The 288,358-nt window shown below is 40.8% G+C and overlaps 5 protein-coding genes and 1 long non-coding RNA gene across 21 annotated transcripts; 1 reads left to right on the top strand and 5 right to left on the bottom strand.

Annotated features, from left to right (window-relative positions):
* Positions 1 to 1,036: 1,036 nt before the first annotated feature.
* WIPF1 (WAS/WASL interacting protein family member 1) lies at positions 1,037 to 56,946 on the bottom strand. Of its 5 annotated transcripts, none has more exons than XM_042784153.1 (9): positions 56,742 to 56,946; positions 36,718 to 36,831; positions 17,532 to 17,620; positions 14,804 to 14,933; positions 12,369 to 12,548; positions 10,346 to 11,110; positions 7,580 to 7,792; positions 5,845 to 5,958; positions 1,037 to 4,551 (listed from the first exon to the last, which is right to left on the bottom strand). In XM_042784153.1, the coding sequence occupies exons 3-9, from the start codon at positions 17,580 to 17,582 to the stop codon at positions 4,496 to 4,498; spliced, it is 1,509 nt and encodes a 502-aa protein (XP_042640087.1). In that variant the 5' UTR covers positions 17,583 to 17,620; positions 36,718 to 36,831; positions 56,742 to 56,946; the 3' UTR covers positions 1,037 to 4,495. The 5 variants fall into 5 exon arrangements, with proteins under 5 accessions (XP_042640087.1, XP_042640088.1, XP_042640089.1 ...); XM_042784154.1 differs by lacking the exon at positions 56,742 to 56,946 and adding an exon at positions 40,173 to 40,261; XM_042784155.1 differs by lacking the exon at positions 36,718 to 36,831.
* Positions 56,947 to 63,216: 6,270 nt separating this feature from the next.
* On the bottom strand, positions 63,217 to 72,511 carry CHRNA1 (cholinergic receptor nicotinic alpha 1 subunit). Its single transcript, XM_009969414.2, has 9 exons — positions 72,432 to 72,511; positions 70,386 to 70,531; positions 70,210 to 70,254; positions 69,686 to 69,795; positions 69,254 to 69,449; positions 68,378 to 68,615; positions 67,082 to 67,305; positions 65,543 to 65,782; positions 63,217 to 63,627 (listed from the first exon to the last, which is right to left on the bottom strand). Exons 1-9 carry the CDS (start codon positions 72,469 to 72,471, stop codon positions 63,496 to 63,498), a joined length of 1,371 nt encoding a protein of 456 aa, XP_009967716.2. The 5' UTR covers positions 72,472 to 72,511; the 3' UTR covers positions 63,217 to 63,495.
* Positions 72,512 to 76,777: 4,266 nt separating this feature from the next.
* LOC116960874 lies at positions 76,778 to 85,882 on the top strand. The gene is made up of 2 exons (XR_004406640.2): positions 76,778 to 77,736; positions 83,530 to 85,882. It is a non-coding gene; the product is annotated as an uncharacterized LOC116960874 (long non-coding RNA).
* Positions 85,300 to 190,996, bottom strand: CHN1 (chimerin 1). Of its 3 annotated transcripts, none has more exons than XM_032989679.2 (13): positions 190,822 to 190,996; positions 168,704 to 168,742; positions 164,363 to 164,418; positions 156,718 to 156,749; positions 155,738 to 155,851; positions 139,369 to 139,657; positions 117,826 to 117,903; positions 104,032 to 104,116; positions 92,224 to 92,397; positions 91,432 to 91,509; positions 90,130 to 90,267; positions 89,020 to 89,125; positions 85,300 to 86,230 (listed from the first exon to the last, which is right to left on the bottom strand). In XM_032989679.2, exons 1-13 carry the CDS (start codon positions 190,928 to 190,930, stop codon positions 86,059 to 86,061), a joined length of 1,470 nt encoding a protein of 489 aa, XP_032845570.2. In that variant the 5' UTR covers positions 190,931 to 190,996; the 3' UTR covers positions 85,300 to 86,058. The 3 variants fall into 3 exon arrangements, with proteins under 3 accessions (XP_032845570.2, XP_032845571.1, XP_032845572.1); XM_032989680.2 differs by lacking the exon at positions 190,822 to 190,996 and adding an exon at positions 179,333 to 179,356; XM_032989681.2 differs by lacking the exons at positions 139,369 to 139,657; positions 155,738 to 155,851; positions 156,718 to 156,749; ... (1 more) ...; positions 168,704 to 168,742; positions 190,822 to 190,996 and adding an exon at positions 118,801 to 118,872.
* Positions 190,997 to 207,572: 16,576 nt separating this feature from the next.
* On the bottom strand, positions 207,573 to 257,519 carry ATF2 (activating transcription factor 2). Of its 8 annotated transcripts, XM_042783825.1 has the most exons (16): positions 257,424 to 257,519; positions 254,461 to 254,494; positions 253,080 to 253,164; positions 252,350 to 252,407; positions 248,519 to 248,587; positions 247,825 to 247,894; positions 245,327 to 245,423; positions 243,479 to 243,597; positions 241,273 to 241,401; positions 235,437 to 235,615; positions 234,998 to 235,112; positions 234,733 to 234,819; positions 225,196 to 225,345; positions 222,908 to 223,114; positions 216,987 to 217,092; positions 207,573 to 210,266 (listed from the first exon to the last, which is right to left on the bottom strand). In XM_042783825.1, the coding sequence occupies exons 6-16, from the start codon at positions 247,870 to 247,872 to the stop codon at positions 210,040 to 210,042; spliced, it is 1,464 nt and encodes a 487-aa protein (XP_042639759.1). In that variant the 5' UTR covers positions 247,873 to 247,894; positions 248,519 to 248,587; positions 252,350 to 252,407; positions 253,080 to 253,164; positions 254,461 to 254,494; positions 257,424 to 257,519; the 3' UTR covers positions 207,573 to 210,039. The 8 variants fall into 8 exon arrangements, with proteins under 8 accessions (XP_042639759.1, XP_042639758.1, XP_032845565.1 ...); XM_042783824.1 differs by lacking the exon at positions 252,350 to 252,407; XM_032989674.2 differs by lacking the exons at positions 252,350 to 252,407; positions 257,424 to 257,519 and adding an exon at positions 257,151 to 257,353.
* Positions 257,520 to 261,550: 4,031 nt separating this feature from the next.
* Positions 261,551 to 265,085, bottom strand: ATP5MC3 (ATP synthase membrane subunit c locus 3). 3 transcript variants are annotated; one of them, XM_042784163.1, is made up of 5 exons: positions 264,923 to 265,085; positions 264,768 to 264,845; positions 263,759 to 263,836; positions 263,194 to 263,387; positions 261,551 to 261,795 (listed from the first exon to the last, which is right to left on the bottom strand). In XM_042784163.1, exons 2-5 carry the CDS (start codon positions 264,804 to 264,806, stop codon positions 261,681 to 261,683), a joined length of 426 nt encoding a protein of 141 aa, XP_042640097.1. In that variant the 5' UTR covers positions 264,807 to 264,845; positions 264,923 to 265,085; the 3' UTR covers positions 261,551 to 261,680. The 3 variants fall into 3 exon arrangements, with proteins under 3 accessions (XP_042640097.1, XP_042640098.1, XP_032845631.1); XM_042784164.1 differs by having other exon boundaries at positions 264,941 to 264,976; XM_032989740.2 differs by lacking the exon at positions 264,923 to 265,085 and having other exon boundaries at positions 264,768 to 264,916.
* Positions 265,086 to 288,358: the final 23,273 nt, after the last annotated feature.

The following is a 288,358-nucleotide window of genomic DNA, read 5'->3' on the forward strand; positions in this document are numbered from 1 at the left end:
AGTCTGCCTACCCACCTGCTGCATACTCACTCACTGAGAACATATATATACGTGCCCTGCTTCTGCTGAGTAACTCCTAACACTCCCATTTTGCCAGTGCTCCAGGTTTACATTTTAATTGAACAGTCCAGACACTTTCACCTTACAGGCTACAAGACCCACTTTTTCTCCCAATGTACATGAAAAACCATTGCATGAACTAGCTACACTTAATGTGTTACCAGTTATCTTAGGTAAGAGATTCTCCTTATTTTCTTGAGAATACTGTCTGAAAGATTAAAGTTCATGAAATATATGTTATACAGAGTCAATGTACCGCTAACAGGTTGTTTGCACCTGACTGTGAGACAACGGTGTTCACGCTGTTACGAGGTGGTATTATATACATGCACTTTTTATATCGTAATTTGTACTCTAGTATTGATAGCAATGTTCAGCCAATTGTCCTTTATTTTCTTGAGCAATCTTCTCCCTTCCAGCATCCTGTGGATGAGGGGCCCTCTCCAAGTGTCTTGATATTTGACATTCTGCTTGAAATAATCCCATTTTGGTCATTCAACTCCATTCTTTGCTTCCAAGGCAAAAAGTACCCTTTCTATTTCCATAATTCTTCACAGAAAATTGTTGTGTTAGAATATATGTGAAGCATGATAGCACTTTAGTTCCCTCATCCTCCGCTCCAACAGAGATCTACTTCTACAAGTGATATGTAAACAGTTGTTGCTGTAAGGAGAAACTACTGTCCAGTTTTTTAAGTGACAATTTAAGGAACTCTAACAGTTCAGTCTTGCTGGAAAAAAAAAAAAAAATCATTCTTATGATTCTTTTAGTGTTGGGAAATGCTGGCTTCTAAACAAGAACTTGGTGACCTTATTTAACAAGTAGTTCATTTACAGAAATACCTGCTTCCTGAATCAGAAGCTGAGTTTCCTTTAACAACTCTGAACATTAATTACTGTGACTTCTTCTGCCAGTGGCTGCTGTAGAAAGTCGTAACAGACAGAATGTGCTTTTCTTCCAGAAATATTGAGCAGAGTTTGTTGTCATATGGTACAAAAGTTCTTCCCATTTTATTTACTGACTTGAATTAAACAAAAATGAACATCCGTGGCTGTTGTCACACAATGCGAGCCTTAGTGATGACATAAAACGATAGTTTGAGGTGTAAAGGTTTATAATACAACGCACTAAAACAAAACCAGTAAATCCTATATGCAAGCAGCGAATCAAATTTAGTCCTCTAATAACCTATGCAACCACGCTGAAGTCAGCTGAGCTGTATGGACAGCGGGGCGAGACACTGGTTTGGGGAAAGGGTTAAATTTCCAGAGCAATACCAATGACTGATTGTAGGGCTGACCAGTGCCCACTTACACCTCACCTAAAGACTGATGCAACAGTCTCTCCATACACCGAGCTCAATCTGAAGTTGGCGGACTGAGCACGACAACAGCGGGACTTGGCTCAAACGCTGTATGATGCTACTGTCGGCTCTAGTTACATTAGGACTTGGAAGAGCAATGCCTATTAATTTTTCTAGTGAGACACAGGAAAGCTGACTAAAAAAGTCATAAGGCACCATTGATTCAAACTGTTTTGTATTCTTTTTTAACACTTCATAGTGAAATAAATACTTTAATACTGATCATATTGTAAATAGCTACGAATATATGAAGCAATATATTGAATGATAAAATGCCACATTGTTCTGGAATATATCTAAGAACTTTTATAGCAAAAGATATAAATAGTAAAGTTGTTGTTAGGTGAACAAAAATACCTCTTTCTGCTTTGTTAAGCTATTTTACATACATGCCAAACATCCATTCTGAAGAGGTTTCTCTACTACAAAGAAGTGCTAAAACCCAAGCAGCCCAGGTTTCTTGGCTTGTTTACTGAGGGCCTTTTACACAGCATGTTTTAAAGTGAGACTGAAGCAAGTTTGCCAAGTCTTTGGTAGTGGTCCAGAATTTCTGGTCAGAAAACCTCGCTCAAAAGATCAAATGTAGGATATTTTGAATGATGCGGAGAGTTGACAGAACAATGTGCAGCATCTTTGTTGACTTACTCAAAGTAAAACAATCATGCTGGAAGCAGGTAAGTTACAAGAAAGGTATAGTTTCTGGAATTTTTTTTTTTTTTGACTGCATAGCTATTTGAATATTAGGAAGGATCTGGCAGGTCAAGGTACTGAAAATACTGTATTCTTAAATTCAAAATGTGGTTCCTTAGAAAGTTGTAAGTGCTTCAGTTTAAAAACTTGAATACAATAATTTATCCTTTAAGTTACTATCCTAAAAATCTTATTGGGACTTCTATTCACATAATAATATCCCAAAGAGACAGGCACTTTGTTTAAGTGATATCCATAAAATAGATATACAAATTCAGTATTGCGCTAGGCTTGATCCCGAGGTACCCCTGTCACATGGAGGTCCCACTAATACCTGTTTAAGAAACTCTTACAGCCACGATCCTGAAATTAGATGTAGATACATCCCTGCGCCTGCGCATTTAATTGCAGGTTCAAGACCATAAATAGTAACTTAAAATAGGTCATTAGATATAAAAAGGAAAAAACAGTTATCACAGCTAACAAGATTTTGTAAACAAACACTGAAAAGGCCAAATTAAATCTGATCTGGCCAAATCCATCTCTGTCTCATGCCCCTTCACTGTCAGGCAGAAAGGGGGGTCTCTGCCCCTCCATGCCCACTGACGGAGCAAGAAGCCTTACGCACAAACACTTCAGTGGGGTCCAGACTCTCTTCGGCTAAATCCCTTAGGTTGTCAAGGACTGACCTCATGCCAGCCACAGAGCATACTTGGGGTCATGTCTCCCATGCCAGAGAAATGTCTTCTTAACCTACAGGACTAGATTTTAATTTTTTCTTTTTTTTTTTTTTCTTTTTTTTAAGCAACACCCTGTGGAACATGGCTGTTGATACAGACTTGCTAGGGATCCCAAGGAGTACGCTCAAAAAACAGAGGCGAAATTTTTCAGAGCTAACCTTCAGAAGTCCAATTAATAAAGAGCTATCATTCAGCAGTATTTCAAATCCAGAATTACAATCTTCCTCTCATTTCCAAAGGCATTTTATATGTGTTTAGATCCATTTGTACAATGTACTCATACAATGAATTATTTTCTCATATATGAAATTCAAAAGCCGTTAAGCGTATTAACCAATTGTCACAATGCTAGAACACTTTACTCTCTCTTCTATTAAAGCAAGCCTTGCAGCTCTCTGCAGAGACTTCTTTCAGCAAAGTTTGAAAGGACAGGCTTCATGGTAAACTCAGAAGGCCAGAACTTCCCCCTTTTCTTGAACCAGTGCAGACAGCAAATTTTGGAGCCAATGCTCCCACCTGAACGCACAAACCCGGACCTCCTTCACTACATCAAAGGGCTTTCACTTAACACACATTTTTGACCTCAGCTGCTCTACTGTAACACAGATCAAATACAACCTCTCTGAGACTTGTGACCTAAGCCCCAGGAAGCTTTTTAAGTCAAACCCCATTATTTAATTGTACCAAAGAAACAACTGGAAAGCAGTTTGTGGAGTACTGATGTTAGCAATGCTTTATAGAAGGAGCCTGCAACTACAATAATTGCTGCATTTGCACCAAGACTACTTTCTGAGGACTCTTTGTATGTAGTCTCAGGTAAAGGGCATTAAAGTAATTCAGGACATGGATGACTGTGGGTTGGTCCACATCAGAATAGGAAAGAATTAGGTGACTAAAAGCATAAGACTTAAAACACGAGGAAAGAGGGATTAAAAAAAAAGATATTTTTATGCTGCTGAATTCTTCACTTGTGCTTTTCTTCGGAAGATTCTCCACAGATAAAAGCAAGACCAGACACACTCCATCCTCGGGGCAGGATGTGTAATCTATTATTTAAAACAAGGTTTGCTTGGCTAAGCTGAAGTGAAAAGGTTTTGGATGAACTCTTGGGTCACCATGTCGTAGGTCTATGGCTCGCAGAAGCAGATGGGCCAGGTTAGGCATGCAAAGAAGGATCCAGGGAACTCTTGGCTACACAGTTTTCCCCAGAAACTTTTTTTTTTAAAATAGATTGTACTTTATCATTCAAATAATACAGCCACTGTACCCAAAGTGAATGAAACAGCTTTGTGAATGACACAGCTTTTTTCCAGCTCTCGTTAAATTCAAAGCCAGACCTCCCGTGGAGCTCTCGAGGGGACAGGGCTGGACACGGTAAGCATGATGCACGTATGTTGTGTACGGTCCACAAATGCCTTTCATGACAGCCCGCAGTATAAGCAAATAAAGTTTATAGCTTTGAGCAACTATAGTTCATAAGCTGCATCTATTACTTCTGTAATAGAGACTGAAGTTTGTTCCAGCTGACAAGCCAAAAGTGGAAAAAAAGCAAAACAGACAACTTTCCAATGATGTGGACAGGAGAGCTGACCTGAAGGAAGTCTGAAAACAGACATCGCCCAAAGATGGGCCAGAACCCATTTCACCTTGGTATAGGTGGAAGTGGGGGGGCACCTCTTTCTTTTCGGCCAGAGCCACCTAAAAGAGAAAGAAAGATTTTTGTGTTACTCTTGGTTTCTTTTAAAGTGGGAGTTCACATCCAAGCCATTAATTCAGTAACTGGTAAAGATCTACTAATTTTCTTGCCTAGCCATTTTACTAAAAAATCTTTGTAGAGTTTCCGGTTAGTTTATTAAACAACATCAGAACTTCAAACAGTGTAAAAGAAAGTTTTTAACTAACGCTACCCCCAAATGTCTAGGAAGTATATGTATTTTAGTCCTTTGTCCTGTTCTCAAAACAGATTGACAGCTCATGTTAGCTTTACTGTTTTATGCAAACACGTAACTTCCAATGCTACTTGAAACACATGCAAATTTCAATCAAAGTGGCAAAGTGACTAAATACAGTCACATTTCAGAGCTCTTCGTGTTTTTCTCTATATAAAGATTTTCACTGCAAATTCATGAAAGGAAACACAAGAACTGCACATATTACTTTGCCTTTCTTCATGGGGGAAGAAGGCTAACAGGGCAAAGTGAAGGGTCAGAGACTAACAGGAATTTCTGCTCCAAACCAAAACCTCAGCATTTGGAAACAGGAGAGAGGGAGAAAGATCTGAGTGTACAGATGACTACAGGATAACTGTGAGCCTCCGATGTCACTGGTTGTGAAAGAAGTAAATTGATCCTTGGGTGTATCAGGCAAAATACCACTAATGAAGATAGCAAACATTTATGCTGCTGTTGAGACCTGAACTGGAACAGCATGTAACACTGATTGGAAAAGACAAAATCAAACTGAAATGTATACAGAAGCAACCCTGATGATCAGAGAGCATAGCTTGGAAGCAAAGTCTAGTACATCCTGATTTAATCAGCCCAGCAGAACAAAAGCTGAGTGGAGGATATGACTGTTGTCTTAAAAAATATTAGGGGTTTAACACACCAAGAAGGGAGGATAGCTAAATTCAAGGATGATGTTGGCACAAGAATAAATGAGTTATGCATGAATTTAGATGGGAAATGAGGAGGAAGTCCTAGGGGATTTTGTGGTTCTGGCTGCCTGTGGCAGAAGGGCTGAGTATAATGCAGAGGTGGTCTCTTATAATACACGTTCCAGCTTAAAAACCAAACAACTCTCCCCTCAAATATAAGTTTAAGAGGGCTTGTGCCTGCAAACCTGCATTTAGCTTTTTCTGTGTGGTAGGGAAAGGCGACCAGGCTGTTTGTCTGAGAAGTTTTGAAACCCCAGCATCCAGTCTCTTTCCCATCCACATTGTTTTTAGGATGATATGCTGAAATTCCAACAGCAGAGGTGGAACAAACTTACCTCTACTTTCATTTCTTGCTAGTTTACTGGGATAACTTCTGTTCATGGGTACATATGGCTCAGGAGGTGGCAAATCAGATATAGGATGAAATGAAAATCTGCTTTCCCATTCATCTGAAAAAAATCCCATGCAATTCATTCATGAGTTTTGTGACACAGCTTCAGGAGAGTAAATTGACATTAACATCATGTTTAATTCATGTTTTATATTGCAAAATGCTTACATAGCTGGGTATTGAACCAGAATCCTATTGAGTAATCAGGGAAGAAGATGCTTTCGATTAGTTTGAGAATGAAAATTCTTATTAACTTTAACTGATCACTTAGCCAATTTAACACAAAATCATAGATCAGGAAAATGGCCATAATTCCACTGAAATACGTGCTGCGTTCCCTTTCATGTATAATAGATCTGTTTTTTTAACACACACATGCATGCATATATACATGTTACTGGAAACGCATAGCGTCTCCTACTTCAGAACAGCAATTTGTTCCTGGGTATAGAATTTGCTGATATTCATACTTCACAGATATACAGAGCTCAAAAGCATCATTAAAAGCATACTGACCTATAAGCAGTGTTTTTTCTTTCTTAATTTTTATACAGGAAAATTTGGAGCCATTATGATAAAATTTATGACAGAGAAACCTGTATGTAACTAGTGGCAAAACTGGAAAAATCCATCAGCTGAAAACGGTATCTCTTGAGACTACACGCGCCCTACTGATGTACTTATTGAGTCTACAGGATTCTAAAGAATAAAGCAAGCTCTCAGTGTCTTCACTGAAATAATAGGAAATGTTTACAGAGCTCTGTTCTGCACTTGAATTTGGAGGCCCAAGGAAGAAAGTGTGGGCTATCAAACTTTGCCATTTCTTCACTCAGTTGCTTCAGGACTTTGCAACCATAACTTTCTTGTAATATTGCTATATTTTATTGCATAATGTAATGAACAGCTGAGTAAGCTTTGTCCAGCAGTCGTACATGTGGTTATTTGCTGGGATCCAGTTTTATTATGTTTACTCCCAATGGTTGCAATTAGAAACCAGTGTGTAAAGGAGCTGCAGGTTCTGAACCCTGCAAATGACTTGTGTAGAAAAAAATGTGTCTGTGATCCACCTACCTTATCTGATTGTATGAAGATGCTTCAAAAGCATGAGTTACTGGTTTATTTTCTGCTTGCTTTTTCTAACCTTACCAATGTCAGAAATACCAATTCTGGCCTCCCATAATTAGCTGAAAGATTTATCTGTCTTTTGCAAACAGAAAACAATTAAAAAGAAAAGCACAATGCATCTTTAAAACACAGCAGTCTTGGACCTCACCTCGTCAGTACACACCAGCAAAAAGAGATATACTTGGTATTTTCAGCGGAGTTCTGACAATCTCTTCCCTCAACTGTTTTTCAGCTTTTGAGTCATCATTCTGACTTCCAAAGAGTCTTAGTGTAGCTATGGTTTGAATTCGTATTACCCAGGTCTTATTTCTGAATTGTAGCAAAGCAAAGCTCAGTAAGTATGTTTCTTTTTTTTCAGTCTATTTTTCGAAGGGTTATTCTAGAGACTGTACCAGTGACTTCACAGTTCTGCTCTACGTACGGCATATTTACTCTATTCTTACTTGGCAGGGTTAATCATGACCCAACTGACAGCTCTGTTGGTCAGAAACCAAACGTCTGCACTAGAAACACAGCCTGTATCCCAAAGGTAAACAACCGGGAGGACGGCTTACCATCACCTGGGTCCTGGAAGCCGTTTCTGACAGCTGATGAAGGCGGTGGAGGTGGCGGCGGTGCTGCCGAGCCTGGCCGGTCAGGGGGAAGCGGTGGTCGTGGTCCAGCTCTCTGGGTGTCCAGCCCTGCTCGGGAGGGCAGCTGGGGAGTAGCAGGCAAAGCCCTTGAAGTGCTTCCATTCCTGCTTATGGGAGGAGGTGGTGGGAGGGGGCCTGGAGTAAGACAAGAGGCAAGCACACAAACGCTGTTTGCACCAGGGGTTATTCTGCTGGTGGTAAGCGGCTGCCTGCGTCCCACAGCCTCCCACTAACAGACCAGAGAGGGTGGGCTGGCTTGGGGCCCTCGGCCCTGAGGGGGAATGGCTCTCAGCACCCGCTTCCCCACTCTCCAGGGCTCTCTAGGGAGTTGGTGCTGATTTGAAGAGTTGAGACCAGGGGAGCAGGGCATATATAAGCATCAACACACCTCAGTGCCCATACTGCCATTTCCCTCAGCTATAGAAGCCTCTGTAGAGGTGCTGGTCCTTGAAGCCACTTTTAAACCACTCCAAATTACATGGGCCACAACAAGCAATGGTTACAGCTAGAATGCGTGGTACTGTGGAGGTCCAAACCATACCCCATTTCCCTCCCATGTACCACTGCAAGGCAAGAGGACCTGTAGCAGAAAAGCTCTGCCACCCTCGGAGGCTCTTTGTCCATAGGGATGGTCCCCTCTGGGTGTCACAGGCGGAGTCTGCGGTGGCACACAGCAGAATTCAGCCCAGGAGAGGCAGCATCAAGCAGCATGGCATCTGCTCGCTCATTCATAAACATATGTGCTGCACGCCAGGTTTATCTGGTAGTTGGAGAATATCCACCTCCTGCTAAACTGGCAACAGACCTCACACGTAGACTGGCATTCTCAGTGTCTGTGCACCTGAGTAACCAGCGTGGTGACACGACAGGTCAAATAGGAAGAAGGTACAGCCCACGTAACAGAGGGCCAGGGTTGTCCTGAGGGCAGGGGAAGGGCGCTTGCCTGGGAGAAGCCAGTAAATAAAGGCCAGAAAGCTGCTGCTGCTAGGGAGAGGTATCCATGGTTAGGACACGAGGAGAAGAAGCAGAGGGTGTGGAGGGCTATGTGTGTTCAAAGGTCTCGCTACCTCTGCCTGGCACAGTTGTGCAACTGACAATTATGTTTATTTTTATGAAATGCTTCCCTGTCATGATGAAATGTAGCTACAGGCATGCATTTTGAAAAAGAGAGCAGCAGATATTTTGTCTCTAGCAAGAAGCATTGAAATATGCTTCAAGAAATGTGCTGTACTTTGTGGGGTTTTTTCTTTTTTTTTTCCCTTCATTTTTTAAACAAATTACTTAAGTTTGCCTTCAGGGAATGGTTTCTAAGAAGCATTTAGCAACTTTCAGGATACTTCTGCACGCTCTCTCTCTCTAAACCTACCTAACCCCCATCATCTATACTGAACTGCTGCAGAACAGGAGGAGTATTTATGTTTCTAATTTATTGCTACAACTTCCTTCTACTTATTAAGCCTGCAGGAAGGTAGTGCAGATTTGCTAAAACCATCTGCCTCAGAAAAGAGCCAACCAGGAAAGCCCTGGTGGAAGCAGAGGCCATCACAGAGGAAGCTCTTGGAAGTGTCTGAATAATTGCTGACGCTCCCTGCAACTTTGATCCATGCTCCCGGTCAAACGTGACAAGATTTCTCTGATTCATTTACTGCAGGCTGCGCTGGCATTGTGCCATCCTTTGGGCTGGCAACCAGCTCCACAACGCCTGGTTTCGGGGCCAGTATCTTCTGTAGCTGCACGGCTGCTGCAGGTGCTGTGCTACAGAAGATCCAGGCTGGTTCAAGGAGCTGGAAAGCAACACGGACGGCTGTCGCCTCTGAGAGCTCCCATGACAATAATCTATCTCTGTTGACCTGGACTGGGCGGGTTTGAGATGATTCCAGATTTTAATTCCAAAGGACGAAATGGAAGGCAACTCTACGGGGCTTCCTAGAGTTGCCTTCTGTGCAACGCTTCTCCCTTTCTGATGTCACAGGGCCTGGCTGTTTGCGCCTAAACTCTCTCGTCTCCAAAGGGAGAACAAACCACCAGGTATTAAGAGAATTAAGTTACAATATGCTATTCGTAAAAGTTACGAACAACAGTTGTCACAGGGGACAAAGTATATTATGAAATAATTCAAAGGAGACAATTCTATTTTTGGTCTCATATGAAATCTGCATATGGTAAGTAACAACAGTTAGTCACGCTGTAACAACTGCCATTACATTTAACAACTGTTGGCTAGGTCTTTCATTAAAATAATTTGTATTTGGCAGTGAGTGTTCGTGTCTCTCCACACGCAGATGGTCGGGTTCTGCAAAGCTCCATTGATGAGACCGCCACCATTATTAACCCACGCTGGCTGACTCGGGAAGGCAAATGCTGTCGCCTATCAGGAGCCAGACAAACTAGTCACCGCGATGGGGAACCCCCCCCCCCCCCCCGTTTACAACCCTTTTTCCTTACAGCAACTATAACCAAAGCTGCCCAGATCTGCGAAAGCGTGCACGACCGGGCCGGCGACGCACGGCGATGCCCACAACCCCGCCGGTCCCCGCCGCAGAGCCCCTCACGCCGCGGGTACCGGGGCCGCCCCTGCGGGGTTAGGCTCCGTGGGGCACGGCCGTCGCCACCGCCAAACCTCCCCCTGCCCGTCACTTCATCCCACCCGCCCAGCCCCCGCGGGTCCCCACCGCCGCGGCTCCCTACCTGACCGGCTGGGGGGGTCTCTGACGGGCGGCGGGGGCCTCTCGCTGGGCGGGGGGGGCAGGGGTCCGGCGCGGCCCCCCCCGCCGCCGGGCGCCGAGGAGGACCCCAGCGAGATGTTCCTCTGGGGCAGCCGCGGCATCTCGTCGCTGCCGCCGGGGACGGGCGGGACGGGGGGCGGCCCCGGCCTGCTGGGGGGCGGCGGGGGCGCCGGAGCGCCGAGGGGGGGCCGGGGGGCGGAGGGCACGGGCGGCTTGCTGTTCTGCGGCGGCGGCGGGGGCAGAGCCGCCTCCCGGGCGGCCGGCGGCCTGTGCCCGGCGGGGGGCGGCGGGGGCGGCGGCTTGTCCTCCGCCGGCCGGCCCGGGGTGGGCGGCAGCGGCGGGCGGCCGGAGAAGGGGGGCGCCGCGCCGGGGCCGGGCTGCCGGAGGGACCCGGCCGGCCCCGCGCTCCGGCTGCCCGGGAACGGCGGGGGCGAGGGTCCCAGGCTGGGCTGCCGGCTCACGCCCGGCACCGGCGGCGACCCTCTGTTGTGCAGGCTGGAGGCGACGGGCCGGGGGGTGCTGGGCACCGGGGGCGGCGCGGCCTCGGGCTTGGAACCGACGTCGGGCCTCGGCGGCGGCATGCGGCTCCTCTGCGCCTCGGGAGCGGAGGTCCGCGGCCCCGCCGGCGGCCCCGGGAAGCGCGGCGGGCCGCTCGGCGGGGAGAAGGGCTTGGCGGCTGCGGAGCGGGCTCCGGGCGGCAGGGCGGGCGGGCGGCCTCCCCCGGCATCTGCGGACACAAGACGGGGCGTCAGCATCCATCGGACAGCGGCCTCGCCCAGCGGTTTCCTAACGGGCTGCCAACAGCGGGGGGCTCAGCCCCGGGCCGGAGCACGCTGCCCTTCGGGGCCTGGCGCCCGGGAGCAGCGAGCCCAGCGCCGATGGCGCCGGGGAACCCCGCCAGAGCAGCGGGTGATGTCCCGGTAATGCTTAGGAGGGACGGCTTGCCGGAGCCCGAAGGGGCCACGAGGTAACACAACTGATGCGGCCGTCACGCTGCAAGCGGTAACACGGGGACGGAAGAAAGGGTGAAGAGCAAGTACCTGATACCGACAACCTGAAGGCAAAGAAATCTTAGCTTTTAAATGGTATTTAACCACAACAGTCTGGCAAAAGGCTCTTTTCAGCCTTCTTTAGTTGCTGTTACCTAAGGATGTACTTGTGCACGTCAAGAAAAAGGCAGTCTGCCTTGCAGTTGAAGAAGTACTGTTCTGCGAGGCCGGGAACTTTTGTATTAATACAGGTTCCCAGAACAGACTGTGACATAATAGAAAATAACAGCTCCAAGAGACTGTGTTGTATGCATATGCTGAAAAATTACATTAGTCTATAAAATGTGTAAGGTTCATAACACCTACAACCTGCACTGCCCAGTTCTCCTTCAACGAGTGTGAAATCCTACATCCCTAACCTTACAAAACTCACTGGCCGCAGATCTCCTCTGTTTCTAGGGGCATGAGGCATCGGGTGGCTGTTTTGCCAGCCAGAAGAATAGAGAAGAATGGTCTGGCATGCCCCAGAGCAGCCTCCAACGGCAGTGTGCGTACCAGCCTGTGGCAAATCATGCTGTTGTGGAGCTGACGCAAATGTACTTTCAGTTTGACAAGCCGATCCTTTTTCCTGGTGCACAAGGGAGAATTAACGTGCAATACTCTTATGCTCCCCTCTGGTCCTGCACACCCGCAGCTAAGGCAGGTCCTAGTCTGCCTGACTGTACTTTGCAGGTAGCAATTCAACATTGCTGAACTAAATTCAACATTTAGTTTTTGTCAATAACTAGGAGGATGGGTGGAAAGAGGAGTCTCACTTCTCCCTCATAAAACCTAGTATTAAGAATAAAGCAAAATTCAAGCTGAAAATTACGTTTCCTAAGAGCCTAAGATATTTGAAGACTTTTTCAATCCCAGCAGGTAATTTATTGCAGTGCTATGAGGGTTTTAAGCAATGTAATTTACTTTTTCACACTGGAACTGCAAAGTCTTTCTTACCGGCATCTCGACTCGCAGCAGATCTGAGCTTTGGCATTCCTGCTTGAAAAAGGCCTCCAAGGCCAGGTGGTCCTCCACCACCACCGAAGCTGCCACCACCGCCACCACCAAAACCCCCGCTGCTGCCACCGCCACCTGCTCCAAAGCCACCGCCGCCACCTCCACCAGGTCCTTTGGGTTCTGTTGGAAAAAAAAATCCCCCATGTTAGGCAGAGAAGCAAGACTGATCCTGCAAAGTCATCTCTTTCATTAGAGCAATGCCTGTAGCTGGAGAAATACAGATGAGCTTTCCAAACACACCAGTCCTTGTTCAGGTTGGATCATCACAGCTACCACCACCGCCACTGCTGCACCACGGAAGAGGTGGTGCAATGAACACAGGCAAAGCGTTTTATTAAGCCATTACTTTCCTTGGGTCTGCTCTAGACTGGAAAGCAGAGAAACTCACAATGGAGAATTTGGAACTGAGCATGGATGGACCTCTGAGAACATCACGTTGCCTTTGTTAGCATCTTTGCAGCTGCTTCCCATTTCTTCATACCTTTGCTCTTTCATCCTTCCCTGCCACCTCTCCATAAACAAACCAAGAGACAGGGCAATCTCACGGGAAATGAGGAAGGAAGGAGGAAGACAGAGCTGTCCTTCCTCTTGGAGGTGTCCTCTGGTGATCACTTCTGGGAACGCACAGAACTCAGTCATTATTGGTGATGCTACAAGAGATCTACTTTTTTAAATAAAGCCTAGTGGGGAAAGAACTTTCTTTTCTGATTACTGTCATGTAGGTCCAGAAATGCAATGACAGGATCATTAGCTGCTATTTTTTCCAACAGGCAGGAGTTATTTTAACAGGCCCCCCTTCCTCTCCCATTTCTCTCTAATGTCACTATTTCTGCCGTGACAACACTGAGATGCTAGAAGTAAAATGAAAGTGTTTCCACAACTACAAATACAGGGAAGAGTCCTATTCAGAGCATCACTGCAAAATGAGCAGGCCGACAGGTTGGGATATCTGTGGAGACTAGCTCTCAGATGACAGGCTACACGGCTGAGGATCAATTGTTTAATTTCTTGGTATCTCAATTTCCACAACTTTGTGTGGGTAAAAATTTCACTGACTTTAAAGTAATTAAAACCTGTGGGTGAAAAGCACTTCTAATAATCCCACCCAGAAAAAAGAAGGGAGAATGTGTTTATGGGGGAATACTTCATGTCATCCTTCTCTTTTCTTAAGCATGTTAGCTCAGTTCAGCTCTGACTCACACAGGGCGTGAACCTCTGGAGAAATGCTGCTACTATGGTTGTCTTTCATCGTGATTTGTTAATTCATGTAAACAAGATAATAGGCCACATCATTTTAATCTTACTGTTTACCCCTCCTTTAATTCACTTAATGCTTTTCTCCAGCTCATTACAATAGCTAGAATGAGTAACTTTGCTTTCAGAGATGATACTCAAGTGTTTAAAAACTAGGCACCTGGCTGACTGCAGGACTGTATCTATTTTTTTTATTATTCTTATTTGGTCACCCTCCTTTGGGCACTTCCTCCTTTCCTCATCAACTTCCTATCACAGTCCAGCCTTTAATTGTATGGCCAGACCTGGACTGAGTTGTATCACATTTGCTAATCAGTCTGTAGATGTGTCTTCCTTCCCTAGGCATTAAATGCTGTTCCTCTGACACAGCAGGCCCCTGTTTCTGTTCTGTCTTCCCAATACTTTTGCTACACGGGCTTTTCCAGCCCCCTCACAGCACCTGCTGAGACGCAGAGTGAGACGCGGCAGCAGCACAGCTGGATGGAGACCTTGTCTCCATTCAGGTAAGTGGAGCTGCTGCCGTGTGCCAGGGCACCGCCGGGCAGGCCGAGCAACAGGACTCAGCCGGATAGATAACAGCCCTCAGTCACCCCAGGAGTGGCAGAACTGCACGCAGCAGTGACACACAGGTGGGGCTGTGGCTCCTGGCTCTGGTTTTGCTTTAAGTGGTACGGGGGCCATTAACAAGTCAATGGTGTCATGCCAGGGGTGCCTTAATTTTTATACTGTTTATGCAGAAGTAGAGTCTGAAATTCCAATTTATTCTCTGTGCCCTCCTCAGTCCTGACGGGGGGTTTGTTTGCCTGATCTGCTGTAGCATCTCAGCAGAGCTCCTAGTAGGATTTGCATAGTTTTCTGATTTAAGCAAATGAGAAAATGAACGGCTTTACGAGAGTAAGCAAACAAATTAACACTCGCATTTCATAAGCAGTCCTTGATTTCTCAGATGACTTAATCCATGATGAACATAATTTACTTTTACGCATGCCAACTTCTGGCACTTCATTTTACCTACTTCTCTCACGGCAATTCATGTGATGATATATGAAATAATTTTCTGCATTGAGGTATGTAGAACCATTCACGCATACAGAAATTCCAACATGCAGAATCATACTTACTGTCTAGAATCGGAGCACTTCTATCATTAGTAACAGTCTTCTTTAGCTTCTTTCCTTTGGTAATATCAGATAATAGAGCATTTCGCCCTGCTTGTTCTGACCGGCTTAGGGATGGCTTTTCAGTATTTGCCTGCAAAATAAAATTAAAAATGAGGCGGCAAAATAACCCTCAACTTCTAGCTGCAGAGTTCTGCTCAAATATGGTAGTTACTTGAGACCTCAGTTTCTGTTTTAACAGCACTAGAGTGGGTAGCATGCCATGTCTGGTTTTGTGAATGATGTTATAGGTAGCCAGCCTTGTTACTGACTGGAGGCCCCAAACACTGCTGCTATTCTAACCCACACTATTCACTGGAAATAGAACACTTTTATGTGAATTCACATTTTTCTAACTCAAGATTTAGAGTCTCTTATTTTTTAAAACCAGAGCACATCTGTGGCAAACTGCCATTTTGGAGACTGAACAAGAACAGACTACTCACATTATTTGGTTACACAAAAAGGTGGACATTCTTGAAAGTTGTCGTGAAAACTCCCAATATACAAATTCTGGATAAACCAGAAGAAAGATGGAGCTTTATGTACTGTTTTAGTTTTGATAAGAATACTTTAAACTGGCAATCACCATTTCAACAATACAGACCCAATAAAACCTTTAGATGCATGAGGTTTGCCTCAATGGTCCTCTCTTTTCAGTTTATGTTTTGGTGACACAGTTTTTCAAGGAAGAACAAAAAAAACCTCCAAAACATACACATATATACAAACACACACATGTGTATATGGTTATTTCTTCTGGGAAATGGTGGTTCCTGAAAAGCTTTCTAACTTATCAGATCAGTGTAATGGCAATTTCCTGAAAGGTCCTGAGAGTTGCCCTGGAGGGACCAAGGACAGAGTCTATATCTTGCTTTTGGTAGAAAACGAGGGAAAGATTCTTCGGAAGCACAGCCCAACCTATCTGTGTAACCAGTTTGGGTTTTGCTATGACAGTATCTGAGTACTTTACAATGGCATTTCAAGAAGCCTTTTCTTTCTCGTCAGTGAGGTGACTGACTGTCTGAAGGCAAACATGGCACAAGCTCCATTCCAGCTTAGGCTGACTTAAGTCAGGTCCCATTCTACCCACCATGCTATGCCAGCAGTGGATCCTGTGCTCTGATACCACAGGCTGACTGAGGGAACTATGCTGGCTAAGAATTATCCTTATCAAATTTAAACAGGATTGATTTTTTCCAGCTCAGGTCACGTAAGTACTAGGGTAGAACAACGGAGAAGGTGGGAGTGCATGGCTGGAGAAAGGCAAGGGGACAGCAAGATTTCAATTCCCCTGACAGACAGGCTGTTGAGGAGGCATGCCTCTCCACCCAGGATCCCTACACCAGATCAGACCACCAGTGTGGAAGGAAGAGGAGGATGGAGAGCCAGTGTGGCTGATGACATCCATATGGGCACTGGAAGGGAGTAGAAGTGATGGTCCCTCTTTTAGGATCAATCATTGACTGTAAACAAAATGTCAGATTGCCTTCCCCAAATGTCATGCATACCCTTGTCCACACCTCAATACCTCTGGACATCCCGTTCAATATACATACATAGAATGGTTTGAGTTGGAAGGGACCTTAAACATCATCTAGTTCCAACCCCACTGCCGTGGGCAGGGACCCCTTCCACCAGACCAGGCTGCTCAAAGCCCCGTCCAACCTGGCCCTGAGCCCTTCCAGGGAGGGGGCAGCCACAGCTTCTCTGGGCACCCTGTGCCACTGCCTCACCACCCTCACAGATAAAGAATTTCTTCCTTATATCGAATCTAAATCTACCCTCTTTCAGTTTAAAACCATCACCCCTTGTCCTATTACTACATTTCCTGATAGAGTCCCTTCCCATCTTTCCTGTAGGCCCCCTTTAAGTACCAGAGGGCTCCCAGGAGCCTTCTCCAGGCTGAACAACCCCAACTCTCTCAGCCTGTCCTCATAAGAGAGGTGCTCCAGCCCCTCAATCATCCTTGTGGTCTCCGCTGTACCTTCTCCAGCAGGTCCGTGTCCTTCTTATACTGGGGGCCCCAGAGCTGGACACAGCACTGCAGGTGGGGTCTCGCAAGAGCAGAGTAGAGAGGAAGAATCCCCTCCCTCGACCTGCTGGCCACACTTCTCTTGAAACAGCCCATGATAGGGTTGGCTTTCTGGGCTGTGAGTGCACATTGCTGGTTCACAGTCAGTCTTCCATCCACTAATACCCCCAAGTCCTTCTCCACAGGGCTGCTCTCAATCCACTCATTGCCCAGCCTGTATTTGTCCTTGGGATTGCCTTGACCCATGTGCAGGACCTTGCACTTGGCCTTGTTGCACTTCATGTGGTTTGCACAGGCCCACCTCTCCAGCCTGCCCAGGTCCCTCTGGATGCCATCCCTTCCCTCCAGCGTGTCGACCGCACCGCACAGCTTGGTGTCATCAGCGAACCTGCTGAGAGTGCACTCGATCCCATTGTCCACGTCGCCAGCAAAGATGTTAAATAACACTGGTCCCAACACCAGCCCCTGAGGAACACCACACATCACCGCTTTCCACCTGGACATTGAGCCATTGACCGCAACTCTTTGAGTGAGACCATCCAGCCAATTCCTTATCCACTGAGTGGTCCATCTGTCAAATCCATGTCTCTCCAATATGACAAGCATCAACAGAGTACACTGTACTTTTATGGTACTTTTGCCTCCTGTAAAACTTACCAAGGCCAGTGTTGGGGGCGGAGGGGGAGCTGGAGGGGGAGGCACGGGCATGGTGGAAGGCTGAGCTCCGTCTGGTCTTGCTAAGAAACCTGCACAGCAAAACACAGAAACACACAAGGCCCAGAGATTAATAAATCTTAATAAATAAATTTATACTCAGCTGAAAAATATCCTTGCAGCTAACACGTTTATCTGCTACATTTTCTAAATCTAAGTAGTCTGTAAAAAGCACTTCATGTTTCATTGTATGAAAACCAGCATCCTTAAATGGGGGCTCCCTATATAATCCCCATTGCCATACAAACTCACAGACATCCACTTTTGCACACATATACAACCCATGCATTGCTGTGGCAATTCAGAAAAATGCAATAATAAAACTGAACTCTGTTTAATCCAACAATCTTGTTTCTGTGGTAGTACTTCAGGATAATCCCATAGCTATACCATCAACCCTTACTTCAAGAAGGCATCATCTCTTCAAGATCATACTCAGAAAGAGATGCTGACCTTTTAAAGCCCTTACGTTTCTGGAAGATCCACTCCTCCCCCCCCCGCCCACTATTATGGGTAGGGTAGGACAGCAGAGCTCTAGGAAAGACTTATGCTTCTTCCTTTCCCCCTGCTTGCTTTGAAGACTGCAAGCTCCATCATCACCTCTGAATCCACCTTCGTCCTCTTCAGGAGCAGCACACACAGTCATGCTCTGTGCATTTTCAGGAAGGAGGACGAGCAAGCAGGCAGCCTGGCCTCTCGGCTGCTGTGGAGGGAAAAGCCTGGCTGCCGAAGCTCAGCCATCCCTGAGCTTCCCTGCCAGAGGCCAGGCTCCTGCTTTTCCCAACCCCAAACAGAACTTCCAACCGAGGGCAATCCCAGGAGGGTCACACCTGAGACGTAGAACTTCATTGCAACAAAAATATTAAATGAAAAAAAAGGAAAGGACAAGCATTGAGGAATTGTTTTCAAGTCACAAGGGCTTTTTGTGGCATTTTGGCACACCGCTCACTGGAACTGTGACTATTGGAGGCTCTGGGGCTTTTCGAACGGTGCTATGGCATTTCAGCATGGGCTTCGCTCTTGCCCATTCACCTGAGCCACCTTTAGTAACAGTGATTTGCCACTATTTATATAATATTTGCACAAGACAGGTAAACACAGTGGGAACAGGAATAAAGGTTATTCTCCAGACAACCCCAGGCAAACGGCCTAGGTCCTCAGGGCAGTTATTTACAAGAATACACAGCTCTTACTTTCTGAAGTCACTTAATTGTTTTTGATAAAACTAAGGAGAACTGTAATAGCACACTGTAATGGCGCAGTATCTGCCAAACCAACTTCATGATAGGTACAGTACCCTTTACAGTTTAAATAAGCATTAGGAAAATGTTCTGAATGGAACAAAATGGCATTTGCAGTGAGGGTTTGAGGTGAGTCATCACCTACAAAGTCTGTAACACCTCTGAGATGATACATGTGAGAAAAAAAGAATGGTTAGATGTACAGATTTATCTCATCAGATGCTTATGCTTCAAAAGAATTAAAATACAGTTATAAGCTTGCATACACGCACAAAAAAATTGCAGAGCTACCTTCCTCAGAAGAAAGCTTTTCTGAAATAAGACTTCAATGGATCTTGTCTAAAATCTTTAGGGAGGAAAGGGCTTGGAAAGCAGTCAGACACGGCACCCCTAGTTCTGGATGACTATCTAGAAAAAAACAAAGTTCAAAGCTGTGTGAGGCACTACCACCATCTCCAGTGTTTGCAGGTTTTCTTTTCCCATACTGCAGAAACTGCTTCTCTTTCTGGTGACTGCAAAAGAGCAAGCAGAGCAGAGGGGAAGCTGGCAGACGGACAGAGTGACTGACAAAGAGGAAACTGTGCGAAGCCAAGCCTATGCGGTGCTGTGCAAACACACGCATTCGCAAAGTCTTGCAAACGGACCGGCACGCTCTCATCAGTGCTCTGGTGTGTTACTGTGCATCTCACAGCATCTCCTGAGAAGCACCAGCTTCACACTCAGAAGATCTGCTTGAATCCAGTTGTATTCCTGTCTTCGGTATTTCTAGCTCTCAGTTGCATAAAATTCGGCAGAAAGCCCTATCCTTTCCAATCTGCTTATCCTAAATGCAATATTTGAGATCTGAAGCCTATTAAAAGCACCAAGACTAATGCTGCTTTGTTCTTCAGCTTCCTGTTTAAAAAAATAGTCAACAGGAAAATTATTTCTTACAGCAGACCACAACCATCCTGTTTCTTAACACAGTCTTTTCACAGCTGCAGTTGTCTCTAGCATAACTGTGCCATTAGGCTGTTTCACCAAGCTTTTAACTCCTTCAACTCATTAAAAAGAGAAAATCTGCTCTCTGCACTGCTTTGGTAAGAGGCCAAAGCAGTCTGGATAATGCACTGTAAGTTTCCTCAGCACTCCATGTGCCATGGGAAAGTTTCTGGAGCAGGCAGAATAAAGTTTGGTTTGATATCAGACTTTTAAATGAATTCCTTAAGGCAGCTCAGACCTGCATGCAGCAAGTGAGCCAGCTGGTCTATGAAGTGCTTTCTCTAAAAAGCAGTGTTTTTGCAAATGCCATAACTTGTCTACCTCCCTGTCAGTTAAGCGATTGCTTTCTGCATGCTTGTGTTGGTCTGTGCTACTTTTTTTCCTTTTAACTGGGTTGTCTTAGATCAGCTTCTTAAGGAATTGGTGGGGAGAGAGGGTAAGCAAGGTAACTAATGCTCAAAGTCTGACTTCTTGAAGGGGAAGCCACTACTTATGGACACATCCAGCCTCTCCAAAACCCTCCCTGCACACCTTATTTGCAAAGAGGTAAGAGAGAGAAAGGCACTGGGTGCCCCCTCTTTCCCTGTCCCATCTTCCAGAGGGATGACATCCTCTGATGTACCTGTCATCACCAGCTGCACAGTAGCTAGTACCTCTTCTGAAGGGCTTTCTCAACCGGTCAGGAATGGAAATGCAGCGACACACTGGTGAGCTCAGCATTTAGCTACTGCTGAACAAGCCCTGTAGCCCCCAGGGCAGTTTCCGGGGCGGTCTGGAAAATAGAATTTTGGAATCACAGGACAAGCTTCTGTAACAGGCCAAGCTCAGGCAGAGCTGGCTTGAAGTTTAACACAAGCATCCTGCAGAGTTGTTTACTCATGATGTTGCAGAGCTCACACTTCCTTTAGAAGCTGTCAGAAAAGAGATCTCATGGCACGACTTAGAAACCTGCATGCCCACACACAAAAGCATAATGCATACACGTACAGAGACAGTAAAACACCCCAGTTTGTAAAGTTTTAGCCTAAATCATACGTTCCGTCACTGTTGCACCCTTACTTTTGTCACTCTGACTCTGCTCCTGCTGCTGAGAATTTCAGAAACTCAAGCTGAAACTTTGCAGCAAGAAATGGCACCTCTATCTTTGAAACTCTAACTCACCCTTGCTGTTTGGTTGTTAGACTTTGTACAATCTATTTCTTTGTCTGACTTTGTAAGCAAAAAAAAAAGGCGCGCTCTGGTTTTTAAAATTTGATCACTATAAGGCTGTAGGAGGATTAATAATGTACTTAAGAGATGCAGAGACCTGGGGGCTTGCTGACAGAGCACAGCTCAGTGCTAGGGCTGACCCTTGGGATAAGCAGCACCTCTCCAGCTGCAGAAGCAAAACCACTGAGTCAGCACAACACTGAACTTGAATTCTGCAGCTGCTTTGTTCATCACTAATTCACAGGATTGCTGTTTTGCAGAGATGTCTTAAGATGTTAAGCATAACTCTTCAATTAGAGGAAAACTTTGATTACTGTCCTACACTTCAGCAATGGACTCGGTGCATTATTTGCTCTTGGGCAGTGGGAAAGACCTGGATTTAAGAAATGGACATTATGTTCAATTGCTAACAGCTGACACTACAAAAATACCTGAAACAGCAATCGATCCACCCAGTAATAACTTTCACCTACCAAATCTGTTAACAACTATAACACTTGGTGGTGCAGGGTGTTGAAAAGACCAAGGCTGAAGGCATACTGGCACTCTGAAACCCAGGACACACATCCTTGCAATTTTCTAGGCAGCAGTGTAAATTGTCACAGACTTTAAGAAGCTATATGGAAACGTTACACCTAGAGGAGCGCTGGTGGTGCAGCAAAAAGGATTACGGTAACGAACCCGCCCACGTACACCACAGCGTTGGTCCCTGAGCCCCCAGCACAAAGGTCTGTGTTGTCAGCCAGGGAGGAAGATTTCCAGGGCTGGCGGTAGCTGCTCTCCCGCTGCGAGGCAGGCGCCAGCAGCGCCGTGCACTCCGCCGCATCCTCCGGAGCGAGGTCCGGCCCCGGCCGGGGCCGCCATCGCTGTGAGCCCGCGAGCCCACCACAGGCCTCGCGCTCGGCCTGCCCCGCCGCCCCGGCTACCGCCCCCGCGCCAGGGCCGCAGGCCGCCGGCCACCTTCGCCAGAGCCGCGGGCACACGGCTGCTGCCGTTTGGGAAAGCCACCCCCCAGCTGTTAGCAAACGGGCTGCCCACCTAATCCCGGGTAAATCATACGATCAGAGCTGCGTCAGGAAGCTCTGATTTTTGCAAGGTGACAGGCACACCTAGCAGTCTCTCTCAGAAACGGTATTAAAGTATTAGGATGTGCAACTCATCATGAGAAAAACTAATTTCATTTAAAAATTGAGGAGAAAGTATACGTTGCATTTTGCAAAGACCCCTTGCTTTGCTCAGTAATCCATGAAGAGCAATAAGCAAAAGTGGCATGAAACTGAATTCCATGAAACACAAATTCTGGGCATTTCAGATTTAATTTGGTACTTCAGAAATCAATTCAGGAGCATTACAAATGCTAAAAAGAAATGTGACATTTAACGCGGGATGGACAGTGTGAACAATTGGACTGCAAGTGCACTGTTTGCATCTAGTCAGACATTTTGAGCTGCTTCAAGGCACCCCCTCTTAAACATATTGAGTCAGAGGCAGACAGACAGCTCACTGTGGTTAATCATTTCCTGCATGATTAATTTCCAAGCAAAAAAAAAGAGGAAGGAACAAACAACTGTAGAAATAAAATAGAATTGATAGAACTTAAGGGTGGCAATACCCAAAGTCACCAATTAAAATGCTTATTGGTCCTCTATGAAAAAGGATCTAAATTCCAAACCAGTATTGATTTGGTTCTTTCAAAATGCATTACTTCCTGCTAATGAAAGAAGGGAAAATTTTTAAAAATCTGAATTTGAGGAAATTGGGCTAGGTTACTAAATACTTTAGTAAGGTAGCTCTCAAAACAAGGACAACTAACTGTAAACACATTACAAAGTAGTTGGAAAATAATTTAAAATCAGTTTCATATAGACCACAGTATTTTTTCATGAGCTGTTTTTTAACAGAGTACAGATCTATTAAGCTGTTTTGATAAAAAAATGTTACTGTGATGTCATGAAATTTGTTTGAGTCTCCCTGCTCCCACTTTCCTTGGTGGACCTGAGTAATTAGTAAGTCTGTATGTCTCATGTTCCACCACTGTATCCTCCAAAGGCCAGCAGGTATGTCTGCGTTAAAAGCGCTGGTGTGGGAGTGCGGCAAGGTATGAATGAGAGCTTTAGAGGATACTTAAGACACTCCTCCCATGCAAAACCATGCAGGTAAATCCCATCTGAAAAAATCAGGTATTTTTCTTCTTCTGTTCTTATTAAAGTTTCTAAACATAGAAACTTATAAATAAATATACAGATAGATGGTTTGAAGCTGCTGAAGAAATCAGCAAGGGCACCAAACCAAACACAGTACAGCATGAAGCTACCTAAATATACTGAAGAGGAATTCTTGTACAGGGTGGAGAAATAATATTTAGGAGACTCTCTGGTCTCAGTCACTCACACATAGAGGAGTGAAAAGTCTGAGAGGCGCTAAAGTAACGTGATACAAGTTTTAACCGAGACACAGAGGGGCTGCTGTATAACCACCCTATACTCAGCAGGAGAGCCTGGATTTTCCTCCTCCTAATTGGGGTAAACCGTTCAAAGCTGAGGAGCTCCAGAGGAAGAAAATGACGCCTAAAATGTTACTCTCAGTATTTTTGTGTCCTTTAACATCAGTGACTCATCTTTTAAGGATGGTTTCTGCCTGAAACAACACTCCTTTTGGTGCAGGGATCACAAGGCTTTGTGGCCTGAGAAAGGACATTACTACGGTGTGAGAATGCAAATTGTCCAATGCTGTCTGGAGGAAGCTGTGGTAGCAAAAGGAGGCACTAACATTTCACCCTTAAAACCACTTGCAGAGAACTGGACAGCCAAAAGAGAGACCAACAGAGGAGAAGTTACTTTGGATGCATGAGACCCAGGGAAATTCTGGGGAGCTGCCGCTGCCACAGAGAGGAAGCCAACTTTATTTGGGACTTTTTGCATTTCAAAGAAACTCTCCACAGTACCTGAAATGAGTGGTATAAGCATGACTTTCCACCCAGGCTAAAAAATGCCACCCCTAGGCAAAATGCCATGACAGAGAAAGTGGCTGGTGGCAGCGATGCTAGAGAGCTCTTGCCTGGAACCCGAGTCAGAGTTTCTTTTCTCTTTCCACAAACAGCCCTCAGAGGGATGACGGACGATAGGTTTCATTCACAGCACATGCGTAAAGCAGGTGATGTCTATGTGGCCCCAAAATAGGACTTGGCCCACTCTGAACGACACACAGAAGCTGGCAATAACAGGAAGATCTGCCATGGGGAACCGCAGCTTTACAAACTTGGTAGTGACTGACTTGAGGGATGCAATGCCATCATGCTGCAGTTAGGGGCCAAAAACAAGAGAAGTGGAGAGCAAGAGCCTGGAGGTCCCTGGCAGGAGTGCATGGGGCAGCTGTTAGGGAAGAAGCACATGTCAAGCCAGTATCACAGTGAGCATTTTCTCAGCCCTACTTAGGCTGCAGAGAGAGGATACATTTTTCATTTTATTTTAGACATACTCTTTTCAATAAATTGCAGAGTTCTAATCTTTTACTTCTTACAAAAGCATAACCGAGCTACATGAAATGTGCAGGTGCTGGAGAACTAGTAAGTACGAGTAAGATAAATAACCACAATAGCAAACAAAGCACAACACTAGTTAGAAAAAAAATGAGAGGATGCCATGAGGTGCTTTTACATCTATGTGCATGTTATCCCAGGCACCTGTGCTCTTGCTCTGCCAACCCTACAGCACCTCCATCTTCCTTCACGCCTTGTCATGTTCATCTCCCTCCCTACCAAGCACCCTGCCAAACACAGTGACCCTGCAGGCAGCACTGGCTGCAGCTCACACTGGGCAATTCCCCAGAGTCTTAAAATCCCCTAAACACTTTTGATCTATTTCTTACCATCACAGGAAAACAGTAACAAAGGCGATTATTGTGGGGTGTCAGTGACAAGTGAACTATCAGACCACTGAGCCAGCACATGACCGCAGGGTGCCAAGAACAGTAACAGCCAGATGCACTCATGGTCCCGGGCAAGTTGCATCCAGCAAACCTCATCTGTCAAAGGCAACCAGGAGTCATATGGCAAAAATCCAGGGCTGCTGCATCTATGGAAAATTACAGCTAAGAAACAGGCCACTGTGGTGTCAGAATGTTGTTTTAATCCAAGTATTTTAAAAAACTTTTTTCTTTCTAGTGACATATTTTTCAAGATATGCAGAGGATTATAGGCAATGTCTAGCTTTGGAGGACTGTCCCCAGTCACCAATAAAGTCATTATTTGGAAGAAGGAGAAAAGCTTTTGGTCGATTTAAGCATTTGGATGTTGACTTTAGAAAAGCTGATAATGTAAGAGCAAATACAGAATAGCAGAAAGTATCTCTGACTCACTGGAAACAGAAACTGCTTCCATCCAATTCGTGTTCCTGTAATTCCTTTCAGCCACTGCTTTCAGAGGAGATGTACAGAAATGTACCCGTCTACTCAGACTCTGAGAGACGGCTTACGCCCCCTGCCACAGCAACCCTGCCCCACGGAGTGGGACCCCAGCCCTGCAAATGATGCCTGGAACAAAGCCCCTGCACCAGGCACCACGGGAGGGAGCCCCGCTGGTGTTTTAAAGCAAGCAAGCATGTGTCATTCCTCAGCAGGAGGTCAGGGCCAAACGCAGAAGAGAAAACTACAGTTACTGGGCTGTATCCCAGCCCTTGGGACAGGGGGACCCAACCCGAGACGCTGCAACTTCCTACAGCTCCCTCCCCAAAAATGAAAAGCCCTTCCTCCAACCCCTCCACAAAGAAAAAGCCTACAGCAAACAGCTTCACCCTCTCTCTCAGGCACAAGTGATGGTTAAGGACTGAGCTGTTTGTGTCTCAGCTCTTACTTTATCTGTCCAGAGCACAGCTGCCTCCAATATTCAACCACCTACCATCCAAGGCAGCCTTCAGTCAACCCACGTGTATGAAACAGCGCACCAGGCTGTGTTACCCTAGGCACGCTGCCCAGCGCAGCCAACGAGAGATTCACCCAGGCTAGAGGCAGCCTCTGCCTGCAGCCCTAAAGAAAGGGACCCTTGTTACCGTGCTCTGGAAAGGCTGTAGGGACAACCCCCCCCCAGTGGGACAACAAACCCATGGCAACAAGGACCTGATGTGTCTCTCCATCTTATATATCCTCGCCTGTTCCTCCTTGTGAATATTTTGTGTTCACAAAATACTGTTGCTAATACACAGCCTAAAAGCTTCTCTCTGATGAGGCTTTTTCCAGTGTCTCTCTCACTGCTGCAGAGGTGATCACTCAGTGTCATGTGGCTGTTCAGCAGCATCCACTTTCCCCCCAGATCTTTAGCTCTCTTAAGCTCTAGGAGCTGGTGGTGGGGTGAACAGGCTACTTCATAAATTAAGGATTTCTGAGTATTGCTTCCAGCTTACTTAGTTCTAAATCATCATCAAAAAAAAAAAAAAATAGCATTGCATTAAGTTGGAAAAAGTCCTGAAGAGCAGGACTCTATCCACCAGCTTATCTTCACCGACTGGACAGGGCCACTTGCGACCCACCAGTGGCAGGCAGCCCTCACAGAGGCAGGCGGGGATGCTTCCCACACCCCACACCTGGTGACCCAGAGGTGGAAAGGCACAGGCTGGCCCTCGGGGCCCCTAGCTTGTCACCGTGGGAAAATAACTTTTGTTCACATTAGCATCCCTGCTTTTTGCCTTTCCACCTATTGCTCCATGAGTTGTTTTTTTTTTTTTTTGAGGATGCTATGGGTCTGACCACTTGTTTCCTTTCTGTAGCACAAAAGCAATTCTGCCATTTGAATCAAACTGACAGAAGTCTGGAAGATTTTTTTTTTCCTCTCTCTCCACTGTTTTATGGCATAACAGAAGAAAAAAATATCAGGAATTAGTCTGAATGTTTTTTTTGGACACTGGAGATGTTGTAACTTCAGCCAGCATGGAAAGAAGTCATAGGAACCAAATGTGGTGAGCAAGCCCCTGGATTTTGCTGGACTTTTGCTCACCGTGGTTGCCTACCAGTGTGCTGTGGGTCCCCTTCACAGCAGTGGTTATAAGGAGAGGGGCTTCTCTGCTCTGTGAATCCTGAAGCTGGGATGAAAACAGCCTGTTTGGAACCATGGGTTACATCGTGGGAGCTCTAGGACACCCCACACCGCATCGTCTCCATGCCCAGGGCACTAAATTAATAACGTTGTGACCTGTGTAACACCGTTGCTGAAGCTGTCTGCTCACCTTTTCTTCTGACCAACGCGACAATGTGAAGCTGCAGTCTAAACCATTTTACTGTAATGAAGGTATACAGAAAAGGATCAAGGATCTCCCACACTGTCAGATTTACTTCTCAGTAGGCATAGGTTTAGAATTCAGCTGGCTTCAGCGTTCAAATAGGCTTTTTTAACATAAAGTGTTTTCTTCACCACAATTAACTAAGTCTTACTAAACTTGTGGTGAACTGTGACTGGGCTACTAAAGCCAGCATCTATAAAATAATATTAAAATAGCGACTACCTCTGAAGGGGAAATCTGAGGCATATAAGGGCCAGACATGTGGAATGAATTCAAAACACCGTCTTCCAATCCCTCTCTCTTGTAAATATTGCAGTATTCCTATAAGAATGTTGAAAAACTACAGTGCACAGATTAGTTCAGATTTCACATCAAAAGCGCAAACAAAAAGTTAAGTGGCCTGGGCAATCAGCAGGGAAAGAGCAACTACACAAGCAAGAGTGCATTAGAGTTTTTACAGCCCATGTGTTGACATGAATTAGAGAGTAACCTGAATACCTGTCATTAGAGGAGCAATCAAAGACTGATCTGCCCAGAGTGTGGGAAAAACAAAACAAAACCCAGCCCCAGATCTGCACAATGAAAGGCAGCCTACTCCACCAAAGACAGTTCAGAAAAATGAGTGTCACCTCAGAGCCAGGTTACTGTCAATAAAAGCCTCGGTTCAGTGTGGTAAGCCCCATAAAGCAGTTTTGTGAGAAACAGGCAACCAGGTCTGGTAGAGATTTTAATTAAAAAGAAGAAAATCTTATTTTCCATTCTGGAAGTTAATTTTGCATGATTTGAGGCTGCAAAGTGCCGAGACTCCAAACTTTTACTAAATTGGGTGGAGATGGAGAGTCTGATTTTACTCTCATTAGAGTTAATGGCTCAGGCCAGTGTTCAGAGGGGGCTGGATGAGACCCATTGTACCTTATGACTTTGCTGAAGGAGTTTTAATTACTTGGGATGATCAGACTTAAAGATTAAGAAGAGTGCATCCTGCAAAGTTCCTTGATGTTCTCTGATGTGCAGGGATTTGCACTGTAGCTCAAGGTTAGTCATTAAACCTGATCATTTGTGAGGCACTAAATCACATTTGCACATAAGTAATGAATTTGAGGACGGTCACAGTCAGCACTCAAGGTTGGCATTGGCTCCCACAGCACAGTCTTTTGGATGCAGAAGGCTGGTGGAGCAAGGACCACAACCACAGTCTGCACAGATGCCATCACCTGTGTTCAGCACTGCTGGCATCTTGCTTCATGAACCTGGGGAGAGCAACTGGCAAAATATACTGTCATCTGTCTCAAAGGACCATGACCTATTGAAAAACTCCCCGTAACTTTCCCTCTGTGCCCTGCTCACAGACCAGAAACTGAATAGAAACTCACATCAGACCTTTCAAACTGACTAGATACTAAATGAGGACTTGTTCTGCGTATGACTTGTATATCCCCTGTGTTCATAAACCTTCTCTGACCTCCAATGCAAAAAACTGTAAAATAGCATTTGATCTGCCATTTAAATACTTACTTCAATAACATGTCCAAGGAAAGTTAACTTCTTTGTAGACTCCGGTGGACTGTTAAAAAACAATTACTTTTTTTATAATTCACATGCCCAAAGGAATTAATGCAAGTTTGCAAATAAAGCAATGGAAAATTTTCAGCTTACTGAAGTATAAATGAATATATGCAAAATACACCATTACTCTGGGTACTTCAGATTTTTTAGTATTTACTATGATGCCTATTTTATCATAGATCCTGCTCTGAGTATAGCTACAAAACTCTCCCTTACATAGTTTATGCAGTAACTAGCTTACAGCAATTAAAAATGAAAATCACTTTCAAAGCCTGAAGCCCCTGAACTGTGTGAAGCTGGGCATGTGCGCTGGGTATGTGCGCATGCAGGGAGTTGGATGACAGTGTCCATTTGCACAAGCAATCAAAGCAACTCGCAGCATCCGTTCTTGCTTGCTTGGAAGAGGGCCTCTGCCCTCTGAGGTTTGGCCTGCTGTGTAGATCATACTGTGTCTCAGAAAGCTTTCAAGATGGGCTGCTATGGTTTCAGTAATTATTTTTAAAGGTTCTCGGCAATATAAAAACAAATCTGTGGAAGAGATTTTAGAATCAGGATGGAAATAATAAAAGGGAGGGAAAGGAGAAGGCAAAAAGTAATCCGAAACAGAGGGTCTTGCTTCAGCAAACAACCCCTTCCCTCCCAACCTCCAGGACTTCAATCACCCCTTCTTCATGTTGGAGCCAACCTTAGCTCACCCCAGACTACTCAGATACCGTGGCCAGAAGGTGATAATCTTTTCAAAAGACTCTACAAAACTTCAGAAACTATGTCCAAAGCATTACAAAAGAAACCCCAAGCCCGAGGTGAATTAAGGATAAGTGAATCCTTTTAACCTTAAATATCCTACTGTACATATTTTGGTTTGACAGGGATTCATTTAAAAACAATGAAGAAAAGCAACAGCATTACTGGAAACACATATTTCACATGTGAATTTACATGATCACCTAATATCCTGGCAGTACTGGCAAATGATGTCTTGTTCTAATCCACATAAAATACAAGTCCAAACTGTTATGTTCCTGCACCACCAGATTATTTGCCGGGGTGGAAACCAGCAAGAACCTTTTCCTGCAACTTCAGAGAAATAGACAGATGAAGAAATACATTATTGCTATTAAAAATTGCCCAATAAGACAACTCAAAAACTATATTTAGATGGCCTGTAAAAAACTAACAGATCAGATAACCACTAAGTAAATTAGATTGAAGGTTGCCATTATCTCTATGTAGTTTGGTTCTCTGTATCATACACAAAAATCTACTAAATCAGACCATCTTTTTCCTCTGTTTTAAAGAACATAGTTTTTATAATATACCCATATTAACCATGTTAATTCACTACCCTTATTACTACAGCAAGAAAAGATTAATTTTAAAATTATATTTTTTTTAACGCAAGTAACAAAAAAAAAAAATTATCAGCTGTCCTTAACTGACAGGAACTGCTATAGTTTCACTCCAGATGTACAAAGTCTTATACCAGAGGAAGGTGTGATCCCAAAGTAGTAATGTGAATCTGTATGATAAATGATGAGGGCTGCCAGCCGAAGCTTTAGGACTAAAGCAGACTACCAGTAGGGAAGATGAAGAATTGTCTTTTCCTCCTGTGATACTGAACAACTGAATCCATCACATGCCTTATTCTGAGCTGGTGAGCACTTCCCTGCCTTCAAGACCAGTTAACTGGACGAAACAAACTGCTACCAAATGGAAATAAATACAGAAACTCTGCAGAGGATCTCCTGCTCTAGACTCACTTCTTGGGAAGAGCAGCTCCAGAGCAAATCAGTGGTTTGGTGACTGCCCTGCAGGTCACCTCCAAGCCAGGGGCCAACCGGAGAGACGGGTGGAGGTACAGAGGCAGGAGGGAGCTTGGAGACACCCTCACTCTTTGGCTAGCATGGAGATGAGCTCTAGATCACCCCTGTGAATTGAAACCATGTGAGGGAGGTGGCACTGGTGGACTGGTGTTTAGAGATCCCCAGGCAAGGAGCCTGATGTCCTGGTGGCTGCCATCTGAGGGCTGCAGCGGTAGAAGGACAGACCTGAAGTTCTCTTTCCTCTGGATTTAGTTCAGCTCTTTGTGAAGCAGTAAAATTCTAATCCACGGTGTATTGAATACCTCTCCATGTGTAATAGGAGAGACCTTAGCCTTCAGCATCTGAGTTTGTATGTGTGCAAGTCACCCGTGGTGCTCATGCACTGTTTCTATCACTGACAATTTCCATTTAGTCCAACCTGGAAAAAATCCTGAGTAATAAAAGGATGAATTTTTCTGTTAAGTATTTCCAATGCTGCCTTTTGGCAAAAAAAAATGTCAAAAGTCACTTGGAAAAGAAAGGTCCAGCTAAGACATGTTTCATAAAAAAGCTGCCAAAATGCAGAGTAAAATCTAGGCAATACTAATATCCTTCACATTTATACCATTATAAACTAAGCAGAGTTGAGAGTATTGACCAACGCAATTACATTTTTATTTAATTTGCTAATGTAGAGCTACAACAAACATGCAACTCAAAATAGCTTTGTAAAGCCATTTTTACATACATCTTGGAATTTTGTATACTTTTGCAGCAGGACTTGATATTTATGAAATATAGATATTTATGAAATAGACATGAGATAACATTGAAACAGAGTTCAGATTTTACATCTGGCACTTTAACTGAAAACTCAGCCTTGAAATTGGATTATGAAATTTGCACATACGCATCTGAATTCCCAGTACACATTGCAGCAGAGGATGCCAATTTAAGCACTCACAGTAAGGCCATACAGTTAAACTGTTCATACCTAATCTAAGGTTTTCATTCTCCAGTTGAAAGCCCTATAAGTAAAGATAGCTTCTGAAGATTTATTTTATGAAATATGCTTCTCTACTTGTTTTGGCAATTATCTAATAGATGGCAAGGTACAAGTTCTGTTTTGCATCAGTCTGTGGTTCTTTTAAACTCAAAGCAATTCTAATGTCATATGAAAGACTAACACAGTCTAAGAATTTAGATTCCCTGTTCTACCTGAAGAGGCACTGAAATTTGTGTATGTTGGTCTACTACAGGACTTAATAATGTGTTTTTTTGGGAAAAAAAATTGTGAGAAGTGGGAAACTAATTTTATGTCCTGTCAAAGTTTGAGACACGAAGAGATTTCTGTCTTTATCTGGAATTAAAAAAACTCAAATGGTTTTGTTCTTAGAAGCACAAATTTCAGCAGAGCTTACATTTGCTTTAGGTATCTGAAATTTCTTTTAAAAGCTAATTTCTGAAATTTAAATTTTATGCTGAAGTCACCTTTGATCTCAGGGAAAAAAAGAAAAAAAGGCTTTGATAAACTGATGGTTTTAATTAGAAAAGCTTTTCAATAAAAATGCCCTGAAAAACTGTAACTGAGATCATTACCTTTGATATCCAAACAGAAATTTTCCAATTTAGGCATCTAAATCCTATTGCTAGAAGCTTATGTTTTCATAGCTTTGCTCGTGTATTGACATGGTGCTGCTGACCCAGCACTGGGCTCCTGACTGCCTTCATCATCCCCTGGTCCAGGGAGGGACATGGGGTGAGTTGGTGCCACTACAGCTAAGACTGGGAGGACACAGAAGCAAGGGGGCCCGAAGTCCTGTAAAGGGGACTAGTTTAAAGCATGGCACAAATCAAACCAAAAGCAACCAAGGACAACAAAGTGAAAACGCCCTTCTGCTTTCCTCCACGTCTCCGATTACAGAAGTCTTTGCTCCAATTTATTTCTCTTTGGAAACAACTTTTTACAGCTGCACATGGCAAGTACTTAGTGAGCAAAGAAGAGAAGCTGGAAAGAATGATTATTAATGGATTCTGCCAAAAATAGAGGCAGGGCAAAGTCTTCTGCAGCTTAGCACAAGAACTAGTTGATCTTCCCTACACAAAGAGGAGGCATGTCCCGCACTGCCTTCCGGAAAAGGAAGACCAGCGCAGCTGCACTGCCCACTGCAGCAACCCAGGCTGGACCCCGAGGGAACAGGCAGCATGCCCCACTTTCTACTTGTGAAGCTGCTTGAGTCCACACACATTACAAGAGAGGATTTGCCCAAGGCATTGTTAGAACCAAGCAATTCCATTCAGCATCTGCATTTTGTTTTAAATATCTGTGTCTGCAACTGTTTTCCATGACCTTTGATAATCAAGTGTTTCTGTGCAACAAGTGTAGTCAAAGGCAATGTGCCATGTGGGTCCTTGCTCTGGAGGGCACAGGTTTACCAGGGTGCTCAGGGGACTGTAGTGACATCACACGCGAGGTCATATCTAGCTGATGGCATAGGTCAGACCTGGGCAGACATGCTAGGCAGGTGAATATGCTAAAGGGACAAATCCACATCTTGCCTGAACTTGGTGGGAGCTGTATGCCATTGCTTGAGGAGAGACAAGGTACCTCGGCCAGCTGCTCCGGGGCCGGCAGCGGCTCCTGGTTCCTGCCAGGTTTTTGGAAGTGGTGCCCAGCCAGCATCGCACCTTTGTGTTAGGTGGCAGCTCAGAGACAGCCTGCTCCACAGGCTGTGCAGGAGCTCACTGGGAGCCCAGGGAGCAGCTGGTTTCAGAGGTTATTTGCCTCCGTGCGAGACAGCAGGTCTAGGTGAGCTCCTGCTGGTATTCCAAATGCAGCTCTCTGCATAAAAAGAAATAGTTTGGTGCTGTTTAATCAAAAAAAAAAAAAAAAAAAAAAGAGTATATATACCACTGCCATGAAAAAACATACCCACAAAACCAAAAGCAGCCACATACCATCATTCCACACTTGCGTTTCCTCTTTACAACATTCATCAGCAAGTCCTCTTACTCCACAGGACTGCTCAAATTTGTCCTTACTAATGTCAATCTAGGAAAAGCTCAGAGAAGAAAACAAATTGGTCACTGCAAGCTGGAGTGCTCAGTGCAGGTGCTCTGAAACAGCAGGTATTGGAGGGTGGCAGCCAATTTCCCCTTTAATTTCTTTGTGATAAGAGTGGTTGTCACAGTTGCTAAACCCTAGCTAAAGTTAGCATCACATCTGCTGAATCCTGTAAATATGGCTGAAACCCTGATCAAAGTGGCTGAACCGTTTAGTTAGCCTGCATGTGCAAAATCAAACTGGGTTTATTTTAAGTTTGAAGGCTAAGTTTAGCATATGGCAAACTGCAATAGGACTCCTAACACCTCTGCTTTCAAAACTAGAATTGATAACTAAACAGAGAGTTAAGAACCACTTCAAATCTGAGGCCACAAGCTTCCAGATAAAAATAAAACTTTTTCTGAACTCTGAAAGCTGTTGTGTCTGGATCAAACCCACAGCTGAAAGGAAGGTTTTTGTGGGTTTTGTGTTGGCTTTATTGGGTCATAAGACATTATTATTCTCACGAAGTCTACCTTCTCTCTTGAATTGCAGTCCTGATGACTAGCAGTCCTCAAAGAACTCTGCAAGGATCACTGTTTTCTTCTGCATCTGTCAAGGCCCTGGTCAGCAGGCTGGCTCACAGAGGGCTGGTTACAGGCGGTGCTGATCCCAGCACCACTGCACAGAGAAAAAGCTCCGCTTCTGCGCAGAAGAGGTATGGCAGCACTATGGCTGCTGTGTGAACAAAGAGCGTGAACTCTGCAACCAAACACTTCTTTGGGTGAGCCCTGATCCATCAAAACTTGCTATTAGGGAATGCTCCTCAATGCAGACCAAACTGGTTTTGTGCAGCCAGGGTGAATTTCAAGTTTGCTGTTAGTACCATGATAAAAATGAGCAGTTTTCTGTCTTCCACAACTGTTCACCTGTGAAAGCAGCACAGCCTGCCTTTTCAGGTCTCCCCCTTATGCAGGAAGCAGACCTGGTCATTACCTTGCCAGCTGCTGCTGATAACAAGTCAATACTTTCCCACAGTGCAGAGTATAATGCACTTATTTCATCTGTTGACTCCCAAATTAGAAGAGCAAAATCTCCTCGGGAAACTCAGGAACAGCATGTCAACTTCCCTCCCTGAAAAGTGGAATATGAGATATACTGTACCATACATATGGAAGTGCTTATTGCCTTTAAAACCACTGTTCAGCTTTCATCAATAACCAGTGAAATTTAAAATCACTGTCAACAGGAGACTGAAATACAGAACGATAGACTGCAGGGCTAGAAGAAGGCATCTACCATTCCCCGGAGTCACTATCGATTATACCATTCCTAGCAGGTATTTCTCTCCTCTCTCCCTAAAAATCTCCAGTGATAGAAATTCTGCAATATCCCTCAGTCATCTATTTTGTTAGCTTTACAGCAAATGAAGATTTTCTCAGTACCTAACCTAAACCTCCTCTGCTGTGATTTCATTTGCTATCTCTCGTCCTATTTACAACTGATGTGCAGAATAATTTATTCCTTTATTCTTCATGGCTACTTGAAAACTGTTTACATGCCTCCGATTTTCTCTTCTTTAGGCTAAGCAATCATATTTCCTCCAGCCTTTCCTCACAGGCTGTATTTGGTCCATCTCTTATCATTACTGCTGTTCCTAGGATGTTCCATAATCCCGTATCATATTTGAAATGGGTGAGGGTGACACAGTTCACCATCTTTACCACAGTATTGCACTGTATGTTCTTTTGCAGCATCCAATTTACCAATTTGAAATAAAATATTAATACCAATTTAAAAATACTCATACTTTCCCTATCTGCATGTCTCCCTCCTTCAAACAGGCCATCCTTCCTAACCTGCAGTGCCCAAACAGGTGTGTTTGGCTACCGATCACACAGTAGTACCATTTTTTTGGTCCTCTAATGTGGAATAACTCTCCAAATATTAGGCTTTGCACCAATCCTCATCCTGGCAGCAGTTCATAATGTTCAGTATGAGTTGTGGAGCCACAAATGAAGCAAGATATCTGACTGTTCCTAGGGCTCTTTCCTGTCACATCTCTCAAGCCCAGCACCCAGATTTCTCCAGACTGTTGTTTCCAAAGCAAGCACACTGCTGAAACTATACCACAGCATTAACCTACACAGAACAGCGATAGACCCTGTCAAGAAGTCACCCAGAATGGTTCTGTGCTCATGTCTACAGAGAACCAAAATGCCAAGTGCTTCTGAGACCCTCCCAGCATCAGTTTCTACCTGGCCCACTAATCACAAAGAAGCCACTGTCAGGGCTTACAACACAATGCATTTGAGATACGAAATATTTGATCTGCTAGACTGTACCAGCTCTAGGTCAGCATGTTGCAGCCTATCTACAGCACATGCTTTCTGCTTGAACCTCTGCTGCAATGAGAAAAAAAATAATAATCAAAAAGTAAACTCACTGTTATATTTTTCTTTCCGATTCATTATGTGTCTCGGCAGACTTTTTTATACTATTTCTGTTCATTAGCACCAAACTCTGAACGTTGCGGCCTTCACTGTGCAGTTTTCAAGTGTAATGTTATTTGCACTAAGTCAGGACAACTATGAATTCACAGTGCCTGGCCAAATCGTATCTTAGGCCTCCTGACCTAGTTGTGGAGTCTTAAATCCCTCCACTGTTAGCCTCGTGCTACTGGAATGAAAAAAAAGCCAGCCTGCTGCATGTGTTAAAAGCTTGGGGATTTAGCAGAAAAATTTGATGTAACCAAAGGCACCTAAATCTAATGTTAGGAAAGGTTGCGCCACATCAGAGCATGTCAGCAAACTGGCATTGCCATTAATCCTGCCCTGGAGAAGAATGACTCCTATATTGTCACACTGCAAATCAAGACGCGAGATGGCTCTGTGCCTTCTGACTGTTACAGGCCAGGGATGACACATGCCAGAGACATGTTTCCCCGTGCTGCTGCTCACACCGTGACTCCTCCACACTCCCATCCCTCTCCCAGTGCAAATCCCACGGGCTCTGTACCTCACCACCAGGAGAAGAAATGCTTGCACACAATACAAGGCCTGGCAAATTCAGTCCAGAATATACTTGCTGACGTTAATTAGATCGCAATAACATTTCCCAGGTTGCACATTCCTGCAAGGAAGAAAGAAAAAAAAGAACTATTAATTGTGAAACCAAAATGTGGGGGACCACAGAGCCTGGGTAACCTATCTATTTGTATTTCCTTGTGTAAGGAGAAATTCTTCATGAGAAACTGTAAAGAGGAGCCTGCCTCCACCTACAGAGGAATCAGAACAGGAAAACATGCTGACTACGCTCTCTGTGTCAGTCCCTGAGACCAACAGGCCCAATTTGTTCTCAAACAAATTTAAGATAATTCTCCTGATGTCAGCATAGCATAGTAAAAGCCAGTATAAATGGTGGAATGAAAGCAGAAAAACCTAAAAACATGGATGGATGGATGTGGAGGTAAGGCTGAACAGAGCTATCCACTGATACAGTTGCTAATAAGGTTTCTATTGTTTAGGCTAGTGAAATATACATGCAAAAGCTGAAATAAATCAACTAAACAAATGTCAAATCGACCTCCTTTAACCTCTAGATGATTTTAACAGCTAATTACAGAAATTATTTGCAGAACTTGCATTCAAGTTGGGAGAGGGTGGAAGGAAGGAGAAGGGAATGGCCAGCAAGATGTGACAGGGATGTGCTACAAATAGAGTCTCAGCAAAAGATACCCTTGTCCATTTGATGTATTTATTATCAAAACAAAATGTCTTTAATAATCCAGTCAATTTAAAATAAAAGAACAGCAACCATTCTGCATTTTATGGATTTACTTCTATTTAGAGATCAAAGTCTTGAGACACCAATCCCTCACTTGTACGAACCTTTGCATACACTATACGGTGAAATAAAACCCACAAGGGGATCCTGCTATATAAACTCTCTGAAGCTGGTCTATGCAGTTCAGGTTTGCATTAGTTGGTGTTGAATATCTTGACTCCTATTTTTTCCCTTGTGGAGAGCAGGACAACCCTGTGCCATGGATCCAAGTGCACAGTGGACACCAAGTCAGAGCCATACAGCTGAGTAGCTTTTGGGGATCAAAACTGGCCAGTGATTAAAGTGGCATTCTGAGTGGTTTCTGTTTGCTTGCAGAATTAAGGACACTTGTAAAGTTGCTTTCATTTAACTTTTAAGCTCTCTCAAACTTACAAACTTTTATACTAATATTGCCCAAGGGAAAGAAACAAATAATTAAAAAAAATCATACAGAAAAATGAATTTTTCTTCCGTAGATGCTACGAATATGTGAAAACACATACACAGTCTCCCTTCCTTCTGAAGTTCAGTAAAATAAGAGGGTTTTTTTTCCTGAGCACAGAATTTGTCCCCATCTGGTTCCATTTTTTACTATTTTCTTTTTTTGGTTTCCTTCTCTCTCATTCCAATCCATATTTATTTCCTTTTGTTTAGTCTGTACTCTTTATTCCCTTTCCTCTTTTTGCAGATTTCCTTTTTAATTTGTTAGGGAAAGAAACATTCTTTCCCTGGTTTTCATATTGCAAGCTGGTGGAACAGGCCCATTCAGAAATTCCTCTCCTGTACCCTCTCCGGCTCTTTCCCTCCTCTTTCAGTTCTGGTTGCCTGGGCTCCCTCCTGGTAGCAGAGTAGAAGTGTTAGGCTTTATTTATTTAGGGAAGTGTATCAGTTTATTTTTTAATTCAGTTTCAAATACCTGGTGCAAACCACTGCATGGAAGCTCAAATATATTATTTATGAGCCATTATATTTAGCTTAAAACAACTCCTAATCTATTTGAGATGAGCTGCTATAAAGCAGGATTAGGCTGAAATGAAAATGTCTGCAGCAGGATTTCACTAAATTGCTTTTAAATCACGTTCTTAGTTAAACAGAGTTGAGTTTCACAGCGCTCTGGTGAAGGCTATAAACCCCAATAAAGGAAAAAGGCTGATTTGGGGCAGAACTCTGGCTCTCTTTGCAAAATTTGATGGTTTTACAGAAGCAGAGAAGCCCAGTTAAGGCCAGAGCCTTCTGCGTGTAAAACTGCAAAGCTCAAAACATGACAGCAAGCTCTGCAAGGCTGCAGAGAGCAACAGAACTGTTAACTACCCAGAAACTGGGCCCTGCTACTCCCAAATTGCCAAGACCCTCAGCACCTCGCAGCAGAGCCAGACTCAGCATCCACCCCCCCGGGCAGGAGGCGGTGAGGATGTCCCTGACCATGCAGCCTGGTCCTTCCTGAGCCACTGCGTTCATTTTATGCAGATATTTTTACACTGAGATCAGGATGAATGCACCAGGTGATGTGAGGAAAGTAAGAGAGCTGTGCAACTTAGTCTGTTTTTCTACAGGATCAGGGAAATATTTTTTTAAAATATTTGGGAAGAAGTGCGGACAGTTTTAGGAATCCTTGCCTGACACTCAAATCTCTGATTTTAATGTCTGGCATGCCCTTGGGACAGCATCTGTCACTCCTGGCAGCTGCACTTCTGCTGGGGGGCTGCCACTGCCCAGGCCCCTCCACCTGGCAAGCTGTGACCTCGGGAGGCTCTGCACAGAGCCAGCACCTTGGCCTTTAGCCGCTGCCACCCGCGCGGCCCCCGCCTCCTCCCAGCACCACGTGCACCCCGCGCTGGGATTTAGTTTTGGTTCAGATCCCATGCGGCACTACTACTATATTCTACATTCTATCATCAGTAAGTTTATTTTCTTTGTAACTTTCACTCCAACTTTACATTCAAAATTTTTCATTAATCACGAGTGCCTAGTAATATTCAAAAGTAACGAATGTACTTTTGAGCAGGAATACAAAACGTACATCCCATTAAACAGCCTCCCTCTGAAAGCTGTCACGTTCACCAGCACCAAACTGGTGCGATCGTATTCCTGACACAGTGTGTTCCCAAGCCAAAACCCTCCAGCACAGAAACGCTGGTGTGGAATTCCTCAACAGAAATCACCAGGAATGAGAGAAAACCTTAACAAGAGACTACACCAGTAAAATCAAACAACAGCTCTATACTCGGTACAGCCAAAACAAACAAAGTCAAGTTCTCACTACAGTCAATAGCTTTAACCTGTGCTTGGAAAAGCACTTTCTGGTATTTATTAATACTGAGCACTTCTATTAAAAATCCAGACCTTTTACTCATTATATGAAAGTCTTAACAAGATGGAGAAGATTTCATTCACCCTTCTAACGTGACTGAGGTTCACACTGCTGTTGTACAGCAAGGCAGGCTCCAACCTTCTCACAAACCTAGCCAACCCACAGTTGAGCTTCCTATTTTTGCCCCATACAGTTCTGCTCTGAAAGCCCACGTTGCTCACTACCTGCTTACACAAGTGCCATACGGACCACTTCTTACCCACCCCCCCCAAAAATCTCTGAAAATACGTATGCAGAACTCCTGTAGGACAGTTAGAGACATTTTAAGAGAACTAACCTGTGCTATTTGAATCCGTTGGAGGTCACCCGATTCTGAACTTCCCCAGCAGCTTCAATCTCATTTCCTGTAGAGTGGCATGTGACACCACACTTCCTCACCGCACCTTGCTAGACTCTCTTTGCTTACTTTTTAAAACCAGATAAAGAAACTAACTGCCCCTTACAACATATTTAAGAGCCTTCTACTTTCATGCTGAACCACTGACATTTCTGCATGGTCAGAGAGCCCTCCTTTATTGCCTTCTGAGTCACTCATGAGTCAATGGACCTTTTTGTACATTTCTTTGTATTAATACCAAACGCTGAATGTGATTTTGTCACAGTATGTTCAGTGCCCCCTCCCCCCCAATCTTCTTTTAAAGAAGAAATAAATGCAATGGTGGAGAATGTAATTACACTGCAGGCGTGGGAAATTTCAGTTCAAGGATATTTGTTTATCAAAGTTTCAGAGTGGTAATGATGTGTTCGAATAGATGCAGTTATCAGCAGTTTTCAGAAATATTTTTCATTTGAATATGAGAAACAGCTTTCACAGGAGTTTGAGTCCTAGGAAAAATAGTTTATGACTTCAGAAGAGTAGATGTTCTTTTCTCAGGTGTAGCACTGCGTATCCATATATTGTCATCTAGGGATGGGACAAACAGGCCTGAACATATATCACAAAAGGAAGTACCAGCAGATTAGAAGAGTATGTTTACAGGGTTAGTCAGTAGGTGGTGCTTTAGCAGAATGTTTTTTTTTTTTTAAAGACACATCAATTTTGGAAAGGCAATCCAATCCTAAGTGATATGAACACCAGAAATGCTGACACAGCCTGGAGATAAAGTTTGAAGACTACCGTGTCCAAGGAGAGGCTTACCAGGGTCAGCAAGGAGATACTGCTCTGCTGGAAGATGCTCCTTGTGGAGCATGTTAAACACCCTTCAATTAGGCTATGGGAGGGGGTAGAGATCAATTAAATGTCCCTTTATTTAGTGAGAGCTGAAATAACAACAGCCAATGCCTGGGGCACTGATCAGCCTATCAAGGACTGAGAGAAGGCAGACAAGTTACACAGCCAGAGGGGTTCCCTTGGACACTGGCTGCAAACATCTATGCTGTGGCACGGGTTGGATTTAGCTGCACCTAATTGTGGGTGTGATGAACCTGAAGGCAGGAAGACAGTGAACAGACAGTGATGCTGCACATTTGGGATGCAAAGTTTTCAGCAGCAACACTCATTTATGGCTGTCCTCCCACCGTGCCCCATGGCTGTCTCAGGTGTGTTGGCACAGTAGTTTCACAGCCTGCACCATGGGCCGTATTGAGGAACTGATCTAGTGTTCTAAAGTTGATTAGGTTTTTTTTTCTTTTTCTCACTCTCAGGCAGCAGAGGACAACTGCTGGCACGAAGCTGGCTCTGCTGCTACCCAGGCTGTAACACAAAACCACAGTTTACAGCAAGAGGCCCAGAACAAACCAATGGGAGCTTCTTCTTTACCCATTGGTTGATGCATTCTAGGCAATTTCTAAGTAAATGAAGAGGTTTCCACTAAAAATGTTGTCTTTTAAATTAAACTGTGCCAGATTAAGACCTCAGTGTTGTGAGCAGCCTCCCGGTGTCCACCAACCAGGGATTACCTCCCCATCTGCTGCCTCGGGCTTCCTACCACCGCTCACTAGTTTACTGCTATCAAGGGAGTCAACTTAATTCCAGTAACTTTTATCGGTGGGTTAAAGTAATCTGATTAATCCCGCTGGAAACTGGGTGGCAATGGTTTCAAGGATCCCTCCTACCCCCAGAGATGAGGGAGTAGTGACCTCTGGCAAAGAAGCAGCAACCAACAACAGGATTTCACAGAGCAGCAGGTAAGTATTGAAAAAAATCACACCTATCCAATAAGAGATGCAAGTGTTTTACACGTAAACATACAGAGGATACCCACACAAAAGGAGATACATGCATGACTGAAGAAAAGGCTACTCCAAAAAAAGGATGCTTTTGCATCACTTTTTGGGCGCATACACGCCTACTTGCACACGCTCGCCTGAGCTCCTGCGGTTGTAGCAGGGGTGCATGTGCAAACACATGTCCGCAGATGCACCTGCTCTGCCCCCATTTAAAGTTTTGGGCCAAATGGCCAAGGTATTATTTACACTGGAAGACACTTGAGAGCGCTGTGAGACACATGCAGCTTAAGCATTTTCCCCTCAGTAAGCGTGCAGAGATGCGATACGCTGGACCCCGAGCTTCAGAGGCGCTGAGGGGAAGTTGAAGAGTTCAGGAAGTGGCCATGTTTGCTCTCAGCACACTGCCTCTTTGTCCTCCCCCCAGCTGCTCACCCAGGGGCTTCCAGACAGCCCAAATCCCTCACAAGAGATGGGTTATTTCTCCCATTTTAAGAAGGGGCTACATTTATAAAGTCACTTTTAATGTGTCAACTGCCATATGAGGATCTAGCCACCTATAGTGGACTCTGCCAGAGCTGTGCTTGGAGCTGCTGGTAGGGCAAATGTACTTTTATATCCCCCCCAGATCCTCAGGGTTGTTCAAGACGGGAGGAATTTGTTCGCCTGGCAGGTAACTCGCAGCAGTCTCCCAGCTGCTTTTAAGCTATGCCCAAGGAAAACAGCCTCCCAGGGTGTTGCTCCAGCCAAGTTCAGAGTGCAGCGGCACTGCGGCGTGCCCTGCCGCGGGGCCACGGAGAAGGCACTGCAGGGACAGCAAGGGCAGCTGTGTGACACCGGGGGGGCTCACCGTGCCCGCAGCGCGCTCACACAGCAGGGTGTGCTGAGCCACCACAGACACCAGAGGATCTGTCAAGCTCTGACCACAGACCATTAAGATGTGAAGGGAAACATCTGAAGCCTGATAAATTCTGTCCTCTGAAAACAAACCGCTTATTTCTCCATCCTTGTCACAGATGAGGAATCTGTTGACTGATACCTTCCAGAGGACTGAAGCCTCGACAGGATTTTCGGCAGTAACCATATGTGATAAGCCAAATGCTTGTAACTCATGCTGTAGCTCACCTTGTATATACACAAGATAAAACCATCGCTATATTCTGAGCAGGGATCATACTTGAAGCCTTTCCTTATGTACACCTGGGTACCTAATGGAGACACGTGCTAGTAACCCTGCAGATGACACAAGTTATTTTTAAGACCATAAATTGACTTCCCCTCACTTGTCATGAGATCAAACAGCATTTGATTTGTGGATAAAGGACTACCGCAGCAGCAATAACAAGTTACACAGTGGCCTGACAGATAAGCTACACAGGGATGTTAAAAAAAGTTATTTATACAGCTAATTTGCTGTCCTTTGCTATGGGGATAAAAAGGCAATCATAAGTTATGAGGTTTTTGGTTTATATTAGAAACATGCACTACACTACATCCACACATTTGAGTATACTGGACACAGCAATCCAGGCTAATGGAGCATGCTGAGTCCCAGCATTCAAAATCCACACATACTACTTGCCTTATAAAAATGGGCCCTATTTATTCTTTATATGGAAGCTCACCCCCTTCGCTGATACGGCTAAGACTATACACACACAGAGACGGAATAGTGGATACGGTGGGGCCTGTTTTCTATCTGGTACCTGTCACCAACAAATATGAGCAATTAACATCTCAACGATTGGGCAAAACAATCTGTACTGCTCCTGACCTAGAGCAGATACAACACACGTGAGTGCAAGAGTAAAACCATCATGTGGAGCTGCTAATATGCAACCACAAAAACACCCCCAACAAATCTGTTTGCCAAATCACTAGAGCCAAGCACTAATACAGAGGTGTTCAAACTTCAAAGCAGGAACACAGTCGGCAAGAATTTGTTGAAAGAATTACAACCAGGCATGGAAACTGGGACTTCTCAGTAGCATATAATCCCTGCTGTTTCCATTTCCTCTTGCTCATTATCGGCACAGACGGGGGCTGAAGATTAGTAAACAGTGGGTGTTTGGGGTGAATTAGAGCATGTGTGATGTAGAGGTAGGTATCCTGGTGGCATCCGTGTGACTTTGTAGAAAGATGTAAATATTTAATGTTGCCCACTACATTTCTTCAGAACAATTAAATATTAACATATTCCTTGGGGTTGGGAGAATCATACCAGATAAAACAGAGAATATATCTTGTCCCTCATCCAGGACATGAACAAAATCTGATGGTCGAAAATTTTCCGGCAAATTCCCCCTCCATAGTCAAGTGTGGGTGTGTAAGATTAAGAGTTATCACACTGTTCCAGTCCTGTCTGAAACCAGGAAAAACCCCAAACCAACAAACTCTGGGACAAAACCCTTTGCACAGCTACGTGTGCACGAGAAATTACATTTTCAACTATCACCCTTGGTTTTAGCCATAGGTTACCCTTTCAGAGGACAGCCATGTAAATAAAAGCCATTCCTAAAAAAAATGTAATATGTCTAGAAAGTATCCTATCCAAAGCTCATGCCCTTTTACTTTTTTTTTAAAAAAAGGGAAGATAAGCCCCCATCAGTGGGAACTTTACTCCATTTCTTGCATTCTTCCCATGGGTGGTATATTCCACATCAGAAGTATGTGGATGCCAAATATAGCCACAGATCCAAGTCTGTGCATACTTGCTGGGCGATTATAAAACAGAAGCAGCTTCTCTGCTGTATAATGGATGAGATCTTTTATTCCTTGCTTACATACAAGTGCCAGCCATTCCATACTGATTTCAACTATGCCCGAATAAGGTGAGCAAGATCAGATCATATGTTTTTCTTTCATTAATATTTATTGAAAACAATATTCTCCCAAGAATAAACAGGAGGAAGAGAGGCTTAGTATATTAATATGTATACCCACTGCATGCAACATTCTCATTTAATTATCTATGTAATTACTATGAATTAGGAGATCAGTAGTTAAAGTAACAAGGAATTGCAGTGTCCATGAAAAGCAGCCAGATAACAGCCTTGGAGACTGAAGTTCTCTTTCTTAGTGAAAAATTCAGCCCTGTTGAGAGATCCTATATCCCGCTTGCATGTACAGAGTTACTACATGGGACATATCCAAGCAAGACTGCTCACACCACCATGCCCAGTATTCACCCTGGTGTGAAAGGATCACTCATTAAACATCAGGGAACCATTTCAATCCTTGTTCACAATCTATTTTGTGATGGCTTTCAGCATGGAAGTCATTCAATGCCATTTTGAACAGGAACTTTTCTTTTGCGGAGCTGGGATCACTGACTCATTGCACTTAGACTACACTAAACCTGACAGAAAGCAGTGTTTAGTCACAGCTCACCTGGCTTAGGTAAACTGCTGATCTAGAAATAAAATGTCCTATATTGCCAATCATCAAATCCTGGTTTCATGAACTGCAGAAACAGAGTCAGTTATCAGGAGACTGCACTCACAAGACATAAGGCAACACCTCTACCTCAAAAGGGCATGGGGACATCCTTTTGTCCCCACAGCTAGATAAATAAAAGGAGCTGGGATTTCAATGCATTGGCTATGCAAATTCCCATAACACACTTGGGAACCGGCAATCAGTATAAGCCCCCAAATGTGCAGGTTGAGATCTAGAGTGGAGGCAGTAGTATGATGTTCTGCTTCAAAACAGCTTGGCACAAAGTTTCCCTCATTAGCAGAAGTTCCACACAAGAGCATAACTGGACTTCTAATCACCTGTCTGTATCCCACTCCGCATGAGTTTTGTTTATTCTTTACTCTCCCAACAGCAAAAGGCCAGGTACTCAGTAGAGAACAGAATAATTAAGTTTATAGATAAGTATATGTCTTATGGCTCTGAGGATGTTACCTAGGTACAACAGAAAATCCCAGCTCTGTGTGTTTTGAAGCATGGCTGTGAAAAGTTGCTGCTAACAGAGCAGAAATGCCTTACAGCCCAACTATTCAGCAAAGATGGCTGGCTCCCCTGCGAGGCTGCGCTGTGGCAGTGACCTAAGAGAACAGCACAGAGGAAAGCAGCGGGGCCTCCTAAAACCTTCGTGCTCAGCCTGAAAAATTACAGCCGCCCCAGAGTAAGTAGGGGGGACACTACAGAGCAGGCCCCTTCAGGGAGGCGAGAGGATTAGTCCCAGGCATTTTGGTAGAGCCCAATGGTTCCAGTTGGTCTGTGGGCCACATCCCAGCAGAGCCAGCACATCCCAGCACGGCCCCTCACAGAGGATGAATTGCAAGCCAATGCTCCCAGTCTCTCATCAGCAATGCCTCGAAGCATCCCCACACGCTGCAGGAGTCTAAAGGTGCTTCTTCACCCGCTTCCCTGTCGCTACACGCTGCCAGCGGGGGCTCGGCTACACCAGCTGTGATACAGGCTGTTTATACCTACTTAAGGTTTCATGATGTTAGTAGTTTGGATTTAAGTAAACTTTGTGACATATTTAACTTTGGGCTTTTTGCTGCTAAATGGGACAAGGACTGTTCTTTCAACTTCTAATGCCAAAGCCAGCACCTTGCATCGCTCTTGGGAATTCTGGTTTTAAAGACCTTTGATTATCCATGAGGTTACTTCCATAACTATATCTTTAAGAACCATTAAAAAAAATCTTGTATTTTATACTTGCCCTTAGACCAGACAGAATTCCTTAGTGACAGGGTCCGAGATCCTGCACTGATGCACATTACAGAACACGACAGCAATACCAGGGGTCACGTGCTCCGTTGAGAAACGAAGAAACCAGGGCCCGAACACGCCAGAGTTAAATACAGAGAAGTGAGACTACAATTTGGGACAATTTCACTGAACAGAACTGAGGTTTATTGCATCAAACATGCCTGCAGAGAGTCTGGGTTTTTTCCTCCCCAGTAGTAGAGTCACATCACAGCAACCCTCCAAAACTTTAGAAGGAACATGTAAAGGGCACTGGAGCTTTAGAGCAGAAGAGACTGATCCTACCTTCAGAACACTGATTTCCAAAAACAACCATTGTCCAGAGAACAGAGGGAGCACCTCCAGAAGCCTAATGCAAACAGCCTAGGAGAAAGCCCTGGGAAACATTGTCCTGACCTTGCCTGAAGCAATCCTGCTCCACTGGTGTCTTCTCAGTGCTGATCCCCCACTGCAATCTTACATCAAGGGCAGGACTGCACCTACCAGCCCTTCTAGCCCAAAGTGATTTAGTGTCTGTGTGTGTCTGTGTGTGCACATCTGTGTGTATTTTTCCACTTCCTAGGGGATAAAGTCATGCCTAGCTAAGAAATGGCAGTGGGAGACTTCCTTACCTCTATATAAAGGGAAAAACATGAAAACACACTACATATGTTTGTGGGGGTTTTTCTGTTTATTTGTTTTGTTGTGGGTGTTTTTTGGTTTTTGTGTCTTTCATTTTTTTTGAGGTTTTTTGTTTTGGTTTTTTTTTTTTTTTTTTTTTTTAAACACACTTTTCCCTTCTTGCAGGGTTTTTCCATTCTATTTTCATTTGGTTCTGTCTATACCTCACAGCTGATGGCCTGGAGCAAAGGCCTTGGAAGCTATAAATGATGTGGCATGATATACCATGTGGTATCATTAGTATGGTTTCTTTAATGCCTCAGTCACGCTGATTAGTAAGTAAACAGTGAACAAACATATTTGTGAGAAGAATAAAAGCTTTCATTCTAAGCAAAAAAAAGCAGTCATATACCACTCTTACTGTAAACTACTATAAACTCCATTATTCCTCCTAAGAGGAAACTTTCTTGGGGAACTTTTAAAGTAACACAAACCAGAAGACAACAATGACAGTTCTTTCCCTTGGAAGCACAGAATCCCTCAGTGTTCTCATTTAAGTACTGCACATGATGACATCCAACTGGGTTTTACCCTGCAATTCACTCGCATTATCAGGGATGTTCTGCTAAACAACTGGCACATTTTAAATGAATAAAGAGGGAACTTGTCCAGTCATCTCAAGCTGTTTGTCAGTTATGGAACACTTCATTTTCTAGTTCCCTATAGCAGCTCAAGTTAATTTGTCTTCCTCTCGACTCCAGTCAGCATGCACACTTTTTTTAAGGACACACAAATGAAAAAAAGAAAAAGCTATAATAAAACTTGGAGACACTGATCCTGCAGAGAGCTGCTAGGAAGAGGATAACCAATAAATGAGGAAATAAATATTGCTCTGGTTCTACTTAAGAGGACAAGTATAAGTATGCAGCAACTCTTCAGACTAATATGCTTCACTTTGAAAAGCACCATCTTATTTGAAATTAGAACTAAACAAGACAAAAACATGAGTTGTTCATTTACACCCAAGGGATGCTAATCAATTCAATTAAGAATAACGGATTTCAAGTAAGCTGTGACATGAAACAAGTTTTCTGTCCCTCCCTAAGCTACCTATTCAGATCAAACGCAGAACTTACATTTGAAAATACAGTAGGAAGGCCCAAGGGAGAATTATTTCCTTGTGGTTTGTTGCTACCTAATATTAAAACAAAGTTTTAGGACTGTTTACTGCCATTTGAGAGTTTCAGGTTCCAAGATGCCACCAGAACTACTGACTGGAAAAGCTGCACGTTTAAGGAATCGCTTTCTCTCAGTTCCAAAGTAGTATTAGACTGGGGTGGTTTGAAAATTCAACCTGCAGGGAGGAACAATGATGTACTTACTGGTAGGCATTGCCTCTGTGGCCTCAGACAAATAGCATTCTTTCTAAAACTGAAATAGTCATACTTGCATACCTTCCTTGACACCACACTGCTGTCATTTGATTCTCCATTTCATCCCATTGGAATAGAAAATATATTCTACCGGGACGTAGTCAAATGCATTCCCTATCTCAGAGGTCTTAAAGTCAAAGACAAGATGTATGACCATATAAAAAACAAGAAGGAAGATCTGACCACGTAGAGATCCGTATAGAGATTAATACATTGAGTCATGCAAACTCACGTGCATGAGCATGTGGTTTGTTTACTTACAACATACGCAACACACACCATCCTTTATGGTTTACATTTAATTCTTCCTTTAAAAATGATTTTCAGTAGCTTCAAATGTGACAGTAAGCATGAAAATTCTCTATTTTGCATTTCCGTGCTAGAAAAAACAAATTTTGGAACAATGTTAGGCAAAGTGGGTCAGTCAATGTTAGGTAAATCAGGACACGAGCAGATCAGCGACTGATGTGATGGCCATGAGAGGACAGATGAGTTGGGGAAATTGGAGAGGTCTGTGGAGCTTAGTACTGTGTGGCTGATGCTGTCTATATTTGCCAAACTGCAATCCAAATTGATCCGAGAGTGTCAAATAGTATCCTTTAATTACTAGCTGAGGAACATTTCCTCAGGTAGGAGGCAAGGGCGAGAATAAGCAATCCTTCCCTTCCCCCTGCCCCCCCCAATATTTTTCATCATCCATATCTATTAAAACCTACCTAGCTGATGTTAGCTACAAAACCAGTTACCATCCTGTTTAGGCTACTCATAAAAGGAAGGTTCCCAGTTCATACCACCCTCTTACAGCTCTGGAGTGCTACCTCAGCAGGTGAAGCTTGCAAGCTGCCTCTGAGCACCTACATCTTTCCTTGGGGACCAGGATAATTTGAGTGTGGCTATAAGGTCCTACCATTTTCAGAGCCTGCTGGTGAGGTGGGCTAATGAGGCACCGTCTGCTGTTCCCAGCAGAAACAGCAGACACGCCACTGATCTAGGGCAGCAGCTCTCAAACTTAACTGTTCACATCACTGCTTTAAAAGAGAAAATAAAAAACAGAGAAAAGAGTGGGGGAAAAAAGAAAAAATGGAAGCCCAAACTCCTCTTTCACTTCTTGAAAAAGGGGCTAGGGCACAGCTCTGAGCCACTGGATGTATAGACTGGTCTGGAGGGACACAGTATCTGCCTGAACTCATTTTACCTTAGTTCCCAATAAGTATTTTAAGGATCGTATTTTGTACATTCAGTAACACTGCACTCACCCTTTCACGGTCTCTCTTCCCTGTGGATATCTTTAAACCAGCAAGAGATAAGACAAAAAAAACAATCTGAAAACAAATCCAGAGTCTGGATCAGAAAATTCATTACACAGTCTATGATTTAATACTCAGAACTACAGGAGATTGTTTTATATACCCTCAAGGTTCAGTGGGAAGAAACGCATGCTGCTAACCGAATCCTGCAGCGTACTGTGCCAGCGTTAGGAACCTGGGGGCAGTCTGGACCTGCCAGCCTGGGGCTGTCCGTGCCAGCATGCCCTCATGTGCACTGCAGGTATCTCCCTTACCACAAAATCCCAAGTTCCCAGCTCTACATGTGTCCCACTGTAAAGACACCTTTTCTAATGTTTAAGACGGTTGTATTTAGCCATATCACTGAGCATGGCTAATTTGGGATACATTCTCAACCGGTCACACTTGTCTTGCTTCCACTGCAGCCAGGCATAGCACCCATACCTATCTTCCAAGCAAAGCTGCCCAGACAATTCAGCTTTATGAAGCTGGCAGGCTCAGCTGTTACAGGGCATTACTCTGATACACAGCTCTCTTCACAGAACAGCTATGCACACGTATAACTGGACAACAGGTTGTGGTGACAATAAAATAACACATTATCCTCATCTGATTTTTATGACTTAAAGGATTTCCCAGCTTTCCATGCCTGCTGATGCCTATGTCAAGTGAGTTACAAAACCAGTCTGTTACAGTGGTAAGTGATGGACAGATCTGCTGAATGATGCAAGGCTCCACTGACTTTTAGTTATGCTTATGTAACTCCATAGTTTCACAGCTGCTAATAATTAGCAGATGACCTGCATAAGTGCTAGACAAAAAGAAAAGATGGGAAAGGAGAATCCTGCTTCATCACTTCAAAAACAAGCTACCAAAACAAGAATAATGATTTTTTTTTTTCCAATCTGCCATGATATTCTTTTTCTCCTCGCAACAGAATTCAAACAAACACAGCATAATGAATTCAGCATAACTTATAACTGAAGATCTGAATGGTGCCTTGTTCACAGCATTTGGATTTCAAACACAGATGCAGTTAACTCACAGCTTAACTCCTTCCATGGTAGTCTTTAAAATGCTGATCTGTGTTCTTCTCAGCTTCCAGATTTTAAAATATTTTCTTCAAGTGATTTTTATTTTTTTTAAACAAAGAGAGATTCAAACTTGGATTCAGCATACAGCTTCCTCTGCTCTTTTCCTCACTTAAAAATAAGAGATTAATTGTTATGCAGCAAACTGGGAATAACATCACTTTCTAAAAATTTCCTTTGCAGCTCTTGTCTTTATTTTACCAAATTCATTTCCAGATCTGATGTTCTCAGTGTTTCCTGAAAAAGTCAATGCAATAAACTGTTCTTCAGTACTAAAACCGCCTATGAATATGACAGATAAAATAAAAAAAATGAAAATGATCTTTTGGAGGGTAAAAGTAGTCTCTGTTGCTGAGTGATCTGAAAGTAGTTGAGTAGGGAACGGAGATGGTTTCATGTTTAAAGACAACATCTTTTAGCTACTAAGGCACCAGTCTGCCCGTCAGGAGATTCATGATCCTCTCCCAGCACTGTTACTGACCTGCTGCTATGAGACCTCAGGCAAAGTCACTTCTGCACATTATGCTTCTCTATGCACTCCAATTTTTGAAGTCTTTATTCAGACTTCTCAAGGCCACTTTTGGATGTTTTGAGACCACTTTTATTCCCAGATGTTCTGGGGACAGACAAAAGCAGACATGCTTATCCAGTAATGAAGAAACATAGCATACAGCCAGCTGGAAGGAACCACTGGATCTCATCTAGTTCAGAGCCGGGCTAACCTGGCTTAAAACAGATTGCTTGGGCTTTGTCCAGGCCAGTTTTTAGACCATCTCTAAGGACAGAAACTTCACAATCTCTCCGGACAATCACTTTCAGTGGTTAGCCACCCTCAACACCAAGGACCTTACTGGCAGTTTTCACAGGAAGCAGTACAACGAGCTGAGGAATGCAATTTCTTCTTTGGGTTTACTTCCGGTCCTGTTAAGTCAGGGTCCAGGAAAATTCAGAGAAGCCTGCTCCATGCTGCCTGCTCTTCATGGCAAGAGGACTTTAGAACTCAAGTACAGCTCCCATCAAAAACATTAAAAAGAGAGGGAGGAAGAGGGAATCACCCCACTTCCTGAAGTTATCACAAGAGAAACATGCACAAGCTATTTTAGGCTTGCTGAAGCTGCTAAGAGCATTTATTTTGACTTCTGCATTACTTCCCATTAAAGAATATGCTGTAGTTCCTTCAGCAGGAGATACGTACTTGAGTTTAGCTCAAACAAGAAGGAGTATCGTGAAAACGTGCACTGGAAGAGAGGAGAGCCCTTCACACAGACTTAGTCCCAGGAAGTAAATAGCAGGAGCAACATGCATACACACACAGAAGAGATCAAAGATGGGGGTGCCACATAAGCAGCTTAAATCTTAGGAGCTTTTGCTTCTGCAACATTAGTAGTTTAAGGAGTTATAAAATTACATATTTTAACTCCAAAGTGTACTTATGTGTAATCGGAACCAAATGTAGAAGATAACAAGGTTACATCGGAATTAAGTGTTACAAAACAGACTCTCAAACTACTCCTTGTGCTTCCCGTTTATCTCCTTCCAGGAATAAGGAAAAACTTTCTACTCTGAACTCCTTTGATCTCTCAGATTTAGATGAAACTGCTGCCTCGCCACTTGCGTCTCCAGCCTTGGAGACGCTCTCCACTGATCTCTGTGAACAGAGTTGGATGAGGCCCAAGGACAGCTGCTCTTTCAGACTTGCGTGCCTGCAAGGCTAAAGAGCAGCTGCAGCATCTTTGGGAGCCCTAATGTTCAGGGTTATTGCCACTGAAAAAAATAATCTTTTCACAATTCAGATTTCACTTGCACCTCTGCAGCAGTGGCATAGTGCTTGCCAAGAATCACAGAGTACCAGCCTAGTAAAGAGATCATCGATTTCCTTCCCCTTCCTCCTCTTTAGATATCTAGACACAATGCGTACATGTAGCTGGTGCTACATGAGAGCATTACACGTGCTATTGTACTGGTCACCACAAGTGTCCAAAATGTTTTAAACGAAACCTTCTACTAAAGCACAACTCTGAACATCTTTATTAAATTTAGTTTTTAATAATCCCCTTTCTGGGCTATTTGCCAGCTAACAGTTCAACAGTTATTATTCAATAACAGTCATATTTTCACACACATCTTCGAAGTCAGGAGCTGAACAACAAGCAGGTGTTAACTGCACACCCAATGGCACACAGAACAGACAGCTGCCTTGAAGATTTGTGGCCACCCCCAGTATCTCATCTTCGTACTACTCCGATCTGTTCTACCAACCCAAAACTTAACTATCTCCCCAAATAAAAAATGATTTCCCTACCCCTACTCAAACACAGCTAACATCATGTATTTTGAACCAAGATACTTGACAGTCCCTTTTCATAAGGGAACAAACAGAGCAGGTGTTAGAGTGCATGACATGAAGAAGAAAGTGTCCACATTAGAGCCAAGAATAAGAGAAGTCAGTAGAAAGAACACAAAAGCATTTAATTAGATATGAATTTTGATAGCACTTTGTTGTTGTGAACAAGTCACAATTAAGATACATTTACCTTGGTAAAAACAAAGTTTAAAGAAATCCTCCCCTCTCCATTGCATCCCTATTTCTTATGGTTTCTATACATAAGTCCATTATGCATATGGAGATTCAACGTAGTTAAAAGCACAGAACATTTCTAATGGCTGCTGCATAAAGACATCTTACTAAATTGTATATATACATCAAGAACAATGTATGTGCCTTCAAAAGAAACCTATGAATTCCTGTCCTTGTGCCATATGTGTCAGACAACACCAACATACACTCTTTTCTCCCTCCAAAAAAGCTTGGTATTTATATAAGCAAGGCAGAAAACTAATAGCTGTTAGAATTTTACACAGTGTAAGTAATGGAGAGCAATACTGCAGCGTGTTCCCTTTATAAAGGGATTAGCATTGCTCATGCTCCTCAGTGGCGCCTCCACTGAAGAGGGTCTGGAGCTCAGAGATAAAGGTCATACCTGTGGTCACAGGTGAGAAATTACTCCTTCTATAGCCAATACCTTTTTCTAGATGCACACTTTCAATTCTGACTCTACTGCATGAGTAAAGGTACTGAAGTCCTGATGCAATTTTGTGATAACTCTGGGTTTCTCTTAGACCATTCTCTTTTTCTAACAGTCTTGTACCAATGCAGCCCCTCAAAGACAGAACCTTGCTACCTGATGCTGTTCAGAGTAAACTGTTGCTGTAGAAAGTTAAAAGTGTAATTCCAGTAGAAATACTAAGCCATCAGAAGTTAGGACACTGCTAGAGAGCTTCAACTGTTTTAATTCCCATTTGCTGGGGTGAGTGATCTCAAAGCTGGAGGCAGGAGAGGCAGCACAGGGCTGATAGGGGACTTTTGTACAGAGGGAGTAGCTGCTGCTGCTCCTCCTCCCCTCTCTCCTTTTCCAGAGATTTTTCAACCCACATTTCTGAACCTTTCATCAATTCGGTTTACAGCACAACTCCACAGATAATTGGGAGAGGCTGAACAGGCTGCAGCACAGGGGGAGGAACAGGTAAGCAGCAATAAGAGTTAAGAGAGGGGTGGGAGGGACAGGAGTGGAGGCAGAAATCCCTAAACTGCCAGGGGCAATGTGAACAGCAGCTTCCAGGGCACAGTCTTGGCTCCAAAGAACCAACACTCCAGTCAAGGCCAGGCACAGAACTGGCATGCCTTTTGCTTCACATTCCTCAAACTTGCCTTAACCAACTATGGAAATAATCATCTCATGTATAACATGGAGAATTACATATTTGACAGGCAGATGCTAAGGGCAACGTCCTGTTCAGCTTGAGGTCAGAGGATGCTGAAGAGCCTAGAAGAGTGAGGCAGAAAGACACACATAATACTTGTGGAATGAAAAGCAGTGCTTTCTGGAAGAACAATAACAGGGACTCAAGAGATACAAACTCCTATTTTTAGGGTATTTTCCCTTGCCCTAGCTAAATAAATCTTTAAACAACATTTATGCACATATGAAAAGCTTTTCCTCTCCATTTGTAACTCTCCTCTGTCCCCCCCAATTCTCTCTCATACTCTCTTCCTGAATCTCTCTTTTTGTGTCTGCTCTTCCCTCACGTGTTCCCGCTGCACGGAGGGCAGAAGTGCTTTGGAACAGCTGTATTTCCTCCTCACGTGCTCCTTCCCCTTGCCCACTCCAGCAGAGGGGAAAGCACAGGCCAGCGCAGCCTGCCTCCTGCTCCACAGCACTTGGGAAGGTGCCCTGCCACAGCAGGTCCCTCACGGCAGCGCTGCCATCCCTCCTGCCTTTACTGAAGGCAAGGCTCCCACATGGGGCACGCAGTGGGTAACGTGCGGAGGCCAAACAGACTCTGAGAGGATCTCTTCCTTCTCACACGGCCTTGTGGGCCTCTGTGCCGCGGCCCCAAATTGGGCTTGGAGGAGCCAATGGACAGAAGAAACAGAGGGGAAAGTAGAAAGAGAGAGAAAAGGTGTGAAGGAGCAGGAAAACACACTCCCCATCCTCTGGGGATCAAGACATTTGAGAACAGCTACTTATTACAGCCCTTTCTTTGAGGAAGCACTTCAAGAATGAAAGAGCAATTAAAAAGTACCTCACAGTGGTTTCCTGAACAAGCACACCTTAGCACCAGAGCCAAATGTTTTATCACTTTAGTTTTAAATAACAGGCCTGAGCAGAGCACACGGTAGCAGCTGAAGAGCACCTACTCCCAGAGAAGGGATACGGTCCTGCACTGCAGAAGGTGTCTATTAAGTTGAAGCACAGCCATTAGAGTAGGAGAGGCAAAGAGGAAGACAAACTAAAACTTTAAGACTGTTTACTCAAGGTTCCCAAACTTGACTCCTTCAAAAAGCCCCCAAGTGCCAGCTCAGAGGGCAGGGACTGGCTTTGGTTGCCTCCACCATAAAACCTAACTACAAGGTTCACCTCAACATCTGCTGCAGATAAAAGCACTTGAGGGAGGAAAGCTGCAACTCAAACACCTGTCTGAGGGAGCGACCATAACGGCAGGCTGCTTGGGTGCCACAGGCGTGGGCAGCCGTGCGAGCCATGGCCCCAGTGTGGCTCTCCCCACGCCAGCCGGGATTTCCCAACCTTGGCTGTACCACACCAGGGATGGACACGGATGCCACCAGCCACCTCCTTAGAGGTCTGGGCAGAGGCACGGTCTGAGCTGCCAAGAGGGCCCAGGGGCTGTGTCCGGAGGCCCACGCCATCCTCCATCCCGGGCACGCACCCAACCCCGGGGAAAGCGGGAAAGCGAGAGGGAAGCAGGGAGGGATCCCAGCCCCGCCAGCACGGCTTCGGAAGGCAGGAGGAGCGCGTCCCAGCCCGAGACAGAGCAGTCTGGAAGAAAAGAAGAGAAAGAGAAAACAGGCACGAAGCGAGACTTGGCTCCCCGGGCCTGGGGCAACCGCGGACGCTGCCCTGCCGCCCGCCCCGACCCTTATACCCCGCGGGGGCCCGGCGGTGCCGAGCCGCCCCAGCCCGCCCCGCACAGACCCCCCACCCCCGGCAGCGGAGCCCCGTCCGTCCCCCCCGCGCCCCCTTACCGCGCTCCGGGCGGGCTAGGCGGCGGGAGGGGCGGGCAGCTCCCGCCGGCGCTCCAGCCGCTGCGGCGGCCGGGACATGTTGGGCCGGGCGGCTATTTATAGCGGCAGGAAGCGGCGCGGCCCGGCTCTGGGGCGCCGCTCCCCGCCGCCGCGCCGCCGCACATGTCCCGGCCCCGCTGCCCGCAGGCCCGGCCGCGGCGGTGGCGGGGCAGGGGCTGGGGGGGGTGGTGGTGTCAGTGTCTCGGTGTCCGCCCCGCCTCCCGGGGTCGTCCGTCCGTCTCCCCCCCCCCGGCTGGCAGGCCCGGCCCGGCCGCCGGAGCGAGGCGTTCCCGTGGTGTGGTCCTTCCCGGGCGGCCTGGGGGTGCTGGTGAGGGCCGTGCCCCCCGCCCCTACCTGCGGGCCTTCTGTCTCGGGGGTTCAGTGTAAGGGAAAACCGGACAGAGCCAGCGAGATAACTCCATGACGGGGAAAGGTTTCCGGGTCCCCAGGTGCTAACGACCCGAACGGTGAACGTCGGTAGCTTTTCCAGGGGTCCGTCCTGTTCAAACCCTGCTGGGTGCCCTGGCAGTGCCCATTACCTGCATCGCCAGCTCAGCTCCCTGCCACCTCTCAGCCTCCGCTGCACCCGCTGGCAGGGAGGGCCGGGGGAAGGGGTGCGCTCTGCCGTCCTCACCCCTGCCCAGCACTGCCTGGCCTTCGGGGAAAGCCGCAAGCCCCGAAGGCTGTTAGGCCGGGGCTCCTCTCACCCCAGCTCCCGGTGCTCACCTCGTCCCCAGAGTTCTCAACACGCTTCATTTTCTCTACCCGCCTCTCATGGCCTTGATAGGAGCCAGCAGGGGAGGGGTAGTGGAGCTTGGGGAACGGCAAGGCAGCAGGCAGATGCACATGGCGGAGTAGAAATGTTAATTAAACAGTGGGAAGAGGTACATGCTTTTTCCCTTTTAAGGTTTACAGTATGCCAAGGTGTGGGAAGGTCAATTACCCCTCTCTACATGATGCCCCAAAAGGCATTTGTGCATCTTACCTCAATTAACTCATGCAGAGATTGCTTTGCCAGAAAAGTAAGAGATTCTGCTTCCTTTACCCTCTCAGCTTGACTAAGGTTTATAGAAACAAAACTTACGTTAATGTTTTTGGGTCCAGCACTGAGGTCTCAAATGGAAAAATGCCCAAAGTATATGTAATAGAGTTGCTTGGGCGGATAGGAGCAAGGTTTGAAGGGCAAGAACTGTCCCCTGAGTGCCTATTTGAGCCAACACATTGATCCCACATGCTTTTGTTTCTGTAGGATTTCACATTTTGGAGGTATTTGGGTGTTCTGTTTACTCCATGCATGAACGTGGTCCAGCCTAGCAGCTAACACTATTGTCTAAAATACATGAATGTTAGGGACAGGTGTCCTGAAGAGCTTAAATATGTTACTGATTGCTTGTAGCAACGTGTCCCAGAAAGGTCAAAGACTGAGTAGCCCATGTGCAGAGCTAACCTGCTACAACTTTCATATTTTGACCAGGAGATGACCAGTTGCCCAAAGACACAGCATTATGGTGAGACACGCTGTCCTAAGAGCAATGGCATTACTGATTTGCCTTCAGTGTAAGGTTTCAAGCCTTGCCAGGCTTTTATGTAGGTCATTTCTCTGTTTCTGTGTCATTGCATGCTTGGAGCATTACAAGATGGACACAAAAACAGGTACAGTTTTTTCTCTCTACCCTTTTCTGACCTGTGTACACAACCTAGATTAGCTTGCAAGCAAAAATTATGGAGCTCACAAATGGAAAAACTTCAGATTCTCTGTGCTTACAATCTTTAAAGACCTAAAGCTGCCTAAAGAGGGTCACAAATCCACATGAGGTTCCTAAGCACAGCATAACTGCATTTGGGTCACTGGTTAGCTGAAAAGTCACATAGAGGCGAACAGCTTCCTCTTGTCTATGTACTGGGGAAATACTGTGTGATGTGTTTACTCCAAGCTCCATATGTGATAAACAGCAAACACTGATACAGATCTGCTCGGCTGTGTGAAGTTGGGAAGACGTGCTGCGATGATGGGAAATGGTGACAGCCCTTGCTAGGAAGGAGCCCTCCCTTTATGGGGGATCCACCAAGTGGCCCATCATCACTGTGCTGCAGTAGCCTACAAACTCCTTTGGCCTCTTGAATGCTGGTCAGTCTGACCTGTCGCATGGTAACGAGTGAAATTGTCGTGTTCCTGCTGTAGATAACCCACCTGCAGCCAGGGGAACTCTCGCAATGAGCATGGAAATGGTTGCTTGCAGGTTGGCTGTTTTCCATAATTCTGCCAGTCTTTTATACTTTTATCAGGGACTGAAGTATGATTGTTTTAGTGAATCTTTTGCAAAGCAGTGCGTGATTGCCTGATCTGTAGTTGGGGTTTGATTTCCAGAAAGGGAGAAAGTACCTCAGAGCTCAGTGTCTGTGCAACATTCATCTGAGAGAAGCTTGGGACACTGCATACCAATTTCACAATTTTTCAGTAAGAGAAAGAGGGAGGGAGGGAATTTGCACCCAGGAACATGCCTAGGGGCTTGGAGACTCTACTAGATTTTTTCTAGCACAAGTAAACATATGAAAATGTGGGGTCTTGTGACTGGGTCCAAGCACAGCAACCTTCTAAAAGTATCCAAAGTCAAAAGCATTTCTGATGTCCTAAACTATCAGTGACTTTAAAGACAACATCTCGCATGCCACCATACCAGAAAACAAACTTTTCAGGGCGGTAGTGTGCTTCTTTTCTCCAATAGCATAACAGTGTTTATGCACTTTGCGGGTCCTGTGTTACACATACTCTTTTGCCCTGCTGTCCCTACCCACTGTGGTTTGCTTCAGCTGTGGAAACAGGAACTGCTGAGTCAGCACACTGATGAAACTCACACTGCTTTCACACAGCTCGGGGGAGACAGCAACAGCAAGGAGATTGGCAGCAACTTATATCCTGTAGAAAAAATGAGTATGTAAATTGTCTTACAATTGCCTGAAACAATAATCTGATTTCTTAAAAACTCTCAAACTGAAGGAGGCTTCAGGACCCAAGCGCTAGTTGCAGGTGAATGATCACACCTCGCACACACAATGTTGTGATCAAGTGTTTAGCATTCAGTGAATGTCATTTTTCTGCTTACACTGTTGACATGCTCAACTATGTTTTACAAAGCCAAGATCCAACTGGCTGAATAGCCAGAATAAGGCCACCAAGTTTAGCTCATGTGCCTGGTGACATGGAGATGTGTGCAGACTGTTCTGATTGCAGATTCATGCAAGGGTAATATTGCTCCCTTGGAGCTGGTACAAGGTAACGGACTTTAAAAATTCAAATAACACCCTCAGAAGGGTCAGGTCTTCTGAACAGCATATCTGCCAAAGGGGAAAGAGATTTGGGGGTGACTGCATCTCTGAGAGCAAAATATCCATGACACAGTAGAAAGTAGCTGAAGGTCAGCTTAAAGGGATGGGAAAGGGAAAGTTAATTGCCAAATTGTTTAAAAATTGGAAAGAGAATCAGACTGAAGAAGATGGAGACATTCCAGAGAGCTATTCTATTAAGGACATAAATAGGGTGTTATTAATGAGCTCAAAGTTAAGAAAAGCAGCTTTAATAGCAAGAGTACAGCAGTTAAAAGGGACAAGTTAACTGCTCAGGGTACTATCACTATAAAAGCAACACCTTCTCACCCAGAGACCCTTGGTCTGCTTTCATTTAAATTCAGTCTGCTTACTTCAGCACCATGGTGTTTGCATTTCATTATCTTTTACACTTACTAGAGAAATTTAACGAGTGTGTGAGGCCTGCTTCTTGCTTTGCTTATCATGAGAATTGTTAGTTGAATCTGAGAGCTGAAACTCCTGTTCATGGCAACGAGGCAGCAGAGTTGCATGTGCAGGTTGCACGAGCATTATCCAGTGCCTTCTCCCTGGGGCTGCCCACGTAGGAGAGAGGAGACTTTAGTGTAAGACTGCAGGCAGAAACTACAGTGCTGTAAATGAGAAGACATTAGACAATATGTACTTACACACTGACAGCAAATTATCTTTGACGGGGACTAAGACAGCACACTTACAACCTCCAAAGCTACTATTTTAGCAGATGTGCTGACATGTTGAAAGGACAGCTGCAGATGAGAAGAAATAGTTTGTATGTAGGTAAGGGTACTCTGTTTCAGTAGGTGGATACTGGAAACAGGGGATGTTAGTGGTATGCAAGAAAAATGCATTACAAAGGTGAGCTAGGAACAGAGAATAAAGAAGACTGGGACAATCTGAGTATTCAAAACAAAGCAAAAAAAAAAAAAGATGCAGATGAACTGTCTCCCGAAGTGTGCTTATTGATGTTTGGTGGACCATCTGTTTGGAGAGTCAGAGTACAATGCCCGGATTCTGCACCATAAGAAGTAAAGTTGTTAGCATTTATTTTTGCCTGGTGTAGTTCATCAAGACTCAGAGCTATAGGAAGGCAGAAGATTTGCCATACCAATAAGATACAAACTATCACAAATAAAAATTTTCAAGTAAATAATTCAGAAACTTTTTGTGAGGAAGTGGAAAGAAAACATTGCAATGTGGTAGCTCTGTACAAAGAGAGCTGGAGAAGTGAGCAGGCAGACACGTGTGTGCACACATGTACCCTGGCACACAAATAGGTGGAATTTGGAGGCCAAGACCCAGATCTGCTTGGAGGAAGCTGGGTAAGCTGAACAAAGATACTGTGGATGCCCATCATGAATCCTGTTACTTGATGTTTATTTTTAATGCTAAGATTCAAGCACATGCTGCTCTAAGAGGATTGTTCTGTCGAGTGCTGATCACAGTCTCCCAAATTAAGTCCCAGGCACCGTTATGCTGCATCTTAGCTCATGGTGAGCTGCGTGACTCCCTCCAAGGGCTGAGAGCTGAGAACTTAGTCTGAAGATAAACAGAGCTGCAGCGAGCACTCCATCTGTCAGCAGAGGTTTCACCGAGTGTACATCTTCAGCAATCATTTACAGGGTTAATGATCATCCAGGGAGGCAAAGATACCATCATCTAAACTGCAAAATCTGAGCAGAGTGTTAAAAAGTGATCCATTGCCCCAGACAAACTGTTTGCTTTGCTTAGGACTGCAGCTCACCGAAACATTGTCTAGCAAATACTAAGCAATGATGTAAGTATTGCACAAGTGCCTAATTTTCCCTATAGAGCATTTCAAATGCCTGTCCTCTGCAGACATGACACATTCCTGTAGAGCATTAACATAATACAAATTATTTTAATAAACTCATGGCAAATTATTTACAGCTGTTAGCGAAGTAGTCCTATTGGCTCGGACAAACAGCTGGGAAGGATGAGTAACTTGTATCAGTTGCCCCACCTCTCCTTATTTATTTTTGAGGAAAAACAGGCAGCACTGCTAGTATTTCCACACTGTATTATTGAAACACACATAAGCCTATATGTGCTTGTGTTTAGTGTTTACTAAAACCCAAAGGTCTTTGGCCAAAAGCAGCACTACTTTATTTTAGCCACTAGAGTGAGCTGCTGCTCAACATTTGAATAAGGCTTGGGTAATTATTTGTACTGCTCAGAAGAGGAGGTGTCCTGTCGTTTTGTCATGCATAAGGAAAAAACTGAGATCCACACTTTCCCTAGGAATGATCTCTGTGATGCTGTGTCCGACTTTAACAGCCATGATCTATTGCAGCAGGGCAGGAGACAGCTTTCAAGGAACAGAGAGAATTGTGTTTAAGATGTCATACCAAGCACACCCAAATTTGAAGCTGCCCCCACATTAGTCATCACTCAGAACAGAGAGTGGAAACCACCCTTCCCGGAGCAGAGTAGGCTGAGTACAAATAATATCCTATGGATACCATCCTTTCCCCTCTGGCCTAAACTTTTCCCTTTGGATGCAATTGCAGAACATCTCTGTTGACAGCTGAAAATCCTGAGCATTAATACATAATGAACATGGGGCTTCTTATAATGAGTATTAAGGTATAAAAATAAGAGGGTAGCAACTGAAAAATAGTCACTGAGGTGCCTGGTGGTCACAGAGCAGAGCTCAGTGATAAAACAGGGAAAAAAAGTCCTCCTCTATGAGTCTTTTACCATGGAACTTGATAACAAAAAATACCTCTGGGATGCAACTGGCTGAGGCTGGATCCTTCCCACAGTAAGGAACAGTCCCTCCTCTTTGCTGCATGAAGAGTTTCTACAGGTAAAGTCACATACAACAGTCAATCATTTCAGGTTTGTGCATGAAAATCAAGTACTTAAGCATAGAGTTTGAGATATTTCTGCTGGTTCCATCTAGTGTTACAAGAGGAGTCATTTGGGACTCTGCCAATACAAAACCACAGAGCAGATATTGAAACCAGCTTGAACGCTAAAGTTGGATCTAGATTTACAGCTCAGCTAAAGCTTATTACACTGCTATTGATTTCATTGGAATTGTATCTGTGGGTAACAGAGTCAGACAGTCTTATTAATACATTAACATTTTTAATAAATGATAAAATGGATCAAAACCTGGCTGACAGCCATTCAGTGTCCCAGTAACACAAGTGTTTCTTTTTGGCAATGAAATGCTACTGAGCAGCAGCTCAGAAGTGCTAAGTATGGAGCCTTACGCTTTATTATCCCTGCTCTTTCCCAGCAGGGACCGATTCCTGTCTGTGAAACTTTCGGAGGCTGGCCAGGTTTTGACGGTTAAGATGCTTTCAGATGCTGACCAGGGTAGCAAATAGTTTCCAGTTGATGTTCATTCTTGCTGATTTAATTCAATAAGGCGACCAGCAAATACAGCTAATGTTCCTATAATACACACTAGCATAAATATGCCGAGGAGAAGATGATCAACCACCATCGCAACAAACTTCCATTCTTCGGCAGCCTGGGAAAGGAACAAAGGAGATGGTAAAATCTCTGCAGAGCCATGTTTGTTATGGGCATTCTTGTAATTTACTGTCTTAAACAAGGGAAAGGCTCTTCCTTAAGTTCCACTTTTATGCACAAAATACCCATTTTCTGCTCAAACATAGAAAGCCTAAGCTACCTAGAAATGCAAGTTGCAAGACTAAACTGTATAGAAACCCTGGCACTTTGGTAAATGATTTAATTAAAACGAAATGTTGAAAAGCTTAATTTTTAGTCAAGTGTTTGCTTTAGAAAGAGAGCTTAAGACATTGAAAGCAAAACACTTATTTTGACCCAACTGGTTTTTGTTTTTCTATTGCTTTTTTATTCTCTTGGGATATGTAAGAAATTGTCATTAAGTTAGCCCTAGTCCCGCCTTTCCATGGCTAGTGTAGACTCTAAGGTCTGGGAAAGCCTTCTCCATAGCTCCCTTAGTCTTTTTTTCCAGCTGTGGGACACCATGAACCACTTGCTCTGTGACCACGCTCTCTCTGGATGCAGAGTGTGAGGTGCTAAGTGCAGCAGGGCTCAGGACTCCCACCCTGTACCCCTGCCTTATCGAGTGACATGTACTGGCCTAAGACACCCTCTACTTTTGCCTTAGTTGTCCCACAAATAGAAGGGGACTTTTGTAAATTATCTAGAGGACGCTGATAAGCAATACTGTTTTGAGGAGGTTCATAAGTGCATAAATGAATGCAGTGAGGTGGTGGCCTTCTGAAGCCACAACCTTCAGTTTATTTGGGGAACCTGACTTCTGAAACCCCCTGGAAGTGCTATCAGTGGTGACCAGATGACGTGAGCAGCTGGACTCCACTTCCAAAGGGAGCACTTGCCAGTAACCTGAAAACCCTCCTTGTAAGCTTAGGAGGAAGCGAAGCCCGGAGGTGCTGAAGCCACGCCAGCCCTGCTGAAGGTAACAGTTTATCTGCACAGAGGCACAGGAGTTATGGGGAACTTGAGACTACAGCCAGAGCCATTCCACATGCTCCAGGAATTTGGTCACAGGAACAAATACTGTGGTGTAAATCCTGCCCATGGGAAGGAGGCGCCTCCTTTTCAAGAGTATGGCCAAATTATTGTCCCGGAGAGCACCCTCCCCATCTTCAGGATTGTCTGCATCTCAGCAGGGAAGGTCTATGATCATTAAGAAAGGTGAAGTACCAGGACTGAATTACCCATGCAAAAGCTGTGGGAGCTGTGATAACTGAAATAAAAGAGGGGGTTAATTGTGTTGAATGCACTAGAAGGAGGCAGAGCTAGGTTTTCCTGGGGAACACTGCCATATGTGACTCTACACACATTTATCCTTCCTTTGGCTCGCAATGTGGAAAAAGTCAGTAATCAAAGTAGCTCATGACGTGCTTCACTTGCAGAGACTATTTGTAGCATTCAGGAGTAAAACAAAACCTTATCAAAATAGGAATTATCATTTCTAAGTTACATTTAACCCTCTCAGATAAAATTGCTAGCCTTCTCTGAATTCGGCTTGCATCCTGGCTTTTCCAAAGTGACAGGAGCTTGCTTACTGCAGGAGCAAGATGCCTGAGTGGGAGACAGGAAGAATGTGTTTTGGAACTTGCTTACAGTTCTTGAAACTTCTTTGCTACTCACAGACACTCTATCTCTACAGTTTCACATACCACGTTTAGAAAACCTTAGCGCTGACACTTTCTTTTTTTTATTTTATTTTTTTGCGGGGCCAAGATTCAATTGCCATGTACAACAATTATCTGTTGCTCCTTGGTGACTGCATCGAGAGCAAAAGACTGTCCTCTGTTACAGCCAAACCACAGCTTGGAGTGTTTTTGTGAGGCGGGGATATTTTGCCAAAAAAATAAGATGTAGCAATTTGAAAGCAATAAATGAATCATGCACAAAAAATGGCTTACATTACTGGCTTCTTGGTCTGATTTCATCGTTTCTGCAATGTATTTGATTCCCTCTATAGCATTTTTCACATCTGGATTTTTGGTAAGTGGGGAGTAGAAGTTGACAGGCACGGAACCTGGCTTCCCAGAAATTTCAGAAATATCAATATCTTCTGCAAAAATATTTTTGTCTTGTTTATCCCTGGACGGTCGTTTCATTGTAGAGAAAAACATCATGTTTGGGATTGTGTCAATAAAGATCTGAAACAGAGGGAGAAGAGGACAGTTGCTGGTCGGCGTGGCTGTGTTGCAGATGCAGCTGTGCACTGAACAAAGGCGAGCCTCTCCGGTCCCAAATCTCTTCCCATGCTGGATCAGCTACAGATTCCCTCTCGGAGTATGTCACGGCCCGCGCCTCAGTCACACTGGGGCTTTTGTCAGCCTTATGTCCCGGGGCAGATGGAGTCACCCACAGGCCTGTCACACATTTTCTGGAAACCATTTCCCCCCCACCATATAGCCAATATCTACACACGAAGGAGGGTGTGTCGTCCTGGAGCAGACCCTCAGCTAGTGCGAGCTGACAGAGCTCAAGCAATCTCATCTAATTTGGAACATACTTCTTATGACTCTGGCTTGGAGAATGAACTACAAAGGATCTCTTTTGGCTACTTATGTTTGACTTTGTTATTACAAATGTTTGTTATACGTGCATATAAGGTTTACAATAATTTCCTTTGGAGCTGACAGAGGCTTGCTGCCAGAGCAATTTTAAGCACATGCAGTGTTTGCCTGTTGAAAGGCAGGGATTGTTTGTGCTGCAGAGTGAATCTGATGTCAGATGTAGCCTTAAAAGTATAAGTAGAAATACACAGAACAATCTCCTATTCATGTCATGGTTTAATATTAAACCAGGCAGCCTTAAAAATGGCAAGAATATCTGAATGGATCGATCCTCTTTGGTACTGACTCCCTGGTAAAGAACTTGTAATGACAGACACCCAATTTTTTCTACATGTTGTGGTTGCTATTTAGGCTACTGTGCAAGGATCTCCTTGCTTCCCAAGGACTGCAGAGCAACGGTATTTGCTGGAAAAGTACAGAGAAGATCATAGTTTTTGCTAAACAATATTTTGCAAAATGGTGTGCTGAACACAGGAATCTCCAATGCCCTTTGTGCTCTGCACTCACACGGGCTGGTGAACTTGGCCACTGGCAGGCAGTGGTGCTTTGCAGTCAGATGGAGAATTAGACCAGGAAATGTAATTTGAGTCCAGCTGGACATTTTCTTTTCCCTGTATCTTCAGCTGCCCGTGTTTTGCCTCTTCCGTTCCCTGCAAGACTCTACCCCAGTGGACAATTTTGTTACTTAAAGAGGCACTTTAGCAATCTGGCTGACTTTATGCACAGCTAAGTAGTAAACACTGACTCCTGTGCCTAAAGAGAGTTAACATGATGCATTTACTTCCCCAATTCTCGCTGACTTTTATTAGAAAACCTCCCAATAAAATATGGAGTGCTCAGTGGAAAGGAGGAAACGTGCAAAGCCATAGAGCTCACCTTCCTGACCCAGTGCGGCATGGTGTGAGTGCTTGGGGAGCGGTGGTGGGTGTTGATGACGATGACCGTGATGATGATTGAAGCGATGACAAACACCATTGTAAACAACATGTATTTGCCTATCAGAGGCACTGCACTGGAGGTGGAGGGAATCAGCTCCACGATGACCAGAAGGAACACAGTCAAAGACAGCAGAACAGAGATGCTGAGAGTCATTTTCTCACCTGCCATGCAAAAAAAAAAAAAAAAAAAACCCAAACCAAAAAACCTCCACAACAAAAAAACAAACAATTGCTGCTCCTATCTGGAGTGCTATCATCTCTCCCAACATCCAAAGCAGTAACTAGGCTGGCCAAACCTGGGAGCTTGACACAGCATCAGCTCCAGCATTAAGGTGGGAATCACAAGGTATGACTGGCCTGAGGTGTGGGTGATGGATATGGAAAGCTTATTTGCCAGGAGCATTTAATGGGCTGTGCATTTTGAGTGATGAATTGTATGCACCTGATTAATGCTTGCTCCTCAGCCTCCTGGGGGTTTGCTTGCCTTACTCTCTGGTAGGCTCATGGTGGGCTGGGTGGGCAGACAAAAATCACATCTGACACCAGAGGTCAGTTGCTGTCTGAGATCTTCCAGTATGTAGGATGTTAAAACTGAACCACAAAACATGATTCACACATCTTTTTTTTTCTATCCAGTTCAACTTTCTTTAAAGTTTTCCACTGAAAATAACCCACATCAGGCATTTCATAGAAGGACCTTAATGAAATTAAGCAGTATGAAAAGCTGAGACAAGGTAAAATGATTGAACAGAAGGAAATGCTTGCAGGGAGCAAGCGCTGCTCGGCAGGGACGAAAGAGGCCAGATTAGGCCAGGATTACTCTTTTTGTCACAAGAGGTAATGTGTGTGAAGAGATAACGAGCTGTCTCTTCTGACATGGCGCAGAAGGGCCTCAGCCAGCCCTGTGTGCTCACTGTGTGACGTACTAACGCACTACCTACCTACCTGTGGCAAAACACAAAAATCAACAGGCTAAATCTTTCTTTTGCAGAAGTTAACCAGATAGTTAATCATTGATTTCTGTGGGAAACCAACCCAATCTTATTTATATCAATATTTTCACCTTCTGGCCCTTACCCTTTATTTGCAGAATGTTTAGAGCCATTATTTTGAGATGTCTAATTTTAGTAAGCGCTGCCCTTCAAGTTGGCTGGTGATTTCAAATACTGAGAAATTCTCAGAAACTTGTTACAAGAGTAATTACTATGGCAGCAGTATGAATAAATTTACGTACCTGAATCTGTGGGTAGGTAGAAAACTAACCCGGTTAAAAAGGAGAAGAGCAGGCAGGGAATGATGACGTTCACAATGAAGTAGAGCGGCAGGCGCTGCATGAGGAAGTGGTAGGTGATATCCAGGTAGGGGGTGTCGGGGCAGCAAGCGTAGTAAACCCAGTGCTTCCAGCCACGGTAGTCCTTCATCACCCACTCCCCACTCTCCATGAAGTTACTCAGATCTGGACGATCACTCTCCTGACAGCAAAAAAAATGACAAATTCTTAATATTAAAGGTTCTGAACAAAATCAAAACTTGGCAGTCGCTCATGAACAGGATTCCAAATAACTCAGGCACTTCATGCATTTTTGTGAGCAAAACACTCTTGTCTATGTTATTTTGCTTTAGAATGTCATCCTTTATGCAGCATTCAACTAAATATTTTACAGAAACAGTCAGGGGTAGTTGACAAAAGAGGAAGACTGATTAAATATTTACATCTAGGAGACATACCCGAGGGGACAGGGAAAGAGTCCTTGGAAATGGAAAGTCATGAACAGAGAAACTGCACACACCCCTACCTCCCCTACCCTGCCAAAAAAATAAGGAAACAAACAAAAGCAGAACAGGCAACACCATAAGAAGTGGTGTGAAGCTGTTGGAGGATAGACAGGCAGGAGACTGTTAGGGCACAGGAATTATGCATCTGCAAAATTTTAGAAGCCCGACCAGGAAATTTTGTGCTAGATCTACAAATAGGGTTTTTATATTTTACAGGCAGTGCCTGCTTGTTTTTCAGTCAAAACAAGGTTATATTCCCATTCTAAAGCTGAGATTTCCCTAGAAACATATCCAGGTCTTTACTGCTTTTCCCAGTTACAAACTCCTTGCTTACCGGGTTAATAACAACCATTGTACCGTCATATGTCCAGGTTCCCAACTTCATACTGCAGTTCTGCTGGTCAAATGGGAAGTGCGTGACTATAATTTCACAGTAACTTTTAAAAATAGCTGGTGGTGTCCAGGTGATGAGGCCTGTGTGCTCCAGAAGGACTTTGGTGTACTTAACGATGGCGAAATCACCATCTGCGCTGCAAAAGGAACAAGGACATTAATGCAATATGGGCAGCATAGTTAACGTAGTCACAAAAGGATTTTTCTGGCTGCGGATCCACCGGTCCCCCCCAGGGCCATCGTGCCTGCTCCTGGAGGAGCCTGCTCTGAGGCATGCTACCCACTGGCCCAGAGGCCGTGGGAAAGCAGCCCCACCACAGCGGTGCCACGGGGCAGGGCTACCCCTCCCTCCCAGGCAGTGGCCACCCCTTACTTGTTGTAAAGAACAAGGTCTGGCCGCCAGATATCATCTGAGGGGATGCGGATTTTTTTCACGCCGCCGTAGTCATCTGGATTCCACTTGAGGTTGACGTCTGTCCATTGCTAAAAAGGGAGGATTTCAGCCACTGAGAGCCTCTTCCAGCACTTCTGGGGGTAGTTTTGGTACTCCCTAGAAACATGCACCTCCCTTGCTTTGGGACATACAGGTAAGCATAAACATATGCTAGCGAGACCCCCAGCTAATTTCTTATATTAACTTAAATTTTGGTTTAAGAAGCTCATTAAAAACAAAACAAAACAGAAAATAAAAGACAATTATACCAGAAGTCTACAGTTCGAAATAGAATGCAGAATGCTTTTCTTACATTTTGCTCTTGAGACCCCAGAAAGAAGAAATGCTCTGCTAGCTGACCCACCTGTCCAAGTTACCCCTGAAAGTATAACATAGTTAATTCCTTGCTGTGTTTAGTGAATTAATTTGAATTGGATGAAATGTTTAGCAATATTTAGAGTTACCTGTTTCAGACGTACATTAGTTGTCACAATCTGATTTACTTCATCCTTAAAAGAAGAAAGAAGGAAAGAAAAGAGGGCAGTAGCAGCAAACATCAGGGTTAAAGGAGAAAAATGACACCATTTGGCACGATCACGTAAGCCAGTGGTTCAACACGTGCCATATGTTCATACCATACCACGCTAATAAGCTGAATGAGCTGCAGCCCAACAGTGACGACAACGGCATCCCGATGGTCCTCCACTGGGCGCACCACCTTGTTGTAGTCCCTGAACAAGTCCTCGACGAGGCGAGTCTCATGTTCGTAGCACAGGGCCAGCCCCGCTGCGGAACAGCAGGGGTGGCATCAGTGAGAGGGGACAGGGGACACGCTACAGGCCGTCGGGCTGAGGTGGGTGGGCACGATGGAGATACCATCAACAGCAGGCTGCAGGCGGTGGGTGAGCACCAAGTCCTCTGTGTGACTCCTCGTTTCAGGCGTGCTTTGTGTGCACTGCAAATACTGTCAGCAGGGGTAACTACCTATGTGATCTGGAGGTCAGCTTAGGGGTAAGGCAATAACAGCCTCCAACAAATAGCCATGACTGGGGACATCACACTGAGCAGTAGGAATCTCCTCCAGGCTCGCCCAACCCGCAATTGTGCTGACATGCAATTCTTTGGACAGTTAAGCACAGAGAATACCCATAATCAGGGATTTCTGATGTTGTCTCCTCCACCTTCAGTTCCACGGACTTGCCTGTAACATTAACATTAAATGACAGGGCCAAGCACAACAGTCACCGAGGTGAAAGCACCATCCAGACTCCTTGCATCTGAAGTCTCAGCAGAGCAGGAGTTCCTCTCCACGACGGGAGTTGCTTAGGTTGTGTTTGTGGTGAGAGAGAAGGAAACCATTCACAATGTGGTCTCACATTTCCCTCTCCTCAGGGAAGGTCTCAACCTGTCCCTGGAGAGCTCTGCCCACGGACTGCTCAGCATGGCTCAGCACCGCTAGATGAGAGAGCCCTTGTAAGAAGAGGGCACCACAAGTGAAAATGGCAGGTGGCAGCTTTGTTTCGGTGCAGCTTCAGCAGTACATGTGCGTGGCACTGTACGCTTAGGGGTGAGGGCTGAGATTCCCACCTCACAGAAAAACAGATGAACCCCATTTCCATATTGCCTGTTGCAGAGCAAGCAGCTGCGTCATGTACCCAGACTGCAGCTGCCTCACAAGGGAGCAAACAGGAAAGGGGCTTGTGGATGTTTTTGTGTGTACCCCCTTTTAAAGGTAGAGAGAGGGAACAGAACAGCTGAGCCTTGCCACAAGCATTTTTGGCAGATCCCACCCTCTCTCCATTTGAATCCTGGGCCACTGAAGTCAACAAGAATTTTGTTGCTGACTCCAACCTAAGCCAGGATTTCTCCTGTTTCCTAACTGGCTTTTCATCAGCTCCTTTTATGTAGTTGAGGTGAGATGCCAAGGATTCTGTCTCAGCCTTGTCCTGCCATGAGCTGGTATTAAAATACTTGGATGCCATTGAGAAAAGCTGTCTGCTGCAGACACGCACTGCTTGCTTCCCCTTCCAGGAGGCTGGGCTGGAGTGGGCAGGAGTCGTCTTTCAATTTTTAAGTTATGATCGCAGCACCATATCTAAATCAAACTCTCTGCTATGCTTTATTAATCCAATTAAAATCCATCACACTACTACCTTCTGGTGTGGCTTGGTAGGAATTTAGTACACTGCTTGAATTTGGTGAAAAGTTTTTAGGATCACAAAATACTTCTTCTTTTATGGGACAGTTTAATAAGAATTATCCTGGTACAACACATGCAGCTGCAAATTGATCCTGCTTCCTTGTCAGTAGTCCCACAACTTACTGAAATTTCTTGTAATGAATTTTTACATTTCAAACCATGTTTACTAGATTCTTTCACACATTTTGAAAGACATGTAGCACTAGAGTAAACGGGAGCATGGCAAAAAGACAACAGAGAGAAAAATTAACACAGAAACTTTACACTTCACAATACCTGGTGTCTGAAATTACAAATACCTGAACTGTTACCAACGCACTCCAAAGCTCTCATTTAAACAGTTTGGTATATTCATAAAACCTTATCAGTAGGACAGGCTGCTCCAAGAGCACAGATTCGCTCATACCAATGTATACGCAAAGCCCTGGTCCTGCACGCTCAGGAAGGAGCCGACCCCTGTTCAAGGCATGGCTGGAACTTATTTACCTGCAGAGATGAGGAGGAGTACGCGATGGACCTTCACCATCCCGGCTTCCTCTTGCTGCAGTCATACAGACGGAGGCAAGCACAAAGCGCCTTTCAGGTCTCTTCGGAGGAGGGCTGTGCTGCCTCCTGCCAGGGTGCTGGCGAAATAGAACCACAGAGGTATTGATTTACAGCACCTGCTTTTGGGAACAACAGCTGAGGGCCACTGTGCCACGGGGTTGGAAATGGGAGCACAGTGTGGTTCGCCAGTCAAGCATCTTCTGCAGTTCACAGAAGGTCATTTTTTTCTAAGTGGCAATGTGATCTGTGACTTAATAAACACATAAACATATAAATAAAGATAAGGGATTATTTGTAGAGTAACTGAACATTTCAGTGAACTCTTGGAAACTTCTCGAGCAGGAGACCCAAAGCTGTGTGTCATCCTTTTTGACCAGAGCAACTTGCCAGATTTGGGATTTTGTTTCTCTGAGGGAAGACAGATCACAGTAATTTATTTCTGATGCACCTTCACCAGCATACAGACTGTGCGCTGGGATGAGGCTGCTTCCTTTGCTTTACAGGATGAGAAATCTTTGAAGAAATAAACAAGTATGTTCAAGAGATCCATCTGCTTGATTCCACTGGGATTTTCAGAAGGTACTCAACACTCCCTTGAAAGCTGTTAACTAATCTAAATAACCTGAAGTAAGAGGGAAAACCCTCCCATAGATACCTATAGGCTTACTGAACGGTAAAAGGCAGACGATAGGAATATATATTTGGTTTCTATAGCAGGGCAGGTCCAGTGAATTCCTGCAGGGCATGCTAGTGCTTGCTTGTTATTGTCATAAATCACCTAGAAAAGGGGTGAAAAATTAGGTATTTGGTAACAGTACTCAGTTATTCAGACTAGCGAAGAAAATGGCCAACTGTGAACAATTCTATATATACATATACGTGATGAGTTCCTCTGAGCTCACCAATATCACTCAGGAACAAAATCTTGAGACAGATAGTTCTGTGAAGTGCTCAGCAGCATGAAAATAGCAAGTCCATAAGTTTCTAGGAAAAGAGATGAAGCAAACAGGAACAATGCCATTATAACTTAGTGGTGTGCCGAGTACTCTTTGCAGTTCTGGTCCTCTGGTTTCAAAAGGAGGCTTGGAAAAGGCCCAGGAGAAAGTGACAATGACGGCCACAGTACAGACTGGCTTCTGTACCTGGAACAGATAGCTAGTATGAATCTTCAATCTGGAAGAGAAGCCAGAGAGAGAAAGGGCTTTGGTAGGGTCTGTAAAATCACAAGTGGTCTGGACAAGGCAGATTTGGACTCACTCACTGTTCCCATGCAAAAAAGGTAGAGGGCATCAAGGGAAACTCGAGTTGGCAGGTTTAAACAAGACACCTCTTCACACAGTATGGCCGTGGTGGAACTCAGTGCCACAGGAGTTTCTGATTGACAGAAGTTTGTGTGCATTCAGAAAAAATCAGTTTGATAAATTAATTTCATGCTGTTAAATAAAAAAAAAAAAAAAACAAAAAAAAAAAAACCAACCCAAGAAGTCTGTCACAGAAGTCCCAGAGTCACAGGAAGCTGGGGCAGTATCCTGGGGAAATACCACTAAATGCTTGCCCTGTTCTTGCACTTTTCCCTAGGCACTTGCTGTTTGGAGACATCAGACTAGGTGACTTGCCACAACCATTCTTACACACTGCTCCAAATTTCATTTTCCAGAAATCATTCTCCACAAAACCCTTCCTTAACTTTGCCTCTGGGTGACACTAGACGTACTTTCTATTTCTTACGGATATCCTTTGTGCTGAGCACCAGATGGTTTGGTGTTTCCTGCTGGAAGCTTTTATTATTATTATTATTATTTTAATTATCTATTTAAAAATCACTCCTCCTCCACTAACTCAGCATTCAGCCTCTGCATTTACATTTGCTCTCCTTTAAAAACTCTCCATCTACATAACTCCGGCCTCGTCCCTGGCCAGCAGCTCCCATTGTTGCAGCTCTCTTATTTCAAACAAATAGCTGGCTGCTTCCAACTTTCATCCTGGGCTGGGCAGCTGCTGTGCCCAGTGTGGATACAATTGCACCGAGGCGTTGTGGGAATGCTGACGATGCCCCTTTGAGTCCTCTTGGGGTCTCTCAAAGCATTCCTGCCCACGCAAGGCAGGGCTGGCAGGTTCGCTCCGAAACAGATGGAGGAGAGTGTTACCACTCTGGCAAATTCTAGCTCTTGGGTAACACAAGTTTCTGCCCCCTGCCCCAAAATGGTCTAGCTGCTTGGAATCGTCAGGATGCAGAATCTGTAGGAGCCCCAGAAAGTCTGCAGCCTTAGCAGCGTGTTATTTCTCTTGCAGCTGAGCTGAACCGAGAGCAGCTTGGGGAGCCAGTTACCCCTCACTGGCTGGAAGTGAGAGCTCATGCTGGAAGAGGCAGGAGCAGGTATTTGGAGAAGGACCTTGGGGAGTGACAGCCCAGCTGCGAAGAATGTTCGCTAGCAGAGACACAAGACTATTTCCCTCCCGCAAAAAATCAAGGCAACCCGAGCTCCTGCAGTTAAATATGGACAGAGAAGTGAATGCTGCTTGTTGTTAACAAGGGAATGTGACCCGTCATGACCGAGGTGAAAAAGCAAGGGGAGGGGATGAGCTATACCAAATGCCTGAATTTGATCCATTGCTATGAAGGTTGTTTGCCTTTTTTTTTATTTTATTTTTTAACCATCAGAGCATCAAGAGATTTTTTGACAAATGGTTTATTCCCACACAGAAAAACCATTTTCACATCTATCTCAACTCCAAGCTTTCTGGCTTGGTCTGTGAGCCCCGCCCCCCTCCTCAGACAAACCCACTATTCACTGTGCTAATGGCAAGACCAGTCTCATTCACACCAATTGGAAAGAAGCAGAACTCACCACTTGCTGAATTTAGGGCATTGCTCCCTCCATACAGGTACCAGGAACATGTGCTGTCAGGGTTTCGGCCCACTCCAGCCTGAAGCAAGTCAGCCATGAACAAGTACTACTGCAGGTATGTCTCTTCGGCAGGGTGATTACTAATTTTAAGTTATTAATTACATTTAAGTTACTAATGCTTTTGACAGAATGAGGAATACAAGATTTTCACTGAAATGTTTGTCACAGAATTGCATGCATAAATGCAATGCCTGACTAGAAAGAGCAGATGCAGGACGCTCCAACAGCTGCAGGGCCTATATGGGGAAGCAGAAGTAAAATTAATAAAAAAAATAGAGAAAAGGTAGATATTACATCAGGGGAGTTAAGGGCACAAAAGCTGAAAAATAATAGCAGCGTTCATTTTGGCTTTTTTAGCTTCCAAGTGCAGTTTGTATATGCATTTTTTAATGCATTTTGGCATCAGAAAAAAATGGCATTGTTGGTGACAGTAGATTATGGCAGCACTGGGTAAGAGAAGGCAGATGGTTAGACAAATAAGTTGTGAATTTGCCATGTGTTTGTTACCAGATTGCCCCTAGTTATAGACAGTATGGCACACATTTCCCGCTGGAAGCCATCTCACAGGACTCTGGCAGCCCAACACTATTGCCACCAGATGGCAACAGATGGCTACAAAAGATGCAGTGGGCTTTTGCAAGAGAACGATCGCAAACAATTCCTAGCAAGAGCAAAACAGAGGGAGTAAATATTTTCAAGAAGAAATGCATTCAAGGAATTAACGATAGTCTGGAGATGTTAATGGACTGTACTTCCCCTGTTTATTCCAGTGCCCATAAGAACATGCTAAGCGTTAATACACACATCAGTACATATTCTCAGATAGGATTCAGTTCCACAAATACAGAAATTCAAAGTTGTGGTTTTCCATACTGAGACACACCTCAGCCATCCTGCAAATATGTGTTATCCCCATGGATGTTTGTAGCAAATTTGTTTTAAGCATATCTTTGTTTTCCACTATACAGTCTACCCCATTTCATACAGCGGCTTTCATGAGTGGGACCACAAACAGCATTTAGCCCGAAGTATATATCTGGATGCTCACATTTACATGTTTAAATACACATATTTGTTTTTAAATGCAGATGATTCTCCACTGGAGTAACTGCAGTGCAGGCTGCTCAAGTTTAAGCTTTACACCAAAGCAAGTTGCTTGTTCAGCTCCTATGAGGTCTGACACATTTTGGCCAGTATTCTGTAGTTCAGAGTTTTCCTGAAGACTTTATGAGGGAACCTCCTCTACACAGCCAGTGGAAAGAACTGGCACTGTGGGAGGTATGTTTTAATGCTTAAAAGCTGATGCCCTGGTTAGCTGCTTCCCTTATCCAGTTCACCGGGGCAGGGGCTGGGGGGGGGGGAAGGATAAAAATCACATTTTAGCTCTTAACCGACACAGGCTCTTCTCTAATTGCTGGCTCATAAAGATATAATTGACTACAACCCTTTTGCAATGTCATCACTCCCAAATACAAAAGCAATTAAGTCCTGGAACATGGAGCACCCCATGGCACATTCACCGCATAGCCCTGGCTATGGGATGAGAACACAGACATCCATCTGGACGTCATCTGCTTCCTGTGGAGTGCCCGCATCGCGGCAAGAGGCAGGCAGGCTAAACCACCCTGCACCACACCTGCAGTAAGCGCAACTCGGATAAACTCCTGTGATCCTGAGAACACCTCTGTAACCCTGCAAGAGCCCCGGGATACCTAGCTTTGAGGTGCAGATTCTCTCATTGCTAGTATTAGCTGGATAAACATACAGGAACAAGTTTATTTTATTTTTGATTCTGGAAGTAGTCCAAGTGGCAGAGCACACTCTGCCTTCACACACAGTGCGTCCCCTCCCTAAGCCCTTGCTGATCCCAGAAAACACTTAACAGAGAACTCTGCAAAGCATCCTGCTCACTTAGAGCTGCAGTGGTTGTCTTTAAAAAGCCAACATGCAGGAAACACCATCCTCTACCTGGGCTGTTCATTAGCTCCTAGGGATGGATTTCTGCTCCTGCACATGACATACTTGGATTTGTTGATGTGTGCTTTACCCAGCACTGACCTCATGCTAAATTACACACTTTTATTGTTTATGTTGGGATCTTTTCCAGTACATGCACACCATTTTGTTGGTAATTAGTGGAAAATACTGACTTCTGTGGTCCCTAATGTGTAGCTCTCACCTGTCACACGACCTTTATTTTGCCTTCTTGGCAGGCTGCGAGATCTTTGCCACGGTCCTCTTGTGTTGGACAGCAGGGAACTTACAAGCTTGTGTTTATAACTGATAGAACATAAAACCAAAAACATACCATCAACTCGAGAAACACTATCAAAGTGGTAAGTAAAGTATTTTTAAAAGCCACTTTTGGAATATGTTTTGCACCATGTGGTGGCTCTGGGTTCCTGCCGGAGGGGTGGGGGCTTGCAGTGGTCAGGCACGTTTGGGTGGGACCGAATGCTGGGCTGAAGTCGGGAGGTGGTTCCTGCTCCTCTGACAGCCCACACTAACTTTGGAATTTGACTTCATGTGCAATCCCGAGTGCAGATTTCCCTACTCACCAATATTGACAGGAGTCCCAAACACCACACTCAACACAGTTGGGAGAAATACCTTGGTAAACACACACCGCAGCAAGGGGAGCAGCGTGAGCATCACACAGGCAGTGCCGGAGCAGAAGCGGGATGCGTCACAGCCGCATAAGGGGAACTGGTGTTGAAACCAAGTGTAGAGTTCCAGCTTAACGATTCTTAACAAAGTCTAGTTTTCAGGTTAGCCTAATTGTGAAATTCATCCTCCTAGCTGATGAAGGCCACATTGACACTGACTCGTCACATGGCCCTTGAGTTTGCATTTTGTTTTCAAGCAAACAGTCTGTGTTCACGTATAAAAGCTCACAGTGTGCTGAAGTGCAGCACAGCAAGCGGCTTTGTGGTGCTAGCAACCTTTTGTGTCCACATGATATGTATCATTCTGTACAGCATCTGGCCAATCCATACTGCCTTCACTAAGAAACAAGAGAATACTCCACGTGACCGTTTTTCTTAGTCAATTTTCCCATTTACTTTAGGTAATAAATTCTGAAAACTTTATAATATCTTTCCTTCCTTCTCTTTCTGTGTCCCCTGCACTTGCAGGTCACTGGTGATGTACTGGGATGGGTATTGGGAGGGATGGTACACTGACTGCTGGCTCTCCAGGAAGGTTGTGACAGCAGCAAGAGCCTCATCGCTCTGACTGCTTCTGGTGTATTCACATGACAGTGTAATGAGGAAAAAAGAAAAAAAATAAAATTCAACATGTCACGTTGTGGTATACAGACCATCAGTGCCATCCAGCAGAGATCAGCTGAGAGAAGATAACACTTGCACTCTGAGGTGGCGCTTAGTATCTCTAAGTAGACATAAGCAGACTAAAGGGACCCAAAGAAATGAAGAGGGAAGTTTGGGCCATTTGAATCATTTTATGACACAGATGATAGAATTTCCATGTACCTCGCAAACATCCACCAGCAGACAGATTAGCTGCCTTCCATCCCGTCACAAAATTAACATACCTGCAGGAAGCGGGCAGGTGTGGGGTGGGATGCCCCACTGACACCGTGCTGGCCCCTTTCAGACCGCTAAGGGAGACAGCAGAGAGGGGTGCCCATGCACCCCCACTGCTGCTGGCCCCTGCCCACTAGCAGCGACCGTCGCTTGGGAGGCTCTCAGCCTGCACCGTTAGCTGAAGCAAAGCATTCAGGTTGTTACCTTCACCTTCCAAAGCATATTTGCTTCTTCATTTCTGATACTGGAAGGAGTCTTTGCCTGGAACCTGAGGAAGCTTTAGGAGGGGGGTTTAGCTAGATCAAAGCTCACTGTTGAAATTACTCGTAACAGAAGGAGGCTTGCATGTAGGTGCACTTCTGTTCTTAATTAACACTATTAGCAAACTGACATGATGGCTTAGGAGTGAGGCTAAACCTGATATAAGAGCTGCAGATGGAAAAGGGAACATTAGTGGGGGTTTTCCTCCCACCAGCGCAAGAGAAGGAGAATGTCAGATCCCTCATAATGCTGGGAGAGATTTCCAGCCCAAGGATGGACACAGACCACAGAAGAAGCCGTCCCACGCTTTCCATGACATTACCTCCAACGCCTTCTTTAGCCTTCTCTACTACTGATATCCTCACCAGCTACTTCTTTGCTGTTACTTCAGACCAACCCTTCTTGATTTACATCACACAGAGAGAACTTCAAAGTAATCCATGGGCAGACCACAACTTTTCCTCCAATGAGGGGCCATGAAGGAGTTATAGAGACTCAGCATTGCACCATATTTGGAATGATTAAGAAGGGTGAGCATCTGGGTTGCTGTACATGGGCTATTTTTTTTTTTTTTTTTGAACAAGATTGAAAACCAATGTATCCATTGTATTGTAACACATTTGGAAATGATGTCTTTTCTCTGAAAGGCAAGATCATGTATGGGTTGGGGAACTACTTCCAGAAGCTCAGAGTTTTCTGTGCGGAAGTGATTTGCAAGTGTCATTGCAACTCACCTAGGGAACAACTTGCAACAGATGATATGACTCCTCCACCTGTATTTGATTATTGGCCTCTGCCCACTTTTAGTAAAGGTGCTCAGATGGGCTCTGAACCTGTTTTTTGTGAGGTGTCTTGTGCTGCCCCATGTTGGTGGTGTCTAATCCACCTTTGGCAATCTCAGTGGTTTCCACTGTGGTTTTCACTCAGTGAATTTCAGTGGTTTACTGGAAGATGTCATGTGTGAGTTATTGTGTGGTACAAACAACATATGTCCAGCATCATGATGCTGGAGAACATGAAAGGGAATAAAGAATAAAATTAAATTAAAAGAATCTCTCCCCTTCCCCTTTTTGAGATCAGAGTAGGTGCTGTAAATGAGGAGTGAGCAACAGCATCGTGCTGTGCCAAGTTCTTCTGGGTTTAGTGATCCTGCAAGTAGGCTTTAGGATATACCACCTTATGAATATTAATCTACAAAATGGGTAATTTTAATAGCTTAGACAATCCTATTTGCATTACTGACATGGTAATAAGGCGTGAAGATAAAGAAGGAAAGAGAAAAAGCTTAGCAGTCAAACTCTAGGTGTGATAGCAAGAAACAAAAATTACAGGCAACACAGTGCTTGAAAATGGATCCTGGTTGGCTGCCAAATGTATTTTTCAAAACAATGCCTAACTGCCTCAGGAAATACATTAATCAAAGGCTCCCAGAGGCCTAAGAACCATTTGCTCCAATTCACCAAGGCAGAGTAGTGCTAAACACCTGGGTAATACAAGGAGCTACATATGTCCTCAAAACAAAATACTTGTATGAGAAATAGGAAAGGATTCCTAACTAAAGGCTCTTAAACAAATTCCTTGAACAGCTTATTGACATCACTCTTGGGAGAGTTCAAATAAGAAAAAAATGGTACTCCGACCATGAAACCAGCAACAGAGAAGTTAACGAATAGTGCTGTCCAAATTGAGATACAGAAGGTCGCATCAAGAATATCTCTGTGGTGTGGCCCGGATCACCTAGAGAGCCAATCAGGCCAGCATGAAGAAATAATCATCCTGTGCAAGGGCTCTGGAGGACAGTACAACCTGAAATGCCCAAGGCCAGAGGCAGAGGAAGAGCGTGCTGAAGAACTGAAGAAGAGTTGGGTCACTTAATGCATATGTAAGGCTTCCTCCTCCTGGTGCATCAGCCCGGGGCCGGGGCTTCCATTGGAGGCAGAGCTCCCAGAGCTAACCAGCCCAGGGCAGGTTTGCCGGAGGTGATAACAAACCCCGCACCCAGCATCCCACGCCATGCTCTCAGGCACGCGTCCCCTGCCATTTAATTACGCTCCTGCTAGCACGTGAGCGAAGCAGAACACAGTCTTGCCTTACATGGTTTGCTCAGCAAACGCTTTCATCCACAACACATCTCCTAACCCTCCTTCTCTTGCATTACATAAGCTTTCTAGGGCCGATGTGCAGTTGCTAAGCAGTAATTTTGCATGACTAAAAAAGAAATCTATGATTGCTAGGTTCACTAAATGTTTTTTCCCTTATTGCAATATAATTATAGCTATAATAAAAACATTGCGGAACATTCATCGGCATGCAAAAATTAGGTCAGGAACAGAGCGAGTATATCATATAGGCCTTTTAGAAGCCTTTACTTCTTCCTTTGCCACTGGAGGAGGAAGGGCAGGAAAAGTTTGGTTATTGCATAAAATCATAAATAACAGTTTTTTTCATCCCATCAGCTAATCTATCATAAACAGAAGTTTGCGCTCTTGTTTCAGAAGGCAGCTTGCTTCCCTCATTTCAGAGGGCTCCCAAAGCCTTGTCACAGGCTCCCTGCGTACGGCCTCAGCACGCAGCGGTTTTCCCTCTGGAACGGGGATGGTGAGGCATCCCTTGGGGGGGAGCGGGGGCAGACACGTCCCCATCCAGGGCAGGAGCCCTGCACCCAGGGCAGGGACGGCTCTCCCCAGGGGCGCCCTGCATGCCCCGAGGAGCGGGCCCGAGGCCCCGCGCACGGCTGCGGCTTGGCCGGGGGGGGCTTGGGCCGGGCGGCTCGGTGCCCCCTGCCCTGGACGCTGGGACATCCTGGGCACCCAGCTGCAGGGGCCTGGCCTGGCGGAGAAGAGGCCAAGTGCTAAACCTCTGGGCTAATTCACGGCTGGGACCTTTTCCTGAAATTGCCACAAGATTTCTTCCCTTTATCCCTTTCCACTCTAAAGCTCCTAATTATGCCCCCAAGCACTGTCCTAAATAGCTTTCCCACCCCAATAGTTCTGATATTTAATTTTTGCTAGACATACATTTTCAACAGTTATTCAGTGCCTCCATAATTTTTAATAATTTTGCCTTCCTTTAACCTTGTTGAAGACTTGCTTTCCCTCATGCTTTATGCAAGTTCCTTGACTGCTACCAATTTATACTTCTTGCCAGTGCCCCTCATTTCTTCCTCAGAAGTCCAAGGAAGAAATCTTTCTCAGTTTAATCCCTGCTTTCCCATCTTTTTGACTGCGGTCAACTGCCTCTCGATTCGATGTTGTCAGTGAGGTGGCCCCAGTGTCTCTGCTCAGCCCCACGTTGTGCTGTCCACATGTACCCCATGGCAGTGGAGACAATAAGGCCACCTCCCAAACTAGAGATAACATACATTCGTCATGGAAATTAATCCCTTCAGAGAACAAATCAATTTAGTAATAACCTTTACTTCTTACAGATCCAAGTTATTTATTGTATTGTCATTTAACTAATACAAATACTAAAAATAATAGTTTTCTGCATTTAGTTAAAAATTTGAATGAATGAAATTTAAATCACGTGATTGCTTATATGCCTATGCAAAGTATCTTCTTGGTTAGCAAAAAGAAGTATCAAGTTCATTGCAAAGACAACATTTCTTTCTGCACTAACTGCTTTAATGGTTACCACTCAGGAAACATAAGTTTCATTAGGATAGTAACAAAAGCAAGATTAAAATGGAGGCTTTGCCTACATACTTAAAGAATCACAATTAAGTAAATAGATTAAAAAAAAGTCACTGGATGCAGATCCCAGGGATTCAAAGTCAAGCAAGTACTTCATCAGCTGTTGGGGTGCTTCATCCCACGTTCTTGTCCCTAGCTCATCACACAACCTTTGCATTTGAATCTGAGACACGTGCTCTGGGGGAGGAGGGGGGGCAGTTTTGTCCCACGTAGAGCGAGCAGTGTGTTTAGCAGACACTGTCTGCCTTAATTACTTGAATATTGAGATCGTTTGCTGTTAAACATATTCTGAAGCTTTATCATCACTTGACATGCAGTTTCCTTCATATTTCATCAGAATGTGAGACTCAGGGAAAATAAAGTGTGCTTATTACAGCACGGACTCAGCTACCTGACCTCTAAACTCCTGTGCCTACTAGCTGCCATAACTGCTCATTAGGGAGCTCTCAGGGGAGGGGGTAGACAGGCATTAAGGAAAAGTTATGCTTCTTGAGGTGGGTTGGGGGATGGGGGGCTGGTATTTTCCTTTTTTTTTTTTTTTTTTTTTTTTTTCTCCAGTTGGTCAGCAAACTCACTGCTCTTCTCTCAGCTGTGGGTCCCCATTTCATTTTTTTTGCCTTTACTACAGGAACTTCCATGATTATAAACACTTGTTAAACTCTGCTGGAAAAAAGGCATCTCCAGCAGGAGATCAGCGCTTGGTAGCAGCTAACAGACCTTGTTTGCCCTGCATGCATTGGAGAGATTGACTATCACCAAAGCAAATCTAGGCTTGCTGTTTTGAGTGTTTTTTCTCTGACTCGGCTCCAACTTTGCACCTCTCAGTGACCATCGCTACTTCTAAATGCAGTTGAAAAAAAAATCTTTAAAGAGAGGGGAGCAGACATTAGTGTCAGCAGCACTCACCATCTGCTACTGCACCAAGACAGAGGAGCTGGATGTTGCACAGAAGAAAATGTAATTATCCTAATTACTCCTATTTACTACATGCTTCCTGCTATATGCTTTAGAAGTGGGATTTCAACTATCTAATTCAGGTTTGCTTGCAGAGCAATGGGGAACAGGTGCCTTTTGCTCAGGTAAGTCGAGGGCTCCCCTGGCTCCCTGCGGCTGCCAAAGGACACAGGGTGCCACCACCACAGCCAGAGCCACAGAGGCAGAGCCGTGCCCTTCTCCAGCCGTGCCTGGATCAGCTACTTCTGGGAGCTTTGAGAAAAGGATGTTTTTGCCCCGGCTGAGAGCCGATTGCAGTGACAGGGCATTGCAAAGAGCCAGCCAGAGCCCCTGCGAGGTACCCTGGGAGAGAAGGCAGGAGGGACGGTGTGAGGGTTGGGGTACGCAGGGCCACGAGGCAACACAGGAGTGAGGAAATGCATCGCATGCTGTTGAGGCAGCGGGGGGAAGTGCAGTACGTTTAGGAGTTGGCTTGGAACAAGGTAGCAGTGAACATATGTGGATGCTGGAGTCTGCAAGGCAGATGTGGCTGGGAAGCATATGGGCCATTCATTGCTCTTGGGCTGGGGCGGGGCAAGGTTGTGGTTGGAGGCATACAGTTTTCCAGCTGTGTCAGTTCATTGTGATAAATAAAGTGATAATGTTTACTAATTAATACAGGAGTTATAGCAGCAAGTCACTTTTAATCCTACAGATTTAAAATAAAAAAGAGACGATGCTTGAGATTCTCTCAAAACCTGCCCCAGCTCTGCCCCTCCAGCAGCCCCCCCCAGCCCAGAGCAGCACTCCCCACATGCTTACCTGCGCGCGTCCCCAGCTTCACCCCTCCCTTCCTGGGAGCCTTCATTCCCCACTTCCAGGGGAGCTGTGGGAGAGCTGCCATCCCCTCTTCTCACCAAGCACATAAGGAAAGGGGTGGGATATAGGGAGGCACCTTACTGCTGATAGGAAGGGAGCACAGCTGGTTGAGATTGCTAGGGGATTATTCTTCCTCCTCCTCCTCACCATGGTGTTTGCAGGGCAGGTCAAAGCACTTGCACCAGACCCAAACACTTTAAGTGCAAAGCAATGTGGCAATGTATTTGCATTTGAAATTCAGTGGTGTGTGTATCTCCTCTGGGCAGCTACAACTGCGTAATGGTAAACTGCAATGAATTAGTAGATGGCTTGACAATACTTTTTTGGTTTAAGAGTTCTGAAGCATTTTTGAGAGGCATCTTGGACAATGCAGAAAGAAATTTTCAAACTAAAGAGGAATTTGTGGGAACCTTAGCAAAGTGTCAGGCTCCAACGTATTTAGATGAGAATGGTCTTGTCAAAACCCATAAAACCCTAACTCAATTTTTTTTAAGTCACAGGTTGTTCAGGGTTAAAGTGCCAATGCAAAAAATGAAACAAATTATTTTTTAAACATGTTTTTTAAGTAAAAATAAATAGCTTAATGTTAGAGTTCTAAAAGCAAAATTTAATAAATTAATATATGCATGCCTGATAAAAATACAAAATTACAATTGAAATAGCAATAATAATAATAAAGGAACACTGTTCAGCATTGCAGATTTCACTGCAACCACCAAAAACATCATGGAGAATTACTTAAAGTAACATTTAAAGTACACATTTTGTTTCTGTTAAAAACAAATTACTATATGATGAAAAAATTGAAAGAAATCCAAGAAGAAATTGGCCCCAAAAGTGGCAGAGAACGATATGAAATGTCAATAAACTGCCAGAGGCTCCATTTCACATAAGTCGGCCTTCTTTTTAGTATCAGAAACCAATTACATAGAACATAAAAGCAAATTCACAACAGGTTTACACGGAGAAACATGCTGAATTACAATCACAAACTATCCAGAACAAAGATGCTGCACCAGTTCAGTTGTTTTCTTCATGGAATGAGTCTCACCAGAACAGGGAGAACAGGGAGCAAATCATGCAATAGCTTTAGGCTTTTTGTTTTTTATTTTAACATGATAAACACCCAGAATTACTAGTACTGGAAAGTATGTGTTAACCTTTTTCAACATCAGCTGAATGGCACTACAGAAATGACAAAGAGTTCCTTCATTTTTATCCTGAATACATCGAAAGCTCTAGCAAATATGGAATTCAGCGACAAGAGCCATTAAATTACTTTAAAATATTCCTTCATCCATAGAACACTGTTGCTTCCTTTTTTATTACAAAACCCCCAAAATATTCAAAATAAAATGTCTTCATTTTTTATAAGCATCTCCACCACAAGTCTCTGATAACGGATATCGTTCAACGCAGCCATCGCATCCAGTTCTGGCGCTCTCATAAGAGTTGGTCCAAAAACTATGCCCAGATTCTCTGCACTCATCAGATTCTCTTTTTCATGGAGCGTTACTCTGTAAAAAAAAGGACAGTGTTTTTCACATTCCCTCTGTGCCAAACCGTGCCTGCATATGCTTGAAAGTCAGGGAAACTAGACAGAAATGTTTGCCTTTCCCCAAAGCCTAGGAGAGGCTGCTGTTTCAGCAGGACACGTGGAGGATGTGGGGTGAAACACTCAGAGGTTAGCGAGTGCAAATGCTGTGTGGGCTTTTGGGGAGTCTCTGTCCTCCTACCGTGCACACAGACCAGGTTGACTTGCAGGAGGGCTCGGTACCCTGTGGCAAGGGAGGGGGCTGAGTTCAGACAAATCAGAACAATTTTGCTTTCGCTCTTTGCAGTGGCACCATTCAGAGGCCATTCCTACGGGGAGCAGAGCGCGCCTGTTATTACGTTAGTGGTTTTATGGTCACTAGAGATGTGCTACTGTGCCCACCCAGGTGGGATTCTGCCCAGGCTCCCCTGGTGGCACAGCTCGACGTGGCCACACTGCTCCTCTCTCTGGCACACGGCGGCAATGTGGGGGTGAAGCACATCACACGTGAACTCCCTGTCTTCAGGCACTACAAGCTAACCGTGCTAAGGTGGATGCCTGGTTCCTCTTCAAGACAAATTATGTCCTGTGGCATGTACTAAAAAAAGTGAATCATCTTTTTGTGGCGGTTTTGGAACCGCCACGGTCTCACTGTAACCTCGTTTGAGCGGCAGCTTGAGCAGGTCATTAAACCTGTGCTCTGCCAGGCCCGCCTCCACCCTTCCTGCTTCTGGGGCCCTCAGACGCTGCCGACCGGCCGAGCCCCCCGCGCAGCGAAGCCTCCCGCCGCCTGGTTCCTGTCTGCAGAGAAGGACGAGGCGGTGGGGAGGCCGCATTCTGCTGCTCCACAGGAATCCGACCCGTTCGAAGCTGTGGGCTGCGGCTCTGCGGCAGGGCAGGTTTGCAGGCCACCTCCGGAAAGGCAGTCTGCCCAAGAATTATACCTACAGGAGAGGCATCCTCTGCCGGGGCTACGCACAGAAACGTATCTGCTCAGCAAGTGCCAGAATGGTCTCTGCTGCCCAGCCGCGGTGGACTCCGGGATCAAGGGAAGGTATTTCTTCACGTGGGCGCAGAGGCAGCTGGTGCTCCCCTGCGCAGCTCTGCCTCAGCACGGGGAACGTAGGGTCCCACACGGGGGCCGGGAGGAGGCCAGCCTGCCCCGCGTACCCCGACACGGCCTGCGCCCATGGCGGCTGCCCGCTGCAACGGGCGCAGCAGGCACGAACATGCCCTGCAGCCTAAGCTTCTGCCGTGGTTTATCCTGGTGAATTGCCTCGCCCAAGGCTCCTTAGAAACAGCTAAGAATCCATGGACCGCAACTGAAAGAGCCTGGCTAAATTATTTCTCTTTCCACTGCTGTGGCATCTTCCATTGCGTGAACAAATTCTTTGGTATACAAAAACAAACAAACAAAACCATTCAAGATTTTTCTTCATTTTTTTCTCTTCCGCCTTAATTTTTATCTTTAAACTACATCAGACTGATGTTTCCAAGCTGCTGTGTCTTCAGAGTGTAATTATTCTAGATAAAGGAGCTGTGTCTGATTACCTGAATTCAGCAGCAAAACAACCGCCTGTTAAGCACCATGGCTCTTTTTAGCAAATGTATTACAAGGAAGTTTAAAAACGAGTGAATTTCATCACCTACCTTATTCATCGATACCAGAAATATGCTGTGCAAAAGCAACTTGCAAACTAGAGCAGCAACAGCTACTCTTGAACAAGGTAAGGAAAAATTAGCTTCACAATTCACAAGCAGTAAGGTGGGTTTTTTTGTTCCCACATCTCTCATCCCTGTGTCTCTTCTAAAACATCCATTAGAAATGTCATTGAAATAAATGGACAAATCAGGCAGAAACCTTGTAGCTGAAGTTTGCCTGAGGCACTCAGCAGAGTCAACTTACTCCTACTTGTCGAAGAACCACAAAAGGAAAAAAGCAGAAGAGAGCTTGAAAGAAGGTATTTTTCTAAGGAAAAGGAATGAGTGTTCTATACTGACGACGAGTTCATGCTACTTGAGAAACTGAAATGGATACACTAACATGTCACATTGATTTTTTCCCCTGCTTTCCTGAAAGAAATAGAACCTGTGCTGTTGTACTGGATATTCATCTGTCAGTCTCTCTCTAACAATTTTTCAGCCTACTGACCAACTTCAATCATGTCTCAGGCAGCAGGAGAAACCTCAGACAGAATTTATGCTCCCACAGTTTTGAGAAGGCGGCAGGTGGAACAAGGGGCTCCACGCTGATGAGGAAAGGCTGGCAGACTGCACCAGATGTGTAGCTGGAGGGCCAATTAACACTGTGACTAATCAGCATCAGCTGAAGCCAAGTGTGTGCCACCTTTTTTAGAGTGTCAGGGATGACCAGGGTAGATGAGACGTAGCACAGAAAGACACCAGTCTGTAGCCATTAAGCTGTATTAGTTCCTTGCCCAGGGAATGACTTATTACTCTCAAAGGTGTGAATGCTTTTTTTTTACCATAAATATTCACTGTAACCTTAAATATAGAGGAAATTTGTTGGGCAGATTACTTTTGTGCTTCAGAACTGTGTGGGGTTTTACTTATTTCCTTTAAATGCTTTGCAAGCGCTTTACGTGCAATAAACCCCAGTGTTTGGGTGTTCGCTGTTGTGCAGACTATCATTCCCTGCCATGATCTGTCTACAGGATTTAGTGGGCCTTGCCCAGGCTTTTCAGGAGGTCCTAACATGGACTTTGCTAAAAATGAGTTTGGCTTAGAGTTCCTTCCAGCTAGTCCACCTACCTCTTCAGATGCGCCATGAGATACCGTAACGTTTCACAGTGTGCAGGCGGCAGCAGCTTCAGCGCCTCATGGAGAATTTCCAGCTGTTCATCCGGATCGGTGGTTTCTGAAACACAGATGCTCAGCTGTCACCACACGTACAGCCAGAATTCACACATAGAAAGACAACAACGGTGGCCTGCAGAGAAGATAGGGTCTCACAGCTCTGCTGGATTACTGATTTCCAGAACCTATCTAGACCTCAGAGTGGAGGATTTGCCTATCCAAAGAGGTGCTCAGAGCACTGTCAGGATGTGGCTGGTTTTGGACAAAGAAAACTCCCTGAAGCAAACTGCACTCCACTGGAAAATTCCCTGCAGCCCACTAAAAAAATTCTCCCTAGCAATTCTTGCTGACTGGACTAGTTTTGCAGAAATAATCTACAGGTGCAACCCTGGGACAGCAGAAGGTACTGGGAATTTTGCCATCAGCATCTTTGGCTGTGTCCATATTACTCAGGAAGACCCTTCTGGAGAGGAGCAGTAAGGCCAGCATCTGGCCCTTGTTTTCTACCCACGGCTACCTCACACCCTTCCAGGTGTGGCTGGTGTGACTGCTACTTGCAGAGATGCTTCTTGAGGCAGCCAGGATGCTTGGGAGAGATGTTACAGCTCGCTGTCTGCAAGGCCAGCCTTGAAGGTGGCTTGAGGATGAGTGCTTATCAGCTTATGAAAACACTCAAAATGGACACCTCTAGAAACAAATGACTTCTTATTTCTAAACATTTTCATAAATCACCTTATTTCTGGCAACATAAAACCAATAGACTTTAAATGTCCCTGTCAAGTACCAGGGATTCATGTAAGACATACAAGCAACGTAATCCATAATGTGTGATGAAAATGAAGCATTCCTGGTGACAAATGCAAAATAAAATGTAGCCATGACCACGTAGCACCATGCAGTCATGTCATAATGTGCAGTGCATATTTACTTCTGAAATCCTTACCAAATAGTGCATGCAGGGTAAGAGCTGATGGGATAGCTATTAAATTAATAGGCAAGTACTGCATAAAAAAGGAGAAGAAAAGGTTGAGAAGGAAAACCATGAGGAAAGTGTGTTATACTTACTTGCAGACTCTATAAACTTTGGGTAGGCATCATACGTGATGAGTGGAATTGGCAAATCCCTGAAGTACAGTTTAAGTGCACCAGTGATAATATTGATATCTTCATACATATTCACAGAAATATCAGCCTTTTCCCCATCTGTGTGGAGAAGGCACTGACATTAAAGCCTTGGAAATGTAAACAGATGTAAAACAGCATTCAAAAGAAAAATAATAACTTGCTTAAGCAAACATTATTAAAAAGGACACAATTACAGATTTCGGCTTTTATAAGCAAAACAGAGAGTTACTGGGCTGTGAAGTTCATCGTTTAAGGGTGAAAACCTCAAGCACTTTATAGAGAAACCTATCCTTTCTTCATTTCAAATTATTACAAAAAATGCAGGGTTTTTTTTGGAAAAAACCTGCCTGTCCGATCTAGCAGTATCTATCTTGTATTAATGTGTGGAGGTTTACCTATTTCTGAACACACTGCGTTGCCAAACAACACATTTGTCAACACTGAATGAGAAATCAGGGAAGTCTGGGAAAAAAAGTAAAAGAAAGAAAACTAACTTAATCCACAGCCTCCTCATTTTATAGGAAAAACATGTGTTCACCATTTAGCTACAGCATACTACCTACTCCTGACCGCAGTGGACACAGATCCAGAACTTGGCTTCTCCAGTGCATCCCCACCCTACTAACACTGCAGAGGAGGCAGATGTTGTCTGAATAGGTCCAGTCCTCCAGAGAAACAGGAGAGAGTTTCCAACATGGATTTTTGCCTTGATTTCTACTGGGACAGGGGGACTGCAGCTGGAAAGCCTTTAATTTCCCCACTGTGCTTTCTCAGAGAGAAGAGTTTGTTCTCACTGACCTTCTTTTAGACTGTGTTAATTCAAACTTTGTTTGCACTACTGTGTTAATCTTATTATTTTGGAGCTTTCATCCAGAAATATGGATTTAAATTGCACAGCCCTCTTAAGGCACGGTACCACTTGCCCTCTGTCCTTCCCCCACCCCACCGAGTGTAGTTTTACTTTCAGACTAGGGTAGTAGTTCAGAAAGCCTTGTCCTTTCCTATGCACATCATCACTGCGGAACAGATGCTGATGGAAGTAGAAAAGTAGATTTTGGTAATAAAGGTCAAAGTGAAGCTGATATGCTTTCCTGATGGGGAGACTCCCCTTCTGCTAGCACAGCTGCCAGACTCCTTCAGACCACTGATACAGTGAAGCACAAGACAGACAGAGGCTGGGCAGAAAAACTGTGTATATTTAATACATCAGCACAAAGTTCTAGCATGCAGGAAAGACTGTACCTCTGTCAAATGCCATTTTGACATCTTCGATAAGATCACTAAATCCTGAGACTCTGTACAGTCCTTCGGAATTAAGACCTGCAATAATCATTTTAACAAGATTAAAATTAGTCTTAATCTTACAGTTTCTTTCCACTCAGTTCTTCCTTTGCCAGGTAGAACTGCCTTTAAGGCAGAAAAAGCAGAGATGTTTTAAAAGCCTTATCAGTCTTTTCTTTCACAATGAAATCTTATTCTGGCCTTTTAACTCTGACTCTTGCACTAGTAGCCTTGTTATATCAGCACTAAATTATGTTTATGCAAATGATTTCAGAGCTGAAGAAATATATTAAACCAATTACAACTGATTTAAAAATAACTGAGATTAGCATACTTGATGTTCAGTCATTATTTCAGGATGAAAACAAATACTCTAATTCTAGAAAAGGATACTCAGTGTGGGCTAGGGCAACTACCAAGAGAGAACACACCAATACTAACTGCCTTTGTTTTAGCACATTCACTTAATCTTTTAAATAAAAATATTCCTGGAAAGATAGGTGCCAATATAGAACTATAGAGCAGTAATTGTCCATTAAGGAATTTCTAGCAGAATCTATAAAAATTATAAATGGGTATGAACCATGAAATAATGCAAAGTATAGTATTAGCTGTGCAGGGTAATTGGCAGTCATAAAATGTCTTGTTCAAATCTGTTTTGAGCAATCATACATTCAGCAGAAACCCAGATGACCCAGATCAATCTAAACGGATTATCAGTAAAGCAACAAAAGTCCATTAACTATGTCTTACCTCTAGATTCAATTTCCCTAATGCACATATCTACTACCATTGGTCTCTTAGTGAAGTGTGCTTTTACTAGCGTTGTAAGGTCACAGCTGTACACTTTTTTGACATGCTTCAGGTCTGGCTTGCAGTCATTTGGGACCATCTTGGAACATTGCTTGTGCACATTTAAACCACAATCTGAGGAAAAAACCCGAAAAGATGATTAGGCTGGTGTTTGGTGAAAACGCATCCCGAGGTCAGCACTGCGGAGTGCGCACGGCTCCTGCAGGATCTGACCTGATCTCGCAACCACTACTTCTGCTGTGACCCCTTAGCCATCAAATGCGTGAGGTAGGGACGGACCTGAAGCAAGACAGATTTTCTACCCAAGACATTTCTTCTATCCCTAGAAGATCTAACACAAAGTGACAAATTTTTGATATATTTTTTGGAATCAGGATCTAAGGGTCAATTATGTTCCCCACCACTGTTAGATATGTCACTATCACGATCTAAACTTTCTCCCCAAGTTGCTGCAGATTTCCTAACACCTACAGCTCTAACGTAGGCCCGGACTGTGGCACTTCAGGCACCTCCTGGGGGAGATGAAGGTAGGGACTGGGTCTGGGAGGGCTACAGCCCCTCTGCAGCACGCGTCAGCAGGGCAGGCCCAGGGTCTGAACCGCTGCAGGGACCCCTACGTGGCTGCCAGGTCTGGCAGCCCTTGCTGAGCACTGCTAGTGACAGGGTCCACTCCCCAGCTTGGAGGGGACCCGAAGAACAGGCAGAGGGGTCACCAAGCTGGTTGGTGGTTTCTTGCTACTGAGCAGTTTACAAAGGACTTCGCTGAGGCACAGCTGCCGCAATCCTGATGCCATGTCACAGGGCATTTCTGAAACAAAGTGTTGGCAGGCACTGAAACAATTCTATTTACTTTGAAAATGACTTAGGAAAAATTTGTTGCGGTTTTTTAAAAACATAAACAAACAACTTCACAGCTTTATTGTAAACATACTGAGAATGAGCTTTAGTTTAAGTGAAACTTAATTGAAAACAAGTTATGGAAAAGGGTTTGTTCTGCCTAAAAACCATTCAAAACATTCTGTTCAGGGTTTGGGAAGGAAAAATCTCAGAAAACACCACCAATTATACAGTGACAATGAGAACAGCTATGCAGTCCCCTTTAAGCTAAGCTCACACTGCCATCAACACTACCAGGCAGCAGGCCTGTGTATGGAGCAGCCTCTTGCACTGCCCCCAGTGACTCCATTTGCACTGCCATGTCTCCTGCTTTGCAGTGCACTCACAGGTGCCTGCGAGGGAATAGCAAGCAGCAAGAAAGGCGGCACTTTGCAGCCAGGGCATTTGCCGGGCTCTGACCTGCTCCCAGTAAACACCGAGACTCCAGCTCTGCATTTCTGGACCTTGCTGCATTGCCATTCAGAGTCCCCTGGATTTCTGCAGAATTAAGGGATGTAGGAGCTTGAAGGATCAATGCCTTGATGAAAATCTGCACTTTCCTCTCCCACTGCAGTACTGAGTACCTGTCTGTATAGATTCCTTTCGTGTTTCATTCCTGCTGCTTTTGCCAATACTTGTATTTCCATTAATGCTCCATAAATTATTTGACTTTGTTCTTTCCAAAACAGTAAGCCCAAGAATTCATCACTAAGTTTGATTTCCACCAAGTCAGCTGCAGCCTGCAGCTAAAAGCACTGTTTACTTAACAGGCCCGTAAAGCAACAACCTTTGTCACTTAGGATTCTCTGTAAAACATCCAATCTCCGGTTGCAATTAAAGTTCGGCACGTCACCTTCAATCAGTCAAAACTTGCACAGACCCTGACCCAGATGAAATGGCTGATTAAAATTCTCTTTAGCTATCTCGGTGCAGGAGTGACTCCCTTCCTCGCGCGGAGCGGTTGACACACAAGACAGGGAGCTGTGAATGCTGGATCTCCCACCCGGTCGTCACCTTGTGTTGCGAACCCCACCCTGGGCAAAGCCATGCAACCCACTACCCTGCCAGCAAGCAGTACCCCCGGGGTACCAGGGGGGCCTGCCCTGGGTGGCTTGCTTTGAGCCACAGCCCTCTCCTGGGCTCGCCCCAGAAGCTGCACCTGGCAGCCGGTTGTCCCAGAGCCCCGGGCGGCGGCAGGCCCAGCCGCTGCCCCTCCAGGCATGGAGAAGTTCGGTTTGGTCCCTCGGGTTCCTTCAGCATTAGCTCAGTTGCCTCCTTTGTGACAGAGAGGAAACAGTAGCAGCCAAAGCACTGACTTTCATCCCAGCCCTTATTTAAGCCCCACATTTAATCAAGTGCTCTAAGACCCCAAACTGGAGGGTGCACCGCTGCACCACCTCTTCATGCGCAGCGTCTGCTCTACCTGTGGTTCTGGGGGGGGGCGCCAATAAACACTGAGCACGCCAGCCACTGCAGGCAAGGGGAGCAACACCTAGGCTTTAAATATCTATGCCCAGTGCTACCTTTTGTCTGAACATTATAAAACCAGGTCCCTCTGTGCTTTATATAGGGAACTCAAATTAATTGGAAACATGTGACCTGAACCCTTTAGTGTCTCAGTGCTTCAGCTGTAACAAGGGAAGGAGAAGCTGTTCTTGCCTTCTTTGGGTCTTGTACAAATTCATTAAATGCCTGGGGAAATGCAGAGGAAAAATCACTCACCTTTGGCGTAAGGTTTGACTACTGTGCCATTAGTAAGACCAGCACTTTTAACAACAAGAAGACAAAACACTGACTAGGTGCTATTAAGCAAGTACCACCCGTTCTGCTTTCAGAATAAAGATGAAGTTGTGGAGTAAAAATAATAAGTAGTCAAATAATTAGAGGCAACGTCTTAATGCACACACAGAAGGGAAGCAAATTAAGACCACACAGGAAATCTTAATTCTTGATTTCCTTTATTTTGAAACCTTAACTTTGCAATAATATTTACAAATGCAATTATAACTATTATACATAGAATTCCTAAAATTGCTGCAAGAAGCAATGAAATGAAATTAAATGTCTGTCAAAAATGATGTCTACAAGACTGGAATGGCAGCGTCTTACTCATGAGGACTCATGAGCAATTTTGTAAGTGCAAATTAGCTGCTTCACACAGACAGCAATATAGCTCAGAGTTATGTTTCTGGGAATCCAAGGATAATTAAGACTAAAATATACCAAAAAAGGGAAAACATGCTTCCAAGTTTCTTATACTTAAAACAATTATTGCATTCACTGAGATAATCCTAATTATATTTATACAGAAGAAAGTTTAATTTCCTTAAAACGTCTAACTTAGAGATGTTTTCAATGTGAAAACCTTGCTTCTGAATAGACATGTGTTATTGCTAATCCCATAGATTCAAATGGGCTTTGGATCTGACCTCATTAGTATCAGAATAATAATTACAAATGCAAAAGTCAACTTTTCTCCTCTCTTGTTATTTCTTCCTTTGCATTTGATTAGATTTTATGTACCAGCCCAATGCTTAAGGGCTTATGAACACTCCTGAGAAACACTTAAAACCTAGAAATATTTCAGATACTTAATGCTTAGAAAATGCATACTGGCTGTACAATATCCTTCTAACAATCAAGGCTCTCTGCCTCTTACATAAGCATAGGAGACCACCTTACTTTAGCAATTCCACATCAATAAATACTTCTAGGAAATTTCAGTGAATTTGCAATAGGAAAATTGTATTTTTTCCAATAAAGAAGCTGAAACTCACAGATGCTGTGGTTTCTACCAGGTGGGCCCAGTCCCCAGCTAACAATACTTCATGAAAGGCAGAACAGCCATGCCTCAGTCACTAGTCTCTGATTCAGTTGATAACTTGGGATGAAGGATGATGTCTCGCTAACTCCAACAAGGTAAAAGGCACAACAGCAGGAGGTCAGTCCTCCTCTCCACAGAGCATTTATGTGCCAGCACTATACTCAGCTTACTTGTTAGTACTAAAAGACAGGAATTATGCTGCAAATTGCATATTATTAAGTAAAAATGTTCTCTGTTCTCATTACAGATGCTTCATGAAAGCTTCAAAAGCCATTATTTTAGAATCCACTAGGAAGGAACAAGAAAGCTGAGTCCTGAATCTCTCTGCATGCTGCCACACAGCGAAGTCTTAGGACTGCTTGCCTTGTTTGCACATGAGCTTCACAATTTGTCTGGGTTTGTTAAGACCAAGAGGATTAATTTGATTTCAAATTTAGGGTCTATTTACTTTTGCTTATATCAAAATAAATCCAGAATAGCTAAGTTGGTGTTAGCAGCTTTACTCTGGATCTAAAGTAACCAGGAGCCTTATCCATTTCTTGCTGAAGTTCATCAGAGCTTACCTGCTGGCTGGCTATACAAATTGGTGACGAGCTACAGAAAAATCCCCCTAAAGTATTGCATCTGCTGATAAATCCTAGGGTAATACAGGACAGATTTAAAAGATGCAGTCACGAACCCTTGCAGGTCAATAGGAAAACTTCTGCTGACTTCAGTTAACCAGAATTTCACCTTATACAGAGATGATTTCTTGGGATTAGAATTGTAAATCACGCTTACTATTCCTTTTTTACAGTGCAGAACTGCAGCCACCATTCAAATATACCAAATGTGACCAAAAAAAAAATGCAGTCATAAATTCAAGATTTTATAGAAAGTTTGAAAATTTAGGAGGGGAGGAAAAAAAAAAAAAAGAAAAAAAAAAGGAAAAATTTCAGATGTCACGTTTAAAAGTCTGTGATAAGCTGCCCTGACTTTAATAGCATATTGATCTAGGAGTTCAGGTGGGCTGTGACATTACTTCTATGAGAGGTATTAAATTTAAAACCAGCCTGACAATACTTTCCTACTGTGCCTAGCAAAAGGTTTGGTAATGTTTTAGAAGCAGCTAATACTGATGTTAGTGTATTGGGCTGAAAGAACAAATAACATGTTCACATTAATGCATGAGCAGAGCCAAAAGATGCATGTACGTTAATACTGCCCCACGAGCACACATTATAAATATTTGCAGAGATGAAAATATACTTAGCTGTCGCTTTTTGTTATACTGCTGATTTTACTTTAGTCAGTTCTAGATTTTCTTTGGTTTATGATTTACTGGCTAACATGGCTGCTGATCATGCTCCATTGGAATGAGACTGTATGCTACATACATCACTCTAATTATATTTCTGAATTATCCCCAAGAAAATTTATGCATTTTGCCACCCTGAAGAGCAGCTTTAAGAGCTAAAAGGTAGATTTACATTATCTGCAAAAAGTTGTGAAAGCCTCTTCAGAGGTTTCTGGTAAGCGTGGGAGAGTGGACGTGCGGAGCCGGGGCGCTGGCCGCGTGTGCTGCCTGGGGCAGGTCCAGGCGGTGCCCGGCAGCCAGGATAACGCCCTCACCTCTGCCAAGCTGACAGGCCAAGGTGACAGGCTCTACACAAGCACTCAGTATTGGCATCGTTACTTTTGCAAGGGTGAAAAGGTTAGAAAGGAATTTGCTCTCATCAATCAGTCATGAGCTAGTAGCTTTCCTTTAATAATTTAATGCTCTCTTCTATAGCAGAGGAAGCAACATTTTCTGTTCCCTGGCCTGCAGCGTGTGCGAACAAGCACGTGAACGTAGCAATGCCCCTGGCCCCGCGTGCTGCACTTTGTGCTTCCAAGCACAAGGCAGGGGTATGCAAGGAAGGTCTGCCCTCTTCCTCCTCCTCGGCAGAGCTGTTCCAGCTCGGGTGGCAACACAGGAGTTGCTACACTGCCTTACGTATGTGCCATTTGTTAATGCACATCTGGAAGCAGCCTTGGTCCCACCAGAGTCTTAAGCCACTTACTTTATTAAGCAGTGCCATGGCAAAAATTGCTTCCAAACATATGTATATGCTCCCTCAAACCTGCTACCATCTATACTACTATATCACACACTATAGGGTACATTATTCTTTCGGAAGGAATTTCTAGAGGGCACCTAGTTACCTGGCAACAAAATCACCTAGTACTACAGAAAAATCTGGGCTTATGAAACCAAAAGAAAAAAAGCCCATCAGACAAGCCAATCCTCCCTTATCCCAAATCAAAAGAATACATATGTCTGTGCCTCCAAAAGCTGGACACGTTTGGTGGCGATGGTTTGATTTTCTGGAAGTCTTGAAAGATCAGAGTCAGTTTGTTCAAAAACTTCCCTGGCTTCCTGCCACGACACCTGCCTACCTCCTCCACAGATCCCTGATGGGCCGCTGGCTTGCTCCAGGCTTCCAGGTCTGTGTGGGCTTGGAGATACAGCCGCTTTTAGGACTTACAGTTTCAAGAATATATAGCTCCAGAATAGCTTCCCCATGGGAACGGCTCTGAAGCCAGGCTCTGCTGCCTGATTAGCATTTCAAAATTTTGGAGCTCATTCATCACAGGAACACCACAAGATCCTGAGCCTGTGGAACAGTCTGCCAGGCAGCGCGCATCTCCTCCAACAGCATCACCGCCTGCCCGAGGTGGGCAGGGACTGTTCTCCAAACAGTCCCCTTCCCACAGCACCCTGACCTCTGTGGCTTTGCTCTGCTCTTGTTCCCCTTTTTGGGCTGGCTGACCGTGCCCTACACAGTCAGGGAAAACAGCAGAATCTGAGTGTAAATCTCAGAAGAAGCCAGGATGTGTTTTTAAGGGAGAAGTGTGGGCAAAATGGGACCTTATCATGAGCGAGGCATGTGAAATACCTTGAGAGTGGGCAACATGATAAGCACACCTTGCCTTCCCCTTTGCTCAGTTACTGTCACAAGAGCATCAGCCATTCTTCCAGGCACTAAAAGCATGAGCATTGTGCCCACACAACTAATGCCTGAGGATGGGCAGGCTCCAACGTGGTTTCCATCCTTTACACACCAGTGGAGGAACACAGGGCTGTCCAGCACAAAGGATTTAATCGCAAGGCAAAACAAAACATTAAAGGAAATGGGGCAGTTGTACATTTTTCAACTACTGGAGAAGGAAATGGATGAAATGGGGAATTTAAACACTTCAGCAGTAATTCACAGAACAATCCTGCCTTGAGACTGTATGTCAACTTTTCTGAAAATTAACTCCTGGGGCTTACTGCAGTCAGGGCTGGCAGCAATATTGCTTGGGCTCAGCCAGTGGCAGCTGGTTACCCCCACACCGATAGTTTAACTGCAAGTTTATTTCTATCAGCTCCTCAGAGTAAAGTGAACTACTCCAAGGAAAGCAAAAGATAGGCAACTGCTACAGGGGTGGCAGGCTAAGATAGTTCAGAGCAAATCTAAATCTATCAAGGCAGCAGAAATGATGCTTCACATACAGACTCAGAGGGTGGTGCTGCCTGGTGCTAAAAGAATCAGCCCGAAACACTATCAAAATCATCCAGTGAAATACAGTCAAAAAAATCATCTTCCCTTTAATACATGCTAATTAATGCTCTTAAACCAGCCTGTTCCAAAAAACCCCCATCTTCTGATTAAATCACTTAATCATTAAGAACTACAAACAAAAGGGTAGAGAGGAAGGAGAGGATTATACACAAACAGTTCTGATGGGCTGGGGAAGGACACGGGACACATGCAGCAGGTTGACAAGTCCACTAGTCTACCTGTCTGCAAGTCTACTCAGGTAGTACACTAACAGCATCATTAATGCCATGCTCTAGTCTCCGAGAACACACTCTATTCTCTGTTAATGCTACCGGGTGTTAACGTGTTTGTATCATTCATAAAATGAACTCCCTGGTGCGTATCTGCAAATTTTCTTTGGATATTGTTATAGTTTCTCTCCTGAACACATTCTGGGCAATGGGATGAGCTCTGTGAGCACGGGGGAGCCTTACATAGGAGGAATGTAATTAAGAATACATTTTTTTAAGTTCATGCATTGGATTTTGAGCTGGGGTAAACTCTTATGTCTTCATTAGCTTCTGCTGAGCTTCAATGTTTACGCAAGCTGGTGGCATTACAATTTCAAACACTTCTTCAGTCGTTTCTACTTACAGCAAAAGCCTGCAGGAAAGCATGCTGGAGATGGAGCATGGCATTGGAAAAGGCAGATTCCTTGCATACAGGTGAGTCTTCATCTCACAAAAATTTTAAGGGACTGTGGCTAGGATGCAAAAATTGGAAGCATGACCCTCGGAGGCAGTAGGGCAGATGCCTCTTATGAAGACTCACTCTAAGGAAGCAAATCTGTCTTTAAAAAAGTTGATGAAATAAAAAACAAATGTGAGAGAATAACACTGAAGGAAAAAGAAATTATTCCTGTTCTGCTGGAGTCAGATTAAGTCCACTAATTTGTTTCCTGCGGGATCCAAATCCTGGACATCGCCCTAAGTCTTAATTTTGGAAGAAAATAAAGTCTTCCCATGTTTGGTGGCTTCCATTAATGCCGAAACCTTTGCAGTCAAGATGACAGCCAACATCTTACTTCAACCAATAACCACCCTTCAGGTGGCAAACACGGTGCCTACATCTACTTCTCTTTATGGAAAGAAAATTCATACTTGTTTGTCTGCCATAACACCCAAACAAGGATAAGCTAGGGAGAATCCATTATCCAGGGGTTAATCATACAGGACTGTACCTGACGAGATACTGAATGCACTCAAGGCTGTATTTTAGCAGAGGGGGACACATTTAGTTATGCTGGACTGCAGCAAAGCATGAGTCAAGGCAGTCCAAGTTGCTAAGGCATCCTTGCTGGTTGCTATGGCATGTGTACTGTTATGAGTGTTTAGTTCTGGTTTATTATTTTTCAAAGAATTGGCTTAGTTTGTGTGACATAAACTAATCTATCAGCCATTAGAAATAAGCTCCACTTTTTCCTCCAAGTCCTCCTCCTTTCTGAAATGGTTGACATTAATCTTTGTTGTCCAGTCTTGGACTGTCCCACACTTATCTCCTTGCATGTTTTTGTGCTTCTGCAGAGATGAGGATTTGAAATGGTTGAGAGTAGCCCATGAAGTAATCCATTTCTATTTGTTAAACTTATGATTTTCTGTACAGCAGAGTTCTCTTGAGATGTGCAACTGTTTGCTATAAAAAGCAAATGCTTTAAAAAGTTTAAAATCACATACGATCAGTGCAGTTTTGCTCACAGGTATTTTCAATAGAATTATTATACAGACCACCAAACAGATTTTGTGGATTTCCCTGGAGTGGCATTGAGCTCCATTTGAATGCAAGTGGGCTGCCTCCTGCTAAAAGCTGTAATTTTTCTCAAGTACAAATCCACTCTGAAAGGCAATGGCCTTATGTGGCTCCTTGTTTACTGTACCTCATTGTTTCCATATTAAAATATCTCAGTTCAGAAGCAAAATTAGTACTTTTTGTTTTTTAAAGACTCATATAAATTCATGGCACTCCAGCTAAAGCTCTTCTGCACTAGTGTATTAACGCTGTTTACACAGGTCCTCACTATATAACTGTGCACCTCCAACTTTCCTCCGAAAAGCCCAGATCTGCTCAGCTTCTGGCTCTGATGGCTTGTACAGCCTGAGCTGATGGGAGCAGGTGGACATTGCTGAGGGTGAGGCACAGACAAGGCAGTCTGTGACACTGCTGAGCCTGTCCTGCCATCTCCACCTCCACAGGGCTCTGCCTGGAGTCCCTCTCCTCTACCAGACACTGAATTCTATGAAATTTATGAGAATAAATCAGTCATCTGGGAAGCCCCTGGTTCTCTGTCAGCTATTGCTGAGGTTGGCCAGCAGCTAAACGCCAGCCTTGTGGTGAGGGGAGGACGAGTGAGGTGGCCCTTCTGCAACCCACGCCGCCCTCGGGAAAGCCCCACTCTCCCGCTCCTCAACTTCAAGCAAGCCACCCAGGACACGTAGCAGCAACCAGACCTGCCGGGCTGAAGAAGCGCTGCTCGGCAGCCTCGCCACCCCACGGCTCCTCGCCGGCTCCTCCTCGCACCCCAGCTGACGACGCTGCACATCACCAACTCGCCTGGTTGTGTGCAATGACCTTGAGCACGGCCCGAGAAACCTCAGCCTCCCCCTGCCCCAACACTTTGCTGACGCTTGAGCAAGCAAGTACAGTCATGCAACATGGGATTTTAAAATGTAAATAAGATCACAGAAATTACTGGAAGCTACCAACTGCAATATGAAACCTTCTGCAAGATAGAAAGCCCTAATTATAGTTTCTGAACCTATGAAGTCATCTAATACACATATGTTTCTCTACACTGCAAAGAGGAAAAAGGAAACATGCAGTACTTATTACCATCCGCATAAGGAGGAAAGAAAAGCAGTCTCTGGAAGCTTTTGGAAATTCATAATTGATAAATCTGCATAAACCCAGAAAATCAGCTCTACTTTAGTTAACAAAAAAAAAAAAAAAAAAAGCAAGCAGTATAAAATCATAAGCACTTTGAGTTTAATTATAGAAGCAATATTATTTGTTCATTCCACAGCACCATGCAGCACTGCAAACCTTCATACTGTTTATTTTTATTGATCTTCTGGATCGAAGTTATTTAACATAAATCTGAAAAATACTTTATATTTCTCCTAAATACCAAAACTGAGGAATCTACTTCAGGCAAGGAAGGAAGATGGCACACTTACTGGCTCATGTGCCATCAAAACCTTACTACTTTAATCAGAAAACAATTCAAGAACAAAATCAGGCTTCCTCTTCTAGCACTGCACAATCTGTGCAAAATCAACAGCAGTAAAAAGTACTAACAATCTTAATTCATAGGTGAAGGACATGGCTGCAACCCTAAATACTTAGCAGGGGGAAAATACTGAGAAAGAAAATGCCATTTTTACATAATAATTTCTTAAAACAGATCTGCACTCTCTAATACACCATGGACAATGCAGAGTCTATCGATAACAACAGAATATGGCATTCAAATAATAGAGGTAGGATTTAAAAATATTTCAATCCTATTTGGCTGTAAATTATTTTAAGTTTTACATTGTTTTGCAGTTCTGTGATAAAAAGACCTCTTATTTGCTTGAGACAAGGCTTCAGAAAGCTTTAGACAGAGCAGATTTTCTTAAATTAGCTTGAAAATTCAGTTTCCAGGGCAACATACGCAGGTCTTCATACATCAACATTTCTTTGCACCATTTTTATAAATGTGGTTGCTTGCTAGAATGTCATAAAATACTTTTTAAATATAGTAAACTATTTTGATCACTTTGATCCTTTTTTTTTGCCTTTGAAAAAAGCTGACTGTCCTTTCTTTTCAGAAGAATCATATCAATAAAACTGTCAAATTGTTTTACTTCAGAGAGGCTTTATCCCAGAAATGCCTGCAGTGACACCCATGCGTGTAATACATTTCTACCAGCACCTGAATGTTTATGTAACATTTCAGTATGCATCCCTTATTCATCATCGCTGTTCTTAACTTTTTTTTCAGTTTGCAAGTAGGAGACATGACTTAGCTGCGAGTCTGCTGGCTTATACATAAAATTAACCTGAATGCCTGTTTCACAGCAGCAACCTGAAATTTGCTGATGCCCACCTTGCACATTGAGATCCTAAGTGACTTTCTCCTACCTACCAATATATATAAAAGAAATAAAGCTAACAAAGCATCTGCCTGTTTTCTCCTCCATTCTAAAAGAGAAGAAAAAAAAAATCCCTTCATGATGATCATAATTTCCCCTCCGTGAGTGCTCGAGGTGCTCTGTGTCACTGCAGTGATGTTACTGAAACAGGTACCTGTAACCGTCAGCCACACAGTGGATGTGGCCCCTTCTTTGATTTTAACAGGGGCCAGAAAGGACCCCCTGCCACACGGTGTTACAGTGGAGCAGGCAGCACATTAAATAGTTATGACATTAAGACCATCTTAGGAAAAGAAGACTGAATAACTGTTACCTGCACATTTTACTCCCTGAGCAATGAGGCCCCACATAAAGTTGGCGCAGTATTCACACCAGTGCGGGCCCCTGAACGTGTGCACCTGGAAGACAGTAGCAGAAAGGAAAATTACAGAAAATGACCCAACTGTTTCACAGAAATCAATATCAATGTGTCTAAACAAGGCAGAATTCTTCTTCTTCAAAGGCACCACGCAGTCGCTGGAAGCTTCCCTTTATCACCGCAGGAACAGAAGAAAGAAATGTAAGAAAGGTTTAACTGCCGAGACTCTTGCAGACCTTCGGGAAATGGAAGCTCTCCATCTCAAGCCATCCGGAGCCGCAGAACCGGGTCTGGGGGTGTCTGCTCCCAGGGTGTGTGGGGCAGAGGAGCAATGGCAGGTCGCAGCCCTTCTCCCGCCTCTCGGCACCCCTCTGTCTGGGCAGGATTTTACCCACGAGGTGAGGCTTTTGCAGTGACCGTGCAAGAATTCACCTCTCAATTTAAAATGGTTTCTGCTTTGCCCTCCCCTCCATAAGGTACTGTGTGAAATGTGTAGGGGGCTGCAAGATTTTGCCTTGGGCAGAGGGAGTCCTGCCAGGTGAAAATACCAGTGCTACACAGAAATACTGCAAATGCATTTAGGGACTTTCCAGTTCAGAATAACTCTAAAAGGAAATTAATTCTCTTCAGACTAATGCTACATATTGAAACTCCAAATGAATCTAGTAAATGGGAAAAAGAGTCCACCAAACCAGGAAAAAATTCAAAGCTAAAGAAGAAAAAACCCGATGCTGCTTTCAATCCCAGCTCACATGCTTGTTACAAATCCTGCAGCTACCATTAGCTGCTTCTGATTTTATTCTGATAAAGTTCCTGCTGTAGGAAACCACAGGATGCTTTACAGAGAAAATCATCACTTCCTTAGCCAGCGTACAAGGCTTTGAGCTTCTATTTAGAATAGACAGGCTGACAAAAAAAATCAGTAACCGATGATCATAAAGAAATGAAATTTGCAGTGAAATGTAGTAAAAATGCTCTAGGCTTAAGCATTCGGTTCTCCAGAGTTACTGAGCGGGTATGAGAGCAGGCAGCAACCTCACGCACGTGCACGGCCCGGCTGGATCAGTGTGGAGCAGGAGAGAGAAGGGGCTGGTGGAAAGGCGCGTGCCTGGCATCCGCACAGAGCTCTGGTTATAAATAGCAAAAGGCAAAGCAGCCTGACCGAGGTGGCGAGCATCCCCTGCGCCACCAATTTAAGTGGCAGCTGGATCCTAGGTGACACTTACCTCGAACAAGTGACAACCCAGAGCAGCACCCAGCAATTCAGACCACGTTTCAGCTTTGCCCACAGGAAGGTCTGCAGCCTCCTGGGCATTTGCTGCCCACGATGCAGCAGCAAGGTAGATTGCTCGGTTAGTCTGGAAAGTTACTCTGGAATTCACCAAGGGATTCACGTGCGGGTCTGTGCTAAGATAGGCCTCTAATCGCCTCTAGCCCTGCGCTGCTGAGCATCTCAGGAGGAAGTGCAATGGTGCGAAGTGTCACGTTCTCCCCCAGTTCTGGCACAGGCTGCCTCCCCCAGCCGGGCTAGCTGCCGTCCGCACCCACTCCCACGCGCCTTTTGAAGGTGTGACGTGCTCCACAAGCCCCCTTCTGCCTGCAGCTCCAGCTGACTGCTACAACGCAAACGATGACAAGACTGTCGGCAGCTGTAATCTCCATTTTCCTTTTTCCTTTCAGCACAAAGAGATTTTTCACACCTTCTTCTCCGTTACCCACCTGCACTACCCACATCCTCTTGGCTTTCTTCCTCAGCCCCGTGTCTTTATTTCAGGTCTTTGGCAGTGTTCCCTTCCCAGAATAAGCACATTCTAATATCCTCAAGCAAAACACTGGGCTTTAATACCTGCAGGACTAACAGAACTTTTTCAGGGAAAAACAAACAAAACCACCTTCCTTTCCGTCACATCTTTTTCTTTTTGCTCAAAGGAACATTCCCCCCCCAAACACTCATTTAAAATATTTCTCAAAATTCCCATTGAGGCAAATTGAAACAAAAGTGACAGTTCAAAAGTTTGAGAAAAAAATAATCTTTTTTTCAGAATCCTTTTCAGTCTTATAAGAGAATATTTTTAAATTTTTATTTTCAGTATTTCTGATTGTAAAGTAGGGGGAATTTTGTCTTGTTCCTTGAAATGCTGACATTTTAACTTATTTCTTTAAGCAGAACAAGAACAAATTCTGACACATTAATATTTCTTGCTAAATAAAAAGAATGATATTATCCTGTGCCCCTCTGCTTGCTGATTTCAATTAATCAAATTCACTGAATGTGCCATTTGCTGAAGCATTTCTAATGCTTTCCCTGGGTGATGGGGTCCTATCCTGGCCTCTCCAGGGCCATTTCCAGCATTGACACTCACCAAACCTCAGGTGCCCAATCTCTTAACTGGTTGTTGGCTTAACAGTGAACATCCCTCCTTCTTGGCATCTTGCTCCCCACCATGGTTTACACATTTCTACCTCCTCCTGACTCTCCCTAGGAACTCTTCTGCAGGGTCTACCACATACCAAAGCTGCCACTCCAACCTTATGCCTCCCTTCATTTTTAGTTTTATTATTATGATTTTCTCTATTTCTAGATTAGTTTCTCTTATGTCTCTAATAACTATTATCCACCTACATACAAAAGAACCCCAACCTTTCTAATATAGCCACTTCTCCTAACCTTATCCTGGCTCTCAGCTCACCCCTCAGAGAAGTTCATATGACTCATCATCAACTTAAAAATGACAAGGACAAAACAGACTTTCCTCTTCCCTACCAACACTGCATGTATTGGTCACCCTTCACAAGACCAGGATTGATTCTGCCTTTCAGGATCACTGTCTCAGCATCATTAGCACTGTTCTCTCGTCCCATACATGCAGGCTTCATCCAAATACTGAAATGCCTTTCCATATCATCAGTTAAGAAATTAACTTCTCTGTTAGAAGACTTATCCAGAGCCTGCTCAGCTTTACACTGCCCCATCCAAATTACTCTTTCTTATCTATTACTCTGGTTGCAAACTCAAAACAAATTAAAAGGTGTGGGTAGGTTTTTCTGTGTTCCATAATGCTCCATCTTGCTTCATCCTTTATCTGACATGCAATAGGGAGGTTCTCTGGTAATATTAATTAGCAGGCCCAAAAGCCATAATGTCCTTCTGGCTCTGGTGTACACAACCCCGAGGATCAGCTCTGAAGGCTCTTCTGCAGTTTAAGTGGTGCTGTCTTTTCCCAGAGCTCAGCGGTGCCGAAGTGTTCACCCTCCCACTACCACGAAGCAGAAGTGAACGTCTAACCCTGCACTGGTCTGAATACACACCATCTCTGGAAATGAAATCAGACACAGTAAGTGATGCCAGCAAATAGTGAAAAATTGGCCTTCTGAGGTCAGAACAGCCTCTAATCCTGTTTCATCCTGCAGAGTGGGGCCTGGCAGCATGCTAAAAAGAAACACGTTTGCATCCCTTTGCTAGTTCAAGAGCCAGCACCTGCAAACAATACTGCATTTATTACATGACACTGTTTAATATAGCATTCTGATTTTTATATTTAATTCCACATTCTAAAAATCTGCCAAGCGACTTGCTTGTTTTCAAAACTAAAACAGGCTTTCCAGAAAAATTTCTGAAAACACACCCAGCAGAGTCCCAGGGATCCTGACTTAAATTACAAGGGGTTTCTTTCCTCTTATAAAAAGAGCATCTGCCATATGCAGATTTTACTGTCTTATAAAATGTGAGAGAGCAGGATTGCCAACTGTGGCTTTATATCTCCCAACCCTTCCATTCTCACTCCCACCCCAAAAATCTTTTTCTCTCTTTCCATAAGGCTTCAACTGCAAGCGATTTTTTAAGAATGTGGATAAAGGAGTGAGCAGGAGAGCAAGATAAACTGGTTTTAATCTTAATTTGTAAAATTCCAGGGGAAATATTAAATTTAAAAAAAAAATCTAGATAATTTTAAAGGAAAATACCTGTTTCAAAAACTAGGTAAAACTCTACTACTAAACTGTCCTGCAAGTCTGAGGTAAGAGGCGAGCCACACATTGGGCTTACACCGAAGCATTTCTGTTCTGAAATCTCCTGCAACATCAGCAAGGTATAATAAACATTTAACTACTGTCATCTTACACAGGGGGACAGGTTTTTGCTTAGGCTTGAAAGACATTTTCTTATACACAGGGAAAAACAGCTTAACTCCTGTGATTAATAAGTGTTATATAATTTAATTCTTTTTTGTTTTGCATTTCATTAAAATATTTCTTAGAAAAAGAGACAAACTTTTAGGAGAACCAAATAAAGAATGATCCGGTGGCTCTAAGAGATTATACCACAAGCTGAGAACTCCTCAAGCAGATCTCTCACCCTTATTTCTCAGGCTCTGCAAAGGTCACTGCTGAAGTTAGTTACCCATGTATCTCGTTACTCCACTTACTTTTTACGCTTTTGGTTTTTACTAGGCAGTTGTTCAGCTCGTCTTGATTGCTGTCTGAAAACCAAGAATGAGCCAGCAGATAATTAGTATTCATAACTGGGAAACTTGCATTATATCACTTGTCAAGGCAGGGAGGAAGAGAATGAGGAAATATCAGCAAAGTGTGCAAATGTGCTATGAGAGAACACGATGGATCGGCAGAGCTTTAGCAAAGCCACTGCTGGAAAGAAAGCAGGGCTGGATCTGACAAACCATGGCTACACAAAATCAACACCGAACACAGAAAACAAGTGTCTTTGTGACAGTATACAAAAAAGCCTTCCTTTGTTGAGAGGCTGCTGCCATGGTCTCCCTGAATGCCTGCTCCAGCAGGACCCTGCTCCGTATGGAGCAACTCTTCCATGGCCCTCCATGCTGAAATGCTGGTGAGAATAACAGGTTTTAGAAAATCCAGGCATTACTGTCTGTGTTGGGATGAAATACATCAACTTGAAAAAGGATGGAAAAAACCACTGCTGATCCACCCTCTTGGGCTACCAGAGTTCTACACTCTTGTGCCTTGTTGGTGCTCAAAGAGACCAAGCTAACCAGGGACCGAATAAATGGCACACACCAAGCATTTGTACTGCGTGGTGCTCCAAAGGTACAGTTCTGCTGGCTACACTGGCTTTCAAACAAATTCCCAAGTATGATGGGGCCCTGCTGATGAAGACTGTCAGCTCAGTGGTCCTAGCTGAATTCTGCCTTTTGGGACTCTACCAAGCTTTTACTTGGATATGGGAGACATCGTAAGTCTCAATTAAAACAATGAACTCAGCCTGTATTATTAATGTCTGTCATCCCTGTCACAGCTGATTTTATCAGGGACTGAGCATACCCATGCTGGCACCCAACAGGCATGCCCTTTTCATCCATCCCTGGTCCAGGCAGAGATTGCCGGGATGTGAAGGGTACAGAAGAGATATCAGCGAGAAAGTCAATTGACTCAACTACCAGTTTGGGCAATGCTTCAATTTAATTCTTGCATATATTGCAATGATTAGCCAGTACCTCTAAAAGAAGGGTCTCAAGCACTCCCCATATTCCAGCACGATATCCCTCCTGTGAGGCAAATATTGCTGCCGATGAGTAATCTGAGAAGTGAAGATACTGCCATGACAACCCACACGGCTGAGCCGTATCTGCAAGATAATTGCTTTCATGCAAAGGTGTCACAGGAACGAAAGTAACTGAGACCATTGGAACATACCTTCTCCAAAACTAGAGCTGACTTTGCCTGGACCAGCTGGGGTGCTAAGCCTGGGGAGCCAGCCTGGGACTGTCCTGATGACTTTGTCCAGCAGCTCTTGAGAGGAGAGATACTGGCTGAATGCTGCATCGTTCCGAGCGTGGCGTATAAATAGCATTGTTGTCGCCAGTGGGTACACTGACACGAATGCTGAGTGGGCAAACCTTCCCCCAGGTCCTCACCCACTTGGAGCCAGAAGCGATGTCGTGTCTTGTTTACTTTCTGGTTTGTGCTGATCATGTCAGCAGAGATGGGAACAGCTGGAAATTGTGGTTAGGTTGTGCTCTACGAGAACCAAAGCAAAAAACTGGAGAGTAGCAGGTTGTTGGCTTTTTTTGCTTGTAAGTTCAATGAAAATGGCCACCTTTCTTTCAGAATGGAATAGCAGGTTTTTAATTGATATCTAGAAATTGGAACATTATCCATTTTATTCCAGGCCCAGGTTACTTGACACCTGTGACCACACAAAAAAATCTGAAACTAGAGGTGAAAATTGACTAAAATCCTTAGAATTAGTATTGTGTGTATATATATATACACACACACATACTATATATAATGATGTAAATAATATATGTAATAATGTAAATAGACTACAAAACCCTAAGAGATTCCTAAAGAAAAGGTTTTGCAAGGATGCTAAGGCTAATTTGGAGGAAAAGCTGTTGATGATGAGGGAGTACAACATGCTCTACATGCTCCTTGAGGCAAACTCCCAGTCCTCCCCAGCAGAGCATTTCTAAGCTTCACCACAGATACGAGCTCATCCATTTTTGGGGCTGTCCACATGGAAGACTCACAGGATCCACATCAGGGGACTCATAAAACTACTGGTGTGGTAGGAAGGAATTACAGCTTCAATAAATCAAGGATTTAGAAAAAAAATGTTTGGTTTAGTTTTTTGTTTTGTTTTTTTAAAAAAAAAAACCAAAGACAAAGCTTGAACTCAGAGACTAGCACTAAGAATTCAGAAAGGGTTGAATAATATTGTGCTATTTGGAATCTGCTTTGGAAAAGCCCTGGCTTTTCCAAAAAAAGTAAAAAAGTAAAAGCAACATTAAATACATACCTTGGGAGACTAAAATCCATCAATGCCTAGAAGCTTCTCTGGCTTGAACTGTCTTACAACACACTATGAGTTTCAGAAGAAACAACATAGAGTTGATGAGATCTCAGCAGTTTTGTGGAAGTTTGTCTCCAGCTTTGTTCTCTAGTTATTTTTCCTGCCTTTGAACATTTTTTTTCCTCAACTACTACAACTCTAAAAGAAACATCAAATTTCCTGATGTTTTCTTATCTGTGAGAACGTGCAGAGACCCTCCCTGGGGACTGTGCTAAAGGCACCCAGCTCTCTTTCTGAATACTCATTTGAGTGCTGTGACTCACTTAAAGATGTTTTGAAAATATGTCCAGTGCCAGGTCCGTACCTAATAAAAAATCAGCATCCTCTTTTCAGCAGAGCTAGTCCAATTTACCCCAAATCGGCATCTGCCCCAGTTTTCAGAAGATCAGAAATAGAAACGAGTTCATGTCAGATGTCACAGGAAAATGGCTCTGCTTAATATAGTAAGAATTTGTTATAGTTTCTGGTCTTTTTGCAGCATTTCTTCTGCACTTTCCATCTCTCCATTTCCCAGTGTTTAGGCATGGCTTTGCTGAGCACCCCTTGTTAGAATAGTAAGATATGGTGTGGAAGCTATTTGATACGACTTTTCACACTAGCAAAGCACCTAGCACAGATGCAATTACACCAGTAAAATCTGGGCCAGGGCCAGGTTAGCATATTTGTTTCAAAGAAGCAGTACAACTTTCACCTGCAGAGTAACTCTTGTTAAAATCAGCAGTCTCTCCATTAAAATGATGCTTGAGTCTCTCTATACTGGCAAAGCCTTTCCAGTAGAGACTGGTCCTCACCTGAGCCTTCACTTTTTGTGCACATTTAAGGTTATATTCTACCCCCAGTTATTTCTGGAAAAACATGTTGTCTCTTCTCTAGAGCTCCCCGTTCGGCCTTTCAAATGGGTCACCCTCAGAGAGAAAGCCAGGATGCTGCTTCAGTTGAGGAGGGAGATGAGGAATCTCAACAAACAAGACTCATCAGCATCTCTGCCAACTTGGCTTAAGCAACCATGGAAAACCATCTTTCCTCTCTGGAAGAAGTGTTGGCGTGAAAGGGAATTATGTTCTGAATGTTCATTGATTCATCAAGCAGCCTTGCAACTGTTACTTATTACAATTAATTGACTGTGCTGTCTCAGGCATTAGTAAGATAGTAACTAAGAAACAGCATGACAGTACCAAGTACTGCACAGAAAGACAGCAAAAAACAGTCTTCTGGAGACATATCTATTTTGTGAGCAGCAAGAGAGAAATGAGACAATATCCTAGGGAAAATGATGCATGGCAACACAGATTTCAGTCCAGCTCTGACAGGCACAGATACCTTCTTGCTTCAGTGAAGCACCACAGCACTAATCTAGGCAGAAGAGTGGTTTTGTGCCTTGAACTGTCGGCAGTTACAAAACACCTGCAGAGCGCTCCGCTGGCTCAAGTCATCAGGAGCCAGAGGTGTCTGAAGGAATACCTATAACCAGCCAAGGGAGCTAAAAATTCCCCAGGGCCCATGAGTCACACAAGCTGGAGGGGTGTAAAGACCTTTAAGGTGTTTTGTTCAGGCTTATTTCAGATTTGCCAAGTGAAGGGGAGGTTATTGCACTGACTAACAAGGTTCACTACCCAGGAGATGTCCTGCTGTTAATCTCAAATTTTCGCCTTTCCTCCTCCTTTTAAGCCATCATCCCTAAACTCAGAGCTAATGCTCCTCTTCCATGGCTGCCCTTCTTGCCATTAACATTTTTCAAGCATAGTTTTACTGCTTTCTCCAAAGAGGCAGGATCAGTGCCCAAGTCCAAAGCATCGCATGAGGTGGGGAAGAGGTGCAGAAGACGTTCCATGTCCGGTAGGGATGGACTCAGGGCAGAAGGTACCTCATGAGGCATATCTTTTTTTTTTTTTTTTTTTTTTTAACAGCAAAAAACTATGGGATGTAGGGGTGTGATGATTTTGGCTGGGATAGAGTTCATTTTCTTCATAGTAGCTAGTATAGGGCTATGTTTTGGATCTGTGCTGAAAATGGTGTTGATAATTCAGGGTTTTCCTTACTGCTGAGCAGTGCTTACAGAGACAAGGCCTTTTCTGCTTCACACATCACCCCACCAGCAAGTGGGCTGGGGGTACACAAGGAGTTGGGACATAGCTGGGACAGCCCACCCCGACTGACCAGAGGGATATCCCAGATCATATGGTGGCAGGCTCAGCATACACAGCTGGGGAAAGAAGGAGGAAGGGGGAGACATTTGGAGTTTTGGCATTTGTCTTCCCAAGTACCCATTATGTGTGATGAAGCTTGGCTGTCCTGGGGATGGCTGAGCACCTGCCTGCCCATGGGAGGTGGTGAATTAATTCCTTGTTTTGCTTTGCTTGCGTGGATGGCTTTTGCTTTACCTCTTAAACTGGCTTTACCTCAACCCATGAGTTTTCTCACTTTTACTCTTCTGATTCTCTCCCGCATCCCACGAGGGGTGAGTGAGCGAGCGGCTGTGTGGTGCTTAGTTGCTGGCTGAGGTTAAACTATGACAAGGTAGGAGATGGAGAGATGAAGAGATGCACAGACAGAAAGTCTGGAGGGCTGAGAAAGGGGCATCCTGTGTGTTTAGTACCCTAACAAAAACTGCCTCACCAGAGAGAGAAGAGATTGGGTAACCTTAAACCCAACTTGGATTCCCCTGCTGTGTAAGTCCTTTGGCCTAAAGCACACTTCACACACCCCAACCCAGAGGTCCCCCTAGTCCTCTTCTCAATAACCAACCTGGAACGTTTCGGTCCCCATGGCACCTTGCCACAGGGCCCTTCTCCCCTCAAATGTGAGGTTTCTGCTGTTGCCTGAAGCTCCTCCTTCACCTGCTTGCCCAGGAGGTGCCGAGCTGCTTCCTCCCCTTAAAACTATTGAATGGATCAGACATCAGCTAGGTAAGAAATTGTATTTTAATTTACAAGCTATCACAGTTGCTGTAATTTGAGGAGAAGATAAGCAAATATGGGATTTATAAGGGACAGAAAAAAGCATTCTTATTGCTGTAGAATAAATTTATGGGAACGATTAGGTATAAATCTGCTCTGTCTGCTTCTATGAAATGCTGCAGAACTTTCCCCTATGACAAAGCTTCTTTTCGTAAGAAAATAACACCACTGGCTTCAGCTATGCTTGTCAGAACCACAGATCTCTCAGAGCTTCCAAAAAGAAGAGGCTATTGTTCATCTACATTGGGTGGAAGAACAAACTTGATATCCATCACATACACAGATACATGTGTACCAGAGAGCATGGGGAGATTTCTTCCCCATAATGGATAAGAAACTGAAAGAGAGGAAAAGCCTTTCCACGAAAGCAGGTGGGGCTGAAATTTTGAGGATAGTGAAGTGACTGCCCTGATTTGGTCTGATGATTCCTTTTACGTGATATCTCATTCAGTGTGCTGGATTTCAGAAAAGCAGAGTATATGGAGAGAAAGCAAAAGAAATCAAATATGCAAACAGACCCCATCAACTAACACTCAAAGTCCTAGCTCTCCTTCAAATCCCATTATTCAATTAGAGCTAAATAAAATGCTGTGTCAAACAATTCAGACCTCGTTTAGCTGGTATTTTGCAATGATAGAAAATGAATCTTTTATGTTAGATTTGTAGAGGAGAACACAGAAATATTAGCTGAAAACTTTTTATAAATTAGAAGAAGCCCAAATATGCTTTAAAAAAATATTTTTAATACCTAACTCTCATTCTGAGGAATAGGCATTAAACACTCAGTCAGATCTGACATTTATAAATCATCGTCCCTTTCTTTACTTATGGAGATTAATTTAAGAGAATTCAGCCACTTCATATTTGCATTTGAGATGTGCTCATAAGAGACCAGACCTCCCCAGCCAGGAGAATATTACGGAGCTGGAGGAGATCATTACCGGCCAGCTCTGCCTGCAGAGCTCCCCGTGACCCTGGCTAGCCAGCCTCCTCTCTTCAGGCAGGAGACAACACACATTCCAGCAGATTTAAATAAGATTAAAACCTTTCAGAAACCCAGCCATGTCAGCACTCCTAGCAGGGCTGTCTTTACATTCTTCTTTCAAACAACCCTCAGAGCAAAACGCAGATTAACAGATTTATTCAAGAGACCTCTTGACGATTTAAGAGTTAAAAGCAGCTTTCACGTTCGCTCCTTCCCTAGGCATCTGCACTCCTGTGAAGACCATCACTACACTGCTTCTCTGCCACGATGCTCCTCTACCTGAGCTTTGCTGGAGGCAACAGAGTCTGAGGGTCCAAACTCCACCTGTGTCCCCACTTACTCATCCCACAATGACAGGAGGTGCAGAGGCAGAGGGAGAATCGAGGTCTCCAAACCTGTGGCCAAGCCTCTTGGGTGTTTGCTAACCCCAGCCCGCCTCCGGAGCGGCTGCTGCTGTCGTCCTCCCTTCTCCAAGACAACAGTGCTAGCTGTTGTGCATTAATGATTCCCCACTTCTTCTCCCTCTGCTGGGATGTTACAGCATTTCCAGTATAAAAGGATTCCTGAGACCCCTTCATTTCTATGACTAGCGATGTGACTGATCAAAGAAGCAGCCAGGAAAGGGTTAGGGGTCCCTATCTGTTGCCTCGTGTCTGTGTAACGAAGAGAAGATTAGCTGCGGAGGTACAAAGCAGTGTGTGTCTGCCTTTTTGCTGGCTGAGCCTCTGGGGACAGCAGTCACTGCTGGTTAGCTGAACTATGTAAATGTATTTCATTTCTGGGTTGCTTTTTCTTGTTTTGTTTCAAAAGTCTAGGTTCAAGACTCTAGGCCTGACATTTCCTTCCTTTCCACATGGGTGGCACACTTGCTGCTTGGCAGGCAACCTAGAAGACTTCTGCAGACATTTTAAAAAATGTCTATATGTGTGAGAAGAAAAATCTTACAGATGCAAGGAATGATAAAGGAGAGAAATGCATGAGCTAACGATGGCCATTCATTTCAGAGCTATAACGCAATAATTATGAAGGGCTAATGGTTATTTGTTTTAAAAATGGGACAGTGGCCACATTTAGAGCTCGTGAACACCAGCAGCATTCCTTTAGCAGGTAGGTTGGCTGCTGCGCACGCTTTAAGGAGTAAGGGGTTTCGTTCCCTTCTACTTTTTTACACCAAAAATTATCTGTGTAAGGTGACTCCATTTCACTGACTTAAGAGTTACTTCTCAAGGCATATTTTTCTGTCAACCATGTGTATAAAGGAACTACAGTACAAATATTATAAAGAAAACAATCTGTGTGGAAAGTTTGTGCCGTAGCTATGACCTTGGATCAGACACACAGTTTGTTTTTGAAAAAAGGCTGGAAAACTCACAGCTCCCAAACTTTCCAGAAACAGTTTCTAGAAGAAAAACAAATAAACAAACCCAAACATGAAAATCAGGTTATGGGATTATTTTCAAAACAGATGTATTTCAGGATGCTAAAGGAAAGCAACTAAGGAATACGGATGTGTGCAAAATTAAACACATACTATCTGACATACAGTGTAGTATGTGGAAAATCACTACCTGCTGGCATCTGCAAGAATTATCTTCAAACTCTAAGGAACAAATTAAAGTTGCAAGACATTTCAGATCTCTAGGACACCTCAGAAGCCTGTGAAAAAAATGCTCTTTGTTTAACTGACAGCCAGCAGGGTATTTTTTATGCCAAGCATTCATATTAACCACATTTTTATGTAACACTTTGTACATGGTTTTCAAATTCGTGCTTTACTGAAGAACTCAAGTCGAACAAAACATTCTAATCATGTAAAGTTTCCAATTTTAGTGATTATCTGAACTCAAAAGCTAGAAGGTGGTTTAAATAAAATTAGATGGACGATAGGTAAATATACCTATGTGCATGCATGTGTACATTCACACATGCACATACGTGTGACGGAAATCAAACCTGAAAATAAGAGACAAATAACAGATGCTTATATCGTCAGATGCCTGTATTGTATTAATGCTTTCCCCTTCTCCTAAAACAAATAAAATCAAAAGCTACACAGAAGAGAAAAAACACACATTAAAGTTAAAATCTGGTCTTCGGGCGCTCTATATGAAGTTTGTACTGTCATCTGCAGGAATTCAGTATAACATCAATTCACTTAGCCTTACAAATAAAGGCTGCCTATTATGCAATGTGTTTGACCCCCAAAAGGTTAAATTAATAAATACTTACTGGATATTTCCTACAGATACAGACACAAAACATGCATATGTTGTATTGACACATCTCTCTTACCAAAGAACATCGTTTATTTAAAATAATTAAACCAATAATTAGAAGCTACATAGAAGACTAAGTAAATTTTATTAAAACCCAAGGTAATTGCTAATGCCAGCAGCTCCAATAGCCCCAATGTATAAGCCACGCTGCTTTCAACAGACTCAATTCATTAACACAGGAGAAAAGCCAAAAACTAAGGGAAATTCAGACCATCTGCTCAATCCAGATGCAGTGGAACACGCTTCTTACCTCCAAAGCTATTTACCAGTGACAAACTGAGATAAGATCAGTGTAACCCTCCAACCACAGATCTAAATGATTTTTTGGCATATTGTTGTGAGTAAAACTGAACTACATTCATTTGAATTGAAAGAAAACTTTGCCAGTTTTTCTCACCTTGAGCACCTCTCTTGGTATAAAACAATTCCAATTCAAATGGAAAACCTGGATATGGCAAATATTATTGAAACAAACACATGCACACAAGCAGCCAGCAACAAAATCCTCGTTCTTCTGCTGATATGCTCTAAAGATGTCTAATTGACTTAGCTGGCAATGCGATTTAACTGAAGCACTTAAGTTCCCTGGAAGTCATAGTCTACGTATATCTTATTTCCTTGCAATACTGTACCCATTTTTAAAGAAAAACTATAGCCCCTGTGCCTTAAAAAGAAGTAAGTAGCGTAATTTCGTACCTTGAAGTTATGAATCTTCTCATATTTTGGAATATGTTCGTTTTCTTTCAGAGTTGCTCTTCTGACGAGTGATGTCAACTGCGAATAAGCAAAGAGTTTAAGAGGTTGCCAGATTGTCACAGACGACTTCTGAGAACCCAGTTTCATCCCCAAGGCTGCTATCAATAAATCTTGTTGACGGCTCTCCCGCTTCGAGTTGTGCAGCGCAGACCTATTCGCTTTGTGCCCTGACCAGGACTCTTTGGATGGCATGTTGGAGCTGACGGGGGGGAGGAGGAGCGGCCCCCCGGCCCGCTCTGCGCCCCTGCCTGTGGATCAGACCCGATCCGAAAACCCGAAAGGGACCATTTTCGGGAACCTAACCCTGCCGGCGGGGCGGCGCGGCCGTGGCAGGGCGCTCGCTCACGGCGCGGCTAACTCGGCGGGCCGGGCTGGGGGGCTCGGGGCTGCCGGTGGGCGGCCGGCGGGCCGGGGGGGGCGGCTGCCCGCGGCGGGGGGGGGCGCAGCCGGCGGCGGGGGGGGCGCAGCCCGCGGCCGCTCCCTCCATCGGCGGCGGGGGCGCGGGGACGCGCTCGGGGACGCGCGCCTCCCTCCCCGCTGCCCGTGGCGGGGGGCGGCGCGGCCCCGCCCCCGGGGCGGGGGGAAGGCCCCGCGATCCCCCCCCCCCCCCCCCGCCGGGCGCCACAGCCCCCGCCACGGCCGGAGAACCCGCGGGGAGGCTGGCGGCCACGCACCGCTGCAAAATGGCATCTCTTCCCCCTCGGGGGGCGTCAGGGAACCGCAACCCCACGGGACGTGACGGAAAGCGGCTCGCCCCGACCCCCCCCCCCCCCCCCCCCCCCGCCTCCACTACACAGGTTGGGCACCAGGAGGTGAAGCTGGGAGCAGGTAATGCAACTGCTGATGCTCATCACTCTTCCCTTAAAATGAGATTTTTCGATGCTTTTCGTATAAAAAGAGGCTCGTCAAACTCACATCATGTAACAGCCTCGTCCGGTACGGGTGTGAACACAAACGCCACCCAAAGTTCATCGCACCACTGCTTCCGCCAAGGACCTAAACCCCGGATCGCTGTGGTGCCTCTCTCTGGGAATTCAGAGACGTTAACAGGGGTGAATGACACACAGCCTCCCATCGGACTGACACCTGGAGCGTGGACAGATGCGACTCAGGATGAGACGCACAGAGGGCAATCTGGTCCCTTGCTCGCCCTCACACAAACCAAAGGAAACAGTATTTCACACAACCACTAACCCCTGAAACAACCTGCCACGGGAGCCACTGCACAGGCGGCTCACGGGGCCGGCGCAGACCCTGCCGTGCCCACCCGGAGCCACTCGCCGGGGCAGCCCCGCTCCGGGGGACACCATGGTGGCCCCTCTGCTCCTGCCCTTTTTCTTCTAGCACTCTCCAAGCATTTGTGAACAGTCTTTGTCGGGGACGGCCAAAGCGGACCTGTGATCTGACTTACTGCAGCAGTGATTTACACCGCGGGGCTGACCGCCATCCCGACATTTAGGGTGCAAGAGGGCCCTCCTTGAGCAGCGCCGGCCTGTGCAGCTAAGCCAGAGCGCAGCCTGCCCTCCCCTCGCCACAGGCTGCAGCACCGCAACCACTCTCCCTTCTGCAGCGAAGGTATTTTTATCTCTCATGACTCAGTAACAACCAAAGACAAGCACAGTTTGTCGCAGGCTTCTGGGTGGAATTGGTGTGCGTTTTGCAGCCGGATCACAGTGGTACCATTTAGCTCAGTCCTGCCAATACAGCTGCGAGTAACGCTCACCGTGAGCCCTGCCTCTGTGCCCTTGCATGGCCACCAGTACCTTCTCCACAGGTTTTAAAAATCTGCTGGGTTTCAGCACAGGGTCAGGCTGCTGAGATTAAGGATCAACATAAGCGCTTCTCCAACCACTAATCTGCGATGCAAGTTAATAGCTAATAATCGAAACACTGGCTCTAGACTACAGAGGATGAAGCTGTCGGACATTAGTGGCTCACACAGGGGCCTCAGGAGTATCTGGCTCCGTTCCCAGTTTCAGTACAAGCAGGAGGCTGGCTGATCCATCCTATTGAGGAATACTTTTTCAATGGCTACCTCAATCTGCCTGCCTTGCTTTTAACCGCTCATTCCTGTGGCAGGTGAATACATGCCCCCTCACATTTTTCTGCACAACCTTCTAAGTGTAACACTCCATGTCAAGAGGAGATCAAGAAAAATGAGGTGAGGGGTAAGAGATGGCAAATACTGACCATCTCATCTATGGGAAGCGTGAGAATAGTAGGGACAGAGGGGAAGAAGAAGCAGACAAGCTTTTGAGCTCATTCTCACTTTTCTTTCTAGCTAAAGCCACTTCATCACAGTTTCATTCCCAAGAACTACATCAAATAAAAGTCTTCATGGAACAAGGTGGACCTAAGCCTGCTCCACAGGAGTCATCCTCTCCAAACAGCTTTGAGCAATAACAGGCTGAGGAAGCAAATTGTGGAGTTCTGAAAATGTATTTTTGTTACATGCTTCCTTGGAACCCAAACTGCCTCTTATTTTTTAAAGGTAAAAAACAAATCACCAAAACTTCACTTTAGGAAATAAACTCTTTGAAAATTGAGTTTGTTTGAAATAAATAACCCAGCAATTTTCAAGAGTACATTTACTATCAGAATCAACTCTTACTATTTTGTATAATTCCACTTAAGAAGCAAAATAAAGAATTCTGAATTTTCCTCTCTGATGTTGGTAAGCATGCATATTTGTTTTTTGACATACTTATTCCTTAATTGTAATCTTCCTTTTTCCTAATTCTGAAGAACTGATTTATTTTCAATGGCACTTTCGAGTCCCGTTAGTTGAAACTGATCTCTGGATCCTGTAAAATTAAATCTTTAGAATGCCAATAAAAAGGTAAGCGAAACTACCCAACAGGGAAAGGTCCTATCTCATGGCTGTGATTATAAAAACACATTATAATCTGGAAAGTAGTTATAAGATTATGAATTTTAATTCTAACATTACTGTGTGTTACAGTAATCTAACTCAGACCGCTTCTTGGTTTTGCATAAATGAGCTTCCCATGGCTCAGTGCAAAACATTTTCTGCTGTTTACAAATACAGGAACACTGGGCTCACCTACACTTACAGCCCTTCACATGTGCTGTATGCACTACAGTTGGGCACACCAGAAACCTAGACTAAAAGAAAGTTCAAGCCATAAAACTAGCAACTGGAAAATGAAGAAAAATATATATTTGTTATCTATTTCTTACATATATTTCCCCAAATAGATTACATAATTCTATAATGCTTTTGCTCATTCTTCTACCATTTCCTAACTTTGGGAGCTTGGCACTGCAAGTTAGTGCTCTTCTTAACACAGCCCACTTCCTTTCTTTTGAAAGCCAAAGCAAAGAATGGAATTTCTGTTGTAGACAGACTTCCCGACTACAGTTTGGGTCATTGGGCAGATCCAGATCTTTGGCTTACCAGTACATGAGATAATAAAGTAAGAGAGAGCAAGCCACTGTCCTCAGGTAGCCCTAGTCATTGCAGAGATGAGTCACCATCCCTGAGAGCAAACAAATGAAGTCACAGACCTGGGGGTTCAACTCAAATCCTGCTGTTTCTGTTCCTAGCCTGGAAGCCTGCAGGTCCTGCTCCTCTTCTTACACCCTTGGCTGGCTCTTAATTCAATACCTGCTCTCCACCACTGGCTCCTGCACTCTCACCCACCAGCAAAGTCTCCTCTCCATAGCCCTTTCATTTTCTAACAGTTATCTTTAGAACTTGCTCTCTCAGAAGAATGCCTTAACAGGGTCAATTATTAGATCCTGTCTGCTACATACTGGATGAAAAAGAGTTAGAAATTTGGGGAGGAAAGTCTTCTCCCTTCCACTTTTCTACATAAAGTCTAGATTTTATTTTTTATTAATTGTTTGTGACAGACATTTGCATGTGTAGGGAGCAATATGCTGTGCAGACTCTAGGAGAAAGGAAACTGCAGGGTTGTCTTTTTTAAATTTAAGGACATGATTTCACAGGATTGAGGTGAACTACAAATGGAGTAACTGGAAGTAGCAGTCGAGCAACCTCTCAGCAGAGCACGAAACCAGACCAGCCTCTCAGTCCTGTACATTTTAGTGACTTAAGAACTAGAAAACCAAACCCAGCAACACGACAACCTTTAACCAAGACATCTGTTTAGAGGTTCTACATTGTACATATGGACTAAAGAAAAAAAAGATTGTAACCTGCTATTTCAAATGTTTTTATTTGTTCTAAAACCTCAACTGTAAGAGTGGTTCTGTCTAGGTCCTACTGGGACTCTGCTTTCCTTACTTCCCCCAGGAGCAGTCCTTCAGGGTACAGGAGAAACAGCTGTTTTCTTGAGCACTGTTTGCTCTCAGCATTAGCTAGATAATGTATGCGTATTTTCTGGCACTAATCTCACAATCAGTAAGTCTTATTATGAAGACTCCACAGAATTGATTTTAAAGTCATCCACGGCTTGCAGTAAATTCCAATTAGTCACTCTCTAAAAGACACATTATGTAAGTTTAATCCAGTCACACGATTCAGTCAACATCAGCCAAATTATCTTTCTAAAAAGGCAAATCAATGCATTCCCATTTGTTGGGTACTAAACTAAAATTACTCCAGAAAAAAAAACCCAGTAAAATTCAAGTCAGGTTAAGGTCATAAGTCCTAAAATGCCCAGATTAGATTTGATCAGGCCTCCGGAAGCCCATGTGCATTTCCAGTACAATGGAGTGTTTAGTTTCATGACCACCTGGCTCCTCTCTCAAACACAGTATCGTGTTTTCTTCAGTTTCAGGAATGCATGTGCAGTACACTGCAGGCTTTTCATTCTCATATGCTATTTTCATGCTGTTATGACTAAATATGTCTTTATTGTTTCAGATCATATATAATATGATCTCTTCCCTCTAAGGAATGTATTTTATTAATAATATTAACCAGAAGCTATGTTGCATGCATTTTTTTGAAAATCAAAGGTGATGCCCTATTGTGCATACCTCAAGAAACAAGATATTTGGTTTGCTATACAGTTAGCCACTGTATGTTTTATGGTGTTTGGTTTCCCTGTAAAGCTAACGTAGCCAAACATATATGCTCAGAAAAACCTTTCTTGCTTGAACACTTTATGAGCTCAGTACACGATTTTCAAAAGCTAATCAGTCAGATTGTGAAACTGAGCCCAATTTCTCAGCGCTGTTCTTGGTGGAGGCTTGTTCTATGCTAAATATAATTTTCCCAGTCGTATCTTTTGCAGAATTGTTCCAAGGGGGGAAGGGGAGCCCAAAATTTTACTTTTTATTTAAAAGTGGTGATAAGCTGTTTTCATTTAATTTTCTTCACTTGTAGACATGCTAATGCCAGGCATAGCCCCTGCCCACAGATACGTGGTGTGAGCTGAGGGTAGGGATGCTATTAAAAGTTCAACCAGAAAGTTGACATCTCAGAAGCTGGATGGGAAGGACCATCAGGCAATCTCAGCCACCAGGGCAAGACTTCTCCTGCTGCCGTTCCAACACAGCCGCATTTACCTGGCACATGGACAACATCAGGCTCCCACAAAGCTCAAAGTGTACTGAGGTGCCCAGGCAACACACAACCGTGCTTTGAGTCCACGGCTACCCACAGGGGAGTCGGGGTTTAAGACATGGTTGAATGATGAAAACTTGCTCCTGAGAGAAGTTCTATTTTTTATAACAAAAATTTTCCAAATGGACTGACTTCTAATTAAATCAGACCTTCCCCCTGCCCCTTGGGAAACACTTATTGCAAAGGCTAAAAAAATGGCTATTTATATTTTTTAATAGAAATATTTTTGAACTATGTCATTTCCACAGCAGGTAATAAACATTTTTATATCTAGAATTTAAAAAAAATGTTTAAAAATTTTAATTAAAACCTTAATTAAACAAATTCAGCCAAAATGTTGTCTTGGTTTAAAGTATGACTGTGAAATGAAAAAAAAATAAATAATCTAAACCAAAGTTTAAATTATGGAAAAAATGTTGCCCAGTATTGATGCTAGAAATTACTGTATAAAAAGTGAGTTCATTTGGTACTGTATTGTGCAAAACAATTACAGTATATTAACATTATTTGGGAAGATTTTATGTTTGCACTGATGTGCTTACCAGAAATACCCTGAAGTACCCTTGTTTTTGTAACAAGGGAGCATACTCATAAAAAAGCAGAGACATCTTAGAGGAAGCCAACAGAAAAGTTGTTTTTCTGTAGCTTTAGTCCTATAACCTACTGGTCACTGCAGCTGATTCAGATCTAGGTCAGCCGGCTTAGTTTGTCCCAGTGGCATGATGGGTCGCAGATTTGCTCCTGGCAGTTACCAGTATGGGCCTTTGCAAATGACAGTTTGAAACTGCACACTGGCAAAAAAAACCCCATCCTCTGTGACTATTCCTCTCTTTCAGTAACTGACAAGACAAAAACATTTAACATTTGCTGTTCTGGATAGTGGCACAAAAGCAAGGCACTTTTCAGTGGCAAACACAACACATTTCTTTCCTTTGGGCCAGGGGATATGTTGGTGTATAACCATAAATCTAGCCATATCAAAAATAAAAGTACCTCCAGTAACAAGTTCTGCTTTTGGTCTGCTTCTGGAGGATGTTGCTAACATCAAGCAACTTTGCTTTTAGCAAGGTCAGCAACTGGCCTGCTGTGTCCACTGAAGGAGGGTGTGATAATTCTAGGGATTTCCTCCACACTCCATAGGTACAAATACTACCTCAGGGGTGTATGTGGGCACATGAGAATGCCCACAGGCAGGGATGTGGATGTTGCAATCAGTGGGATGGAGTGCACCCTCAGCAAGTTTGCTGACACCAAAGCTGTGTGGTGCGGTCGACATGGTGAAGGGAAGGGATGCCATCCAGAGCAGCCCGGACAGGCTGGAGAGGTGGGACTGCATGAACCTCATGAAGTGCAACAATTGCGAGGTCCTGCACATGGGTCGAGGCAATGCCAAGCACAAATACAGGCTGGGTGAGGAGTGGATTGAGAGCAGCCCTGCAGAAAAGAACTTGGGTGTGTTAGTGGATGGAAAACTGACTGTGAGCCAGCAACGTGTGCTCACAGCCCAGAAAATCAACCACGTCCTTGGCTACATCAAGAGAAGTGTGGCCAGCAGGTCGAGGGAGGAGATTCTCCCCCTGTACTCTGCCCTCACGAGACCCCGCCTGCAGTGCTGTGTCAGCTCTGGGGTCCACAACATAAGAAGGACACAGACCTGCTTGAGCAGGTCCAGAGGAGGCCACGAAGATGATGAGGGGGCTGGAGCACCTCCCCTATGAGGACAGGCTGAGAGAGTTGGGGTTATTCAGCCTGGAGAAGAGAAGGCTCCAGGGAGACATTATAGTGGCCTTCCAGTACTTAATGGGGGCTGCAGGAAAGCTGGGGAGCAACCCTTTTTCAGGGAGTGTTGGGATAGGATGAGGAGTAATGGTTTTAAACTGAAAGAGGGTAGATTTAGATTAGGTATAAGGAAGAAATTTTTTACTGTGAGGGTGGTGAGACACTGGAACATATAGCCCAGAGAAGCTGTGGCTGCCCCTGGAAGGGTTCAAGGCCAGGTTGGATGGGGCTTTGAGCAGCCTGGTCTGGTGGAAGGTGTCCCTGCCCATAGCAGGGGAATTGCAACTAGATGATCTTCAAGGTCCTTTCCGACCCAAACCATTCTATGATCAATAATGCTGCTAAGCTGGGTTTTACAAGCAATAGGTATGACTTCATTTATGCTGTATAAATATAATATGCTTCCTCACAAGGTCATGTTCTGGGTGAGACAGCACAGTCCTTCCCCCCTCACGGGGCTCCTGCCTTGTCCTGGTTTGGTCCTGTGCCGGCCAAAGCCACTGGGCTCTTCCTCACAGCCACAGAGGATGCCCCCACAGCCCTGGCTGCCTCTGTTAAAAGTCACCTGCTCCAGACCTTCCCTTAAAGTCAGAGACTATCATCCTGCTTTCAAGGGGCAAGATATCGCTATACAACAAAAGCAGAGCTGCTACCAAGCTGTGTGACACTGAGGAAGGATATACCAATCAAACACCATGATAAAAGATACCCAGAAAGCTAAAAAACAAGCTCTTTTCACTCCTAACTCTGTGTTGAGGAAAGCAGTTTCCCATGACCACGAGTTCAAGCTGTGTATCAGCCTCAGCAATTCTCTTCTTGATTTGCAGTAGCTCACTACCACAACCAACTTCTTTCCTTGGGAAAACGAGATGCCTTAAAAGGGGGCCAACCCCAGCCAAACTTGGTAAGTACATAAGGGGACCAGAAGCTGGTGGAGCACAGAAGATACCACCTCCCTGCCTCAGGGGGCTGGCAGCATCACTGTTCTCCAGGCAGAGCATGCAAGACAGTTCACGAGGAAGGAGAAAAGCATCATGAAACACCAGAATTTGTCTCCACTAAAGACTTCTGATGAAGCCTGTCCTTTACAGCTTTGCTTTCAGTCCTTTCCATCCACCTTTCCAAGCTTTGGTTTAGGTCCATGCTATCTTCCTCTCCTCCTGCCAGGAGCCTGAGCCATGGAGGTGATAAGCTAAACAGTGGGTTGAAGCAGCTGCCTGTGCCAGGTGCCCTGGGAAAGGCAGAAGCAGAGAGACTGAAAGGACTACCCGCATAGTTAAGTAAGTCAACCATTACATGGGTAGGCATTGATAAATCAGGGCTAGAGAGGTCTGTCTTGCAGCTGAGACCTATCAGGCGAGGAGATAATGGAGCGAGGAGCTCTGCCTAAGGGAGCGACCCTCACGCTGGCCAGCAAGACGCAGAGGTTGCTCCTCAGCAGCTTCTCCATCTCACTCCCACTTAGTCAGCATTTTCTGTTTCAGCTAACAGCATCGTGTTTTCTTCCCTTCCCTTTGTGGAGTGTCTCCTCGCTGGCCCACAGGGAGCTCTGCTGTTGTGGCCGAGGCACGACTGACGTTCACTGCAGCGTGAGGTCACTCCAGCAAGAGCCTCTTGACTTGTAACATGCCGTGGCAGACTATTCCAAAAAGACCTTAAAAGTAATTTATAAATGCCACAAGACAAGGTGCTCTGAAGGAGTGATAACAGCCAAAATGTAATGCAAATTGGCAGCTGCATGAATGCTACTCTTTTGGCAAATGCTCCTTGTTACTAATTTACTACATTTAAGTATCATAGGAGCAAACAGGCTGTTAGACTAATCTTTTGAAACCACAAGGGGCTGGTGATTTCCTCAAATAATGGGGGGGGGGGGGAGCGGGAGGGCAGGAGGGAAGAGAAGGCACATCAAAAAAGCCAAACTTTATGAAATAAATAATTTACAACACTTCTTTTATGATATCCATTTAAGAATCATGTTGATAAAAACAGTTTTTACAATAAGTCTCTGTATCTTTTTCTAACTGAAAATGTATGCACTTAGGGATAATGACAATCATGTAATCCAGAAGGTCCTTCTAATATTTTGTGTGGTTTTTTCTTTTAATTTAATCCTCATGGAATAGGAGCTATGGCTACTGGTATAACATGGGCAAGCAGTATAGAAATTTCTTTTTATGTCTCATTAATATTTTCTTACCTGATGTATAATACTCGTTTCATATTAGTCTTGTCTGGCAGCTAATGCATCTAATATTAGCCTTTTTTTGTTCTACACAGTAATTCAATTTAGAGTAATTCAATGTATGTTATAATTGAAAACTGCAGCTCATTAATTTCTAAACACTTTTTGTATTTCAGACTACACCTGCTCCTTTGGCACATCCTCTATTTTGAATCCATCCACTTCTTCCTGAATAAGCTATGTTGCTATGATACATGTGCTGTCACAGTTTCTTTCTTCAACATACTTTCAGTCCATAATCATATTTATTTAGCATAGCTAAGACTAAGAGTGCAGTCTCCTAATCCTTCTTTAATCATCCCTTGATTCAACCTCATGAATCAAGGTGAACATTTTTAACCTGAAGGAATATTAGAGTTGTGACATGGATGTGCCACATTCTTCCAAAAATTGTAACAGTGAAAACTTGTTTATGGACCACCTCACTGCAGAAAATCTACAAAATGGGGTAACCTCCAGCGTCCATGAGCACGCCCTGCAGACCCTGATTACCAGTTTTCTAGGTGCACGCGTGTCCATGGGCACCAGTGCTGTGGGTCAGGGCCCACATTCACTTTATGCAATGCAATTAGGCAGACTCAGAAAATTAAGTAGCCTGATCATCCTTCAAATGAGTCTCTCTTGTGGGCTGCCACTATCCTTATATAAATCTCTATTTAAACCAGGACTGATTTGAAACCTGTAATTAATGAAACCAGAGTGGAATTGGCAGTGGAGTTATACTCTGCTTCCAAAGTCAAATTTTCAGTTATTATCAAATTATCAGTTTATTGCCACCCATAAAATCTTCCAATCCCTGATCACATTCTCAGAAAAGGTGCGTTTTACATTCTGTTGACCAGTGTTCCAATTTTCTCATTTCTTCTTTTCCACATAAGGTTCATTTTTCCTATTTATTCCCTCTTAGTTTCCTAATTAACATTTTAAAATGCCTCTGTCATGAAAATTTTCATATAAGGGCAGAAAGCATCCCATTTCCCTAGAGGAAGCTGTAACTGTTAAAAATTCTTACTTGAGACAGGCAGTTAAGAAACTATCATCTGGAATGGTCAAACCCAGCATCTTTGAAACAAATTTAAACAATGGCTTGATTTGAAAACTGAACCATTTTGAATAATTCAAAATGGGGCTGGCAATGCAACTCCACATCATAAATTTGGGCTATGCAGATTATCTACCTTTTTGGGGAGAAGCAGGCATTGGCATGTGGACAGGTTATACAACTTCTGTTACATGGTAAGGACTTTTTTGTTGTTGTTGTTGGTTGTTTTGGTTTTTATGTGGTTTTATTGTTGTTGTTATTGTTTTTGTTTTTTTTTTCCCCAGTAAGTCTGGTTTCTTGCAACATAATGTTTAGTTGATGTCTGTTTTCAGTTGAAATACACTAATCCTAGGTCCCAATGAGTAACTCAAAGATCTGACATGTGGGATTTCAGAGGCATATGGTCTTTGAGCAGAAGCTCTTATTTTGAGTACAGGGCTCATCGAAGCTAAAAGACTAAGTCTGAGGTATAGTTCCATTTCTTAAATTCATTGGCAATGAACAAAATTATTGGCAATGAATCAAATGTTTATTCAGCACAACTGCTTTTTTCTTACTTAGTCACATTTTTTATCTCATTTTACAGGGCAATTTTTAATTTGTACTGCCACCATGAACTAGCACTTTAGGTGACCCTGCTCATGAGATTCCTAACACTGAGGTTGTTTGAATTTTCAACAATAAAAATAGCCCAAGAGAATTAACCTGTAAGTCCCACAAAAAAAAATTATCCAGTAAGCTCTCAGCATTATCAACTTGCTGAGCAGTGAGTCTGCCTTGTGAACCCCAGTGTGTGACAAAGGTGACTGGCAGCTTCCAGGCACCAGGCTGCAGTGCTGCGACAAATGCTAGCAAGGGTTGGGAGGGCTGGAGTGAATGAGAAGCTGTCACTTAAGAAACTGAGCACTTCAAATTCTGTGAAAGATAACAACACATGATACTTGTTGCAATTTTTGTGCATTTGTACTAAACACATCGTTACTCTAATCATCAGCCAATTCACAGAAATGCCTGAATGCAAATATAATTCACTATCATATTAAATTGGGAAATGCTTCAAGACTTTTCCAGCAATGTAAACTCATCAGCAATCTTCAACCAATAAACTATTTGATACATGATATAAAGCATACAGCTTTTAAAATATTTCACCATTACAAGCAGAATGGAAATTGGGAATACAGCCTTTCCTATTTTCACAGTATTTCTCCACTCTTCTCTCAGGAAGGGGAAAAGCTGCTTGCCTCCAAGTGCTACTAATCTAATTCACAAATTGGAAATCTTAAAAAAAATCCTAAATCACATACACATATGACTAAGGTTTAATAGAGGACATTATACTTTGTGATACTAGCTCTAATGTTCCTTAGGCAAACTGTTTCAAACTGCTTTAGCTCTAACCAAATGCAATAATAATCCCCACTAAAAAGCAATATAGTCCAAGTGCATTATAATATGAATGTCACTATTAGAAACACATCATCCTGTAGTTACCTTGGAAATTCTATGGACGTGAGGAATATCAATACTAAAATGATGAGGATTAGAGAAAAAACTGTTCATCAGCTGAGAATCAGGTTTTTCAGTGTGATGATTCTTACCTTGCTTAAACATCAGGACTGTAGGAGCAGTGAATACCAGAAGCAACACTGTTTCTAACTGCTGATGCCATCCAGAACAAAGGTTAAATATGGAAAAGTTTTAGAACATTAGAGTTAATGATCAGAGGACGACTTTGCAAAACTGTCAAGAGTTGCTGTCTTCACTGATGACAAGTAACAGGTTTGAAGTAATAAGAGCAAGCAGTTTATTGAGCTTAGTAACAAAACTGCTCTCCTTACTTTGTTCAAATTCAGAAAAGAAAAACATTCAGCTACAGACTAAAACTAAGCATGAGAGGTTTTATCTGAAGATATATTTATTCTTGTGAAAGATTAAAAGGAAAGAAACAAGGCCTACAACAAATCAGCTTCTGTGGCATTAACCACAGGTTAAATGGTGGTTCTTTTTTTTTTTCCTTTTACAGTCTAATACTTCATTTAAGCACCTCTAACTGCTTCTTTTTTCTGCTACCACTTCTAAAACAAGCATTTCACTCTTCATGGGTCTTAAGGGTTTGGTAACCACTTATGAATGGGCAATTATAAGTGGAGCAGATGTGCCTGCCTATCAGGGGATTCTCTAACCAAATGGGGGGCAACACACCAGGCTGCCACAGCTCCATGTCCTTTCCATTTGTGTACAGAAGCCAAACAACATTTATTTGTACTTGTGAGCATGTAAACGGTGACCAATGTAAAATGCTTTCTGTCCTCCCCTTGAAATAAAAAAACCCACCCACCCCACCCCCTGCCCCACAAACAGTAAGGGGAAAAAGGAGCTTATCTGAATAATGATAGAGGTAAGTGGAGAAAATCCCTGGTAGTCAAACTCTTCGCACAGATTTATGCAGGCTACAGACTTGCAGAGGGCTTAAAACACACGACACGTTGGATGTCAGTTCACAGCCAAAGGTGTCACCAACCCCACTTCCCACAGCCCCAGCTTTTCCTTGGGACTCTCATGTTCAACCAGTGACCAGGCCTGACCCTGCCTAGTTTATGAGATTAGAGACAATTGTAGCCCAAGGTGATTATCACCAGCTATACAGTGTCACATTATAAAGTCTAAGTGAGGTAAGAAACTTGTAAATAACAAAATTATCCTTTTATAGGGCTCTTAATTCAACAGTCCAGTCTGTTTCCTGTAGAAGTGATTAGTAATAGAAAATAATTAAGAGATGCCAGATGGGAGGAAGAGTTAAAAAAAAAGACCCAAAACTCACACAGCTAAGGAAAGAGAACAACAAATGCTAGCTGCCAGCTAGCAACCCACAACCTCACTGTCCGGGAAGCTCTTTTCATAAGCAATAAATGACAACCTGCTTTAGACGACAAGCCTGCTTTAGAGACTGCTCTGAAGGAGACTCACCTTCTCCTTTCTGTGGCCACTGCGTGGATTATTCAGTTATGAGATGGCATAAAAAGTCAAAGGAAACCACAGGGGATTTTTAATAAAAAAAGAAAAAAATATATAATTTCCTTATGTATGTCTATGAGGCTTCCCCATCATACCTCTAGGCAAGCTTTTTGGAAACCTCAAGTATAAGGCCCATAGGAAAGCTAAGCTGCAGATTCCTACAGTGCATTAGGACTGAAGCCATGACAACTCTCCATCGCTCATCAAGAGTTGAGCTGGACTTCTGTCTTTCTGTGTCCCATCTACTAAGGTCCACAAGGATGGGAAAAATATCTCTGACCCTAAAGAGTGCCCAAAGCAAGATATGCTCTTCAAGAGATAAGGGAGATTCTTTCCTCCCTCCCTGTGACCTTTCTTGTGCTATCCTATCCCAGTTAAAAAGGAAGGAAACTTCTGCTAGTACACACAAGGGGAGATAAGGCTATACAGTACTTTTTGAAGGGCATTAAAAATGTAACCAGGTCCAAACAACCAAGCATTAGAAACCCTGAAAAGAACTGCTGGTGAGGGCTTCACACTGACTTACCTTGCAACACTGAGAAACACAGGAAAAGAATAGCGGCTTATTCATTGCTAATGGTTTAATTTTATCAGTAACAACACAACCAGTATTCTTCAGATTTAATTGCACAGCAACTATATTGCTTTACAGCCTTTTTAACAGTTATGCACACTATTCATTTTACAAAGGCCTGATCAGGCACAGGGCATACACTGAGGGTAATTATTCCCCACACTTTTGCTGAGGGTCTAGTCTCTCAGACTCACAGACTAGACCCCCCGATTTCATATGGCAGCTGCCTGTCTCAGTATAAATAAGACACTGGACTTCATGAAGACTTTATCTTTGTGTACACAACTCACACACCAGATCATAAAAGAGCCACGCTTATGTGAAATAGCAGAAAGTAATGTGAAAAGTAATCTCAGCAAGCAGTCAAGCGACTTGTACCTATGATAAAAGGTTGAAGTGGGATGCTGATCCTCAACTATGCTTACCTACAAAACAGAGAAAACCTCTCTACAAGAGTAGCATCATGACAGAAGGTGCGTTGCGCATTTGAAATGCAACCTTACCTAAGCCACTCCTCACTGTCTGAAGTTTGTGGAGCCTTATTTTTTTTGAATCTTGTAATACCAGACCAGCGACACACAATCAGGCTACTAACACAAGCACATGGTTTTCACTTCACATTAATCCCACACGTTATTGTGTAAGCATTACATTAATGTCCTTCAGAGGCACAGGCACGCAGGCGAGGTCTTGCGAGGCTAAATGGAATCAGCTGGGATGCCATTTGCAACCCGCAGGAACTAATAGAGCACAGCTGAGAACTGACCAGAGCTGGCAAGGAGAGAAGAAAGAGTTTGTCCTGGGAAGAACAGGAGAGCTATGGGACCATGTTTAGCACTGGAGCTGAGCTACAGGTCCAGTTAGAGACCCTTAAGAAACAAGCCTAGCTTGTTAATTTATCCTTTATAAGCATGATAGGCTGACAAGAGAAAAACTAGATATTCTGTGACCTGGAGATTAAATTAGCAAAGTTTATGCTTCAATGTGAAGCTCTGAATCTTAAAACAAGATCAGTTTATATAATCTTTTTAGTATATCAGTTTTACTGCCACACTGAACATAAATAAGGGCTTAAGTTACTCTTGGTGATTATGAGTAGAAAAAGCACCCTGCAGTTTGGAGAAAAGAATTTTCTTTGTGCTGATATCTGCACACTGGACAGCACATGTGATTAGCTCCTCTTTCTGGGGTCTTAATAAACATATAGTTAAATTAAAAACATATATGCTTATAAAAAGGCATCACAACCATTTGCAGTCTTAGTTTGAAATGTATGTGCCATATACAATGACATATATGGCACTAGATCCCTACCGCCATAAATGATGATGCACAGAAAGGGAAGATGAGGAAGAGTGAGTCTGGGGCAACCTCTGCAGAGAACAATGTTGCCGATACGCTGGAGCAGCTACTGAAAAAGTAGGCTTGTCTTTCATCCTGCTGAGAACTTTCTTGGTATTGACAAAATCGTCTGTGCTTTGAAGCCTCTGCTGAAAGATGGGCTAAACTCAGAAGAAATAAATAGAAGTTTTTGCCTTCCACAGAGTTATGTTTTATTTATAAACTACATGAAACTTACAGAGTGATTGTCATGGACACCCGCGCAGGGACTGGAAAGGAACATTTGTGAGAAAAGAGTTGACAATCTCCTCAAGTTAACCCATGGGATTTTGCAGTGCTCAGTCTCATGTGTCTTTAAAAGTAGTTTAAGGTAAACATTTATTAGTTGTACTTTAAAAAACATTATTGCTTCACAGCTACCCTTCTTATGGCTTGTCTAGAGTTTTATACATTACACACCCATCTTTTCTCATAAAATTAATTCAAGTAAACAGAAATATTTCAAACAACTTCCAGAATCAAGATTGCTTCACTCTCAAAGCACACTTTCCTCCCTGATTATTAAGACCACATCTTCTTTTTAGTTTCCATTGGCCCCAGCATTTTCATTAGTGGGCACCAGTGTTGTTCAAAGCTGTCTTCCTTCAACACACACTTTGTGCTTCTACAACAGACTACTGTAACTTCCTTGGCTACATTTTCTAATGTCCTTTCCCTGAAGATAAAATAAGCTTTGGTGAATGAAGGTTTAAAGCAGATCTTACTAACGGATTTGACTGAGAGCAAAAGTAGAAATGAGACTGGTCCCTCTGCAAACATCCATAAGTATGACCCTTGATTTTGTATGTGGAGGCTGTTATGAATCTGTTAGAAACATACACAGAGATTGCAATTAACTTTGTAATCTGGATTACCTCTGGAGGTAGGTTTAAAAGCATGTTTCCTACTAAAATGACACAGATTTACATTTCCAGATCTCCATGTGCATGTTTGCAGACAATCAGCCTTTGTCACTATACAGGAAAAAATAGTATAATCAGTAAGGTCATTAAAAATAGAAAAAAAAAGTGCTTTTGTTGTGTGACTGCTGCCACAAACCTTCTCTCAATTCTTTCTGTCTGTAGGTATTGAACTGAATGCAGTACAGTCTAGAAATGGGTCTTTAATTGATTTGTAGCCACTGAAGTTTCTTGACGAAATAACACTTATCATTAAAGTAAACATGAATAAATGTGCTTCAGATGCCATCCTAATGTTAACCTCAGCATTTCATTCTGAAAGACAGGATAACTCATAACAGATTATTTAATTTTCTCATAACAAATATTAACTCTTGAATAAATCACATAACTTTTTACATTAATATCTCAAAAGCATGTCAAAATGGAAGAAAGAATTTTTTTGCAGGGCTTTCAAGAAAGATTTTGATATATGTGTCTGGGTATTTATTAATTTCTGAGAGCTACCATTTTTATAAGGTATTTAATGGAATCAAGTCATCTGCTTCAAGGCCATAATTACCTTTGAGTGTGGAGAATGTTCAGAGATCCATCAGTATTCAAAGCATGTGAAGAACAGTAGATCTCGTGATACTGGGTATTATTTCCACTTCCACACTAGGCCATACAGACTGAAACCACAGGGGAAGCCCTCTTTCAAATGAGTCCTAGCCCTCTCTTAACACACAGACCACGATGGCTGCACAATTGAGTTCTGAACAACCTACAGACTGTTTTGGGAAACAGCATTACCTTTTTAGCACAGCAGCTAAAATATCAATTCAGGGCATTCAAGCATGACAAGCACTCTCCCGTTTTCATTCTCCACTCCTCCTGTTATCTCTGACTATTCATTAATTCTTTCATAGGTTATGAAAATAATAAATCACTAACCAGGAATTTTAATTTTAAATATATACTTGTATATGGTAAGCAGTCAAATTCCTTCTCATAATCAGTGAAGCACACGCTGTGCAGTGGATTATATTCTCATGTTTTTCCTATTAAAAACTGCATCTTGAATCACACCACAATATGGTCTCTTGTAGGACTCAGTACTTTGGAGCATTGTGATTTGTGTCCTACAACCCTCATCTAATGATTGCACAATTTTTGTCTTTTCATTTTATATGGTTTTTAAATCCTTCCCCTTTACTAAGGCTCATTTTTAGTGTATTTCATATGACAAGTCTCTCAACACATGCTGAATTCTGCTACTAGAAATTAATTGCTGAAAAGAGTGGGGAACAGATAAAGTATTACTAGTGGGTGCTGGGAGGCATCTAACATGAATCTGCGGCATTCCCTGCTACTGCCCCACGCCAAATTCAAGGCTAGGTGAAGTGTTCTTTAATATTTCATTCTCAAGTCTGGGGTGCGTTCTCTGGCTGCCCAATTGCCTCCATTTGATTTTATGGCACAAAGTGAAACTACATTCCCACCAGCTGTTGTCCAGTCAGAGCCTGTGTCTCTCCCTTCCTTCTTCTGAAGGGTTTATCTTTCATTCACCACCCACACAGGATTGGGCAAGTTGCAGGCACGAAGTTTAGATTCGGATCTGAACAGCCTCAGAGTCTGCAAATCCAGGAATGTATTTTGGCTCAGGATGATCAATGTTCAAGACCCAGACTTATTCCTCTCTTTACAGAGGAGGAAGCATACAGTGTAGGGAGAAGCTCTGTAACTACAGTATAAAACTGATAAAGATGCATTAATTGCCAAATACTGTACCCTGCAGAAATTTTCATCCTCACTGTGGGCCTAATCAGCTAATGTAGCACACAGATTTTGCTGTTTGGATCATAAGACTGTTTTTTTCTTGCTGGATTTTGAACAATTTTCTTTGCACTGTTTGTTAGAATTATCAGTATTGATTCAGCAATATTCTCTTTATATTGGACAACAGGATTTGCTCTGCCATTCCTCCCAAAGAGAAACTACCTGACCTATTTATAAATGTCCTGTAAGAAACCTTCCTTGTATCCTGGTTAAATGATTCACAATAAGGTAGATACTATGTTATCACTTATTGAAGTTTTCGAGTAAATATCAAGAAGAAGCAGGAGCTTGCACAAAAAGGGTAAAATTACCTTCTGAGCAATTTAGTAGAGGATATGTCTATTCTTCTTATTTCATTGTTGTAATTTCACCAAAGAAAGCTTATAAATTCACAGAGAGATTGAGTCTTTTGTTTAAGTGGAGATGTAATCTATCCTGTGTTCTTTGCTGCTAGCATGCTAACTTTTTATAATATGTAGGCTTTTAAAAAAGCCAGATAAATATTTCCTGTCATCCAGTACTCATGCTTTAAATGCAAAGTATTTGTCAAACAAGCATATATCTCTTTTTTTTTTTTTTTTGTTTTTTAAACAAAACTAACACCAGATATGATTCAGTCACCTGTCTGTAGAGTCCTCCAGCCAGTCAGCTACGTTCACCTACCTCACTGAACCTGAAACAGTTCTCCCAGGCTGTCAAGGCAACAGCTTTGGTGGATGTGCGAGTAGTCAAGTCCTCCAGACAGTGATGGGAGACACTTGGGAAAGCCCTCTGAGGTCTCCTCTCCCCACCACTCCACTGTGCATAGCCACCCCCCATGAGACATGTGGCGAGGCCACCACCGTATCTCTCCCCCTTCCCATGCTCCCCACATCCTGTGACTTACAGGATGGAGAAAGGATTTGGCAAGCCTCAGCTGGACGCTGGGGCTTGTTCCAAATGCTGAGGTTGCTACTGGGATTGTGTGTTGGTCATGGGGTTGAATGCCTTTTTCTCCTTGGAGATTTGCTGGGTGAAGATCACACAGAGAGGCCCGAGTGTCACTTCAAGCAAAGACCCTGAGACGTATAAAGGCAGCAAAGATGTCACCTCTGTGCCACTCCACAGCAAAAAGGATCACATTGTGCCTTCCTGAGGAGCCATGGGTAGTAATCCCAACTGGTTAATGACCTGAAAATTAAACTGAAATCTCCACGTTTAACTATACTGTGATGTCTGTGTGTCTCATTGTGTTCACATCAACATGGTTCCAAGACAAATAAAGAAAAAAGGCTCAAAAGCTGGGCTTCAGGCCAGTACACCACTGCTGTTCAACTATGTTGCAGATGAAGCCACTTTAGTTGCTTGTAACTTCCAGACAAATGGGGTGGGATGTTACAAGTACATGACTAACCTTCCTAAAGCTTTTTCACCTAAAATTTCAGTTGGTGAGAAAAATTTAATAGTTCTTGAGCTATTTAATGAAAAATGTTTCAAAACAATCTATACCTTGTTGATGAGTCTGACATAACACCATGTAATCTATGGAAAAAACAGCATTCTTCAATAATAATCACTGAAATTCCTTTACTATGAAAAAGTTTTTCATCAGTCTAAAAAATGTGGTAACAGAACAGAGTTCTGTTGTCACTTGGAAGTTGCTAAATGCAGGAAGAGTTAATTTTACCAAAGAAACCCAAAGCAGTGACTTCCAGAACTCTTATAGAAGATTTTTACCCAGGCTTTGCATTATAATGAATTCTCTATGATAATATGCAAAAAAATCCTTTTGAAACAGCATGCTGCAAGTCAGTGGCTGTCAGGAACTGTAACTGATAGCTCACCCCTCTACTACTGGTACCTAACAGGCAAGAAATCGGTTATTTAACATGGTCAGCTAGCTTCAATATCCCCACCAGTATTTCTTTTGTCAAAATGATCTGATAACAGTGAAGATTCATACTTTAAGCTAAGTTTCCTGCTTCATCTCTCAGTAAATTCAGTGCAGGATGACAGCCTCTGCTGGAGAAGGATTTGAAAGACCAAAGCTATGAGCCTCCTCTCTCTGTGGACTCTGCACAGAGCTTAGCTCCACTGTAATAGTCACGTATGTCGGAAATTGTCAGTGAGACCTTTCCTCCACCTCAAGAAAAACTGAAATCCAGACATTCTTCTGACTGGAAATACAAACAGGTGACCCCAACAAAGGTTAGCATTTCTTTTAAGCATTACAAGCATATTAGATACTCCTAAAGTCATTCTGAAGTATGTGAAATATGGGAGCATATAAGACTATTTATACATGCATGAACACTGACACATAGGTAAACATACACTTTAAAAAGACTTTCATATGTCAGCTTTTCAATAAACAAAGTATTTAGTTTAACATGATGGAATTCACTCTATGTTTTCTTTTTAAGTTCAGTCTCTGTCACAATAATGAAGTTTCAGGCAGCTGTTTTGTCTGCCTGATGCATTCCAAACCTCCTTTAATATTTCTATTTTCACTGGTTCTAATATTTCTTTGTTGTTCATTTTTCTTTTATAATCCAGGACAGTTAGTTCTCAGCTGATACCACAACTCTCTGAAGAGAGCAATCCTTCTTCATAAGTCTGGTTGAGGCCAAAAATAGCTCTGTCAGCTTCTGACAGGCTGAACTTAGCCAAGTGAAATGTTTTAACATTTTACCAACTTTATGAACAGGCTTATTTACAACGTGGACAACTTTGCTGTCATTGTATGCAGACTTCTGAATAGATTATGGAATACATTTGTTTGGGTAATGCTGAAAATATTAAGAAATATAATTTTTGGCCAAAGGCAGTTGTCTTATATACTGTAAACAATTTTAAGATGAAATATTCTTAGCCCATTTGAAATAAAGGAGTGACTTAATTGTAACATCTATAACTGTGAAAATACCTGAAGAAAGAAACTTCACAATGATAAATAACTAACCTCTAAATCACAGAAATTTGCAATATGCAAAAATTGCAATTAAAAAACCCTACAACCAGTTTAAATATTAATATTAATGCCATACCAAAAATAAATAAGTAGACTAAATATTGGCAGACACCTTTAGCACCATATAGTAGAGGGGGAAGGTTAAAAGTACAAAATAAAAAGTCTAACAGAAAAAAGAGTGTGGGTTAATAATTGCTTACCCTCTTTTCTGCTACCTCATCCTCTCCTGTAGACTCTTTGCCATCATGTTCATCTCTCAGGGTTGGCATATGTTTTTTGTGTGCTGGCTCTCTGTTTAAAGTTGTATATCCTATGTGTTCATAAATTGGATTTATTGTCATCTTGGCAATATATTCAGCTGCCTTCGTTTCAATATAAAGAGTAATCAATCCATCTGTCACCAGGTCATGGATGGACTCAAAACGTTTCTCCCCAACAAAGTGCTTTCCATCGTAGTAGAGTCTGAAGTTTCTGGTTTGACTTCCAAATCTGCCTCAATGAAATGGGAAAGTTTTTTTTTTAAAGAACAGTAAGCAGAATAAAGAAGAGTAAGCAAGCCTTTGCAAACAATAAAAAAACACTTTATCACTTAAAGCTGTGACTATGCTCTGTGTATGTTCCAGACAAGAATGAAAAACTCAACTGTTACTTAGCATGGATAGGAAGGAGAGATCAACAACTGCAGATAGATAGCCAAAATAGTGACTGTCCCAGAAGGAGCTGTTTGCTCTCTTATTCTTTTAGTCCCTCCATTATCCAGTGGAAAAACTGAAAATTACTTCACACTCTTTATGGCTTTTTTTAGTACTTTACTACTGCATTGCTGTAGTCAATTTGCTTGGCTCTGATATGAAGAGTTCTCATAATAGACCCCTCTATTACAGTTGATCAATACAGAGTTTTGATGCCATCTCGGACCTCTGCGCCCCTGCTTGCTTGCAGGAAGAGGCCATTCAGGGTTCAGCTGAGCTTCAGTGCCAACAATTACACTGAAGCAGAACCACTGCCAGAACTGGAGCAGCACAGGACAAAATGGCACAAGGGCAAGCATTCTTTATTCCTGGCCAAAGGCCAAGGACTAACTCTTCAAGCTTTGTACAAAAGTCCTTCTGTGTTATGCTTGTTAAGTCCTGAGCTTCAAGCAAATCTTTGTAATATACAGGATATATCATGCGAAAGCTATCTGACACTAGCCATTCTGCAGCTAGGGTGGAATAGGACTTTGATACAGGCTCTTAGCAACCATATAAATGCCAATTTTACCTGAATATTAGCATATTTTCAAAAACTGTACTTAGAACCTGGAACCATTTTCTGCCTAAAAGCAATCTAAACATATGAAAACACACCAGTGTTTGCACTTGGCAACAACCAACGCGTTTCCTGTGGAGAAGATGGAGGCAAGAAGCTGCTTTCACAGCTTGCTCCAGTGTTATTCCTTGCTCAGACAGCAGTAAGGGTGGCTCCTCAGGGTACTGGGCCCCCTTGTGAGGTCAGATCTGCCAAATAAATATTAAAAAATAAATTTGAAAAGATGGATTGCTTTCATTTTACAATCAAATGCTTCACAGGAGATGTTAAGGAACAAAGCAAACACTGGTGTTTTGCTGAAGTGTCTCCTTTTCAATGGGGCCTTGCCAAACAGAGGAAAACATAATTTTAGACCTTACCTCAGGTGAAATATTGCACTCTTCTTACAAATATCGGCAAAACCACTTGTTCTGTGATGTATATATTTTTCCCTTGTGTTCTGAATCAAAATGCCAAACCTTCCCATCCCCCTATCAATAATTTGACATTGACTGTAGCTTTAGGAGCTGCTATTTTTACCTAATGCTCAAATGTGAGGGGGCCCTCAGGAATCCATGTCCTGCTCAGTAAGAAAAGAGGACGTGACGTGTAGGAACTACATGGGCACTCTACTGGAAATTAATTGGTACTTCTATGTACATTTTTTATGCCACACAAACTAGAAGTTCACTGAATCAAACTGAAAAGCAAGAAATTACAAAATGACAGAAGAAAATACATTTTTACCCAATGCTAATTTCATCACAAGATGCAATTCTGAGTGAATACCAGTCATTCAGAAAGTAGAAGGATAATGTCCTAAGTTACAGCAGAAGGAGCAGGAACACGTTTAGGCTCATTCTTCAGATCATTTTCCTACTCAATGTGGTATGTGGTAAACAAGCTTTGACCATGAGACATACTCCTTGCATACCCTCCACTGTCAGAGAAGTCAACATGAGCCAAGAGCACTCAGCACCTTGCAGTGCCAAAGTGAGCAACCTTCACTTTCTGCTCAAGTCAGTGGGAATAATGCACATGGAGTACATACACGCACTACGATGTTAAAACTTGGCAGGAGAGCCAAGTAAGTTTGAAGGTAAAGAATAATGGGCCTTAAATGACAATATGCATTAGAATTATTTTTATTAAGAGATGTATCAGGTGAACTGCTGCTCTAATCAGTAACATATGCTCTGACAGTACTTATAGCAGAGTTTTAAACAAGCTGAAGGTCACTTATTGTTCTTAGCTTTCTCGAAGAGAAAAGTATTACACTAATCTTATGAAAAGAAGACAAGGCACAGAAAAGCTTCTCAGGGCCCATTACTAAGTACACATGGTGTTTTAATTTTAGTAGCATCCTTCAGAGTCTAAAACAAAGTTCTGAAGAACAAGATGGACAAATGCAGAGAATGAACAAAAGTTCTTAAAGGATGAGTCCTCCTCCCACAGTCACTAGGTTCGTGGTTCTGTCCCAGTTATGTTTTACTGAGCAGCCCTTACGCTGTACATCTGTTCAGACTGCTGCACATAATGCGTGTCTTTCAGAGATACTACACAGAATAGGATTTCCAAAAGTACATAATCTTTATACCACTGCTCCTGACCCACATTTCAGCACGAGTATCTCATAGACAATATTCCACAGTTTTAATTCTTTAACAGCATCCCATGCCTAAACTCATGTCTCTTGTAGATCTCACAAACAGACTGAAACTTCCTCCTGTATGGGGAACCGCACATCAATTTCTTTTAGCATGTGTGGCCTTCCAGAGGTGCATTCAACTTTCTTGGTTTAAAATACATTAGGATAATTTAACTATTACTACTTAAAGAAAGGTATTTAGACAAACAAATTACTCTGCATCAGTGTCATAACCACTTGGAGAAGGTGCTTGCATACCAGCTGCAAGAGGTAAACACTGAATGGTTTGCCTTTTTCTGATTTCCCATTTGTTCCAAATCAAACTTTTTTCTCTATATTCATTTCTTATTGGATACATTGTGGGGAAATGTATCGTTTTTCAAATAGAATCCTATTAGCAACAAGGAGGAAAAAAAAACCCAAATCCCCACAAACCAATGAAACACCAATCTTTTCCAAAGACTGTAACATCAATAACATGTCTCAGAACCCTATGTTATTTCTTTCAAACTCATTTAAATTTCTTTCTGACAACACAATGATACTATTTTGATCAAATTACAATATAAATGCATACACCTCCAATCACAAATGATCAATTAAAATTAAAATTAAAATCAATTAAAATTTCAGTCCCTTCAGTCTTACTTAAAACTATGGTTTAAATTTTTCCATTAGCAAGAATATTTCCTTATGTTTACTTTCTATAACATTACTGCTGCCTGGTTAATTATACATCACCATGGCAACTAAGTAGAGCCAAGATTTGATATTTCAACTTCCTGATGGTCCTGAAGGCAAGCACTAGTACCAGCTGTTTTTTGTTTAAGAAATAGAAAGCAGGACACAGATAATGTATGTTCTCCTTTGGTTTAAACAGAGGAACATTAGATGTTTTTCCAAGAAAAAGAAATAGACCTCTGACATGTCAAACAGTCTCATTGTGTCCACTGTGCATTTGTTTGCAAGCAGCAGGACTGCAGATGAAAGGCTTTTTTTATTCCAAGTTGCCTGAAAAGCAATCATTCTGTCTAGTCCCTTTGGTTGCCAGTGGGGCAGAGTGGATAACAACGTGGGAAAACATATTAAATGGCAGAGCCAATGTGACTAGAAATAAAGGACTGAGGAGTTGAATTAGGTATCATAACATGAGAGAGACAGGCTTCAGACTCAGCCACCTACTCTGTATGCAAGCATTCATTAATGAAAGAAAGGGAAGAGGTGAAGGACCAAGAGCCCATCCGCACTTTCTTACCGTCTAAGACAACGGATTTTACAGTCCACATACAGAATTGTACAGTAGCTATTCACCTCTTTCACTGGCTATTTTATGATGAGAAAAGTATCTAGACAAAGGCATTATTTAAAATGTGTAGCTGCAACCAGACCACAAAGTTAACGCCCCTCGGGGCTACCGTGTCCTCATTAGTTTCAAGCAACTTCATACACTGAGCTGGGAAATCTTAAGTTCTGTACTTGTGCCTGAAGGTCACTTGGACTTAATCTTCCCTTGGAGAAAAAGCGTCTTAACGTGCTTTACGGCCAGAAGGTAGAAGTCTCACTTAAAATTAGGTGCCAGAATTTCAGCTCTAACTTCTGAAAACTCTCAACCAACACTTAAAGCTAGAGTCTTGACACTCCATAAAAAGCCACAGAAATATAAGCAATCTTGCAATCAGCAATGTCTCCTAACCATGCTGTGTTCATGTGAAAGAAAACAAATTATTCCACAAATCCTCTTTTGGCCCATTTCCTTGTTAAAGAAACAGAAGTCTTGTATACAGACTAAACCTCTTCTACACAGTTACCCCTGAAGGTCTCAAACTCCCAAGAGCTGCTCATTTTCTGAGTTTTTATTATTTATTGGCAACAACATTTCTGAGGATGACCAGGGAATTGCAGAATTTACCCTTTTCCCAGAGTACCTGCCTGACAAATAGTATCATCTCCAAAACCTTAGCTGTACTTTACAAGAATAAAACATGCATAAATTAAATCAAATGAATTAAGGATTCGAAAGTAAAGGTGCATTTTATACAAGTGGAGACAAAAAATCCTCATTGTCCAATATGTATGGGAAAGGTGGCACAGCACAGTCACTGTAGATAGCATTCCTGTGCCATTTGGCAAGGCAGCATTGGCTGGCTGACTGACTGCTGCCTGATGAACATTAATTAGGCATAAACTTATCCCTAAAACCTGATCAGACACATGCACTGGCTGAATGCATGATAGTTTAGTTTAGCATGGAAGTGTGGCATCCTTCAGAACAGAAAACAAATCCCAGAGACGGAACTGCAATGTGTCTACCCCATGCCAACACAGACACAACCTTCAACTCGCTCTGTCCAATTGGGATCAAGTGAAAAAAATTCAGAGTGGGTGCTGTATCATTGACAATAGCTTCCCAGCAGTCTCTCAGCTGAGACTGAAGCCTGTTTAACTGCATCACTCCACAAACTTCCTTGTCCAAAAGGGAAACAATGTTGTGCAAATAGCATGCTGCAAACAACAGACAGTGAGGACCAGAGCAATGACACTTTCCTGGGGATTGTGAGCACTGTCAGAGACAAGACGAGCAAGAGAGAGAGACAACTGCTTGGCAGTAAGTAACAGCTGCTGAAAACAATGAAGACTGAAAGTGTTAGCAGCCCTTGGTACCTGTAATGGTCTGTTTCACAAATAAATCTAACAATAATAAGAAAAGTCTTCTTCTGTCTCAATGTCTTATTTTACTTTTAGCAGCTTTTAACAGCTGATTTTCACCATATGAGACTGAACAAATGTGAGCTGATCAAGGACCATGTATACTACTAATATGGAGTAAGATCACTTAACAATTAAGATCACTCTTAATGTTCTTGATCAGTGATAGATCATTCAAAAATAATCTGTTTGTTCTGAAAAGAAGCTCTTGTACAGATGTATTACCTCTTCTTAGTGCTTGTGTGCCCTGTTCCATTTAAACTTGGTATAAGTCCCTGGGCTTGATTTGATGATTGAATCAGAATTAATATCAATGTTTTGGGGAATGTTTTTCTGCTTTTTCTACCTGATGAAATCCCCATGCTTCCTGGGAAAAGACTCATAGGTTAGTGATTAAGACACATATGATATCTATATACACCTGGGAAAGTAGTAAAATCCTGGTATCTTCTCTTTAAATGAAAGCAGCCTTTGGAAACCTATGCTAACATGCTTGGAATAAACATCTTCTGGAAATGTTACTAGCAGGAACGTTAGAAACTTTCACAGTTTCAATATTAAACAAATAGTTGTCTCTTTACCAAAAATTTTGAAGAAATGTTTTCCAAAAGTTAATTTTACAGCTTGATTTCACACTACTGAGAGCTTTCATATTACCTTAAAGCAGAACTGTGTTTTAATTCTTCTAAGCTAAGGTATCAACTTCCATCAGTGTCTGCTCAGAAAACTTCAAAATGTGCATGCAAATTTTACTTTGTCTATATATAACATTCTCCTTTTAAGTCATACAGGACGTTGTTTTTCTGGTAAATTTGTAAGTAGAACATCAGATCGGTAACAGAAATTCCACTGCAATCATGCATACTATGGAGAGAGAACTGACACCGCATAATGCTTAAACGTCCATTTTTGTTTCACAGCAACTTTTCCGACAAGGGTTTAAGTTCCTATAATCATAGAATAATTGGGGTTGGACGGGACCTTTAAATGTCATCTAGTCTAAACTCCCTGCAATGAGCAGGGACATCTTCAACTAGATCAGGTTGCTCAGAGCACCGTTCAACCTGACCCTGAATGTTTCCAGGGATGGGGCATCTACCACCTCTCTGGGCAAACCATTCCAGTGTTTCATCACTCTCACTGTAAAAAATTTCTTCCTTATATCTAGTCTAAATCTACCTTTTTTAAGTTTAAAAGTTATTTATGACTGTCACATTTCTTTTTTGCTTCTACAGGCTTTCTCACACTAAAAGCAACTTGCTCTTAATTCCTCTTACTAAGACAATATGCATATTTTAACTCAGTATACCAAGGAAACCTGAGTGGAAAACATTAAGTGAAAACCTAATGAAACATCCTTATCGTAAAATAGCTTTGCAAGTGCAAGAAGGGTTTTTGGAGAGCAGAGTGAAGAAACATTGTTTTTGTTGTTGTTCCTGTTTTGTTTTTTAATGCATACTCTACAGGTTGCTGTTCAAGGTCTCAATGTTTATATTAAAAAGATCCCAACCTTTGATGTACCAACCATTGATGGTTGATCTCAACCTTACAATGCAGGTTTATTCAACTTACTTAAAGCAATTACACAATTTGCTACTTAAAGTTGTTTTCTCAATGTATTCTACCTCTGATCTTCTAATAATCACTCACTACTTTTTCGCCAACAGTCAGATTCACCAATATACTCATCCTGGTCTCTAAAACTTTTTTCCTTAGATGCATTCCTTAACAATAAACAAGCATAATAATGCAAAATAAAATTGTTCCTGCATATACAACACAAAGTTAGAATTTTTTTGGCTACGAACAGCTCATCAATGAAGACTGATAGCTTTTCTATTATTATATTCTCTTTTTCTAGAATACAATTTCTTCCTTCATGCAAGTGCAGCAGTAAGTGGGGCAGATGTCAATTTATTACTGATAGGGTTCATTTACTCACCTCAAGTTATAAAAGAAAAAAAAAATTAGTTTGATTCTCTTCCTAGCACCTATCAAATTAGGAGGACTTATACTTAACTCAGCTGAGCGTCATCCAATATAAAAGAGGGAGAAGGATGAGGAAAACTGGGCCAGGCAAATTTATTGTTGTCAGTGGTTTTAGTGTTTTAATAATTAATAAATATCTTGATGAAAACAGTTATGAGATAAAACAACAATATGAGGCTATTGTCTGTTATTTTGAAACATATTTTTAAAGCATCCATAGTATCTACAGCTACACACAGGAAAAAAAGTTGTTTCTCCAAACACAAAAATTTATAGATAGGTATTTCAAAAGCATACAAAAGAAGAGGCTAAACAAAAGGACAAACTTGAAGATATATTTCTAACTAGCATTTTCTAAAAGAAATAGAGCAAAAACATATTCCAGTAGATCCTGCAGAAGACAGAAGAGGTATGTATCCTTTTGACAGGGGAGGGAACAGGGGACAGAAGGAGAGCACAGTGTATGCTATGTACACATTTACACAGTTTAAGTATCAACTGGTTGCATTATAATTTGACTCTTTACTACAACTCCAACAGTGCCTAGAAGCTTCAAACCAGGCAGACATTATATACCATAAAAATAGCACAGTACAACACAGATTCCTGCTCAGGAGCTGTGACTGGGGATAGTCTGAGAGATGCAGTACAACTTTCAGTTTGCCTGGGTCATTTTTAAGAGATCCTAGACTTTTGTACTGAACAGGCATGTGAATACAGGAAAGAAAATAGCCTCTCTAATGTCATATGTGATGCCAAGAAGTAAGCCCAGATGTTCCGAGCAACACCACAGTGCCTCACCACAAGCCCAACGCCTCCACTGTGCACCAGATCACAGAAGATCTTTGTGGTGCTGCAGGAACTGTAGTCAGAGGTGAAGGACACAGCGTAAAATGAACATGAGCTATATGCACTGAAGCACAGACAGCCCTTGGACAAGTTACCAAAAAGTTCACAACATCAACAAAGCAGAGAATATTTCCCTAAGAAGTGCTGAACTCATGCAAGCAGAATAAAGACTGCAGCAAATTGAATTGCCAAAGATAAATTAGACACTCCAGCCAAAAGAAAACAGAGCTGACAACAACAACAGATGGGAAGAGGAGGGAAGGAGAACGGGAACACAGCAAGAAGACATGAACCATAAGGAAAAAAGCATTCTAGTCTGTGGGAGGGCCTTGGTAGCCAGTTAATTACTCATTAAGGTTAGTAGCTATTTATTATTATTCTAAATACTTAAGTGAAGCTACCTCAGTAGTACCCAGGTGCACTTGCATAAGGCATAAGACATGCAGGTCACCTATGCTGTTTACTGGTAGATGTACCTTCCATGTTATTGACAGCGTATGTTATTCAGTATGAAACTTTATATAGGAAAAGAAACTTCTTTTACATGAAAGATCATTTAAATAGAGGTCCAATTGTTTTACTTTAGAGCAGAAAAGGAAGCTCCAAAAATTTATCAGCACATTTTCCCCTGTGGCTAGTGCTAGCTCGTGTGATGCACTCAGCCAACAGAACGACAGCTTTAGTTTCAGCAGAACTTAAGCCTTCATAAAAGAAATGTTTGGCTCTTCACAAGAAAAAAAAAAAAAAAAAAGTCCAGCATATTAGCTGGCAAGCCTGTTGTGTTAGCCTATTAAAATAGCTTTAAGCATGAACTGTTTCTTTCATCTAAAAGAAGCCACAGATAACCAGAGTGGCCAATTTTTGAAACTCATCTGAATTCTGCACCTACGTAAGTGTGACAGGCTAAGCCTGGGGGAGAAGGAATAGTCCCTTCCCCAAGAGCTTCAGCTGGCCACAGAGGAAGGAGCAGTCTTTTTCCATTGCATGCAGAATAAAGAAAACTGGTCAGTGAGTCAGACTGAAACATAATTATCCCACAGATAGGTTTGATCACATTTTAAAGCAATTCTATTTAACCCAGCTAAGCTTTAAAGTTGGTGTGCGTGCATGCGTCTGTGTATACACATATGTGTATTTAGTTTCCTAGGTTTTTCAGCTAGCAACCAAGGAATATTGCATGAATATTTTAGAAAGGTTTCTAGACACTGAATTCAGCCCTTGCTACTGCCATTCACTGCATTTGCAAATTGAGTAAAAAAATACACTGATAGAAAGATAGGCAAAGTTTAGTCTTTAAAATTGTCTTTGTAAGTTTTTCCTACCAACTAGCATGACATCAGAATACTGTTACCACAGGAAAGTGAAGGGATGCAGTCATCTACTGTTTTGCTGGGCTCCTGACTACTTATAGATGAGCTGCAGAGTCAGGACAAACTATGACCAAATTTTTATACATTCATAATTAAAAAAATGTAATTCAGTTATTATCACACAGAAAGTTGTTTCAAACAATACTTCTTTCCCCAGTACCTCTCCCATGTCCCAGGCTGTATAACAAAGCTTACCAGCAGAATGCAGATGCACAGTTTTAACCTCTTAATTCCAGAGGCCTTCTGCAGATGTTGAATTTTACATGCATAAGTAATCCCAGGGCAATCAACGCATGTTCCAGAAGAGCGCTACGTGTGTCCTCACTGAAAATGAACAGCATTTGCCTACCAAAGCAATTGTCTTCTGAAATTAAAAAGGTTCATTTGCGGTGTTATGCTCTAATAATTATGTCTCCTTTTAAAATATCAGTGGCTAGTTTCTTAATGCAATTTCATAATTTAGGGAGAGAGAATATGTGTATTGTTTTCTTGGATAATACATGTAGTTGGTCAACTAAACTAAGGACTACTAATTTTTGACATTTATTTCGCCTCAAGAATTCTCTCCTGATGCCACATAATCTTGAATGTACCCTAACCCTCAAAGAAAACATGACTCATAACTAAGGCTAACATTATTACCTTTTTTTTTTTTTTTTTAATCATGCAGCAGAATCTTATTTTGATTCATTCTCAGTATCACAACAATAGAATTTGCAGGAAGGGAAACCATGGTAACCAACTAAACGTGCTACAGCAGATATCTGCTCAAAAGAACATGCAGTACCATCACACTTCAACGCCTACCACTAGTACAATCTCTATCCATTTCCTCTTTATCCTCATCCTAATTATTAAACAAGCTCTCAGCCACAAAAAGCTACATTGCGAACTGTGTCTTATTGTTACTGTCATTTGCTATAGGTCCTGGCATTAAGCACTGTACTACTCTTTTGCCAAATTTAAGAGCAGATCTAACACCTCCAGGAGTTAATTAGTAATTTTCAGTTCTTTTAATCTATTCGGAACAACTAATTAACATTACAATGTATTTTATATATTTTTATTGTCACAGAGACTTGTTGGTATGTATGGACACACATAGATACCTACAGTAATTTTATCTTGTAATTTTTTTTAAAACTCAGGGTTACAAAAAATTTTCAGTGGTATTCTCCAATTAATTAATTAGTAAAAACACTGGTGAATTCTGCTGTGTGTGTTTTTTTTTTTTAAATAAGCTATGAGAAACCACATCCATGATTAAGTACAGGCATTAAATATAGTAGGGTGCTGATTTGCTGCTCTCATTTGTGTTTATGCTTCATTCTCTTTTATCTAGTGTCTGAATTGATACAATTTCGCAAGCCTTCTTAGGCTCTGAACATCAATTTTATTTGAAGGACAGCTCTGAATATTTAGCCTAACTCACACACTTAAAACAACACTTAAATTATCATTTTCTTTTTCCCTAAGAGCATACTTCTACCTCTGTTACGAGTTCTGAGAAATTTGTTTTCTGAAAACAAAACTTCTTTTGTTTCAAATTTAGATTTCAAAGGTAGTCTGTCTTAAAAAAAGTCATGATGCAAATTACTGGCACAATAATGGACAAAAGTAGACAAAAATAGCTCATCAGAAGATGATCAAAATGCAACTTCTTATATAAGTAGAAAGCAGATTTTACAGTAACTCACTGGCAACCTTAATAACTGAAAAGTTTTTTTGGGTAAGAATCACTTTTTCTACCTTATTAAAGAAGAAGAAATATTCAATCTTCTCTCTGAACTCAGTTAACTATTCCACAGCATTGCACTAAGAATATTTGCCTGCGCTGGTTAAGCCTGCAAAAGCTATTATTTGTCCTGCCCTATATTTGGCCATTTAAGCGGTGCTAGGCTATGTCTGTAGCTATTGCGGCTCAGGAACAAGATCTTTAGATCTACTAAAGCTAGTTCTATAAAACCATCAGAGCCTAATGCTCCACAGTGGTCAAAAATTCATTTAAAAAGGTTTAAAGAACAAAGAAGGAAAACTCCATGGCCCACTTCATCTTGAACAGGATGTGCAGTCCTGGTCCCCTCATCTCCAAAAGATCATCACAGAAAAAGAGAAAGGCGCAGAGAAAGATGACAGAGATGATGAGGGGTATGGAACAGCTTCACTACAAAACCTGAATGCATAGCCTAGGACTCATCGACCTGTAAAGAGAACAATAAGGGGGACGTGAGTGGCATGAAAAAGGTAAATGGAGATCAATTGTTCACTGTTTCCCATAATATAAAAACTAAGGAGCATCCAATAAAATTGCGAGATGGAATCTTCAAAAAAAGGATGCTGCTTCCCATAAAACCTAGTTCAGGCACGGAACTTATGATACAGTTGCAGACAGCAAAGTTTATGAGGGTTCAAAAATGTGCTCAGAAAGCCACTAGACAAAAATCAAAAATCTCTCCATCAAAAGCCTGAAAAAATAGCAAAGATAACAATTCTGCTCAGAAGTCCCTGAACAGCAAATTTTCAGAGGCTGGCAGAGCACATTAGAGAATTACCACTACACGTTCACCGTGTTCTTACACTTTTCTATCAATGTCCACTATTAATAGCTATGGAAGAGTGGATACTGGACTGGACTATGAACTGGTCCTTTGATTTGACCCAGGGTGTTCATTGTCAGAGAATTCATTGCTCTGTGTTCATTAGTGTTCATTGCTAATACAGTAACAGAGATATATAACTGGGGAGAAACACTCTGCAAACAATTACCCAGATCTCTCCCCAGATCTGCCAATTTTATGATGACTTAAGGCATCCCTTAGAGTAACTTAAAAATAAGTGACATGCAGAAGAGCTGTATTAGGAGTAGAACAGTTCACAAAAGAACCTTCATGCACCAACTGCATTTGCATTCTGTGCATTTTGGCTGTAGCTTAGTGTGACTGTCCAATCTGTTCCAGATTTCACAAAAACATGTTTTTATAACTGTGAATTCTGTCTGCCTACAAAGGAGTTATGATTTGTGATGTTAACAGTTTATTCTTTATCTTCTATATAGATGAAGTTGTTTAACAAGTGGAAATCTTCAGTGTAAAGCAAAGACAATCTGAGCATCTCTGGAAGATGCCCACTAGAAATACAGTCTAGAAGGGAACTAGCAATGTGGATAGAGACAGAACAAGAGAGAATGTAAATTTTCCCCCCCCATAATATAGCCCTTTGTGAGGTGATCTTTAATAATTCCAGAAGAAGATAAATAGTCACTTTACAAAGTTCAGCTAGGGTTCATTAATTTTTATCAGATTTGTGTCATAGAGGATGATGTAGTCACAAATGAAATGTCTGAGCAGTCATAATAAGGATTTCAAATTCCACATTTATGTCTCACCTAGCTTGCTTTGTAGCCAAAGGGTTTTTTTTTAGTGTTTTTTCTAATTTCCAATTTAACTATGTTAGAAGCTTTACCAACACAGCAGATGCTTCATCTACTTCAACATCAGGTAAACTGTAATATAAAATAAGTACATCAAACAACAAATGCCAGGAGGTCTTCCTTTTTGAATTCTGAGGATGCAGAGAATGCAGTGCTCTCACTTAATTTAGTAGCAGCAAACCAAAATCTTAGACAAAATAGAACTATAGTTGTAACTAAATTCTAAACAACTTTACCAATGGCTGGTATGAACACACCATCGAGATTTTAGAAATCAGCTACAATAGCTAGTGGAATCAAATGTAGTATTCAAATTGTTCCATGATGATATGAGGAGTTGGCTGGTTTAGAGCCTCATAATAAAACATGAAAAGCTTGGCTTTTCTATTGCCGAAATGAGGATTGGAAATATTTCATTACAGAGACATCATACCTTGCCACAGAAAGGGTTATGATCCTGTTTCACTAAACTGCTCTTCACAACTGGATGCACTGGGTTTTTCAGGATCCCCAGGCACCCTGACACAAATGCAAAAAGAAGACATCTGCCAGAGCTGGGCATGCTGAGCCAGCCGTATTACTGAAATGCCTGCCCCCCTGTAGAAGAACCGGTAACTACAAGCCAGGAAACAGCCCTGTTGCAGTTTCAACAGCAGCTGATCCTATCCAGTTTTTCCACAAGACTTTTAGGTCTCAATGAACTGGGCTTTTATGATGCAATCACACTTCATGGGCAGTTTCCAATTTGTCCTAATCACAACTGACAGACTGTCAAAGACAGACAAGTCAGGCAACAAACATACACAGCAAGAGATAGATTGAGTAGATATATAAAGAGGGAACCAAGTATTTATGCCAAGAGTCAATGGGTACCCTCAAGCATCTAAATTTTACTCAACATTTTCCATTAATTTTCCAAAGCATGCCTGAGAAACAATCAGAAAACATGGATATTCTATTTTATGTTTTGTCACTGTGTTATTTATTGCAGAATTAGAGCACCTCTTCAGCATTGCTGGGTTAACTTTGTAAAATGCTGTGAAACCTGTTCTGTGTTTGTTTCTTTATATAAAACTAACAGCTGACCAAGTTTTCTTTCCTCCCACATATTCTAAAGGGTAAAACAAAGATGAAGAAGGAAAAGCAAAAATAATACAGAAGTGATCTTAAAATTAACTTGACTTCTTGAATGACAGAGTGGCTTTTCAGCCCAGTATGAAAAGATCAAACTGACTCACAAACCTAAAAAAGAAAGGATGAAATCGGACCCTGAAGTCAATCAAAGTCTTCCACTGAACTTGGAAAGGCTTTGCCCATACATACCACCCTAACGACAAGCTCCATTTCTGGTCATGGAGATGAAATTCTGAAATTCCTACTGGGATTATCTAAACTGCAGACAGAGCTACCTTTGCCATCTGGCAGCATAGTGACACAAACACAAATGTCTCAAAAATGCTATAAATTACAGGTAAAATTACATAAACTCATCATGGCAATCACAGCAAACTTCTCACAGTCAGGATAAACAGACTGAAGAAATTACTTAGTCTTTAAGAGGTGCTACAATGTCAGCAACAGAGTCGGTGGGAATATTGGCTAATGGGTATATTCTGCATATATAATTCCATGGAGAGGAAAAATGGAAACAGCAAAACTCTGCCTCCAGTCAATGGAAACACAGACTCCTGCTACCCTTCCTAGTAGAGAGAAAAAGAAACTGTAGTAGTGAAATTCCCACATGTGGAAGACACTGTGCTACAGTTCACAGAGAACTTTCACCTATGGTATGAGAGCAAATACCCTCATTCCTATACTTTAAAGGTCAAAAGCAAGACAACAGATCATTACTTGCTGTGGGATGGAAAGCAGCCACCTAGACCACTGCCCTTAATATACAAGTCAGTCAGCTAGTGCTTAAACATAATGAAATGGCCGTAACATGCTGCAATTTCAGATTCTGTGGTGTTTTGCCAAATGCTGAACTTCCTCAAAATAAATCAATGATAACAGCTTTGCTATCATTTGAACCTGTTTCCCAAACTAATCACCAACAGCTATCCATTCACTTTTCTATTGGGTATAAAACCAGATGCTACTGCTTTCAAAGAAGTTTTCCAGTTTGAAAGAGATACCACAAACCTAGAAAAGACCCATCTTTTGACTTGCTGGCCTGAAGAAGCATTTGTAAAACAAGCTATATGAATACATCCTGCAAGATGCTCAGCAGCTTCATCTTTCACAGTCTACAGGCCCTGTGCTTTCTGCACCATCAGAAGGGACAGAAGTTCTGTCTTCAAGCCAGGTGTTATGACAACTGTTTTCTTTATAGCTTCTGCAAGAGCAGAAGTAGATGAAATGGAGTATTAGACCCTAATAAGCAACACCAATTTATTTACAGTTAATGCAAACCAGTGTATATGTCAATAATGTTTCTATTTGGAATTTTGTTACTACAGAAACAAATATCTCAGTGAAATATACCTTTTCCCCCAAAAAAAGACCCTAATTCATCACAACCTATTATTTCAACATATTCTTATTTGAATTGTAATCTTATTTTACCCATTTCAGTAACTGCATCTTCAATGGAGACTTCAATGTTTTTCTGTCCCACTTAGAATTAAAACATTGCTAATAATCATGTCTCCCATCTGAGTACTTAGGTGTACAGCCCAGGCCAAAATAACCTCCATTACCTTAAAAGTAATTGAACTATTTAAAACTTACTACTGTATAAGCTATTTTTTAGTTTCAGGTTTTTTATGTATATCTGATCCACCTGCCAGAATTTTGCAGAGCAAGGAAACAGATCTACAAACTTTGTTAGCTAACAGGTATTCAGACAAAAGAAACCCTCCTGATTTATCAGCCATCCCACAGAGGGACTAGAAAGACCTAATTGCTCTTCAGCAACAGCTAGCTAACTAGTAAGTAACCCACACAGTAGACTAGTCACATGAACTCATAAGATGCTTTTTATTTCTTGACTGCCTGCTCTCCCAATGTCTACATGGGGTCACATCTGTAACATAATGGGAAAAGGATAAAATGAAGCACCACCAGCAAAACCACAATTGCTATTACCCTGATGGTGCAAATAATAAGGAATGTTAGCACTTCAGAAAGGGTTAGGGAAAGTTAAAGATATTAAAATCTGTAACTAAGGTAAAAAAGTACCATGATTTTTTTAAAAAATCAAAATAATCATACGGAAATTTAAGTACTAAAGTCAACAACACAGCACAATCTTTAGAATATTTTAAAATGAAATTTTAATTACCAACCTTAATGCCAAAGTGTAGGTTCCAGGCTGCCGCTGGCTTTCACGAATGAGATAGCTTCCCTCTGCAACACTTAATAATTGGTCAGCTTCCTCCCTTGAGATCATCCCATGGAATCTAACAAATAAAGACTTTTTGAAACACACATCTTTTCACTTTTAAATCACCTTTTCCTCTTCTTTTAAAAACCACCAACCATGGTAATTAGAAAAGAAACAAACATAAAAATGACTGATTTGCAGGAATCTACAGCTTAAATTAATTGCCCTTTCTGCCTGCATTTGAAATAATTTTAAATTGCTTAGAAAGGCTTCTATGAAGCAAGTATACTGCTTTTTAAACCTGGATCTATCAATTTAATATGTAGAACTAAATCCATTTTCTCCTGCTGGCTTCACATGTTTTGTGCCAGTGGCATGCAATCCAAAATTTTGCAGCATTCAGGAATATTATGGCAACTCGCCAAAATCTTGAGGATTGCATATAATCTTAGTAATTTCTGGTGTAATTACCTAGCAACAGTACACATCTTTTACCAAAATAAACACAAGTAAGATCTGCTTCATTTCCCCACTCTAAATCTAACCATCTTTACCTTAGCAATCTGAACTAGAAGACACGTATACACTATACATTTATACTGCATTTGTGATCCAAATCTTTTTTTTTCCTGCACACAAACACCTTTTAAAAAAGCCAACTAGAGGGGTAGACAAAGACAACCCTTTGAAAGTACAGAAACATACATTTTTCTCACTTAAGGTAGCACTTAATGATATCCATATCCATCACAAAATTCAGCTGTAATTTTAGGCAGACAAAAGTGATGACACTGCAGTAATAATCTGATGGTGAGCAAGACACACTGCTGTAAAACACACAGACAAAACAAAGGGCCCAGAGCAAACACTTGCAACACTTTCTGTAACTATTATCAACCAACATGTCTGGATAAACCACTTTCAGAGATGTATCTTACTTACTCTCTTCCATAATATTTGGGTCTGTTCTCTACCTAGAAAAAACAATAGAAATTGTAATGTTTCATAACAAGTGAACCCATACAGTAAGCACACTGCCCATAATATAATATTAAGAATAGAAAATGTGAAAGTAACAACAAAAATCATCTACTGTCCCAGGATTTTCCCTGTGGGTGGAATATGGGAAAACCAAAGGTAGACCCTCTGGGAAACATTGCACTTCTGAATGACTTAAAACAGAGCAAGAGAGAATGAGCTGCTTGGATCATCTCATCCTTGGGGTTCTGCTAATACAAACTGATGGCTTTAAGTACTGCTTGTACAAACTGTCAGAAAGGGGAAACAAAAGATTCATTTAATGGGTGTAAGTGCACTATATTGTTAAGTGCACTAATGCAGGGAAACATCTATAAACTTCTTAAATTTACAAGTTATCTTCCATCAGAGAGCTGTTGGTGCCACAGCTGTGAGAAACTAAGCCACTACCCTATTCCCTCAGAATGATGGCAAGTGGTAGATTAAATGATCAAGTGCCTATGTCTTGTACTTCTAGACTTCACTAAACTGTGTAACCTGTAGGATCATCTAAAAGACCTCAACAGCAAGTACACATGTGCTATGCTGTGCAACGCCAGCCCGTCTGTGCTCTAAAGACCATACAGGGTAAATGCACATAACGTGCAAGGGTATCAGAATACAATTTGCCTGCTAAGTATTTCAGATAAAGTAACACATCTGCAATTGTCCAGGAAGTTTAGAGACAAGTGAGGAACTGCAGACCTCCCAGAAATCGGCTCAATAATCCAAACCACCAAACCGTCCCTCCTTGCTAAATTTAAAGGAGGAAACTCTTTGGGGAGTAAAATTCAACAATTATACAACCTGAACTACAAGAGTATAAAATGATCCAGCTATAATAAAACATAAAATACTCACAGTAAACTGCCACTTCAGTTTCTTTTTTCCATCTTTTCAGAAAAAAAGCCGATTAAAATTAGCACTTTTCTCCAGTTATCCCAGTGGAGTATAAATAAAGATTTCAGGTGTCCAAAACAACAAAAAATACATCCCGGTGTACAGTCTAATAACAACTCTTCCACATTCCACATATAGCAAATAAAAAGCTATTGTGATGGTTCATCACTTTTGAAAAATCATTTCATCCCTGGAAACATTTATAATGTTCTAAAACATTTCCTTTTCCAGCAAACAAGAGTTGACTGGTGTGATAACAGTTTTCAAAGGGTCTGAAGAGACTGAATCATTTAAAAAAAAATAAAAAAAGTCTTACATATTTTTTGTTAAATGTATTCTATTTCTTCAACAGGAAGATATCAACATGAATGGAGAAAAAGTGAAAATATTTTATTGTTGTTATTATAGAAACTTGCAACAATTCCTAACTAAAACCCTCAGGACAAGAAACTAGTCTCAGGCAGTTGTTAAAAAAAAGAACCCTGTCATGAATAAGATTTTGTTGTCTGTCTATTGAGATTTTATATTTATCTCAGTGAATACAGTGAATTTATATGACAGAACTGGAAAATTCATATAGGCAAAAGCATTCCATTTCAGAAACAGATTAGTAATGTGACAGGGCATCTTTAGAGTACTTGCAAATCCTAAGCCAAATTATAATATTATACTCTGTGTGCAAACATTTGAAAATGTGAACTGGCAGATGACAGGAGCAAAGCATCAGAGAAAACCTTCCAGGCAACTGTAGTTGGGTGTGCAGCTCATCTTGGTGGATGACAAATTATAGAGGAAAATAACAACTTCTGTTAACATTGAGTCTTCACTAATCAGTTTTACCAACTCACAGTAATTTCAGTATAAATGCTTATGTGTAACACTGTTTGCTTGTACAAGACTCCGTGCAACTGGAACCCCAAGTCACTGAGTTTTATTGCCCATTTTTTGGTGGGTTTTTTCCATAACTTTTAAAATTTATGATAATATTAGGTTTTTATGACATCTAGATTGAACGTGTACATACTCTACACTCTAAAGCAACTCCATCAGAACTCAGCGGGGGTCTTGTAATTCACTCAGAATTAGCTGGGCTACATACACACCTAATGCAGTCCATGTGAACTTATTAAAACACACAGATTTCCCATAAGCCAAATTTATCATGCAAGACAGTAAACACTGTTCTCCGGCTTTCTATAATGCTTCCTAGAAGTACCATTACACTAACTTTACTCATCGCAACTTCAGCATAAAAGGCAGCATAGCATTTGTTCTTACTTTAGGTATCCTTAGCTGTACCAGAACTAAAAGCAGCATGCAGCTTTCTTGGTCTTTTCTGCCTGTTTGGACTTCACAAAGTTCCTGCCAGACTGTATTTCTACAAATTACAATTGCAGGCACCCATGTATCCTCCAGTTGCACGTGAGCACTGAAAGCCAAATCAGTTCAGTTCAGAAGCTTCTCTAGCCTAACTTTCACACTTAGTCAGCCTTAAGTTAACAAGGCCAAATCAAAACATCCACCTGGACTGGAACTAAAGCCCCCATAAGAAAGGAAATACATTTTTAAATAAAATCAAAGCAGTAGCAAAAAAATCAGTCATTTTAACTAAACTAGCTGAAAATACAGTGTAATTATCCTCTGAAGAGTTTCTGATTTGGCAGTATTTTTGGACCAAAGTATTGTTAAGCATGAGTAAAGGCAGCCTTAGGTACTTCACTTTCTCTGTATCCAGTGAAAATCAGCTGAGTGCTAAGTCTTTTGACTCCTCAGGACTTTTTATTTATGGGGAAAACCTATTGGTGTTTGTTTAGCCTGTGTTTGGCACAGTTTTTAAAACTGCTTTTAACAGGGAAAAAAAAAAAAAAAAAGAAAAGAAACAAAGTAACTGTGAGATATTTGTTTTCAATGTGCTTATTTGTATAACACTGATGCAGAGGCCACAGGAAAGATTCAGGTCTCACTACAGTACCAGCAAGAAACACAAAGGTCAATGAGATATCTACCATTATTTCATTTCTGATTTTTTTCAAATGAAAGCCAATTCATTTCTGATTTTTTCAAATTAAGCCAATGAAACCAAGATTATGAACAGAAAAATGAGGCAGACTTGGCAAGTGCCTTACAGTAGCCAGTCCTACAGAAAAGAGCTTAGTTAACATAAAAGTTGGAAAGTCATTCTTTATCATGAAGATAAAGTCATCTTTGAGAATGGCTCTAACAAGGATGTGCATTATATATGATCATCTATGCTATGTTTCTTGACTACTCACAGAGGCCATTTTCACAAGACTACACAGAGATGCTGCTTAACAGCCTTGTTAGCTACTGGCACTGAATTAGGATGAAGCCTCATAATTGGATGGAAAAGGCCAGTGATTTTAATTATCTCCATCATTTGTCTCATATTTTTTCATACACAGTTAGTTAGTTAAAATTTATCATGGAATGCCTTCGCATAGCAGTTGAAGATGCCCTAAATATGCCTGCATATGCAGAGGTGTGTATATAAAAGATTATATGCACAACAAATACAAATTCCATGGAGGTAATACAATATTAATTGGACAAGCAGCATTACAATTTGGATGTAAGCCTCATGCAGAAGTCAAACATCCTTTGAATATTATGGAATCAACTTTACAAATGAACGTCATAGTGTTAAAAGCCTTGGCTCTGTTGTACCTTCACAATAAAAAAAATCCCACACGAACGCAATGCTCTTTTTACTTCAGTGTAACTCTATTGATCTGTGTGTTGCTCTGATATGAAACTGGTATAAGAGAACAGAAACTTGAATTCTCTGTATTTGAGAAGTATTCCATGCTAAGTAGGTCATTCTGTTGAATACACCTCTCAGTATCAGCACTTGTACAACACATGCCTTTGCACCTTAAATAAAAGGTTGAATATTTTACGGTGTGATTTCCAATTATTCTTTAACAACTGCTTTTCCCTCTAATCATCACTCTCGCTTATGTCAACAAGTGGAATACAATAAGGCAAGAGGAGCAATTTACGTGTTAATACCTTACCAAATTACATGTTGTTCCCTCCCACTGACCTCTTTGATGTTCTCTGGACCAAAATTATCTTCCTAATATTTATGAATTTGTTTACACAGCTGAATAATTCAACCACTTAGGAAAAGATTCTGCTCCCCACTGACTCACACATGGCTGCTAATAGAAACCCAGCTGAGAAAGAGGAGATCACAAAGCTCAACACTAGCAGGAGAGGCTGAGACCAGAGAGAAAGGTTAAACATGTTACTACTCGCTGAATATATTTTCACTTCAAATACGGCTCAGCTGCATAAATTCTTCAATACTTATAATGAAAAACATTTATTTGCATTATAACAAACTAATGCAGAAGTAGAAAAATGAACACTGATGATGTATTATTTCAATTTTACCCTTATTAGGTAAAAATAAGCTTCAAAAAGCTTTTTTTTTGTAAATGTATTCTTTAATGAGAGAAACCTGCACTTAATATGCTTTGTTCTGCAGATAAGTACCTGCAACTGACTGATTCTTTCATAGCCTTATTTTATTTAGTTCTAAAAACTGCACATTTTATTTCTCAGTTTGTATAACAAGGGTCATGGCGCAGACACAGGTTTGCTCTGCAGAGTTCAAGAAGCTATTCTTTTAAAACACAGAATGTCTCTCTTTTTTTTCTCACTCTGGCACAGGGAAAGTTTTACACTTAAATTTTGTCAAATGTTATTGTTTTGGAATAAATTCATAGAAATCTGACATTATAGTCACTAACGTGTTGCATTTCTTTCTTCGGTGACACTGAAGACAGACACTCAGCAGAGTGTTTTGATTGCTTGTGGTACTTTTGCCAATCCCCCATTGACTCTAATAGACTACCTGTTTATAGAATTAGACCAGGAGGACCTCTCTATGTACGGATGCAGTACGCTCAGATACCCTCCAAAGAGCTTGGATGATTAGTTTATGCAGGACACCACTCATCCACAGCAAATATTCCTCCCTAAAACAGTCCAACTTTTCAATTTGCCACCTGCATAATAACTAATAAAATTTTATAATAAACAGTACTAAAGTTCAGTGATAACAAGGATGAGAAAATTATAATGGTCAGTGTGATTCATATTTGAAGAAACTTTACACAGATGCTTTTATATTTGGCTGGCAAGAGTAGGTCTCTTGTTTGATTCCAAAAAGAAGGCAATCTAGATCTGATCAATAGCTGAAGGTTTTCTAGCACTCCATAGGCAAGAGACATTTTTAATTTGCAGATACTGTATACTCATTTATATCTCCGCTTATTTGACTGGATAGACTAATGGTATTCCGAGAAATACTATGCAGGAGAACTTAGTATAAAATTTGCTCGTGTCTTCTTATCATTTAGGGCAAAAAGACCCCAAAGCACTTCTCTGAAGTCTAACTAGCATGGGATATAATGCCAGCAGATCCTACTGAATATGCTGGACCCCTTTTATCAAGCTTATATGTTCTCCTTGACTGCAGGGTGCATACGCATTGTGCAGTTGACATTCAAAACAGTTGCAATCATTATATTATCGGCTGCCAGTTTTCCTTAACTGTGCTGGTACTTTCCCACTCCTTACATTTCTATTACATTTTTCTGGTTTGCTTCTTTTGTTTAGTTTTGTTGTTTTTTTGTTTTGTTTTGTTTTGTTTTTTTTCCCAACGAAATCAAAAGATACATAGAAAAATCAAGGTTCTAATTCTTTAACAATTAAAACATTCACAACTGAGGCTCTCAAAGCAACTAACTGAAGAAACTGAAGAATTGTTGCTCATCACCTCAAGAGCCAGGCAACTTTATGAGCGTACACTATAAATCTGTCACTACATGTGCAAACAATAGCAGGGTTCTGAGATAAGACTCAGCAAATAAAAACTACAGTGATTGTACGGGCATAATCCAGCACCTCAATGAACAGTGTCAGAAGGCTACCAAAAATCCCTCATGTTTTACAATATGCATATATGCATACACCTACACACATACTAGCAGTGCGTTCCACCAGTGAAATACTTTTGAGGAGAGGAAGGCAACTATTCAACAACATTTAACAATAAACACTGTCCACTGAAGTGCAGGAAGTAAAATACTTTATCCAGGTGAGCACTCTGTACAATCCCTGTACAATCCCAAACCTGTATTGTAAGACTAAACTCCTACAAGACTTCAGTTATTTTGTATATTAATGTAATGAAAAACCCTATCACAGAGAACACACATAATAGAAGAGAATCTTCCTAATAATGTGCAATGTGAACAAAAAGCTGGAAAACCTCCCATTTTTTCACATCTCAGATCTTATCTTCTATAGATCTCTCCTTCAAATCTCCATCCCACCTTATTTGATGTACCTAAGATATCTGCACAACCACCTTAACAAGAATACCCCTGCTTGGGCCCTCATTAACAGTTGAAACACTAGTTAAAACAAAACTTTTTGCTACAATGCTTCTTGTAAAATTCATGTACTGTTCTTTCCTATAGCTATGTCTTGCTTAAGTGCAATCTGCTATAGCTATACCTTCTATAAAAATACAAAACTATCAAATTAACAAATGAAAACATAAGTGCTTCCACTATGTGAAGTATTTCACTTCTGTAAAATCTCTATTTTTTATCTTAAAAATTGACAGACTACTTCACAGAATCACAACTGGACATTTGAAAAGATGATAGAGAAATGCCTGTTTAATTCTGTAAAGTAATCCTCCTTGTGCTCTAGACTGTAGGCTACTAATGTTCCTGACAGTGCTGTGCCCCTCTGTATTTAATACTACATCAAAGTGACTAACATATTTCAAAGATTAATTTCCTTTCTCTTGGCACATGATAAAAATGCTTAAGTTTTATTGCAGCAGTGTAGTAACTTTCAGTGGTTATTCAGTAAGAGCAGTGTTTTGTAATACTGCTTAACAGTTCAAGCCTAACATCTCAGCATTTTTGAAACTGAAATTAATGCTTCCCAGGTTTGTAACTGAAGCTGCAAGAGAGATGCTGTTATGAATAAAATCTCGCTGGCATGGATGTTTGGTACCACCTAAACCCTCCAGCACAATAGCTCTGGAGAGGTGCTGCTCTGCTGGACGGCAGCTCAGGGCACACTAGCAGTTCGGGGTCTGCCTCAACAACTGACCCCATGAGCAGATGATTCTGTATCACTGTATAGCAACGGGATCCTGTTGTTAAGTTTGGATCCTTAAAATCTGTGGCTCTGATAGATTAGCTACTAGTATTAAAGAGTCAAGTACTATGACTCAGCAGCACCAGGGGAGATTTCAGTCTTCCCTCTGTTGATTCATTGCACACATCTAGCAGCAATGGGTGTATAAACCAGGTGCATCGTTCTCCTGTATGCTTTGCTCTTGCTTCTGTGAATTTCTGACCCAAAAAGGAAGAGAAAAAACATGTTTCCATGTATCTAAGAATCAAAAAACAGTAAATGATTCTCAGGTATACATATCATATCCAAAGTGCTTTTTAATTTCATTTTTAGATCAAATGGATTTCCAGGTACCAGTGCCACCAAGGCTACTTTAATCACAGCACTAAGTGTCCCAAGAAACTGCTGTTTGGGTTGGACACTATTAAGTATAGACTTGGAATTACTGGACTCCATAAAACTGAACCTTTATAATACTCACCTCACGAGTGCAGGTTATCCTTCTAGGATGGGGAGCTTCCTGTTGCAACTGATACACTGGGAGAAGGCGGAAGTTAAATTCTGATTAATACAGAATCATTGTACAAGTTAGACATTTTAACATTAACTATTGACATTCAAATAAAGAAGACTTTCTGCAAGATTGAATGCAAGGATACATATATCAAAGTCTCAAAAATTACTTAGAAGTGGTCAGAAAAAAGAATGCTGATAGCCAAGATGGGATTACTGATAATCTTTACAATTAACTAATCAAGTATTACAGAGTAACTAGGTGAGACCAGTCAAGTTTCCATCAAGCAGATCAGAAAAAGAATCATGATAAATACAACTTAAATGTTATTGTATGTCAAATCAGGTTGCTGTCAGCCTTTCTTCAGTAAGCAGATGGAGTCCCATCCTACTATGCTGGGCACACACTCAGCCACCTCAAATACGTGAAGACTTTACAAGAATCGTTCAGAACTTTGCAGAATCAAACCCTCTGCTTTTGCCACTGTTCAGTGATAACCCTTCTGAACAAAGAGAAAAATAGTCTTTGCATTTGCAGATCTAAAGACATCAGGAGTTGAGTAGCAGAGTAAAACAGTTAAGGCCCAAATTATGACATACACTTACTAGTATCTTCCCTCCCCCTTTTTCTCTTTTTTTTAAATAACCTTCATCAAGGCAGAATAAATCTTAGAAGCCAGTTGTAAATTTAATGGTGCAAATGTGCAGACTTTCTAACCTAATACTAAAGGAGTCACTTTCAACTTCTGTCCTAGAAAGAGTTTGGTTTGGCAAGTTACCTTCAAAATGAGGCTGTCAACACTGAGTTAGTATTTGAATAGTGTCCTAGAACTGATAAAACGGACATTTGGAATTATAATCTTTTAAAATTAAATTATGTTTCAATCATTAGTATTAACACCAAGGTCTAATAACATGTGCTGTCACCTTTTTCAGGTAGTAAGACCATACATTTATGTAACCGGTAAGATTTGACTTCATTACACTTCTCATTTGATCAAAAGTCTTTTCCACTAACAAATGCTGTATTTATGTGCTTAGTTACATGGGAATGGAGAAAATGGCAAGATGCCCGATGATATGACAATCATAAGATAAACTGGAAAAATTCACTCCCTTTGTTCCAAACAAAAAACCTAATGTTTTTCCCTGACATCACTAAAATCAATCCTTACTATTCTGTATTGGTATTACAAAAAATTATTTTTGCAAGTGAGGAAGAACAGTACACTAGTATATAAACCAGTAATTTTAATTTCAAGCATAGCACGGCCATTTATTTTGCCAGCATACAGATTCCCTAACTTCTATTGTAAAAGTTGCATTCGATGGCACTGGGCCTTGCCCATATTTAATTCAGAGAACTGTACAGTCAAGTTCAAAGGAAAAAAAAAAAAATCACAGAGCAAATATGTATTTATCTGAATTCCACAGAAGAGCAGTGGAGACTCACAATCAGCACGTTCTACAGAAATTGGCTAAAAACTGAGAACTGTTTCCCACCTTACTACGAGCCAGGCTGAAAAGGTTTTCTGGAAGGAAATTCTTCTCCAAAGGCAGTCCCTTTCTCCTCTTCCAGTCAGAAGCATAGCGGGTAGACTAGTTAAGCTACAAAACAGGATGCTGATTCCTCCTCCTCTAATTGATGGATGTAAATCAAACTGTTCAACACCAGTTTCCTTGCTCTAATTATTGCCAGGGAAGTCAAACACGACATTCCTCTTCATCCATCATGAGACAGAGATAGAATCCAACCCCATGACTCTGCGCTTAGTTCTGAACCATGGGAAGGGTTCTCCATGGCAAACCATGAGGGTATGGAAGAGTGGGCGCATACACATTTGCATGTGCCCAAGCCTTCAGCTCCTGGCAAGGTGCCAATGAAGATTGGTATTAGAGGTTGGACACCCCTATTATAGATTATGACATGGAATAAACCAAATGAAGAGGCTGTGTTCCCCAAGTTCACAGAAAATACAGAGCTGTGAGTCACTGTTAATGCTTACAACTGGGAGTAAAATACACAGATCTCAGTAACAAGTGCAAAAATGTACTGCAATCATGACTAAGGATGTTTAATACCTAGGAGTGAAGTTTTATCTTTTAGTCTTCCACTGCAAGAAAAAAAAGCTTGTTCAAATCATTCTGTGTGCAAATTTTTTAATATTAAGTGGCTGACTGGGCATATGACAAGCTAATGGTATAATGAATGATGATTCAAAAGGCATAGACTGGCGTTGCCACCAGATACACAAACAGACCAATGTCCCAGCCATCTCCATTACATGACAGCAATTGCAAATGTTGGCAATTATTAAAAACCGTTAAAAGTCATCCATCTAAAGAAAACACTCAAGATGGACAAATTAAAGGTCTTCAGCCTTTTTTTAGACATTGCCTTTCTATTTCTTCAATTAACATAAGTGTATTTTAAGAGACTCTGACATTCCTAGACTGTTAAGGCATAGGCAGTTTTGCCAACTCCTATAATTTTTACTACAAATTTCACAATATCTGACTATTTACTTACATCCTAAGCTCTTTGAAATTTCTTATGAGACATGTTCTCATTTACAGAAGTCATCTCATGATCATATTGCATAGAAGATCTTGACCATGTAACTCATGATCACTTTAACTACTCAAAAATTGGAAACAAAGCCCAAACAACAAGGCTGATTTATGAGTTTTAAGGCCTAACTGCGCTTTTTGAATGTGTCAGGTTGGCAATGGCAGGGACAGAACAAAAGCAACTGACCTCTGTGAGCCATTAACAGAAGACTTGTCTAGGTGACAGAGAAGTTGTTTTTCTAATGTTCATTTAATTCTACTACATATATTTTGGCTGACAAAAATACTTTAATCTGCTCTCTTACACTTACTCTCTTTCTAACCATGGTTTTCACCAAACCTTTACGACCAACCCAAAATCTCTGACTGAAGAGAATCTCCCACTGCAGGATGGAAACCTTTTCAAAATAACTACATTTTCTCAGGTGCTACATCTCGCCAACCTTTAGAGAACAACATTTTTAGCATGTGAAATGTTGCCTGAGCAAATCCTCCTAGCCCGCCTGAAGACACCAAGCTTGGGAAGATATACAAAAAAAATGCAAATATAACTCTGACGTCCCTAAACTGTTAAGTGTGTTAAACACACAAACATTCTGCTTTCAAAATCTGCTTTTAACAGAGGACTTATTTCTTGCTTTGATTCCTTAAGTTGCAAAATGTCTCGCACTTTAGCTTCTTTAGTTACAAAGAACTAGAATTTAGAGGTCAGACACTGCGGGAAGCTACAATGCTTTGCTACGGTGCCATTTGTCTCGTGTTCTTTTCTGTCTTCCTGAACCTCCATCAACACTGCCAAACAACAGGTCATTCCTTTACATGGATTTATTTTGTATTTAAAAATATAAGGGTTTTTTGTTTGTTTGTTGTGGTTTTGGTTTGGGGGGTGGGGTGTTGTTTGTTGTTTTGGGTTTTTTTGTGTGTTTTTTTTGGTTGGTTGATTTTTGTTTTTTTGGGGTTTTTTTTTGGTGGTGGTGGTGGTGTTTGTGTTTTTTTTTTTTTTGTTTTTTTTTTTTTTTTTGTTTTTTTTTAAATTAGGAATGAAAACAACAAGTTGTGAAATTCCCAAGCGAGTGGCACTCTGATCTCAGGGCAGTGTTCCTGGACTACTGCCCTCCACACCTGACTAGGGCAGCCTGCAAGGCCAGCTTCCTCTGAGCCAGGGCACACACATCCAAGAGCTGCAGAGCCCAGGTGGGCAGTCTGGTAGGAAACCAGGCCCTTCTAGTCAGGGCTTCTAAAAACCTGCCTGCGATATGTCATACCAAGCCAAACAAATGTTCTTGTTTTACTACATCAGCAAATTCTGGGGGAAAACTATTTATTTTGGGTTTTTCTAACCAGCTCAAGTCTTACCTCTAGTGATGCAAGATACTAGAGCACAGGAGCCCTAAAAGTTTGCAAGGATGCCAACTTTAAGGTATGAATGGAGTTTACACAGACCCTGGTCCAGGCAGCCAAACCAGCAAGCCAGGCCCACACAGGAGTGGGACTACTTACGTTAGTAAGATGCAGAGAATTTACTCCTCCAAATAACCTGCATTCACTTGTCCTTGAGGGTAAACAACTGCACCTATCTCTAAATTGTAATGAACCCCTTGATGCTTCTTAAACTCACATTCTGATGAAAAGAAAAATGAATCTTTTAAAGGATCCAACTGAAACTTTTTCAGCATTGACTTGGGAACAAAAAAAAAAAAAAAAAAAAAAGAAAAAAATAATCCATTGACATACTTACAGTAAGATTTCCAAACAGGTGGTCTGTATTCATCAGTATCTGAAAGAAAAATGAATCTTAATGTTGTGTTGGAAACATTTTAACACAGAAATAACCATGCAGAAGCACTTGCATATTTATTAAGATAAATATTGCAACTAGGTTCTAAAATGATTTTTTACTATCAGAGTATAGAACAACCTGTTAGAAGTTCTCCCTCCTTACTTATACTTAAAAGATTAAAAGGTATTTTCCTCATCCAACTAGAACAAAAACTATAGAAACAGATTTGCAAAATGGCAAGCGTGCAGATCAAAAGCCAAAATAGTGATGGTGGGGGGAAGGTGAATGTATATTATTTTACTATGTATATATGCGTAAGTTCCCTTTTAAATTACACCAGAAAGATTTTTATGTCTCCATTTATATTATGATAAATCAGTTTTCATCCAACTTATAACTGACATTAGCTTTTTCCTCCTCTGGACAGCAATTAACAACTCCTAAAATAAAATCAGAGTATGTAAGTACTATGAAATATTTTTCAAAAAGGGAAAGCTTTTTTCATACTGAATACAAGCTCTACTTAGAAGCAGTCAGCATATATTAAAAGTACCAGCATATTTCTAATCCCAAATTTTAATTCTCAAATAAAATTTTTTTTAAAATTAACATTACTATGTTTTCTAAGTTCTATCACCCTTATGACTTGCTGACAACTGATTCGGCATTTTGAGCTTAAGGCTCGGTTGCAAACTCCATCTCTGACCCACTGTTTGACCAGCTTCAGTTCTGGTGCTACAAGGTACTGAGCCTTTCTGCAAGACGTGCTTACCTGCCTTGGAGCTGGTGGGAGTTAGTACTCATTAGACCACAGGGTCATAAATTGAGGCAGACAGGTAGCCAGCCTTTCTGTTTGAAGCCTCTTCTCACTGCAGCATTCAGTTCTGAGCTCTGTTTGCAATTCTCTGCTCACTGGAACTATCCGCTGCATCCAACAATACCCTAATTTCTAGTTTTTATTATGAGGTTATGTAAAGATCAAGCAATCTGGAAACCTGTTGTTTGAATTTTGGCCCGAGTGGCATCTCCACTTGAGAGTCTTTAAGACCTCCAAAACTGAGCCTTAAGCTGGAAAAGGATTTTACTTTCCCTCCCCTTAGGATAAGCAATCTGCCTTCTTCATATACTTGCTAGAGTCCATCTCTCCCATCTACAGTCATATCAAAATATCTCTAAATTAAAGCTTAGTGGAATGAGATATTTTCCAGTTTAATTGGCACAGACCTGCCCAGACCCTCCCCAGACCCAGTCAGCACGTTCTCTGCCCTGCTTGAGTTATCATTTCGCTCAATTTTTTACCACTATATATTTTAGCACTATGCATGAAGAGGGTGCAGTCCTTATGGACTACCTCAGTGGCAGTGGGATTTATAAATTGAATTCATTATGGACTTTATTATTAAGGCAGCACTTGGTCAAACTGCCATCCCCCAGAATATGATGGGTTTTGATCTTTGGAAGATCCTGTAGATGCCCTACCACAGCCTGGGGGTCGGCCAGAGCACCTCAAATCTGCACAGAGACCTTCAGCAGCCCACGCTGTACTACAGCAACAAAAGAAAATCAGCAGCAACAGATGCAGCCATGGGTATTCATTCCTACTTTGATACTTTTAATTAAGGCAGTGCAAGTCGATTCATTCCAGAAACATTGTAATGTGATCCTTAGCACTGCAATGTCACATGGAAAAAGGGCAAAACTTTTAAGTAAAAATAATGGGTTTAGTCCCAGAAGACAACTCCTATCCCACTAGCTGAATTTTCTTTTGCTATAGTCTGTTTTTTGGTAATATCTGCAGCAATTGAATTTACAAATAAATAATTTAAGTAAAGGAAAACACACACTGTATTGGTAAAATATGAGCTGACTGTTATGAAAATACACATATCTTGGCAGTCTAACCTATACTTGCTCGCACTCAAGCCATATAATTGTTACAACTAAGGGCAGCATGATTATAAAACTGAAAAGCAACAATATTTGTGCCAAACAAAAAACCCTAAGCCTTGTTAAAGTCAGGCAAGAACAGCAGTAACTTTCATACAACAAACATTTAACATTCCAAAATTGGAAGGAATGATTTATGTTATGCAGCTGTGCACAAGGATTTTGTTAGAAAATCTGTCAGTGAGTTTTACTGCCTTTACAGTGTGAGAATACCCTCTGGCTATCCCACGTGAGGTAATGAAAAAAACAAAAGGTCATTGCTATTATGATTTTAAAAAAAACAAACCCAAAACAAACCACGTTATCTGATATAAAACACTGTAGCAGCAAGTACAGTGCAGTTACAACCATGAAGCAGAGGGCCTGTAGTGTTTGCTTCTGTGCAAGAATGTTTCTATTGCTCAAACCACTCCACAAAGATAAAATAGAATGAGCATAAGCATCAGACCAGTCTTTTAGTTATCTGTTTTTAAAGATTAATCAATGCGGTCCCATTTAACACATCATCAGTATTTTGAAATGCATTATTAGGAAAAAGGCTTGATTTGCAGATATCGCAGGCTTCCAAATACAGCATCTCCAATTAGGCATCCAAAGTACCCAAAAAGCACTTTAAGGCATGATAAAAAACCCACAGAAAGTGCTGAACCCAAAATACATTTTCTCACTAACACTGTACCACTTTCTAATTAACGCAATAAACTCTATGCTGTCAGTTCTCAGATTTTCTACAGCTCCCATCAGCACAGTATCTCAGCTCTGCTAAATGTTTCCACGATAAAATAAAATAATTTTCTACAAGCTGTGCATCATGTTTTATCTTAACTGTACTTTCTGCCTTAAGTGAGATGCAATTCAGCTTAAAGTTGCTCTTCTCCAAAGGTCTGGAGCTCTACAGAAAACATAAATGCATAAACTGATCCTACCAGCATTGGCAAGCTTTTCAGCATGAGGGCAACTCTCATCAGCAAGTACATTTTAGATCAGGCACTTTGTCCATGTACACAAATGGCAATTTCAAACTCAGCCCAGTTTCAAACTGACAGATACTGGTGCTGAATAGTCTTCCCAACCATTAAAAGTTAAAATGTTTCACAATATCCCACTATCCCAAGCAATGCCAGCTTGCTAATTCTTCAGAATTTTGCTCTAATTAGAAGGGTATATGTATAAGATTTTATTTTTACATAATACAATGGGACTTCTTCAAATTCTTTACTCTGAATCTATACTGGTATCTAATAATTTTCCAGCCTGGAATAGATTAGAAAAAGAAATGGCTGTATGCCCAAACCTGTACTTTTAAGCTCCTAAATAGACCTGTCATAGTGTAAATATCTGTGTATGTGTAAAGAAAGAGTAAGAATATCTTAAAGTGATACATCGCTTGAAATCCCACTGAGACCCAAAGTTATATGCAAGATAAAGGGGTGGGAGAAACAATGCTGCAGGACACATGAAAATCCATTTACAGTCCTTTAGCTTCTAGAATCAGTTTTTGCTCTTGAACCAATATCAAAATCAAACTCATCTTCAAAGCAAGCACCTTATCACAGAACCATAATCGCTGCTGCCTCCAGTTCAGGCATAGACCTATATTTCTTGAGTACCCTGTGTGACAGGTTATCTGTCTCTCAGCTTCTCCAAGACTAAGGGTTTGCCAGCCCACCTCTCTCCAATGGACAAGGACACAAGTGATCCCTATTCTTAAACAATTCTCAGCACTTTCTTGCAGTCATCTTCTTTCCTCCCAAACACACTGTCCTCTCTTTTCCAGGACTTTGCCTTCCCCCAGCCTTAGTAATCTTCATCTGCACACAGGCCCTCTCCCCTCATCTCTGAGCAACACTCTGGCTTGCTCCCCACTGCTACAACTCACCTACCCAGCCCACTGTATCTCCTCAGCATCTCATTCTCAAGCCATCTCATCTCTGTGCAAGGCTTCCTTCAAATTTGCCTAAATGTAGAGAAAACAGGCAGAGAACCCCAGAACAGCACAACAGGCAGCTTCTGGCAACAGCCCCTTTACAGGCAGAAATATCACAGAGGGGCAGGAGTGGTGCTTTCTGAGCCCAGCATGCCCTCCTTTAAGCACATGAATTAATGAAACAAAAAGGAAACTATCCATCTTGGGTGTGAACCATCTGCAATTAAGAAGTGAAAAGTACAGAGTGATCATCAGAAATACATGCTTGCACAGAAAAGGGCTTCTGCCAGTAGAAAATCACACAGCCATTCAGAAGTTCATATACAGACACAAATGCTACGACAGCATTTCAGATTTTTCCATAAACACAAATGTGACTAATTGTGACATTACAACATAGCATTTCCCTTCGTTATTTTCCTTTTTTCTTACCCATTTCCATTTTAGCCCTTATATAAATCTGGACAACTGTAGTACTTTCAGAGTGTACATTTTAACTGCAGACACAAAAACTGTTACTATTGCCTCAAACTGTTTAGACTGCTTGTCTCTGTGTATTCCTTTTATAGAAAGAATAAAAATGTTTACCTCTGCTTGAAATGGTTCTTTCTCTCTCCCCACTGAAGATCAGCCAGCTCTAGGGTAGAGCATCAGCAGCTTAACTATGCATGGTAAACCCATAAAGCAATTTAGGACTTATTGTGAGATTTTCTGTAGAGAATTCAGTTTTATTTTTCTTCTACTGTATGTCATTCCCTGTAGCACTGTGATCTGTAACATCATGCTGGAGATTAGTTTAACACTGTCTGAGAGGAAATAACCAGCTATCTGGTAACATAGGAGCACGTACCCCAAACTGATTTTATATGGCATTAACCCTACTGAACACAGGTGAGGCCACAGGTGGTGAACCTGGTGGAAGAGGCCAGTTCTTAGCCATGTGGATCAAACACCAACATGATCAGAAGAAAATCCAATTTCATGTTTTCTGAACCGATATTGGACCAAGGAATCATGTAAGTCATAAATGTGCAAAAGATGCAAGAAAGTATAAAACGTTCTTCTGTAAGACATGGCCTAAGCACTAACCAATAAGCATTAGCATGTGTTTTACAATGCTAATCTTGCTTTGTTTGGCAGCAGCATGTGTCAAAATTTAACTCGTGGAGAGATGCATGAGCAGCAGACATGGTCATTTGCTGACCCATACAGCAGACTCCTTTTTGTGCCCAAAAAACAAGTTCTAGAAAATTCCTCCTCAGCCTCAAAATATTGCTTGTTAGCACCTTCTCTATGCCCAAAGGATGCACATAAAATCACTCGACTTAGAGAAATAAAGCCATAATTTATTTGCTGATGAGATTCTCAAGCCACAAAACCAGCACAGTTGAACAGAAAATGTAATTTCATCTCTGTTTTTCAGGGCATTTCGGAAACTAAGCCCAAGCCTTCACAAAATGTTTTAAGCAGCAGCCAAGCAGGCCCTAGCAGCTAAGGTTTTTATGCACTCCAACCAAAATAAAACTCAAACAGCATTAAGGTAATTAAAGGATGAATACAGCCACCGCCCTAGGCAGCGATAGTAAAACAGATGGGCTACAATACTATGGTTTCAGGGTAGATAGGAGAAACTGATCACTGGCTATGGCAGCACCCAGCAGTGCTGGAAGCATTTGCAGAAGTCCCTGCACAGGCATAGGAGGGGAAAGTGACGGCAGGCAGCTCCCGGAGATGGGGCAGCAGGGCAGAGGGTGCAAAGAATGGCCAGAATATTCCTGTCTATTGCATGTGTACTGAAGAAGGAAGGGCACACACCAAAGGCCTTTTTTGTCACTCCTAGATGAGACCTTGGGATCCACATTTTTTTCCCACAAAGCCTCTCTCCACCCCTCTTCTACACCTCTGCTGTCAGCTGCCAGTAAATTAAATGACAGTCTGTAATAGGGTGGCAGGCTGAGGCAGAGTCTTGATGCAAAGAGCAAGAAGGGCTGTGTGTGGCTACCTGCCCGTCACACGAGGTCCTGCAGGAACCGGCCCCTGCTCCCTGGCAAGCCGGGTACCACGCACGCTGCCGCCAAAGGCTGCAGGGGCGTTCATTTCAGCCGGTGCTCGGTAAAGAAGAGAGAAAAATGTGGTCAACCCTTCTTGCATTGCATGAAACGTTTCCTTAGAACAAAAGCTTCTCCAGCATTTGGGGCCTCCACATGAATATTAAAAGGGAAATGATCCTCTGGCTTAATCTTGCTTTGTCTTTGCCTTTCCATAGCACAGGGGTAACAAATTATTTCTGACCAAATTACCTCGCAAGGGCTTACAGCATGTTTTAGAAGAGATCTCAGGCAACTTTTTGGTATATTCCCTTTCTCTTAAATAAAAACTATTATATTGTCATTTTACAAAAAATGTTGGGATTTAAAAGTGACTGAATAAATAACATTAATTCAAAAGTAATGTTCTATTAGATCCTAGAAACAAAGACATTAATGAGAAAAACCTGATGGCACACATGGCCTGGGCCCATGTGGAAAACACGCAGTGTTTTACAACTAACGCATCACAGAATTTCCTTTGTTTATGGGCAGATCCCTGCAGGACTGAGAATACCCCAGACAGTGAGCACCGCGTTTTCTCCCAGCTCCCAAATATACAATATACTGTATGACACTCAGCAATGATGACACTCAGCAATGATGACAAATACTGCTAGACTGTTATTGAGTCTTTGATGCTACTATAATGTTATCCTTGGCACATGATTTCCTTTGAATTAAGAAAAAAGCTTTGAAAACTTTCAGACTTGTCAAGGCTCTTCCTCAGGCAGGCAGACACCATTACTGTAAGGAGCTTCAGCGCAAAAGCTTCCAAATAAAGCACCATCTATTTTCTCCACCTTCTCCAGGTGGAGAAAAATCACCAGACAGGCATTCACTTTAACATGCAGGCAGATGTAAGAGGTCGGCACGTGTCCCGGCACCCTCTCAGCTCCCTGCTCCCAGCCTGCTGGGCTGCCGACACAACCCACCCTGGTGGGAGCCGGAGCACAGTAGCTGTTAAGTGTTAAACTAAAGCCCCATCTGATCACAGAGAGAAATGGCCTCTAGGTCCAAAAAGTTGCTATCTGCAGCTTACATGGTTTGCCTCCTGCCAGGGGTGGCCGCTTGCAGGCAGAGGTTCTGGGCAGCCCACTCGACTGCACCCAAGTGTTTCCAGGCCAGTCCTGGAGAAGCTGGCACACAGGGAAGTCACCATCCATCCACAGGGATGTGCCCAAGCCTGTGGGCAGAGGGGACAGTCACCAGCAACAACTCTACTCATGTAAAATTCTACTCCTTTGCCTTGACCTTTGGTGCAGGTAGCTACACTCCTGAATGCCCGTAAAATCCCATGTATGGGGTCAGCTTTGGACTTTTAAAATTAAACCATGTTTGTGTTATTTAATCAAGGAAACAGATGAATGTATTTTTTTCACATTTTCTAAAGGCATTCCCATCTGGGAAGAGAACAAGAGCACAATACAATCTAAGAAAAAGATATAAACCAGTGAAAACAGGTACCGATAATGAAAGCATCCCTTTGGCTGCAGAATGGCACTACATCACACACATTGTGCCCCAGGAAATTTTTTAATAGGAAAGAACTTATTTTTCTCTGCTCTTTTGTCCTCACATGTTTTTGCTTTTATCACTCCAAACAAATACCATTAGATTTCTATTTATTACTGGAGTAAAAATGATTAAGAGAAAGCTAGTGTGAACAATGCCCCGGAAAGCTACAAGGGCTACTGCCATTTTTCTTATGTGACCAAGTGGGAGACAAGAAGGCACTCTCAGCAAAAGTGAAGGGGCTTAAAGAAGGGCATGCTCTGAATAATTGCATCAGTCTTGAGGGCAAAAGAGAAAAAGATCACACTACCATCCTGGTTTCTATAAATGTCTGATCTGGCAGCAATAAATTCTGTGGGAGTGCTTCTAATGGGGTTGAATAAGAGACACCCTGAAAACAGCTGAAGTTCAATGCCCTTTATTAGCAGGTCTACTACTACTGCCTCTTTATGAATGTTGGGAAAATTTTAATGACTAATATTTTTCCTATCACTGGCACTGCTGCTGTTAAACGAACTCATCTTCTAAGTGATTAGGCCAGGTTGCAAATGATCTGTTTCTAGATTTTCATTTAACCAAAACAAAGGAAGCAAGTATTCATTTTTTCTCCTCTTTATCAGATAAACAGTGGTATATGACTACACAAGTGATGACAAAAATTTAAAAAATCCTTTTTAACAAAAAAAATTAAAATTAATTTTTAAACTGGAACTCTCACATATGCAATGATAATAAGAAAAACACAGCTGTTGTCCTCCTTCTCTAGACTGCAGTTTAATGGAGGGGTGGGAAATACCTCTCCCATGAAAGCACAGTTAGCTGTTTGAGAAAAGTTTCAAAACCTCTAAAATAATTTCTTAGTGTTGATGCAAGCATAAAAATTTAGACCTCAAAAAGGTAAAAAGATGACAAGTGCCACCTTGTGGGCATTTAACAAAGACAGAATTTAAGGTTGTCTTCTGTTTCCAGCAGGTTGTCTCAGCCTCCAGACAACAGGCTGCAGCCAATTTTCAACATTTCTGGGAACACCATCTTCACTTCCTGAGAAAAGACAGATACAAGGGGAACTGCTACCTGACATGACTCTGGGGTTTAGCTGTAGGTACAAAAAGTGTCAGGCTACCAGCTGTCTGTAACCCTCTGATTTATATCACTGCAAGTGTGACAATAGCTCATAGACTCATAGGTATCCTGAAATGTCTGGTTTACACAGTAAAAAACTTCCAACTGAAAATGTTGTCAAAATCAAATATACCTCTTCAATTTATCTATTTCAAAGAAAAACAACTTGTTGATTTTTTTTTTTTTAAAAAAAAAAAACCTCACTGCTGGCTGCAGTGTTGAAGTGCTGGATCAAGGAGTTAGGCAGTTTCCCATCCCCCCTAAGGGTTATTTGAAAGGTCTTCTGCAAACTAATTTTGTAAGTTCAAAAATGACAAAAATATGCCTTTATTGGATGAATCGCATCTTTTAGATTTGACAGATAATTTGTCCCAGTATCTTCTATATCAGCACAGTAAAGCTTTGGAGCAATTCAGAGTAACATCAGGTAACGCAAGCTTGAACACTGTAATCAAATTTCCCTGGTTTAAATCCAGACTGGTTTTCACTTAAGACACTGTTTTGATTATGAACAGTGAAGTTTGCTTGGAAACCAGGAGAAATACCTGTTAAGGCTACTGCTCTTACACTACTGCTCTCATTCCAACCATGGCAAGGGATAATATAGGAGAAAACATTTACCCGTCCATTTCCTTTCCCATTTTTTGTTTTCACAAATCCTTCTTTGTCTCCTATTTTAAAAGTCTGCCTGCACAGAGACTGAGCTCATTTCCCATCACTTGTTTTACTTCTTCCAAGCATTAATAATACCAACAGGGGCATATCAGTTTTACCACAACTTCAAGCCACTGACAAGTGTTATAGCCACAGCCTCAAGGCATTCACAAAAATATGTTTTTGTCTTGATTTCTCTAACATATCCAACAGGGAATATTGATTGGAGCTTGATTACACAAATATTCTGAGCAGTCCCCCTAATAATGAAAAAGAGCAATATGATAGGGTATAAAAGTATCTTCTAGCTGTAAATTAATCCCCTCCCCTGAATAAGAAGTCTGTCCAGTCAAGGTTGAGCAGAAGAGACCCTCAATAAAGGATGAGCTTTCAGGCACTTTTGAAATACAACCCCTCCATCCATTGCATAATGTCCTCATTTGCTAAATGGGGAGGCATGTTTTATCACCGTTCGCTTGGTTGCCTTGAATATTTTTTTCTTTTTTCCACACATAGCACCAGGGTAATGAATACACATTCACCTTCTTGCTCTAAAATCCACTTTTAAATAGAGCATTGTGGTTTTACCAAAAGCCAAACCACAACAAAAGAACACAACACTGATCCTGCTTCCCTATCTATCGGTAAAAATCTGCTGAGAACTTGTTCTCCCTTGCGTTTTAGACCAAGATAGCTGCTGTGCATTCATTAGCCTCCTGGGGGAAAAGGAAAACAAAACAAAACCACCCATTAGCAGCCCGGGCAAAAATCAGACTCACCCGAAGAAAATTGAGAGCAGATCTGATTCCTGACTGCTGTTATAACTGGCCTCAAGATGGACTCGTGTTCCAAAGCACGTCTCTCTCTGACTGTGTCAGATGGTCTAATAGATGCTGTTGCCTCTCCTTCCCCAAACTTGACCCATTTAAATTCTTAGACCATCAGAGTTATAACAAACCTATTATGATTCTTATTACAAACAGATTTTTCATTTTCTAAAACAGTCGTCAATAACACACACCATTGCTCATGCAAAAATATGGCTTGTATTTACATCCTTATTTCCAGAACAGATGCAACACATCAACACTCATGGTTGGAAGGAGGAGGACAGACTACCAAGTGAAGTACCCTTGCCTGGAACTATGATCATTTTTTATAGCGTCATGAAGGAAACTGCTAGAAAACATTATTGGCAGGGTCAGAGAAAGGGAAATGGACACAATGTGTTGGGATGCCTTTTCTTCAATTGTAATTAAGTTTTAACTCCAAAAGTCACCCTCCAGTTGCTGAGAGCTCTTCCCCAATCTGAAAGATGCAAGTATCATTCCTTACCTCTTCCTGTTCTCATATAAAACACCCAGGAGGCCTCCAATGACACAAAGTAGGATGCTCCAGGTAGAAAAGCTGAAAACTTCACATTCCTTTTTGGTAATTCCATGGCTCACTATTGTAACTGCAATCAAAGAACTATGGCAAAAGATATTTGCCCACCAGCCTCTTGCTGTTTATAGCACTAAATCCATCTTTTTCATAACTGTTTTCCTCCTCAGCAGGTTCATGGCAGGAACCAGAGAAAGGAGAGCAGGTGTGAGGTCCAGTCCGAGGAGCTGTGCTCTGGGTCCACTCCTGCACCACCCAGCACAGTGTGGGGCTGAAGCAACAGCCAAATGATCATCTCGAAGGTGGTTTAGCAGCTCTGCAAGCACTGAGAGGTTTTTCTGCATGGGCCCCCCATTTGTCCTCAGTTCCCTCTGCGTTTGGGAGGATGAAAGCAGAGCAGGGGAGCTAGGAACAGGCTGCTGGTAAGAGCTGAACACAAAGGTTTGTCACTGGCCAGTGAGAACAGGAAAGCTGGCCAGAAAGCTCAATACGACTGATGCTCAGAGATAACCTCTAATTCTTTTTCTGGTTAACTTCATAAGTTTCTTTCCCTCTACAGGAAATTTAGTTCAGACAGTTTTCTTGCCTCTGTTTTGAAGTTCTCTTTCCTTTTTTTCCACTAATTAGAAGACAGACAAATTGGTACACAAATATGTAAACTTGGGTTTATTACCTCTAACTTTATCATGGCACCATGTTAAACTGGAGGTTTTCAACAATTATTAGCTGCGTTTCTGGGATACTGATGCATCCTTACTGGAACTGAGATCCCACGGGAAAGTCCACAAGTGAAAAGCAGACTTTGTCCCACAGAACAAGGCATCTAAACAGAAAATAGAACAGATTCTGGAGAGAGAAGCAGAGGCCCATGTAGATGAGATCATCCTACAGATCAAAGATCAGTGCCTCTATTCCCACGTCTTGCCAACCCAATAAACCCCCAGCCAGCATTGCCCCTCTGGGTAACAGCTGTCTTGGTGTCTTTACCTTCACTTTGACCTTTTAAAAAGAACTCTATCGTAGCAATTAGCAGCACAGGAAAACACAGACAGACACACAGAGAGCAGATCAAAAATCCAGTTTATAGTTTAAAAATGGTCCTGGCCTACCTACATGGCTAGATGGGAACTGCTGGGAGGCAGAATGCTACAAGCAACTGTCAGAGGTTGTGATATACAGGATTTCTGTACAGAAATAAGGGCAAATGCTAACACAGCACTGAGACACGGCAAGCCCTGCCCATGTCTTCCATGACTTCTCTTGCACAGCAATGAGAGAAGGAAGATGCCTTTCAAAAAAGGCAGAGTTTTTACATTCAAGAGTCATGACTAACAGCAGGGCTACCCCATCAACAAAGCATTTAATAAGCAGAAAAAAGCTCTTCCTGCTTCTCACAGACCCTTCCACTAAGCAGAAAAAAATGCCACCGAGCTTAGCAGCAGTGTTAGCCAGTGTGAGCTCTCCCTCAGACAGAGCAGTCTGCGACTTGCTCATCTCAGAGGATGCTTGGAGGCATTCTGAGTGACCGTCCCAGGAGTGCAGCACACTGTCCCACCCTGGGGCTTGCCATGCTTCGTTGCAGCAGCAACACAGGGGCTACGTCTCACCTCCTGTGAATTCTGAACTTGCAGAACAGCAAGGTAGGACAAAATTAACATCTTGCTTTGGTCTGATGCAGTTGGAGGTGGATCAAGGTGGGGGGCTATCTTCTTATACAGCATATTTTCAATACAAGCTAAGGAATAAGAGATGCTCCACCGAGTTACTGATGAGCTTGTTGCTCTGCCACCGAGGAGGGGCAGGCAAGGGTGCTGGGAGGGGGCTGTCATCACAGCTTGCTCTGACACCACGTGGAAGCGGGCAGATACGTAGTGCAGCCCAGAGATCCCCGAGAACCACAGTAAAGCAACAGTACATGATCTCACCATCAGAAATGCTGTGGTAAGTTTCCTCTCCTTCTCTTGTTTTTTTTTTTGAGTTGGTAATTTTTCTTTACATACTTGCAACTATTTACCTTGTTATACTACAAATATTATTTCTCAGTAAAATGTACCTGACGTAATTCCTTTACCATGTAAATTTTGGCATTGAAAAAATATGCAACACAAAGTTTGTGAATGTTTTCTCACCAGGAAGAAGAATCACTATTTTATGATGAAATACTTCTCTGCTTCTGTTAAATCAGTGAAGATTTTTTTCAACACTTTCCAGTTCCATTTATCAATATACTATTTGAAAAACCTGAAAAGGAAATCAATAAAATTAATTGCTGTGTCAAAATCATGCTTCCTTTATTGGAAGGATATACCCATGTGTGCCTGTTCAGCCAGTAAGGCAGAGGTGAGGAAGAGCTACATCCTGTTTGTTGTTTTGTTTTGGTTTTTGTTTTCTTTTTTTCTTTTTTAAATGAAAAATGATCCAACATTGCACTGAAGCATTGTGTCCAGATTCATATGGAAACCATAAAGTGCAGATGAAAAAGCATGGAAGACTGGCCCTACCAAATAATTATCAGCAACTTTTATAGTCTGCTCTGGATTGTATACTTATCAGATACTAATTCAGCATCAAGAAAACTGCCTCGTACCCTGCCAACACAAGAGCAAGGAACTGTTAGGTCCTGCACTAAAGCACTGGGTTTCTTTTTCAGAACTGTACTATTATTCTATTTTTCACAGTCCCCCATTCACTCTGCATGAGGAATAATTCCACGCCTCCTTTTCTATTGCTGCAGCAGTACTCAAAGATGTTGCTACATGACGCTCTATTGTATTTGCTATATAATTTAAATAGTTGCAGTTGTGGCTCTGCTAGCCATAGCAGCATACCACCATGCAGTGAGCAACAAAACAATTCAAGTATTTAGGAAACACTGTTTTACCTTTACATGTGGAGTGGGAATTTCCCACAAGCAAGCTGCCCCAGGACATTCAGTCAGAAACTAGGTTTTCATTTGAGCTTCCTGAATGGCAACGCTACCTATAAGCAGCTGCCCTTGCAATGAAGGAAGCAGGAAGGAGACAGAGATGGGGAGCAGGAGTGCAATGGAGAGGGAATCACCACCTCCCACCAGCACCAGGAACACCCTTCCCCAGCTGTGTGATGCATTCAGCAGGGCCAGATCCCACCACCTGCAGCAGAGATGGATGTGACTGTGGGCTTCCTCACAGAGATGACCAAGACCACAAGCACAGCTTCCTACTCACTGTGAGCAGCAAGGTCTAGCTTGCAACCTCGACAGTGGTCTACAACCAGAGGATGAAGTTTTCCTAATGCAGTCTCCCAGGAACTAAAATTTGGTCATGTGAAAAGCCAGACCACATTATCACATCCTATCAGCATTAAGCAAGATTTTAACCAGAAGCTCTAAACAGCCCTGACAGTCACAGTAGCCCCAGGTCTCTGCACAATACTTCTAACAGAACTGCTGGCAAAAGACAAAAATATATTCAGGGCCTGATGTATCAAGATACATCACAGAAATCAGACTCTCACAGGAATAAACAGGATTTTATGAGCACATTTTCCAGAAACTATGAAACCACTTCAGAAATGTCACCTTTTTCCATTCAGAGGATGAACAAATATTTTTAGTGCCAGATAATGTCAGATGTCAGTTGGCTCTTTCACATTCAGAGAGGCTGTCATACACACAGCAAACACTTCAGGCTTCCCATACAGGTGTGGTTAACCCTCCTCCCCCCTGACCGGAACCAGGACACTCACCCACTACTCCAACCTACAGCTAAATCCTCAGGAACAGCATGGAGAACTGCAGGTGTCTTCTTGGGTCTGGCCAGCTGGGTGCTCAAGGCCCAGATGCCATGAAATTATAAGGTCCTAGTAGCATTGTTAAATGCTTTAGAACACTAAATATTTCACTGGCTTTAAATGACACTTTTCCTTATTTCAAGACAGACTTGAAAAGGCAAAGTCTAGAAGGTATTTAGCCTACTGCCATCATTTATGAAGGTGTGCAAGGCAGACAGAATCCACCCCACTGAAATGACAACCGAGCCGGTTTATGATTATACAAGGGAGCAGGAGGCATCTCATATTTTTCTAATAACTACAAAACTTCCCTTGGGCCAGGTCTTGGGTCTGTTTTGTTCTGTTTCATCTGAAGACACATTTCTGCAGAACCGTATGGTCTCTGTCCACAAGGTGGAGCAGCTAAACAGCCTGAGGTGCAGATGCTAAACCCCAAGCTCAGGAAAAGAAATCGTCTAACAACACACAGTTTACTGTTAGACTGCACAGAACAGTTACCTATGCCTGCACCCTTGGACGATCCTGACTCATGTGCTTTTATTTGCCAAAAATAACAGTCTTCCAAAAAGCTCATATTAGTTTTATGCTTTGAGTTTACTGATTAAAGTAGTATTTCAGTCATAACCATGGTACTGCCATTGTATGTAAACACATTATTTTCTTGACAGTGAAACATGCTTTCTATCACATGGAAAACTTTTAGTACATCTAAAAAAACAATTAAGAACTTCTGAAGAAAGTTAGTAAGAGAATAACATCCCCAAACCCAACAAGGCAGAAAGGATCAGCTGTGTCCAAAAGAAATAGAAGAAAACCCAGATTTACATCTGAAACATCAGTCTTCAGCTGACGTGAAGCGTGCATTAGCAAAGCTTGGGAACTCTTCCTGGAGCCTCGGATCCAGAGTGTATTTCACTTCAACACCATCGGATGAGATACTGTTCTGAGGAGACTGTCTCTACTTCCTAGCAGATCACTTCATGCCAAGGACAAAAGGTATGCATTCATTCAGCGGTGTACCTGAGCTGATGATATTCCAAAGAATCTATTTGGAGAAAATTTCAAAACCTCATCTGAATTTATTACTTGTGCACACAATCGGATTTGCCCCTTCCAGCTTCAGCAAGAATCCTCAAACCTCTGATTTCTTAACATTCTTATACAATATTCACAATTAATAGAAAACACAACTTTACACCAGCCACTGCATGAAACACCCTTTTAAGCACTAAGCTGAGAAGCCATGACTGAATTTTTTCATCCTTGTTTGTGTTAGTGTCACCTCTCTGATATTTTGATCAATTGATACCAATTTACTAGTTAATAGATCCATCCTCCTTTCCCAGTTCCTACAGAGGGTTTCCTTTCGATTCTTTCTTGAGACTGCATTGCCAGCAAAACCTTTTCAAGGTTGCTCTCTTTATTTGCTTCATTAGGTTCTATAAATTAGGTAGGGTTAGCAAAAAAATAATCTTATCTAGCAAGAAAATAGTCTTATGATTCTCAGCACTTGGACACTTTCCCGCCCAGATTCATGAATGGGAGTTAGAAGATCAAGCTTCTCTCTAACATAATCTCCATTTTTAACAAATCACCTTCATTTTTAAATCTTGTTAAAAAACCCCACAAACATTGTACCAATGTCCCTAAATTGTTTTGTCTAATTAGGCTATTTGAAGTTCCTATTGTGACTAGATGTTGAATTGCTTAAATCTCCTTTAAAATTAGCCTGTGTCAGTTGGTACTGAAGGAAGCCCAAGTATTTTAAGCAAGGGCTAAACACTTCAAGAGCATCTACTGTGACCACGTTAAAAAGATCACTTGGAATTTGCTGTTTTACTGGTGAAAAAAATCTAGCATAGGCAGTGTAGTGTGGGGTACGTATTCACTTTGAAAACCACTTCAAGAGCATAAGATGAGCAATGATGTCCTTTATGCATTTTTTTTGGCCTAAAAGCAGCAACAATGGATACCATTCTTATAGCACTCACGTTTATGTTCCCTGTAGTGACAAAAGCCCTACAATAAATGCCCCAATTCCATGAACAAACTTCCATTACCTACTCCAGTTAAGGAACAGATCCAAAGAACACTTTTCTGGGACAAATGGACTCTTCAGTTAAGGGGCTCTGCAGTAAACTTTTACCATCACAATTAGCCATAAGTTTTGAGTGTAGTTCAGGGCCACATATAAAAATACAGAGGAGAACAATTTGAACTATGTGTGATCTGTTTAACTCCTGTTCCTAGAAGTCTCTGCACATAAGACAAGAAATAAGCAGATTAATTGAGTATTTTCTATCCTGCAGAGCATCTGCAAGCATTACCTGTTGTGAGCCTCTTTTTAGAGGAACATTTACTTTCTATGTACCTGTGACTAAGCTAACTAAGCACTCTAAATTTTAAAAAGCCTTCCCTACGCAAGAAAAAAAATTTAGAGAACAATTAATTGATTTCTCTTTTTACGATTTTCACATTAGAAAATATGTGCTTGTAACAACATAAGCATACCCTACCTTTCAAAGCAGCTGCAAGACAGTAAGTACAGTTTGCATGGAAAACAGTACTCACTGATTCATAGAACTTAAAATAGTCATTTTTTAATTAAGCATTTCAAGCACGGAAGAACTTACTTCAAAAGGTTTGCTTCATACTCATAGTAGTAAATAGATTCATAGAAAATTACTTCTGTGCGGTATGACACCAGAGCTCACAGCTGTGGAAAGGAATTCAAGGAATTCTGTTAAGTTGGTAAATTAGTATTTGCGTGCTCTTTCAACAATGTACAGACACCTGAAATGAAGGTATAATTGGTTTCTTTGTCGCTACCCTTCCTGCCTGTAGCAGCGTATCACATGTTTCTTTTCATCTGATATTTTCTTTATAAATTACTCTAAAAAATGCCCTTGTTCATCATCTCCTTAAATAACCATAACTGTCATGCTGACTACAGCTCTGTCTCTAATCCCATTCATCTGCAGCCACTCGTCAGAGTGCAAGCACTTCAAAGATTAAAAGAGAATTGCTTCACTTCTCATTTCTTAACCACCAATATTCAGAAGGGTGAGTTTTCATCCACTGGCAGGCTCCGAGCAAGAAGATAAGAGCATGAATAACTAATGACAAATATGTCCATGAAGATCTCTCCTGGCCATTTTGAAATGTCTTCCTTTGTTCACACAAGAGAATTGATGAGCAAACAAATGAACAGAAAGGGAATTCATAAAACATAAGGACAACTCATAAGCACTAAAATGTAACATAAAGCTATTTTTCTTTCAAAGTACAATGCTGACTTTCTTTAAACACTTCTCAGGACATTCAGAGACACAAGCAAACAGTGGTAGCAATGGGATAACTTAACACTTCCCCTCCTTTTTCCTCTGCATTGTTTGTTATCTTTCCCACACTTGAGTCATCCAAGTGGAATGACAGCACACACCTCAGCCCCGTCACTGCAAGATCTCACAGCTTAGGGTATTAATAGATGGGCTCTCGGAAGTGTAACCACAGAAACATAACTGATTGCTCTTCCTGCCTCCACGAAGCTGCTACCCCTTGCAGGGATTCAGCAGAGCAGAACCGGTGGGTATCTGGAAGCTGAAGCTGCTTCCCTGCTAAACCGGGCAAGCGGCTTCAGCCCAGCTCCACAAAGGCTGGGCATGAAGCCACTGGACTTCGTGCTGCAACAGCAGAGGAGGACACCAGCTGCTGCAGCAGGCAGAAAGAAATGATTAAAGAGAAAAAAGAGGCTACAGTTGCAATCACCAGCACCTTTTGTAAGGGAACGTGAGTCTACCGTAGGGCGAACAGCAGCACTAGAACTGGACAGCTACTCAAGTTCCAGACGTTTATACACAACAGGCATGAAAGTCTGCACTGTTTTGTGGACAAAGACGTTTTTAAAATCCCCGCTAACTCTTGGTAGGCAATTCACTAATATGGATATCAAATTAATCGCATCTATTATTTGCAACAAACAACAGGATCAGGCAGCACTTTTTTTTTTACTTCTCAGATATACTGACTGTCTTCCGCTGATGCGGTCCTAGTGCAGAATCTGCTTTCCTCTGTTAGATCAAACCTGCACTCTAAGTGCTTGGTCACTAGAACACAGTCTCAATGCACTGGTGAAACCCTACTTCTACTGGCATCACAAAAAGCCATGTCACATATGGGTGACCACCTATGGTCACAACAGGCCATTTCTGCCACTGTAACTGTGTAATTATGAACCCTGCTGGGATGACACTTTTGCCTGAAGTGGCTGATGTGGTTGATAGGAAAAAGAGGTATGTTTTCAGCCAACAACTTCCATGCTCTCCCATCTCTGCTTCTAACAGGGGCTGCTCTTCCTCTCCATCTATGTGGAGCAGTTGACCTCCTCTGCCTCATTACCTTCGCCACACACAGACTCATCAGCTGTACCACTGTGCTGCAGAAACATGGGCAGCTCCCTACCACCTCCCATACAGCCAACAGTCAGCACAGGATACCTTGGAAGGTCATGACTTGGAGAATATGACAAGATGAAGAAAAGGACTTTAAAATAACTAAGACTGAGAAAGTAAAGAGTCTTAACATTTTCCTCCTTTGTGCTTTAATGTTGCCTCATAATCTGGACAATAAACTGTAAATGAAAAGGAATAAGAAGTCAGGAGACACATACAACCCAAGGGTAACAGTCCTTTTCTGTAGCAGAAGAATGCTGCTGATACTCCAGAAGCTCTTTTCCCCAACCAACTTTCCAAAGAGTCTCAAGGTGTCACCTCAAAGGGGCAAAGTGCAGTTAGTGCTCCAGCAGCTACGTGGTGCTGCTTTGAGGACAGCAGCAAAGGGCAACTGCCAACAGGAACAGGAAACTCCCAACCACTCTGCCAAGTAGGAAAAATACCTGACCTTTCAACTGCCTGATAACCTCATGTCTGTTTTAATCCATAATCCACAGTGTCACCCCGCTCTCTAGTCCTGTCTCCTTTTAGTACAGTCTGTGGACTATGCACTGAAAAAGCCATAAAACAGTATCAAGAGCATGGAGAAAGCATGTTATGACATTTCCCATCCCTCTCCTCTCTCTCGCTGTGCTCACACACATACACACATTAATTGAAAGGGAACCCAGCGAACTTGGTAAATTTACATGCTTTGTAGCACATCCTATTAGAAGCAGCCCCAGAATGTGTGAAATTTGGTTCAGTGTGATATACCATTACAGATTATATAAAGAAAAAATGCAGCATTGAGCCTAGAATTTATGTAAGTGATTAGAACCAAAGCAAACACCTCCCTCAGGACCTGTTTGCTCAGGACAGTTTTACCCGTATAAGATAGGTGTGAATTTGAAATGGTACTGTTACAGCTGCTTAATCCCTCAAAACAGATACATTAATTTAGGTACATATATTCCGCCTTTCCCCAGACTTGCTGATGTTGGTTTGGTAGGGGTTTACACTGAAACCAGTTAAAACCCACTCTTCTGTGAGTTACATTTTTAATGAGTTACTATGGGTCAACTGTGGTGCAGTAACTGAAAATGCAACTACCCACAGGCAGCCAAATTTGAGATAAAGGCTGAACACCGCTCCTGAAGTTCAAAGCAAGCATGTTGTATGCTAAGAGAGAAAGTGTGGCAAGCTACCTCGGCTCAGAGGACACACAGCAACACACTAAAATGTGCTAATTCAACCGTAAATTAATCACAACCTCATCTGCAAACATACTGCACATTGTCTGCATTTACACAACTCCCACTCATACTCTTTCGTTCACAGTTTAAGACTACTCACTCTAAAGCTTTTACATTTATGAAAGGCACCACATTCATCTGTTGACACACATTAGCCTTATTTGTTGCATTGTTTTATTGTCACTTAGTGTTTTCTTAAAAGGGTGAAATCTTGACGTTTTACCCTTGGCAAGATTTTGTTTAAAACCTATACACAGCAGGATACCCCACTCTATCTTATCTTTGCTCATTATCTTTTACATGTATCAATGTAATTTACTCTAATAACAGGCATGATAGCACACAAAACATCTAATTCAATTTACTTTGTAATGCAAATTTATGTGAATAGAAAAATGTCAGTAAGTAGCTAAAATACATGTGAATTTAAAAAGAATCAGTTTAGCTTAAAAAAGCAGGTACCTGACTTAGAAATGCCACTTTATTTAAAATCTGAAATGAACATATTCTTATTTTTTGCAGCCAAATATTATAGTGACACATTACCTACTCACCATGGGAAATATGTGTATTTTCAACAGCGTAAAAATTTGATTTTCAGTTGGGGACAACTAAGATATTTACATCGAGTGCCTGTGCAACAATCTACACCTTTTTTTGACAAGGTGAAGTTACAATGATACAATGCAATACGCACAGTAGTCTATTTCACAAAAGCCAATCTGCCATTTGAGCATTATGTTCACTTGCTCTTCTAAATTCAAGAGCTTGATGACCGCCCTGCAACTGCCAACGTGAAGGGCCCCCTGTACCTGCGCTGACCCCTCCAAAAGTCAAGGGGCTCACGTGAACTCAGTAACAAGATCAGGCCTTTAATGACAGAGACGGTTTGCTTCACTATGAGCTATGACTTACCACCTTTTACATCCTGGAAAGACTCAGGAAGGAAATATAAATATAAGTGACAGCACTGTAGCTAAATCCAATACCACATAGATTTTATCTATGGAGAACTATCTTGCAACATGTGCTAAACTTGTTTTTAGATGATGCTTAATATACCACAATAATGTAAGAGGTGTCAAATTTTAAGAAAACCCATGAAATCACTTTTATTCTTTTAAGAGACTGTACCAGCCCAAGAATCACGAGATGAATGAAGACAAGTAATTTGTTTATGTGGGACGTAAAATCCTCAGTCTAAACACTGAGAATAGATTTAATTTCATTGCTTAAACCTATTTACTAGAAATCACTTCTGGTGCATGAGCTTCTTACAAGAAAGAGTATCCTGATTATCCTGTTAATACTGTACTGATGTTAGTCATGCTAATTTCTGCTTTCCTTTTCATTGTTGCATTTACTTAGTGTTACTAGAAGCAGTTTGTAGCTTTTTTTTTTTCCCCCACTGTAAAATTAAGCATATTAAGCATAAGCAAGCTTAATAACCATACTTAAGGGAACCCACATGTTCAACAGTTAAAACTACAGTTTTCACAGGCTGGTTCCCACTACTCTGTCTCAGGCTGTGAAGCCAACCGCAGCAGCACTCACAACCTCCTGAAACCGTCCTTCCATGGATCTGTGCTATTAAACACAATTACAGAAACGCATCCGATCGTTACGGGCAATTAAGCCCCGTACCCCGCCGCTCCCAGGAGAGGGGGGTCCCTCGTTAGCCAGCCCACGGCTTCGCCGCGCAGCTCCTCGCTGACCGGGGGGGCTTGCTGAAGGCGCCGTAACTTTTATTTGCGCATCGCGCCCCACAGCCCGAGCCCACGCCGCGGCCGGCCCCGGGGGCTGCCCCCCCTCCCGGCCCGCGGGGCGCGTTATTCTCCACAGCCACCCGCGGGCGTGGGGCGGTGCAGCGGGCCCCGGCCTGCGGCAGCCCCCCGGGCCGGCGCCCACGCCCAGGCGCTGCCGTGAGGCAGACAATGGGGGCCGGCAGCCCCGCGCCCACCGGGCTGAGGCGGCGGTTACTCACCGAACAAGGTCAGAGCCATCGCGGCGGCAGCGGCGGCGGGGCGGGCCCGGGGGGCGGCGGGGGCTGGCCGGGCGGCGCGGGGCTGGCATTGGCGCGGCGGCTCTCGCATCAGCGGCGGGGCGCGCCTGCAATACAAGTTGGACGCGGGGCTGTCAGGGCGCCCCGCGGCAGCGGCGGCCGCTGCCGCGGGGCGGGGCGGCCGCAGGCGGCGGGGAAGAGAGGGCAGGGCCCCAGGACGGGGGCGGAGGGAGGGGGGCAACGGGACGGCCGGGGACGCGCGGCCGCGGCGGGGAACTCCCCGGCGCCGCCGCCGCCGCCCCCCCCCCCCCCCCACGTCCCCCGCTCGCGCTCACGCTGCGGCCCGCCGCCTCGGGGAGCCATCTTGCGCCGCCACACGACCCGCCTTCCTCCCGCCGCAGCCGGCGGGACGGTTCCCATGGCAACGCGGCCGGCCCGCCGGGGCACAAAGGGAAGCGTCGGCCCCTCAGGCGGGGCGGCCGGGCCGCTCCGGGGCCGCTGTCCCCTCGCACGTACGTGGCACCGGCAGAGCCCAGCCCGTCCCACGGGCACCCGCTGTGGCCGTCCCGGGAGGCTCCGCTCCGCTGAGGAGATGCTCTGTGGAAACCAGCCCCGGGGGAGCGGGCTGCCCCCGGCGGGCGGCCCGGCCTCTACCCTTTTAGCCTTGGCAGGTCTGCGCCTACCCGGTACAGGAGAAGAACCAACGGTCGTGTGGAAGACGTGACTTTTTTAAAGCCAGATAAAAATTTCCGCTTCAGTGCCAGAAAGCACGAGGAGAGCAAAACTGTGGAATTCCCCTCAAAGTGTTTTCTTGCGAGAAATTTCAGCCAGCCCAGCTGCCGTCGTTTTTTTGTTTTTTGTTTTTTTGTTTTTTGCTGTCCAGAACTGTAAATTTCAGAGCTAAAAGCATTTAATTGAAAAGACAGCATCGTGCCCACTGTAACTCATTTATACAGTTTGCATTTTTAACCCGAAAACAAATATTTAAAACAGAGGATGGTACTCAGCAGATCTTCCCCAGCATAGGTAGGATTATCTGACCCACCTCGTTTAGCGATACAGTAGTTTCTCACTTGCAAGTATTACTTTGCCTTTTCAGATGCAAGCTGTGTGTGCTGAGGATTGAAATCCATCCCGAGCACGATCGACACAAATTGTTTACTCAAATTTAATCCATTGCATCTGTGCAAATCCACGACCTTCAGCAGAGGCTTCGGAGGCGTCAGCCAGGGCAAGCAGCTTGCGCAGGTGTTTTTATGAGCATCACGGAGCCTGTCCCACCTTCTCCTGGGGCACGGTGTGGCTACCACAGTGGGCGTGCAGCCGGAGACATGCGTTCAAGACAAGGGTTTTGCCGTAGGACAGTCTGAAGGAGGAAGAGCGTGTACATAGGCTGCATCTGCAGCCGCTGCAATTAATGATTCCAGTCGTGTGAATGCAGCTCAGGGTCAGCAAGTATATGAAATACATTTTCTTTCAACAAGGCAGCTAAAACGTAAAGGTCTGTCTGAAAAATGGGTGTTTCATGTTGTTAGTTGCACACAGGTTTTCATACTCTGAATTCTACCTCGTCTTTTTGTAGAGAATAAAAGGGAAAGATTGGGGAAGTTTTCAATGTCTTTAAATCTTGTTTAATACAACAAGAAAAACATGAGGTTCTTTTATGCCTGTCAAGTACTTCAAAACATTGGGGTTTATGTTGATATATTTTGCTTTTTGTGCAAAGTTAAATGAAATAAACATTATCTCCAACTGATCATTTCCTTCATTGTATTCCTTCCCAAATGAATTCTAGTCCATGCAAATGATGGACCTGATTTCACAAAACATTTTGATTTAGCATGTATGAAGTGCAAAAGTTTATTGAGCAGCTGGGCTACTGAGAAATAATGTTTTTAATTGCAGGGCTAAAAGAAGGTTAAAAGTAGATGAAAAATAGTTTGGAAAAAAAGCAACACAAGAAAAAATCCTTGCCCTTCTGCCTACATGATTTGACTTTTGTGTGCATGGAGTGTTTTGCTTTGCTTTTTGGAGATAAGCTGGATCTTCGTACAGACTTTTTTTTCCTCATGTATTTCCGGGACTTAAATACCAAGCTTTCACTCCAATTTCCTTCAATTAAATAGCCAGCTTTTACTCTGCCACTACTCCAAAATCTTTATTGCTATCTACTGAACTGCATGTTTACATTAGAAATGTTTTTCTGTCCAGAGAGAATAACACTATTTTTCATAGCAGGCATTATCACTACTAGAGTTGTTAAGATAGTCTGAGTAATTTGATTAGTCATTTCAATTGTCTAATATTGCCTTTGCTATTAATGCAGTTATGGCTAAAACCTAGGGAAGCGTGTTGGTCATTTCACAATTAGTTATCCGAGCCATATTTTACAGGGCCAGGAAGACTTCTGCAGCTAATGTGAGTTTTCAAAGCAAACCGAGCTCAATCATTACTTCTGATTAGATGATTTGCTTGGTTTGGGCGGATGATTTGGGCCTGGGCCCCAGCAGCCTGCAGAGAACAGCGGCAGCTTTGGGAAGGGCTTCATGGGCAGGTTCATATCCAGAGCTCTCGACTGGCCCCCGTGGTGGTGGCGCAGGAAAGGTGCTGGGGGTAGCAAGGGGAGTGGCCGTACACGGTGCGTATCACCCTACCCAGTGGCAACTTTGGCTTTTATGAAGGCTGATAGCCTTGACACAGCACGAAGAAATCAAAGGTGCAAATCAGAAAAAAAATTAGCCCAAGGTTCACTAGGTGAAGGTCCCTTCCCCCACATCCTGCTTTTTGAACAGACCCGAAATCCTCATGGTGATTTCTGTTGAACAACAACATTATCTTAAAATTACATAATGCCTTATCAGGCCAGCACATCTTAGCACACCAGCAAGAACAATGATTCAACTACAACTCTGGGAATTTTGTTAGAAGAGAGCTGGAGCTTGCCGAGCGCTAACCCTCTGCTGCCTTGCGCAGAGGCAAGGGAGGAAACGCGCGCGCCCGGGAGCAGCGGCCTCACAGCCCCAGCCTGGCCCTCTTCGGCCGGGGGGGCTGTTCCTTCAGAGAGACCCCAGCTCGTGTGTTTGCTCTTCTGCAGGGGAGAGCACCAAAGAGGACCCCGTTTTGCATGACCTTGATTTAAATGGCAGCAAGGATGAGCTTGTTGCCATGTTCCCCTGGATCTTTAGCCTTTGAGGAGTCCTCCTTTCCAAAACTGGTTTGTTAGCATCACATTCTGTGGAAAAATCACTATTACACTTGCCACCTGGTAGGAATATTTGGGGGTGTATTTACAAAGTGTACCTCAAGAATGAAGTTCCCAGAAGAGAAATGTATATGTAACATGCTATAACTGTGGGAGCAATGGCCCATTTTCCACAGTGGCCTTTCTTTGATCCATCACCTTGTCTGATGGTTTGGTACAAAATTGCTTCTAATTACCAGACATCTGTTCTTCAAACCTTAACTAATTTACTAATCATGTAGTGATAAATGAGATTTTAAAATTAATCACTGACATTTTTAAAGATTTATACACAACTGTAAAGAAAGGTTCCCAGCTAGTAAATATAATGTTGTGTGAAGAAAAAAAAACCCATAAATTAAAGCTGTCCTGTATTAATGGGAAGCAGTAAACGCAAAGACTTGGTGAGGTTTTACCTGATGAGTAAGGGTAGCATCTTATTACAGTTAGTGTCTTCTTGCAACAGACCCCCTTGACAGCAGGAAAACTGCAATGTAGAAGCCTTGTTACGTGCAGAATTGAATTTAGCTTCTAATGTGTAATTGCTGGGAGTTTGTGGGGCAGGTGGGGGGGGCGGCCAAGGGCTGCCTTACTGAGTAGATTCAGGGTTCATGCTATTTGCAACGGAACATTTACTCCTTGGAAAATGGCAAGGCAGATTTCTACCACTTGTTCAGTAAGATAAATTCAATTGTTCTATCTAATTTAAAAGTCATCAATAAAAAGTTTGAGGACTGACTACCAAGCTTGCTGGTTAAAATTAATGTTTATATAGCTGACAGTTTATTGAATGTAACATCAAGCCTACCACCAAACCCAGAATTGTCATTGCACATTACCAGCATTTTGGGGTAATCTTTTTCCCTTTGATGAGAGAACTGGCATTTGAGCTTATCTTCTGAACGCTGTTGTTGTTCATTATTAATGGCAAAATCATTTAAACACAATATTACCCAACAATATTACAGACACAGAGGGAGGCAGAGTGCCTGCATCAAGCACAGCAGCTATGAGCAACTTTGCAAACCAAATATAAGCAGTGTTTTACTGGGATCTATGCTAGTCTGTAGATTTTGGTGGTAACTAATTTTTTTTTTCTTTTATGTACAGGGTACAGACTAGCAAAGTAAATTTCTAGGAGTAACTTTTGTGTTGAATTTTTTGATCATTTCCAAAGAAAGTGGTATGTGTAACATATCCACCTTGCCTTCTGTTTTAATTCACAACTACCACATTGGAAACTCATATTTGGCATCCTATCCTGATCTTTAGGAATTGCACCATAATTGCACCATAACAGCTTAAAGCAGTTCAGTATGCAGTTGGTGATGTATATCAATTAAACAAAAAATGAGCTTAGCAAGCCTGGTTTTGGCTTTCCGGGTCATGAAAAAGTGTTTAACAGACATAGGTTACAACAACAACCTTTAGAGCTAGATGTTTTTCTGGTTACACTAGGAGGGAATGCTTCAAGATCTAAGGGGAAGCAGCACAGGAGCACAATCTTACTTTTAAAACTAAACTAAAGCTGTTTGCTTAATATCTAAACAATTTGCTGTAGTTAGACTGATGTTGTGAGATGTTATGCCATTTTTGAATGGAAGCGCATCAAAGGAAAAAAGCTGCCTCTTGCCTATGTTTTCTGAGCAAAGTAATTCCTAAAATAATTCTTACGGAATTTTACTTTATGGCTCTCACTTAATTGGATCTCCAGGACATGCATAAATGTGATGAGAATTACATCATGAAACGGTACTACGGATGGGATATAGTAGATGCTATCTATATATCTTGGCGAAATCATGTGATCTTAATCTTTGATGTAATTTCCATTAAAAAAAAACAAACCTGCACCTGAATTACTCTTCATAACCAGCTTTTCCCATGCAACAGCTAAAACCAGTAGCACTTTCCAAGAACATTCACCTTTCCCACTCAGTAACACCTCAGCTCTAACACTGCTGACGTGTAGGCTGGGGAATAAGAAAGGCTGGGCTAGATCCCTCTGAAGCACACCTCATTTTCCTCTGAATTAGGTGGCTGCTTTCAGGTTCTCTGACAGGTAATCCGCCCTGTCTTTCACATCAAGAACTACCTCATTCCTATTTTCCTCCAAGCTTTCACCTTTACCTTATTATTTATTTAATAAACATCAACGAACACCTGTAATACTTTCAAACACGAATTTACAGGTACTTCCAGCACTACAACGGTGCCAAGGAAGGACTGGTCTTCCTGTGTCCTGCATGTCTAAAGATGGAAACTGGAAAAGGGTTAGAAAATTAAGTGTGCTATAGGGAAAGGGAAAATCCAGAGCTACCCAAATTATTTTATAATCACTATCACATAGATCGCTAGATTTCACCAAAAACTAGACTTACCTTCTGTTCGGGTGTGAGCTTCCTGAGGATGCAAGCGCACAAACAGTGCTGGTCACCCTCACACTCGCTGTGGATTGTGGCTGCTCCACGTGTTGGGGTTTATGCTGACACCCAAAGCTTTCTCCTCACAACAGGTTCCAGGTGATGTTTAGAGTGAACAGTATCAAACTAGGCGAGCGACTAAAATATTTATAACTGCAAAAGGGCATTTTTATTTGCAGCTGGTCTGAATATACTATAACACCAGACTTTTTATAAGCTTTCTTATTGCTTGTGTGCACACTTACTAGCATTTCCCATCAGTACAGACTTCTAATGTGAGATCAGTTATTAATAAAACTACTAAAATACTAGGAAATTTCAAAATTGCTTGCACTTTTGCTCAGATGTAAGAGCTACATACTCAAAGTTACATTTTTAAGAGTCCTGTGTATGAAACACGATATGTTTTTGATTGCTTGTTTTATTAAGTGAAATGAACAGGCTAATTAAAGAAATTCCAGGAAGTTTCTGCTTTCTATCTCCTAGGGACAAGACTCAAGTGTCAAAGGAGATAATACTGATGGCTATAAAACACCCAAGTGTGTTTATACTGGCTGTAAAATGCAGCTTACAGCTTCTATTTAACTATCATAATATTTCCTTTTTATACCACGCTTAGAAATACATATTAAGGCATTAGTTGAAGTAGTGCTTGGATATATTTGAAAAAAATTTGGTAGTTGCAAGTTAAAAAACAGAAGGCAACCCATTGGCAAAATACTCTTAGGAATAAACTGTTATGAGTATAATTTAATCTATAAACACTAAAAACTAAGAACAAGTTGGCCATCAAAAAAAAAAATCTGCAAGAAGATACTTCTAGTTCTGAGTTTCAAAATGTCTTTAACCCTGAGCAGATGATCTCCTACTTGAAGCCATAAGCCACGCCACAAAATTGGCAGTGGTTCTTCATGTAATCAGTTGAAACTTCTAGAGCCACTGGATGGCTTTGAAGAATTGCTAAATAAATTAAACCTTCTCATAAGCAACCCAAACCTGCAATTCTGAAGTCCTATATAGAATCTGCACGCTCTGAGAGCAATTATTTGATTTTATGATACCAGAGCCCTCAAAAGGATTTCTACTTTCTTAGAAAATCCAATGTATGTGTCACTGAAGCCAGTCAAAAAGAATGTTTTTAATGAGGGTATTAGTTAACCCATGCAACTTGCTTCTCAGACAGAATTGCGTCTTCTAGAATACTTAGGGTTCTTCAAATGAATGTCCAAGGTTTAGAGCACATGAAACACTTAAGCATATTTTGAAACTCAATAATGTGCTTTACATGAACAAGGGTGTATAGGTCCTGGTAAGGCAAACTGCATCAGATTTTAAGTTGAATTTGATGTGATAGTTTACCAAATGGACTATCTGAATAAGAAGTGAACTTTGGAAATGCTCTGAGAGTTTCCTGCTGCATAGACATGCAATCTAGTTATCAAGTGCCTTTGTAGAATGAACTTTAATGACCTGAAGATGCTTCTAAGTCCAAGTCTCAAAGTACTGACGTAGTAGAAGCACTGGATAACTAATTTGCAGTTCAACAAATCTCTGAGAGAGGTGCTTTTCCTTCCACCAGGAAGTCTTTTGATGGTGAATATAAAACCTTCCAAACCGAGGAAGCAAGCACATGCACTAGTGGTACCTTTCCACTTTACTGCACTTACCACAGACAACTGCAAGCTGGCAGGTAACGGCAGCAGGGCACAAAAAGCAGTGTAGAATAACGTTGGAAATATCTTTCAAGACCAGCATTAGCTTTTCAGGATTGCAGACAGATGACATTAACCAAAGCAATTTAAAAGAGCTGAAGGAGATTAAAGTTTTTCCTCTTAATGATTCTAAAATGTTATTGAAGGGATCAATAGATTTTCCTGTTAAACAAGCTGTTCAAATCAAGTATTCCTGGAGAGCAGATAAACCAGTCCTGGAAGTAATAGTGAGATTTAATTAGGATTTGAGATTTTCACTATTCATGATCTGCCAGTCTTTCAGTACTTTTAGTGAACTGTAAATTTACAACAATAAGATTTTTTATGAAAGGATGAAATTATCTGATTCCTTCCGAGCCCTTTTATCTGTGCCAAAAAGCATAATATATTATGTGGCCTACACAGAGAGAAATTTCTCATTTCTGTACCTGATGCCACTGTTTTTTCTGAGAGCGGAGGAAAAAGGGAGAAAAAAGTGTTATTTCCCCTTTCTCTAATAATAAAATAATTACATCCCATGGTTGTGCATATTTTGCTTATTGTTATCCAAGACACTTGGAAAGCTCCTGAGCAGAGCAAAACTAAATTAGCAGATATCTAGGTCCTAAATTGGCACTGCCAGAGACAGTTACTAAGACTTGGCAACTTTTCAACTGTGCATGCAGCAGTTTTATTTTAAACAAAATCAGAGAACACACAACTGATCTTGCAATCTGATTTGCGCATCGCTGTGACCAACCTCAGATCTGGAGTTCAACCTCATGTATTAAATTGTAAAGTTTGATTCCCCAATCAAACATATTTATTGGAAACAAATTCCTGGTTCAGCCCTTCCAAAATTCAGTTCCTAGAGGTTTTCTACACACAGTAGAAGTGTGATACCAATGCTTTCAGCCTGTGCAAATATTACAACTTTGGAATTCAGAATTTATCTGCAGAAACAAGTCACTGATAAGGGGAGCAGTTTCCAAAGAGGTGGTGGGTTTGTTTGGTTTGGTTTGGTTTTATCCCTTAAGGCTCAGTAAGTCAAGGAAATACGTATTGAAAAGATGCAACCAAGCAAAGCTCATGGGCAAACACTGTACAGTACTGCATGAGCAGGGGGAGACAGGCCCTCACCATTTCAGTGGGGTTTGCAGCAAAGTTTTGCCTGCCAATTTGCTGCTTGTTCTTAGAAAAACAGCTTCTTTGGTCCACCAAGAGAAAACTGCTCTCCTTTCTGCTCCCAAATGGACATATTTTTAAGAAGAATGTGTCTTAAACTGTTTTAAGGGAATGTGGGATAAAGAAATCCAATTAGTTTATTCTCTGAGAGTATTAAAATCAAAATCATTAATCCAGATTATCATGTTATACAGCACTAAAATTAATTTCCTCACGATAGCGTATAATCATTACCCATATAAATACAAAAAATAATCATTAAAAGTAGCATTGGTCGTGCTCTGTCCAGTCCTTTGAAGGAATGAAAAATGTTGTGTAGGCACAATATACTGATTCACTTACGTCTGAGTTTAGCTTGATAGGTTCAGAAAACATAGACGCAAAGTTCAGATGAGCCATGCTAATCAGATTGTTTTCACTCTTCTTTCCCCTTTATTTCAAGGTCTGATTGCTTGGACATTTGCTCTTAAGATTTCTTTCCTGTGCGCACATCAGAACACCCTCCTTCTGCCAGTGAAGAATCATATCCTCTTCAAAGCACCCTGCTGCTCTGAAAACTTTAGAGCGAAGGGCAGATGCAGACACAACATCTGAAAGACTGTAGTTGTTACTCGGAGAAAGCCATATTCTAGCTTTAAGAAATTGTCCCAGATCTAGGGATTTCCTCATGTATTTTTAGCTAGGACAAACAAGACTGATTTCTTGATGCTTTTCAGATTGCATTTGCCAACACTCCCCAAACCCTTCCTGTTCCGCCTACCTAAATGTGCTTCCAAGACAATTTACTCCCACCCAAACCAGGGCTGCTCTAGTCCTGTTTCTGCTCCCTCCTCCTCCGCAGCGGCGCTGGCCGTGCCCCGTTGCCCTGGCCTGGCCTGGGCAGGTCACCAGCTGCTTCCCGGGGGGCCAGAGGGGCGCACGGGCACCGGTGCTGGTGCCACTGCAAGGGCAGCGAGCCCACAGCAGCGTGAACTCTCAAATGACCCTTGTGGTGAGCTGTGCTCCGAGGGCCCTTGTTTAATCAGACTCTTTAGTCTGCTGAGGTTTGTTTAAAATATCATACAAAACGAGAATCAAAATTAAGGATTTCTTTCTCCATCCACAAACTCCTTGACAGCCCATCAAACTGATGTCATGCCATCTTCATCAACTCCTACAGTAACGTCAGCAGGACAGACTAAATTTCTGCGACAGCCTACAGAATACATCTCAGAGACCCTTGGTTTAATTACAGCCCTGGCAACCGCTGCTGCGAGCATCTTGCAATGGAACAGGGTAGCATGGACCAGTAGATGGAGAAATTCAGATAGTGCGTGGAAAAGACAGACCCATAAACAACAACAACAAACCCCCTATCACAGTGAAGTGCAAACCCATGGAAAGATGAAACACTGCAGAGTGCTCTTCCATCAGCTCTGTTTATAAAGCCAGAGTATCTCCATCCGTGGACTTCTATCACATGCAGGGTGTGATTCTTCTCTAAGGAGGCAAGTGGCCAAACTGAGCCATGAAGTCTTATACCATTCCCTGGTAGCTCATTAGAAGAGCAGAGGGAATGGCTTCCCCTTAGCTCCTCAGAGAATGGCGAACCAGAGGGAGAAGCTTCCTACCAGAAGAGAGACAGATGAACAGAGTCAGTGAGGCAGGGGTGGCTTTCATCTCTTTTCATACAGCACTGATCAAATTAACATTGTTGTATTTTATTATCAAATAACAATAAGGTGCAGCCTGCCAACTATGTCTGAAAGTTTATTCAACCCTTAGTAGGAGAAAACTCCACTGCCTGCCTGAGGCTGGTGGCTGAGGAAGGCCGGGAGTTCTCAGCCGCTACAGGCGCAGACCTGAGGAAGCTGTACCTTTCCCAGCCTCTCCATATTCTTCTCTCAAGAACTTAATGTGCTGTAAAACGTAGAATATCAGAAAAAAAAAAAAAAAAAAAAAAAAAGAAAACTTTAGGTCCATATAAAACAAGTATGTGCTCAAAATATTCAGCAGTTACCACTAGATGGCATTTTGTTCCTGAGGAATTAGAAACTCCCAGGTTTCGAATTACTTGTTACAGACAGCAGGAAACAGTAGGAAATGGAATTACTTACCTCATTCGGTTAATAATTTATTATCCATTGTCTTGTATAAGCAAGACGTCACCAACAGAAGACACTTTTACTTGCAAATTTAGAAATCCCCTTTATTTAATGACAGCTTGTGACTCCAACTCTCTGCTCAGTAGGTAAGGGTTTGTGCTGTAGTAAGCACTTACCAGAAATCTTTTCCACATTTTTAAATGAAAGACAAATGTAGGCCAGTTCACAGGCTTTGAGCATGCCATGGCAATCTGCCAGAAATGCCTTGAAATGCTCCAGTAACTGTACACAGTATTTCCTGTGTTATTTTTGGATAAACCCTTAAATACAGATTGCAGTACAAAAAATAATTCTCATCCAGGAATGGAGCTCTTACAGTTTTATTATTATGAAATAATAATTTCATAATATTTACTTACTGATATGATACTTTGCACCAGTTTGTTTTAATTTCAGCTTTTAGACTCTGTGATGTACAAGGTGACATTTCCATTCTTAATCTTTGCAGGGTACAATGTATCGTACCTAGAGGTGCAACAAAGTTCTACTGGGCACATCCTGAGGTGACATGTAGGTGGCTTGTTTAATGTCTGTAAGGCTCTCAGCGTCAGATTAAAACCAAACAAGAGGATTTCCGTTAATCTGCACCAAAATGGGAAGTTGAAAATTGAACTATTAACTTTTTCCTTAAACGAGACTAGAATAAAGCTAGCCCTTATTTACAGAAAGTTAAAATACCTTCAACAAATGTACTTAATTTAATTTTGCATGTATGCAAATATACATAATATTATCAGGATGTTTTTTAATTAGATCATCGTAAGTACTGCTGCTCTAAGAATATAATAGCCTGTTTAACGGTTCATCACAGCAAAATTCAGCAACCAGAATATTGGTATAACTTAAGTTCCCACTGAAATTCTGAAAGAAAAAACAATGAAAAAACTCTAGAATAGAACCCAAAAGATATTGCAAGCATGCTCTGAAAAATAACTAAATTTTCTGTTTAATCTAAAACTGCATACCAGCATACTTCAGAAATACTTCAAGTGTTTTTAAATATATACTCACTGTATCAAAGTATAGGTCACGCATCAAGGTCTCTTGCTCTTAACAGGTCTTCAAGTCCACTGTCAACTCGCCACAGACAAGGGGCTGAATGGCTGTTGGTAGATTAGAGAAATAATCAAAATATTTTAGGGTGGAGGTTTATGGCAGCTTTCAAACCCCATAAACACTAATATCATAGATTTCTGAGCACTTGAATAGTAAAATTGAGAAAATATTCAGGAGAAAAGCTCCTCTGCTTAGAATAAACTACAGTAAGGCTCTAGGTATGACTGTGACTTCTGAGGAGTAACTTTGGGCCTTAGAAAGAAATGCAATATTGCGTTGAATGAAATATTGAGGGAAAAAGAGAGCTAATCACTGGATCACGATGCACAGAAAGTCTGTGATTCACTCGTTTCCTTTGACTAGGTTATGTTTACTGACAGAAGCCTTGATGGTGATTAACAGCTGGCTAAATCAGACCCTGCTCTCATACTTGCTTGAGAAAGCCTCATTATAGAAGGAATCTAACTTCACCAGGGTAAAACTAATCTTCACCTCTTCATAAAACAGGCACAAGTTTCATTTAAATGGTCATTCTAGAAAAGCTGCTTTGGTTCAAGTCAGGTATTTGAAGAAATGGTGTACTGCAAAATTTTAAGTGACTTTGTATTGGTTTAGTAACTATACACATGTACATTTTTTTTGGTTTGTTTGGGTTTGTTTGTTTGTTTGTTTTTAAAAAAACCTTAATACTATTCTCCAGCAACATAAGCTGGACTGAAATAAATCAATAAACATGCCAAAACAAAACTTTACAATATCTAAAAGTTTGTGTTTATAACATTCTAACTCTGCCAGAGTAGTGACATTTTCCTAGGTGGACAAGACCCACGGGATTTTATGCACCCTCATGAACACGTCTGGGAGCCTGGCATATTATAAAGGGCAGTTACATTAAGTGGGGGTGTGTGCCCTTATCCAATAGGTGAAAACAACGACGACATCTAAACTAGATATGAAATTACAAGAGTGGGTAAAGATCATGAATTTCTTTTCCAAAATAAAATGACTTTGCCAGACCTTTGGAACAAGGAAAAGGCCAGAGTTTTACCAAACTGGTACTTATGGCTTAAAGCAACTGTAGAAGGGAAGCATCCAACTCTGACGTGTGTCCAACCCAAGGAAGGCAGTGCTGTGCCATACGATAGGCAGGAGTTACAAATACAACTATGCTGACAACTCAGAAACAGTTGTGTAGTGACTGGAAACAGCTTGAAGATCTTTGGCCAGCAAACTTCTCACACAGCATTCGAGAGACTGCTGCATGATTTATGGAAGAAAAAAAGAGTTAAATGCTATTAGAATCAGAGCTCTGAAAAGTTTGGGTAAACTGTTAGAGAAAGCATAAAAAAATCTTTTATATATTCACACATGTGAAAATCATAAATTGTAAACTTAATAGCTTAAGATTCATTAAATATTCAACAATATGATAAAGTGTTCAAAATGTTCCTATCATCCAGTGAAATATACAGCATCTGTTTGGCATTTACAAGGATTATCTATTTTTTCAGCAAAAATCATTAGCCCTTTAAAGCAATTCTGCTGAAAGGGAGGACAGAAAACAAGAAAACTGAAATATTAGCCTTTTACTTGTTTTGGAATCATAACCATGCTGACTATAAAGTTTGTTGGCATTTTATAGACAACTGGAATGACTGTACTATATGTTATATAGCCTTTAAGAGTATCTTTCTCACCATGCAGTCATGAATAACAGGATGCTTATACTACTTACCTCAAGTGAGATAAAAACATTTCTAACATCACTGTAAACATTTTGAAGAAATAGATCATCACATCTTCGTGTCAGAGAGTGTCAGAGAAAAGGGCTGGCATAATAGAGACATGAAACACAGCACCTTCTTGTTCAGAGGGAATAGTGTGCAAATCGTGCTGATTTTTTTTTTTGCCTCTCCATTTAATTTTCTGAATATATTCAGAAAGACTATTTTGGTTGCTGCTAAAGCAGAAGGCTCATTCGGTCTTTACTTGTCTCCCCTTTCCCTTGATTAGGATACTAGGTGTAGAATGTGGATGTAATTTCCTTTTTATTTTTAAACATAAACAAATTAGTAGGCTTTTTGAAATCATTCTGTTTCTAAAAATACATCAGTCCAGTGATTTATGAAGGACAGTATTTTTGCCTTCTGTAATGGCCTAGAACAAGCAATTCAGCTAAAGGGAGGGAAATCCTGTTTATGTACTATGCCAATACTAGCTTGCAGTGAAACAAGAGCAGGGGCATTTTAGGCAGTGAAAAAAACAAAAACAAAACCAAAACCCAAACCTTAACTTTTGTCTTACAGGTAGCTAAACACACTCATCAAACTTGCATTCATTGCATTCAATCCTCCCGGGGACAGATGGTATTACATGGAATTGTAATAGCTCACGTTTGTACTTTGATGTATTAAGCTAGCTCTAGGCGAGGAAAACCTGCTTACCTGTAATTCTGTTCCTCTGAAGGTGGCTGTTTGACAGCACACTCAGTCCTGAAGCTCATCTTCTCACTCTGGCACTGACAGATCTCCCTAACCTACAGAGTATTTTCCTTTAAGCTCATTAATTGTAAGCTGCAGTACCATCAGGCCCTGCTGTCCAAAGTGGTTACAAATACTGCCCACTCCCTACTCTCTGTCTGCTGTTGGTATTAAACCCAAGGTTCCTAGAAACACGAGTCCTTTTCTTTGCTTCAAGCTGTTTTGTACTTTTTATGCTTGTTACCATTGGAAATCAATTTACGCAGCTAACACTACTGTTTCTTTAGCTAGGGATTAAAATCAGTAAATATACTTGCATAATCATTTCACCACACTTTTCAGACTAAGTATTCATTCCCATATTAAATTCTGTTATAGGTAGTTTATTGTAAAATCTAAGAACCTTCTCTCCCCTCCCTCTTCTTCTCAAAAATGAGTAGGAAAAAGTGCTTGGAACAACATACATCATTATAAAAATGTTTATAGAAGAGGGATAGAGCCTTTGAGCAAGGCTTAAAATAAAATTATTACACAAATTGGATCAGGTTTATGTGTCATTATTCTATTGACAGCCGTGTAATTAGATGATAACTGACCCCACACCTAGGAAGTTATAAACTCCTTTTGAAGATAGTTGCACTTTGCAGAATTAGAAAGCCATCGGCATACAACCTGCACTCACTAGTTCTGCAGAGCATCTGTAATGAATTTTTTTGCAATGCTAAAAATTCCATACTGGATTCAGGATGTCCTGCCAGACCTAAATATGTATTTTGTAATATACTTTGTTCTAGGAAGATGCAAATGTCAATATTTCATAAGCTTCTCGTCTTCTTCTGCTAAAGTAGATACAAGATACACAGCGTGCACCAATTCTTGAAATTGAAGTTTGCTATGGAGAGTTAACACAACCAAGGAGGAAGCAATATCCAAAAGGAAGAAATTCCACACTAGATATATAAGCACTTCCAGGGGCTCATCACACAAAGAAAAATATTTTGGAAGAGGAAGAAAATGAAGAACAAGAAAGGTCATGATCTTAAATTCCATGGAAAAAAAAAAAAAAAGAAAAAAAAGAAATATTAAAACCAAGAATTAAAAGGACGGGAGACTTATTATTAGAGAACATAAAATTTGGGAAATCCAAATTATTTCATGACAGTGTCACCTGGACCTACCCTACACAGTGCTATACAAGACAGGTTAAATAAATCACACCTGTATTACTGTTGATACAGTGATTAAAAACAAATGTAAAGACTACTGTAAGACAATCATACATTCACTGTTCTGCAATGTAAATGAGTGCAGTTCAAATTATTTCTCTACTGAGGGAAGCAACAGGCAGCATATAAATGCAAACAACCTTCATTAGACACATTGTCATGAGTATATTAATCATGTCAAGAAGCATTGCTGAAGTTTCCTTCAGTGCAATTTAACATACCTTACTTTATTAGGATGCACTTAATTTCACTATGTTTTCTCCTCATTATCATTTATGATGACCAATTAAAATGTTTGTGTCTCTCTCTAAGCAAATTACTTCTGTAATTCTGGTAGCTGAAATCACCGCTCATCCAACACTTCTGTCATCTCATTCCATCAGTGTATTATCTTCCTTTGCCCAGACTCTATTAGCATTTTAAAGAGAAAAAGCTTACTTGGATTGGGTAGTTAGGTATATCGGGTCCTTTTACAGTGTAGACATTAAAAAGTGGGTTGTTTTCCCCCCTCCTAGTTGCCCTGTTATACAGCCTCTGTGTTTTTTTTTCCTTGGAGTGACAAGCGTAACTCAGAGTCAGAAAAAAAAACATAATGAAGCAACAGAGGCCTTGGGCATTATTCTCATATTGGGCTCAAAGTTGCGTGCAGTTTAAGTTTAATTTCCTTTGGTCAACACATGCAATAAATGCAAGTACACGGTACCTTTACCCTTTTCATTTCCTCCAAATCCTCCATATCAGGGTCCTGTCAAGAGCTTTTCAAATGATGACGTAACAGAATGTGCCACTCCATACGTTTCCAACATTCATAAATAAGCCCAAACCATTTTTAATATTCTAAAAAATCAAGCCTAAGGGCATGTTTTTTTCCCTCATCCTTTCACAACACAACTATGAGCAGTTCATTGGACTCTAGCTGCTATTTCCTGGCTTCATGTATATTAAGATAAGATTAAGATATCTGGAAGTTAGCTGGAAATTCTGATTAAACACAGCACTTTTGCCATGGAACTCCGGGCAACAAGAAATGGCTGAGCAACATCTGGGATCACCAAGCTGTTTATGAACTTCTTTATCTGTGGATTACCTTAGGCTCCTGGAACTAATGATACAAGGCTTGTTCCTTGAAAGCTGCTGGAGCTCAACTGCAGAACAACGGAATTTGACTTACTTTCTAAAGAAACATATGTGTTCTTAATTTATAAAACATTACTTCAACGTTATGGTAATGATTTCCAGAAAAACGCTGATAAATGCAAGGATGAAGAAACAAGTCTGAAGACAGTGCTGCCTTTTAGAACAATTATAATTTCATTAAAATAGGAACATAACTTAAAGATAGATTTTATTCTCTTTGATGATTTACTCATGCAAACTGCACATAAAAGAAAACAGTACAGTTTGTGAAATATGTCAAATGTAAAGACCCGAAATGCTAAGTACAGAAGTAGTGTGACATACGCCTCAAAACGGAATCCATGGTAGTACAACTAATAACTTTTCTCTATTTGCTGAACACAGATTTTAATGGTTCTTCTTCCAGCCCCACTGTTAAATTCATTAACTGTTTACACGTCTCCTATACACGTATGTAGACTTATTTTACAAGCGCGACAGTTTTGTTATAAAAAAACCTCCACTTATATAAATATGATTTAAAAGCTTCTGTGTTTAGGAGAGCAAATTATAGTATAATCAATGAGGCCTTATCTAGCCCACCAAAACTACAATGAAAAGTGACTGTATATAGCTTTCTTGCAGAATTCACATTTTGTGCCTTTGCAATTAATCTCCTTCTCACAAGAGGTACATTTTCCATCCTGGAAACGTTCAATAACTGTTACAGCTTTTTATCTTGAAATTGGGAAAGTGAGACTTTTAAACACATTAGGTTATCAACTCAACTTTCTTAGTTTTAAAATACAAAATATTTAGAATCCCTATTATTTTCATGCTTAAAGTCCCGCAATGATACATATATGACAGATACTTCTTTGCCCAGTTTTCATTATAGTATGGTTGTATATATATTGTAGGAATTATGATTTTTCCTGTGGATCAATTACATTTTTAGATTTAAAACTGAATCAAACAGAAACTTGATGGCACTGACACTTAAAAACACATAGAATAGTGTGGAGAAGGAAGAGCAAATGAACTACACAACCCATCATAAATGCATTAAATCTTTGTTATATACATAATGGAATCCTGCTTTACTGCCAGTTGCTACTATGCATCTGTTTTTGCTATTATACAAAGTTTTCCGACCTGAAAGCACACATCTACTTTTTTTAAACAACTTAATCTATTGTAAAATATTGTACTGTATTTTGAACATGAGTACAGAATCAAAATAGATAATGGCACATTTAAAAAACTCAGTATCCTACAGATGATTGGATAATGAGAAAAAGTGTACCTACAATCATCTCATCAGAAACAAACTACATCATGGAATGTTAGTTATCCAAGTTCGCACAGTAAATAACATTTTAAAACTGCAATCACCTATCAGCCAGCATCACATTGAAGGCATCTTTAAACATTCAAGCAAAAGACTGCTGGCATTAACTACTGAACCATTCTCACGCACACACCACACACACACACACCACATTATAATTACATTGTTTCCAAGATACGGTAGATACTGATTTTTTTTTTTTTTTTCCACAAGAAAGGTATCAAAATTTTTGCTACTAAAAGATGACAGTGCTTACACAAGAATTAAGTACAAGTTAGCTTGCAAATACAAGACAATGACAAAAAAAAGTCTTGAGTTGTCTGAAGAAGGATTTTAGGCTTTTCTGGCATCCAAAACCGTGAGTAAACTCTTTAGTCTGCGACTCAAAAATCCACAAAATATCAACCTACTTTGGAATACTAAGTATTCCATATTTGATAACCCTGTATTTTACAATATGCTTACTGGTTTCAGGCTAGCAACAAAGGGTAATTATAGATACCTATTCTGACTGGAGAAATAAAGCTCTCCTCCCCCCAGAATGAAAGTATTGGAGGGGAAAAAAACCAAACACCTGACATCAAGTTAAAATTAACAACAACAAAAAAAATCAAATCTATTTAGTAATGATCCTCATCTAGGATAGGTATGTGCATAAGAGTACTGTATCTCATATACTGTACTGGCCTTATTAAACAAATTAAAAACCCCAACAGTTACAAAGCCAACCAAAATGCTATACATAAAACAACTCAAACGTTTTTCTCCCAATGTTCTTCCTCTCGTAATGTGCAAAACAACAAAAAGGCAAAAAGACTAAAAGCAAATTTACTGTTACTGTCTTTCTCTTGCCTAGTGCTTTATGACCTTGCTAACGTTACAAAGTCAATAGGGACTATGCAGAACTTTGGTATAAAAATGTCACATAATATTACTATCACAGTCTTGGGGATGACCTTTAGTAATTCACCCCAATGTTTTTTGAAATAATACCAAATTAAAAATGAAATAAACCACGTTGTACTGTACACACACTTTACACATTAAGCACAAAAAATAACTAGTAAAACTAATACTTAAAAAAAAAAAAAGTCTTTTGCAAAGAGACTAAAACTGGTGTTCTGTCTCATCTTCACCTGCCAATCGTTAAAGCCAATTTCAAGTTGGATTTTTAAAAATGAGTAATTTTAAGCTACAATTTCTCCTAGATGGAGACTGGTCTTTTGTTGATTTCCCTTTAAAGTCACAAATGTATATCTAAGAAACTGATGCAATGCAAGTTTTTAATCAACTTCCTGAAGGCTGCGACTGGGAGGGAGGCGCCATGACGACCTGGGAAAGCACCGGCTCTGAGCTCTGGTCCGCCATCTGCGTGAGAACCGAGGTGGCCACCGCTTCTGCCTTGGAAGTCGAGCTTACGCCGTTGGAAGTGCTGACAGAACTGTGCTGAATAGCTTCTGTGTGTGGACTGCTTGGCACTGATATGTCTTCCGAACTGTCATCTTTATCTGCAGCTGAAGAAGAAAAATGGACTTATTTTTTTCCCCTGGAACGCACACCACCATGTCCCAGGTAACAGCAATCATCCCCTAAATAATTAAAATTCGTGGTACAATGCAGCACGAATGGCAAAACAATCTTCTTTCAATTTTTAAAAGAAAATAAGACTTTGTAAGCCAAAAAAGGATGGACTGTAGTATGGAATATTCTGGAAACAAGAACGTGTTCACATCTTCAAAGTCACAATTAAAACTGCCCAATTTCTTTCCCAGTAAATCAGCTAGTGGGTACCACCCTTAATTCTAATGATGAATTCTCATGTCAGTCAGCAATATGTATACATTAGAAATGCTACCAGATCTGTTGGTGCTACATGAATTGGCTTTAGATTTTTAACATATGCTATTTACTGCATTTGCTTAGTAATCAAACAAGGATAATTCTATGTTCAGTAATTAACATTTGTGATCATGAATATGGTACCTGAAAAATATTATTTGCACCACTGTATTAATTGGACAACACTTCTACAGGTTTTGAACCCAGATTCTTTTAACAGAGTGAAGTTCAGTAACTTCTTTAGTATACAAATGCCTTTCAATAGGATTTAACATTGTTAAAACTGATTTTGAAAATATCTTTAAGAATACTTCAGGTGTTCTCCAGAAAACTGAAGCAGATTAGCCACACAGTTGCATCATTTTTTCTCATGACAGAGGGTAAACAGATTAAAAAATAATTCTAATTGTGCAAAACTGGAATTTACTAAAGGACAATAATTTAAAATGTCTTTCTTTCACAGACATCCTAATCATGCTAAAATCATCCTTTTTTTTCCAGAGCTGCAAAAGCTAGCCAAAGCATTATGCAAACACCCACTCTCAAGCAAAAAACTGAGGTAAAAACTAAAAAAAAAAAAAAAAAACAACAAAAAAAACAAAAAATAAGCCTACATCAAAATTAAAAGTATGAACACCAAATTTAATTATAACTTCTTTGTATCACTTTGTGCTACCTAGTGTTTTGAAGTATTCTTCACAATAGTTTTACACGCTGACTTAAACCCAGTACGGAGATGGAATATTGAAAGTCCCTTTTAAACCTCTACTGACTACTGTATAACATAACAACACAGAAAGATACACACAAACATAGACAGAAGAGGCATGTACTATTGCTTGTGACACAGCAATGGAACAAAGCTTGATTTTCTCTAGACTTAGCTTTGCAATCCCTTTCAGATTTGCTTGAGATTGGCCTACAAATCCAGAAGTTACTCAGGGGAAGAGTAGAGATGGAAAAGGATGACACTAACACTAAAAGATGAACACCACTGTGGTATCACAGCATTGTCTCCATAGAAAACCAGGCTAATAATAGCAAATAAAAGGAACACTAAGCATGAACTAACAATGATGAAATGAAGTTTATATGACATACTAGCTGTGGGTAAGAAAGTTCACTAAAGTAGCAAGTCAAGTCCCCAGTATATCTTTGAGCAACTCCATGTATATGAAGAACACACTCCTCTTCAGAGCCTGAAAAGAGCTGTTCTACTATTGACCACTTCTGGAAAAGAATGTAAGGTCAAAAAGGATGGGTAAGCAAGCACAACTGCTGTGTTCTTTTTTAAGGAATGCATGTATTTCGTGCCTACACGAACCAGGTAGCATTTCTCTTCTATCTTTACTACAAGAGCATGGACGTAATTGTTTGAAAATATCATAATGGTCTTACCTACAAGGCCAACTGTTTTACAGGTACTGCATTTTTTCAAAAACGGATCTTTCAAGCATTGAATAAGGTAAGAGGCAGATGATATTGAGCTAGGTCTGTTGACAATTACAACGTATCCTAAGTTTACATGGTAACTGTATAAGGCGAGAGGAAGAAAACTGAAATACTTCCAAAAGACGCTTGTGATCCTTGGTAGGATTTGCCCATTCAAAAACAGGAATAACATGAACAAGTGCCAATTCAGTTAACACTATTCAACAGGATTTCATCTTTGCTACACCTCTATCAGGACTTATAAGATCTCACGTAAAAACAAGTAAGAAGAGACACATGCAAACTTTGTTGAAAACAGAAACTATAGTGCTACTTTCTGAAAAGGACTGAGTTATTAATTATGAGAGTAGCATATTCTTCCCCTCAGACAGAATCAAGTAGATGCAAGTGGGATGACATGTATCGAATACAGTCTCCCTGCTGTAACACCTGCTCCTCTTCCTCAGAGCTGTTATTCTCCTATGTATCTCAATCTTCCTATTATACTTCTTTTGCTGATCCCTGATTTCCGTGTTGGCAAAAATCCTCCTTATCCTCAAGAAAAAGCGTTAGTTTTAAATGCTACAGAGATAGAAAGGAAGTAAAGTAGACCCATTATCTTCAGCCAGAGAAGGAAGATACATGTTATGGGATACAGAATAATGAATGTTGTTAACTCAAAAGATAGGTCTGTAATAATTATCACAGTGGTAAAGAACATGAGAAAGGCTTGATTTTCTGATTTTGATACTCAGGAATACCATATATGCAATGGAAGAAACGGTTATAAGAATACTTAGGATCACCAATGTACAATAGAAGTTCTCATATCACTGAACAGATGAGCAAACATACAGTGCTGAAGAGACAAAAGCACATGATTCAGGTATTTTCAGATGCCAGGGCTAGAGGGGGACGGAGCTTACAGCAGACAGGTGATTATATCAGATACAGACCTAACACTACTTAACGCTAATAAATTTGACTGGAGGCGTAAATCCTTGCAATAACTACAAAGTAATATTTTGAAATAAGGTGCCGCCCTAAAGAATAGCTATTTAGATTTCCTTAAAAATCACTCCTTATGTAGCCCTAACTTGACAGGAATAGCAGCTAAAAACTGGATACAGAACTCCATTTGAAGAATTAAAACCAAGCAAGAAAATCTACTCAATGAATGTAGAAGATAAAGTCACCTCATTACATAGGTGACTTGTTTTTTTAAATCTGAAGACTGGGAATAAATAGCAAAGGCTTTTAGAAGAACACAGGAAAGTCATATTTAAATTCCAACAGATTTTTTTCTTAGTTCACGAGAGAATTGCCAGACACAGGAGTGTGGTTTCAAGAGTGCAACTGATACATACCAGAATCATAATGTCGCTAACAATGTAGAAAAAAGCATAGGCATTTTAGCTTTTTAATGGCTCCCCCAGTTTTATCTCAAACCAAGGAAAACGCACTGTCCAAATTAGAAATTAATCTACAGAAGAAGTAACTTGTACTGTATGTTAGAAGGCTGAAAGGTTACAGACCTACATCACATGAACTTTCCTGAAGGCTACATAATTCCTAGACAGGCTGCATCATGAAAAGGAGCGAGCCATTTTGGTAATGGAACACAACATGGGCTAAATTGAGCTATATAAAATATTTTTAAAATACCAGAGCACAGAGGAGACTTTTAAGGATGTACTAAAAAGTACCCTTTTAAAAGTAGTCAAACATTGCTGCTATTTGGTTCTTAGCATTTCTTACCAATAGCTTTCAGTAAGGTAAGCAAAGAGGAATTTCAGTCTTCAGAAGAAAGAACCCCACCAGACCCAAAATGTGAGCAAGTATGCAAGCACTGACATGTGATCCAGAACTCCTTTCGGTCCCCTGATAATCATGAGAAAGGAAGCCTCATGGTAATTCCGGTCAGGGCATCCATGGACTATAGAGGGACTCAAGCCTAGAAATGCTCATTTCCAGTGAGTTGGCCTTTGTGAATATCTCCTGCAGTCACTGAAGGGCTGCTGCCTGTCCAGAACACGCTGTAGGAACATAGCGGTTTGAGTGGTTCAAATTATTTGAGGTTGGAAACAGGTCAGTCACCTTTCACCACTTCTTTAAAACTAACTAGGGGAAGAACACAAAACAAGCCCGTTAAACACCACTTATGTTGCATCCTCTATTTATCTTCCTTTATACTCAGTGTTGTACAAATGTTCTTGAATATTATGATGTCCTTTTGAAAAATATGAAAAAAAAACCAAACCCCTCACCTAACACCCTTTTCAATTTTTTTTTTTTTTTTTTTACAACTCAAATTTTTACACCACATTTTCTTTTCACATATTTTCACCTTTTCCTGCTCCAAGTCCAGAAAAAGCCCAAGAAAATATAGCAGTATTGCAGAGGACTTTTAGAAAGAATCTGCTATGTAAGAGTTAACATGAAAAATAAATGAACAGCATTTAGATTTCTCCTATACACAGTACTTTCTCCCCCTCACCCCACAATATTTAAACATGCATTGAGAACCAATAGCATCCTCCTCTGGGAAATAAAAAAGTTTAAACTGGCTGAAAACTCAAACATTGCAACAGGAATTCATCTATACTGCTTCAAAGTGCAATAACCATCTTTCTGGTTTCTGTGTCATGATGACACCCTTTTCTGAAGCAGGCATAAGACTTTTTACAGAAGGAAAATACAAACCCAAAGCAATCTTAGAAGAAGAAAGGGGTATCTGCACTGTCATGCTTTTCACTTGGCCTGAAACTAAAATGTACCTGGGAAATCCAAAAGATCCTAAAAATATGTAAAAGTGCCAAAAATACCTTGAAAATCAATAGATGATTTGCACCTATTTAATTGCATCATACATGAAACCCCATTAAATTGTGGAGTTAGGTGTTAAAACACAGTCTGCGTGGTATAAACTAGCACGGTCTCAGCAGTGTGAACATTCAGCGCTGCAGTAGCTCTGTAATGTGGTGTCTTCACTTTCCCCCAGAGACAGACTGTTAAACCACTCAATACTTTTTTGAAGCAATTCAACTTGGATTACTTCATGAACATAATACGCTTATTTAAAAATACCTTCTATGAACATTTTCAGGAACATATTAACTGAAACCATTTTTTCCTCGCATAAATTCTACTGTAGGTATGTCACTTAGCCAACATACTTTCCTAATAATATTCACACGGAGACAATCTGAAAAAATCCTTTTAGAAGGGTGGCAGTACAAATAACATTCATGTCGAACTTTTACTTTCAAGAAACTAGGTGAGCTATGCTTCCAGTCTCCTTGCTTACTAATACTTTTTTTTTTTTCTAAAATGTAGGCCTTTTCCACTGATTAGTATTTTAGTTCACATTCATTTTACATTCTTTAGTAAATTAGGAACATCATATACTCCTTTTCTGAGAGCAGACAATAAGCATTATTAAACAGGTCATTCATTAATGCTTCAATGAAGAAATCCTTAGCATATAATTAGTTTGCTAGTTTAAGACTTATGTTTAAATATTTTTCATGCCAATTCAAAACACATCCTCAAAACATCAAAATTCAAGAAACCTACAGTTTTTCTGTTTTTTGAAAAACTTCACATGCATAATGTTATCCCCTAGCAGCTTCGGTATGAAATTATGTTGTTCTGTCAGATGGGAGCCATAATGGCCTCATCCCTGCAGCAATCATTGTTAATATAAATCCCAAACATATTTCTATACTGTTCCAATTTACTCCAAGATGCTATTTTCCATCTTGTCAAAATGACTGGAGATCAAAGGACCAAGATTTATAAGCTCAAAACTGACAAAATCAGTATTCTACATATATACGGCAATACAGAGTTGCTAAATCTCCTGAATCTTTTAAATTAAAAAATATTGCCCATTCTGATGAAACTGCTTACAATGACTACAAGTAAAGATGGTGGCCATTAAGTTTTATCGCAAGCACCTGAGGATCTGTTTGCATGCAATGCAAAATGTTCCTTTATTCTCCTGAATTACTGACACTGGCAAATTAAAATGAAGTGGCTACATATGGCAGAAACAATCTTCACATTTACAAATATCCTGAAATATCACTAAATCATAAAAACGAAAGCTGTGGGTTATATATTATGAATGTTGCCTAATGCATTCCCAGCTCAGTTATTTGTAACAAATTTGTGTACAATGGACAAAATTGGCCATTTATTCTACAGCAGCAGCAGCTGGTTCTGGCACTGTGTATCATATCCAAAAAGGAAGTTACAAGTGAGAAAAGCATAATTAACCTTTAAAATGCTGGAAGGATGAAAAATCAAATGAGCAACTTTAAGTAAAAATATGTATTAGAAAAAAAAATGCTACTGAAACTCTCAGTATTCCCTTCAGTTGCTTTTTAAAATACCCTGTTTATAGTAAAGTAGTCGCTTAATGTGGAAATAAAAACAATCTAGAAGACATTGTACAGTAGGAGCCAGGAACCTGCATCTGATTATTTTAACGGCTTGACTGATCCTAGATGTTATAGTAAATGAGGACAGCTGTTATATTGCCTCTACTGAAATCTCATTACGATGAATAAAAAAAAAAACAACACAACACAAGGACCTTTCACTGTACTAGGCTTAGATAAAGTATAAAAAATGGTTCATCATGCACTCTTAATACTTTAATTATATTTTCCAAAGCAGGTGTAGTAACTGATAGTCCTTAAATGCTAATTATCATATGCATTTATTAAAGCAACATAAAGCCTTCAATGTTATGCAACACTTCAACTGAAAGGACTTAAAAATATATTTCTAAATATCACATATTCATTTCTGTCTTCCAATAACCTTCGAGATTTTTTTTAAAAATATCTTTAATGTAATATTAGAACTGCACTTCTCAATTTTAATGTTCATTCAGTTCACTTTGGCAGTATTTCATGGATGCAGCCTAAGGCTATAGGTAATGGAACATTACTCACTATGATAGCCAGATTTCTTCTGCATGGCGGTTACAGGGCAATCTTTATGAGCCAGAAGAAGCTGTTTCAGCTGTGCCACTTCATTTCTCAGCAGGGTGACTTCATTCTAAAGGAGAAGAAAGTTATGTACTTTACCAGGCTCAAGCTACACACATTTTGAAGGTAAGTATTAAGTTTTACAGGATTTTCAGTTGTTCATTTAGGGGTAGATAAAATACAAGAAGTTTCCATTTGGCATATATTGCAAAAACGCATACATTTCTTTTATCTCAGAATACATAAATATTAGCTGAAACTTAGCTAACTTTATAATTTTCTTAAACTAGGAAATGCTTTTTTGGAAAATACAACATATGTTTTTCAGTTTGCAGATGCAGTCTACATATAGCCTCATTCACATGATCCAGCTACTGTAAGACTTCTGCAAGGTTTTGTGATGAATTCTAATTAGAGTCAACTTACATTTAACTACCTACATTTTAATAGATGCCACAGCCAACATCAAAAAAAAAGGTAAGAACATGGTAAAAATCAACCAATGTAGAATGATTTTTCAAAGCCCAAGTACAAATATAATCTCCTGTACTGGAAAATAATTTAGTAAACGTTTGCCGATTTCCAAATTCATTTTCACGTTGGCAACCATACATAAACATGTTGTATGAAGGAATCATTGATAATAATGCCCAAATCCTGCTACGTCAGTTTATGTCACCAAAGCAGAGTGTAATCTAGGAGACAGCACCTGCAGAATCTAGTGATTGGGTTCATTTCCAGGCTGTGCCTTTCCAGTACTGGGTGACCTTGAGGAAGGTCATTTTACTTTGTGCTTCAATTTCCCCACTTGTAAAATGGAGGACAGTGATACTTACCTTCCCTGTAAAGCAGTTTGATACCTACAGATGAGAAGCGCTACATAACTGCATTATATGTGACAATCCAAATTAAGAATGCTATGACATTTTGATAGAGCCATTTTCACGTTAAATAGTAGAAAAATGTTTATATATCTACAGAATCAAGTTATCTGTAATGCTTTGTGATCCCTGTATCTTGTCACAATATATGCTTTTCATGGGTTATTTTATTTTCAGTATAAATCCTTTGCACTGATACTTGAAGTTACTTAAACTGTAAGAACCTTTGCACATTAGCATAATATACCACACTCATGACATAATTGTTTGGTAAATGCATATGTTTATGCATTTGGGAGTAAGTTAAAGAAAAACAACCACAGGAAAATTGGATTGCAACTAAAATTATTTGGAAAAAATAAACCATGACAAAGTCAACCTATTTACCTGCAAGCTAGAAATAAGACAATGCAGTCAGAAAAGAGATGAATTTCAACAAAAAGGATTCCAAAGTAAGGAAAACAGTTTTTAAGAACATAATTTATTAGGCTTAATTACACTAAGTAACAGTCTATAAATACTGTAACTAAAATATCAGAATTTTAAAAGAAAAGCTCCTCTTTGTGTCCTCTCTCCCCATTGAGAGCACAAAAAATTTCAAGCCTTCATACTTGCAAAATCCTCTTCAACTATTAAGGACTACTTTGCTATTCAGTCATTTTATTGTGATAAATATCCCTTTTAGAAACTTTACATTTAAAACAAAAGCAAGAGCTGAAAGAAAGCCAGAAGTCTGACTTCACAGACATTTCTAATGAAAGAAAAATGTGACTGCAAACAAGAAAGGCTGCAGTGAAAAATACCCAACCAAAAACCCCACAAATTCTCTACCAGCTGGCATTACATGTCCTGAAATCTTAGGCTGCTAAGAAAGCATACTACTGCTGCCTCCAGCTCTCAGTCTCCTCTTAGTTCACCATGTTATTTACCAATGAGCCACAAATCTGGATGCCAAGCAGGCAGCTGCACAGAATTGACATAGCTGGGGGGAAAAAGTGTTGATGTAGTTTTGAGACACTTCTTGATAATCTACAAAAGCAGCAATGTCCAAGAATATGAAACATACTTTTGTTAGTTTAAAAGAACGCTGGCAAAATAACTGATCAAATTGGGAAAAGGTTTTCAGAAATTTTCTACCTTCATCTTCCACATTTGAAGGAAGAATTTCATACAGAAACAGCATATGGAAGTATGAAGTCACTGTTTATCAGTGTAAGTAAAATTAATGTTTGTGAAAATGTTTTGAAAAGTCAGTTTATAGATTAATGTCAGTTGTATTATAAATACTAATAATTTTGGTAACACTAAAAACAAAAACAGAAATAAGCAAATATATTATCTTACATTAAAGCAAATGTGAATAAAAATGGAACAGCATTCCTATACTAGAAAAAAAAGTTGAGGTATTGTCATTGAATACATAGCTAGCATTGTTATTAACATGAACTCTGTGTGCCAACAGTTCTATATGCAGTGAACAAATGATTTCTGAAAGCAGAACAGACTATGTCTGCTAGACACACGGTAAGTGGAATGTCACAGAAAGGCAATCCATGGTTGTCATTTACATATTATCAGTAAGAACCACTTCTACCTGGTAATAAAGGGGGGGGTTGTTAGAACCAATTCCCCTACACATTGTAGTTTCTTATCATGTATGCAACAACGGCAAGTCTTTCTATCTCATTCAAAACATGTTAACATGTGGTGGTCATTTAGCATGTGGTTAACTTGTTGAAAACAGGCTAACAAGAAACATATGGAATAAACACTGACAGTTGGTATGAAGAAAGATTATTTTGAGTTTTCAGACTGGAAAGGTCCTCCTCATTAATAAGATATCAAGCCAAGTGTAGGCATCAACATTTCTTAAAATAAGCATGAAATATACCTCACATGCTGTCCAGAATAATTTTTTATGTTCCCACATTTCAAAATGTGCTAACATTAGAAAGCAGGTTTCTGGAGTAAAGTGTATCTATTTTTACCTGCGCTCCATTTTTCAAAAAATACCTTCCCTTCTGTTTTCTTACAAAGGTGTATCAAGCAGCATACAGTATGCTCCTCTGCATCTGCCTATTTCTCCCTGGATCCAAAATGTGTATGTAATAGAAGGACCAGATTAACCCTTACTGAGCAAGGTGTAGATCAGTATTTGTGAGGTATATTTACTAAAACTATCATCAGAGACAGGTAGATGTGACTTCTGTGAAACACTGCTCTTCCTGGGTTTTTTTGGGCAACCTCAACAAGATACTCCCATAGGGCAAAGAACCTTTACTTCTGGGCATTTCTTTCATAATATAGCTTTCCTAAAGCAGCTTCTGCAGCATTAGTATAAAGCACCACCTGACTGCTGATCCTTTAAAACCTACAGTGACCTCGTGAGGAAGGCAGGCCATTGTTCTACTAACACTTTGTCCTCTAAGATTATTGAAATAACTGGGACCATATACAGACCATATAATGAACTTTGGCATCTGATCCTGCAATACAATTGAGCAGCCACTGGGGACACACCGTCAATACTTCCTTATCATGTTATATAGCATACCATACCCTGCAGTATTGTACAAGGCACAGAGGTAACACAATGTGGTATATAAAATTTAAGATCAATAAACAAGTCAACACATTAGTAGAAAACACAGTCCACAAAAAAGCAAACAGTAAATAAACTTTAAAGGATTGGAAGCATGAAAAAAACCCCAAACCTTGCATAGCAGAGCCTATAATAAAGACAGCTAACCTAATCTAAATATGTTACTGGCTGGCATGATGTAATAGATGGAAATTTTCCCTTAAGCAAAAATTTGAAAAGTAACACTTAAAAAGGAAATTACATTCAAACATTTAAAATAATTAAGTAGGCAGAAGTTAATCTACAGAAGGCTGAAAACTGGAAAAAAAATACGTACATCAACCAAGTAAACCTCTCAAAATCTGTATGTACTGTTAAGAGAGCTTCCAGTCTTAACAACCTTGACACTGACATCAGAAGCATTGACACAGACATCACAAGAAAGCTACTAACTGCATTGAAAGAATTCAGAATTGTTATGTGAAGCAATGCAATGTAGTCATTGTGGTATTAACCTGCTTTTAGAAATGTGATATCTCAGTAAATTCAGCTGAGCAGGTCATCTAGATATTAAACAAAATATGAACTACTAAACCCTAACACTCAGTCTATAAAATTGTACTAAGGCAAAACTCCAAACTTATTAAATTTACTATTAAAGTCAGTAATCATGGGTCATTACTACCCACTATGCTGATCAGCTGTGTTAGCCTGTCAAGTGAAGAATTATTATGGAAATATAGGATTGATTAATGTTTCCACATAAAGTACAGCTTAATTATTTCTCTGACATTCAATTTTCTTTACAAGTCATTCTGTTCTTCACAGTTAACAGTTTTGCTTTTGGCAGAGCATAAGAAAATTCTTTTTCTTGAATTCACTATTACTGAGTTAACTCTTGGAAATCTGGAAATCTTCTGGTTATGGTACTTAGATCATTTTTGGTTATAAAAATTGGTAGGTATAAATTAAAAGCAGTTCACATAATACCAAAAATTACTTTTTATATAAATATAGCCAAACTTTTTTATTCTTTTTCTTCCTGTAGAACCACCTTCACTTGTTTCTTAGATTATTTAAGATACAGTACTACATACCATATTGTAATTAATGGATTAACAGTGAGTACTGTGACTGCATTAAAGGAATGTCTCTAAAAACTGTGAACATGTATGAAAAGACTATGTATTTACAAGAAATGTAACTAATGCTGGTGCACAGTGTCACAATTATTGGAACTCAAGAAACAACTTCATGTTGTGTGCTTAGGTAGGAATTCATTACATTTTACAGTCTGGGATGCTGAGTATTTTTAAAGACATGAACATGAAGACAACTGATACACTGTTTCCATTACATAATAAAAAGTAATCTCAACATGCCCTACTTTCCTGTTGGTCAAACTGGGATATTATCTTTATCAAACAGCATGAAAGATGAGTTTTAATAGGAAGGAAAATATCTGTGAATTTGACTCAGTGAACAGCTCTGATGAAAGAACAAGAAGTGAAATTTTAATATATCAAAATAATTTCCATTGCATTTTCTAAATGAATGCTTCATTTAGGAAATTACATCATTTTTCCTTTCCATAATTTTCAAAACAAGGCTTTTAGATTTTTTTTTAGTTTTGAAACAGTACTTTATGCCAATTCTTATGTGCTGCTGGAAAACATTAAGAAAATATGGTTTAACATTTAATAGTAGCTTAAACAAAAGGGTCATGGATTGTTCTACAGGAGGAAGTTTGTCCACATGACAACTTTCCAAGATTGACAACCTCAAATGAGGTGGAAAAATGACTTGCAACATACACTAGACTACCCTCTTACAGTATACTTCCCTCTCTATAGGACTTACGCACACTGGGAGGGCAGTGTGGTGAAATTTGCACTGCCACTGCCTGTGCTGTACCTGTTCTGTGGACAAAAGAGGCCTTCAGTTTCCAGTGATGTCAATCTGGCACCTTTCACGAGCACTACATTCACTTTAAAGGAAAAAAAGTGAAGTTAAAAAGAACCAAAGGAAATCAAACCAAATTTTATTTAAATAACTCAGGCTGTGATACCAATTATTAAGATCAAAGTGTTTTTAAGGTAAGGATATTACTTTGCTAATAAGCCTTTACTTCAACACAACTTGTCATCCTTGTTTAGTATCACAGTCTGAAAGTTATTTAAAATGGAACAAAGGACAAAAGGGTATGATCCTAAAGTTTACACATCTTGAAATCTGAGAATTCTTTTCTATTTTTATTTTACTGCCGTATGCAATTAGTGCTGAATTTTCAATTCTGACCTGAGCCATCAGGTACAAAACCACATATATTTCAGATTTCATGCAAAGTTTAAGTTCCATTGATCCAGGATCACTATCTAATAATGGAAAAACTTATTCATTTTTACTTGAAATAAAAAGTATACCTGTAACTGGCCATTTAGTGAGCTCAGGTCCTCGGCTTTTTTCTCCAATGACTGCACCCAGACTTTCCGTTTCTGTCGGCATCTGGAAGCAGCAGCCCGGTTTCGCTCCAGAAACTTTCTTCTTTTCTCATCAGGGTCTTCATTGGCAGCTCTTCTTCGCCGACCACCTGTATTTGGTGTTTGTGGCGTAGGCTGAGCTGGTGATGCCTGAAAACAGTAAATAGTATTAAAGAATTTATCAGTATAATACTATTCATGACTTAACCTACAGCACTAGTATAAATACACGTAATATTTGAGAAAAGCATCCACAACATTTCTAAATATGTTATACACATTTCTTTTGTGGAAAGATATGTCTATGTCATTTAACTCTACAGCCATGTTTAAAAAACTTTTACTGTATTTGCACTCCTTACCATGTTACATTATTACGTAACATTTTTATCATGGCTCTAGCTTTGGTTTAAAATTGCACTAAAAGAAGCGATTCACTTCGCAGGGTGAAACGTTTATGACATTTATATTTGGGAACTGAATAAAGCCTGGAAGCAATACCACTTTAGATGGAATCCCAGACATTCTCTTACCGATTCTGATGACACAAGTATTTACAAAAGGTAAACTTTAAAAAATGCTTCCACCCAAAATAGCTTTTAACAGATACATTTAGCAGGAAATAGATTTTCTACTTTTGACCCTTCCCAAATACTCTTCCTACAAACTTAATTACCACTGAAATACTACACAGTTGCTTATGCCCAGTATGAGCTGTTTGACAAATGCTGTCAGTGCTGATATTCACTGATCCTTGGATCTCCAGATAGCAATTTCCTACTTGTTGATGTGTTCCCCACTGCTGCATACCAATTTCCCTTATATTCACCCACATATTATGACAGGATCAGAATATTTCAATATTTTAAGCTATACATTATACTCCTTTCATAGATGTGTGAAGACCTTAGGCAAAGTTTTAATGAATTATAACAATACAATGGATTTTTAAATCCTTAAAGTGGTAGGATAGACAGAATGTAACTGTCTACATGATATATTCACAGGTGCACCTGCATATTCAGTTTAGCACACTAAGAAAGTTTTACTTTTAAATTAAAACCCCCAAACATCTATCAGTTGACATATCAATTTGGCATAAATTCTAGATCGCTAATAATTAAAAATTCCCTGGGAATGCAAATCAGCCTTTTAGGAATGAAGCACTTGCAATTTTTTTTTTTTTTAATACTAATTATAAAGTAACCACAAAATAACCAAACAGTAAGCTTTCCATCTTGAAAATTCCGCTATGTGATATTATGAAAATATTATTTTAAAAAACTTAAGATAGTATGGGAGAATAGCAGCCTAAAGGAGGAGATAATTTTACAATGGATAACCTTTTTCCTCATTTTGCTCCAAACATATTTGTTTTGATAAATTATTTTATTTCAGTGGCCAGTCTAATAATCTGAGTGCTTTCACTGCAGATACAGGTTGCTCTGGTTCTGGTCTAAGTATGTAGCTTTTATAAAATTGTATTATGCTATGAATTCTGAAAGTAACGCTTGGAGATTTTTAAAAGCATTTTGAAAACACATTCCAAAAAGTTTTTTAGAAGTAAAACAGCAGCAATCCTCCAGGATTGACCCAGGAAGTACCTCTTTCCTGCAGCAGCATCCCCACTTCCAGCCTGACTCTTGCCCTTTATTCCCCCATATTCCCCCAAAGGGCCAGCACACCATTCCTAAACTCGGAGCCCCCCTTTCAGTACCCGGGATGACACAGGACATGCTATGCAGTACACACAGCTGAAACTCTTCATGTGGCAGCACAGAAAAGATCCTTCAAGCAAATTAGTATAAGCATAATACCTGATAGAGTTAAATTTTCTGAAGAGTGTTTATGATATAAAGTATTAAAACAGATGTAATATAAATACAAAATAAGAGTATTCAGCTTTTTCAAATATATATTAACCAGCTGTACAATTTTCAGTTACCACAGACTTTCCTGTTAATGAACTCCAGAATCAGGAGGACTTAGTTCTAAATTTGATCTGAGAGACAATACCTACTTTGAAATTATCATCTCAGATAATACATTTTAGAAGCATTTAAGAACATGTAAACTATAAACATTTTACTCCTACAGAACTATTGACTCCAAGAGGAGCTCACAGCACATGTTAACCTCTATTTATAAATCAGAAATAAAGAAAGATTTTTTTTTTTTTTTGGCAAAACAAAGAATGGGGTAGGAAGTGCATGTCCACTCTGTTGTCATACCGGTGTTTCAGTGGTTGAAGTTGCAGGTTGTTGTAGTGATTGTGGTCGTGGTTCCTCTGATTGAGTCCTAACCAACCCACTTGGGTGTCCCTTGGCAGTATCTCCATTTGTTACCTGAGGGTGCTGCTGGGTCAAGGCTGCCTTCAATCTCTGAAAGCAGAAAAGAAAAAAAAAAAGAAAAAAAAGAAAAAAAAGAAATATTCTATCATGCTAATTTGAGGAGTTATCAATTATTTATGTTAATAGCTACTTCCATTTTGGAAACAGAAGCTCCTACTCTAAAACAGTTGTTCCTTTTTATAGGCTTTCAACAGTGATCCAGGCATATACCAACTAACAGGTGACAATTTCTCACAAGCATAACAACAGCAGTGAGGGTTTACATAGGATCTCAGAAAGAGAAGGACGGTAAGCTGTATGGAGAAGTAAATGGAAAGCCTCCTTCGTGATGAGCTGCGTCCACGGAGATGACTGGAAGGCCATGAACAAAGAGTAGCTGAGGCTAGTATTACACAAAGCACGGGTAAGAAAGATAACAACCACACATGAGGGAAAATAGGTAAAAAACAGAAGACAAACTTCTTTCTGTTTTAAAAATTCTGATGTTCTCTATCCATTTTCAGTTTGTTATGACTCCACTTTCTCATGGTCTTTACAAATACTCACCTCTACAATCCCTTCTATGAATAATTATAAGATAAAAGCCAAGATCTTTGCTCAAACATCTCAATAATGCACAAAATAATAACAAGCTTCAGGTTATATGTAAAGACTAGCTTTTATTTATATAGAAATATGAAGAGTAAGTGTTACGACATGCTATTTTACATTTAAAAATTGCTAAAAGGCTTGAAGTTCTTCCTTTCTTGTACACAGCCACTATGAAGAACAGTAACTTCGAAGTTCAGCTGTATATAATACATTCAAGAGTTACTGGCAACTTGATAAAAGTATTTTAAAGCATTTAATTGACTACCTCTTGAAAATTATTGCACTCAGAACTTTGGTGACATCTAGTAAATCTATAACAGATAATATATTTTCAACAAATTCTAATCTTAAGCAATAGTCATACTAGATTTCAGTGAATACAACTGCTCATAATTCCAGATACTTTCTTAAAATTTCATTATTATTGTATAATTTATCATGAAATTTTCAGTTTTACTGAATAATTTACCTTACTAGACAAATGGTATTGAAGAATGTTCTTCTACTGAGCACTGGGCTTTTAAAGAATCCAATACAAGTTTAAGAAAATATTAATGACCTAATACATGACAGTTTATGAAAACTCTGATGACTTGTATCATCATACTTTGGAATACGAACAAAGTATTGCCGAAGTACTAATATGAATAGAATGTCTTAAAAATGCTGGAGCTAGGCTGCATTTGGCCAGCTCAAAACACACAGAAGACTTTGCACTTATTTATGTAGATATTCTCTATAGTAGTATCCAATGTCTCTCAACAACCAAGTCATTGGAATACAGTGACAGCTCTATCCTACCTTGCATGATGTTAGACTTTCCTGGATCCTATTCTACAATTAGGACAACAGATTGCAGATTACCTCCATCAGAACTGCAAAACATCTTCAGATATGCAATATGGCAAATTCCATCAACTATTAAATCCATACTAATGGCAACTGTGGCATCTAACTACCACCAGTAGATGTGCCATTTGAGGACTATAAAGAGAACCAAGAAACTCCAACATTCTTTTGCTGGCTTGCTATTACGGAATCTTTCGCCATTGACTTCTGTAGTCAGTCTTTCCTGCTCTAGACTGAATTAAGAGCACACATTACCCCAGATAGGGACTGTTCGAGTGTACATAAAAATTCGGTGTCAATGAAGTTCGGATCCCTACCTCATTTTTCTATCAACCATGTAAGTTTCCCAGAATGAAGAAGGTGTTCTCAGAAAAGTACTTGAAACAAATTTACAGTAATTTCTCCAGTGCTCAGCTCTAAAAACAAAAATTTAGGATAGCTGCAAGTATTAGGGCAGGATGACACAAATTCCATAATATACCATAATTCTTAGTATATGTACAGCACTCTGAAAAGCCTAAGCCCTTAAGTAGTTAGTTTAACACTTCCTTTACAGCATTAAAACAAACTCAAGAATTAACTTGTACCTTCCTAATTCACCTTGGAAAAACAAGCTAACAAAAGAATTTTAGTCCCTGTCTGCAGCTAAACAAGCACAGAAAGGCCTGAATATTTTCTAATTGTCTAACTAAAATTAGTAAAACCAAACTCTATGATCTGATTAAAACAATTAAAAGGTTGATAAGATGATTTACCCCTCCACTGTTTAAAATTCTAACTAAACCTGGTCATTAAATTTATTTTCTAAGCTACCATCAGGATTACAAGGGAAACACATAATTTCCAAATAAATTTTTAAAAAAATATTCTTGAAAGAAAGTAGCAAGTATTTAATGTTAAAATGACAATTTTATCCGATATCCTTTCCATAACTTACTTTCCATAAGTTAACATCTGATTTTTCACAATGTATTTTCACTTATTACCTGGCATTACTTTAGAAGTATTTATTGTGTCATAACTTCCTGTTTATCAGGATGCGACAACTTTCAGAAGTCAAAATCAAGACAGTAGTAACAGTAAAAATTAGTTGTAACAAAGTAGTTACAATGTGTCTATTTTAACTTCTGTTGAGGTTTTAAAGGATACGCTCTCTTTTATTTCAAGCCATCATACTAGGAGATTTTGAAAAGTTACTGTCTCACAAACTACTCGACAAAGACACAGCAGCTTGACATAAATATGCTCCTCTTCCGCTGCCATGAGAAGTAAAAATGATTAGATTTCATCCAACTCAAAGTGTGTGAATACACAAGTTCAGTGATAACAAGCTAACTTCTAATTTTCATGGCAGTGGAGCATAAACATTTATATAGGTAGTATGTGTATGGCCAGTGTCTGACCTACTCTGCTCATGACTGCATGGGCAAATCTTAATGTAAGCATCCTCCACAAAAATACCCAAAACCACAGAGTCTATGAACTCCTAGAAATGCTTTGTAGTGTTTGCTTAAAGCTGGTTACATAAAGAAAAGTTTTAGTAGCATATCCATTTCCTTAATGAAAAAGAGCCCAAGTTCAGAAGATTTGGGAGATGAAACAAAATAAATTAGGGTTTTTTTGTTTTTTTGTTTTTTTTTTTTTTTTTTTTTTTTTTTTGTTTTGTTTTTTAATGTGCACATAAGGCAAGTAACTGTTATTATTAACTAGCTCAATTCTTTCAACTTCTGCATTTCTGTGTTAAATATTTGCAAAGTTAACCTATGAAGAAAGGAAGTCCATGCTATTAAATCAGTACATTTTACATTTCATTTGAAAATGGCAGTAGGAAGTGAAGGAAATAGTACAATACGTTCTACATTATAAAAGACCTATCATCAGACACAACGGATGTGCAGACAGTCAGAGTAGGACTTAATTTTCCCTACCGTAATGCTAACAATTATACATTCCAATTTTGTAAATTTATAAGTAAACTCCTTTTGAAAATTACATTATTACTGTAATGTCCTACGGAACCAGAGATAAAAAATAATTTGTGTTAGTTTTATACTAGAGTTTAAAAGTTGAAATTCTAATAGTTATGATTGAAATTATCCACAAATGCAGAAATATTGTGAAAATCTGAGGAATACTAACAGACTTTCACAAGGAAATATCCAGCTCATGTATTTAAAAGGGTTTCAAATTTAAAAAGGTAATGCTGGAGTAAATTACTACACGGATGTTGTGCTTCCTTTGAGTGGGGAGACAGTTACCCCAAATATGATGAGAATCTCAGTTTTAAAAAAATCAAGGATATTGAAACAAACATTAGAATAAATGTATATAAACATTATTATGTGGGGAAACCTGATGACAAAAAAGGTTTGTTTGAAATTATTTGGTTATTAGAGGCAAACTAATTTTTTTTTCCAAATAGCTTAATAGCTTTTAAAGTTTTTATTAGCAAGGTTTTATTGTTCATGTATATCCTTGAAAACAAATCCTCACCTCATCTGTCACAATTTGGTAGGACTAGATCATTCCATCAAGAGCTCAACAGAAACAAGATAATATTCTCCAGAAACAATTTGTGAAAAACTCAGATCCATATTTCATATCTGCCACAAAAGCTCATCAGAGTAATAACCCTCCTTCTCCTGGGTGTTATCCTACCATCTGCTGCTCTATTACTTATCTTTATTTTGCAACTAATTAACAGCATAATCTTCTAAATTCAGCAAGTTAATTATCATTATTGTGGTCTTTGCAGCATCATCAGTCCTTATGAAGTCTTGTCTCTCCACCCCCAGAGAACATATGAAAATGAAGTAGGTTGTGAGAGGGTCTGTTTCTTTAGAGTAGGCTCATTAGGTGTTTGCTGATTAGCTCGGCATGCAGAGAGACAGGTCAGAAGAATTCTGCTGAACACAAGGTCCCATGCCGGGCTCCAGCAAGTTAATGTCGGTTTCTGAACATTTGCCAAGTTGCCCTCTGTCACTTCTCAGTAGAAACCTCCTGCAGAAAGCCTACGGGTTGCCCACTGTGTGCAAGGTATTTCTCAGATTGTGACAAAAGGTCTTATGGCTAGGAGGAGATGGAGGGAAACATTCAGCGTTAAAGCAATTTTTAAGTTCTTCAGAAACTTCTGCAATCCACACAGAAGGGTCTGAACATTAAGTTTGAGTCCACAAGCTGTACATTCAAAAAAAGGATGTTTTACAACTAGGAGTAACTCATGGCTCACAGTTCATATACAGAAAGCATACAATTACAGATCTTCTCACAAAAAGATCAGAAGTAATTCTGTAATATTTAGAATCATGCATCCTTATCTTAGTGAGGAAATATTATTGTTTTGTTCTTTTTAAACACAGCTATTGCATCTACTTCTAAGCCTCTCTACCACAAAATTGACTGATGCATTTGATTTTACTTATGTATGTGAAAGTTAGTTTCTTTAGCATAACAACAAATACGGGGTCAATCAGAAAAACTGACAATTTGTATTATTAAGTGTGCCACAAAAATCTGAAACACATCTTCCCTCCTATTGAATGTAATTCTCAGTACAAGATACAAGGATATTTTCCAAAAAATAGCCGTAAAATACAGCTTGTGTCTGAATAAAATATCTAGTCGTGTTTCACTTCGCTTCTCCAAGCAATAGGAGAAAAAGCATCCAAGAATGTTCAAAGCTCTAGTAAGAGTGCCTTTCACAGTTTAGAATGGACCAGCTATGTTCACTACCATAACTTCAATATTGGACAATAAAATTAAAATGCAATCTAATTTCATGTAATTATCCCATAGCACTGAAACACATGTAGCATTGTATATGTTTCAGTGCTGGAGCAGATACCAAGATTGTGCTTAACACACTTTTCCACTAAACTTCAGCTGTTTCAGTCGAGACTCTCTTGCAGTAACGTCACCAATCATAAGGATTTGGCTCACTGCACAGACGATTTTTAAATTTTTGTCTCTCACGGATCTTGTATTTTTTTGTCCCTTTTTTTTTTTGCTTACAACTTTTTTTTTTTTTTTTTCCTCCCAACCATTATTCCTGGAAGTTGATATACATTTTCATATCTGTTATTTCACTCAGTGAACCTGTTCTCACATGTAGCTGTCCCTCTATGGAATTCATGTGATTGTTTAGTGTCAGGCAACTTTAATGGTAACCAGAGAAAAGAGCATTTCAGCAAAGAAAGAACAGAGTTCTAGAAGTGACATCTCAGAAACTCGCTTCACATGAATAACCAAAACTGCCATGCTGAAGGAGTTTGACACTTCAGACTGAAAACTTTATCAAATGTAGAAATAAATACACAGTTCTGATAATTATGCATTAAGCTTGGTCACTCTAATCTAAAAACTCTTTGAAATGTTCTAAGAGCCCACTTATGAACTGGAAAAAAGTCTCCAAAAGCTGTCCATAGTGGGAAAAAAATACCTGGCAAGTATATTTGTTCCCTTTAAAGGCTTTTAAGACGTCCAGGATAGATGAAGAAAAATTCTGATTGTGTTATAGGAAGGCATCCTATGCCCATTACCAAAGACATCTTCTGACAGTTATTTTAAAGTTCAGCTTTTAGAAATCAAAATGTCAGTTTGTTTTACTAAAGTTCATTCATGTTTTTATGTAAAGAAATATATGATGCTCTTTGTACAATTTGGTTTATGTAACTCATAGGGAAACAACAGGTATTCAAAACAGAAGAAAAATGTGTTGTTTTCACATTAATAAAAATATAGAAATTAAGTTCCCCAAAATCATATTTAAATAATTAAACTCCATTGCATTAGGAAAGAATGGCAGTACAATCTCTAATTTGATTTTTATCAAATTAGTTCTCACTTTCACTTAAAAAAAAGGTAGCCTACACAATGGTAGCCTTTTATAAACAGGTGACAGAAATGAATGATAGATATGAAGATTGAAATGAGAGCACAAAGGGCTTTTCAGTTACAAAACTCTAAATTACGCTAGTTCCTTGAAGTGTCATGCAAGAAATGAACTGCAGAAATAGACTCCGTAAAGAAAGGCACAAAGGGAAATGCCTGGTTCCTGCCTTGGTTTGTGCCAGGTATTTCATCCAAAACAGTTGTGCCTTCTACACAGGACAAATTTAAATCTGATAATTCGGCAATTTGGGGATACTGCATCTTAAAGTGAAAAAGTTACTGCACACAGTTGTTCAACTCAACCTCTCAAGCAGGCAGATCTGTGTCAATTAAGAATACCTTGAAGCAGTATTATCATAAAAATGATAGAAAATTCAGAATACCTTATTAGGAAATTATGGTCTTCAAATAAAAGAAGAGATTCAAACAACACTGACCCAAAGCAGATACGACAAAACCCTTTGAAGATATGAAACAACACATTAACTTTCCAAATTTTGCATCCCATACACTACCAAATTTTAATATCTGATGAGTAGTTGCAGTAGTTAATAAACTATTTAAGCATGGGGTTTATATTTGCTACATATTTTCTATTTTATAATGCAATGAAAAAATTATGAAAAAATCTGTGAGACTGCAAGATCTGTCTAAAAAGAACAAAAAATTTCTCCAAATAATAAACAACAAATAAAATAAAGCAACAGCCAAGAAAATTCCAGAGATCTATAAAAATCCTCACTCCTAGGCCTTGATTGTTGAGAAGGGACCATCACCGCTTCACCCTTTCACCCAGCTTTCTGTCCAAAAGACACTTAAAATACTACGCGGATAGACTTCATAGAGTCATAGAATTGTTTAGGTTGGAAAAGACCCTTAAGATCATCAACTCCAACCATTAACCCAGCACTACCAAGTGCACCACTACACCATGTAATAGCTTATATTTCAACTTTAAATGTAAACTATTAATGAAATAAAAAGCAAACAAGTAGCTATAAAACTAAATGTTTAATTTTCTGTTGGCTTAATCAGGAACACAAGTGAAAAATAAACCTGATTGCCATACCTTTGCAGAATTTAGTATGTAGCAAGCAAAATTCTTTTCAAGAGCTACATGAAAAAGAAGGGATTTGGCATCACAAAGACATCAATTTTTGAAATTAAATGGAACTTTATAGTTAATAAACCATCATGTATCTGCCAACAATGCATCACATAGCATAGTGAGTTAGTCTTCCTATTGGAAGCTTTTCTACATAAACATGAAGTTTCTCATTAAATTGCTTTTACTTTATGAGTAATAAGAAATTAAGTTTTTTTATTTTTGTGAATAGGCACTATATAAAAGTAAATGAGCATAAGAAATATACATAATTCTGATATTCTGAATTCTGCTCATGGTTTATATTAAGCGACAAGAAAGGAAAGAAGAAATACTGCAAATACCCTTTTTACAGTCTCACTTTAAAAAAAAAGATAAGCAATCACTGAAGTGCATATATTAGCTAAATTCTAACGAGAAGACTAATGAGACTGTTAAAATTTAAGTCTAATGATCTTTGTTTTTCTTTGCATCTGAGTGATTGCTTCTTCCAACATGAGATCAGTCTTCCACACATACATGTATTTCCTTCCCTCTTTAAAGCTTTGTAAGAGCAAATCACTCGGTAATATGCTTAAAAAGCTAACTCCAAGAAATGTGCAAATTCTGAGAAAACAGCTCTTGTTTTCATTTTTTTATGTTCTTCTCTCCTGGATTTAAGGCAAATTTATCTCATCAGAGCTGGTTACATTTAAGTATTTCCTCAAGTACTGAAAGATTCCTTTTCACATTCCTAGGGGGACAAGGATGCACAGAAACAGACTTTCTTCCTTTCTGTCCCTATGTACACTATTTTAAAAGTCATAGTGTTCAACAGAGGAGGAAAATGAAGGAAGACCTGACAGCATTAGGAAAAGTCAGTGCACTGGTGACCAGCTCTCCACAACAGTTTCAGTATTTGGTGAATATGCCTAGTGTGCCCACTATAGTGGAATCCCATTACTCCAGACAGCAGAATAATTAGTATTCCCAGATTCACTGTTTTTCATATTGTGGTTTGATAAGAGAAAACAGGTAAGGAAAGCAAGCCCAGATGTTTAGGTCAAGAGAAATGAGATATCAAAGGATGTTATGGGCATCCTCTCACTTATCAATATTGACCTTATATACTAATGACAAATATATTTTATCTAGCAGGTGCTCCTGATTCTTTTTTAGCACAAAGTAAGAGTCAGAAGTGGAACACTACTTCACAAGATAGACACTGTTTACAGAGGCATCTTGTAAATACATATGTGGGTTAATTACTGTTTAAATAATAGATTTTCGATTGCTTTGAAACAGTTGGAACAAACAAATAAGAGTGCAAAAACAGAGAATCAACTACCTAGTTGTAGAAAATTTTTCAGGAAATTAATTCAAACTACCACCGCAACTGGATCACTAATATTAAAAAAATATATAAACAAACTTTCTTCTGCTTATTTTACTCATTATTTTCCCAAATAATCCCCAAGCTCCCAAAAGTGCCCCAACACAACAGAAACAAACTCCACAATTTCCTAACTATGTTAGTAATACAATTCTAATTACAAAACTCATGCCAAACAGACTACATTCAGTTCAGATTCTGAAAATATCGTTAAAAAACCCTGTCTCTTTTCCTAGTTTTTTTAAGAAAGATATCCTTTGGGAGGAAACACATTCTGCTTCTCTGAAGGTGATGTTTATTGATAACATGCTACTAATATTGTCATTTTTTCCAACTAAGATGTCCTATTCTCCAATACAAGGAGCAAGGAGTTTAGTTAAAAATCTAGTTAATTGAAAAGAAGATGAGAATGACTATTAACAACAGAACTAACATAGGCTGGAATCTGAAATAACTGTAAAATAAACGTAGCTGTTATTTTTTTGTTTTTATTAAACTTGTACTTGCAGAACTTACACTAAAAGAAAACTAAAGCTGTTTTAAAAAGCAATAGAATTTAATTAATTTCTCAAGTTACTCTTCTTGAGGAATAATGGAGGTTTTCACTTACCAATTTAGCCTCAGACTGCACTGGCTGTGGGGAGGAAGGCCCTGGGATTCCTGGGATACTAGGCACCATGGTGACAGGTCTAACAAGCTGACCAGATAAAGTATAAAAATGAAGAAAACCTGAGTATGTTATCATAATAGAAAGCATATGACAGCACTACCCTCTGAAGCCAAAACAGCTATCAAGCTGCTTAAAACTAAGTTCTATGCTGCACTTATGCAAATCTGCTCCACTTTCAAATTAATGTAGCATCATGCTTACTTACTGGAACTGCAGCAGGGACATGCACATTAGAATTTGTGATAGATGCAGGAATAGCAACAGGCATGGTTTGTCCATTAGGAAGATGTAACAGCAGAGGAAAAGGACCTGGAACTGGACTGAAAAAGGAATGAACTATATAAAAGAAAACTTATCCAGAGAAGAGAACAAGTTTACACATTATTTTAAATTGGTTGGTTTGTTTAGAGTTGTAATATAATATTTATTTGGAGATCAAAAATATGAACATAGTGATGTGGAGAACATGGAATTATATTTCACATGTAGTGAAAATTTTACATATCATAGGTAGTAAAGCACCACATTACACCAAAGCATCTCAAATAGGTACACTAACTGCAGAAACAGTAACTGAAGGTAAACAAGACAAAATATTTTCAAATTTTGTAACAAAACATTTTACTAAGATTTAGGTAACTTACACTATTGGTCTGTTGGAGGATGGAGCCTGGGTAATAACAGTACTAGACGTTGGTGATGGTATTGCCTGCTGAATAATAACACTTGAGTCGGAACTCGTAAGCAGTACATTAGGAACCTGTAGCGATGCTGGACGAACTATTGTTGATGTAGGCTGTGCAGTCTGCTGCAGTGACACTTCCTGAGGGAAACCAAAGATTAATCAGTTTGTAAAATACAAGTATAGACGATTAATTCTGAAAGTTAAATGAACACAGTTTGATGGAACAAATCAGAATTTCCATAACATTATGCAAGAAAAATCAGTTATACAATTAAAAACATTAAAAAAACCCCTCCTTTGGATGAATCATTAAAACCATCAAAGTAAAACTGTTCCAGCAACAGTAATTCTAGTTTTATGACAAATCTTGGCTCAATTTATGCTGAGTCTACTATTATTTATAATTCAGTTTTGATCAGGTATTACATTTTTTTTGGCCAAGAAACCCATGGTGCTATCAGTGCCATCATGTCTACCCACACTCTGAATAAGAAACATTTTATGGTGTCCTGATGCACATTTCAGTTTCAGTCCATTGTTCCAGATTTAAGCAAGAGAAACAAGACTTTTATGGTTCAGTAAAAAGGAAAAAACAATAAAATCTGTCTTTCTTAAGCCTTTATCCCTTACCCACATACTTCTCTTAACTAGAGTGCTACTAAGTTAAAAATACTTGGCGTGTTACGTTCATAACTTTGCAAAATATATGTATATCCTGATGCAGAAGAAATTATTTGAGAACAGAAATTAAACCTCCTTAGTTGCAAATAAATAACAGACAGAACTGACTATAATTCTTAGCTTAGCAATCAGGTAAATTACACTATCAATTACAATGTAATACCTACATTTGCTGTTTCTGAAAACCTAGAAATATTGTAACCAATGCCTGCCTTCCCAGGAATCCCTTGGTATTGTCAGACTTCAGATGTACCTTCAGACAGTATTATTCCAAGTTACTTATTATTTTGACACTGGCTACTGCAATTAGTGCCACATAAAACTACACTCTGAAGACTAGCTGACTTTAGCTGATCCACTGTTAAACTGTAATTCAAAGAGAGCATCTCAAACCTGTGTCATAAAGGCTACACTGATTACCATTTGCTCTGAATTAAGCTTAAATTTTTAAAATTAAGCCACAAAGCTTGAAGTAGTAAGGTCTTAGCTGACTTACAGATTTCTTTTTATACATCCATTGCAAAATGCGTGTGCTCCTCTGAGCACTTCATAGAACTGTAAGTGTGCTGGCAAACTGTGGGCTTTAAAAAAGAAAGGACTTTAGGTGATGAAATTTCTCCCTTCAAAAAGCTCAGAGGCTAGATTTGTCTTGAGGGTTCATTAGTTCATTCAGACTTTTCCCCAAGGAACCTAGAAGACTATTTACAGTGAATGAGAGTTTTTGGAGAATACCAGTGAGCTGTACTGAGGAAAGTAAGAATTTTTTCTTTAGTATCAATATGGTGTATTTACAAATGTTATAATATTTGAACACAGCACCTAGAATTACAGATGAGCATTCAAAATAGAAAAATGTCCAGTATGGAATTGCAGAAACAGGAAAAAATTGGGAAGAGTTGACTAATGCATATTCTTAGGACAGGATTAACCACTCCTTTGCAAATAAGGAATTTTATATAACTGATCTTACTCAGTAAGAAGAGCCACAGGGAAAACATAAAGGAGACCCAACTACTTGACTGTGGGAAATTAGAGGAAAGCATAAGGGGAGAATACGTGCTCTGATAATCCTCTGGCATTGGTCAATTCAGAAATTAATATTGTGTCATTCTTCACTGGTTTCAGTTTCACCCTTTCCTGCCTGCTGTTTGCCACTATTACCTCTCTTGTGCTGTTAGCAAGGAGCGATGAGAAAGTTCATTCCCATTGTAGGGATGTGACACAGGAACACCCATGTTTGCCCCTAATAGCCAACAGAGGTGTAAGAGCAATTTTTCTTGTTCTTCCTTTCACCTGAAACATCCTCCTACATGGCAACCACGTATATATAAGAGGATATGTATAAATATAAATTTAAATATACAAACACCACAGAATAAACAACTATGACAAAGTAATTCTAATTTCCATAGAAAAAAGGAAAAAGATGGTTGGCAAACAGCAGCCATAGAAACATGTATATAGGTATAACACAAAAATGTAAACTAACCATATATTCACACATTCTCAACAATAGCAATGCCGTAACAGCCCCTTCTGTACTGGTTTGTGCCAGTAGCTTCTGTAAGTACTTGTATGTGTGCATGGGGAAATAGCTACCAAATGCAGAAGGCTGAGAAGAGCCAAGACGCAGCGTGTAAAAGTCTCTCAAGAACAGATAACCTTCAGAGAAAACCAGTCCTATTGAATTTGCAACAATTCATAAACTCAGAATGCCAGCTGAATCTGTACGCTAGCATGAACATGCTGTACAATTCAGACAACATCCAAAACCATGGTGGCTGCTATCTGCGAACAAAGACTACAGGATTATATACATGCTTGAAGAAAATAATGTATGCCTTAAAGGACTTTCATAGAATCATAGAATAGTTGGATTTAGAAGTGACCCTTAAAGATCACCCAGTCCCACCTTTCTGCCATGGGCAGGGACATCTTTCACTAGATCACGTTGCTCAGAGCCCCATCCAACCTGGACCTGAACACTTTCTGAACCCTTGCCTAGAAGTCACTGGCATGTCAGCACAACCTTCCACCTCTGAGCAAGCAGCTGGGACTGGCCTCCCAACTGTTGCTGCAACCAGATAACTATGTACGAGTAAGCAAGTAAGTTATGGCACTCTAAACACTTATTGGCTATTAATAACAGCTTAATTAATGGGTGTTCTAATCAATACTGACTGTAAAACTGAGTGTCCCTGGCTTGATCCCCTACTAGGAAAAATGCAATTTACAATTTTTAGACAAAGTGCTCTATGGAAACCTGATTTCAGCAACAGTCAGAAGATTAAAGTATAAAATTCTGAAATAAATTTATAACGTTCTGAAAACAGAAACCTCACATGTGTACAATTACTTCTGTGTGTTTAAACAAAACACTTGAGCTTTGTTTAAAAGATCAGAAACAATTCTCAGCCATTAAAGGAATAACACATTTACTGAAGAGTGTGTTCATACAGTTGAAAACAAAGTATTTTCAACTTCCGCTTCTTACACCAACTTGCTCTACGCTACACTGAAAAATGCATGCATGTGCTAGTTACTGAAACGATGTGGCAACAACACAAGCTGCAGATTTAAGAAGTATGGCTCTAAAGGAAACTGATCTTTTATTAGCATATAAAAAGAAAACCATAGGCACACGAGTCAGAAGATACTAACTGGTCATCAAAGCATTGCACTAATGAAGTATAAATTTTGTCTGAAATAAAAGTTTGAAAATATATCCTTCTAAAGAACAAGAAAAATAGAGACAAATTTGCAATCATGAGATGAAGCTCAAGTGATCTTATCTTTACCCACCTTTACAAGAAAGAAGTTGAACCTATTCAAAGATACTACAGACTTACTGAAAGGACCTCTCCAACTCTTTTATTATTGAAAGTAAAACCCACTGAATTAGGAAATATTTTATAGAAGAGGATAGTTACTTTATTTAAGAAGTGTTTTCAAAGATGCATACTTGCAAGTATTCTGCATCTAAAAGCAAATATGCAATAACATACTGTTATCTATGAATACACAGAATTCTTTATACAGAAATGTAGATGGCCATAACTAATAGTATAACTGATTATTACTATAAGAAAACAAATGGTTTTACAATAAATAAGCTAGGCAATTAGCTATGGGCAACTAAGCAACGTGTGAAACTCTGTTGAGGGTCACCCTTTAAAGTCCTGTTAATAAGCAACCACAATGAATTTGAAAGCTCTCAAAGAATAAATTTGGTTTCATTTGCCTATTATTTTAAGTCTAAAAGGCTTTATATACTTCTAACGATATCGTGATCTATTCAAAGCAGAGTATAAACTCTTACTGAAGCCTAACAGAACTTAGGGAACTCTTGGAAAACTAGGAAAATAATTAAGCATAATTTTTTAAGAGCATCTAAGAAATTCCTTTGACAACTACAATGAAAATTAGAACCATCTTGCACATACATTGACAGTCTGTAATCATTTAAGGCTACTAAAATATATTCAGCCAATAAAATGGTTACAGTTACCAGCTATGCCCTGAAAAAGAAAACCTTCCCTCCTTCAATGCATCTATAGAAGGAGAATATAAAAATCTAACTGAGAAAACAGCAACACTCTGCTCACATTTCTCAACTTCTGCAGGCCACATTCATCAGCAGCACACTCCAAGCAGCACCCTCATCCTTGCTCAGCTTGTCTCTACAATCAGACATCAGAACAGCATTGAGCAGCAGCAGCTTTTCACTTCAGCACTTTTACAGTGACAACACTGAAATTACATCATGAATGAGACAAGTTTATAAGTACTGCCAAGCATTGAGATATAATTTTCACTTGTAATGATGCTAATGAGATACTGAACCACTACTGTATAAAGATATTAATATTATCTCCTGCCAAAATTAAAGTATTTAGAGTAAGTATTCACAGTGAAAAAACTAACCTCTCAAATAAAGAAGAAATAAAATAAAGAAGATTTAAGATTTGGACTATGATGTGCTTGAACTTCCTTTAAACTACTACTACTATTTTTGAGACTGCATTATTGCCTTGATTACTTATGATTAATCATCCTTGCTAACTAAGAGAACTCATCTAAGCTTTGTAAACACAAATCTGAATTGAAACTCAAATTTCTGTCACACACTTAAGGCTCTTCTCACACTGGTGCCTGTTGGCAGGATAAGAGAAAGGGTGCAAGTTGAAACCAGAGAGTTTCAGACTGAAGCCAAACAAAAACACTTCCACCACAAGGACAGCCTGGCACTGGAACTATAAAAAGACTGACTAGAGAAACTATATTGCTTTATTATGTTCTGCTCCTAATATTTTTAATTATTGAAGTAGGAATATAAATAATTCGTTAATTTCACTGATTTTGCTTTGTTTTGTGTTCTTCAAGAGAACACCACATGATGAAAACACTGCAAGTCACATATCGAAGTTATCATCACTATTAAACCATTTATTTCTTCTTTAGAGCAATAGTTTCAAAAATTATATGACTGCAACATCCTCTACTGACAAACAATACCTCAGCCCTGTACGAGTATTAAAGTAAGCACTAAACAAGCAACATGCCTGAAATCACCACTATTAAACATAGTGCTATCACTTACAGATTATAAAATTTGAAACAAAATTATCTGGTGCTTAGCTCTGAAAGACAGCCCATTCATCCCTGTACATTTTGTAGAACATCCCCTATGGTTCTACAAAACAATTTATGGTAAAACATAGGATAAACATAAAAATGCATGAAGAGGCACAAACTGTTGATATTATTGAAAAAAAAAAAAAAAAGAAACTGAACTTTCTTTGCTTTTTAATGAAAAATGATGCATAAAACAGAATAAAGAGTCCCTTTAGCCTTTTCTAACATAGCATGAATGTTAAATTTTATTTCCTTTCTAGCTTTACTGGATGGCCAGTGTGAGGCAAAGAAATAATTGCGATGAGCAAAGCTAACTAAAGAATTGAACAAATGAACTATATATCCACAGGAATATGGCCAAGAAAAATTCTTTTCCTTTCAACCAGCTAAGGAGTGTGGCTATCATAATGAACAACAAACTTACAGATCATCAGCAGATTTGAAAAATAAATTCCAAACAGAAAAAAAAAGGTTCTGACCTTTTCATCACTGGTAGTAGACTCTGGATGAGGTAAAGGACTATCTTGATGAGTTGTCTCTACAACAGAAGGTTCTTCAATTTTATTTCTTATAATTGGTGTTGCTAGAGGAGACAGATCTAGAGGCATCTAAGAGTAACAGTATAAAATAAGTATCAATATCTAAAAAATTAAATATGCAAGAAAAGGTAAACAACTAAAGAGAAATATCACTCTTAAAACAAGAGACATGTTGACGTTGGGAAGAACTTGATACAGATGCATTACCAATCAAACCTATTTTTCCAGCATCTGTACAGACATCAATCTTCAGTAACACTTTGTGTTTCAACATCTATGTCAGACTAAATACTTTCTTCTTGAGAACTAAAAACACTCATTAAGTTTTCCTTTCCCAAAAGTCACAGGAAAATTATAGCTGAGGAAATACTGTGCTACATTTAAAAATTACAGTTAAAGTAAAGTATTATCCTTCTATAAATTATGACATCACATGCCCCAAAGCACAAAATCCTAACTGATTTCCAGATTAAAAAAGCTACTGTGGACAATCAATTTCAAATGTAATGCAGCAAATAATTATTGAAAAAGCAACTTTTATGTTACTACACAGAAAATCCATCAAGACATCTGAAATGCCACTAAGACATTAAGTTACAAAAATTCTTAAAGCAATGCTGTAGTTTTGAAAGCTTATACTCCTGCCTAGTCTGTTATCCAAATACTTCTGGAAGAAACTCCCCCCAAAGCTCATCTTCTATTTCTGTTCTTCCAGATGCTTTTTGCAATTAAATTCCTAGTTTTCCATGGAATATAGTACTAATGGGCAGAGAATACTGCTAAAAGTAGAATCCCTTTTCATACCACATCTGAATATTAAATACTACAGAAAAAAACCTAAATTATCAATCCCCTAGAAAGTATGCTATTATGCTGAATTTTTCACCCCTTGCCATGACTGCTTACGTATATTAATCAACCAGAGATATGGCAGGACTGTGCTTCTTCTCATAACACAGAGGACAGCTTGGAAAATTAGTATCAATTAAATAAATTGATACAATGTTTAAATTATTTTGCAAAACCTGTAACCTCCTCCAAGACATTGGTGAATTACACAGAAAATACAGTATTAGTAAATCCAGAATTGGTATCACCATATGTAGTTTTAAGAAGAGTTACCATATACCAATTAAAAACAAAAAATAGGAAAAAAGTCATTATTGGGTATAGTTGCAGTAACAATGCAAAGGTGAGGCTTTGTCAGGAATGGATAATCCATCCTATTTGTAAGTACCTATTAAAATCTTTACTGAAACGAAGAAAATGCAGATACTGATTCTGCAAAATCTGGGTACATGAGTATAAAAATGTATTTTTTTATCATTGCCTATGGAATTCAACCAGGTAATCAACAAAATGCAAAATTATTCAAAAGGGATATTGAACAAAATTTTTCATTTGCAGAAATGTTTAAATGTTTGGGCCTCCAATGAGTTATGACTAGGAAGTACTAAGATAAATAGAAGAAAACACATTTAAATGTTTGAGAAGTTCCTAATAAAAACATGAGGTTGCTGAACAGATACAGTCCATATTTTTCTTGTATTTCAATTCATACAATAAAAAAATGTAATGCTTAGTTTGTGATCAATAATTTCTATGCAAAAGTAATTTCAACACACAGTGAACATAATTATAACCAAATTACTGACACTTCTTTAAATTTAGTCAGTATTTAATTCTCATTATCATGACTATTCAATCTTTGTATAACATAGGTATTTTAAAACTAATCAAAATCACTGTTCACATACTATTCTTTTCACATGGGTTTCTTGCAAATGTTTTTCTTTCTGCAAAAACTCTTTACTTTTCAGATTTATTTGTTGCTTATTCAGAGCCTAAAGAAATTTCAAAGATAATGATTAACTTCAACAGATACAGGGTAGATACTTAAAGAATGAAGACAAACTGTGTGTGTTCCATTGTCTATGTTAACTATGCAAAATTAATCAGGTAAACTAACCTTCAGAAGAGTAATCTTAGATTTGTACTCTCTCCATACAACATATATAAGCAGCTGCCAAATGGCTGTTGGTATAGCTTTTAGAAGGCAATATATAAATCTAAAGTTTGCCTTTTTAAATGGGACTTCTGATATAAAAAAGTAGAAGCTCTGAGAAGAAAAAGGTTTTGAACATACTTTCTTAATGTCATCTTCAGAAGCCTTTTTAAACTCATTTTCAAAGGGACTTGCTAATTCATTGAATAAGCCCACTTCTTCACAGTTCTTCAAGAATCGAGTTGGTGTTGGTGTCTGATCTGAAATGAAGTGTATAAAAACCCCACAGTTTTATTTATAAAATACCATTTATGAACCTACTTACTGTAAACATTTTTCAGAATAAAAGCAAACAGAAAGAGACGACGTGGTTAAGAACTCTCTTACGCCCTGCAGGCGGGCTCCTTTCTGCCTTGCAGGGAGGCCAGCCAGAAGGCATGCTCCACCTGCTGGAGACAAGCAACTGAAGTTTGCAAACCAGTAAGCCCCTTACAGTTGTGGGTAGGTATCAAAGCATTTCTTCTGCCTGTGTCCAGAAACCAGAGAGAGCTATTCTCAAGTGCCTAGTCTAGCACAGCAGATCACTGCAGTGAGCAAGCAGGCTCTGTTTTCAAATAAGGATAAGGCCCACATGTAGGCTTTAATTTAAAAAACAGAAAGCAAGAAAAAAGTGCACAGCTCACGGACAGTTAGCTTCTTCTCATATTGTGAGAACAGTAGTGATTACTTTCAAGTGCATGGAACTTCTAGAAGGAAGTAAAGTGGGATATTGTACACAAGATCATACTGACTCCTACGATGCCTGTACAGACAAGCTGGAATCATAAGACTTCTGGTATCTGGATGACTACTCCATGAAGCAGTTTCAATATAAAGTTTTTGGTACTATGGAAATTCCCCTAAATCCACTATTATCACTAGGTCAAAACTAACCACATTTGCCATGAAGTTACCTGCATTTAAAATACTGTTTAGTACTATTATGTGCTCCTTACTAATGTAAACTGCCATTTACAACTAATAGTTCCCACACCAAAATCTGGCTGCAAAGAGACACAGACACTGACGCGGTTTCATTCTCAAACACATGATTAGTTGACAGGTCTCCTTCCTTACGGTATAATTGCTGAGGATCACGTATAGAATTTTAAAAATAACTGATGGCTTAAGAGTAATTTTTTTTTTTTGTTTGCTGGTTCTAAAAAATTAGCCACTTAAGGAAAAAAAAAAAATCAGAAAATGTCCCAAAGCCTTTGTGAGGTTCATTTAGGCTGATCTATCATTGAAAAAAATAGTCTGACTATAAATTTAGAATAATTTGCATGTGCTATCTTCATTCAAGAACTTTAAAATTTATAATGCAATCAATCATCCATTGGTGCTTACTTCTGATCCCAAACAAACAAAGTTAGTTGCAACTGATCAAGGGTGTACCATGAATTCAGAGGTGGAAACGCAGTAAAAGTATTTTGAATTTAAGTGAAAATTAAACCAAACATTTTTTATCTTTCTTATACTGTCCTGTTTAAAGAATAATAATTACCAATCCATTCTTCTAACGTCACTACAGAATGTAAAAAACAATACATATTTTAAAATTTGAGAGAAGTAATATCAACAAATAATTAAAACTTAAATACAGCTTAATCTAGTTACAGATCCTGTTAGGCATTGCCTTTATTAGTGTTCCTACTGAATGCTTGTTATATAATTTAATAAATTATTACAGTATCGATACTTGAAAAATATTTAGATTATATATCAGATCCAAATAAAGTTACTTATGGAGAATGATACTGACTTCAAATTCTGCCCAAGCTAATTATATAATAAAATATTGCCTAAGCACACATTGCAGACAGCTACAGTGAAGAAAATGTATCATATTCTCTTAATATAAGTCAATGCATTATGTTTGGAAAAAGACATTAAACATATGCACATTCCAGCAAAAAAATGAATAAACTAGATATAAAAGTATATACTAACCAGCCACAATGACACTATCATTACGAGCTGGACCAAATTTCAGTGTCATCTCATGTTTATGTTTATGGACAGCCAAATGATCCTCATTGGTAAAACGCTGCAGCAGAAAGTTTTAAGAAATAGTTGTAATTTTGAGTGTGAACAAAGTAAATGCAATTCTATAGAAAGTAATTTTTACAACACGTAAAACTATCATTACTATGTTGAGAGACAACCCTCTTAGGCAGATGTATCTTGTTCCCTGGTCAACAGTACCAAGCAGAAGTATTATAAAACTTAAGTGATGTTCATAGTAACGATATCAGGGAAATGGTTGTATAAATGCCCACATTTATCAAAAGTCCAAGATAAAATTTCAGAATGCTGCAGACTTCATCAACTGTTAGCAAACAGCCATTTGCTATACTAATGGATCTTGACAACATTTAGTAATTGAATACCACTATTTGCTTTCTGTATTGTGTGTATTAACACAATAATAAGAATTGATCTGTAATCACAAACACAGACTTCACTGTATTTAATAAAACTAAAAAATAAAGTATAGCTCCTGCCCCCAACCATTTACTATACACAAGAAGAGGCAGATAGAATGGGAAACACTGGAACAATGTCAGACAGCTGAAAAGCTGTAAACGATCTCAACTTAGCAGCATTTTAAAAACCTCTCAACTTTTCAGAAGTATGCCAGTTTTGTACATACTTTCCTCAAAAAATGGGGTACATTCTATAAAAAAAAAAAGCAGTAAGCAGACAAACTAGGTGCTGTAAAATAGATATTCTTACTAACTTGAAATTTGCTATGCATTGGTAATTGTGGGTAAACTTGGTGTTTCAATTGAGTTAATCTACAAAAATGCTTCCCTAGATGCAGGTTTCATAAAAATAACATATTTTTACAAAATATTCAAATTCTTACTTTTCTTTGTGAACATTTGAGTCCCAAATTATGTTTCTGATTATTCTTCAATAATTTAAGTGTGTAACTCCACATATATCTTGTAATAGACACATCATGTCTCATCTCTCAGAAAACAATATGGAAAGCTTAGTTGACCTCAGAGTACAGTGATCCAGAGTATTTCTGTGAGAAAGGACATGTATATGTGGAGCCGAAAGAGAAATTAAAAATGCAGGATCACTGAAAGATAGAGTGATACAAGGCCAGGCACTTTTTCTGTTAGAACTCTCTTCCCAGTGGTTCCAAATGCTCAGCTCTCCACAGCTCCCGTTCCTTATCTCTAGATACATCATAAATCAGAAACTTTGGTGTTCTATCACACTAAGAGACTTAAGTACTTCTTTCTGTCCCTAGTATGTGATGGGCAGGCTGGTTCAGAGGGAATAGGACCTCCAGATCATGACTCCCTCTCTCTAGTCTATAGTATGAGCTAGCATCTGGAGAAGCTCTGCCCGTTTTCAGGGACATGAACTTCTCTTTTCTCCTTCACTGGAATCAAGGATTGCTGTAGTCCCATGATGAGTCTTCTATGAGATTCAATTGCCAAAACACTTCTGACAGAGCTTACATTTAAACGAGATTCAAATAGGATGGGGACAAACATGTTGCTTAGAAGGCAGTCCTCTTCTGTTACTTTTGATGTCTCTGAACATGTTAGACATAATAAGAAGTCTTAGTCCTTTCCCGCTTTAAATACAGAAGGCTCCATTAATATAGCATTAATGTTGTCATCCATCATAAAAACTATGTTTTCAGAATTAAAATTAAAATATTTTGAACTCAAAATCCAAATAAATCTAGGTGCACTAATATAATGAAAAAATACACCTTGCTTAATAAATTAATTCTCTATAAAGGATGTAGGGACGTCCCTCTCATGCAGAAGATAAAGCAAATGCCTTTATTTTCAGGTTACTAAATTGAAGTGTTAAGACAACTTCCTTTTAAGGAAGGAAGTCCATCTGCTAAAACACTCACTATTTTTACTTTTCTGCTCACATTCAGCTCAATATCTATTAATGCTATTTAACAGAATACATTAAAATTACAATAGGAATTGAAATACATTTTGTGGCATGCATACTGTTAGCATCTTCCTATACACAAAAATATAGATAAATAAAAATTATGCCATTAAATATTTGCAGTCACCTTAGTTGTGAAGATTAGTGACAAGCAAGCTTCACAATGGGCTCCACACTAACATTGAAATATTCTGAAAAATACAGGTTACCTGATACAAATTAGGATGTTTCTTGATTTATTTTTTTGCTAATTAAAGCAAATAAAGCAAGGCTAACAAATGAAATTGTATTCAGATCAGAAAGGGTATTTTAATTAGTTTTTTTTTCTTCTGTGGATAGCATTTTCTGAATAAACACACAAAATGCTAGAAATTCTTGCTGTCACCTGCTTTTCAGCCAAACACTGAAATTGTCTACCAATTATAAAACCCCTTTTCTTCAATCCCTAGAAAAACATTTCACTGTTTTACCTTTATTTAATCAATGTTAAGAGCTCCAAGTCAGACCATTACCTGGCCACATCCAGGGGCAGTGCATAAAAAGGGTTTGTCATCACTCATATTCCACAGGTCGTTGTGCTACCTGTATTAAAATGAGAATTGAACAAATTTTACAAATATTGCAAAAAATTATTAATACATCAACATCCACAGGATATTTTAACATTCCATGGGTAAGAATTTCTGCCTTCTGGCTACACTAAGAATCTAAATACCAGTGATTCAACTAGAATCTGGATTCCAAGCTCTGTCAGGAAGGTACACAAAACCCAATAGAGACACAGTAGCTTTTGAACATACATCTCAATCTGAAAGGAAAGTATTTGTAAGTAACATGACTAATTGTAAAAACTATCTGAAACCATAGTAAGACAACTTGTTACTGAAATAAAAATGTACTGTAATATTGAACCAATTCCCACAATTAAAAAAAGAACAAAGCAGCAGACAATACCAAGTAGTCAAGGATACAGTGCCAGCAGATGAGAAAGTGGTTGATTCCTTACTTTTCATAATCTTTAAAGGTAAGCTAGCAGATAGCCCTTTATGTAAACTGTTACAAATTTAACTACAAAAACATGTACTTTAGTAATGTTTCAGCTATACAACTAAAGAATCAACAGGCTAAAAAATATCTAAGAACTAATATATATTAATTATATTTTGTACTCTTTTGCATACTCACCACACATACTAACACACATACCTGCCAGATCTCACATATAAACCAGTTTCATACGACAAACTATCATATCCTCCTTTTCATGGCAATGAACTGTAATTGAAAGAAGATATTAATTACTATGCATGTTAAATATCTAATACTATGAGATTTTGTAAAGATAAATATATTATGCCCACTATTCACCCATGAAACACAACAGTTTTTTAAAGGAATGGTTTACTTCAATACATCCTCTAATTATGCCTTCACTCTGACCAAAAGAGATGCTTCTACTCTCTCTCATCCTGCAAGCACAGAACAAACATCGCAAGGTGGCATCACTCACAGCTTCAGGAAGACAAAGAGGGACACAGAAAAGATTGAGCCAACCTGTGCTGGACAATACATAAAGCTAGTATGTGGATGCTGTTACATCAATGACAAAAAATAATAAAGTCAAGATATCATTGTCACATCACTAAACCCAATAGTGATGAGTAACTAATCTCAATGGTGAAGTTACCTCATTTTAAGGTCAAGTAATAGGGCGAGGTGGGGGAGGAGGATGAATGTACCAAATTAGCTAGGAGACGACAAGCACACTCAACCCATCTGTGGCTTTACCCTAGAGGAAATACATTCATCTTTAAATACAAGTATTTGTATGGAGATCGAACAATGTTAGTTCTGAATACTGCTCAGCTTGATGAAGCAAATAAAGATGAATAAAGATGTCTTTATGGTCAAAGATCATAAGCAGAATAAATCCATCTCTCCCCCAGCTGGCTGGTCATGAAAAGTTGCAATGCTTCTGAAACTGTCTAACCATCCTAAGAATGTATATTTTGGTACACCATTTAACACTAGACACTAGACAGATCAAGTAAGCATAAGCAAATAATTTAAGACTTAATACCTCGGAGATCTGTAGGAAACATGTTACCTTATCCTTTTGTCTGCGTCTGTACAGTAAAAAACTACTATACAGACTTTATGGTTATTTCTTCAAGGAGAAGGAGAACCCAGTGTCCTTGGTCATGAGCACTGAACAGCAAAGAAGCAAAACATGGCGTGGAGGAGATTCCACAGTGTCACTTCTAAATATATACATTTAACAGAATGAAGATACTGAGCTGAGATCACAAGCCAAGAAGAGATGAATGGCTGCCAGAAACTTTAGAGTCTTTGGCACTGACAACTCAGAAAAACATTTATATCCCAAAGAAAGGATGCCAAAGCAAATCAGGGATGGAGATTGTTCTGCTGTTCTTTGCAAAGAGTTCATAACCTGTCTCAAGTTTCTGAAGGGATGAAATACTTCTTGAACTGTTCAAACTATGAACTTAGTACTGTCACCAATAAAGAGTATTAACAAGGTTATGGGCAAGTCTGAATGCTCAGGACTGACTTCAGGGCAAAAAATAAGGCCCTTATCGATGAAGCTTTAGGATTATATCCTTACATTACCTGGACCTTCAACAGACACTTAAAAGCTATCCCATGAGCTTATTATACATGTTCAGCTACGCAACACTACAATTCTTTTCTTTTAAATGTAGGTTCAAAACTAAGAGAGTCAGTCTCCTTCAGATCTCAAAAGGAGTTTGCTTTGTTAAATCTTGATCATGGGGCATCATATAATTAAATATGGCTATAATATACACAAATTAATATATATTATGAGCAGAAGAGTGATATCCGTACTGGAAATATCTGAAGGTGTAAGAAACAACTCTGAGGTTTTTTTGTCCAAAGGATGAAGATTGTGATTAACAAAAGTGCATGTAGGGCATTTTTTCTACTGTTACCATAACTTGTTGCCAGTCTTTGACAATATATAGTATCAGCCATAATATCTACCCCATCCATACTGTTAGTATTTTTGTTAGGTCATAAGCTGTAAAATCAATTTTCCAAGTCTGCTCATTTTCTTTTTTAAGGAATATTCCCAAAACCCGTATTTGCATATGAAATAATTATCTGGTTCCGTGTTTTGGTTTGTGAAGCCTGTGAATTTTGAATGCCCGATTTATAAACTAAAAATCAATCCTTGTGAAAAAGAAAATGTCCTCCTGGCAAACTTACTGGAAAAAATGTTGGAGATAAATTAATTTCCTGATCTTTGTAATATTATTTGACTGCAGGCCACAAGGAATTTTGTGAGGTAATGCCTTATAAAGGGATTCCAGATAACATCTGAGGAAAAAAGTATCTTGAAGCACTGAAATTTTTGCACTTGAAAGAGAAAATAAGTTCACTCATGCATTCCAGCAAGACCTCGGACATTATAAATCTCAACAGAACTGGATCTGACAGGATGGGAAAACAAAGGGCTCACATTTGTTAGTGTAGCCAAATTGGTAAGGATTGTATTTACCTATTACAAAGACAAATGCAAAGCTTGCACCTAGCACAAAACATCCCCATGCAACAGTGCAGACTGAGGGCCAACTGGCTGTCAAGCACCTTTGGGGCAGAACCTCTAACTCCTGATGGACAACAAATTGAACACGATTCAGTATCATGTCACTTGCAGCACTGAAACCTACAGCCTACTGGGCTGAATTAGCAATAGCATAGCGACCAGATGAAGGGAAGCGATTATTCTCCTTTATCTGGCACTCGTGAGGCTACAGCTGGAGGGCTGTGTCCAGTTTTGAGCCCCTCAAAACAGATGACAAACCGGACAGAAACCAACAGGAGCCCCATCAAAACAGTTAAGAGGCTGGACTATTACATACAAGAGGAATATCAGGAAGCAAAGTTTGTTCATCATGGAGAAGAAAGGCTAAGGAAGGACGTACTTGCTGCATTACACCACCTAATGTAGTGTTACTAAGACAGATCCAGACTGGGTAGTGTACAACAAAAGAATGAGATGCAGCATTCACAAGCCACACAGAGAAAGTTATGAGTAAGTATAAGGAGAGGGGAAAAAAAATAATAAAAAAAATTCACAGTGAGTGCAGCTGAACACTGGAACAGGTTGCCCAGTGGGGCTGTGGAATCTCTATCCTTGGAGATATTCAAAATTTGGGTGGATGAAATTCTAAGCAATCCAAGATAACTCTGAAATTTTAAGTATACCCTAAAGACTAGCTAGAAACAGGTGAACAACAGCAAAAGACAATCCAAACTTTGGTAATGTTCTGACAGCTTTAGAAGACTTAGAGTGGTTAACTTTACAGCCCAACAACTACAACTGTTGCTGCCAGGGAAAACACACAAAAAAATCCCATCCTTTGCCATCTCTTTTCCTTCTGGGTTGTTTGCTGCCTGACAGGAAGACCAAGATTAACACACACCAAATTTTCAGAAAAAAAGTTTGTGATTGCCACTCTAATTTCAAAAGGCTGTTGGAGACCAACTGCTCTAAGAGAGAACATCCCAGTAAGAAATAAGAATTTAGAAAATACTCTTCTCCCAAAAAACAGAATAGCAATTTAAACACCATCTTAACAAAAATGCTACTCACCTGACCAAATGAGAAATTAAGTATGTAAACTGCTAACCCAATCACTAGAGATGAATTATTGCCACCTTGGATCGTTACCCAGGCAACAGCAAACACCTTGTCCCACAGAAAGATGGTTGCTGAAGCAATCCAACCTCAATGTGAAACTCCAGCCTCAACTTATCTTTTAAGGTAAACTGAACAGTTTGGTGAAATGATTCTTACTACAGTCCACTGAACTGCAACGTTCTTCTATAAGCCTTCCAACCCTAAATTCCTTTCAGTAGCATAAAGAAACCCATACATATAATTCTCTTGAGTTACACTGATAAATAGGATCAGAGTCGAACATGGGAAAACCATTAAATAATCTCAGCAGTCTAATCAACTCTGGTACTTAAATCAGAAAGTAATCTTACTTTTTTTGGTGTCTGCTCCATATTCTCAATGCAAAGGTAAAATACTTTCACATTACACCTATTTAAAATGTCATAAGATTCTTTTATCACATTTGGAAAGCAAACAGTACAGTGAAGTATATAAGTAAGTACATACACATGTTCAAAATATGTATAGTGCAGAGAAATAGAAACAGGTTTGCAAGCAATTTATTAATATTTAGGACAGTGAGATTATTTAAAAAATAAATATGTTTATATAAAACATTACACTAATGTTTATCTAAATGCACTACAAAAATAGCCTCGACAATTACTTGTATATTTTTATAAGACTTTAATTAAACATCTTAGTTACACTTTCTGAAAACTATTACTACATACTCTGAGGCCTGCTTCTAAAATACCTTCCTGTAGACAATTCATAAAAGAATAGAATCATACACTGATCTAAGCAAGATCTTGTTGGCTTATTTTACTGGTAAAGGTTCTTCTGCTTTCTCTTAATTCCCTACATTCAGGAGCATGGAAAACACAACTGACACTTCATTTTTTTTTTTCTATTAAACATTGAAATAGCTGTTTAAAATGTATACATATTGACAATCCTTGAAAAATCCTCTCCAAATTTGCTGAGAAAAACTATTCTTCGCACATACCCAGTAAAGATTCATCAGACTTGTAGCTAAAGCCTCTGAACACTTTACCTGTATAAAGTATGCTGTATGCCAGAAGATCTATATGCACTAACCTGCTCATGGGCTGTGCAGTCTTACTCCGCAATTATATTCTAAGCACTGTAGCAATATAAAGACTGCTCTCCTGTAAAGTCCAGGCTGACACAAACAACATGGAAGAAAACAGCATGAACTCAACACTGAAAAGACAAACAACTATAAAAATTTCAAAAAACCCACAACCAACCAAGCAACAAAACACAACAAACCCCACAAACACAAAAAAAATCCCAAATTTAAAACTTTCCAATTCCTCCACTGGCCAAAAAGAAAGAAAAGATGCACATTCTCACAAGTGTGTCCCTCCCCTAAACTGGACAGTCCATAGAGGATAATCTGACAGTCCGTCAGCTACAGTAGTAGCTGGTTTATCTACAACTGCTTACATGTGATGCAAACCCAGATTTGTAGCTAGACTGACCACACATATGTGGCTCCAACTCAAGAAGCTTCTGTACATTCTGGTATCAAGAAAAATTAAAGTTGGACAAAAACTGTATTAGGCCATTAAGACAAATCAGAATTATAGTAGTCAATCAGCATCAAGTCTCCCCTGGATCTATACATTACAAAGTGCTTAAGTTACAGTATCAGTGACGTATTTTCCTACGGAAGTTTGCATTTCCTCAAGACTGATCATGTCTATTCAAAATTTCCTCTTATTCTTTACATTTGATCCGGGATTGTAGCCCTTTTTACTGCAAGGCACAAACCTTTACTGTATACAGAATTATTAACTCTTAGTAGGCATTTCTGTAGATCTCATCATAGCATGTAATTGCTTTAGGTAGTATAAGATTTTTCTGAATTGACTTTAAAGCTTCATTTTATAACAGGAAACTGAAGCATAAAAGGGCAAGGTCAAAATTTTTCAAAGTCTTTATCAACTTTAAGAGTTCTACCTGAAGAACATACTTTTTCAAAGTAAAGTAGATTGAATATATTTGCTGCAGTGAAGACTAACATTCTCTTAACTGTTACCTGAAGAGCTGAATTTAATGTTTTGCTTGGCTCCATACAAGAATTTCAACAGACATGCTTCTTTAGATGAGGGGGAAAAAAAAAAGTAGCTATTTTTGTTTTCCAAATTTAAACACTCCAAACTTAAGAGAGATGGCTTTCTCGTGCAACCAAACAAATCAACATAAATTAAATTGAACAGGGTACCTTTTATACTTTCAATATTTGCATACAGCATTACACATCAAAAATTTTAGTCACCTCCCACATTCCAGTCTATCTTTATTTCCACAATTTTCTATAGAGGCAGACTTTTAAATTTTGCTTTCAGTAAAAATCAGAAGTTAGTATGTAAAATACACCACTTAATAGGAAGTAACATAAATAAAATCAAAATGTGTATTTTAAAGGAAAAGAAATCATTGTTCCACTTACCTGGAGGGACTGGAACAGCTATTTTTTCAGTTTCCTATAAAGCAAAAGAAGAAAGGTGAAGCAGAAGTGGTGTAATTAATATCTGACCATTACAGTCCACTTTCAAAAGTGTTATGACTGACTGTATTTGTGTGATGCCATAGAATTTAGCACTCCTAAAAAATAAAAATGAATCACAAAGAGAATGGAGGAGAAAAAAATGTGAAAGACATTCCTTCTCATAGAGAAAGTGGGATCACCAGAAAGCAGCTCAATATATTCTGCAAGAAAACTATAAGCCATAGTCCAGAATATTTAAAGGTTGTAAACCTCAAAAACTGGTGAACAGGAAAACGGGAGCTCCTTCTTCACACTTCATTGATTAATAGCAAGGTTGTGCTATTTCCTAGAAGACACATGATCTTTTTCAGAGAGTTCTAGGAAAGAATAAATAATTATAATGCCTGTAGCATAATGCTGATTTTTTCTTTAAAAAGGTCAAATATCAGGCACTTTTTGCTGATATTATTAGTCAACTGCTTGTAATTGTTGTCTAAAGTTAATCCCATACTTTTCACGGTTTGTTTAAGATTCTAAAAAGGGGAGATCATCTGGACAAAAAGAAAAGATGCAAGAAGTGAGTTTGACTTAAGTTCAAGTAAGATCAAGAAAGCCAGTTGGACAAATACAGAAACAAAGCAAGTAAGTTACTTCAGCTTTGCTGAAGGAGCAGGCTTTTTCCACATGGAGAAACATTTCTGGTAAACGGAGAACACTAATGAAATAAAGAAATGTCCTTAGACATAACTCTTCCTGTTGGCTGAATGTGGCAGCTCCTAAATCAACCCCCTGGCTTAAGTATTTTCCAGAGGTGTCTTGATGCTTCTTTGACTTACTGGAAATTCATGCTGTGTGAATACAGCTCTTATAGATAAGTGAAAGGCCAAAGAGAAGAAATATACAGGGGTTAATATTCCACTGAACTTTTCACAATTTGATGCAAGAGATATTAGAGCCCTACCTTCCCCAGCTCATTTTAGGTTTGAATGTCTTAACACTGGATTTCTAATGTTTGTTAGGTTGATGGGCAATCTCCTTTTGCTACATTACTTTTGAGAAATTAAAAAAAAAAAAAAAATCTACTTCATTTTTACATTTTTTTCAGATTTCATCCCTGAAGTATAAAACTGAATACAATATTTAAGAATTTAATTAAAAAAATATTTAAATATATCATGAATACCCCACTACAGGAGTCCCACTGCTCATTAAAAGAATGTTCTCTTTCTTTCCTGTAAGCAATAATATAAATGACCATTGGCATTTCCCTAGAAAGGGAAACACACTATGTTGCTTGGAACAATTTACTGAAGAGAAGCTCCTATCTGAACTGAAGCTAATGGAAAAGTTCTTGGGATGAACTGAAACTGACACAGAACAAAACTGGAAACAGCATAGCATAAACTTGAAAAAATATATTTATTGCATAATTATTAAATATTGACTCAAATTTCTGTCATAGGCTATATCCAGTGCCTCCTTAGATTGCACACTGTTGATATGAAACAAATGTAATTAAGTTATGCTGGAGGACAATGATAACTTGAAATCTAGTTGTTATTCCAAAAATGAAGTGAATAATATTTAATCACATTTGCTCATTCAAAAACAGTAAATGCATTATTTTTATACAGAAATTCGTTAATCTTTTAAAGTTAGTAAAGCTTCTTGGAGCTAAAAACGTGCATTTGTAAGTTTAAACTAATTAAGAGCAGAAGGAAAAAAAAGAACAGCTGATGAGAGAAGTGGAATTTTAGGCACCAGATAAATCCAAAATTTAATTAAAGATTCAAAAGAATACCCTATTTCAGGCCACTCAACACTTTGTCACAAAACAGAAGTAGCATGAAAACCAAAATTATTGATAAAATTATGTATGATCAAATTTAAGATGTGAAAGCACCTTATGTTAGGTGCTGCATTCTTGTGCAAGGAAACAGGTGACAGTATCGCTATTTGAAGATAAACATCTCTGAGAGAAAGCAACATAATGCAAAGCAGATGAGTGACACAGAGTACATGGATGGGATATGGAAACGCACTCATGGATCTCGCTCCAAGAATAAGGATGCAAAAACACTGTAGAATAAGACTGCAGAAGCAACATGGCAGCACACATATCCCCTAAATCCGAACATCAACTTGCACTGTGGCATACAACATTTGTGACTAAAACACCGTGCAGCCATTACTGCTTGAAGGTCTAGTGATGTGCTTTTTCACGTGAAACCTTCAGAGACCTCTTACTTAGACAAGTCGGGAGGCATAACGCACAATAACGGGCAAAGTCAATGGGGCAACTGGTCCGGAATGTCCACGGCCAGATCCCAGGCAGGCCAACACCTCCCTCTGGTGCAGACAATGTTTCTTACCCTCCCCCCGCCCCCCACCCACCAGCACCCCGTGCCCCTCTCGGCACCCTCCGCACCAGCGCCGGGTGCGGACCGAGATCTCCCTTCGGAGCAGATGATGGATGCAGGGAGAGGCCTCCCTGCCACTGGGCTAAGGCGGCAAGGCCGGACCCGGCCGCCCTCTTCCCCCCGCCTCTCCCCGCCCGCCGCCGCCGCGGGCCGGGCCCGGGGCAGGTACTGGCGATGCCCCCGCGGGGCGGCCCGCTCCGGCAGCCCCCTCCGCCCCGCCCCAACCCATACCTCCGGGCGGGTAACGGCCTCCGCGGCGCCGGCCGGGCCGCCCCGCCCCGGCTCTAGGGGCGGCGGGAGCCGCAGGCCGCGGTGGGGGAGGGGGCTGCCGTGCAGCGGAGCGGCGGCGCCATGTTACTGCCTCCCGGGTATCCCCCGCCTACTGCCGAGCGAGGCCGCTCCCGCCCCTCCGCCCGCGGTGCGCTCGCCCGCCCGGGCGCCGCCGCAGCGCCGAGGGAGGGTGGGGAGGAGCCGCCACCGCCGCGCTCGTGTTTACAAACTCACCCCGGGAACGCGGGCCGAACCGCACATTAAAGGCCGGGTCCCCCACAGGCTTCCGTCACTTCTCGCGATAGCGCGGCTGACATCCCCGCGGGGGCGGGCGCGGGTCACGTGGCGGGGCGGGGCGAGCCGCTGATTGGGCGCTGCCGGCGGGGCGGTTGGAGCCGGGGCGGCCGGAAGCGCCGAGGGCCCGGGCGTGGCCCCGCGGGCAGTGAGGGGCTACCCCGGCCCCGCTCCGCTGCTGCCCGGCCTTCCCGCCACGGACCGGCACGAGACTCCAGCGGCAGCACCCGGGCAGCACATCTGCCGGGAGAGCTGAGTCCGGGCCCGGGCGCCGTCCGGCCCGCCGGGAAGCGATGGCGCAGCCGCGCGGAGCGGGAGCGCAGGAGAGGGAACCCCAGTCCCCTGCCGCCGGTTGGGCGGGGGGCGGCAGCAGGCAGGTACAGACTAAACCCCTGCAAGGGTTTGTTCAGTGGCAGCGCTCGCCGCGCTCCTCGCAGCCGAGCACCAGCCCCCCAAAAGCGTGTGCTGGCTCTGCGCCCCCCCCGCCCGCGCACCACAGCTCTCACGGCAGGAGCCTGGGGTGTGCCTGAAGCCACGGCCCTGCAAAACATCCACCTTACTTAACACTGCATCCAGAATGCTGCAGCACCGTCCATCGAAGGGCACAGAAGGAACTAGAAGCGTTTTGGATGAATTAGTATTATAATCGTACATAGCAACACCGTTTATCTAGTACGCGCTTTGAATAACAGATGTAGCTTTAATCCTGTGCCCAGGTATCATTTTGAACTGTCTTGTTCTGAGAGTATGAGACTATGAATAACAAAAAACAAAAACCTAACAAAAGGTCTAAGTTTCCCCAAAGTTGAAAAAGACTATGTGCTATGTTTAATTTATTGTAAATTGTTTTGATGGGCACTGTACAGCACTTCTGCAAAGTTGAGATAAGAGGGGATAAAGAACACTGCATAAAAGTACAGTTTTCTTAAAGCTGGAATTACTCTTTAAGCATGTTGCAAAGGACTCAAATATGAGTGCAAAATGAAAGGAATACAGCTCTTATTTCTTCACAGAGCAACTAATGTGTAAACCTCTACCATCACATGGCAGCATCAGTTCTGAACATGAACAAAAAAACTGAACAAGTTATTTGACTTTCTTCAGTCTGAAGTTGGTACAAAACACATAAACAGAGGGAAAGCAGGAAAAAAAAAAAGGCAGGATGGAAAGGATGAATCACTTTTACCTGCAGCAATAACTTAAGACTGTAATTGGTAACATAAACATTTCCTTCATTATACATTAGGGTAATACTGTTGTGCACATCACTGCCAGAGGTGGAATGATATCTGATCTACCAGGACAACAGGCAGAACAGTTATTCAGAGACAGTCAAGATCTCTGCTTCAGCTGCCTTCATCTTCAACACCGAAACATGAACTGTCTTTGGATCTGGAGAACCTACAATATGAATTTTCATGAGTTGACAGTCTCCAAGGTCAGCATGGTCCACACCAGAAGAAACTTAAAAAGGTTTCAAAAAAAGTGAAGCCTATAGCATCACCTCATGGAACTTTTGTATCTGGTTCCTCTGATCCATGAAAGATTTCCTGATGGGCAAGATCAAGAGCCCTTGATCTGCTGCTGCCCAATCACTGCAAAGAGGTTGGGGTGGGTTGTTTTGGTAAAAAACAATCTTTTACACATTTATAGTTGTCTCTTGTGAGCATTTTATGAAAATGGAGTATTTTTTTGTTTTAAGACCACTCAAACTGACCAAGCTGTTAAAGTGCTCAAGTAACTACTGAAACTAAGCTGTTTTTCAAGAACAGGTAAACAGCAAAAGGGAGTCAACATGCCCTGTGATCAATCAGATGAGAAAATCTGCCTATCACTCTAAACCCCTTATTGTCAATAAGGAGAATAATCTTCTGTGTGAATGTTTGGTGCCAGGTTTTGGAAGTCCTTGATTAGTCTTTATCTGTAACACTGAGATCCAATTCTTGAAAGACTGGCATAACCAAATAACAATTTTGCTTGGCTTAGGCTCATGTTCAGTCTCAGTGTGAGTTAAAAGGTAACAAGCTTGGGGAGATGCTACTACTAAAATAGACAGGCTTCCCATCCATACACTGGGTCACCCGAGATGTCTGCTGCCTTTCAGACAAGGCTGATCCTAGGGAAAAGTGTACCTTTTGACAGGGAGAACCAAATGGGAGAAGATGGGATGTAAGTCCAGAAACCATTATTCAAACCTGATTCAAGTAACTCATGGTGACTCAGGTGGCTTTCTTACTGAGGTTATGGAGTAACAGCTTAGATCTTCTTTCTACACCAAACACACAATTGCAACTCAGCAGAACCATTTTATATGCAAATTGTTAAGTACAATTAACACAGCTGGAGCTAGACTTGACCAAAGCAAGTTTTAAGATCCTTGTTTGGCCAAATCCCAGTGATACAGAAATCTGAAGCTGGAATTAAGCTAGTCCATGATATTAAGAAATATGAACTGCCACCTCAGATGCCTGCTGAGATCTCTACAGTACTGAAAGAACAGAACAAAGTTCATCACTTACCAGGACAGCAGCACGCAAGATAAGCTTTAGCCTAGGATTCTAGTAATCATTACCTACCTTTCACCCAAGGCAAATGCCCTATATGTCAGCTCTGTAATAGAATAGTTTATGAGAACGGGTAATAGCAAGTACATAAAATAAACACTGCAGAAGAATAGACCACATGGAAGATAGCTGCAATATGCTTTACCTCCTACCCCTCTCAGCCCTCAGAAAACCCACTTCCAGACCTAGTCATATAAGGCACTACTAACAGTTGTGCTAGATATTTAAAGATGTGGCATACTCCTAAACCTCACATATATAAAAGGATGCTCTCTGCATTCACTCAGTAATTTTTAATCCTTTTGAGAAGATGACTATATTCTCCTAAGAACATATGGGGAAAGTAACTTCTAATGCTAGGTTCAAGTTATGCTACATGAATCATAAAACCATTTATGTTGGAAAAGACCTTTAAGATCAAGTTCAATCACTAACATATAGGTCCAAGCCCAGCACTACACCATGTCTCAATATGATATTTGAATTCAGACAAAAATGAAGTTCCTACCTGCACCCTGCACTGATCTAAAAGCCACTAGTCATTTCTCCATTTCCCTACTGGTAGGCAGCTTACAGTAAAAAGTTTCCTAGATATAATTCAGTAATTACCCATTTAACACAAGATGACAAAGCTTATACAAGCTTGCTCACATTCTTCCAAAGTATTTGTCAAATAACCAGATCTTTTTTAATATTCTGAAAAAAGTTTAAGATTCTATCAGCCCCTTCCCCATCGGATTAGTACATAGTAGCACACAGTATTTTGCTGTAAGTGTAGATGCCACCATAAATGCATTTGTTAAAAGACAGACACTATGAGAAGCAAATCTTGATACTACAGATATTTTGTTAATAAAAATGCTTTGATCCTACTGCTCTTAAAAGAATTTGAAAGAATGCAAGGCTGACTTCACAAAATTAAGAAGCTGGAAGTTCTCCCTTTTAATTAGGTGATGCCAAGAATGCAGTAACTAAGAGTATAATATCAATATGACACAATTAAGTGCCTTGGACCAACCTAAAGGAGATGTTAGTTTAGTTCAACTGGGACACTGGTCAGAACCAAGTGGAAAACTTTTACCATGGTAATCAAAATTTATAGTGTAACTGAAAACTGATGCAAAGAAAACCTTACTATCACTTTTCATGGATTTGTGTTCAGCTCCTGTTAAAAGGAGCCAGAACACCTTCTGTACCAGCCAGCCTGAAAAAAAAAATATTGTGCACAGAAGCAGCTCTAGGTAAGTTCAAAACACAAGGAACAAGGCCAGCAGCACAGCCTTTCATATTTAATCGGTATATCCTTTGATCTTTCAAAGATGAGTCACATTAATTTTAATAAACAAGTGACACGCCCATTTATATTAATAAATAAAATGACCCAAGATCATTGTTTGAAGGGTCCTATGCAATATGTCATCATCAGGAGAAATTCACAGTGACTGAATGACAAGATGTTGACTTCCAGATATCCTAGCGAGAAAGATAAACGCAGGCAACAGGTTGACAGTTAAAGTTGTTATCTTTAATGAAATGACTTTGGAAATAGCATCAATTTCCATGACACCAACATTTTGGGAGTCCCATAAAATGCAGTTACATTCCAATGGGAGTATTACAGGCAGATCTCCTTTCACATGGCAAATAGGATCAAGAAAGCAACCATCAGACAGAAGAGACCCATAGCTTCAGACAAGGCGAATCCCAGGATAGCATATGAGAACAGCTGCTGCTTCAGAGAAGGATTTCTAAAAGAAAGTGAAGGTGTAAGACCTTTTTATCTTTACAATTAAGATGTTTTACATACAGTTTAATGCACCTGACTCAGAACCTCTTACTTCCTTGCCACCGATTCTGTAACAGGAAAATCCAATAAATCCAAGCAGGAGTAATTCTTACCAGAGATTTCACTGCAGAAAAATGAGCTGGCAATTAAGATTATATTCAAGTTACGCAGATTGCATATGGCTTTTCCAAATGAGCATAGGTTTTGTGACTACATGCATATATGCTTTTGAATTTGACTTCTCTACATCCTCCCACGCAGCAATCAGTGCTACGCATTATAAACTTATTTAACATTTGTGACATTAGAACTATATTCCAATTCAGTTTATGTGTGTAACATTTTAAGTAGCTTTCAGACAAATACAGGAACTGAAACCACTTAGAGTGAAGGAAATACACAGCAGTTTATTGCAAAAATGCAATGAATTATCCCTCCAAGAAGTGTGTGGGAGAGAAAAAACCTTCAACATACTACTATGAAGTAATGTTCTACAATCTCTTAATAACATCTTCATGCCAAATTAAAAAAAGAAATTAGACATTAGTTTTGTACTGAAAACATTTATGTTTCGAGTGTAAAGTGAACTTCCTTGTCTTCAGTAGGGCTTAAAAAGCTTCATTAAGAAAGAAGATTAAGGTTTTAACTGGTTGAAAGAGTAATGAATAACATAAAACCTTCTGTAAAGCTTTTTTATGCCTGTATCAGTTCTGCTCTTCCATGATACCATTTGAACTACTCCTACTACAGAACATTGTACTTATCTGGAAAACGTTCATCCCTACTATAAAAATCTTACCCACCCTCACACCCTTCAGGTTTCTGTAAGGAATTACTCATTCAGTAAATAAGATAGTAAGGTAAGAATATGTAATTCTGAGATGCAAAGCTGATTGTGTTAGAAAACTGAATTAAGCATCCATTTCCAAACAATAATCCTGACTATGAAGTCAAAAGCATACGGACTCACATTATTTATTGTCAGTTTTCATATAGTTTCTCTTTAGGACTTCTCCCCTCACATGGGGAAAGATCCAGGCTAGATTTTTAATTCCGTTCTGGAACTGAATGCTGAAACATTGGACTTCACTGACCAAAACACTTAAATCCAATGATCTAATTTCTTTCATGTCTCTTTTCCAGGTAGAGTGGACAAAGTTCTGAATTGAACAATATAGCCATCCTGATGAATACACTACCGTTTCATATGATTCTGTTTAGCCACGTTTATCATTAATAGTAATTATTAACAGAATTTATTATAGTGGCATCATCCTTACTACAACTTAGCTTATCTGGGGGTGCTGTCTCAAGATACAACCGCAAGCAATTTGAGCTTTATAAGAGAGAGATCAATTACCTGGCATAACCAATGATTAGACTACCGAAGACTGTTCCAATACCAGCACCAGAACCAGCCACACCTACTGTGGCAGCGCCAGCACCAATAAATTTGGCAGCAGTGTCAATGTCCCTGCTGATAGCACTAGTCTGGAATTCTCTAAGTGCTAGTCGGGAGACAGTATTTTGGGCCCCATTAAGTGTCGAGTTGCCCTAAGAAAACAAAACACAAAAAATTGTTATATTCAGACACAGACCATCTTCTATGACCACTCCGATAAGTGTTATTCTGCAGTTTTAAAAGCTGTATTAGATCCAACATCTAGTTCCTCTTCCAAGTGAGGACACTATAAGCAAGAGTTAAAAGCTTCAAAATGTTACCTGTTCCACCTGGAAACAATCAACTTTAAATGTTAAAGACTTCTCAGGGGAAACAGCAAGACAGCAACAAGTATTATTAGGTGTTTGACTTAAAGCAAGTTTCACACTATAGGTATCTGAGTTAGTACAAGTGAACTCTAGGTTAAGGACATTTAGGCTCACCAGGTAAATTAGGAAGATACAGAATTTTGTTTATAAGGTACCTCTCCATTCTTGACCTCTGGCCTAGACAACACAGATGCCGAAATTGGTCTGTACAAGACTCTTGATCCAGCACGGATCTGCAAGAGGAGGAAAAAAGCTATAAAAAAAAGAAACGTTTGATCACAGCTGTTCCCATACAATCGAATGTAAGATTATAAGGCTATTCTCTAGAAAGCCATGTCTTGAAAGACAGCAATCTTTGCATAGCTGGATACACAATAAATGATACAGAAGCAAACACTACCATGTAATGTGATAGCACTGTTTTCAGGAAATGTTATTGCAATCAGCTACATCATTCAATGAACCTGCACATGCACTATACAGACAGAAAATGTGTCAAAACAGTGACAAAAAAAACCCCCAGACAGACCTGCAGGCAGTGATACACGTTTTGAAACTAAAAAATAAAAGCCAGCGAAATGAATTCTGAAGTTGCTAAATGCACAGATATAACCTAGACTTTTAAACCTAGCGAGATGTAAATGAATGAATCCTCTTCCGCAAGCGGCCTGCATGTGTCCTTGGGCGCCCAGCAGGCTAAGGTCATACCGGCTCTTACACCAAGCTCTTGCAGCAGGGGAAACCTGTGCCTGCACCATGCAAAACGAGACTTTCTGCAGGCCGGAGAGGACGTTTTCGAGCAGAATATCCCCTTACCTCTGCAAAGGCAAAAAAATCCCGGCCTTGCAGAGGACACGCATCAGGCTGGAGTTTGACCTACAGCCAGGCGCAGAGCGCACCAGGCCCGAGAGCTCTTCGCTGCCCTCCCCCTCCGCCGCCGGTGCGGGAAGGGCCCCCACCCCACAAAGGGCCCTGGCCCACGGCAAGGCGGCGGGAAGGAGAACCCGGCCCCACGGCTGCTCACTCCCCCCTCTCACCCCTTCGCGCCCGGGCAGCCCTCGGTACAGGCTGGTTCCAGCGCTCCGCCCCGCCGCCGCTGCAGCCCGGGACGCGGCCGGCGAGGAGGCCCGGGAGCCCCCCGCGGGCCCGGGCGCCCGCACTCACCAGGGAGGGCGAGGCGGCGAGCTTGGCGCAAGCGAACATCTTAGCGGGCAGCGTCCCGTGGGCCGCGATCCGGTGTCTCTGCGGAGAGGGAGAGAGTGAGGAGGCGGCGGCAGGCGGGGGCGGCGATGGGGGCGGATGGCGGCACCGCCACTCACCCGCTCCGGCTGCCGCACCTCAGAGCCGACGGGCCGGGGCGTCTACTGCGCAGGCGCGGCGGAGCCGGCGGCGAGCGCCCGGATGCGGCGCGGAGGCGGGGGGCGGGGCCTGGCGCCAAGGTCACTGTGTACCCGCGCTAATTGGCGGCGGCTGGGGGCGCGCGCCGCCGGGGGGCGGGGCGGGCGGCGGTGGCCCTCGGTGTCCGTCCGCGTCTGCGGCAGGGGGAGCGGGCCTCGGTTCGAGCGGGTAAAGCCCGTTACGGGGAAGTCTGAGGGAGCTGCGGCCTGACGTCACCGCGGCGCGCCGGTGGCGGGAAGCAGCCGGCGTTGGGGAGCGCGGCCTGTCCCGGGGCGGCGGTGCCCGGGCGGGGCTGCAGCCGCTGCCCGGCGGGCTCACGTTCGCAAACTGCGGCAGAAACGTACCCGGAACCCCTGGGGGGGCGGCGGGGAGAGGTTCGGTGGCAGGAAAAAAGGGCGCGTCCGAAAACACCAGAAGTCTTGGAAAAGTCCTTGCTATTTAGTCATTTTTGCATGAAGAGCAGGCTCATACCCTAGGAAAGAAAAAATCCTTTTTGGTCAGTCTTAATCGAAACAAGATTATCATTCCCGAGTTGAGCACGTGTTCCCGAGATTCCTGCTTTAATCACTTAAATGTTCTTTCATCTTTTTCACTTGAAAAGGGGGATTGCTGTTTTAATGGTCATTTACCACTGTAAGTGGTATTAACGCCAACTAGGAAAAAAATGCAGAAAAAGCCACATTTTGGGACAAACTCTGGGGAACATATATTTAAGTTGTGGCACAGTTTTTATTTGATACAATCTGTACTGTGAAAATAGATTTAAATTCTGAAATAGGCTGTGCACTACAAACTCTCTCAAAATGGCCAAGTAAGAGGATATGTGCGTTATATTGAGGGATAGGAATTGGGCTATGGGTGCCGCTGTCGCTGATTAAACCACAGGTGCCACACAGCTGAGACACACTCCATATCAGCAACTTGAACACTCACCAACAAACATGATCAATAGGCACTTTCAACAGCTGCGTGCTAATGCTGATGATAATGTTGCTTTTATAACCTACAATGCAGTGTCTTCTGATCCTAAGGTACACTGGATTTGTACTCGGTTGGAGGTCCTAAGCTGAGAGACAACAGCACAGTTTGAATTTCCCAGCTTTCTGCTCCCTGCCTAAAACCCAACAGCAGGCTTGGTTAGGTTCCAGTGCGCACCCAAAGTCAGTAATAGAGCAGTAAAAAGGGAGTCTACAAAGGCCAGCAAAAGAGGCTATAAGTTGCCTACTTGTTTGTTTTCTTTTTCCCTTTTTACACCTTATACCAGTTGTTTGGAAACCGAGGTGGATGGGCAGACCTGCAGTGCCTGTCAGCTGGTTCTTCCATAGAAAAACAGCACATAAGAAATAAGTATCAATGGCAAAACCCTTTAATGGTTAGGCAGAACTTTTAACTGAAAAAAAATTTTCAATCTACATGCTATTGTACCAAATATTTCCAGCACCGTGAATAAAACCATAAAGCAAATGTGGATGCTGTATTGGTGGAATGACTTAAATGTAACTTGTTGCCGTACACTGACATACAAAGTGCACTATTTATGAAGTAGTGTACTTCCCTTAGGAAGTGTAGCAGCGAGCAGGCCGTTTGCAACAAAGAAATTCACGTGTTCCTGGAAGGAAACACAGCAGTTAGAGACATGTTTTCTTCCCAGGAACCTAGTGGTGCGAGCCTCCAGGCATAAAATTGATCTTCCCACAGCTCTCCTAAATGCAGAAGAAAGTGGACATTACACTCCTGTATATGCACAGTGCAAAGTCACATGGATTCAAAAAAGGGTTAAATGGAAACCCGCTTCTTTCATGAAGAAAATGCCCTCTTCTGTCACGATTCCCACCCTGGAATGTTTTGCAAATAACACATTCACAAGCTGTTTGATCTGAAAAACGTCAAAACCACCATTAAACACTTGTTTATTGTTACTTTTAAGGCATAACAGCTGATGCTATATTTTATGTGCAACTCGGCTTTTGCTTTCAGGAGGAGTTAGAAGAGCGGTTACTGATCTCTGGGGACCGTGTTCAGTTTAATTCGAGCAGATCTTCATAAAAAAAGACTTACATTGTGTCTCACAGTTTCCTATCTGGTTGAGCTGCTGCTAAGTCCCCAAGGAAGTGCATCGGTGCACTAAAGAGCAGTGTAATTTCTAATTGTTCACCACATTTCTGAAAGTCTATTCTACTTGGAATTTTATCCAAAAGTTTTGAAATCTCTTAGACTAGATTCCCAGTTTTCCAACTGCCTCTCCCAGACAGGGCCAGTTATGCATGTGGGTGGTAGCTAAGGCTGCCAGAGGAGGTTTCCTCCCCATTTTGCCTCTGGCAAAGAATATCCAATGCAGCAGTTTGAACAGTATGTGGTGCCTGAAGAGCCAGTGCAATTCCCTCCCACAGCTCCCTGCTGCTGAGCCAGGTTTATGTCAGGGCAGTAAGAACAACAAGCGACTGATAGCTGTGGTCGGTTCACTAGTGTGGCCTTCTCTTCCCAGAAAGGAAAGAGAAAGATCATCCCAGGTTTCCGAAGCCTTCTGAAGGCTAAAGGTTGTCCCAGTCATTTTGCCCTTATTTTTAGAAAAGCAACAGTCTGTTTCATTTTCACTGCCAGGCAGCTCATTTCCTAGGTACACCATGTAGTGGATCAGTCCTACAGTGACATGCCATGCAGTTTCACTTTGCAATCCTGAAATGAACTAGTATCTACACATATCAGACTCTGATTGTTACAACATGTGGATAACAGCAGAACAGACATTGCATACAAATGGCATTTTTTCCAGTGACTTCTTAAAGATATCCGTTCAGTTTGCCATCCAAAAAGCAGGTAATAAGGAACTCGGACACAGTACCTGTAAACTGGTATGTCTGCCTGGTAGATAGGGGCTGGTTTTCCTCCAGGTACAGACAAATTTTGGCAACTGCAGATTGGTTCAACTGAACAAGTAAAATCCTGTACAATGCTGAATAAATACGTCCAGTGTGCTTTGCACCAAAGGGTCCATCAAAATTCAACATTTATAATTAATAACTTCTAAAAGACGAATGACTCTTCTATATTTGCTGAACCAGAAATCTTGGCTAGTAAAGAGAAGTCCCATTGTCCAAAGCCTAAATAAAAAGTTCTCCTTCTAGATCGAAACCTATTCCTTCAGGTTAAATTTTATCTCCCAGTGGAGGATTATTAACTCAAAACAGGTCACACATGCTAATCTTTTTTTTTAAATCTATTTTGAAGAGGAGATGTGTCTGGAAAACCAATATATTCCAATACTCTTAATTGTTGGAAGAGCCCCAAAGGACGAAGTTGGATCAAAGGCCTCCTGAGATTGTCCTAATGTTTGCAAAATGTTTTAAAATGTAAAGTGATGTTATCACCTCAGGGCTAGCTCTCTAGAACTTCCAGTTTTATGATGTACTTTGCAGACCATTGATTGATATTGATTTACAAAGTCAGGATTTCTCAGTGTTTTTCACAGCCTGGGCCATGCTTCAGTCTGGAGAGTATCTTGCACTCCAACCTCTTCCATTCACAACTGTGCGGTTGAATCCTTCCATTCAGGACTGCATAGGTCCTCTCAGATAACTGGAGCAATGGCTTGTGGAAAGAAGGTGTATAGAGCAGAATTAATACACTTCAGAATATTTAAACTGACTTAGCTCTGGGAAGAAGGAATTAAGCCATTATTAGATGGCTCTGCTGTAAGTAGAAATTCTTTTTGTAACACACTCTTAATACTTGTTTACCGTCTTGATTATTAGTAGTTGGCAAATCTCAATGTTGGGAGTTTTAATTGCTGAGTTGGCTGGACTGGAAGTGATGTTTCATAGGAAAACAGATGATAAAGTTTTTTTCTTATCATTGTAAACTTCTCCTTTACAGAGGAAAGAGAGAATCTGTTTCCTGAGTGATCTTTGTCTCCCAGAGTACCTACCCAAGCTACTTTTTGCTAAAATCAGTTTATTTTAGTCTCAACAGGTCATTTAGTAGAGAGCTGAAGGCAGTTAACAAAGTAAGGCTAAGTCAGGCTGTAGAGCATTCTGCTCAACAGTCCACTGGTTATTTTAACACGTGAGTCCTACAAATGGATGGCATTAACCACAAACATCATACCATGTTCATACTTAGCAAGATTCTGAAAGTATGCTAATACTGTTGAGACCATTGATGCAATTTGAATTGAAAATCATGATAATCCTTATCGTGCCATTTTTGGATATCTAAGATCTGCTTTAAATGGCACAATGATTATATACATAGGGTCATCAAAATGGGATGTTGTCAAGAGGAAAACCATTCTGCTACAGCAGAAATTCAGCACGGAAAAAAGGTGTTCTTATCTTTATCCTAGCTGCTGGAATCTGATGGAAAGTGAAATCAAGGCCCCAAGGAGCCTTGCCGGAAAAGTCTGCTAGAGCTGCTTTCACCAGGTAACAAGCTCTGTTGTCCAGCATTCAGGTTTTGCTCGTTAGCTTCAGGATGCTGTACAACAGTGTAAATATGTAAAAATACAGCCACACTTTTGTAAAAGCCAGCATGTCACAAGGTGGAAGATGATCTTATATTTTAAAAATTAATTTTATGTCAGCAAAAATTAGAAATTGTCTAAAAAAATTTGATTCCATATTTTCATGTAATATTTATTCGTATTTGCAGTATAACTCAAAATTAAAGGAAATGTTAGGTTCATTAATAGTTTTACTTATGCTTCATGTCTATTACACTATGTGTGTCAAGGTCACCACATTCAAGGTGAGCTTTCATGTATTAAAAAATCATTATTATGTATCTACCCAGTATTTTTTGGAAATTGATTTTTGAGGAAAAGCAGGAATAAAACAATCCACTGATGTGCAATCACAGTAATTATTATAAATATACGGGAAATTCAGAACATTTGGAATAAAAGTACCTCTTCATGTATTAGTTTAGAACATAATCTCCCTTAACTAAGGTGTCTTATGAAGATGACTCACATATTTCCCAAGGCTGTGTTGAAAAAACCCCAGCTGTTAACTGAAATGATCAGTCAGTTTTCTAGATTAGATTTCTAGTTTACAGAATATCACTGGGTTAAATGAAAATAAATTTGGCAATGCTTTTTATTCCTACTAGTAGTATTAAATACCTTTTTGACAGAAAACAAAGTTCATCTGCATGCTGATGCTATTGGCTGCACTGGTTAGAACACATCATCGGCAACCCAATTATAACGCCTTTCATATGATGCACACTTCCTGATAAAACACAATTCCAGAGAGCAGCCCATACAGACAGGACTTTGGCTGCATTAGATCTAGTGCTTCCAAAAGTATCCATAAATTAAAATTGAAGAAACCCCAAGTGGAGGGATGTTTTGTTAGCGGGCTCTTCTGAAAATACAGGCTGTTTGTGCAGGGAGAAATGCAACACCAGATTCTTATTTTTTAAACAGTAGCACCTAAGATATTTTTGTTAGATTTTTTTGGTTTTCATGTTTCTCAGAATCATGTAAATGATCCTAGGTGAATCTTTTGGGGCATTATATTTTGTCCACAATCTGAAAAGAGAAATAGGACAGGTAGCCGTTCAGTACTCAAGCACCATAGGAATTACTAATTCCTGTTTGGAGATTAAATTATTGTTTCAGATAACTGATCTGTTACAGCTGTTTGTGCCTTGTAAAGAGCAAAAACAGGGTACACATGTATCTGCCAGGATTGTGGCAGAAGGATTTTGTATTCCTCCACCCTCTCCGCAGAGAGTATAGTTCCAGTTTATAATCCCTTCTGGGGGGGGAGATGGGGTTATAGCCCATTAATACATGCAAGATTCATTTGCTTAATTGTAAATGACATACTTTACAACTATGAGTTTAAATTCTCATACACTTGCAAATTGTTTTGGGATCACTGCCTGAAAGGCACTGCATAAATGAAGAATATTCATTATCATCCGAAAGCTCTTCAGTCTGAACCACTTAGCAGAAAACCTGTGGCATCGTTTTGGCTCCAGCGCACAGGTCCTGCCCTCTAGGACCTGATGCCAGTCTGAATACAGAGAAAAAGTTGTTCTAATTCAGCTGACTACTGCCATGCTTAACGTGGCTCAGATGAGCTATTTTTAAATTACTGTAATTAATTTTGCTCATAGTTACAAAAGAGATCATATATTCTTATATTCTCTACCTAAAGTGCAGAAACTCTGGACAGCCTGCCATTTCTAAATTCTTGGAAAGGACTCTGTCCCTAATATTCAGACTTGATGAACATACTGGTTCTCTGGCATGCCTGCATTCACTCCCATCTGTCGTGTTGGCGTTGTTCCCACTCGGAATTATCTATGCCAATTTCAACAGGGCATAGGTGCTAACCAAACATGGTTTTAGAGGGACAGCTTTCATAACACAGCAAGTGCCATCTCTTTTGCCAGGAGATCCTGCTGTTTGCAAATAATTCCAGCTTAAGTCCACATGCTTCATTACATGGGATCACATCTGTAGATGCTTGTGGGCATTATAAAAAAAAATAAAAATCAACAAATGTCTACTGTATTTCTCTTTCAGTTTGGCTCAGTGCTTGGAATTTTGCATGTGGAGAATGAATGCGCTACACCTTGTTAATGGGAGAGAGCCATAGGCTGTTATATGCTCTGAGGAGTCTTAACAGGTTTCTGCATCAAAGCTGGGGCAACAAACTGCAGAAGTTTACCAGAACTGTGCTGCTTTTTCAGGTGGCCCTTGACTGCTTTGTGTCTATGGTATATTCTGAGGAGAGAGTGATAGAGCATTGCCTTTTTGCATCACAGCTTTTGCCCTTCCAGATTCTGAAGACTTGTATAAGGCATATTCTGCCCCCACCCAACTGTAAAGTGGCATATATGTACAGCAAAATTAATACTGCTTATTAAACTTTATATTCTGTATAATGATCTATATAAGATACATAAAGATTATAACAATATATTATGCATCTAGAATTTGTATCATATTAATATATTATAGCCACACTTGACTCCTGTTTTGCCCCACTGAACAGATTACTTGTGTTAGCAGAATTACTCTCTACTGTCTAAGGCCAGAAATGGCTTAGGAAAGAGCAAAGCCTGTTCATGGTGTTCAAGAGCCTCACCTGGAGAGCCCACTATGCTCAAATCTGAAATATAATTTTGTAGTTAAGCAAAGTAATATTTTTCCCAGAATATTTCTCCAAAGAGAATATTTGGAGTAAAATAAGATTCAGGACAAATAATTTTCAGCCATACATTTCCAGTCATGATTACTGACTTTTAGATATTTTGCTGTCCAGCCAGGATCTGTGGAAAAGAAACAAAAACCCACAACCCCCTCAACACCTCTAGTGTTTTTACAGTAGTATGCCTGCAGTATAGCACTAGGAAAGACCATGTTCACATGTCCTGTATAGAAATGTATTTTTGCAAATCATGAGAGGTATTTTCAGTTGTTTTCTTTACTAACGAAGGACATATAGCTATTTTCAATTGTATTTTGCATCTCCCTGAAAGAATATTGAATTTAAGAATGTACAGAAAGTCCAGTTTTTAAAGGTCCTAGCATTTTCAAGGATGTAGGGTGAGAAGTAGACACATTAATATATTGGAAAATTCTGTTGAGAATCAAGGTCTAAAATCACCAAACATTTGTACTGACTGTACATTTCAGAGTAGGAATGTGTACATTTTTTGATCATATTTTTGGTTGTTCAGCGTAAGTTTATGAAATCAGGTACAGTTTACAAGATTTCATAGGCTCTGAAGCATACTTAATGTGCTTCTGCTATGTTATTGAAAAGTCAAACTTCAAAATATTGTGTTGAGCTCAACAAAGATAACCAGTCTCATTTCACAGTACATTACTGTATCAATTGTTCCCAGTCTTTACATCCTCTTGCCTGTCTTCTGTCCTTAATCTTTTTGGCAGCTAACCTGACTAATCTGGTCTGTTAGCACTGATTTGTTTTCTATACTACCTGGACTCAGAGATGCTCTTTCCCACCCCCGCCGCCCCTTTTTTTTTCCTTCCCCTGACTCCTGAATGTACTCCCTCATAATAATTGTATTCCTTGGAAATCACCTGTCCTTCAGGGAAGGGGAGCAGAGTGGCAGAAGTGCTGTATGTTATTAGTGCCATGAAATAAAAAACCTCAGGGCAGATGCTTGAGGGACCAGGGGTTCTCCAACCCAATAACTCTTGAGGAGTGAAAAGAAGGTTCTACTCCAGTGCAGTCAAACCAGGAGCTGCCTCGTGTGGGGGCTGTTGCGGTTTTGAGTGAGAGGTATTCTGATTGTTCCTTACCAGTACAGCAGCAGAGTTATAAAATGATAATCTAGCTGCCTGGTAAAAGTCTCAGCTGTGAGATGTTGCATTGAGCAGCCAGTCCGTTATCTCTCTATCCAAACCTCAAATCTTTCCCATAAAATATGAAGTCAGCCGTGAGACTCTTGTTAGGGAGCACCTAATGGCAGCAGAGCCAGGGCAGGCAGTGGAGCAGTTGTAAAAAGTGACCTGGGCTTGTTTAGGCAGCTTGGAAGCTTTGTCTCATTGAAACTGCTATCTCAAGAACACCAATAATTAAAGGTAGCTAATTTGAAAAAGCCATGGCTGGATTGTTCCAATTCACAGCCGGATTGTGTTTTTACTGCCTCTAAAATGACTAATAGTGTGTATAAATAGTGACATCCAGTGTTCAGTTAGATCAACCACAGGTCCATGTTCCATAAGGTCATTCAATTAAAAGATTTATTGCAGATCCTATTTAAAATGCCTGTGTAAAGATAGTAGGCTAATTTGAATATTAACTACCTGCCAACTTCAACACACCTCCACAATAAAAATTTCCTTCCTGACTTGTTGGGGAACAAGAATGGTGTGGCTCTTGTATAATGCTTTAACTTTCTTTTTTTATGACAGCAAGCGTCTGATTATTCCCAGGTGTTCTTGATTTCTTCTTTCTCTGCTTCTGTTGCTATGAATGTGGCCATTAGGGCAGCAGTCATAAAGGATGTGTTCACCACTTCCTTCTCTGTCTGTCTCTTAACATAGCCACAAGTCCACCGTCTTCTATCCACATTAATTCCCTGAGGTATCCAAACAGTATTTGTGTTGACTGCCTTAATTTTGATCTTCTCTAATCATTCCCTGCCAGATGGCAGTTAAAGTTTAATGGTCCCTGTAAAAATAGTTCCCTTTCTTCTTTTAATCAGTCACGTGTGTTTGCTTAGCTCACTGTTAGATGTTCAGAAAGCATGAAGGGACCACCAACACAATTACTTCAAAATACACATCCGTATTGTGATTTCAGTGTTATGTAAAAGTAAAGGGTTATAGGGAAAGCAAGATTCCTTGAAATTAGCATGGGCTACACGACCTTACATTTTCTGTGTTTCTTTAGACATATTAGAAAGATAAAAGTAATAATTTGTGACATTTCATATAATCAAATGTAGATTATTTTTAGTATCTTCTAGGTTCAAATCCTTGTGTACGCTATGCTAGAAAGTGTATGAGCATTATGCTTGTAGGAATGAATTGAGCAATACATTTAAGCATCTGCTTAACTTTAAGCACATGTGTATGCCTAATGATAGATAATACAGCTTTGAGCAAGGTACTTTGACATATGCTTAATGTTAGGCCCCTAAGTAGTTTCACTGAAGTTATTGACCTTCTTGCATGTTTAAGACTACATATCAACACCTAATGACACAGAACATAAAATTCTCTAGTGTTTACTTGATTTAAGCTTATTAAAGGTTTGAGGTTTTTGATGAATCAAGAATTTAATTCAATTGCATATCCATGCTATGTCTAAGTAGCAAATCAATTTAGAGGCAAATGGTTCAAGCCATATCAGACACCTATGGCGTGAGCAGGTATTACTGTACCATTGAGGAATATGGAGAGCCTGGGAAAGTGATAGGCTAGGAGTCTACTCCAGCTCTCAGTGCTGCCAGGGAAAAGATTGCTGTGGAATTAAATGGAGGCTGGATCAGGCCCTGAATGCCTTGCCTAAAGCAATACAGGAAATATATAGCAGAGTCACTAACAGAACCCAGATCTCCTGATTCAAATTAGACTTCTTTTGTATCCAACATCTGTGTACACTGCAACTGGATGTGTCACTGCAGCCTGTGCAGGCTAGATTCTAGATTAAAGCTTGCGTGAGAACGCCTACGCGTACTGCAGGCATCACACCCACCTACGCATCCCAGTAAGATGAGACTAGCAGAAGTGCAGACCATCCTACATTATTCTCCCTGGTAGAAGACCGGAACAGAAATCCTTGTACCTTTCTCCAAAGCATGTTTTAACTACCATCTCCAAAACAAGTTACCAGGTATGACAAAGTATGCACTGCAACAATACACCCTGCCCCATTTTTTTTTGTTTCAGATGACAGTGATAGAACTCAGTTATACAGTACTTCTGATCACCTTAGTGCTTTTTGATTTTGCCACGAGTGCCTGGGAGTTGGACAACAAACGGAGTTGCTTCAGATCCATTTTTTCCCGCTCTGCCTTAATTAGTGGTAAGCAGTTTGGGTTTTACATAACAGAAATAGCTATGATATTTTGCTTAAGATTTTGACCCAAAAGGTAAATTTTCTGTGCTTCATCTAGGTATTTTTCCTCTGTTCCTTTATATGTGCAGCTTTCTTGGGTAAGATCTAGGCCAGAGAGCAAAGACATAGATGGGACTACTTGTATTATGATAGTAACCAGATGATCTCATTGAGATCAGGGCCTCAGGTTACTGATGCTGGGAAAAACGTAATAAAAGGCAATCTTTGCCCAAAGGAACATGAAGTCTAAATACACAGGCTACTTTGTAAATCTGGGACACAGAAAGGTTGATTTCAGTATCAGACTGTGGCAGTTACTAGTGACTCACTCTTGATCTCTTGTGCCTTAGCCAATGGTCTTAACCCCAGCAGCATCCTTCTTTTCTATTATATTTAATTAAAATGTCATCAGAGACCAGCTTTGCTGAATTTTTGTATGCCTGAGCTGTAAAATCTGTCAGCTGTGGAAAAGTGGACATACCTTTATTTTTCTCTCCCCTTGTTTCCTCTCCCGTTTCCATATCAGAGAAGCATGCACTGGTTCCTTCCCTGCTTGGATAAAGATTGCAAATATATAAATGATCAAAATAGAGCTTGCTGGGCTGATGATGGCTAATAGCAGGTGTCGAAGTAAAGGCCCCTATGGACACAACCCATCATGTTTGGGCTGATGCCCAGTTCATAGGAGGGAACATGAATCTTTCAAATGGAAAGGGAGATAAATTGCATCTAAAGACTCTAATGATGATAATGTAGAGAGACAGATGTGGTAACTGAGTGTTAGAATCCCTCCATACGCTCTTTACTTCTATTATAATATCACACTATATACTATTGACTAATATAAGCCAGATGCAAAAACAGAATGTTGTTTGAGTTTGTCCTCTGGAGATCTCCAATTCTATACACCTTATAGATAGAAATATTTTTTCACTGGTAAATTGACACAAAGGTCATCTTTATAAGCTCATATGAAGAGTGCATTGGAAATCACTCCCTGGCAATTGTTTCAGCTGCACAACTTTTGTTAAAAGATTTGCACTATAAAAATTGAGACAACTGCAGCTCAGAAATCCTGATTCTGGGGAAGGAATTTTGTTTCCTTCCCCTCAGTGTGGCCACTCACACCTTTGCAAAGAGGGTGCCATGCAAGGACTCGTAATTCAGAAGTGATTTGGATCCACCTTACATAAATATAAATGACATAATGATTTCACAAGGTGAAAGGCAGCAGAGGAGGAGGTGCAGAGCACTGCCAAGTGAGTCTAAGCATGGAGAATATGGAAGAACCACGCAGAACATTTATACACCTGATATGCCAGTTGTGAAGGCAGAAAGCCAAAGGTAATGAGCACTGTGAGAATTATGAGAGCTCCTTTTTGGCCCAGGTTCTTGCCTGTAATTGAAGTGCTATCCTCTACTGATCCTTCAGGTGCTATTGGAATGATTTTATCCAGACTTCAAGGGAGAACCAATCCCTAAAGAGAGAAGGAAACTTTCTTTACATTATAGCTTTGTGCTAGAAGCATGCTATGCATGTGACTCATGAGTATTCTTAATAGTTTTCAAAGAAAGTGAAATTCCTAAGTGAGGTTTTGATTGTAATTTAGAAAGTGATTTTTATGTATGCTGCAAGATGGATAGAAAACCATATGTATGTTTACATATTTATGTTATTAGAACCTATCATGAGAAGTACATTAAAATGTCCTTATTGCATTTATTATAATTTATATTTAAAAATATTTCTATACAGTATTAGAAAAAAATAAAGCCAATAATAGCCATCCAGGAATATCCTCCATCAGTCTCTATTCTCCATCAGTTTTAACAATAGGCTGTTTTTTTTTCTTTAACCAGATTCTAATGTATTCACAGAGAAGGAGTAGTTATGAGACATTCTAATCTTATTCCTGAATAACAGATTTTATCTTTTTTTTTATCCTATTGAGCGCTTCACCTACAAGATTGAATTTCAAGGAGTTTGTGGCTACTCTGTGTTGCTGAAAATTTCTTTCTATTTCTCTGTCAGTTTCCAGCCTTGAAATATTTTTTTAAAGGATAATACATACTTGAGAAAATAGTCAGACTGAGATATCAAAGACTAATTTGTCAATCTCATTAGAGTGCATGTAGTAGTCACTTAGCTTTCCTCACCTTCCACATTCTGGGACAATTGTGTGCTGCCTAAATAATCAAATCTGTTTTTTATTCTATACATTTTATGGTTTAGGTATGGGGCATCTGTGTTCAGAAGCATCCTTTACACATGTCCAGTTGTGAAAAACATTCCAAAACTTTTAAAGATAAGGTAGTAATCCTGGGAAGCACTGAATGTATAATTAACAAATCAGGAAGGCAAGCAAAGTAATAATTAACGATGTAGAGAACATGCAGGTTAACAGATAGCTATAGCACAAATGTTTGTGATAGTTCTCCTTTTTTTTTTTTTTTTTTTTCCCCTTGGGAGTTCCGTGATGTACTATAATGAAAGGGAAGAACTGTTAATTTAATTTGAAACTGGAAATTCAAAACAATGGACCTCACTGCAAATTGGAAACAATGGAAATCCTCTGCGATTCAGTCACTGAGAGCCAGACTGGCCAAAACACTACACTTGATTGCACACCTGCAAGGATGAGGCAAACTGCTCTCTCTGTTACTGCTGATATTGGTCTGGGAAGACACATATTTAATAAGTTACATTAAATGCACTATTTCTGTTACAGCACAATGCATATAGTTGCTAGTCAAATTATGGGAATAACGGCCTTTGCTTGTCCATAACTACTTAAGGACAACACATAATTAATTTCTCTGTTTATCAATTAAGGCATTCTTTGAATCATACAAAACCAAATACACTGATGGAATTAAACAAAAAACAAAACAAAATCAAACCAATCTCCCTCCCCAAAAAAACAAACAAAGCAGAAAAAGGATATAATAATAGATTATACTTTAACTACTAGTAGAAGTAGACGAAGAAGTCTAACATCAAAGAATCTTCCATGCTACCTGGTATCTTTTTACCTTATTGCTACAGAAAGGAATAGTTTTATCAGAAGGACATTTGCATTTGCTTGCCATGCAGGAGGCTTTTCCAAGAAACAGAAACCTAAATTATAGTATTAGCTAAGAGAAATACAGCAAAGCAAATCCATCTTTCTCAGAAGAAACAACATTAAGTAAAAATGAGTAGCTGTATAACGTATCACTGCTTCTGTCAGAGTTCATAAGTGGAAGTTACGCTGGTATATTAAACCGGCACCTTAACCCCTTTGATTACACTGGATCCACCTAACTCATGAGGAAAGCATAAGAACATTAAAGAACTGCTTTTGCACCCATTATCCTTATATTACTCTTTGCATTTCTAATGCTTAGCAGAAGCTGCTGGTGTTTAAAAATCTTCTTGAAATGTATTCATGCAGCGTGGAAAAAACTGAAGTCATTAAGCTGCATGTCATACAACAGAATCATCTTGCATTTAATTACTAGATTTCTAAAGCAATTACTAAATTTGGCCCAGGTGCCTGCCTAGAGGGAAGCCAAGTTTTTCTTCCATTTTGAGAAATTAGCCTCCATTGTTTTCTCTGTGGAGGAGGAGTGTTCAGTAAGAGTGCTGCTTGGCATAGGTGGCTGCCAGCACGGAGGATGCTGTGCGGGATGTCTGAGCTCAGGATGTATGTCTGTCTGTCTGTCTGTCTGAGTGCAGGCAGGCATGGTGCATGTGGGAGGACCTGGCGTGATGGAGCAGGTACAGTCTGGGCTGTGGGAAGGGCTGACAAGACAAGCTATCCTTTCTGCGGGAGTGAGAACAGAGCCAGCCTTCCCTTTTTGACTGCATATAACTATTTGTTTCTTTACAGTGGAGTCTATGTCCTTGAGTTTTTCACTAATTCTTGCTATACGTTCCCATGATAACTTGACACAGAGTAAATATAAAACTTGTTTTTAACTACATTTAGGAAATGCCAGAAATAACAGGACACTGAAAGTTTGGAAACAAGTAAACAGCAGTCATAGCAAAAGTGTGTTAAAGAAATTGACTCATCTAATTTAACATAGTAAAACGACCAAGTTCCAGGGATGAATTATTCCCAGAAGTAATACTATGACTTCACTCAGGAAGCATTACTCAGTGAGATTATAGCTGGAATATTGTCAGCCTTAAGGATTCATCTTCAGAAACATCATTCTTGGAGTGCAAAATATCCTGCATCTCCCGGTCCTAGAATAGGGTTCTGTTAGTAACTCACATTTCTGTATCTCATAAACTTCAATTTGCTCATGAGTCATTTTGCTGTTCAAGAACTGTATAAAATGTTAACTTCATGTCAGTAAGGGTTAAGAGTCCAAGGAATTCAGCTTTCTTTGAAGTGTGGGATATCCCTACACACTCTTGAAAATCCTATCTCCAATATTAAAATACTTCACTTTTTTGTCCACAGGAGAAAATTCCATGCAGTTACTTATGGCCTCCCCTGTAAGATGCGATAGGGTATCTCCAGAGACAAGAGATAAGGTGGTCTCCTGCCATGAAGTGGACTGTTTAGTGTGGTGAGGAAAACATGTTTGTTCTATTTATTCATTTACAAAAAATACCCGGAAGATTGACACTAATTCAAATGTGCAAAGCTGCATAACATGAAGAGCTTTGGGGAGCTTTTCCCCCTGGTGTCTTAGGCACACTGTGGAAATTCCTTGCCTGGTAAGATAAACTAATGGATCGACAAAAACACAAACTCTACCTAACAGAAATTGCAGTAAAGCAGCGTCTTAGTCCGGAGTGCAATAGAGACAACAGCACATTCATAATATCCTATCTTTTTTTCTATTGCATGAGAAATGAGATTGAGCAAGATTGTGCTAAATTCCACTCATAAATACTGTGTAGGAAGCTGACAGTCTTCAAGCTTTTATTATTTTACTTTAAATCTGATACGGGGTGGGCGTCTTGAATTGTTGTTGAGAAATATTTTCTCCTGGATAAACATGTGAAGTAACTTTCATTATACTAGAAGTTTAACCTCAGTTAAACTTACTGTTTCTTTAATATCTGCCATTCTTCTATGATTGTGAAAATGTGGTGCTTTCTTGGAGGATCACTGCCCACATGGAAATTGTGTTGAAATTGGGTTAAAGTAGCTCTTTCTTACAAGAGAAAAAGCTGAGAAACTGGAACTATGCTATGTCTTTCATTGTATTCCTCTCAAAAATAATGTCACTGCTGCTGCTGGTGTTTTTGTGCTGGACTACCAATGTAAGCGTTACAAGTCATTGGAAAGTCTTTCTGTATTTGTCAGAAAACTGTATTTTTATGTTGGTAGCTCAGATCACTAATTTAAGCCTGGGTTCTTATGTTTCTGCATGAAACTGTGTAGACAGCACTCCTATTATTGTGTCACTGCTTCCAAGTGTATCCTTGACAGATCACAGCCATAAATATCTCTTGAGGTGAAGGTAATTTAGTCATGTAAATCTCTCTATTATTTCAGTCCAAAAAGCTCAGCTTAAATTGAGACTATCAACTGAGTTGAAATGTTTTTGCAATATGCACTGATGTGAGACCAACAAATGTATTATACTTAGGTGCCTTAAGTAGACTCAGATCTTTAGTTTTAGCTGTGCTGTTACATTTTCTTGAAAGCTCCCTTATCCATAAAAAACAAAGGAAGAGCAGAAACACATTTTCTTGTGACCTAAAGGCATTTGGCTGTTGGTATTTATTTTTTTTCAGTTTAGAGAATAATGAGTGGGGAACGTACCTTCCTTGTGTCTGAATGATCAAAATTTACATTGTAGTGTGCTTTCGTGCATGTATAAAGGTACAAGCCGTGTGCTAAACACTAAATTTAGTCTCAAATTCTTCCTTCAGCTGCACATGTGCAACTTCTGTAGCAGTCAGTGGAAGATGCATACACAGATTAAATGCTCAAATATGTCATTGCATCCATTTACCTTGACTGAAAATTTTAGTTCAGAGAATTGTCAGCAAACTGTAATTCAGTGCTTTAACTCTTTACCATATTCATATTATGAAAATAAGATGACCTTTCACTCACATGGTGTTAAAGATCTGGTAGGAGGTGTGGAGTGGCCTTAGATGGGAAAACATATGAACGCTATGCACATACATCTCATGAGTAAGCTGTTTACTGTTTCACTGATGGTACCCCTGAACAATTTCCGTTGGGAAAAGGGTATTGGCCATATATTCACAGAGTTTTGGGAAGAATCCCTCCTGGATGCTAGTTTGCATCCAGATTTTGAGCAAATGGTTGCTACAAAATGAGTTTGTTTTTTTTTTTACATGAGGTAGTATGGTATTTTATAAAAAGAATCATGGTTGGAAATACACAACATTGCAATAGCTATGCTACACTGAACATGTCAGATGAAACAGATCTCTCTTTTACACAAAAATTGTGGATATTAGCTAATTTACACATATAAATTGGTAATATTTTAATTTGTATTATGAAACAGTTATAAATCCATTATGTTGATTGGAATTTTATTTTTATCTTTCACTACCAGCAGAGGGAGCACCAGTGATTAAGCTGCACAAACCGTGGAGGTTTTGTACACTGATACACACCACATCTTCCATCAGCCAAATTCTGTCTGCAAACACTCAGACAAAATTTCTAGTGCTGTCCGCATGAACTGAGGAAAAATATCTGAGGGTATGACTGAATCTAGAATGCGTTCAATTATTCATATTTTCTAAAAAATAAACTCTTGTCTACCCCCCAATTAGAGTAGCATTGTATTTACAGTTTTCTGAAAAATACACAGTACACATGAGAGGTATTTGGAATAGGATCTGAGACCTGACTACACAGACCATGGCTATCACATCTGGTAAGCTGAAAGCATGCTCCAAAGATGTTTAGCAAACTCTATTTCAGATTTTGCAACATAAACCACAGTTCTGTGGGAAAATACATTTCAAATATGAAAACTGTAGTTACTCAAAACTTAAGATTTTGAAAGACGTTGGAATGCTTTTCAAAGTTATCATTTGTTGATACTGACTTTCAGACAATGTTTGAAAGTGTCAGAATTATTAAATCAATCCCCAACAGATATTTTAATATTTTCATTTGACCCTCAAATCTAGCAAAAAGATGGAACTTCACAGCTGTTGAAAAAACATATAAGAGAAAGGATATAAAGCAGTAAATCTCATCTCCAGAGCTCTAGATTTTCTTTCAAACTTTTGCTGGGGGAAAGCAGTATGGAGAACCTCTATTAAACAACTCCTAATTGTATCCTAATATGCCAGCACACATGCTAGGTATCTCTGTGACAGTTCACCCATTTCAGTAATCATCTTTAGCAAATATGAACAGCTATATTGTTGTCACTTCATATGAAGTAATATAAAGCCGCACAAAAAAAAGAAAATCAGCTTGGATTTAAGCTTATTCTTCCATGGTTTCTCACAACAGCAAAAGCACTTAATAGCAAGGAATTTGAGTTGAACCAATGTATATGCCCAACCAACATCACCTTAACAAAATAATTTTAGACTTGATGAAGAGTCTGTGCATGTGAAACGTTTTTTCCTTCAACCCTATCAGCCCCTCTGATGGAAGATACTCTCTCTCACTACAAACCCTACATGCTTAGAAACACAGCCAAAACAAACCTAACAGCTCAGTTCCTGCCCAGGATCATCTCAGTTAAGTTCATCTCAAAGACAGCCATCTAAAACTGAAAACATAAATATGATCATCAGCCTGACCTTTATTATGCTGTTTCTAATGCATGTAAAGCAGTGGTAAAATTGGGGGAAATGGCAACGATGGAGACTTCATATTACAGGCAGAGAAAAGATCAAGAGTTTTGCTGGTGGTCTTGCATGAAAAGAAATGAGGGATCTCAGAGTCTCTGTGGGTTCCCCATCACTATGGCATCACACATCTATATGTTGGAGAAAGTGCCAAAGGAAGCATTAATACAAGTTACTCTCAGCCTATATAACCCGCAAAGGATGCAATATAGGACCTGGCATGTGGGAGTTGGACACATGCTATAACTAAAGTGTTCACAGCATTCTATAAGTAAGTTATACCTAGTCACCAAAACCCATTTCATGCATCTGTTGTCTGTCTGCTTACATGTCATGATCGCTCCTCATGATCGCTCCTGTAGTCCTTACTTACCAATTGGTGTCAAGTATGTGACAAAATTAAAACTTATTACCTTGGGTGACATCAGAATAATGACAAATCAGTCTTCATTATCCAGATCAGCATGGCCCTCCCAGTTACTTATTTGATTGAGAGCTGAGCATTGATTAAATATTTTTAGTACCTGCAAAGAAAGAACTCAAAATTTCATATCTTTTTTGACCAAAAGTTTCTCTGATAAAGGTCAATGTTACTGTGTCCAATGGCTTACTCAGTGAGCTGTACTGCCACATGGGCTAAGCAAAAGTCATAAGGCTTTATTTTGTTAAACAAATATCATGTTAGCCAGCTTTGAAGAAAGGGCAGGGGACGAATTATCAGTGTGACTGGATTATGTCTTCTGTTTATGACCCTTACAACACCTTCTAATTCTTGGGTTATTAATTAAATGTTCACACTTTTTCAAAAAGAAATTCCTGAAAACAGCAGTGCACTTTGATTTGCAGCATGTGATATTATTAATTCATACGCATAATTGATATTCAAAATCACTGTCAATTTTTGACATTGGATTATTTGAAAGGGAATTCAGAGCATATTTTCACTGTATATTTAACACATTCAATTTTTCTATTTTGCTATATCTGACTCCTGAAAATTATTTACCATTTTATAATTTACCAGAATTGTTTACCATGTAGGAAAAGAGCCAACAGTTTCAGAATTCAGGCAGCTGAGTGGCTCAACTATTGTAGCTCAGTAACTTAAATACTGAGTATTTCTCTTTCAGATAGCTCTGGTCACTGGATGTTAGTGAATTACATGATATTTACTAATGCAGCTAAAATGGGTCTTAGTTGTTGGATCCATAAGATATTTTTTTCTGCATTCTGCAAAGGTGACTATTTCTCTTAAAAAATTTATTGCTCTACAATGTTGCTTTCTGATCACTGTGTGTGTCACTACTTAGGTAAATCAGAAACATCTTTTGCTACTAATACTGAATGGTTAAAGTTTCTACATGCTTTAAGCACATACATGTTCATAACCAACATGATTGTTTACTTTCCTATAGCTTAATTTGCCCAAGTATAGAGAAATCTGCTATATTGTTTCCATTGAAAATGACAACTATGCAATGATACTGTAGGTTGTCTGCTTTTGGTTGTGATCCATAAGTGTATATGCCTTTTAACAACCAATAAAATATGACAGGCTTATACAATTCTGTCTGAGCAGGAAAGGAAATTTTATTGCTCAGGTTTTAGTCACACATGCCCTACATAAAGTTGTACAGTCAGATCAGTATTTTATTGTTACTTACCATATGTGTTACACCCCTTAGGCACGAAAGACCAAGTTAGAAAACATTAACCTTATCTGCAGAAGAAAAAATTACTTCAGGTAAGTTTACAGTCAAAACAGCCTTTCTTTAGGAACAAAGCAAGAATAACTGCAAACAAATCTACATATCTCATAGATCTCAACCAGAGAAGAAAGGAGCCAGTCCTACAATCTTAGTTTTATTAGCTTCTTTCTTAAACACCATATCTCCCCTTACACACTGAAATACTCCAGGATGTACTACCACAGACCACTGAAACTAGTAAGAAAACTGCCGTTATCTCCATATCCATCGTATCCCCCCCAAACTCGTGGTATTCAGGGCCTTCTTGGCCTAATGCAGGAAAAACAGTGATAATCTTTTATGGACATGTGCATAAATTTATGCATGAGTTTATCAGAATCGCCAGGTACATTGTGCAGGAGTAGATCAGTGGTGAACAGTGACCTCGGCAGAATGCATCTGCACTCTGTTCATGCTTTTCGGGTTCCTTGTTCAGCACGGTGGCAGAGAGCAAAAGGAGAGGTGATGATTTTGAGGCACTTCTGCAGATAGGGAAGAATTTAAAACCAAATTCCACTGGCTTGTTATCTTGGAATACACAGATTCTGTTTTATTTAATACACATATGAACCAGAATTTATTTTTACTGATGTACTACCGGCATTTATCTCCACCAGTTTAAGTAGTATGTTAACAGCCTACAATGCATTAGAAGGGCAGGATATGAACCTACACAGGATATGAATTTATAAATGCCAGAGGAGTGCAGTAGTAGCAACATGTAAATCAAAGTTCATAAAGCCAGGAAATATCTTACTTTAGATCAGCTGATGCAAAGTAGCAACATATTTATTGTTTAAGGGAAACAACAAGTACTTTTGTGGGACCAGACTGAGAGACTGAATGATCAGTAGGCAATACCCTGACAAGAATTAATATGTGATAGAAGAGATGGAGAGAAAGTAAGCTGTATTTCAGATTCCTGTATGCAACACACCAAAAACACCGAGCCAGGCCTCTGAAAACCAAGTAAGGAAGCTTGTCAGCTTTTCTGTTTCTTTGGGTACTTTATCTATCAAGACAAACTGAAAAAAAGGAAGAGATACAATACCTTCATTTAAAGTGCTCCAGGTAGCAGCTGTTTGAGACATTTTTAAGCAACATTGGCTGAAATAATGGAGGAATGAAGAAATAGCACCAAAAACCTTTAAGACACTTATCCTGAATAAAGTTGCTAATTTCAGGCTTCAGATAACTAATACAGTGCTTGCCAAAGCAAAACTTCAGTACAAATTCCTTAAAAGTTGGGAAAAGTTTGATTTTTGATTTTCTCTGCAATCACATATTCACACAAAAATAACATATTTGCATATGTAGTTCATGCTTGATGGCTTTATAGCTGACTATAGCTGTCTGAAGACTACAGAATTACTGCCTGAAGAGTGAACCCTTGAATTTAGTCATATTAGTTGATAATATTTTCTCTGATTCTTTTTTTTGTTTGTTTGTTTTTTTTTAATCAAAGTGATGTCAGATTTCTGAGCAACTACCCTTAATAGGAAACAATCTGTTTGAAACACTGGAGAGTGTAAGTAGAAGGTGTTAATTATAGCTAAATGCCCAATTCCCCCCCTTCCAGCGCCCCCCCCCCCCCGGCTAAATGCTACAGTTTTAGGCTGCTTTCATTTTAGTAACCATTTGATCTTTCCCAGGAGAGAATTTTGTACTACTTCTTTTAATCTTCTCTGCATGTAGTTCAAAACTGGCTCACAGAACTCAATTTTAAGTTAGCGTTTGCATTTATGAGCAAAAGATCGCAGGATCTGCAACAAAACAAATAATAATGTTTATACTTGTCAGTTAAAGAAAATTGTGTGAAGTTAGATGCATATGATTGAATGATGCTGTTACTCCCTCTGCTAACTATTATCTGTGGGAAAAATATAATTTAGAAACCTTAGACCTTTGAAAGGTACAATCAGCTTTTACCATAATGCCTTTTCAACTAGTGAACAATCTAGCAAGTAATTTTATATATATGCTGAAAATAAAACAGATTGATGTTTTGCTCTATGTATATGAGGATCTTCAGTGACTAGAAGCAATTAACCAGACAGAACAAAGTTAAACAAACACATAAATCTTTGCAGGGTGGACATTCTATGCAGTAAAAAATGTAACACTTCCATTGGCATCAGATAACATGTACTGTGCTAACTTCCACTGAGCCAGATTTTGGTACTAGCATCCATGCGAGATAGGCATATCGTGTAGCTCTGAATTTCTATGGATCAAAAGTCTCCAGGAATCAAAACAGCTCCAATGAATCAAACTAGATGGGATTTAAGTTAAAATGGAAACAGGTCATGCAGTCATCTAAGAAATTGCAAAATGTGTTTACCCACCTCAAAATATTGCTCCATATCTCACCCCCTTTGTAAGAATGTCTATAAATCCAAAAAATTTATTTTCCACATCCATTGTTTTAATAAAGTTCCATAGAGACATTAATTTCCCAACCTCTAGCACTGCAATAGCAACTGCATAGTCATGTCCACAATCTGGGTTCAAAGTGACAAATCAGCTGTAAGACCCAAATGCACAAAGGAGAAGTTGCAGCAATAGCCTAATCATGCTTACAACAGAAAAGTACATCGCCAGAAGTATTGAATAAATACTCGACAAACAAAGGAAAGATCAAGATATAAGGAAAATGAAAAACAACAAAACACAACAACAAAAAAAAGGAGACACCTAACACAATATATAATGGTCTGGACCCCACAGAATAAGGATTTCCATGCATTGATATACCAAAATGAGAGTTAGTAACCTTATTTGGAGTCGTTCTATTTTTAAAACCTGCTGGAGCAAATTTACACTCAGGCCCCATTAAAACTGACTGATTTCAGAGTTGTTGAATTTAGGAGCATTGTATCATGTAAGCAGAAGCAGAAGTTAATATACTGAGTGTTGAGTTTCACCAAGTTGAAATATTAATTCATGTTTATTCTGAATATTTATTGTTTTAATACCTTTAATTTAGATACAGAAGATTAGATGTAATGGGTTGTTTCCACATGTCAAAAGTAACCCAGTTGCTCTTTTAACTGTAAATTCTGCAAGCATTTTTTTTTCTTACCTAGAAATTCAAGCAAATAATTTAAAATTAAATTTCCAGCACCTGCAAAAACGTGCAAATGATAGAACTGGCAGTATGATGATTGCTCTACAGATAAGCATTTTCTTCATCATCTTCAAGGACATCCAGATTTATGATCTAATCACTCAGCCCTTTAACAGGATGCATTTGAG

This window comes from Tyto alba, unplaced genomic scaffold (assembly GCF_018691265.1).
Source record: "Tyto alba isolate M040663 unplaced genomic scaffold, T.alba_DEE_v4.0 Super-Scaffold_7, whole genome shotgun sequence".
Classification (NCBI taxonomy): Eukaryota; Metazoa; Chordata; class Aves; order Strigiformes; family Tytonidae; genus Tyto; species Tyto alba.

Excerpts from the sequence above, each read along its gene's own strand:
- WIPF1 (XM_042784155.1), bottom strand. The coding sequence starts at position 17,582 with ATGCCCGTGCCTCCCCCTCCAGCTCCCCCTCCGCCCCCAACACTGGCC. Across the intron at positions 11,111-12,368 it reads TGCTGCGAGTCGAGATGCCG|ATGCCGGGGGAGGCCGCCCG; the intron begins GTAAGAAAGACT and ends TTGTGTCCGCAG. Across the intron at positions 7,793-10,345 it reads AGACCCCCCCAGCCGGTCAG|GCCCCCTCCCACCACCTCCT; the intron begins GTAGGGAGCCGC and ends GTCTTACTCCAG.
- CHRNA1 (XM_009969414.2), bottom strand. The coding sequence starts at position 72,471 with ATGGTGAAGGTCCATCGCGTACTCCTCCTCATCTCTGCAG. Across the intron at positions 69,796-70,209 it reads CTAATGTACGTCTGAAACAG|CAATGGACAGACGTCAACCT; the intron begins GTAACTCTAAAT and ends CTCCCTTTTTAG. Across the intron at positions 68,616-69,253 it reads CAATGGTTGTTATTAACCCG|GAGAGTGATCGTCCAGATCT; the intron begins GTAAGCAAGGAG and ends TTTTGCTGTCAG.
- CHN1 (XM_032989679.2), bottom strand. The coding sequence starts at position 190,930 with ATGCGAGAGCCGCCGCGCCAATGCCAGCCCCGCGCCGCCCGGCCAGCC. Across the intron at positions 168,743-190,821 it reads GATGGCTCTGACCTTGTTCG|ATACTGATGAATACAGACCA; the intron begins GTGAGTAACCGC and ends TTTTTCTTTCAG. Across the intron at positions 156,750-164,362 it reads GGATAACCTGCACTCGTGAG|GTAGAGAACAGACCCAAATA; the intron begins GTGAGTATTATA and ends TGTTTTTTCTAG.
- ATF2 (XM_042783826.1), bottom strand. The coding sequence starts at position 247,872 with ATGAGTGATGACAAACCCTTTTTATGCACTGCCCCTGGATGTGGCCAG. Across the intron at positions 217,093-222,907 it reads CACTAAATGGCCAGTTACAG|AATGAAGTCACCCTGCTGAG; the intron begins GTATACTTTTTA and ends CTTCTCCTTTAG. Across the intron at positions 210,267-216,986 it reads GAAGAAATCTGGCTATCATA|CTGCAGATAAAGATGACAGT; the intron begins GTGAGTAATGTT and ends TTTCTTCTTCAG.
- ATP5MC3 (XM_042784163.1), bottom strand. The coding sequence starts at position 264,806 with ATGTTCGCTTGCGCCAAGCTCGCCGCCTCGCCCTCCCTG. Across the intron at positions 263,388-263,758 it reads CAGAGGTCAAGAATGGAGAG|GGCAACTCGACACTTAATGG; the intron begins GTACCTTATAAA and ends TTGTTTTCTTAG. Across the intron at positions 261,796-263,193 it reads CTAATCATTGGTTATGCCAG|AAATCCTTCTCTGAAGCAGC; the intron begins GTAATTGATCTC and ends ACTTTCTTTTAG.